Source organism: Rhipicephalus microplus, chromosome 1 (assembly GCF_043290135.1).
Source record: "Rhipicephalus microplus isolate Deutch F79 chromosome 1, USDA_Rmic, whole genome shotgun sequence".
Classification (NCBI taxonomy): domain Eukaryota; kingdom Metazoa; phylum Arthropoda; class Arachnida; order Ixodida; family Ixodidae; genus Rhipicephalus; species Rhipicephalus microplus.
Genome location: NC_134700.1, coordinates 213,500,844 through 213,789,201, shown reverse-complemented (window position 1 = coordinate 213,789,201; position 288,358 = coordinate 213,500,844). Strand labels below are relative to the sequence as shown.

General features: G+C 43.4%; 1 protein-coding gene across 1 annotated transcript; it reads left to right on the top strand.

Annotated features, from left to right (window-relative positions):
* Positions 1-61,413: 61,413 nt before the first annotated feature.
* Positions 61,414-267,040, top strand: LOC142806528 (calcitonin gene-related peptide type 1 receptor-like). The gene is made up of 17 exons (XM_075891273.1): positions 61,414-61,785; positions 137,555-137,624; positions 217,257-217,412; positions 218,393-218,571; positions 219,872-220,074; positions 223,730-223,855; positions 225,539-225,633; positions 226,735-226,826; positions 229,331-229,475; positions 231,212-231,362; positions 232,826-232,886; positions 237,736-237,802; positions 247,132-247,217; positions 250,231-250,366; positions 257,690-257,731; positions 262,392-262,611; positions 265,647-267,040. The coding sequence occupies exons 3-16, from the start codon at positions 217,371-217,373 to the stop codon at positions 262,497-262,499; spliced, it is 1,533 nt and encodes a 510-aa protein (XP_075747388.1). The 5' UTR covers positions 61,414-61,785; positions 137,555-137,624; positions 217,257-217,370; the 3' UTR covers positions 262,500-262,611; positions 265,647-267,040.
* The last annotated feature ends 21,318 nt before the right edge of the window (positions 267,041-288,358 follow it).

The window sequence follows — 288,358 nt, the reverse complement described above, 5'->3', positions numbered from 1 at the left end:
TCGTCGAAGTGCGTTCCAAGCTCTCCTTCGCTTGAAATTCGTCGTTCATGTACGCAGTATAGCATTTGTGTCGTGCACTTATCGATGAACGAAGGCCTCTGTGTGCATTTTCCCGCTTTCTTTATTCAAATGAAGCACAGGCCCACGCATGTTGCACACATGAGTGGTGCTACCACTTCCATGTGTATTCCAATCTGTGTGGATTTTCAAAGACATTTTTTAATTAGGTGCGCATTCGTGAACTGCATGAAACTCATATCGGTCTGTGAGGCGCACAGCGACGAAAAACACGCGGAAGACCAGCGGCGATGCGGAACTATTGGATTCATGTCGTACCAAGTCAGCAACAATTAAGCTTATTTGTTCAGTTTATGCAGCAGATTTATAGTTTCACTTGTGATTATAAAGCCGGTTTAGTTACTTGCTTTTTCTGCAGCTTTTACACCGCGCTCTCCAACAGAAATACTTGAATTGATAATGTAAGAAACTATGAAGTATCATCTCTGTAAGTGAAAATGTCTGAGTCCTCAGGCACAAAAAACGGGAGGAAACAGGATTATCTGCCTCAATCTTTCCACTACTGTGGACAAAACAAAACGTATTCACAAGGATACTGCACCGCGAATGCACACCGTAAAGTAAAGTGCACTCCTCGGCCACTTAGCGAAACCATGGGTACTGTTTCCGTCTTGATGCGGGAGCACTGAGTTCTTTAGATGCATTCTCTCGATATATTTCAAGCGTACATGCTGACTGCGTGTAACTTTGGTTAACAGCACCCTTCACAGATTGTCTTGTGCTCTTTGGCGTCTTTAAGCTCTATGTTAGTAACATGGCGTAATGTACCAGCTCTGAAGGTGTCATAATCTATCGCGTCTCATTCGCCGCAAAAAAAAAAAAAGGATAAATTCCAAACATTCCTTCACACCACATTACATGGCAAACTAGAAAATGACCTTGTATGAGCTTGAGATGGGCAAATAAAGGAGGGACACATTCTCTGAAGCGTAGAAAGCTACAACAAATGATGTCATATGTATGTACACAACGCAAAAATAGCCCGTAAGTATGCAAATATACTCACTGTTCAGACAAGAAAAACCAAAAAAAAAAACATTACGCCCTTGCTTGCTTTCCCGGAGTGGTCCTAGCTGAACTCTTCTGAACGAATGGCGAAAGTCTGCACCTTTTGCATGGTGTAAATCAATATGTGACGTACACACCAGTCTTAATAAAATTCCTAATGCATCACGCTGTCAATACAACAAAAATGTATGAACATGTGCCTCGGGCGCTTCACACACAAACATAATAAATAAAGTAAAAATGATTAGATAAGTTGCATCCCAGACGGATATACAATGGTGGCTAGCCCGGAAGTTGGACGACTTATTCGCATGCACTTCCCGAAAGTCAGGTTGAAAGACGTGCACTTCAAGTTCACGCGCACTGCATACTTACGACTAAGCTTAAATGACAGTTTTTTGCTTGGTTCTTTAAACGAAAAAATCAGCGAATGCTATGATAGGAACAGCCTTTTTTGCGCATATATGCTATACAAGCCACAAGTAATCTTCCTCGAGGGACGCATAAATCCTGAAAATCCAGAGGCCTAAAAGAAGCATGAATAAGCGCTGAAGAGGCAAGGGGAGAGGTAACGATGAAGATTGCGCGCTTTTTTACGCAATGTTCACAGCCACTGCGATGCCAAATCCATTCGTGTTAGCGCTCAAAGCAGCGCAATAAAGTGTTCATGAGATAGAGGCAAAAAGAAAGTCTTGGTGGTCCTCAACGAAAAAATAGAGTGGCGTTATTCAATGTCCCCTTTTTCGGAGGAACTTAATATTCGCGGTAAAACCCTGAGGGCATCATTCCGTTTTCAAGCAACCGATTGCCCCACAAAAGGTAATCGCAACAGCAGCAACAGTATGAGAGACTAGCAGGATGTTTTTTGGGAATCACTGCCTTAGTTATGCCGAGAAAAAATAAAGAAGGACGAGCTTTATCTTGTACAAGGTATTCGCAATATTGCGCTTAACTAAAGTGCCATACGTTTTCATGATTTGTTGTACCTTGTTGCCATACAAATTATGCTGTGAACACCAATTTTCAGCAATGCGCCAAGAAATTCTTTCCACTATTGTGACTTCTAGAGTGACTTCAATGGAATATAATGGTATCTCTCCTCAAAAAATAATTACAAAATACAAAAATGCTGCTATTCAGAAATATGGAATGGCATACAGAGAGGAAAACTAATCTGTGAAGTCGTATGCTACGTTCTCCGCTGTGGAACTATCAACAAAGTTTCGGCAACAAATGTTTACCTGTGTAGCTATAATCGTTTCATACATAACAAAAGTTGTTTACTTTTATTTGGTTTTGATGGTTCAGGTGTTGGAGGATGTGAAACCAAACTGATGTGCACAGCGCATAGAAAGGATAACTTGCATTCTAACTGCCTCAGCCAGTGTTTATTCACGTTAAACTCCTTCAATGCGTGGGGTGCATATATAGCATTTTTTTTTCACATATTGGAGGCATGCATGGTTTCATTTATGCACATTTATAATGCAGAAATACCGCAAAAACAAAAAAAGCTATGTATGAAAGCAGAACAGCAAACTACGGACGAATTACTACACGAAATTTGCGAACTCTTGCTTCTTTGCCGAAAACGTTCGTAGCGACCATACATATGGCAAGGTAAGCATATAACCTTAACCTTAGCGTGATTGTGCAGCTATATAAGGTGAGTGTAAAAACAAGCGAAGGTATCAGCAGAAAAGCACGACGGTGCCTTTGGATCTGTCACAGTCACAATTGACAAAACTACCGTACCTGAAATATTCCTCCGAAGTTCCTTAAATATTTCTGATTGTAGCGCGAGCTGCTGGTACGCGTCTGGAGACACTGCTATAGAATATTTCATGCTATTTCTTCCAGAACTGGCTGATATCAGACGAATTTGATTCGTTCGACATTCTCGAGAGAAAAAACTATGGAGAAGACGTAATTATGCACATACGCCGGTGATTCTAAGCTGCATATTCCACGAAGAGCAAAACATTCATCGCTGCTCTATGAATATGGACTTATTTTTGGGCGTTTCACAATGAAAAGACGTAGCCCGGTAAGTAATATAACAAACGATAAATCAGAAGTGCACGCTAACATCAGAAAGATAAAACACAAACACAAAGGCCAAAATATCGCAATCAGCCTGTCAAAACCAGGATCTGGGGAGAATTGAAACACTGCTCTACCTTGCACCTTTCATAGCTTTCGGCGACGGCTTTTTCATTACTTTTATTCGTTGTACTACTCACTGTATGCACACGACGTGTGCACGAACAGCCAACCATGCTGATTTTGATGGCTGCCTGATGAGCCAGCTCCCGTCTCTCGGTAAATGCGTACGACCTCACTCCAGCGGATTTTGTTGTGCCGTGTGATATGATTCGGGAGAAGGGTGGCGTGTCACGGTCACGTACCGATTTTCCGGCTGCATCATCGCCCTTGTTTCGTTTTGCGCGAACCACCTTGTGGACGACGCTTATCTGTCAGAGGTGTTTACTGTCACGGCACAGCGTTGTGTGAAAAGTTAAGAAAAGGTTAACAAGAACGAAATAAGATGTTGTTATCGATAACAGAATAAAAAGCAGCAACTCCGCAAAATCACCGACATTTAAGCCCCATCAGTGAAAGCATATGACGGAAAACAGGTTAAAAAAACAAAGAAAAAGGCAATAGCAGGCCACAACAGCATAGAAACACCGAAATCTGCGAAACTGTGCTGGTTCTGAAACGTTGCCCCACTCTACAGCCTTCATGAAAGCCAACAGCGACATCAGGCGCGTGGTCGTTTGCGGCTCATTTCCAAGGAGTCTCACTGATTGGTTGTACTTGTACCCAAAACTAATGCTAGTGTTTTTTTTAATCAACATACTTCAGTTGAAAGAAATGAAATCTACGAGAAGGTGTAAGCGTAGCGTAGACACGTGTATATAGGGACCAATATAACAACAATCGTTTGGCGTAACGTTCCAGAACCACAATAATGCCGCCAAGACTGTTCAAAATAACCTTATTACGAAAATAACCATCAAGACACTGTGCGGTCTTCTGCATTGTCTGGCAAATGCTCGCGCTTCTTAGGGCTGCGATGCCTCTCGTGCATGGGTGCGAGAAAGTTTGTTCACCTGCAAAGTGTTCCACAGACTCTTTCGGTGTATTTCATAGCTTCTTTTTTGGAAACAAGCTCACCCACCATAAAAGAGCGCTTATTGTTTCCATTTCGCAATAAGAAAAACACGATTTTGAGAGATGCTTTGAGTAGAAAGCTGCGACAGCTTATACCATTCGTTGTTTTTTGCCATGCGCTTAAACCTCAGTATACTTTTTATTTGCGTTGAAATGTAGCCACAGCGGCTTCGATTGGATCCTACGACCTTTGGGTCAGCAGTCGGGACCATGTTTTACGAAAATAGCTTTGTTTTATTTTTATTTCAACGAAGGGCGTTAGACTAAGTCCGCGCAATAAACCATCTGCTTTTTTTTTAAGTTCAATAACTACAGAATGTCCAATTGTCACAGCGCCACTAACCACAACGAAGAGCACCGAAGGAGTCATCCTTTCTCATGAAGACGATGTGACCGACGAGAGCTCTAAATAAAATGTCGCAAGACGAAAAATCGCCGTTCAGCATGATGGCGTTAGCAGTGCGCCGTAAAACCAGGAGCACATCTGAAGTTTTTTTTCGATTGTAAAAGGCAATGCGTGTCCTCGCCTTTGTTTGGTGCTTCTTCGCCATTTTCAGACATATAGGTAATTGATTAGGACACTTCTATATCACCATCTTCCGTTTTTCCTTCGTCCCATAATACTTCTTCAGCCCTTTTCAATAACTTTTTTTTTGTTCACACCCCATACGCGTTTACTAGCATTTGCTTCCTTTTCATCTTGCTAATATTTTACTCTAGCTATCACTACCGACCTGTAGCGTAGTCAGGCCCCATAATACAATTCTTGTTGGCACAGATTAGGAGAGGCAAAATCTAGGATAAACTGGTTGGTTAGGCTTAACGGCGCAGAACTGCACGTGAGCTGCATCTAGCCATTCCCATTCGTAGCAATACTCTGCCACCACTCGCAGTTCCCATTCGTTGATATCACCGTTCACCACTCGCGCCATGATTGTGAATTCCTTGGAGCGTGGCAAACGATTGTAGTCTCGTAATGGTATATGAATGGCCGCCATTCATCGGCCATTTAGGTGACTGTTGACAAACAGGTTAATTAAGCGGGGGGCTGCCAGCCGACTACTTGGACGATGGCAGAAGGAGACACGGCACAGTGCTGGGTAGGCAGCGAACCTCGCTATGTGCAACGAGCGAGCTCGGGCGAGCACAATTCTATACGTTAACTCAGGCGGAGCGAATGAAGGTAGCTTACTCACGCATTGTTCGCTCGTTTTCACTGCCGTATGAATCGTCCGGACATAAGTCAGACCCAATGTATTGTTTCCTTAACAAATATTTTAGGTAAGGTATTTAGGATATCGTATGAATAAAAAGGTAATACAAGCAAGCAGTCTTATGAAATGAATGACAATAAAAACGCTATGGTGTGTACTGCTTCCGACAATCGGAACAGAGCTGTGTTGCCCGAATTAGCTGGGCTAATTTGAAGCCTTATCAGCACGTCTGAGACAGGTGCTCATATTAAAATTTCGGTAAATTTTCGAAACGTCAGGATTTAATTTTGATGCAAAAAAAATTTTGTTGTTAATTAAACACTAGACAAAGTTAAGATTCGAATTAGGATGGATAATGATTTTACCACGTCGTTCTGGTTTACCTAACTTGTAAAGAAATTGTTTTCATTTGCCTATGTTTGATGACACGCAATGGTAAAAGAGTTTTGTATTTTCATTGTTACGGCAGCATGCATTTAATTGTCTATCCTGCTCACCACCAGAAAAACATGTACCGTAAAGAGGTCTAAGTAATTTGAAGGAGAGCTGACTGTCGCCGTCGCTAGCAAGTGATTACATCTTCAATTTCATCTTCAGATACCCCCCTCCCCCATCTACATAAACAAGCACGAAACATTGTGATGTATACAGCTGCATCACTTGGCGTCTTAGGTAGACTCAGCCTTGCAGCTGCATCTGAAATGGAAAAGGAACTTCTAGACTCGTAGTTTTCACTATGCCCCAGCCTTGCAGCCGCCTTAGAAATGGGAAAACAACTTGTAGATTCATAGCTTTGACTAGTAGTCGGAAAAATCGTGTTTATACATAACCACGTATTTCAGTGCTGTGCATGCTGTCAATAATAAAAAAAAACTATTTCGGACGGAATAAAAATGTTGCAAAATTTCACCGCCTTCTATCAATAGTGCCTGCACCTTTGCTTGTATTAGATAGATGTCTGAGATGAAGTTACTTTAAAATCCATAGAAATAAAAGAGTGAATTGCCACCCTTAAACCATGCGAAGAAAGTTGGCCAGCAAAATTGGAAGGGCTGGCTTTGGCGTTTATCAGTGGGTCTGTGCTAGCATCATTCCAGTGCGTGAAGGGAAATTTCCAGTGAAGTTCTGTATCGTCACAACGGCGACACTAAACGTCGATGAAAAGCGCATTCGAAAGAGCCTTTTTGTAGCGCTCTGCTCCTTTGCATGAACTAAGCATAAATATATGCTTAGGGGAGTGAGTGGGGGGAGTGAGTGGCCCTTTAAGGAGTGATTCGAACAACGTCCGTCTTTGTGGATACATTCGCATTTTGGCGGTACTCTAGCGGAGATATGGTGCTAACCGGCTTACCTAATTTGCCTAGCCCGTCCGTCTTCACACTTGAACACTTCTTTACTTTTATTGTAGGGGAGGTGGGTAGTGGAGCTCGTGTACTTTCTTTAGCACACACCAAAGCTAGGGTTTTCATGCCTACAGGTAGCCGTACGCAGCATCGTCGTAATAATAGTGGTAAATGCAGTCAACAAAGTGGATCTGTAATGATGCATTCTTGCGAAATTTGCTATCGGTCGTCATCTGCCCTCGCAGATTGATAAATTCTGCGTAGAAGCAGTATACGTGCATAATAGATGCGGAAACTGTAGTCTTTAACTGAGATAGATCTTTAATCACTGAACACTACTGATATTAAGAACGTCTCGACACTACCCCTAGCCGTACTATCTGCTGGGTACAGAAACGTATTCGGAAATGAAGTTCGGAGAAAGTAAATAAAGTGATGCCTATCAAAGTTTAGTCGAAGCAATCTGATGTTACGTTACCATTACGTTGAACGTAAAACGATACGACGATTGAAGAATCACTATACACAGCAAATTACATTGACGTACAACGTAGTCATAAGGGTTGCGTAAGTTTATTGAAATAGCTACATGAGAAAAAAACGTAGAAAAGCAGCGGTGGCGACCCCACGTTCGCTCTACATGCTTGTCTGGGGTGTATACGTGGAAGCCATAACTGACAAGCTACATTATTTATATTAGCGATGGTTGAACAGACAAGCGTTGGCTATTCTGTTGTTTCATTTCGATCTTACGATACGCAATAAATTTACAACGATTGGAGTGGTGTTGAAAACTTTGTATTTACGGATGAGGTACTTTTTGTAAGCCAGTCTGCTGTGACTGCTTTTGGAAAGTTTTACTCTTGGTAGCGGATGTACTGCCGGTGAACTTTCTTAGCTGGACCAAAACTGAGCTTTCGGAATTTCATCTGTAGTTTTTGTACAAAAAGCTGGTCATTGTTGCGCCGCAAAATTATTTGTACTTTGGCAAAGATTCCGCTGTGAAAACCTGCCGCTACATTATTTTGAATATCTACATCAGAATCGTTAGAGTAGCCTCATAATCTATTATTTCGCAACTTCCTTTCTGACAACTGCCTGAGGCCGGAGTCGGTACTGTTTATCGATGACGCATACTCGCTCCAGCATGTGTGTGTAAAAAATATGTTTTGACGATGAATAAAAATGAGTAATCTTCTGTGTTCTCTCAGTCCTAAATTTTATGTCTCGCTCAAGGCCCTGAATGTCTGACAATCGAAGCAGGGAGAAAACTGTTCATTTATTCACAATAAATGGCACTCGTTCTCCTCCTTCGGCAGTGTGTGTGAGCTGTCCCGTGTGTTTGAATGCGAATCCAATGTCTCGATTTTTTTTATGGACCCTATCCTTGCGCGATGTCCCATGCACATTTGTAATAGCACTCGTTGTTGGGCTAAATACACCTGCAGCTGACACCTTTCTGGATGATACAAGTTCTCTTAGAGAATAACTGTTCAAAATTGTACGATAGCGAATATGTTGCTAAAGAACGCCTTACGCCCGCACATAAGTAGAATAGAAGAAAATCATTGCAGTCTTCAATATATGCATGATGCGCTGCAAAACCATGGCTACCAGCGTTTTTTCTGCTCTACTCATGTCTGATTATCCAGTATTGCTAAAACTATAATAGGCATAAGAACAAGGTAAAACCACAGGGGTACATTTGCGTCATCGTGTAGAGGCTTCTTATTGATGTTCATGTTATGCATGGTAAGGCACTGGTTAGACGGCAAGTAGAACGACCCCACATGCCATTTAGGCGACAGCTACTGATAGTGCAGCGTATGAATAGCTGTGATGTTAAGCAGCGAAGCAAGTTCCGACAAACTGTTTCGGCATGAAGCTAACATCTTGAGAAAGAATCAAAAAGCCTGGGGGACAAGCAGACACTACTTTACAACAACCATTGTTCGTCACAGTTAGGGTATTTTCACATGCAACATATATAGTTGTGCATAAGCGCTTCGTCCTCTTGTTTTATGTTGATCAATAATAGCAAAGTATAAAATGCATCGACGTATGTTAAGACAAAATCAAAAAGAATCCTTTCATATACAGTAATTCCGGAAGCATCGTGTTTCAGCACTCAAATATTTCTTGCGTAAATATCTTGTAAGGTATCACAATACAATTTCAAAGTAGCTTTGCCCAGCCCAGCACCAGGTGAAAGTCACACAAAACTAGACAAAATGAACAAAGCACAAATAAAGATAGGAAGATAAACAAAGTGCGGTACGAAAGACGATGCGTCTAGCTCATAAAAGAGAAGGAAAAAAAAAAGGCTCCAACCAGTTTGTAGCAGAGTTACAAAGACAACATATACGCAAGGATTTCTGAAAGCTTTCTAGTAAAAGCCCTATTTCCCCAGAAATTATTTTTGACTTCATATTTAGTCTTATACGTACATACGAGAGCCTGCCACATTTTTCTTTCACAACTCAAACTCTACCTTCCGGTACTCTGCTAAGTCTACTTCCTTTTGACATCACACGTGAATAAGGTTGTGTTTTTCTTCTTATTCTACGAGAACGACATCATAAAAACGGCCTATAAAAGAGAGAATTTCATTCATGCCGTGATATTTGCGTATTAAAGTTTTCCATCTGAAAGCCTTTGCTGACGCCGTCTAAAAGAAAGCCTTCGTCTCCGCTGTTGAGCGAAGAGGTACCCTTATTCCGAAATAGAAGAGATCCATTGGTGAAGCGTTCGATGAATCGCAGCGAGAGTTTTCTGGCGCACCACAAAGCAATGTTCCCTATTCATGCCGTGTCACACGCCCCAACACATCTCCCTGGCGTTTCCAATGGAGATAGCGTGCTCTGCGCAGGCAAAGTAGCCCTCAGGCCGATTGAGAAAAAGAAAATACGCAAAGGAACGAATATTTCCAACACAATGCTGGTTTTCGTGGTTCGTTTGGTGCTACCGATCTCTGCCCTACGTCAATGTCTCGTCTCAACTCACGCCATCGTTATACGCTTGATATTTGCCGATTCATGCAACGCTACATTTGGATGGCACAAAATCTTATTTTCTATGACCTTCAATTATAATATCTCTTAAAGCTTCAAATAAATGTTCTACACTGAGGCACATTGTTATCATCTAATTGTTGTGACGCTTTTTAATTTCGTGAAAACTGAGTAATAAGAAATATTGTCACGGGTTGAGGGTAGGCAGAGGGTAGAAATATATTTACCGATTGTAGACAGAGTACACAGTGTCCTTGGACCAAGATAGCGGAGTGGCAACAACCCAAGAGCGTTTGTTCATTCGTCATCTTCGCCTTTATGGTGCATTCATTGATGTTAATGACGACTTGTATCAATATCCGCCATCATTCAAAGTGACAGGCATCCTAATTATGTATTTCTTAGCCCTTAAAGCTTCTTCTCTTCCTTACAATGAAAAAAAAAAGAAAGCCAGTATGTTCTGCAGACAAGGCAGCAATGTTTAACCATAAGTGAGCAGTTTCCTCACCTGCGCATAAAACTGCCCAATCCTATTGCAGTCGTGTTGCGTGTTTATTTAAAATACCATGTTGGAGGTTTGTTTGAACGTCGCTGGAAGCTTGCACCAAGCTATCAGCTGAAAAATGAAATTACTCTTCCACTGCACCCACTACCGAAGTGCCTGACCGCCCACTCCTTCCTTTAATTATCTTTCAATAAAAAGAGTAAGAGATAAACAATACGGCAAAGATTGGATATTAAAAACATTATGAATAATCAGTATCAAGCGTGCACTTTAAAATGGGATAAACGAAAATTAAAATATAGCACACAAGAAAAAGTGTTAAAACAAGAAAAAGAAAGCGAGCAATCAGTTATTTGCTATGGAAAAAACTTGTTCATTTTTTAATCATCCACGTAAGTCGGCTTTACGGGCTGTCCTAGTCACTTTGCTGCATCTTTACTACGCATCACTGATTTGTATTGCTTTGAGGAGTGTCTATGCCATGGCAGAAGGCACTCAAAGTTTATGTCACACAGAATTCTAAGATGCGTGTCCTTGAGCTAGCCCACACACGTCACCAATAACATCGGCGTTTATAAATGGTGTTTCAAACACCAAAACTACCATATGCCACGAGGCAAGCCGTCGTGGAGGACTCCGCGAATTTCGAGCATCTGGTTTTCTTTTCCGTGTACTGACAACGCACAGCGGACGAGCCTCTGTGATTTCACCTCCATTAAAATGCGACCGCAGCGGCCGGGACGTTCTGGTCAGCAGGCGAGCCCCGTAACTGCGACACCATCATGGGGACGGGCAGCTATCAACAAAATTTGATAAGGCTCTCTACTAAGCGGCATGATATTGTTTATTATTTCCTTTCCGCAAATTAATATGTACTTCACTTTACGCCTGGTGGAATGCGTGGCTTTGTGCAAGATTGATTTTTTCCCTTTACTCTTCAGTACTATTTGCTACGTGTGCTTTCTTTCCAGAACGTACCAGTAACGTGGCATATGAGCAAAGAAATTTGAAGATGCACCATGATGTCCTGATATCTCGCGCTGATCTTATTGAGATGAATGTGCCCCGCCGTTGTGGTCCAGTGGCTAAGGTACTCGGCTGCTGATCCAGTTGCCGCGGCTGCATTTTCGACGGAGGCGAAAATGCTGTGGGCCCGTGTGCTCAAATTTGGGTGCACTTTAAAGAATCTCAGGTGGTCGAAATGTCCGGAGCCCTCCACTATATACGACGTTTCTCATAACCATATGGTGGTTTTTGAACGTTAAACCCCGTATATGAATAAATTATTCAGATGAATGACGACGTAATTAGCAATATGTTTGAACACTCTATGGGAGCTGTTCTACCATGGCAGCTAGAAACAAAGAAAGATTATCTTTTTTTTATGTAGCGACCATGCTTTTACACCTTTTATAGCGTTTAGGTACTTTTCTTTATTCTCTAAAAGTGCTAGAGGCTTTTATACACTGTAAGGAAAAAACACGACTATTAGTGATTCGGGTGTGAAAGGCCCGTTCACATGTGGCTCCAGCTGTATTAAAAGTGTAAAGCACAAAGACACACTGAAGAATATTTCACCAGAATCTTTGACTACACACACCTCGATATAACGAACCCGGGTATAACAAAATATTGGTTATAATGAGGCAAATGAAAAATAGCCTTGCAATAGGTATAGTAAACGGATATTTGTGAAACTGAACTACTCTGTGACCCCTTACTCGCACCGAACGTCATTCTGTTTAGAGAGACGCGTGAACTTGCTTGCGTGTCGCACTAGTCTTCAAGTAGAATGTAATGATCTCCGAAAAGTGTTGACGTCTCTCTTTAAATAGTCTCACATACATGGCAAGCCTGAATGTTCAAGCAAAAGTCAATGGACTCTCTTTTGTTTCTTTTTCGCCAGAGAGTGTTTGGGAATGATGCAGTTACAGGCTACACTAATAGTTCTCAGAAAGAATTGAGATGTGGCGGCCCGCTACACAACCCCAGAGAGATGATGGCTGTATGAACGGACGTCCACATATACATCTGTTAATTTCAAGTATACTTCTTTCCCCGTGATTACTGCTTTCCATTCGAGCAGATGGCGGCATAAATATGTTTCTTCTGCACACCTGAGAATTACCTTATTCGACTTTGGCTTTGCAAGGACACGAAGTGTTTTACAATAAATTACGGTATACGCGTTCAAAACATAGACACAAGAGAGAAGTCGGGACTCAAGATAATGAGCCGTTTTGGGCGCTCACGAGTTCACTGGTGTGTGCGCGTTTGTACGTCCACAGTGTGCTATCTCCATTCCTGTCAAATGGCTAACACTTCAGTCACACAAAGTGCATCTTTTGGTGTCTTAAGCCGCCTACGTACTGATGTTTGTCATGAATGCATGAGGACAAAAGATGTGGGCAATGTCTATTCTGTATAGTGCCGAAAGTGTCGGGTGTATATAACGGAGAAATGTAAGCAGAAATCCTGCGAAAGACTGTGAGGATAATCGCCGTTCACAAAGAGCTGTGAGCGATGGTTTTGTTCATGCTTCGGGATAACAACACCGAGAAAGGAGGCTAAAGCACTGCACCGGCTGAGAGCGCCCTTGTTTTAGAGTACGGCAGTGACCGTAAAGTTCGGTTCGAGGCGTGAGGACGATTCTCGCGCTCAAACTCGTTTCGTATTTTTTTTTAGTTCGGGTCACTTTTCTGTGCCTTTCGGCATTTTCTTCATAGTTGTTCTTTATGCTACGACGACAGAATTGACAACGAAGTGCGGCTTCACAAACGGTTTTGACCTACACCGCCAACGGGAGTGCGTCAGAGCAATAGGAAGAGGAACTAACGGTGCAGCGCAGGTCAGTGTACTGATAATGTAGTATATAATGCAAACCGTGCATTACGTGTATGGTAGTGTAGTAACTCATGTGTTCTTACTGGACAGAGAGGCCCCGTAACTGATATTTATATAGCAAAATCTCGAGAATATATACTGGAAAAGGCAAGAATGTACTGACGCTCTAACGCGTGCACTGACAATACGCACGCTTGCACGATAGAAAAACTTCAACGTAGAAGCGCAAGCTTCCTTGTAATGAATCGCTTGAAAAGACGTTGTTTATGTCAAGTGCAACGTAATGTATTGCAGTCTTTTTTTTTGTTAGTGTGTTCTTCGAATGGTGCATAAGCAAATTAGGTTTATGTTCCAGGAATTATTGAAAAGGGTTCGGGCTATATTGACATGTATATTAAAATTGGTGAGACAATGTTGTGGATTATCTGAATAAATGTGCTTTCTTTTTGTGATAGCAAGCCTAAACAGCAACCCACCAATGTCTTGTAAATAAGCCAGCTTTAGCGAACAAAAATTATGTGTCATCATATAGGGAGTCAGTGCCTTGCAATGACGCACCCCAAGCTTGTCAAACATTGTTAAGTACAACCGTTTTCACTTACACAGTTTAGATGTGTGGAACAATCAATTTGACCTTTTGACACAAACATTTTTCATCGACAAATAGCTTTTTTCGTGTTTTGTAGCTTTCATTTTATTAAATTAAAAAAAGTTTCTTCAACAAGCGTATCAATGTAGCGGCCGTAAGAACAGGCCCTGCTGCCTTCTTTCATGCTGCACATGCTTGAGGGAGTATTGCTACAAAATTTGAAGGCGAGATAACTTGTATAACAGATTCGTGGAAACACACACACATTATTTACGAAATATCAACGGATCGTGTTGCCTATCACCAAATAAAATCAAACTTAAATTGCGTGCAGCGTCACTGCGTGGTAAACGCGCTAACTATATTTATGTAAACAACCAACCACCCCCTGTATCACGAGTGTGTGTTGGAAGCTATGATCATTGCGAGCGCTTTTTCTTAGCGGACTTTTTCAACGGAAAGAGGTTGCCCACGCCTTGCCCTTGCCTGAACAGTGTGTTTTATGAGGCATCGCGCATATTTGCACCTCCTCAGGGTGAATTATAGCAGCATTCAGGAAGTCATCGTTTAGAAGATCTGTCAAAACGGTGCTCATGTGTGCGCGGTTTTCTGCGCATGCTCATGTACACAGTTGTATTTACACAAACATTTGGCAGATACCACGTACCTTGAATATCGACGTTATACAAAGTATGCGGAGGGTAGGTGACCATGTTGTAATTTTTTATCAAGCAAGATTTTATGAAATAACGATAAATATATATATGCACAAATGTTGCATGCGCGTACATATATTGAACGGCCACAGATGTTTACACAACAACTGCGCAAGAGCAAACTGCAATTGTTTACACTCGCGGAATGGTGCCAACAGGAACAGGAGTACTGACCCGCAGGGCGCGGGTTCGAATCCCGGCTGCGGCGGCTGCATTTCCGATGGAGGCGGAAATGTCGTAGGCCCGTGTGCTCAGATTTGGGTGCACGTTAAAGAACCCCAGGTGGTCAAAATTTCCGGAGCCCTCCACTACGGCGTCTCTCATAATCATATGGTGGTTTTGGGACGTTAAACTCTACAAATCAGGAACAGGAGTATTAGCTACACCAGAGCGATAAGCTGATATGAGGCGCGGGTGTTTGCGAGCATGGTAGACCTGGGCACTGCTACATAAATCAGCTTCAGCAGATGGCACCTAACTACACTTCACGTTAACTCGATATGACGGCTGTTTTATAGGAGTACGTTTGTGATATTTATAAAGTTAGATAGCCAGTACTACAACCAATATTGATGTTACAAGAAAATCAGGGCCTATTTGAAATGTATATTCCAGGCCTGTTGTGGCTCTCTGATAAAGTGCTAGACTCCCACGCAGAAAACTGGAGTTGGATTCGTGCTGGAACCTTGACATTTATTGTTTGCATTCGTCGATACAACGCTCCAGATGCCCGTTTTTTTCGTACCACTCACGCGTTAAAGTTACCGTGTGTGTTCTCACCGTTCCGGGGGTGGGGGGAGATACTAAGCGTCACTCACCTTTGGCACATAACCATCCGCCGGTGTATACCACTGTTTGGTGAGAAGTGTTTGATGATGTACGCGACGGGATTGAGACATTATTCATGTCTTGACCAGTGCGTCATATTCGCCAAAGCATCTTACCCATTCACGCCAAGTTAGGGGGGTGATCACGGGAGTACCCAGACGTAGGAAAATAGATAGATAGATAGATAGATAGATAGATAGATAGATAGATAAATAGATAGATAGATAGATAGATAGATAGATAGATAGATAGATAGATAGATAGATAGATAGATGCCAAAAGTTCTTGTAGTACGCGTAAAAAATGCTTCGGATTTAAAACCCACGCTACGTCTCCCCTCACTAAGCACTTTCTGAAACCGCAATTGTGGCAGAGAGCTGTAAAACAGTATCAGAAGAAGTAACCCTCGTGCGCTCGAGAAAACTTGCTTTCCGGTCGTGATACATAGGGGTTATTAGCTACCTATCAGAAACAGAAACAGAAACGAAATAAAATAAAAACTAAAACAATAAGATTGATCAAATTTAACAAATAAAATAGCACTTTTGTATCAGTGTTACTTTGAAGCAAAACAAGATTGGAGATGAATTAACAAATTATGATACAGTGAAAACACCATTTGATTTTTTTTCAGTCACGAGAGACACTTTTTTATCAAACTGCAAGCTTTAGTTTCGATAAGTGAATGCGGATGATCTTGAAGTATAATGAGAAAGAAAAGAGATCCCGAAATCCCGAAGAATGCCAATGCAAGGGACGGACAAGATACTTCAAATATTGTATGAATATCGAGGATATTCTTGGCGCACACACTCGCAGTAATTTATATTTTTTTACATCGTAGGGCCCGACTTTTTATTTTCTGGAGATCCAGAAGGAGGTGCTTTGACGGATCAAATTAAATGTATAGTGCCTTAAACAATTGCCTTTCTGGGTGCATGCTTAACAGCACCAACAGCCTTATGGTGGTACATTTTATAAGAATATTTCTTCTAAAAACTTCAGACAAACCTTGCAGACAGCATTTGAAAATTGTTTATCCCTTGGTAGACTTATCACTCATTTAAAAAGCACAAAGATCTGCTTGCTAACAAATTCAAGCATGAATACTCAAGCTTAGATAAACGCATAAAAAATTCCAAGAAAAGAATGTCCAGGCTCTGAGATGATATAAATGTGCGAAATGCCATAGAGTTTTCCAGCGTCTGCAAAATTGAACGGCAGCTGGCGAAAGCTATAGTGAAGTTGCAGAAAACCAGAACAACAATGTGTGCGCGCTAAACATTTGAGCATTATTTGCATCACTGCATCCGCGTTACACTATAAGAGGGGCGTGCAATCGCGTAGCGACGGCTCTTGCGTAAGAGATCCTTCAGAAAAATAACAAAAATGACGAAATATTTACAGCTAACGAAAAGAAAAGCGCCACTCAGAATGATGCATTTTCCTCCCTATATATAAAATAGCGCAAAATCTAGCGCCAGCTTTCTGCCATCATCGAGAATCCCTCTACAGCTGCTGCAACGATCAGAAAGGAAGCGAAGACGAGAAGTAAAAGAGGAAAATAAAGGAATTTCGTCAATTGTGACAGCTGCTGTAAGCTTCACAGAATGGACACCACTAACACTTCTAAGAGAAAGGTATTTTTCTTAACTCAGCCTTCTCTTTCATGCTCATCGCCTTCATGGCCTAAACAATGCATTCTGAAATACCGCCAGTCTTCAGAGTGGGCCCGGGTCTTATAAAAAAGACTGCATCAAACCCCAAGGAACAAATTAACCTGGTACCACGTACACGGCTACCAGCCCTATACTATGCCAGAAAGACGTAAACTTGTACAGGCTTGGTAGCATTTAAAGTGAATAACATTCTTGGTTCTCCTAGCCATACGTGAGTGATAAAGCTGGGGTTATAATGGCAGTATGGAGCAGATTACAATTTGACGAAAGCGGCAGTCGGCATAACGGAAAGGGTCAGCTAAACCAATTTTTGAGCTGCCAGCTGTGTGAAAATAAAACGAATAAGCTTTCGCAATGACCACGTTATTGCAATGGTACTGGAATGCAAAACCTGGATGAGAGACAGAGGGGTAAATAAACTTTTCTTCTAAAAACATTGTTCTGAGAGCGAAGGAAAACAATCTGTGATGTTAGATTTCTCAATTTATAGTTGACGTCTCACTGCATGAAGTCATCGCGTTGAAGTTCTTCACGAGCTGCCTCCAAAGTTACGGAATCGGATAGTCTTGTTCAGTCAGATGTTTTGGACTAAAATGTGAATACACTGAATCGCAATAAAGAAAGAAGTGAAACGCTGCACATTTTTCATATGCGTTACGAAGCAACAATACCTAAAAACTTTGTAAAACGTGTGAAATTTGGCGTGCCTAAATCCCGATATCATTACGAGCAGCTAAAGCCATCTCTTTATATGACCACACAGATAACACTTCCGCAGCCACTGAAGCTATGTGATGTTCGCCCATGCGAACAGACAGCGATATATTACCTTCACTGCTTAGAAGTTTGTCCCGCGTTCCTCAACAAGCTGGTGATTTTCTGCATGTCCTTCCATTGTCCGAACAGGTAAAGGTGACACTGCAATCTATGAAACGTGGAAGAGCCCATGGGCCAGATGGTTTTCTGGTTGAGTTTTACTTGATATTTTGGAATGAGATTGGTACTGTCTTAGCAGCGGTTATCCGGCGAAGTTTCATGGACGGTGTTTTTCCAGCCAGTTTTTGAGATGCCCGCATTGCACTTACCCAAAAAGGTGACGCTTCTTCCGTTAGTATAGAAGATTGAAAAACTATCACGCTTTTAACGTTCACTACCAAATATTCGCGAAGTTAATCGTTCAAAGTTTGAATACCTTTATGGGTCATCACTAGGCTTACTTAATACCTGGACGACAAATACACAGCGTCTCCTTTACCACCCGTTGTGATACTATAGCCTATACTCTGTCGTGGTCTACACATGGTATCCTCGTGTCTATAGACCAAGAGAAGGCATGCGACCGACTGGAACACGCGTGTATATTGTTCTCTTGGCGTTTGCTTTTCCTCATTCGTTTGTGAAATTAGGAATAACTCCTCTGTTATAAAAATCACACTAGTTCTGGATGATTGGGAAGATGCCACCTTTTTCATGACACGTTGGCCCTGTCAGGGATGCCCATTGTCACCTCTGCATGCTCTCTGTCCTCAGCCTTAAGCCATTTTTGTGCGCTCTAGACGTAGATTCGGGTGTGCAGAGCCTCGAATTTCCTGGCAGGAGTGAATGTCCCAACTTTGCTGACGACATAACTCTGCACCTTTCAGATGAAGATCATCTTTCACAGTCTGCATTTATTTTATTAATATGGTGACAGTTCAGGTACAAGCTAAATTCCAAGTCCAGTTATTTCTTCAATGGCTCTCTAAACTCCAGATTTAGCTCCATTTCCCCTATTCAACCAGCTGCGACCCTTCATATTTTGAGTATTTTTCATACAACTACTCTGCCTTGGTAAATCCGTTTGGTTAAACGCTCTCGACGAAGTAAAACAAAAAGTTCAGGACGCATGAGATTTTGACTTTCCGGTTCTTGAGTGGAAATACCTTGCACAAACTGTAGTTTGCTGTCGAAATTGGCACCTTTCTCACGTGGTGCAACCACCTTTACGTATCCTGAGATCACTGCAGTTTACTTAAGTTATTTTTTGACCCAGTTACACTTAGTTGGTCTCTCGTGCAGCGTTAGGACAGCAGCGTTCCCAGGGAAACTATGCTTTCGCTTCAGTGTTCATACGCTGCCGACTACTGGCCGTGCAATTTCTGTTGTGCGTTGTACAAGGAGAGGAGCCCCCCGTGCGAACTCTCACATAATATTTTATAGGCACTCACTTTCGGCATTCAATTAACTAATATAGAGCTCAACAGGGGCCCATGATCAGTAACACTTTATTCATTTTATGCAGCTGCTATCACCTTTCTAAATGCGAAGCATTTCTTATCGAACTTCGGCGACCTTGAGCGTATCTATCTATCTATCTATCTATCTATCTATCTATCTATCTATCTATCTATCTATCTATCTATCTATCTATCTATCTATCTATCTATCTATCTATCTATCTATCTATCTATCTATCTATCTATCTATCTATCTATCTATCTATCTATCTATCTATCTATCTATCTATCCGCCTAAGACTTTTAGCTCTCCTGGCCGTCTCGATAATGGTATCGATACCAAACTTGGTATGGCATAACATGACTGTGTGAAAAACATATTTGACTAGTCATAACATGAAAATTATGACATGTATGTCATGAATGTCATGATTTATATTTCAAGGTCCTGCAGCTCTTGCGGTGGTTTCGTTCACATGGCATGTTGCGAAACTGGCATGGTATGGCATGATTGCATGACGAAGACAAGCGTCAGACTCTAACATGAAGATCATGGCATGCGTGTCCTGTAACAACATGACTACATGCCACGCTCATGATGCGCTCGCGGCCGTTTCGCTAGCGTCACATATACCAAATTTTGTATTACGATACGTGAAAGATTGACGAAGGTATGCGACTGGTGCAAGCATGATAGTCATGAGATGCGTGTTATGTAACAACATGACTACATGCTACGCTCATGGTAGGCTGACGGCCGTTTCGCTAGCTTCACTTATACCAAATTTGGTATCACGGGACATGAATGGATGACGAATGTATCGTACTGGTGCAAACATGATAAACATGAAATGCGTGTCTTGTATACCAACATGACCATATGCCATCTTCATGGTGCGCTGGCGGCCATTTCGCTAGCTTCACTAATACCCAATTTGATATTACGGGACGCGAATGGGTGACGAAGGTATAGTATTGGTGCGAACATGATAAACATGAGATGCGTGTCATGTAGCAAGATGACACGCAAAATGACATGCCACACTGGTGATGCGCTCGCGGCCATTTCACTCGCTTCACATATACCCCATTTGATATTACGTGACGCGATCGGATAACGAAGGTAAATGGCACGTCCAAACATGATGATCATGACATGCGTGTCATTTGAGAACATGACTACATGCAAGACCGCCTGGATCAGGCACGCGTGGCGTTCCTAAACCGCTAAGGTATGACATGACTGCTTGGCGAACAGAAGCAACAGACTGTAACATGAAAATCATTATATACGTGTCATGTAACAACATGACTAAATGCCACACTGATGATGTGCTCGCGGACGTTTCGCTAGCTTCACATATGCGAAATTTGGTTTTACGTGACACCAATGGATGACGAAGGTATATGACTTGTGCAAACATAATAATCATGAGATGCGCGTCATGTGAGAACATGACTACGTGCCACAGTCAGGACGCCAATACATTTCGACGTGACGCGTTGCGCGTGCTCGCTGGCGTTCATTCCGTAGCGTCACGCCGGCGTTGCCACGCCAGGTGCCGGTCCTGCTATAAACTCGCAGGCGCGCGCCATGCTGCGTTGCTTTGACGTATGCGCGTTTCTGCGCGTTCGGTGTCCCTCCGTCCGGAAAAGAGGGAGACGTAGTATTGTCAGGGTAACGCATGGGAGCGAAATGCGGTATGTCACATTTTGCGCTGGTTACCGTCGGGCCGCGCCGACAGACGCTGTTCGCGTCTGGCTTCAGACTATATGTGCTCGCGTTTTGCTAATGCAGCGTCGCTGTGCCCAGCGTGCGCGCACGTCAATGTTGCATTGGAGTATATTGAGTCCTTCATGATGCGCTCGTGGTCGTTTTGCTAGCTCCACATATACCAAATTTGGTGTTACGTGACGTCAATGGATGACGAAATATATGATTGGTGCAAACATGATAATCTTGACACGCGTGTTATGCAGGAACATGACAACATACTACACTAATAACGTGCTCGCGGCCGTTTTGCTAGCTCCACATATACTAAGTTTCGTATCACGTGACGTGTATAGATGACGAAGGTAAACAACAGATCCAAACAAGATAATAGTGACATGAAAGTGATGTACGGCATCATTTACCTCCACCTAGTAACGTTGTGCTGATTTTAAAGTGACATATCAACATTTCTCATTCGTGCTTCGCATATCATCGATCCCACTGTACGTGGTGTCTGCCAATTTTTTAGCCATGTTCATCTCTATGAAGACGGCGTTTCTTTTCAAACAGCCCCCATATTTCAATCGCTATCTAACATTTCCCTTGAGTCCTTCGGTACACTAAAGTTCGCAAGGTATCAAAGTACTGTCACAATCGCAGTTTTGTGCACAATTCTATTCCTGCTTTACCTTAAGTCAGCAATAAAGATGTAGGCTCTTGTCCTAAATTTTCTTTGGTGCACACTTCAAGCTGAAATAAAATATTCAGATATTTAGTGTTTTTGCTTAAGGTCCACTGAGATTCTTGGAATTCTCTTCAACAGTGTTGCTATAAGGCAAACCGCTGGCGATATATCATTCTTTAATAATTGTCAGTGGGTCAGCTACAAAATAAGTATGCGTTTTGCTTAGTGATTCATGAGGCATGCTTAAGTGGGACATTATATACATATACATTGCAGCCGTCTGCTGTGCCTCGCCGGTCTGAGACGAGTTTAAGAGCCACCGTAGGGTACATTCGGCAGCAAATGCTTAAGGGTCGTGGGCTCCACTGCAAATGATAATTGCTTGTTTGTCAGTGATTGATTGATATGTGGGGTTTAACGTCCCAAAACCACTATATGATTATGAGAGACGCCGTAGTGGAGGGCTCCGGAAATTTAGACCACCTGGGGTTCTTTAACGTGCACCCAAATCTGAGTACACGGGCCTACATGTTTGTCAGTGTATGACGCCTAAATGATAGTGGGTAACACGCTCAAACATTTTTAGGGCGTTATGTTTAGAAGCAACCTTAAAAAATACGTTTCAATCTTGACACCTATTGATGGGCTGCTTTATTATTATCAATATTGCGCACTGTTTGATCAACAGAACAGATTTCTCTTCCCGCCAAACGAATGCTATTGCAGCAGCCTCCGTAGCAGGCGTTTGTTGTTGATCGCTCGAACGCCCAACAGAAATCAGGAGCACCATCGGTAAGAACTTTGTATTTCTCACGAGATTTCAAATATATACTAAAATATATACTTGGTCACCACCGTCACAGAAATATATTGGTCGTCTACTGGAAAACAATCCCAACCATAAGCTAGAAGAAAGAAGCTATATAGTATACTGGAGTGATTGCTTCTCTAACTTTAGCCATGACATGCGCACTTCAATTTCCAGGACGTGACATGCAAAGCTAAGTGTAATCAATTCGCCATCGCTGATGTATTTACATCAAGAACTTTTGATGGCCAGAGACAGTTGCACCTCGCTATGTAGCCAGTTTTACACTCTCAGCGTAATTTTTCTCTCTCTTTTTTTCTTCACCGAGGTACCGTTACCTTAGAGAACAAATCGTTTTAGAAGCATATACACCTGCGGCGTGCTTTCAAAAATACTCACGTCGTTTTTTGCAAACTTTTGCTATTTCTGAGAAGCTTAATGGCTCTAAGGTGAACACAAGTAGGTCTCAGTTGACTGCTCTATGAACTGTTTTTCTAGCGCGCTGAACGATGGAGTCAGGTGCTCCCGAATAAATTGAATACGTGCAAATCACTGGGACTCTGTGATCTTTTTTTTTCATTGTACTCATCTCTGAGTATGTTTTTTTTTAAGGTTTCGTAAAATACGGTCGTTAGATTCTCGTTAGCGAAGAGTTCTCCAGTCTCCTCCCACATAGGCCTTCCCTGCCACTTTAGCAACCATGAACCGCTGGAGCGCATTCATTCGAATAAAATGCACAGTTGGCGTCGGTTTACTTCCTTTCGCAGGCGCACGTTGTGATGACAGAGACCGCCAGCTGCGCGCCGGGAAAAAGGTTTTTAATCGACAGACAGCTAAGTCCCAGTGATGTACCACACATGAAACATTTCTTTTTTTGGGAAATTTTCGCCTGTCATTTAGAGAGTAATAAAAAAAGGAAATCTTAGTGATATTGCAGAGAATTTTAAGAATGGGTAAATTCTTCTATGACAACCAATAATTAGCGGTCACAGTGCACCTTCGTCTGCTGTAATCAGTTCTGACGCATGCCACACGCAAGCACAGCCTTTGATATTTGTGTCTCTTATTTACGCGGAGCGATTTCTACTTCACTAGTGGTGTTAGAATTCAACCGCACAGTGTGCATTGCATTAACACTATATAAATTAATAAAGTAATGTTTTAGTTGCGGGGCAGTGGAAGGGCTAGTCATGATTTCGAATGTCACCAGTATACGTGCGACACAAGTAATTATAGTATGTGTGTGCGTGGATGTGGTGCAAATATGTACTGTTGTGGAGGAAATTTCGCTAAGAATTTGGTCAACTTTTGCAGGAAAAAATCCCTGAAATAGGGAATTTTCATGTATCTGAACAGGAATTCTTCGGCGTAGTGGAGGATATCACTGACAAGTCCTCAGGTCGTCTGTATTTCTCTTCCAAATAACAATGCGGCATCTCTTGAGTTTTTTTGGTGGGGAAAAATTGAGTTGAGAGAGCCCAGATTTCGAATAACTCCGTACAACAGCTATATCCATTGTTTACGGGTTCGACTATATAAAGAACGGGGTTGTTTAAGCTTGTCAGCAATCCGTGCCGTATCGACAAGTCTGATTATCACTAACAGCCTCTACCTGACGAACAGCTGTATATACGTATAGGGTGTGTAACGCAATAGCTCGGGCGGCGCGCTCTTTTCCCCTATTTTTCGTGTTGTACATAACTTTCAGAACTCGTGCGCATGACGTCATCTTATGGTCATAACATGCAGTCACTCAAATGTGCAAGAAAACAAGCACTGAAAGAGAAATAGAATAAACGAAGAAAAACAGAGAAAGAAAGCAATTGAAAAGGCTATGTAGAAAATAGGCGAATAAAAAGAAAACAGTTAAAAGAGAGAAAAAGAGAGAAACAGGAACCAAAAATAATAGTATAGCATAGCAAAGAGAGGTGAAAGCAAGAAGAGTGAGGAGGAAGGAAAGACGGAGAGAAAGGAGTGTCTGTGATTGGCTGGTGAGATCACCAGCATCGTCATCATCGTCACTTTGAGAATCTTTCATCTTTGAGGAAAAGGTAAACAGGGAGACAAAGAGATTGACATAGACGCAGACCCCAAAATTATGAGGGAAGAAAATAAGAGCAGGATAGCCATCTATACTATAGCATACCAAGGGTTGCGAAAAACAGGGGGGACAGGGTAAAAGCCTGGACAAGCAAGGACCAGCTAGGTGTTCACTAAATGTGCCATGATTCAATTTTGGGTGACATTTTGCAAGCAACACAAATATATTGTTACGTCTTCTCAAGCAGAGCATATTTTTGATCAGTGTATCACACGCACTGAGAAGGACTTACTTGGAGAATAAAGAGTGAAGAAAACTTTCTAAATATGTTATCATTTGATTATGTCCATGTAGTTTGCTGAAGGTTCATACTCCTGTGTGTTTGTATTTCTTGATCCCAACTTTTTTGCCGTTACGAAAAAGGTACGTCATTTGAAGTTGCATAAAAATTTTGCAAATTTTTATGCCGTTGCTGAAAAAACGTACCTAAATTTCTGACCTTCTATCAGTGCATTCGTTTATCCCGATTTCGATAAACAGCTTCGCATCATTTAGTGCACACCTGTGAATAGAGAGAAGAAAAGTATCCAACACTGCTTTTTTTAACTATAATGACCACCTTGAACTTGGAATACAATCCAACTATGAACAAGCTGTCGACGCGTCACACCGCGAGACGTCTTACCTGCAATAAGGTACTAAGTTGAACTTGCTTGCACATAATAGAAGAATTGAGTAGCAATGTAACAAATGGAATAGACTGAGATTAAACGCTGCTATGTCTCAGTTTGTGCCCTATTCATCGCGTTGTTGCCCAAATTAACTAGCGTTGCCTGTCTTCGTTTATGTTTGCTTAAGTAGTCTTAAAGTGTTTTTTTTTTTCTTCGCATCGATTTCACGTGACCCATTCACTGTAGAACGTGACTGTTAATAATATTACTCGACGTGCAAAGAAGGACATTTTCGTGTCACCAACAGTTCAAGCTTGGGCAAGCTGTATGCTTATACAGCACTGAATATTTGGCCAGCATGGTCTGTATCATGAAAGCTCAGACTTATACCCCGCCCCCCCCCCCCCCCCTTTTGAAGAGAGCGATGACTTCAGTGCTCCAGAGAGTGCACTCCGAAAAAGGAATGAAAAACCTTGAACACTATTCCCTTCTATTTGTCAGCCGTCACCGGCGCTGCAGGCAACGCAACACGATTCGACGCGGTTGACATGCATTGCCACTTTACTGGAGTTGCGTGCTTAGAACGTTGTGTGACTTACGCTAACCTTTCTGTTTGCTCGGTAGTCGTCCGCGTCTATAGTGTATACAAACACGAAGAACGCTGTTCCTGCGCTCCTGGTAAGGTTCAACTCGAGCTGAACGCGGAAACGTTCACTCGCGTTAAGCTCATCGCTAAACTCCGAACCACGGTGCTTTGAACTTTCGACTCAGGTAAAAGTTCCACACGTCACTCACGCGAACTGATGGTCTCCTCGCGTCAGTGATGCCAGAGGCGATGCTTCTTCTCTTTCTGTTTTTGTGTTTGTGCTTATATTTACTTAAGCCATGCGAAGATTCGACGTCGTTCAGCACTTCTTCGCAATGCCTTTACAATGCTTCCAGCCGTTTTCACTTCACTGTGGTGCGTTTTTTGACATACTTCGCCATGTAGTCTTTTCCGTCAATGTTCTGTCAGTGCTGAAGTTCTCTGAAGAGGTCAAGAAGGTTCGCTTTTTATTGCGTGGTGATTTGAGCCCAAAAGACATCCTTAATATGGTGTCTTCGTTGTAGTACTGTGAACTTCCCTCGCAGTGGTGTTTGTAAATAAACACTAGAGAAGTATTAGGCGGTGTACGTTAGACACTAGCAGCTTCACAGGCGACTATATTGGAGAGCAGAGTCACTTGCATGGTGCTGCACTGCATGCCACTTCAATGGTTCGGGAGGAGTATATTATATCGAACACCACATAACGAAGCGAATCAAAAATAAGCATTTATGGATAGTCCCAATGCTCCGACTCCATTGCTGAAACCAAGACCAAGTTTTATTTTGACGTGATAACCTTAAAGAGCTCATTTCGCAGATATCGCATCGGCGTTAGTTGTGCGCGAAAAATAATCTTGTTCGTGACCGAAAAATTGAGAAAGACACAAATGAAACTGATATTGGAAATGTTTGGGCCTGAGTGAGGATCTATTTCAGGTTATCTGCGTGAAAATAAGGTGTTTTACTTCAGAGCCACGCCTTCTGTCGAAACTGCTACGGAAAATGACAGCGGTATGAGTCTCTTCAACGCATCCAGTATTGTGTGGCAGAAGCGTTCAATCGCGCCAGACGTCAAAACATGTGAATTAGGCAACAAATGGTTGCTTTAAGGCCCACCCATTGCAAAGCGCTCAAACGTATTTGATTATCATCAGCAGGAGAACCGTCAACAAAGTTGACAGCTGCATATGTTCTGTGTTGCCTTGAGCATAGAGTGTCTTAATATACACTAGAGGGAACTCTGGCGCTAGTATCTATGGGAGCTGCAACGCATGGCGCTTCAGCGAGCATGGGTATGATGGGTACTACACAAATTTGTCCTATTTTAGTACTTCCGGTCTGATTTTGGCTACGTGTGTGTTCGTGTGGCTTGGAGCTGTTTTCTCGCGAAACAAAAATCAGCAAATGTTCAGCGGTTCGCGCTTCACCACCTTATTCTTTTAGACTTACCTTTCCAAATAAGGTCACGAAGTTCCAAAGGGATGAACCTTTCTTTCAAAACGAAACCCAAACAGAGCAATAAACGAAGCAGCAAGTACAATTCGCTGCCCGCAAGTACGAAGACTAGGCAAATGTATGTACCACCTATCATTCCCATGGTCGCTGAACGATCGCCGTGACAGAGTCCCCTCTAGTTATTGTTAGGAAACTCTATGGCCCTGGGGACGCGAAGTGGGCCTACACTGATTCACAAAAGAAACATTTATGACGTAATCACACTGCGCCCACCAATAGGCATTCATTGATTCTTTGAAACGGCCAAGTTTACGCTCACAGTTGTCCGCTTTCTTCCGGTGAGGTCGAGGCATGCGCCGAGAAGCGAAGCAGGTTAGCACTTCAGAAGACGATGGGTCCATTTGCGCTATTACGACCTAATCTTGAAGGCGAATTTCAATCGTCCTCCAACTTTTTGAAATGAAATGTGAGAGGTCGGCAACGATTGATTACTTTTCTTTCGCAATGATGCAACAGTAATGAACAAGACGCCGCTACAGCAGCTCTTAACGTCGTCGTACATTGTTCATTTAGCATCGCTAAGGAGCAGGCTGATTATCCGTCAATGAACTCTCAATTAGTTGGGCTGACTGGTAGCCAACAGAAAGCCTAGAGAGAATAAATAAAAGTTATGAACGAAGATACTTCACGGATTTCACTACTTCTTGAACATTAAGACAGGTCGACCATCAACAGTTTTTTATGGCCAGCAGGGTTTAGAAAAAAGACATTTAAAAGACTGAGAGAAATCACACAAATAAAGAAGGGTTCCGCCACAGATATAATGCAATGCACGCAGCACCAAAAAACATATTTGTTTCCACATCGTACTGCAGTCTTGAAGTACCATCGAATATACAAAAACAAATGAAAAACTAACAGATCCCACGTACTGCGGGAATCGATGATATGGAGAGCATGAATAAGGGAGGTTGGCATGCCACTTTCAAATGAGCATAACGTTACGAGGCCGACGTAAACTATGCCATGCATGTCTTTCATGCCATGACTATCACGTGTGGACGTGTCATTTACCTTCGTCGTCTATTCACATCACGTGATACCAAATTTAGTATTACGTGACGTGATATGTGAAGCTAGAAAATGGCCGCGAGCACGCTATAAGCGCAAAAAGTAGTCATGTTTCGAACGACATGCATGTCATGATTATCATGTCTGGCGTGTCATTTACCTTTCTCGGCTATTCACGTCACGTGATACCGAAGCTCGTATATGTGGAGCTAGCGAAACGGCCGCGAGTGCGCTATGAGTGTAGCATTTAGTCATGTTTTACATGACACGCATGTCATAAGTATCATGTTTGTACGTGTTTTATCTTCGTCGTTCAAGTCGCGTAATACCGAGTTTGGTACATGTGAAGCTAGCGAAACGGCAGTGAAAGCATAATGAGCGTAGTATGTAGTAATGTTGTTGCCGTACATGCATCTCATCTTTATTATGTTTGCATCAGTATCATACCTTCGTCATTCATTGACGTCCCGTAACACCAAATTTAGTATTTGTGAAGCTAGCAAAACGGCCGCGAGCGCATAATAAGTGTGGCATGTATTCTTGTTCTTACATGACACGCATCTCATTATTATCATGTTTGCACCTGTCATGTATATTCATCATTCATTCGCGTACTGTAATTCCAAATTCGGTATATGTGAAGCAAGCGAAATGACCATGAGCGCACCATGAGCATGGCGTGTAGTCATAACTTACATGACATGCATGTCATGAATGATTGCCACATTAGGGTCTGTCACTTATGTTTGCCATGCAGTCATTCAATACAATACCACTTTTGCAAAATGTATTGTGAACGAAATCACCGAGGGAACGTCAAGACCATGAAATATAAGTCATGACATTCATTACAAACAGGTAATGATTTCAAATTATGACAAGTCAATTATGCTCGTTGTGCAGTCTTGCTATACCATATCAATGTTGATACCGATACATTATCGAACCAAGTAGGAGAGCTCAAAGTCGTCGGCGGAAATAAAGATAATTGTATAGATAGATAGATAGATAGATAGATAGATAGATAGATAGATAGATAGATAGATAGATAGATAGATAGATAGATAGATAGATAGATAGATAGATAGATAGATAGATAGATAGATAGATAGATAGATAAGTTATGGGCAGTAACAGCTCACAAACTCACGGCACGAAGAGAAGAGACACAAACAAGTGCTGACTCTCAGCTGAAGAATTTATTGAAATATACAAATTGTCTGAACACATAAGATAAAAACATACAAAACATGAGCAGAGGGGCCGGAGAAGGACTGTGTAACGTCATTAATAATTTTACGCTACGGGTAACTGCGCAGGCGTGACATACTTCATTCAAGCAAACATGCTGCTGATTAGGATATCTTCTTTTTCATGTAAAGATATTGATGTCTGACTAACGCAGGACTCCCCCTTTTTTATATAGAATGCTTCCACTAGTTTTCTTGTGATCTGATCACTATGTTTTAAGAGAACTGTCGTTTCATTTAACAAGGACCTGCACCCACACGTGCGGCAGTGTGAAGGCAAATTCGCATAAGTGCTGGTCTTGAAGGTTCCGAAGAGTTCTTTTAGTGGTACATAGAGAAAACGCCCTGTTTGCCCAATATAAACCCTTCCGCATGTTAAGGGAATTCTGTAAACCACCCCTAGTACACAGAGTAGTGAGGCGTCCCTGTGTTTTATACCGTCCCTCGGCGCATGTTCTGTGTGTTTTATCTTATGGGCTCAGATAATTTGTATATTTCAATAAATTCTTCAGTTGAGAGTCGGAGCTTCTTTGTGTCCCTCTTCGTCCCGTGAGTTCGTGTGCTGTTAGTGCCCATAATGTATCACCAACTAGCCCAAGTATCAGTCCTGCTTCAGATAGATACGCTCAAAGTTGCCGACGTTCGATAGGAAATGGTCCGCATTTAACATTCGTATAAATGAAAGCATTAGGCAACCAATGAGCGACGGGACTCTACGGCACAACACCACAATATATAAAGGTGAATGTGCAAACGCTCTTGTTTAGTGAGACATTACTTCAATACTCGAGATCAAATGAAGCAACTATTTCGCTATGGTGAAGCGAAATGATTAGGCCAACCACTATGGTGACCTGAGAATAGATAAAAAACTCAGATCTGTATGCCGTATACGCTCTGGTTCGCCTTCGGCATTCTCTATTATGTGAGCCGAGTCTGCGGGTAACCAAAGTAATGCGTGGAAACCTATAAAAAGGAACACTAAAAAAGGCACCAAGCGATGTCAAATTAGGCTTCATTCAAAGTGCTGATTAGCTTTGCCTATAGCAACACCAGTGAAAAGCAAGGCAGCCGAAGTAAGAGTGCGTTGCTGAGCGCATAAAGGTTTCCACGCCATTTTAATTTGCTTATTCGTTTTCACTGCTCCTAGAGAAAAAAATGTACAGAATAAAAATAAAAAAGAATATGTTGCCGCCCTCTCATCTAGCTTAGAGTGGAAGAAACTTACAGAGGAAATTACAACTCCTAGAGGGCTCATTGCAACCTACTTCTAGGAAACAAACTTCTATGCTCTCTCTCACACTTACTCTCCATCCTCTCGTGGCCAGTCGCAAATCTGCTCTAACTAAAGTAATGCGCCTTGCGTTTAACTTACGCGTTAGTTTTATTCTATATATATATTTTCCTCGGCGATCTTGTTCTGATAGCTGTCGTAGCTACTTTTCTTGAAAATTGTTTTTCGCAAACTTTTACCGTGCAGTGGCCCCCTTGATTTTCTCCTGCTTACAATCGTCTTCATGCACCACTGTTTTCTAAATGAAGTCACCTTGAAGGCTGAAGTTTCTCTCTGGCAAGGAATGAACAAAGCACTCTGAAAGTAGAATGCACGTACATAACAACACATTACCCGACATTGCTGGCATACCCGTTCTGCAGGCAGATTGATTCAGAAGGAAGGTCTTAGCGTGGAATAATTCCAGATCCTTTCTTCGATTGTGGCTTGTACTTGCAGCAAAAAAGACAATACGAGCATTCCTACCTATTAAAGCAAGCCATGATGCTATTTTCATTCACGCTTTATATTTATACTTGAGCATTTATTGCCTTTTACCACGCAGGAGGTGGTAATATTCTTTCTGGCGTATTTCCTCACTCAGAAAAAGAAACTTAGCAGATGCATAAGTGGTGCAGTTCTGCTCACAAAAAGCACATTTTGAATGAACCTCATATTGAGCGGGCCCGCAAATTCAGTGCAAGCTTGTAGTCAGGACCTTACGACACAGGAAAGAGTTGTGCAAGAGCTATATATAGCACTTACTGCGTTTCACCGAATGGGATCTACCGAATCTGAATGAATATGATTGGAGCAGTTTCCGTGTTAGTACGTGTGCGTGTGTCACCTTTATTATGTGTCACCCTCTGTCCTCTATCCGGCATCTGTTACCCGCCTTCATGCAGTGTAGATAACCGATTGCTTGTAATAGGTTAAAAGTCATGCTTTTCTTTCTAGGGTCGTTTCTCTCTCTCCCTTTCTATTTCTTACTTTAGCACCAGGTGACTCAAGGCTAGCCGTAATGCTTACATCTAAAAAAAGAAAACGTCTCTGTTTTAAAGAAATGAATATGTCGTTTGTGGTGTCGTCTTACAATACAAACGAGAAGAAGGCGTTCAACGTAAATCGAAGGGCAACCGACTAACACGTGTGTGTAAATATGAACATGAACCATCAGTGAACCTATTTCAGGAGACTAGCATGCACATACACTGTGGCAGTATGCAAGTACACCCATTTACTCGTGCACTTAGATTTCAATTCAAATTAAAGAGTCTGAGCGCGTAAATATTATTCATAACCGTTCACTTTGGTGTGCCTAATAGTCCTATTCTAATCTTACCCCGCAAAACCTCATAACTAAGTTATTACCCACTATCACTTCCTGTGGCCTCGACACTACAATCGACACGTAGAGATGAAGGAATTATGCAACATTTTCAGAAATTTCGCTCGAAAAGAACAACTTACTTGCATTAGTCTTACACTGCTAAAGATTTCATTGCCTTGGGATTGTTTTCACGTAAGTTCAGGCAACCTGGACCGCAGTAACCGTAACCACTATTTTGCAGATTCAAGCAACAGCAAAACATTCGTTAAGATTTAGACAGTAATTTTATTCGCAACCTATAGTGCTTTTACAACGAAAGCTGCTATGAGATCACAACTATGGTTACGTGCAGTTGTCTGCCGCCACCGCCGCCACTGGTGTCCGTAACCACATCGCGCGAAATTAGGGACAAAAACCTACCACCAAAGACACAGTGGGGCTCGAAACCCGGGTTTGCTGGGTGCTAGTCTAGAATTCTATCACTGAACTACGCTGGTGCTTGTGATTTCTTGGCAAACTTGCCTTAGGCAGGCTTGATGTCGGGAAAACAATTGCCTTATTACGAGTTATGAAGCGCTTTAATACAGTGAAAGAACAAGCAGTCGTCGCACAATGCGAATAGCGTAACGAGTGGGTAGTCCAATGCTCCAACTCATTACAAAAGCTTGTTTTTGTTAAGCTACGAACTGCGGCGCATAACCACTTCAGACATATTTCGTTTTCGATGTCAGCCATTGCATGAACAATTGGCAAGAAATTACTCGCAATAGTTTAACGGATACCACGCCTCTCAGAAGAATAACGAACAATAGCATAGCGAATTCCGGCCTACTACCCAAAAGTCTATTAATAATGCTATTATTCTTAAATTAAAGTCTATTATTAGGTCTCTTATCAAGCAACTGAGCTTGCAGTATATAGTTACCCAATGAGTGTTTTGAAAAGGCAGCTCTTCTAGCTTTCGCTGTGACTGTGCTGCGCCTTCCGCGCAGGCTTGCCGTTTTTGTTTTCCTGCTACAACTGAATATGTTTTATCTTGCTGGTCTACTCGACCAGAAAGGATGGTACATTGGACTTATTGTGCACTGCTGCTTCGTATTTTACAAAACATTTTTGGGCAATGCTAATGTAGCATAAATCCAGTAAGCTATGTGACTTGACTAAAGCCACTTATACTCAGAGAATATGTTTGAAAATACGTTGCTTCCCTTTAAATGTAGGAGCTATTTCAACCCGTAAAAGCGTTAAACATGTAGACAGTTCTCGTAGCATAAAACACCAAACACTAATAGCACTATTACACTGTCGTGATTTGCTTTAATGCATAGATCGCAAATGCCCAATCCGCTGCGAATATCACAACGTCATGATGCGCAGCTACGACGTGACCACTCATCGCGTCGTGACGTCCCAGTGCCGCACAACCTCCTCAAAAACGAAACTAAAATTAGATGTAGCGGACCTCTCTTATTGCTTCGCTTGTAACGTTCTGAATCTGGATTATTGAGACCGCGACCAAAAAAAAAAAAACATATAGTCGAATACACATCAGCGCTCGCAGAAGCCATACCTCCTTCATTCTGTGTCGGAACGCATCACTACAATACGATGAGTTAACGTGACCTTTTCGCGCGCACGTTAACGCGCCCACTTCTGTGGTACGTGTTCGAAGACGACACGTAGGTTAAATATCAAGGAATAAAAGTTTTCAACGCTCTAAGATGTCCCGATGCCGATGATACAAACAACCGCGAAATCGACGCCGGGGTGGCGGAGAGGTCGGGAACGTGTTTGTTTCGCATTGGGAAGCCATCGCGCTGTGCCCGTGCCCGCCGATGCGCGGAGATGCGTACCAAGCGATCGGTCGCGGCTAAATATACACCGCTAGGCTAACGGCTCTGCCCCCGCCGCACCGAAAATCCCTCTTCGGAAATGCCCCAGCTACCCCTTGCCGAGTGACGCCTGGAGAAGCCGTAACACGCTTCGCACACTACAGTGTTTATTGCTTGAATCATTCCTCAGTACTCGATTGTACACGTATATAAGTATGCTTCAATAATAAGACCATGCCTATAAACGTAGGAGTAATGTAAACTTGCTGTATACTTTAGCCTTAATCTCGTTCAGACGCAGCTGCGTTAAAATAAACCTACATAATTTATTTCGAGACTGATTGGTATACATTCACATAGCAAATCAAATTAGCACAGCTTCCACTGAGTCACGCTTAGGCCGGTTTACCGCAGAGCTGGTGGGCACCTGGGTCACCCTGACTTGGCTAGGCTTTTGTTATCTTCTCACCTGTCTTTTTCCTACCACTTAGTGCAACGTAGCCTGCATGGCTATGCTTGCTTTCTCTTGACTTTTTATTCTGAATTTTTTTTCATATCATGCTCTCACTGTCTGTAGGCACACACAGAACATAGCAGCTCTGGCTTAAAAAACTACTATATATAGCGCCTAAGTGTCAAAAAAATTAGGTAAACTCCACTATACTCACCACACAGGTCCAATAAAAATTAACATAGGAGCGCACCTGCGGCGAACACCGATTTGGAGCCGCAGGTTGCAGCTTTTCTGGTGAACGTTCTGTACCGAGTGCTTCAGGGGTGATCAAGTACGTGCCAGCTAATGATGATTACCATTTTACACCCACAACACTCAGTAGGCTTCAACTTTACCAGCTCCGCTGCAAAACAATGTACACTTCGTATACATAAATCACATGAAATTAGCACCTGTGCCTCGTTCTCCTTGTGCTAATCATCGTGAAGTAACTATGCTCCAGCAGAACAAAGATGTCCTTTTACTTGCCATATACATCATGGTATTGGTGTGTGACATTTACTCTCACGTCAAAATCGTCCTGAATGAGACACAATTCAATATTGAAATTTGAGATGGTACCGGCATTATAAAAGCAGCGAAGCGACTGGAAGTACAGTTCTTCCTGCCAGAATAGTTCGCGCCTGCCTGCTGTAGATACCTACTTATACCTTGAGCCAGGTACAATCATAAAAAAAGTGGGAATTGTTTTCCCGCTAATAATAAAATAAAATAAACATTGACATTTCCAAATAAAGGCAAAAGCACATGACAGCATTAACCTCAGAAGGCTTATATCCGAGAAAATCTCTTCATATCTTTCCTTGAGTTAGCATGTAAACAGTGCTATGGATCTTTGGAATTACATATCATGGCATGTTCAACGTACCGCGCTGACGCATGAAGCCCAGGCACCAGTGGTGTTAGTACAAAAGTTGGGCGAAAGGCACTGACCAGCTGCAATAGTCACGTCATTCTACGAGCTGTACTGGTCCCGTCGTTCATATATGGTCACAAGTTCAATTAACAAGATGTAAAAGTAGAACTGTTAGCTTTCTACGGACTACGACAAAGACATGCTCAGGAAGAAACCGTCGTGAAAGCGGCAATAGAGAATACAAGTACACTGCAGCCATAATTGTGGAACATGTAACACTAGGGAACGCTTCGAGTTGGCTTGAGATAAAGTTGCGGTGTAGCCAAACGTAGCATATACAGCAACCCTAGCTTGCGAGCCCCGCCGCGGTGGTCTAGTGGCTCAGGTACTCGGCTGCTGACCCGCAGGACTCGGGTTCGAATCCCGGCTGCGGCGGCTGCATTTCCGATGGAGGCGGAAATGTTGTAGGCCCGTGTGCTCAGATTTGGGTGCACGTTAAAGAACCCCAGGTGGTCAAAATTTCCGGCCCTCCACTACGGCGTCTCTCATAATCATATGGTGGTTTTGGGACGTTAAATCCCACAAATAAATCCCCAATCAACCCTAGCTTGCGAAGACGGCTACGGCTGAAATGAAAAATCCTCCCAACCATACACCAGGCGCAAGAAAGCTGAGGGATAACTTTTCGGATAAAATTCTATAAAGCACGACCTTTTACTTTCTTATTTTATTCACCTTATTCCCTTCCCCAGCACAAAGTAGCCAGCCAGTCTAAGATCTGGCTAACCTTTCTGTCCTTTCACTTATTTCTTTCCTCCTCCTTCGGATAAGCATGACGAACGAGGAGGGAACGTGCCTTCAGGCGTGCCAGCGGCATCACGTCGGCGCTGTTAGCGCTTCGCGAGTCGAGCTTTTTTAAGCTCCCATTTCCCCGTTCGGCGCACGTGCGGAAAGCAACGCTACTTTTCGTACAGTCAAGATAAAGTACTTTACACAGTCATTTGTCGCACATTCGAAGGATCGTTGCTTGTCGCTGTGTTCGACATTAAATCCTTCGTGCTTCCTAATACCTACGCAATGTTCTAGGTCAATTCAGCCCCATTTTAGGAGCGAAGCTCCTTAAGGCGTGGGCTGTGCGTCCCCTGTATGTAGCCACCTCTCGTTCAGTTCTAAGTATTACGCTAGCCACCGCCCGATCTAAAGGGTACAGCCATATCCATCCGTCCATCCGTCCGTCCATCCATTCATCCATCCGTCCGTCCATCCGTCCGTCCGTCCGTCCGTCCGTCCAAAAGATGCAAGATGTTATAAACTAGACGATGGTACGTGTAGTTGATTATGAAAGATGCGAGGTGTTATAAAATAAGAATGATGCCTTATATGGCGCGTGTCATCGTTCGATATAGTGCGGCGACGTACGATAGGGGGAGCGTTGCAATAAAATCGAGTGGGCAAAATGTACGGAGGATTCATGGTTTACCAGGTTTACCTCCGGAGCTTCGCCCACTCATCATCATTCACTTCGTGGATATGGCGGCATTTTTTTCATGCTTCTTTTGTTAGAAATGCGTGTGTAACACTACGACTTCGTGGTCAGCGTACTGACTGCCATCACTAAGCTTCTATTGCATCATAATTAAAATTGTGATTGCTATCATCTATTTTAGGAAGTCCTTCAGCAGGGTGCTGATCAGTATCCATCCATCCATCCATCCATCCATCCATCCATCCATCCATCCATCCATCCATCCATCCATCCATCCATCCATCCATCCATCCATCCATCCATCCATCCATCCATCCATCTATCTATCTATCTAGCCGCCTACGACTTTTAACTCTCCTGGCCCTTTCATTAATGGTATCAATACCACACTTGGTATGGCATAACATCACTGTGAGATGAGCATAAGCGACTAGTGATAACATGAAAATAATGATATGCATGTCATAAATGTCATGATTTACATGTCATGATCTTGCTTCTACTGTGGTGGTTTTGTTCACACAACATGATGCAAATCTGGTATGGTATGACATGACTGCATGGCGAACGCAAGCGACATACCCTAACATGAAAATCAGGATATGCGTGTCATGTAACAATATGACTACAAGCCCCACTGATGATGTGCTCGCGGCTGTTTCGCTAGCTTAACATGTACAAACTTTGGACGGGACGTGGATGGAGGACGAAGGTATGCGATTGGTGCAAACATGATAATCATCATATGCGTGTCATGTAACAACATGACTACATGCCACGCTCATGATGCACTCGCGGCCCTTTCCTCAGCTTCATATGTACCAAATTCGGTATTCCGTGAAGTGAACGGACGACAAAGATAAATGACACTGCCAAATATCAATATCATCATGACTTGCGTGTCACGTAACGACATGACTACATGCGACACTCACGATGCGCTCGCGGCCGTTTCGCTAGCTTTACATATATGCCAAATTTGGTATTACTTCCCGTGAATGGATGACGAAGGTATATGACTGGTGCAAACATAATAATTGTGACACTCGTGTCATATAAGAACATGACAACCTACCACACACATGATGCTCTCGCGGCCGTTTCGCTAGCTCCACATATACCAAATTTGCTCTCACGTGACGTGATTACGACGAAGGTAAATGACACATCCAAACATGATAATCATGATATGCGTGTCACGCAAAGCATGACTGCATGCTACACTCGTAGCGTGTTCGCGGCCGTTTCACTTGTTCCACATATATCAAATTTGCTACGACAAAGCTCAATGACAGGTCCAAACATTTAATTATGATACGCGTGTCATGCAAAACATGACTACATGCTACGCTCATAGCGCGCTCGCAGCTGTTTTTCTGGCTCAAAATATACTAAAGTTGGTATTATGTGACATGAATTAACGACGAAGGTAAATGACACGCCCGAACGCGATAATCATGGCATGCGTGTCATGTGAAACTTGACTACATGCTGCGCTCATAGCACGCTTGTGGCGATTTCGCTAGCTCCTCATGTACCAAATTCGGTATCAGGTGATGTGAATAGATGACGAAGGTAAATGACACATTCAAACATGATGATTATGACATGGAAGTCAAGTACGAACCATTTTATCACCACCTTGTAAAGTTCTGCTGATTTGAAAGCGACTTATCATCCTTCCTCATTCGTGCTTCACATATCATCGAGTGGGATGTGCCAATTTTTGCCAATAAACCCTAATGTTCGTGACACGTATGTTGTGATTCCACTGCTGGAAATCCAATTTCATCAACATTGCAGATGTACTCCTAGTATATACAGCCGTAATGTCAGGTTAATGTCGATCCGCCAAAGTTGATTTAAGTGGCAATGTCCAGGGATACCATACTCGCTAGCACCAGCACTTAATGTCAATTGACCGCATCCGGTGTTGCTCATATCCGCGTTGTTGTTGGCATCGTTACTTAATGGTACACAAGTGGTAATATAAAAAATGTTTGATATGTGTCTGTGCAGGCATTTGTGTATATATTTAGCGCCACTTCATAACACTTCGCTCAATGATAAAATTGAAGCACCGTCACCTTCCATCCGCATGCTTTGCAGATAATCGATTCTTGAAGGTACGTGGGATCTGCCAAATTTTTTTCCCTTCTCGTGTTCCTTCAAGCATGCTGGAAGCTAGCCCTCGAGGAAAGACATGGTAAAGAAGTTAGGTCACGCACGCGTCTTGACTTTGGCTTTTTTTTATCTTTGAATGAGTGGCCCACATTCAGTGTGATCGCGAGCGTTCGCTTGGGAACACCAAGGCCTCCGGTGGCGGCCTCGGTAACTATGCGCCTCATGATGCTCAGATGAGGCAATGGCAACAAACTTTGGGTATATTGGGCGGTGGGAACTTGAAGGCCTCTGATGACGGCCTCGTAACTATGCACGCCATGATGCTCGGATGAGCCCATGGCAACAAAATTTGGGTATATGGCGCGGTCCTTTGGCTATATAGCTTCATTTGTATTGAAAAGACTGAAGTTGTTTCAGCTGACAATGAGAAATGATTGCGAATTTCAGTAGCAGGCTGCGTTATAGGGCTTGCGTTGCTTGTTCTCAGGAGCCTCGATCACCAATAGGCAGCGTTTTTGATATTGCTCCTTAAGGCGCACTATTAGGAATCACTAACGAGGATAGTTCTAGATCCACTGAACGTTTGAGGTGAAAAAAAACATACCAATAATGAATAAGCACTCAGGGGGAATTCAGTGTTGTCCAAAGAAACCAAGCGTATAGCCCACATACCCATATCAACACTAACATCAAAACAATCAAAAGGACAGTTTTGTGCATGCTCATTGGTGGTTCTCCCCAATAATACGCATACTACATTGACGCAAGTGACAGGAACGCGCTTTGTATAGATACATGCACATACGGTAGCACTAAGAGAAACACTTGCGTTCTGCACATGTCGGAATTTCGCTCTCATGCAAAAGCATAGTGCTTTAGATTTGTATACTACCGGTGGTCGACACTTAAAACTGCCTTTGACATATTGTACTGCCGAGTCGTCACACAAACTTTCAGTGAGGGGCATTTCGATCCCGGTCGAGGAGGTCACATTGTGCTTAGAACAAGTGGTTAATGATTTACAGTACTTGGTACTGTACTATGGGAGAGCTTAAAGCCGTCCCCACATCTGCTTCAACTGTTTTGTGTTCAACTGTTATAGAGGTGGTCACATTTCAATGGAGGTGAAAGGGTATAGACCAGTGTACTGTGCGAAGTCAGTGCACGTTAAAGAACACGAGATGGTCGAAATTTCTAATGCCCTCCACAGTGGCGCCACTCATAATCACATCGTGGTTTCAGGACGTAAAACCCCAGATGTTTCTTATTATTTCAGTGAGGGGCAAACCTTATGAATACCGAGTGTTCACTTTAAGAGTTCATTTCTGCACGTCGTTTATGTCTGGATTCTGCTCACGAGAAGTAATATTGATAATATTCATGCTCCTGGCCCGTGAGTTATGAAACCTGTACTTGACAAGGCCCCAGGCCTTGTCTGCTATTGCTGGTCACTAACTGATGCCCGTGTTTGGTGACGTGTCACGTGCTTTTCAGGCTTCTCTAGTTGTTCTGTGGTTTTTATTACTGACCAATAATTCGAACGTTGTCCTATATAGGTGAAGTTCTCAGTCGGCCATTGCTGCACAAATCGTCCCTTCATCCTGGTGATTCGCCATGCGTTGCTGCAAACTAGACCGTGGTGAGAGTTTGATTGTCTATTAACACTGCTGCTCGTAGCGGGCTTTAAAAAAATGGCAGCATATCTACGGAGGGAATGATGGGGAGTGGGGCGAAGCATTCGTCCGTCCATTCGTTCTTGCTTCCGTCCGTTCCTGCGTACGTCTGTGTAACCACCCATGCGTCCATCCACCAGTCCGTGCGTGCGTCTGTTCATGCGTCCGTACCTGCGTTCGTCCATGCATCCGCGCCTGCGTCCGTTCATGCGTCCCTCCATGCATCTGTCTGTGTGTCCGTTCGTTCATCTATTCAGCACTCCAAGTACCACCATCTCGCATCTTTTCATCATATATTCTCCATATAGAAGCACCGCCATCCAGCGGACATTTCAAGGACTAAACGGGAGGTGGCACATGCACACTTTCTTACGGCTTGCGCTTCGGGTTTACTTCCCACCTTTAACCACCTCGAGTTCATGGTATATATTAGTTCACTGTATTCATGGCTATGCGGCCCAACGCTCGCTAAACCTTTCTAAAACCAAGGAGGTTACACCCAGCGAGTATAACGTTGCAACCCTTTCTTGTCAGATCGTGCTCAATGTACATGCCAATAGTTGCTAATGGGGATCGCAGCGTGCGCGTTACCTAAAGGTCGAATGCTCCTGTCTCTCATTCCCCCTTAGTAGCCATTAACATGTGCATTGAGCACTATCTTTTATTGTTCAACAACGCACAGAAGAAATCTCTCACCGGAACCACCTTGGAGGTCAAAATCGTGCAGCAAAAGACTGGAATGACCACTCCCACCATATTGCAGCAGCCACCTGTCCATCAACATTTATGCATAGCGTCACAAGCCATTTTTCAAGCTAATTCATGGCTTTTTTGTACGTTTTTTGTAACCCCACCCCTTATGTAATGTCCCCCTGGGGACCTTTAAGGTAATAAAAGGAAATGAAGTGAAATGAAATGAAATCGTTATTTAGAGTATGTGCCACTGGTGGTTACGTACTACGAGGGATGCACAAGCCACGCCATAAGGAGCTTCGCCCCTAAAAATGCGGACATTACTAACATCACTGACGATGTTAACTGGCACCTATGACAGATCGCATTAGCCTCAACACTAGCACCTCGAGTCAGGTGTGTAGACAAATTTGTTTCGAGGAGGGGAGGGGAGAAGACAACATTTTGATTTGAGTGTGGGCCAGGCACGAAGACATGGTTGATTTCTGGTTGTGCTCTATATGCCATGGGAAAAATGTTTCTGGGGGAGGGGGCACGGGCCTGGGTGCCATTAGCCTGTGTTCTCAAGGCTAACTTTCTTTCTTTTTTTGTCCGTCTTTATTTTTTTTCGGCGCAAAAAATAGGGCTAACACCACTGCATGGTTTCACAAGTCTATTTGACGCCATCAAATTTGGCGGCATTGCCTGCCAATTCTTGTGCTTTAGAACCCCAGTGCAAGGTAGCATGAGTAATACCTGTTGGTTACCATCTCTTTCTTCTTTTTTTTTTCCTCTCTTGGCAGCGTTGTGGCTCGATGGTTAAATACTTAAAAGTTAATGAAAATTCTTCGCATCGCTTGCAATATATCAGTCTCAAAAACAGGGAGCTGTTTTTACGTCATCGCTTAGGAACCTCATAAAAGTACCGTGAGCAACTTAATATGAGCAATACTCAGTCTGCGTTCTTCATTCAACTCGATAAGCTACACATATCCTTCATTTTCTCTCTAAAATCAAGCACTTTTCGGATCAGAAAATGTTGCCGCTCACGCGTATTTAAAGAGGGATGCACCCGTTCTACGCTGATATAGAATTTCTATTTATTTATAAGACAATGCTTTCTGCGGTGTTACCAATTTGTAAAACGTTGATAATTTAACCAGAGCATATATATAAATAATGTAGATGACCAGCCTGATTCGCAAGACATGGGAGATGCCTTTGTCGCATAGATCGCGTGTGATCGGGAGGATAAGGATGATTGGAAAAAGTGGCCTCAGTGCCATTCACTTTTACCCCCTCTGTAACTGTTCGCATTTCATTTAAAGGGCACTAAAGTGAATCGTTTGCTTTGTTTATATTGATAAACATTATTTAGGAAAACTCCAGTGTCACTAGGAATCCCGGCTGCGGCGGCTGCATTTCCGATGGAGGCGGAAATGTCGAGGCCCGTGTGCTCAGATTTGGGTGCACGTTAAAGAACCCCAGGTGGTCAAAATTTCCGGAGCCCTCCACTACGGCGTCTCTCATAATCATATGGTGGTTTTGGGACGTTAAACCCCACAAATCAATCAATCAATCAATCAATCCAGTGTCACTAGTTTCATTATTATCAGATCATTATTAGCGGATAAATATACGTTGAAGATTCGTTTTAAAATTTCGCATCGGAACTTTGATGCGTACCGTCACTAATTTTACAGCCTATTTTTTATACTTTCACGAAAATACCTTCTGAATTTTCGTATCTTAGGTTTTACAGCACTCAGTGATGACAATGCATTTCATTTTTGCCGATTACAAACTACGTAAACAACCCAGTAGACACCAGCAATATGTACGACGCCACGTTGTCCCTGTGGAGATCTCAAGGTCGCGTCTCCACCAGTTTTTTTTTTGTGTGTGTGCGCGTTTTCTTGTTTAACAAGCGTCCTCTCGCGTTGCAAGTGGTGCTTTGGGGACTGCGCAATTGAACTTTCATAAAAAAACGAAAAATCTCTACAGTGTCCTTTCATGAAGTTGAAGTGATTACGACTTCATGAAGTATTTATGACACCCCATGCACATGAAGCAGGTCATTGTAGTCCTTCCTCGCGCTCGCTCAGGCGCAATGCATAATAAAGCACAAATTAATGACACGCGAACTTAATTAATCATTGACGTGCTATTTGCCCACCGACAATATAACCAGCTCGAATACCAGCTTGTCGTAATGACACAGCTTGATTCCTTTAGGCGCGGCCACAAAATGAAGAAAGTCCATCAATATTTTTTTTTTCAAAAATGAAAATCTAAAAAATTGAGAAAATGTCATTCCGCCTGCAGTGTTTGCGCAAAACTCCTGAATCAGACGTTTCCAAGCATCCACAGTGCCTCCTGAAGAGGCATGCATGCAGGCGGCGTGCACTCTGGACTGCATCTTTAGAAACATGCCTTAAAGGGCAACTACATGGGTTCCAAGGCGTTTTTGGGTAGAGTCTTAAGAGAATGAAATATCGCACCGAGTTTACTTATAGAAAACTAAAGGCATCTTTCGAGTGACGTCTGATAAATTATTAGGGGCATCGCAGTAAGTTACTACACTGCTTTTTAAATGCGAAGCATTTCTTAGCGAACTTCGGCGACTTTCACTCTATCTATCTATCTATCTATCTATCTATCTATCTATCTATCTATCTATCTATCTATCTATCTATCTATCTATCTATCTATCTATCTATCTATTTATCTATCTATCGATCTATCTATCTATCTATCTATCTATCTGTCTATCTATCTATCTATCTAGCTAGCCACCTACGACTTTTAGCTCTCCTGGACGTTTGGATAATGGTATCGATACCAAACTTGGTATGGCATAATGCAACTGTATGACAACTGTAAGCAACTTGTCATAAAAAATTAGGACATTTATGTCATGAATGACATGATTTACATTTCATGGCCATGCTGCTCTTGCGGTGGTCTCATTCACATGACATGTTGCAAAACTGGTATGGTATGACATGATTACATGATGAACACAAGCGACAGACCTTAACGTAGAAATCATGACAGGCATGTCATGTAAGTCATGAGTCATGACTACATGCCATGCTCATGACGCGCTCGCAGCCGTCTCACTAGCTTCACATATACCTAATTCGGCGTTACGTGATGCGAATGGATGAGGAAGGTATGTGACTGGTGCAAACATGATAATCATGAAGTGCATGTCATGAGACATTATGACTACAAGCCACACTCTTGCTGCCCTCGCAGCCGTTTATCTAGCTTCACATACACGAAATTTGGTATTAAGGGACGAGAATGGATGACAAAAAGATGTGACTGGTGCAAGCATGATAATCATGTTATGCGTGTCATGTAACAACATGACTACATGATACGCTCATGATGCGCTCGCGTCCGTCTCGCTAGCTTCCCATGTACCAAATTCAGTATTACGTGACGCGAAAGGACTACATATCTAAATGACATGTCCAAAGTTCATAATCATGATATGCATGTCATGCAACAACATGACTACATGCCGCACTCATGATGCGCTCGGGGCCGTTTCACTAGAATCATATATGCCAAATTTGGTATTACGTCACGTGAATAGATGACGGAGGTATGTGACTGGTACAAACATAATAAGTATAAGATGCGTGTCATGTATGAGCATGACTACATGCCACACTCGAGGCACCAATACACTTAGACGTGACCCGGTGCGCGTGTGCTCCAGCGTTCGTTTCGTCGCGTCGTGCCGGCAATGCCACGCCAGGCGCCGATCTGCCTGGTATATACTCGCAGGCACGTGCCGCACTGCGTTGCTTTGACGCATGCGCGGCGTCCTTTCGTCACAAAGCTAGGGATACGCGGGGCATTCTTCGTAACGTGATTTCGCACTGGTTTCCGCCGGGCTGCGCTTACAGACGCTGGTCGCGTCTGGCGTCAGACTATAGAGCGTTCGCGATTTGCTAGCGTAGCGTCGCAGTATATTGGGCTCTGCATGATGCTCTCCCCGCCGTTTCGATAGCTTCACATATTCCAAGTTTGGATATCACGGGACGTGAATGGACGACGAAGGTATGTGACTCGTGAAAACATGATAACCAAGAGATGCGTGTCATGTAACAACACGACCACACGCCACGCTCATGATGCGCTCGCGGTCGTTTCTCTAGCTTCACATATACCAAATTGGTATTGCATGACGTCAACAGACGGTGAAGTTGAATTACACGTCTTAACATGATAATCATGATATCCGTCTCATGTAAAACATAACTACATCCTATGCTAATAGCACGCTCGTGGCCGTTTCGCAAGCTCCACATACACCAAATTAGGTATCAGGTGGCGTGAATATATGATGAAGGTAAATGACACGTACAAACATAATAAATATGACATGGAAGTTATGTACGGCTTGTTTTACCTCCGCCTCGTAACGTTGTTCTGATTTTAAACTGACGAATAAACCTTCCTCATTCGTGCTTCGCATATCATCCATTCCCACTATACGTGGGAGCTGCCAGTTTTTCCCTTCCTTTTAAGCGATGATATCTTACGAAACGCAAATAGTAGGCACCTATATGGTGCGTATATGAAACAAACTGGCCAGATTGTTTTACTGTGTATAAGAATGATGGCACCGTGACTCATTAGGCGTTTTCAAAATAAAATCTTTCTTGGTAAAAAAAAAAGTGCTCATAAACACGAACACTCAGATGGGACACAGGATAAGCGCTTACTAGCAAGTCAAAATTTTTTTTTCGAAACGTACACTCTTATATATGCATAACACGCATGTACGTCACCATAAATCTAGCCCATGATCATTAACAACGTCAAATAACAAAAGACCACTTCATTGATGGCATACGACCGGGAAAAAACACGTGTCTCGCCCCCCCCCTCCCCTCCCAAAAAGAGAAAAAGAAAAAAATGCCTCCACTTTTCCGAAGCGAATCGTGAGGAAAAGAGAATGCACTGCGCAGCGTCTATAACGGTGTTTCGCACGTGAGAACCCAGCGTTAGAAGAATAAGGTTTTTTTTTCTTTTCTTACATCGTGCCGCCAATAGCGGCGTTCGCCGCACGTGGCGTTTTTCTCTCGCGAGAAATGCGGTTCGCGTTTCCAGCTCTAGTACTCAGCGTGCACGGTTAAAAAAAAATTGACAAATCCCACGTACAGTGGGTATTGACGATATGCGAAGCATGAATGAGAAATGTGGATATGTCACCTTAAAATCAGCACAACGTTACGAGGTGGAGGTAAATGATGTTGTACATGAATTCCATGTCATGATTATTATGTTTGGATGAGTCGTTTACTCTCGTCATCTATTCACGTCACGTGGTACCAAATTTAGTATACCTGGAGCTAGCGAAACGACTGCGAGCACGCTAGGAGCGTGGTATGTGGTTATGTTCTTACATGACACGCGTGTCAGAATCACCATGTTTGCACCAGTCATATACTTTGTCATCTACTGACGTCACGTAACACCAAGTTTGGTGTATGTTGAGCTTCGAAAACAGCCGCGAGCGCATCATTAAGGGTCTAATATACTCCAACACAAGCGCTCGTACGCTGGGCATAGCGACGCAACGTTAGCAAAACGCGATTACTCTGACACCAGGTGCGACTAGCGTCCGTCGGCGCAGCCCGACGGAAACGGGCGCGAAATGTGACATGCTGCATTTCGCACCGATGCGTTACCCAGACAACACTGCGTCCTCCTCTTTTCATGACGGAGGGACACCAGATGCACTGAAACGCGCATGCGTCAAAGCAACGCAGCGTGGTGTGCGCCTGCGAGTATATGTCAGGACGGGCGCCTGGCATGGCAACGCCAACGTGACGCGACGAAATGAACGCCAGCGAGCACACGCACCACGTCTCTCAAAATGTATTGGCGCCTTGATGGTGACATGTGGTCATGTTCTCATATGACACTCAACTGATGATTATCATGTTTGCACCAGTCACATACCTTCGCCATCCATTGGCGTGACGAATTACCAAATTTGTCATATGTGATTCTAGCGAAACGGCCACGAGCGCATCATTAGTGTGCGATATAATCATATTGTTACATGACACGCATGTAGTGATTATCATGTTTGGATGTGTCATTTACCTATGTCGTCCATTCGCGTCACGTAATACCGAGTTTGGTACGTACATGTGAAGCTAGCGAAACGGAGGCGAGGCACATCAAAAGCGTAGGATATAGTCATGTTGTTACATGACACACTTGTCATGATTTTCATGTTAGGGTCTGTCACTTGTGTTCAGCATGCAATCATGCCATGCCATACCAGTTTTGCAACATGCCATGCCAACGAAACCAACACAAGAACTGCAGGACCATTGTATGTATATCATGACATTCATGACGCAAATATCATGATTTTCATTTTATGAGTAGTCAGATATCTTCTTCATACAGTCATGTTATGCCATACAATGTCTGGTATCAATACGATTATCGAAACGGCCAAGAGAGCTAAAAGTCCTAGATAGATAGATAGAGAGATAGATAGATAGACAGACAGATAGATAGATAGATAGATAGATAGATAGATAGATAGATAGATAGATAGATAGATAGATAGATAGATAGATAGATAGATAGATAGATAGATAGATAGATAGATAGACAGATACGCTCAAAGTCACCGAAGTTCGCTAAGAAATGCTTCGCAATGAATACTGTGAAGCGAACAAAACAAACAACGTACTCGGCTCGGCGTTGGCGTTTCGCAGCGGCATCTCGAGCACACATTTCCGGATGTTTTTGAGAAGCGCCCAGCCAGCGAACGGTCGAGAGTGTGGTGCGAGCGGACGGAAAAGTGGGGGCCGGGAGGAGAGAGAGGGAACAGTGTGAGACATGGTGGGAGCTCCGGTTGCTAGGGGCGTGTGCGCCCGCAGCTGTTGCTATGGGAGAGGGCGGTGGACGGATCCCAATAGACGTCTAACACAGCCCAATTAAAAAATGCATGCGCAATTGAAACCAGGAAAAGAAATACACTGAGTCATGTTATGTCCAAACAAGCAAATTCACAATCTCTTAACAGAAGATAAGCCTGGCTTACGCACTTGTCCCCTCCTTTATTAATTCGATACGCTTCCATTATCTCTCTCGTCATCTGCTTCTTGTGCCGATCAATTATGTGTGGGTCAACGTTTCGGTTCGCAAGTGCATTCTTTGCAGTGCATCATTCAGCGCGAGCATGAGGCCCTCGGTAGTGAACTTTCATGTTCACGAAGGCACATATGCAGAACTGTTTCACCAACGTATTCCTTTCCACATGTGAAAGGAATTCCGTATTCCGTACGCGTCCTGTTTCTTGTGCTCAACATAGCTGTTGCGTTAAATCCATCCGTTTCCTCGGTGGTTTTCTTTTAGGGGCGAAGCTCCTTATACAGTGAGTCATACGTTCCGTGTCGTCGTCGCAGTAACCACTTCTCGTTTAGTCCTTAGAATGTCCGCTGGATGGTGGTTCTTGTATATGATGAATATATGATGAAAAGATGCGAGATGGCGGTACTTGGAGAGTTCACTAGATGGACGGATGGACAGACATACAGATGGATGGGTGGGTGGACAGAAAGACGAACCAACGGGCGCATGGATGCTTTGCCCCACTCATCATCATTCACTCCGTCGATATGCTGTGAATTTTTGGCTAACCTTCGTACTGCTGCGAAAATATTTGACGATTTGTTTTCAGCTGAAAAAAAATCGCAGAATATCCGCGAGGTGAATGATGATGGGTGAGGTGAAGTGGATCGACAGACGGACGCTAGGATGAACGTACGATTGGACGGATGCACGGACGAACGCACGAATGGACGGACGCGTGGACGCACGGCCAGACGGACGGATTGAAGGATGGACGCACGGGTGGACGGTCGAAGAGACGCATGGATAGACACTTCACCCCACTCATCATCATTCACTCCGTGCATATGCTGTGAGTGTTTTTATTGACACGCAATGCAATGCAACAGGCAGCTACGACGACTACGACGGCAACGTACATACGACCTGTGGCGTAAGGGGCTTTGCCTCTAAAGCAACCCACACGCTATACCATGAAAACACTTTATACATCCGATGTGAAATGTTATGCCGATAAGGGATGGCCACCGTGCGCTCTTTTTATCGTTCATCTTGTTCGTCCCCTTCAAGTGTGCTGATTATTGTCTTCTTCGCTCCTCGGCAATTCTTTTCAGAGGCCAGTAGGATACAATCGTCTGGGTAACCAGCTCTGCTCAAGCGCTCAATATGCGCGGAAACACACTCATTTATCGAATGCACGCAAGATTTCATGAGGGTGATTTTGATGCATAAGGTTGTAATTCCGTTCTTTACTATTTTCGTTCTTTACTATCTACTAGTTTCCCAAATAATAAGTTTTTCCGAACTAGGGTGATACATCCAACACACTAAAAGATGTCGTGTACGGAATGCCTTCACATGTAAAAAGGAATACGTCGGTCAAACAGGGCGTTTCCAGAATGCGCGACTTCGTGAACATGAGAGTTCACTAAAAAGGGCCCTGTGCTCGCTCTTGGTGATGTTCTTGCCAGCCGAAACACACGAATAATTGATAGGAACAAGAAGCGGAAATAAGAGAAATAATTGAAGCATGTAGAATCGAGAAAGTAGGTGACAAGTGCGTCAGCCAGGCGTCTGTTCTGCTAACAGATTGTGAATTGCTTTTCTGGGCGTAACATGACTGAGTGCATCCTTTTATTTGTGTTTCTTTCTTCTCGAGGAGGCTTAAAACGTCTTTTTCTGCTTGTATGTTATCAATAAAAGGAGTAACCTTTTGTTATTTCACGTTGTTGAAGATTGTAAGGGTGGTTTGTGGTGACGTACATGCGTGCTATGCATATGCAAGAGTGTTCGTTTCGAAACAAAAGCTTTAGTTTCAAGTAGGCACTGATCCTGTGTCTTGTCTGAGTGTCCGTACTTACTGACGCTTGCTTCGTCATGAACTTTACCAACATTCCCACCTGGCAGTCATCTCGAATTTTTCTGTTAAATTTCGTGATTCTCATATAGCCTGTGTACTGAAGGGCACTGCTGGAAGGGCGGTAGTGTTTATGAAAGCCCGTTAATGCGTGTTTATTGATTTAATTTCTTGTTTTACTTCATTTCTACCGGATTCCCTCAGTGAAGTCGTAAATTTTCGAAAGGACGCATGCTTCACGCCGATAGTTGAAACGGAAAGCTGGCCGCACCACACACTCGAAATCTTGCGCAAACACGGTAACATATGAACGTCGCAGAAAACTGCGCGTGTTTTTCCGCGCTTTATTCAACAATTATCTCATACACAGGTTGAGCAGAAGTGACCATATCGTAGTAGTACATCTTCAAAATCCTGAGCATGTTTTGTTCGTTCTTAGTTAAGTCCACTCCATATTTCTTATAGCTATTTTGCCGTTACTGAGTAAAAGCGGAGCGAGTATGAATGTTCGTTTTTGTAAATCCTTTAATGAATGTGCGCAATTTGAGGCTTTTCATCGGGTCAGTTCAGTTTTACTGAACCCATATTTTCGACCGTGTTAGTCGTCTACCGCATGTACAGGATGGAAGGGAAGCAAAATGTGGGTCATCTACGAACACAAACAAAAGTATGCGCAATTGACTTAGGGCACACTTCGAATGCAGTGGGATAATGACCACTATAGGAAAATTATTGGTGAGCTAGCATCGTCATCACTGACATTGCCTTCAGGGAAGCACACTGAAAAATGGAAAGAAAATGTATCTGTCGTGCTTTACAATGTAAAAGCCACGGATGGCCTTTGCGTATGACGTGCTTTAGTTTATGGGGTGGCGCATATTGTACTCCGAATGTAACGTAACTTGGCGATTGTGATACAGGATGGCATCTTAGCAGCACAGCAATAAAGCAGCATCGTCTTCATCACAGCGATAAGGCAGTCTGCAGGTCGACTGTCGCAGTGCGATTTTTCCTGTCTTTTCCTATTGTTTTTTTTTTTGGTGGGGGATGGGTGAGGGACCTGACGTTTGTGACACATTTTCGATGATACCCGGAAAGGGGATCGATGTCCTCTTAACCTGCAGCAGCATAGAAGCCCCCTAGTCAACTTTCCGTGCTAGGTAAAGCAGATTCTTACACTTCCACTCTTCGTCACTCTAGCTATGTTCTTGTCTGCAGGAGCGATTACCCGCGGTACTCCATCACCGTAACAACCAAACCAAATTCAAAGTGCTCTTATTGGTATTGCCTCGCTACGCGTTGGCGCCAACAGAATGCCGACACCATGATCGTGTGCAGTCGATCTTCGGCATTTTTGCTGTTCGCTTGTTTCATCGTCGGCAATGACTGACAGAGGATCCCGAAAAAAAATGCTGAACGATCGTGATTCCTGACAGCGGTGTGTCGGGAAACCCTACGGGAAGGAGAGGGGCATAAGAAGCAAAATTTACTTACCGAGACAGGTGCCGTCGAACGAAGCGTGCGAAGCAACAAGCCACATCGATTACCCGTTTGCGTGGTATATCACCGCTTATCACGGTCGCAGCCGGGATGTTGACACCAGTCCATGACACCGCTGTGAAGACAAAATATAAAATGCACTTACAAACGAGGCAGTGGGGCACAGGAGAAAGTATATTATGGACGTCTATATCAACATCGTTTCTTAAATCTAAAAGAAAAAAAAACACAGCGTATCCACGAAGTGAAGGATGATGAGTGGGGCGAAGTGTCCGTCCACCTGTGCTTCCGTGCGTTCGTCCGCGCGTTCATTCATGCGTCCAAACAAGCATGATCCGGCAAGCGCACTTCTCGACGTACGGCGACGATTCAGGAGTATGAGAGATCTCACGCAGCGCCGCACAGCCCACGCCGGAGCCAATAGGAGAGCAGCTGCACCTCCAACGCCATGTAGTGCACATCCCCCAACCTCCATATTAGATGCATCTCCATGGGACAGCGCCATTCAGAAAACTAAACGAGAAATATCGATGAGCACGTAGAATGTGCACAGCGCCATCTATTAAATTGGCAGCCAACTACAGTTTGCATGCTGGATGGATGGATGGATTGATATGGCTGTACCTTTTAGATCGGGCGGTGGCTAACGCCACCAAGCCGTAATACTTTAGTGAACCAAAAACTATATTTTTCCCTTTAAATAAGACTCGTACTTTGCAGTGAAGGATTCAGTTTTCACTCGTGCCTTGACTTTAGCCACCAGTCAGATAACCTCATTCTAGTTATTTATACCCGCTCGATGTCTATTTTGCCCTCCCTGTCCCTAAACCCCAGCGCTTTGAAATTCTCTGCGCCATCATCCTGAACTGTAAGGTGAAGCCTGAAGCCCTTTACAGAACATTATCAAGTGTTCGGCAGTTTCTTCTTCCTCTCCACACGCACTGCATACTGTGTCTACCCCTTCGTATTTAGCCCGATATGTCTTGGTTCGCAACACTCCCGTCCTGGCCTAAAACAGTAGAGAACTCCCGCGAGTATTATCATAGATCCTTTTCTTGGCAATTTCCTGCTTAAAAGTTCGATAGATCACTAGCGCGGACTTCTTAAACGGGCCAATTCTCCACATATCAGTCTCAGGTTCCTTCACCTTCTTCTTAACCGATAATTCTTTTTGGATTGGCCCCGTGCTGTTTTATTTCAACCACCTGAGGTTCTTTTTTCAGCAGCTGAGGTTCTTTAACGTGCACCCAAACCTGAGCACACAGGCCTACAACACTTCCGCCTTCATCGGAAATGCAGCCGTCGCAGCCGGGATTCCATCCCGTCACCTGCGGGTCAGCAGCCGAGTATCTTATCCACTAGACCACCGTGGCGGGCATTCAACAGAGACATGTTTTTCATTACTGCTGCATTCCTCTTACCTTTAGTCGTCACGTATATTTCGTGTTCCTTTCGGTACTCGGTCCCATTGCTTATCCATGCATACGCCCAGATATTTCTATTTATGTGTTATCTCTGACGTGACCTCAAGTATCCTAAGCTCACTACCTTCATTATCATTAAAAATTATGGCTGCTGATTTTTCCTTACTGAATCTGAAATCTAACCTATCTCCCTAATTACCGCAGATGTCTATTATTCTCTGCAAATGTTCCTTGTTGTCGGCCATTAGCTCTATATCATCTGCGTACGTCAATGCTGGTAGTGCCTGTTCAAAGAGTTTTCTTTGTTTGACAAAAGAGAGATTGAAGCCAAGTCCACTTCCTTCTAATTTGTCCTCTAATCCTTGTAGGTACATCATGAATAACAAGGGTGACAGAGGACACCCCTGCCTAAGCCCCGTTTTACCTCTGCGGGCTTAGATACCGGTTTTTCCCACTTCGTAATTACCTTATTGTCCTTATAGATATCCTTTAAAAGATTAGTGACTCCATCTTCCACACCTAGTGTGTCCAGTATTCCCCACAAGTCTCTTGAACACGCTATCGTACGCTCCCTTGATATCCAAAAATGCTAGCCGCATGGGCCTGTGTACCTTTTCTGCTATTTCGATGCATTGCGTCAGTGAGAACAGATTGTCTTCCAGCCTCCTGTGTTTCCGAAACTTATTCTGCAGTTCTCCCACCACCCCTCATCCTCTATCCATGCCAGCAGTTTTTCCTTTATAATCTGCATCGCCAGCCTCTAGACCACTGACGTCACTATTATAGGATGGTAGTTGCTTATGTCAGCTTTGTCCCCCTTTCCTTTATAGATCATGCTCATCTTGCTAAGTTTCCATCCATCGGGGACTTCACCATTGATTACTATTTTGCTCACTGCCTCTCTCAAAGTCTGCTTAGACTTCGGACCCAATGTCTTTATCAGCATAATTGGAATGCCATCTGGGCCTGTTGATGTACTACTTGGAACCCTCTTCTCTGCCCTTTCCCACTCTCGTTGTGAAAATAGAGCCCTTGCGCTACTTGATTCATCCTTGTCTATTGTGGTGCATAGGGCACTTCTTTGTTGAAACTTTTCTGTCACCCTTGCCCTTATATGTTCTATAGCTTGCATCTCTATGGAACAGCGCCATCTATCGTATGATAAGGAAGACGCTATTGGGTACACCGGAGGGATGCGGGATTGCTCTAGACCATAAAGAGTTTCGCCCCTAAAATTGCACACACACAAACAGAAGCGCGCAAAAACATGCCAACGTACGTGCACACTCACACACATTAATGCTCCCACAAATACAGACGAGCTCACACATGCACGCGCGCATACTCACACAAACAGGCGCACACAACAGCATGACGTCAAGGGGCGTTAAGCAACATCTGGAAGCGACCAACTTATATACCTATGAGATTTACACGCAGAAATCTTTTGCGTGATCTAAAAATTGTAGTACGAACGCAAATAGGACTGTGACTTTTCCGTGAACGATGCTTTTGATTACGCGAAATTAACTCTGATAGGGAATTATTTTTACTCCTGATAGTGTCCTGTTGCTAACTTTTTATTATCTCGCAACAACTTCCTTATATGTAGTGTTTTTTAACGACTTAGTATATCACTCATATTCTCCAGATTGCATCAATTAGTTGCGTAAGGTTCATCCACGTTTGCGAGCTGTATTCAATAAATGAGAAGCATCTCATAGAGAACTGCAAGCATTTTGAGCGTATCTATCTATCTATCTATCTATCTATCTATCTATCTATCTATCTATCTATCTATCTATCTATCTATCTATCTATCTATTTATCTATCTATCTATCTATCTATCTATCTATCTATCTATCTATCTATCTATCTATCTATCTATCTATATAGCCGCTTGCGTCTGGGTGCTCTCGTGATCACTTCCTTACCTTGGTGTAAACCAAAAGTGGTATTGCAGCTTAAGAGAGCTTAACGAAAATGAATGTCTGCTCATCACGTGAATAACGTGAGAATCCTGTCGCGTATGTCACCAGACCCCTTTTTTTCTAAGACGTGTGGCATATACCCGTATACTACGGACCGCGGCATGTGGTCCTGCGCATCAGGTTATCGATAGTTTATATCTACCCAGGAATGGAGAAAACAAACAATGGTAAATAAAGGCTAAAGCGACAAGAAAAACAAAAAGTGACAGCGTTGAAAAGGGGAATTAAAAGAATAAATATCAGAGTCCCAGCAGGAATCGAATCAAAGCATTGTGCGTGGCAATAAAGTAGTCTAGCACAAATGTGTACGGCAGGTGGCGAAACGCCCTTGGAAAACGATCCTGTGCAGGCGTAATGCTGGTCACAGGGCAATTATGGCTGCAGTGGTGGCAGTTATATTTTATAAACAACACATAACTACATACTCTCGTGACACAAGCGTCGAGTCGTGTTAGTGCCATCCACTGAAGTTGGTCTGTATAGCACTAGCCAGGACTACCAGCAAGCACAAGCGTTACATGCGAGCTTATATTTTTTGGTGTTGGAATATCCGTGCTGCTGTTGGCATCGTTACGAAGCTGTAAACAACTGGTTATATAAAAGATATCCAACTGTTTATTACATGACCGTGCGTAAAACATCAGTACACATCTTTAGCGTCATTCCGTAACGTTTCACTATATAAAATTACGCTTCAGTCGACCTCCCTCCGCATGCTCCGCATAACATGGATTCCCATAGTAAGTGGAATCTGCCCAACGTTATTTTTTTTAATTTCATTCTATACGTGTACGTCAGCAGGCCTGTCACCTATGTAAGATTATCAGCTGTCCCTCCACCGAATCTTGAGTTCATTTAGATTTTTCGGAGTGGAAAATACGGTCGTATTTGTGAGCACGTGTGCGCACGGGAGAAATACGATGAGGGTGCCGCAGAATTGCTTACGCTCGACCGCGTGTCACAGGCGTGCTCCAATTGAAGAAAGCTCGACCTGGAGCTTTTGCAATGAAAAATACGAGCGAAAAATATATGACAGCGGCTACCAGTTGCACCATCTCGGTGTCGTCTTCATCTTCTTGGCATCTCCTTTGCGTGGGAAGGAGATGGTACAGCGACGTCACATCTTCGAAACATTACACTTACTTCAGCCGCACGAAAACTCTGAGTTGCAGAACCCGATTCCAATTATATTGCCCCTATATTGCTTGGAGCTCTGCTTTTTTAAGAAATATAAAGTGTGTATAGCAAACGCGCACCCATGCAAAATACTATAGGAGAATTGAGAGATTATCTACTGTTATGTCGCATACTGAGTGCCACCTACGTAAACACTTTTTTTTGCGCATGGAAACGATACCGACAGCTTTAAAATGAATACTAGTTGTTTCAAGGATGACAGAATTCTATCATCTGAGAGTGCAAAATCTATGGCGATAATCATGACCATAAGCATCATCACCACAGTTTTATAAATATTGCGTTCTTCGAGATAACTTTGCATTAAGAAGGAGGCGAGCCTGTAGTTACATCTGATAGTACCACATGATGACATATGACTATAGCGCATATTATTCCTTGAGGTGAACACCGGTGTACTATTTTGAGACAGTTGGCAAGGCAACTTCCTAGAATAGAACATGCGTGGTAGTGTTGTTTTTCACATTTTAAAGGAACGTTACCTTGTAGCTTAAGACTTGGAGTTGCTTCGAAAATTCCTGCTCATTCTAGTTTAGTGGAGGTGATGGGACGAATGCATTACATTTGTTGGTGAACAAACTTCATACCATCTGCGCTTTACTAGCCCTCTTCCTAAACATAAAAAGAACAGCCCTCCACAAAGCTTCAAGTCAGCAAGAAGAAAAGCCTTTCTTGGTATTGAACACTATCTAGTAAAACAGTCTCTTCTATGCTGCAGTATTTCAGAAGTAAAAAGAAAAAAATAGCACACAGGTCTCGGATATAGGTGAAAGAACATTAAAAGTGTAACAAGACCATGACTACGTTGATGTCCGACTTTCACACCAAAAAGAATTTGACGGATTTCACGTACCGTGGAAATCATTGTCATGCCAAGCACGCATGAGAAAGTTTGTTATGTGGCACTTTTAAAATGGGCTTACCGTTACAAGGTGAGTGTGTGGGGTACTAAATAAAAATATGTAGAAGGGTTATGCCCATTCATGTATCTAGAAAACATGCGAATATGAGAACTGATTGTACATAGTTCCGTAATGACGCCACAACTGACGCGCGCACTGCTATTACTAGCACCAGCAGGGATGGGCTGAAATATTGTTGAATTGTAGCCTGTGATGGTGGTGAAGCATACACAAATAATGAATAAGCTTTCTTGTACGTCCGATTGATTGTGGACACTTCGTTATCCAGGGCAACAACCATGGGAAAAGTCAGAGCTAGAGCCCGAGCCATAGAAGGCAGTACTGAAATTGTTACCATATTCGTCCGTTATCTTATAGTGCAATGTCCCACATTTGCTAGACAGCGGACTTTGCTGATTACGGAATATTAATTCCAGGAATATATCAACGGTGTGCGACCGTAGATTACATCTACGGTGTGCGACCGTAGATGTAAGTGCGCGACCATAAACACAACCTTTTCAAAGAGGGCGTGTCTCTTGACGCAACCACGTCCGTAGAGATCTGCCAACTTTTGGACTAAATGAACCTAGCCACTTGTTTATAGACGTTTTTTTTCATATTTACTTAAGCTTGTCTGAGTCTTCCCCATTTTTTCTTTGCATCCATCTCATACTCCCGCTTTCTCCTCTTATATTCTTCTCCTCTTCCCGAAACATTAAACAAGCGTAGTGCCCCTCAGGATGACAGTTGCCAGCTTGCTCTCTCCCTCATTCCTTTGTGTCCTTGTGCATCTGCGTTTGCAAATTAAATAACTAATAATAATAGCGGCGATGAGAGGCCTGTGCAGACTGAAGTAGTCCGCAGAGTTAAGGTGTTGAAAATTGTTGATTTCTCCTATGAAGAAGGAATCAATGACAACTCCGTTCCTTGTTGTGGGCACGAGATATTGAGAGGCCCTGCACACATCAAGAACGTCTTTCATGTTTTGTGTATAACAGGTGTTGCTGGGTTTCGAGACATCCACGTAAAAGTCGCTGACACTGACAAGCGGCACGATTTTCTCGGCAGAATTACTATTGCTAGGTGCGACTCCCATTGTGGCGTAGTTACCAAAAAACGTAGATAATGAGATTTTCAAGAGATAATTTGCGATCCAGCGATCAGGAACTTATGTGTTCCACAGAGACCATGTTTTTATACTGCTTGCATCTGCGTCTTCGGCGTTTGGACGTTGGTACAATGCCATGCCAGTAATGTTAGCCTAACGTTGCATACTTCTGTGTTCCTATACATCGCCACGCCGGCGCATCTGATATGAGGCCGCTTGCGTTGTACGACGCATTGGAATCCACTTACGTAAGTAGGCCTCTGGTCTTTCCGATATACAGATAAAACTGTCGGTCACTTGGGCGCACAGTTGCACATCGCCGCCGGTGGTATGCGGTTATGTGACACACATACTGGAAGAAATGACTCGACTATGTACACGATAGGATTTTCGCATTACTACAGCGAAAGCTGATATGAGATTGAAACACAGGTGACGCACGGCGCCGAAGTTGTCCGCCGCCGCCGGTGTCCGTAACCAGTATCGAACGAAAGAAAAGCTCAGTAAATAAATAACACCAATGACACAATGGGATTACAACCCAGGTCCCCTGCGTGCCAGCATGATATTCTGCACCTGAGCCATGACATTGCTTGGAACTCGTCTCTAAACCGGCCTTAGGCAGACTTGATGTCAGAAAGGAATCGCGTTATTATGAGTAATAAAGCGTTTTAGAACATCACAGCCACCGCCGAGCGTCACATAATGCAAATTGCGTAACGAGTGCGTCGTCCAATGCTCCAACCCATTAGAAAACTTGTTCTTGGTGACCAAATTACTGTGACGCAAACCCACTTCGGGCATAATTCTTCATCGTAGTCAACCACTGCATAAACAATTGCACAGTATTCCTCACAAGTGTGTAGCATATACCACACATTTCCAAAGAATTACAAAGGACAGCATGGTGAATTCTAGCCTACTGCACAAAAAAGTCACTTCGTCACAAGGGCGAAGCAATGAATGCGATAGCAACAATTTGAAAAGATTGTAACGTGCAGCATGCTGCTCACGCACAAATGGCGCACGAAAACAACACATGCAGGACGAGAACTAACAAAGAACTTTTACAGCTCAACACTTAACGCACTGTTTAAACAAAAACTACGCATGAAACGTTATCAAAAGTACAGATATGGGTGCGATTTAAACATAGTGTCCCAGTTGTCCCTTCATTGTGTTTGAAAAGCGCACTCTTTTCGCAAACGGGGCCTATCTGCGAGCGCAGTGATCTCTGTGCGCACGTAAAGTAAATGCAATCGTTCCGGTGAAAGAACCACTGCATAAGTGCGTGGATAAGGCCCCTTCCTTTGGCGGAGCAAAACACGCCTGGGAGATGTGAGCGCACTGGCGCATGATGACAAGCTTGGCGCTGTCCTTTACGCCGAGCGCGCTTATCGCACCTTCTTGCTGGTAATGCTAAAAACACGCCACTGCCCCCGAGATGAACGCCGCCAGTGCTAAGTGGTAGACGTAAATACCTTGCCGTTTTTCAATGAAGGGCTTCTTGTGGCTGAGTGGCTAACGCCGCGTGCTCATGAACGAAAAGTCTAATGTTCGATACTGCGTGCCTGAGTCTTTTTTGGTTTATTTTTCTCTCTTGCGTTTTCTTATATATAAATATGTATATACATACGGTGAATGGTGGTGACGCCAGCGGAAAAATTCAGCCGAGATTGTTCGTATAATTGCTATCGCAATAAAATTATGGTTATTCATGCGCGTGGGTACCCAGCAGAGTGATTGTACCAGTTACCCAAAAAATTTTTAGAAAGGGCTCAGTAAGGCCACTCTTCTAGCTTTCGCTGTGACTGTGCTGAGCACTCCGCACAGGACTGGCGTTTTTTCATGTCGCGGCCAGAGAGTAATATTCCTCAAGCTCTCTAAGCCTCCGACACCAACTTTGTTCTACACCAAGGTAAAGAGGCGATAACGACAGCATCCAAATGTACGGGGCCAGATAGATAGATAGATAGATAGATAGATAGATAGATAGATAGATAGATAGATAGATAGATAGATAGATAGATAGATAGATAGATAGATAGATAGATAGTAACGCTCAAAGTACCTTCACTAAAATGCTTAGCATTTATACGTTATCAATGCACAATCCCCACGCTTTGTCGTTCTTCTCCTAAGGAAACGGCAGCCAACTGAATAATTATATTGCAGTTGTTGTTCTTGTTCCTGGTGCCCTTCACTTGCGACTCATACCCACTGTGGGGGATCACCCAATAATGAGTGGTCTTGTAAAGTATTATTCAATTTTAGAGTAAAGGAACTTACAAATTGAAAACGTTACAAATTTTAGAAGGATATCTTGATGATCACTGGTCTGTACCTACTGTAAAGTTTTTGTATTAGTAAGGGATAATAACCTATATCAAAACCTAACTTTAAAAAAAAAGAGAAGTTATGCGTATGTCGATACAGAAAAATAATATTAGTTTGTCAGTCTTCTCATTTCATTCAGATAATTCCGCACTGCCTCAATAGCTTTCGCACTGGTAAACCCAGAAATAGAGGACCCAAAGGACAGAATCACGGGCGTAAATAAATTCATTTCAATAGCACGTAAAGAACTTTCAAACTTGGATATACAAGCTGTAGTAAATCGTCTTCTTGTCAAAAAGTAATGATCGATAGTTTCTGGCTCGCCACAGAAAGCGCACATTGGACAAAGAGCCTGACCAGACCTGTGCGGGTAGATATTTAGTTTGGGCTTTTCCCTTTGTCTTTCTCTTCCTCCCTCGTGAACGTAAATCATAAAAATTTTCCTATTGCTATGATAGATTGACATGAAAGCAGATGTGATCGTGGCACGTCACTGTCACATTTAGTAATCGTCTCGGCAGCGCATCGGAAACAGAGAAGCTGCCACTCCGGGAAGCACATCGCTCTTTGCTGCGGGACCACGTGGAGGAGACCCGCCGCTCGCGGCCGGCGCCCCGACCGCGCGGGCCGCTTCCTCCGCGTTTCGAACCCTCAGGGAGGGGCGCGGTTGCTGCTGACGAACCGAGGGAGCCGCCGATCAGTTGATCTCCGCGCTCCGGACGCATCGGACGCCGCTTGCGGGATCTCCTCTCCACCGCTCTACACTGTGTGCAACGGAACTTTTTGCCAGTTCCTTTCTGGGTCCTTACCCGTCGATGGAACGAAGAAACCCCGTGTACTCTTCATAGAGTGTTGCTGTTTTTCTAGTTTTTCTTTCAGAACTGTAGCTTATGCATTGGTGTAGAGGAGAGGTACTAGTGCTCGACACGTTCCAGGTTGGACATCGATTGACGCTTGCCGTGTTTTCTACGAAAAAGTCCCGCTCCTACAGGTGGTCGCCGAAAGACTGAGTGACTGCAACTGCTACCAGTGAAAGCAATTGATCATTCTGTCATCGTAAGATAAGCGTCGTTGCACCGCACACATCGGTGAGTGATCATTGATTTGTAAACGAAAGTATACTTTCTGCAGTCTTAGATTTTAGTTCGCTGGTGTCGTAAAGCAAAACCAAATTACCACCACTGCTTCATCTACTGGTTACTGCGAAAACAAGAACAGTTTGTAGCGCGTGGTCTTCGAAAATGATTTCTCATAGACAGATGAAACGCACCTGTCACGGGCGAAGCTGCACTGCCTCCATAATTTAGTGCACATTCAATTATTCATAGTGGGCGCTCTTCTTTCGCGGAAGCTGCAGGCTTTAGTGCACTGTCCACTTGGTATACCACAGCACTTATATCGCAGCATGTATGATAGCGCAGCAAAACATATATAATATAGGTCTTTGTTTTCCCGTTAGAAAAACACTCAATATAAATTACAAAAAAATATTCAGTCAACAGCATAAATTTCTGTTTGTTTAGAACGCGGGTTCATGAAATAAGCGTTGAGCGATTGGATCTTTGAGAGGTTCAGACAGTTCGGTGCCACTCTTCCTCGCATTACATCGTAAGGGTGCATCCAATTAACGTGGTGTCAGCTTGATGGTGTACTAAGTGAGAAGTTGTAGCTTAATTTATTGATGTATCCTAAACAATAATTGAATGTTAGCCGTATTATGTATCATTTTTTTTATATTTGTGAAAATTTCTGAGTAAACTATGTCACTGTCCCAGTCTTAAGTTTTATTTTTACACATATAAAAGTGACGCACGTAGTTTTCGTAGAGTGTTACATTTGCAACTGCCATAGCAGAAGTAAGCACCGTGAGACATGAAGCAGATTCATACAAGCTCCGCTTTAGGCCATAGCAAATGACTATCTGACTCTTGCACATACCTACAGGCTTGACGTTGAATGTTGTTATGAAATCTTACTACCCCCTTATACTTTGACTCACGTGAGCAGAGCCTCAATACAGGCGCGCAATTTTATGAAAAACAGCTATTTAAATAGCGTGAGCAATGCTTAAGTCAGTAATGGGCAGTGTGAAATTCGGGAACATTTATTGTGCTTATTAGAAAAGGACATTACACTACACCGGCATCATTCCCAACGGCATCTAACCCAGCGTTAAGAACTTTGTTGTCATGGCGAAGATGGTAGACATTCATCATGAAAGCGCCTGTGTAAATGCCATGCGCAAGTAGATCGCGATATTTCGCTGTTTTTTTTTTCAATGCAACTACGATGTTTCCCGCACGTCAACGAGCATCGCCGGACGTATTGGACCGCTCAAATGCCCATGAGAAAAAATCTGGCTCTTGCCGCTGGACGATAAGCGCAGTGCTTGGAGTGGTTTCAACTTTCAACAATTCGCCATACCGTTCTATATTCATGTGCTACATGCAAACGTACAACAGTAGTCAAAACTTCGCAAACCGCACTGCCGTACGATACGTACAATAAAAGCCTGGGAAACTTTGACCTTTCTTGTAGCTGCATAAGAAGAACTAGCTGTAAACATGCTACGGCTTGTGCACTCTGTCACTCTGTTCATAAAAATATGAGCCGTTTGATGAGGAGTTACTCAACAACAAAGTAATACAAGTTGTTAATCCACTCCACACAGACACTAGTTTCGCCAATATTGTCCACGGGCCAGTGCATCGCACAATCGCGAGTTATGCTCCACCACACTTTCTGCACATATTTCCCATAGTTCACAGCTCAAGTAACTATACAGAAATGTAAACAGAGTTTATCTTGGCCAAAAGACACCCAGCGGAAAATGTGTTTTAGTGCTTTTCTTGGTAGGTAGGTTTATGTTAAAAGTATACTTACCAAGAATAAACAAACAAATCAAATTTTATTTGACTTCAACTGCATGAGACGACACCAGAGTATTCCTACAACGAACCACCCCTTTGGTTCTCTAATATTTCTTACCACAATATCACTGAACACGTAGACTGGACATTACAACGTTGACGTGTTTATAAAGAACGAATAGTATCTGTTTCGGAGATTAGAAAACTGCAACCAATACGCCTTACAGAGACCCAACGGAATTGGCAGCGCTTCCTCGTTGCTAACGAAATTTATGAACTCATTTGTTAACTTTCTGGCAACTACCGGTCCAAAAACCAAAGTCATATAGAACAAATAAAAAAACTGCGGGACCATTCAGCTTCAAACTAGGTAGTCGAACGCGATAGCAATATACTCTTCCTAGTGCGCGCTTCAAACACACACTGTATGAAATCTTTTTAAACATGCTATGCATGTTTAAAAAGATTTCATACAGTTTCATACAGTACTGTTTATGCTATGCACCCACTACGTGGCCTTAAGGGTGCAGTAACGTGTGTGCCTTTTGTAGTGGGTGACTGGCTTTGAACTATGAAGTCATTATGACAATCCCATGTTCTGACGCGCGATGACAATGTACGCTTGTACCATGCATTATTACGGCAATGTTTTATGCTGTATTGCGAAGCGTGCATATAGGACGTGTGTGTTTGTAAAGCAGTTACTTTCACTGCATTTCAGAGCAGAGAGAGTTATTTTCAACGTATTCACAAGCAGGAGCGAGGCAGTGTGTTAGAACATCCACGTGCCACGCAAGCAACTCAGTTTCGATCTCCACTCATACCCAGAGTATTCTTTTATTATTTTTAGTTTACATTTTCGTTTTTTTGTCATGAAAAGATGCTTGATTTTTTGGTCACGCAAAAATAAAAATTTCTTGCTCACAACCAATGACGCCGACACCGACACTGACGCCATAATTTCTGCAGAACGAGCTCTTTCGCGCTATCGCGTTAAAGTTTGGCAGATACCACGTCTCTTAGAAATCGGTTTTACGCAAAACATTCAGCGAGTTCATGCTGCATGTTTTCACTTTTGAGCCAAGGATAACCAGCTGGATCGACGCGTTTTCGTAAGTGTGCTCATTGTGGGCTTAGCACGTTCCCCTAATGGCGCTAATAGGGTAACTTATGGTCTGACGTAACGTCAGCACTGACGTCAGAACACAGACGTATGCATTGTTGAAACGAAGTGCACATTACGGTGCGATGACTCGAGTATCACGCGAAGCTTCCGTTACCGTATTCTAGCGGGCTCGGGCAACGCGTGCATATTGTTTTATGTATCATAGGGGTAAAAATTATTATTCGTTACACTGCTATAGAAGCAGGAACAACACCGAAACCACACACACGTAATGATGCTTGTATACCTTGGGAGTACTTATGTAATGCTTATTGCTGTGCAAGAAAAACTAGATATCCAGCACTGCAAATATAATTGACGTTGCACCGACACGACGTCTGCACAGTGTCTTTAGGAATGTAGTGTCAAGACCTGACGTGGCTTTCTGGTGGAGTACTTGATAGCCAAACACTATACTAAGGTTTGGTTTCTTGTGCGATTCTGATTTTCATTCTTTGCATTCGTAGAGTCAACACTTCCAATGTCGGTGTTTTTTGACGCCGCAGCATTGAATTACAGATGCCAGCTTTCAACATTTCTGAGTAGCTGTTTATACTGTCAATCAGCTGATGCGCCAATTAGCATGCTTCGGCGCGTTGCTCAAACTGCCAATATTTATTAAGAAATCATACGCAGTGAATAAGCGTGCAGCCTTAAGTTAATGTATAACCAGCACGTGTATGTGCAGCGAACGAATCGCTAACTATTCGGAATGAAGGTATATAAACTTGTAATAATGCATAAGCTTGAAAGTGCGCTCTGCGAAGTACATAGTGTTGTTCTCATATATTAGTCCCATTCAAATAAGCACTCAGGAGACGACATTATCGCCGAATCTCCTGCCCCCATACACTTCTAAAGCATGTGGATTGTTGTTTGTCTCGAAATGATTTCCGTGCCACTAGTTTGCTGAACGTCGTCGTATTCGCTAAGCCAATCGTAAAATTCACTCTAAATATGACCTAATTAGTTTGAATGCATAGTCCTTCAGCATTTGACTATTTGTCGCTGTAGCTACCTCGCATCTACACTCAAATAGATTGCATCAGTCCCACGCAGCTCTGCCGTAAGAACTCGTTAACACCCGACAGTGCAAAGTTGTGCAATGATTTTAACGAGCTTTTCCAATTCCCTGTACCTATTCAAGACGTCGCAAGAGGCGAATGTATGTGTACTTCTGTCGATCAGTGGTTTCGCTACCCTTAAATGCGGGTTGGTGGCCCCAAAACATGCGGTTGAGTAAAAATTATACTACTACTTATACAAGCTGAAGTTCACCTCAAATGTTTCATACCTTCCATCGACCGCCTCACAAATGCACCGCGTGGTCTTTTGGCATTCCGCGTGACGGTGTGTTGCAGCATGCCACTAAATATGAACGCCGTTTTTCTTTTCGTTTTTTACGTCATGCAATTGATGCACTTCACTCTGCACCGTTGGGCAGCTGTTCTTTTTGTTTTCACCTTGTACATTCTTTTAATCATTATTGCTAGTGGTGCGAAGAGTGCGTAAACAGAGATCACGCTGAGGACACGAGAGGCACTAATCAGCGTACGCGTTTTCGGTTTTACATCTTGTGTGTCGAATGTTTTTACGATAAAAATAGACAGCACAATGAGCCCCCACAGGCGCGCTTACAGACATTGTGTTTTAATAGTAATATTCTGGGTGTTACGAGCTGCAGCAATTTCAAATTTGAGCGTCTGACGTTCTTTGACGTGCACTCACATATTATGGCACAAGAGTCTCCACCCTTTCGCTTTCATCAAAATGCGGCCACCGCTGCCGGGATCAAACCAACGCTTCCGAAGCGGGAAAAAGAAAAAGGCAGTGATCAACGCCATGACGCGCACGTGACCTAACTTCATTTACCATTTCCGTCTCTCCCTGCTTAGCCTCAAGCATGCTCGTCACAAAGTGAGATGAGAGAAAGGACAAGCATCGGTATCGTACGTGACGCATTGTAATATTGCTACCGTGGTCGACTCGTTAGGCAATAAACCCACTTAGTGAAGCCACTTGGAAAAGTTTAAACTGTGCCTTTTTCAGTAGTCTGGAGAGTCGAGATTTCCAAAGCGTGACAGCAGATAACCTCCACGACTAAAGAATTGTTAGCTATGCTCACGCCCTCAGAGATGTCTTTCGAAGGTGTGTTCACCTGCCATCTGTATCATGACGTCTGTCTGTAGTGAACGGCTCGCGTGTATCCCCCTTTGAGGAGAAAATGCCGCAGACTTACGATGTTGTGCCACATTATGAACAGGGAAGACCAAAAAACATTTTCTGAGGGAAGATTCTCGGAGCATGACTCTTCGCTTCACAGGCAAGAAAAGTGACACCCTAGTGGCCATGTGTCACCGTTGTGTGCCGTTTGGTGTTTGTGAACGTTTACGGTGAGTGAACACGATTGATATGAAAAAAATATTGTGGTACTGTGATTACGCTTGTTAATACCCATTCATTAGTTAATTTTTTCTGTTGTGTGATTACTGACAACAGTACGATGTGAAGTATTGTGTAAGGGAAAAGGAGCAGCCGGGGCTACACCAAGGAGAATGTGCACCAACCTTTACTTAAACGCGTTCAATAAAACGTACTTTCTTGTTCCGTTTTTTTTTTTGCCTAAGACGGACTGATGTATGAAATTTAATAGGTTTTTCGGAAAGTGCGTTAAACGTTGCGGGTTGTTCCTACGCTACCCGTATGCCTTGTGCTCATATGAAGATGGACAGAGATAAGCCTTTGTATACCTATATTATACCTGTAGTATACCTAAATTGTGCTTATATACCTATAGCGCCCATAATGACGACACTGTTTCTCTCGCGTCGGCGGAAGAGCATGAGCGAAAGCATCGATAATTGATCATGCAGCCCGAAAGCGGTGTCATGAAACGACTCATGTATAAATTGATGATTGATAACGGCTAGGGGAACAATGCCGTCATTGGCGTTTTGGAAGTGAATGGTAGATGCGCTGTTTGGTGCGTTCTTTTGAATTTTGGAGACTAAATCAGCCGGATTTCATCGCCCTGCAGTGATCGCCTCGCCACGGCAGTCTTGTGACTAAGGCTGCTGACCCGCAGGTCGCGGGATCAAATCGCGGCTTTGGCAGCTGCATTTTTGATGAAGGCGAAAATGCTGTAGGCCTATGTTCTCAAATTTGTTTGTACGTTAAAGAACCCCAGGTGGTAGAAATATTCAAAGCCCTCTAGTTGGGCGTCTCTCATTATTGTATGGTGGTTTTCAGACCTAAAACTTCACACGGTGGTTTTCAGACCTAAAACTTCACATATAAATATATAAAAGCTGCAGTGATTACTTGTGACTGCCTTTCAGAAATTGCAAAGTGGATATGAATTATTCGCAGGAAGGACTTGAATTCGCCCATTTCACACGACCGCTTCTTTCCACTGGTTCAAAAGTTAAGTGTATTAATTTATTTGAGTACTGCCATATTATTGTTTGTACACGCCTAAGATACTTTCAGCCACAATAAAGGGAACGCCGCAGGCAGCACGCAGATACATACCTACTTTCTATAATTTTTCAGTGGTAGTATACGCATATATTGAAACACCCTGATGATGTTATTGCGGTAATCTATTACTAGCACCATGGACAGAAACGCATGTAACGTCATATGTCTTCAGGTGACATCCTAGCCATCATCTAAGTTGTTATCAAATGTAATTAAATTCTAGTTTCTCAAAAATAGTCCCCGTTGGTCTACGCACATTTCAGAAAAATCTAACTTTTAATCTTTCAGGGTAAAAAGACCTTGGTTTTGGAGGATCTTGTAATCCGGTTTTGAATAGTTTATCCACTATCCAGACACAACTTTTGAAAGTTAATGCCACATTTCCTCGTGAATAGCTTTCAGAGGACTGCGAGACTGCCAAACATTCTTCTGAGGAAGAAAAGCTCGGCCACTTATAGAAATCTACAGTTACAATGCCTTAGTGTTTCGTCACAAGCGAGGCGTCCGCCAGTGCAAGGGTGACTAAGGCGATTACGCTACGCTTGGCAGTTTGTTTACTTTTCTACGCCGAAGCGCTTAAATCGTTTGCTAACACCAGCACTGACATTTCTGTTTTGAAAGATACTTAGCACTACATACAGTGATGTGCCGAATCTCATGGAGCAAGTACAGCCTTTTCTGGTGTCCTGCGGCCTCTGCTAGAACTTCTTAAGGTGCAGAACAATTTTCCTCTCTAAATATGCTAACATTATTTAGTCAGCCCGGTTCCTGCATTTATGCATTCTTTTACACAATTTACAAGCAACAGCAATAAAACTCGCTACCTCACAATTATCCATACTCTACTCTGTTCGGTCTTACGTCCATCCTTTCTTGACGGTGTCCTAGTTCATTTCAATGAGCAGGCAGAAATGGGGCATATTTAATATAGAAACGAAACAGTGCCCATGAATTAATTTTAGAGTCCCGTCAGCATATTTTGCACTTAACTATTTTATCATTTACAGTAGTCGCGTGACTGTCGACGACACTATGATAATCTCGATTCCCCTTGGTCAAGTACGTGCAAGTCTCGTTTGACTCGAGCATCACGCTTCGCGCAGACACTGCGGTCATAATCGTTTATTCGCATGCACGGCAGTAAAGACATGCGTTTGACGTTCACCTTCTCTTCATTCAGTGGCCTCCTCAGTTCTCGTTTTCGGTCGGGTTCTCAAGTGTACGAGGCTCTAAACGAAACCGAAGGAGGTGCGACGTGCTTACGCGCTCCGCTAAGAGAGGTGAATTAGGATGCAGTGGGGTTCTCTTCCCCTCCCGGATGCACAGCCGGCACTCGTACCCCGGCAAGAGCAGCTGGTTCCCCACGAGTCGCCTTACGAAAACCCGGACTCTACCACTAATTCCTCGACGCCGACTTGAGGAACTCTTCGGTTTCCAAACAGCGGCTCGCGCGGCAAAAGGACACGTATAGAACATTTTGCTTCATGCTTTTTTTTTCTGATCATTTGCGTGATTAGTGGCTTGGTGGGCTTTAGCTCTCCTACTGTCCGCCATCAGAATGTCCATTTTTTTTCTTGTAATGTTGCTTTGTTATTGTCCTTGGTAATATTAGTAGCCGGGACTTCTTTACACTGTTCGTATTTCGGTCCGTCTTGCTGAGCAATATAGAAGGTAGCGAAGCGGAGGTGTCGAGAGAGTAAGTGTTTCCCTGAATATCCGTGCCAAATTAGGCGTATTTAGAAAGCGTGTAGGTTAGCATGGGGTAGAATGCGACAAAAAATTTAAAATAGTGAATACTTAGTTTTATTGCACTCCTTACAATTAAACGTCAATGCAGAAAGTTTCCTTTGGGTCAAGGTAAGTCCTACATAAATAGTCATGTTGCCACCGTTTAAAATTGATTTCAAAAGTAAATAAAAACTGCTCCAGACGTCTCACTTTGCTCAAGCCTGCGGAGAAAAATGAAGTGCTGCGTGGGGCAAAACGAGACAGAAAAAATGCACGGCCTCAGCTTTCGCAGTATAAATGTATGAAATTCCCTCAGTGGGCATTTACGCAGTCTTAGAAGCCCAGTTTTTGGACTGCACGCATTGAATCTAGACAGAAGGCAGTGTTGTGTTGCTCCGAAACTCCTTACATATCCAAGACCGGCAGTATTGCTTTGTGCTAATGTTGTCTTTTGTTCAACGCTTGCACCTATATAGAACAATAAACAATTGAAAGCTAGATATCTTTTGACGAATCTTCTTCACCCATTTTTGCCTATTTTATGCAGAACAGTCCAGGCGTTTCATGGCTTTTAGCTTCGTTCGCCGGGCTTAGTGACGCAAAAATTTTAAAATGTGCTTTTTTCAGATATTCTAGCGCAAGGGTTTCTTTTAATTATTGAATTAAATTAACGTCGTTAAAACTCAATCCCAAGACGTGTTTGCGAACTAATTGACCTGGAGATTCCGCCATTTTTGATGCGTCTCTCGAGAACATCCTCAAGAACACGCACACACACACACACACAAAAACTAGATGAAGCGCGATTGAAGGGAATCATGTCCTGAACGGCTATCAGTGCTTTTTAATGTAGTTTCTTTTCTCGAAGGCTCTATATATATTTTAATTTATGTCCCAATTCTCTTAAAACAGAAATTTAATATACAATGACTGTAAATTAATGGTTCATTTAATAGGGACCGTCTGAGGCAATTGGTTGCCATCTGTCGCGTTTTGCCCCTCTCACACGCCAGAATTTTTTAAAAAATGCACTGTGCCACCGGGCACCAAACGAACTAAACCTTTGGCTTTATGTAGCTCGTAGTCTTATGTAACAAAACAAATATTTACGTTGCTGTACTGACGCAGGAGTAGCTTCATGCAGGGATTCGAAAGTTTGAACGAGCAGAACTTCACCCATTTTTGACGGGTCGCGAATACACTGACATCAGCTGCGTAATTTCTCCCGTGTGAACGCTGTGAGAAATTAGTAACTCATGCACATTAAAAGGTAGACAAGGGCTTGTACTTGTCGCTGGATAAGAGAAGCAAAGAAATGTAGCTTTTGTATTTGCTACTGAGGCCACCAAAGTGCAACTGGGCGTTTAGCCCGGTGTCTTATTTTACTCCACCCAACCCTAATCGAAGTACAGAAACAACACGGAAAAAGGAACGTGAGGGCAATCAAAAACAAAAGAATTAACTTGCTTCCAAAATAAGCTGCACGGACACCACACATGCAATGCATTCTTTCACGTGTCACGCTGCACGTTGCGGAACCATCCACATCTTGTTGAGACTCTCTGTTATAATTCAAAAATAACCCTGAAAGCGCTACCCAATTCTGCGACAGCCGTAGCATGGTTCCATGTCAGGAGTAGAGAAACCACAATTGTGAATAGAAGGCCACTGGCCATTTCGCACAGTTCTTCGGCAAACATGGCGACTTCAGACCATTTAGGTAAGAACTTGATAAGAAAAAGTGACAATTAGCCGAATATAAACAAACATTTTCCGCAGAAGTCAAGTTAGAACAAAAGAGAAGGTGCAGAAGCATGCCCTGAAAGGCATTCAACATTTGCATGCCTACTTCTCTTCAGCCACATGTGCTGAGCACTGGTCGCCTTCGGCCTTGCATAGTTCAAAGCTGGAAAACAAAGATTTCACAACGCTTTCTCCAGATCTACTCAGCGGTGCGATTGGCCCATCGAGATTTGCAAGGCATTACACGGTGCGAGCCAGCGAAGACCGCAGAATAAAGTGATAGTGACACAACCTAGCTATCCGGCTGCAGCTCTCGGAAAGTCGCAGTGATGCAAGCTTTTATGACGCGCGATTCGGGGTAGAATTCTCACGTATGCTTTTCGCTTCTTACGTTCGCTTTCTCCGTGCATGGCGATGCGATTGACAGCATCGAACATTGTTCTCTCCGCGGTGCCAAGTATCCCGATAAACATTATCCGCAGCCTAGATTCGATACTTTCTGACGTCGTCCTCTCTTCAGGAGGAACTTCCCGAGCTCTGCTCGGGCTTCCTTTTTATGTTGACCCTGTGGAATAACATTGATAAATGGCTGTACGTGTTCTCTTGCTACATCGACAGAGGCCACCGTGGTCGCCCTCGTATTGATGGCCACAAATCACAAGCCGTCGTCTCCGCAGATAGATATAGGTGCAGGTCTACACTACATAACCTGGGTTCTCGTCGACATTGAGAAACGTCTGCGTGGTGGTGGCTTCGCTAAGATATGTCGAAACAAACCAAAAAACTAACGCAACAATGAGGTCAGCGGCTTCTTTTGCTTTCGGCGTCCATGTGAACGCCCTCCAGCACTTTTGCTTTATAGCATGTCACAACGCGTATATAGTGAGCTCTAACTTACTAGGACGTAGGTTTAAAGGTCAGCGATATAGGGTTCTTGCAGTATACACAGGTATAAAGTTTGTTCTTTCAAGAACAAAATTAAGCGGTAATGGATAGTGAGTGCCAAAACCTCGGTGTTATTTGTTGCCTAATCCCCGCAATAGTGACTGCTAGATAGCGTCAATTTGCGTGATTGGTGAAGAATCTAAGGCTTTCGCCTTCAAATAATGAAAACATTCCATCTATCATAATAATAATAATAATAATAATAATAATAATAATAATGATAATAATAATAATAATAATAATAATAATAATAATAATAATAATAATAATAATAATAATAATCAACCAGACTACGTCCACTGCAGGACAAAGGCCTCTCCCATGTTCCGCCAGTCAACACGGTCATGTGCTTGCTGCTGCCATTTTATACCCGCAAACTTTTTAATCTCATCTACCCACCTAACCTTCTGTCTCCCCCTAACCCGCTTCTCTTCTCTAGGAATCCAGTTAGTTACCCTTAATGACCACCGGTAGTCCTGTCTACGTGCTACATGCCCGGTCCATGTCCATTTCCTCTTCTTTGTATCACCTATGATATCCTTAACCCCGGTTTGTTCCTGAATCCATTCTGCTCTCTTCTTGTCTCTTAAGGTTACATCTACCATTTTCTTTTCCATTGCTCGCTGCGTCGTCCTCAATTTAAGCTGAACCCTCTTTGTAAGTCTCCAGGTTTCTGCTCCGTAGCTAAGTACCGGCAAGATACAGCTGTTATATACCTTCCTCTTGAGGGATAGTGGCAATCTACCTGTCATAATTTGAGAGTGCTTGCCAAATTTGCTTCACCCCATTCTTATTCTTCTAGTTACTTCAATCTCGTGGTTCGGCTCCGCGGCTATTACCTGTCCTAAGTAGACACACTCTTTTACAACTTCTAGCGAACTATTACCTATCTCGAAGCGCTATCTATAGCGTTTCTCATTTCAACCTGTATTTAAACAGCGGCCTATTGTAACCCACTGAAATTTCACTTTTTCATGAAATACAATTCAATATCGCCCCTCTCCTTATGTCTATCGTATGTGTGGGTATGTTTGTATGTGTTTGCATGTGCGCACGCATGTGTGTATGGGGGCGGGTAGGTAAGTAGGTGGGTGACAGTGGCATGTGTTTAGGGTGTGGTGAAAGGTGGTATATGATCGCTAATAAGACGCGATGCAGGAGGCTGACGCATAATGCGTGGTTTAATTCGTAAAATTTTAACATGCAGTAAGCGGACCTGCGACGCTTTCACTCCACTTTTAGGTTGTAATTGTCAGCTTAAAAACGTGCGGCTGCAGTACAGAATTTCAAGCGTAGTGCAGGCAATCATTGTAGTTGGTACGGTAAATGATGCTATACTCTGTATTCCAATCGCCTTATAATATATATATATATATATATATATATATATATATATATATATATATATATATATATAATTCGAATATGAAATTCTGTGGGTCCGGTGCAAATATAATTAGGAGTAAAGGAGCACACTTACGAAAATTTATAGTTGTGTACTCTACGTTTCGGCCGTGACACGGCCGAAACGTAGACTAAACAACTATGAAATTTTCGTAAGTGTGCTGAGTTATTCATATATATATATATATATATATATATATATATATATATATATATATATATATATATATATATATATATATATATATATATATATATATATATATATATATATAACCGCACAGTATACGCATACCAGGGCTGCTACTTTTCATACGTTTCATTATCTAGTTATTAAAAAAACAGATATCAATCACGCTTTTTAAGCACGCATCTCACTTTACGGTCCACAATGTTCCGAAGGCGGTGGTGGCCTTAACTGTTAGGTTCCCCAGTTAAGCGCCGATCGAAAAACGTTCTATTATGTCTTTGTTTAACTGTAACGAGGCACGGTGTCAATTTAAGCCACAATGTGCACAGGGGCATATTACGACGTTAAACGGGCTATGCCAACGCTATCTAGCCGACGTATATGCAAAGTACTCACACGAAACACTCTTCACCTGCTAAACGATTGAATGAAAAGAGCAGAAAGACAGTTATTGATAATGACCGAACATGCGTGTGGTTTAAACGCTTCTAGTCACAGGAAGATTGATGTGCGTAACTGGAGCGCTTGAAGGAGAAGACACGATCAGCAAAAAAAAAAAAAGAAACAACATGCACCGATCCAACGCATACTAATTTAGGTGAAGAAGAGCCTTCTTAGAATGGTTAAATAAATGCAATGAAACGAAGTGCGCCCCGTTTAAAACCCCTCCTTGCCTAACTTCAATTGTTACTTAGTGAACATAGTGGTATATATAGCTTGATGCCCATGACATTAGGCTATTGAGCTTTCTAGGAGACTATGGTTACCCGCCCGAGGAGATGGAGTTTCCGTGAAAACTAAATGACGCATTCTTGCATTTTGTACATTACGGTGCTCGTTGAAACCAAACCAAACAAAACACACACGGTTACATCTAATTAAGTTTCACCTCAAAAGCATGCTAACAACATCACTTTTACCTAGCAAAAAAAGACGCCTGTTTTTAATGCTACGCAATGGTGACGCATTGTGGTAGTAGAATGCTATGCATTCATATTCGCTGGATACGTGGAAAGCGGATACCTTTTCCAGTAAACGGTGCCTCTGAGTCTTTCATGCGTCTTCATGGAGTCACTGAGCGATCCCGACATTAGGACACATACCTAGTTAACGTGCATCGAATGCTACAAGTAATTAGGTCACGTTACGATGAGCAACTAATGATTACGGAGTTAGAAAAGAAGAGCAGAAAAGTAGGTCTTTAAATTAATCTGCAGAAAACGAAAGTAATGTACAACGACCCCGGAAGAGAACAGCGCTTCGAAATAGGTAATAGCACACTTGAAGTTGTAAAAGACCACATTTATTTAGGACAGGTAATAACCACAGAGCCGAACCACGAGATTAAAGTATCCAGAAGAATAAGAATGGAGTGGAGCACATTTGGTAAGCACTCTCAAATCATGACCGGTAGATTACCACTATACCTCAAGAGGAAGATATATAACAGCTGCATCTTGCCCGTACTGAGCTACGGAGCAGAAACCTGTAGACTTACAAAGAGGGTTCAGCCTAAATTGAGAACAAGGCAACGAGTGATGGAAAAAATGGTAGGTGTAGCGTTAAGAGACAAGAAGAAAGCAGAGTGGATTAGGGAGCAAACAGGCGTTAAGGATATAGTTGAAATCAAGAAGAGGAAATGGACGTGGACCGGGCATGTAGCGCGTAGGCAGGATAACCGCTCCTCATTAAGACTAATCTGACTGGATTCCCAGACAAAGCAAGCGGGTTAGGGAGAGACAGAAAGTTAGGTGGGCAGATGAGATTAAAAAGTTTGCGGGTATAAAATGGCAGCAGCAACCACAGGACCGAATTGACTGGCGGAACATGGGAGATTACTTTGTCTTGCAGTGGACGTGGTGATGATGACGATGATGACGATGATGATGATGATGATGATGATGATGAGAGTTTCCGAATATCTTGTTCGGTTGTTCAAATCTGTTCTAGTTGATTCTCTTTAATAAGCTCGTGACCTATGAGAATCGGACGCCGACACAGTGAATATGAAGCACACAAGAATAGCTTTAGAGCTAACTCATTTTTTATTGAATTGATAATGAACAGGGTAAATATTTTATTACCCGCCCTCTCACCTTTTCTTAATAAATCACTGATGGAACATTTTTCAGCGTATGATTTCACAGTCAGGTGGGCTAATAACGAGAATAGAAACTTGAATTTGATTGATTGATTGATTTGTGGGGTTTAACGTCCCAAAACCACCATATGATTATGAGAGACGCCGTAGTGGAGGGCTCCGGAAATTTAGACCACCTGGGGTTCTTTAACGTGCACCCAAATCTGAGTACACGGGCCTACAACATTTCCGCCTCCATCGGAAATGCAGCCGCCACAGCCGGGATTTGATCCCGCGACCTGCGGGTTAGCAGCCGAGTACGTTAACCACTAGACCACCGTGGCGGGGCTAGAAACTCGAAACTAGTGGGTTATTTGGTGGACAGACAGGAGCGATATGAAAAAAAAAAAGCTTCAAGTGTGTTGCACGTCAAAAGCCAAATCCGATGGAAAAATCGATTACGGAGCGGCAGTCTACCTGCGGTTTTTTAACGGTAAAAAAAGTCGCACTTCAATTCACCGTGAATGTATATTAGTTAAGCAGTAAAAATCACATGAGCACGCTGTTCAATTGTAGAAAAACACTAAACCTGACTCAAAATACAGTCACACCATCACACAATATGTTAGCGCTTAACTTGACAATTTGAAAATGTCTGCTCAAGGTATATGAATGCGACGAGATTTGTTTATGCACACACTTTCAGTAATTTAAAAGAAATTCGCTTTATTCTAGGAACTCGTTTCACGTTATTAATGCCCACCGTTGTAATGATGTTCTATCTATGAAAATAGAGTGTTCCCGAGTTCAAAAGGTCGGTACAGCCGCACTGTTAAGTCGCGAAATGACGACTACATTTATTCATTGGGTCGTGCAGACTTGCAAAAGAGGCAAAATAGACTGCTGCAAGCACATTATAGTCTCTCAGCAAATTGAAAATTCATGTAAGAAAAGTGTTGTGAACATGGTGCTCAGGTATAGGCGTTCCAGTGACTCCGCTGCTATCCAATTCTCACGAGATTTTTTGTTCGAGTGAGAAAGGAAGGTAAAGTTTATTCAGAAAATTTTGTAAAGACCAGCTTTGTAGCCGTTTATATATAGATAAAATCACAATGGTATAGGGTGATAAGTGCACTTCTGCCTCTGTGTGTGGGCGTCTAGGCACAAGTGGCAGACATTCGCAATGCCGGGGCACTTGTGGCACACCTGAACGATAATGAAATGCGCACTTTATGTAAATAGTTTTCAAAGACTGCAGTTTGCGTGGTTAAACGGAATAATCCCGAGTGCTAAAATAATCATAGGACAAGAAAAAGAAGAAAAAAGAAGGCAAGACGATTTTGAATCTAGTTTGCGTTTTCATACATGCAGATTCAGTCCTACGGCTGCGAGAGCACTGGCATTGTCTTCTCATGGGCTTGCGCGCGTGTTTACGAATACGTGTGCGTGCAAGACCAAAGAAGCTATCTATCTTAGCAGCAGCGTTGCCTCAACTTTTGCCGTATGATGTACGCTTCGGTTTGGTAGCGGCCTCCTCAAGTGTAGCGAAAACATAGTGCTAGGTTGTAGGACTTAGCCAAATGGAATTATTTTGAAAACTTTGCAGCCACACAAAGCTCCACAGTGGCCGTAAGATTCCCAAAATACAATTATTTTATTGTCACAAGGCAATTTTGAGTTATGCTCGAATGCAGATTATAAAGCAAGCCATCTCGTATATAATTCGAGGATATTGAGGAATGGTCGTAAGGATGAGCTATTCGCACAGTGCCGAATTTTGTCATGCACGCAAAGCGCAGCTAATTGAAAACCAAGAAAAAAACTGTTCCTGTCTAGATTGTTACTTCGAACGTAAGCTTGAGTACTGAAACTGGTAAACAATACCGTTCCTTTACGTAGGGAATAACAATAATTATTGCATTAAATGAGTTCTTTGCAAACTACCAAGTTCTCACTAACTAATGAAACATCGACCATCTGATATGCAGTTGCCCTCAATTAGCTTCTGAGAGCAAAAGCTTTCTTACGCATTGCGACAAATGGAAGATTGGCCACTCTCTGTGCAGATGCTGCTGGAGCACCGTCCTGATCTTTCGTCGGCTCAAAAGGCAGTCAAAGCCGTCTTGTGCTTTTTGAAGGCTACATGCCTATGTCAACGCCTTTAACTTTTGTGTAGTGCCACCACTGCGTACGCATCAGGTCATTGACTGACAATTTTTTTTGTATCTTCCCTTTTCTTTCCTCTCACGCTCTCCCATCTTTATACTCCCCCAGTTCCATTCACCCAGCGCAGGGTAGCAAACCGGGCATATGCCTGGTTAACCTCCCTGCCTTCTCTCTTATTGTTCTGGTCCTACCGCGTCCAGCGTTTGCGCAGTGGGCTAGAAGTGAAGCTGTCTCTGTGTAAAGCAGAATTGCTTCTCTTCAAAACCAGGCGATCAAGTTAATGACTTTTAGCCCATTCCGTTGCCATTCTCTACCTATCTATCAACATCTTCGAATCCTACCCATTCAACAATTGTTTTATCATAGATTGTCGCTCATCACATACCATCTCATTCATCGCGCAATGTCACTTGATAACATTCCTTTCCATATCTTCGTCAACAGCAATAATACCAGGTTTTCAGAGCGTAATAACTTCCTTTTACCTAAAATCAGATCAAACTATGGCAGATACACAGCACGCTTCTTTTGTGTTCATCTTTGGAATAATATCCCTCTTCATGTTAAGTCGTCTCATTCATTGCAGTCTTTTAAACATAACATGAAAAGCATACTGTTAATTGAGCCCCTTGTTCATTTGTAATCAAACATTTTCATTATTACCTCTACGTTTTCAATTCCTGCTTTTACGTATTCTTGTAGTTTTTGTATAATGTTGTTCTGGTAAATTAACTTTTTCGATTTGACTATTTATTGTTCTGTGTTGAATGCACTTTTTATTTTTGTTCGCAGTTGTAGCTTTTGCTGCTGTTACTCACCTTTTATGTACCCCATTAACGATAGGAGGTCCCCCTGACAGTTTCTTACTTTGGGACCTCCTGACGCTGTGTATATTATGTGAGCTCATTTTTTTTGTACTCATGTACTCAGCAATGAACTTGAAAAACTTGAATAAACTTGAACTTGAATACACTTCCAACAACAATTGATGACACGTGAATAAACTAGAAGCTAGCTTCTCCACACACTCGTAATGCTTGAGGAAGGAGCATAACCTCTTCTGAAGGAATAAAGCATTTATGTGGTCGCTTTGTGAACAAAGAAAGAAAGAAAAGAAGAAAGAAAGAAAGAAAGAAAGGAAGGAAGGAAGGAAGAGAGAAAGAAAAAAAGAAAGAAAGAAAGAAAGAAAGAAAGAAAGAAGAAAGAAAAAATCAAAGGAAAAGGGAATAAAGAAAGAAGTATAATTAAATAAGAAAGAATGAAAGAAAGAGTTTCGTGGAGCATCAACATCAGCGAAAATAAATGACCACTTTTTTACGTCTTCAAAAACAGCAACCTCGGCAGTGCGCTACAGCAAATGGAATGAAAAAGATGTCTGTTCGGCTAGAGGAATGCCTCCCTCAGGCAAAGATTTAAAATGAAGGTAATGAGAGGTCCTTTCGGCTTAGAATTCGTATCATGCGAATTCAGCGTTCAACGAATCGGCAAATACCGAGTGCACTAATTACGTGTCCTTATGCGAGATATTGCCGAAGCGGAGAGCTTTTCAGCATCAAACCTAGCATGGAAAGCTGTACAATAGTGGAGTTATCCATTTCTTCACCCTGCCTAAGGGCTACATTACTTGCTCGAAGCATACTATATTCACTTTAAACCACAGCAGCTGGTGGTGATGCATACAAGATAATATCAATAGAGAACATCAATTTATCGTGCGCCAGAAGTTCTTGCTGCGTTTTTTGTCAAGTTTTCACAAATGAATCGCTTCTCTTTCTAAATAACTCACCTTTTCCTTAGTAACAGAGACGAAGAGTTTCTTTTTGACTACGTCAGTGAAAACATCTCAGAAAGACTGCTTCCATAATAGAATATCGCGCCATTGATGCAATTATTTCATAGTCAGTTTTTGCGATGTCGTCCTCGCAGAAGGAGAAGATAAAATGCCGATTTCTTCACGTATGGCGTCCAAGTGAACTATTCTCGGCAAATCAGCTCTGCAGAATCCGGAGAGCTGGGGTATGACTTATGAAAAAAAAACTAACAGCAACCGTTCTGAAGCACAACACTATTAAAATGAAGTTCATATATTTTTTTTTTCTGAAAATAGAGCTTTAACTAGAAAACTAACATGTGACAGATTCTTATGTACACCTTGTATTTGTAACTTTGTGATACGAACGGCTTGAAGCCATTTTTTTTTCTCTTCATGAGCTAAAGAAATGTCATTTTGTAACTAGCCATGTTCCCCTGCCTATTTTCATCCGGCCTTTGGTATTTGCGTGTAGACTTCTGTCAATGTTGTATGTCCATACATTGAAGTCAAGTTCAAGGACATCACTTGGACGCCCGGTGGTTGACGAAATGCATAGCGAACTTGTCTATCGCAGCTATCGTTTGTAGAAAGAAATTACGCATCACCGCGGGCGCTTGAATTTTTAGGTTAACCTTGTGAGTTACTGAAAGCGGCGAAATGCAGCATAGCACCTAATGGCGCTTTCGTAAGCACAGAACAGCGTTGACCAGCTAAACTCTCAATATCGTACTACACTTGATTGAGTCCATGCTGGGCTCAATTCGAGACCTATACTCCCGAGAGTTGAGACAAATATTTTTGAACAGGGGGAACGCGAAGAGGGGAGGGGGCGGGGCACTTGGGCCAACGCTTCGATAAATAGTATTCTCTTCAATACAGTAACTGCTTACGTAAGCGAGTGTATGTGTGCTTTGTGCACTCTTACCCAACCCCAAAGGCGGAGGAGGAGGGAAGTGGGAAAACGAGGGGATGGGAAAAAAATATGTGGTGTCTAGGGTTTGATATTGAGACAGTTAAGGTGAAAAGCTAGGCTAGTGTGTATCACGCGTAATAAAACATGATTACTCGATTTAAAAAAAAAATGCGACGTGGTCCCCATTTTCGTTCACGTTGCTCTACACTAATAGTAATATTCATATCTTATTACGTTAAAAAAATGCCAGGTCTGCGCGTAAGGCGCAGCGTAGTCCCAGCGAAAGCTATTAGAGTGGCCTTTCAGAGCCTTTTCAGAGCCTCATTGGGTAACTGCTGCCAGTACACTTGCTGGGTACCCGCTATGGCATTAGTAATAATAATCTCTGGGTAGTAGACTAGAATTCGCTTTGCGATTTTTTGTCATTCCTCTTAGAAGCGTTGAACTAAACACTTCCTAGGAATTTTGTGCCAATTGTGCATGCAGTGGCTGACGATAACGAGGGATTATGCTTGAAGTTCCTATGCGACACAGTTAATAGGTGATCAAGAACAAGCTTTTGTAATGGGTTGGAGCCTTGGACGACACGCTCTTTACGCTATTTGCATTGTGTGAAGCCTCGTTGTTCTTTTGCTGTTCTAAAAGGCTCTATTACTCATAATAACGCGATTATTTTCCCGACATCAATCCTGCCTAAAGCAAGTTAACGAGGAATTTCTAAGCAGCGGCGCGGCTCAGTAGTAGAATACTGGGCTGACACACAGTGGACCCGGGTTTGAGCCCACTGTGTCCTTGGTACGAATTTTTTTTCTTATTTCTCGATAGTGGTTACGGACACTGGCGGTGGCGGCGGTGGCAGACAACTACAGCGCCGCGCTTGACCCGAGCTTTGATCTCATAACAGCTTTCGCTGTTATAATATTATTTACTGATGTGCCTACTCGGGCCAGAGAGAGAGATTGGTGTTCGAAGTATACGCACACCTCCGTTAATATAGGCACTTCCTGCCTGAAGACGACAATACCACTAGTCCACACGTTGACCTTTAGCGGCATCCTAGGTTCAAAAATATTTATCTTTTCGAGCCTCAATATTTTCCTGAATTTGTGAGGTTCTATAGGCATGACTTTGTGAAGAATGTAAGCTGAAATAAGTGAAGGTAAAACCATGTCTAAGCTTGCCCGAGCTTCGCTAGCGGGATCTTAATTGCAGGGGCAATCGTTTACTGTTCGTTTCGCTCTGGTGAAGAACGACAACAATATTCTTCTGATATCAATCTTTTAGTGATCGGTGCGCATTGTATTTGGAGTATTCAGTTTGCGCAGTTTCGAAAAACTGCGCGAAACTGAATAATCCAAATAGAGTATTATATTTCGCGCAGTTTCACGCAAAACTCAATACTCTATTTGGAGCTGACACCCTCGACTAGTGTGCACTATTTGCCGTAGAACAGTATCGGCCACTGTTGAAACAAGACGCCATGATCAGTAAGTTCCTAACGCACAACACGAGAAAGGGGCCAACATTTCACAGGACTGCAAAGTTTATTGTACTATGCATGTGGCTGCAGCTCTTTGTATAGCGCATCTGTTTCCTTCACCTAGATTCCTTGATTTGAATTGAACCGCCACAAGTAGCGTGCTTTTTTTTTTTAATCAGTCGAAGCTTATGTTGAACGTGCCTTAGCATCTGCCGAGTTCGCAAATCCGGGCATCCAACCATCCTCAACCCAACGTGTATATTTACTGGCCGCATCGCGAGAAATCCAGCAATTCAAGATGAAATTCGTTGAGGTGGACAAAGTTTTGAAGTAGAAAAAAAAAGACAAGATATTCAGAATTCGTGAGTTCTGTCGGAGTAAAGAATAAGCTTATGACAACCAGAAAGGCAGCTGAGCTTTAAAAAGTAAAAATCAAAACAGGTGTAATACGAATAGCGGATTAAAGAAATGAAAATTAATTTACACACGCAAAACTGATGATAAACTCTGAAGGAATTGCTCTCTTCCGTAGTTCTACCGTAGGTGTAGCAGGGCGAAACGGTACCGCAGGAGTAGCAGGGCGAATACCCACTTATGAAGAATGAATGAACAGCTCTCTCGTGGCCTCATTCATGAGACACTCAGGACCAAAAAAATGCAGACGGGTAGCTCAATTTCATTCTTCTTCAGTTCAACTTCACACACCTATGCTATAAGGAGAGTTGATTAGAAGTCAAATCGTACTGTCTGATGCCACATCCCATTTTCAGAAATGGAGTTGTGAAATTATGGAATTATAGTTTACTCTCAAAGTTCAAAAGTAAATATGCTAAATTATTTACTGGCTGTTTTTTTACACTGGAAGACGTGCCGAGTGTGGATACTTTCGCTGCGCAGCTGTGACCAGCTCCGGGTGGTAGAAACACTACCAAAGGAATTCTGGAAACTCAGTTTTGGCTACGTGAAAAACGTTCTCCGGCGGGACATCTTCCACAAAGAGTAAAATTTTAGAAGACCGTTCAGAGCGATGGAAACTGGTTTCACAACAACTGCCTCATTCAGAAAGACAGAGTTTCGACCAGCACTCCGAGTGTCGCAAAATAATCACCCGTCATGGGACGCCGACGAAACGATAGTCAACATTTGTCTATTAACCACTCGCTTATATAAATGTGTTATGTCCATTAGGGGTTCCATACACGCCAGAACGCGCACGCAGTACCAAAGTGCGGTCGCCACCACTGCTATTCTGTCTCGTTTTTTTTTTGTTTTTTTGTTTCATTCTTTTAATAAGGTTACACAACCCCTATAGTTACGTTATGTACATTTATATATTATTATGTGACGCAACTCTCCAATATCACGATCACTTTGCATTCATCCTAATGACTACCTAATGCCAGACCAATACGGCTATATTTACGTCAAAGAGCGTTTCGTTATTTACTGCCCCTGAACTTCGTTGTCCAATATGCTTCTGGAGCCAGCTCTTATAGTACTGCTAGCGCCAACACCTAGGTGTGCTGAACGCAATTAGCGTTCAGTCATTAAGGATTCAACCCAGATTAGTAGTATAGTGGCTGTACTTGTATTCTTGTAATCAACCCACTTTATCAGTATAGTCGCAGCAGCTGATTACCTTCACGTACGTGCACTGATTCTACCCTATTTCGACGTATTGCAAGCGCTGATTAGGATCTACTCCTAGTTTTGTGAGAATTAGTCATTCTGGCACAACGCCCCTCGTGGTGTTATCATCATGCATATACTACAGCGATATATGGTGAGGCGAAAAGGATTTACGTAGGCCTGGAGCTCAAGCGTAAGTATACGCACCTATCTTTCATGAAGCTAAAATTCTGTCAATACACAGAGATCAAGCCCTACATAATAGCGAGGGGAGGCTCTTACATAGCGCAATATCTTAACTTTTATGCTGTTGGAGAGTACAAAGTTTTTTTTTTTTCAATGTTCAAAATTTCAGCTAATATGTCATTTTTTGGTAGACGAAGAAAGACAGCGCACACGACAGGAGGGGATATAATATACGACAGCAGAGCACTGAACTACAATCAAAGCTTGTTGCAAACCAACTGCAATATATAGGAAAACAGAATCTGCGCATAAACACGCAACATCAACGAAATCGCACATACATGCGCCAAACGGCCTACCTTATCAAGAGCCAGTGATATCAGTGGACCCCAGATAACTAATTTAACAGCCGTGAAGAAAAATCGAGGGTACACTAACACAAAAAGCAACAAGTTGTTGAATGTGGAAGGCTTCGCTAATCTCGCGCTCGCGCTGATTTTTATATCGCCCTATGAACACACTTTTCAAAAATTGGCAGACAACCACACTTTTTACAATGGTGCGCTAAGGGGCTGAGAACGGAGCCTTTTAGAGAGTAAGCGTGCTCTTTCAACAGATCATTTATGCATAGGCCTGTTTGACCAATGTAACAGAACCCACAAGTAAACAATATCTTGTATACAATCACTAAAACACATCACTAAAACGCATTCAACATAACGCGTATCATGTTTCTTAGTGCATTATTTTTTCTTAGGTCCTTCGCTGTTGACTCTGCAGCATAGGCCAGCGAGCTTGTCACGTGCGCAGAACACAACTCTTACACCTATTTCTCCATCGACCTTCTTTAGCCTATAGGGAATAACAGCCGTGCTAGAATGAGGCTTGTTGAGTTGGCTGTTGCTTTGTCCTTTAGCAGGCACTCTTAGTGACGTAAGGAGACTCTCGGCGATGGAAGTTAACAGGGGACTAGGAAAGCCTGCTTGTTGAAGGCGGTGAACTTGGTGCGAAAAACTGCATTCTATCTGGTGGTGACAAGAGTTAGAGCCACCTTTAGGCAGGAAAAAGCGATGCCGTGCATAACTATCGCTGAATGAGTGGACGTAAAAAAAAGGCTTTTCTTTGAGCGTGGCTCGTATCACCAACAGACATGGTCTGCCAAAAAAAAAAAGCATTTATAAGTCTTAAAATCGTACCTTGTCATCAGAAACAAGCTCCAACGTTAATTCTAGTTGCTTCATTTTGATCTCATAACAGCTTTCGCTGTAATAATATTATTACCTGATATGTGTCGACTCGGGCCAGAGACAGAGAAATTTCTTTTCGAAGTATACGCACACATGCGCTAATTTAGGCACTTCCTGTCTGAAGACGGAGGAACTGAGCCGCTGTGGGGCCCTCCTTCGTCAGCGAGCTAGGGTGACAGGACGGCGCCGAACGCCAATCAAACGATACGCATGAGGCGCATGGCGGTGCTTTCATTACTGAAGCCAATCAAAACGCGCTACACAAAAGTCAAATGACGATTGCACAAATGGCAACTCTCCTTTTTTGCTTACATCTTTCAAAAGCGCTCAAGTGGACAACCAAAAAGTGTCATGGGGCCATGGCTCTGTTCTGACAATTATTTCTTTTTAGAGTGCGAAAGTCACTTCTCTTTCACCGAATCAGGATGGCTCTTTTCGGCCTATGTTTTTCCCGTGAGAAACGGGAGATGGAACTATGTCTGTCATAACAAATAAAATACGGAGCACCGTTATGGTTGTGCATCGTAGCCACATGAGCAAGTGTTGTTATCGCTAACATGACAGAATGAAGCTTTTTCTGCTTATATGCCAAACGTTGGCTCATTTGCTATACCCAAGATATATCTAAATTCGTTTTATCTGCGTATCTTATCACGCATATTTCATTAGGTGTCACCAATTAAAGTTAAATTGATGAGCATTCAAAATAACGCAGGATTTCGAAAATAAACAGCTATCAAAGACACATTACAGGAGCAGGAAAGAGGAGGGAAAGAAAACACAACGTTGTCAATCAGTCTAGAGTGACTGGTATGCTACCCTACAAAGAGGACAGGGATGACAGAGTTTGAAAGATGGAGAGAGGGAGAAAGAGGAGAGCACGCGCACTCAAATTCACACGTCCTAGTAATCGTAACACTATTAGTCTATGACCGCCGGTCCAACAAAGACACATAAAAGAGGCAGCAAAGTACCTGAGTTCACTTCAGACAGCACTGTCTCAGCAAAAGTAGAAAGCAACAGACACTGTACGGTAGCTTTAGTTGGTGCTTCTGAACTGGAACTTTGCTTCTGAGATACGTTATACGCCTATCAGAATGGGGCAAAAAGAGGTTCAGTGAATCAGTTTAGACTAATAAATTGTAGTTTGCAATTTCTAATCTCGGCAATTTCGCTATCACAGGTAATATATTACAAAGTGAAACAAAATTCAAAGATCGATTCTTAAGTTTCACCCCTAAATGTTTGCGCGTGCCAATGCGGATATCAAAGAAAGCTTTTCATATTTTAACAACCCTGCCGGTATGAAATTTCCTGAAAGTTGGTACTTGAGGTTTATGGCCCCCTCATGGGACAGTTTACTTTCTCTTTAATAATTAAAAACTGCGTAGGAGCTAGCAGATGCCCGCCAATTTTATGGCATCACATTGTCTGGTGCGAGAACTTCAAGGTGGCGTCACTGCCAACGCTTCTTTTTTTGTGCGTTTTGTTGATTTACAAGCGTCAAATGGCGGTTAACGTGGTGATTTTGAATTTGTTCAAAAGACAATTTTTTAATATGACAAAAACTTCTTTTGTATTTAGGATCCCTTTAGGTCCAACAGTATGGCATATAACTACTGGACTTATCACCTGACCGTTCTTATGGCACTAAAACTAGTACAGAAGAAATGAACAAAGAAGAGTACCCGTGCTATTCGAGTCACCTAAACCAACCCCTTAATTAACCATTGCCCACATAACAGTAAAAGCGCCAGCATAACGGCGACCACTCGTAAGCTATCGTCCTGCTACCACCATGTGTCCCGCTGAAACCACAGCGTGAATGTTGGAAGGTGGTAACAATGAATTGGAACTTGGAGTGGTGGCAAAGGGTAATAACAAGTTAGTTCGCTAACGTGGTTGCTTTGTCGAGTTAGTACGACATGATTAACATAAAAAACAGCGAAAATAACGAGTTCGACTACAGATGCAGTTCTCAGAATATTTTGCTCCGATGAGCCTAATCAAAAAGCTCATCCCAGCACTTTACTTCTCGTCATCCATGGTCACCGGCATTGAAGGCTTCGGACGCGGTGCTGATTTGTAGCGACAGTTTGAGGAGAGTAATGCCCAGTTGGAAGTAACGTAAACGCTTGTAAGCGTTTACGTTAGAAGCGTTTACGCTACAATACCCTGTAAACGCTTGTAAGCGCTTACAGGGTATTGAAAAAAGTTTTTCAAAGGTTCAGCAAAGTAACAGAATAATAAAGGATGTAGCACGGACATAAAACGTCATTATAGAAGCGTCTGATTCACTTATCTATAAGGTGAAACAAGGTGAAGAAGCTATAAACGAAGCACTGGCGTGGATGGTGTTTTACGACAGGAGAAACCATTCAGTGGGACTCCTTGCATTACGCCGCACTGCTGGCGCTTTTTCTCACAGCGGTAATTTTCTGTGTGGCTATCTTTTATTCACAGCTTTCACGGATCACCTCGTGTTCACGAGTAAGAGTGAGTCATTTGGTGCTCTTGGTTGCGGTCACTGGTTCAGTGACCTTTTGACAATGTGTGCATGTTATCGACAACGAAATAAAAGTGGGCAGATATTTTATTGCATGGATTCGTTCTGACACCTTTTAGAAACAAAAAAATAGAAAAGAACAAATTTATATCCGAAAACTATGTCCGACTGTTGGCCTGGTGTGCGACGTATCAAATCTAGGCCGCGGCAGCCACATTTCGTACGAGGTGAAATGGGATAGGCTCATGCAGTTGAATCGAAGGGGCCCGATAAAGGAGGACAGTTGGTCGAAATTTCCACTGACCTCCACAAAGGTATCTTTTATGACTATACCTTGGTTTTGGGAAATAAAACCTAAACAGTTATTATTGTGTAAAGAAATGCAACTGTATTTAATTGTAACTTGCTTTCATCACACATGCCTGCGCTACAATCACTTTTTGTTATAGTACTTTCTTTAGTCCTTTGATGCAAGCACACTGATAACAAAAAAACAAGGGGGATGTTCCAGCCGTAAAATTGGGGGCGGGTCTGTGACATGCCACTCTCTTTCAGATTTAAATCATGGGACAGAGATTTCGCTGTAAGGAGGCATTAGAGATTTACCGAGATGGGCGCTGAGTCATCAAGCAGCCATGAAAACCAGAATAGTTGGCTCTTCACGCACACGTCATGAACAGGTAGTAATACAGCAAATATAGGCAATGAACAAACCATCAACAACAACAAAAAAGCACGGAGTGGATCAGCCTTTTACGTCACCCATATTCTGTCTTTGATAGGCTCATTGTGAAATCTCGTCTTCTTTCTTCTTGTTTTATCTCCCCACCATTAACGCGCACTTCTCATCGATCGTTCTTATATAGCTGTATGACTGACGTCTCTTCATGGTGAAACGAGTGAAATTAATCCCGTGCTCGCGGAGCGCTCAGGGATGTTTTGCCGTTCATAGGACGTGCCTCTTGGAGCCCCCGGTGTATATGGATGGTTTTTCGATACCCTTTTTCACTCAGCGATCTCGAGCAAAAGAAATTCGTCCTATGTACTCAGCCAGAGCCAGAAACTCAAAGCATGAAATGACGAAAGTACAGAAACTTCTCCTAGGCGTGTCGGCTGCTGTGCTACTGTAAGAAATATTTAGTAAATGCGGGACCAATATTTCCGGTACGTTTCTCAACTGCAGCTGTGATATATTCGTTTGGAACTGTATTGCTGTTTTTCTCAGAGCCCTGCTGCTTGACTCTAACGTAACTTCACCTACAGAATCACGATACGGTCAACCTTATATGCTTACCTTACCCGGTGCATAAGTTATATAAAGGTTTTCAGCAAAGAAACGGCAGTTCGTACATTTCCTGTAAAATAATTGAAAAAAGGCAAGAAGGGGAAGACGGAAGCTTGCGATGAAAAATTCGTAAACAGGTGGTAGGTACCGGAGGCAACGTTTTGACAAGACTACTTGTCGAAACTAAAGAAAAAAGGCTGCCACATATTTTATCCCGCGTGTGCGTACGTTTTGTATCTTATTCTCCAATACTACCTGTTACCTGTTAGTTTGTGCCTCCTGTATTGTTGCTTTTTTTTGGTCATATCCTCATATTGTACCACCCCCACCCCTGCCTGGGCTATTCTTAGCCTGCAGTATTTTCTAAATAAGTAAATAAATAAACACAGAATACGGAGAGGGCAACTGTGAAAGGGGGAGGAAGTGGAGGACAATCAGAGGCCACCGTGACGAATCGGGCGAGTCCGACGGAAGGTCATTCGTGAAAAAAAAATTGGCAGATCTCACGAACTTGGGAATCCACCTTATGCGAAGCATGTGGAGGAAAGGTGACCATGTTGCAATTTTTTTATTGAGCGACACGACATGAAATGACGCTATACATATGTACAAATGTTGCCCACTCACACATAGGTTGAAGAGTTACAGATGGTAATATAACCAGTTGTTTGATTGATGTGGGGGGTTTAACGTCCAAAAACGACCAGATGATTATGTGAGACGGTGTAGTGAAGGGCTCCGGAAATTTCGACCACCTGGGATTCTTTAACGTGGACCCAAATATGAGCATACGGGCCTACATATACCCAGTCGTTTGCACAGTCGTTGCAACTACGTCAACTGGAACATGTGCATTAGCAATACCAAAGGCTGATATGCAGCGGTGATGCTCGAGAAGATGCTGGCCCTGGACACTGCTTTATAAATCAACTTCAGCGCATGCCACCTAACCACAATTAACGTTAACCCGGCGTAACGGCAGTATCAAAATAGTAATGTTTATAAAAGGTGTAATGTTTATAAAAGTGGGAAGCCAGTACTACAACCACTATCAACGTTTCACAAAGATTAGCGTGTATTTGAAAAGTAGTTCCGAGACCTGGCGTAGCTCTGTGGTAAAATGTTTCATTGACGCCCAGAATGCTCGGGTTTGATTCCAACTGGGACTCGTCAGGTCGATGCTACCAACGTCGGGTATTTCTAAACACTCACGCTTTTCAATTGCCTGTGTGTGTTCTCGTTTTTCCTGGGTAGATACTAAGCGTTTATAACCTGTGGCACATACCCGCATACCAGCGGCACATACCCGCCCATGGGTATGTGCCACTGTCTGGCGGGAAGTGTTTGACGACGTACGTGACGGGATTGCGACATTATTCATGTTTAGGCAAGCGCGTCGCATTCGTCAAACCATCTTACCCTCTCATGCTAATTTTGGTTCACGCCAGGTAAATGCGGTGACCACAAGAGCACCTAAACGTGAGCGGCTAGATAGATAGATAGATAGATACGCTCAATGTCACCGAAGTTCGCTAAGAAATGCCTCGCATTTAAAAAAAAAACAAGATACCGGGTCAGAAGGAGGGGGGGGGGGGGTAGTTGCACGTGCCCCTGAATAACGGTTGTCCGAAAAAAGCACCACGTGTCAATGGTACTTATCGGCTTTCGGCTTATCGGCTTTCGTTGTGGATGCACCATAACACCCGGACTCAAGAGCAACCAGACACTTAATGTTGAAGTTTGCCTCTCGTTACTTGAATCAGTCCTGACGATTAATAACTTTGAATTTGATTCGCCCCACTGCCTAGAAACACCTCTTTTTCGCGAACATACGCCTTTAATTTTAAGGAACACCTAGAAATATAGCTGCTAAAATCATCTTTAGTAAAACCATCTACCATATCCGCTACCAGACGACATATTTATTACATAGAAACATGGTTTAAGAGCACTTAACATATTCAGTGACCACTGTAACAAGTTTGATTATAGTAATAAATTAATTATACACAATTCTTCGACTGAATCAACTTGCTTGACATAACGGTACATATTGAAAGAGGAAATATAAAAATGACGCTCTATAGAAAACTAACAGACAGCCAGCAGCGCATAGATTACTCGTGACCACCCATGACACTGAAAATAAGGTATACTTGTCAGACAGGCGAGGCGTATTAGAGGGTTCTGTAGTGACGATAGCAACTACACTCGCCGCTTATACACACTGACTAAAACATTAAATTGCCTGTACGACGTCCTAAACAAGGTCCACAACAAAGTATAGGTAACTTCGATAGAAAATCAACGCTAGCTGAAAGAGCCCCCGCAGGCCAGACCAGCCAGGCGCTAGCATTTATAACCAGATGTTTAAATGTGCTACAAACACAAATAATATCATCTGCAACTACTCTCTAATATTAACTAGCAACGAGCGACTTAGATAGGCGTTTTCTGAAGTGCCAATGGTCATGTATCACGGGAATAGAAATCTTAAGAACATGCTGGTGCATGCTAAAGTAAACTCTTATTATACGGCCCGCTTAGCACCTCGTCGTATCGTTCAGACGGAACACAAGGATCAAAAAGCATTTTATCCGGGACACACCCCAAGTATATGTAGCCGTGGACAACAGAGGCACGTGCTGGTTATTCTTAGCTGTCCGTCACGGCAAGGTAGCTGATACGTGCGACGCATACATAGTCCCCAAGATACACTTGTCATCGTACAAGACGTAAGACTTGCAAACACCTTTAAGATGAGATTATAGTTAAATGTACCAAAAGTCGTTACATAGATCATACAAAACCCAGCTTTACCTACACTAAGCACTCTTGATTTCATTCGTTATGGTACATTCACAACGCAAACCAAAAAGTGTTAAGTCTTCTTTAAGAATATTTTAACTTTCCATTGCATTTTCTAACACAATCAAAGTTATCGAAAGCAGTGACACAGCATTTCAATGTAGGTCACAACTTCGATGATCTCAAGATACGTATATTACCTGCAAAGGGGGTTTTCACGCTCTTTTCAATAATTAAATTGAAAAAAAAAACACAGAAAGTTTTGTATCAACCTCACTGTATAATGACTGTAATTAATGCGTCTCATTGATTAGAAGAGTGTAACGTGAATAAGCACTGGCTGAAGCACTAGAGTGATTGACTGATTGATATGTGTGATTTACTGTCCCGTAAACACCATATGATTACGAGAGACGCCGTAGTGGAAGGTTTTGGAAATTTCGATCACGTGCACCCAAATCTGAGCACAGGGGCCTGCACCATTTTCACCTCCATCGAAAATGAAGCCACCGAAGCCAGCATTCAATCCTATGACCTGCGGTTCAGCAGCCGAGTACTTTAGCCACTAGACCACCGTATCGGTTGGTCTAGTGGCTTGAAAAGTGGTTGCTTGAAAGCGGAATGACACCCTGAGGGGTGTAATGCAACTGGGAAGTTACCCCGATAAAGACGTAATCTAATAACGCCCTCGCATTTCTTTAGTGGGCACCAGCAAGCCCCTCTTCTTTTTCTCCATCTCTCATGGCCTCATTCTCAGATTGCTTTGCTCGCTAACTGCTTGGGACTATGATGCGTAAAAAAGTGCATCTTGGTACTATGTGCGTAAAAAAGTTCGCATCTTCGTCGTTTGTTCACCCTCTGACTCTCCTGTTCTGATTCATTCTCCTTTTTGGCCTCCGGGTCTACAGGAGTTATGCTCCCTGCTGGGAAGATTACTTCGGGCTTCTATGGCATCGATCTGCAAAAAGAAAGTTCCTATTCCTGCTTAGCAGCATTCTATGTTGGGACAGTTGGTGTTTGAAAGGGGTGACGCAAGCTTAAAAGCCGAGAAGAACTAGAAGAGCCAGAAAGAGCGCCGTTGGCACTCTTTCTGTTTCTTCTATTTCTTCTCGGTTCTTAGGCTAGAGCCACACCTTTCAAGTCCTATCGCAGCATTCACCGAAGTTTCTCTGAAGGAGCAACCAGAAAACTGCTATTGCCACTCACTCGCTGGCCCTCAGCGCGAGTACGCTTGAGGTGCACGTCTTCGCATCTGACTTCCCGGAAGTGCATGCTGCTGGGTTGCCCAACTTCCGGCCTAGCCACCATTGTCAATCGGTCTCAAAAGCAAGTTCTGTAGTTATTTTTGCTCCATTGGTAGTTTTTACGGGAAGAGGGACAGCGCGAGGCTTATGTCCCTCTTCTGCTCTTATATAGGATGATACTTCAGTGCTCATATGAAGAGATGTGGACTGGCTGTACACTGAATCTGAGGTTGATAGCTTTATGTGTGGGCCTGATTGACACCATGCATTTGGTGCAGACTTTGTGCCTTTATTCAGAAGGCTTGAGGGCTGTTCCGTGAAATCGAGCCAAATGATAATGTTTTTATTTCTTCGATGGAGTGACGAAACGCGCTCTTAGGTGCCACTTGATAAATGAAACGCCAAGTCTGGCACACGAAATACAAGAATACAATTCACCGCCCAAGCACAAATGTACAAATGTTTAACCAGTGAAAGCTGAAAACGTATGGCCACGGTGTTAAGCAATGCGTTCGACCCGATGATGCTCCTTTCACAATAATTGGTTACATGGTCGTGCTTCTTGATGAGGTTAGACACAGGTTTGGCTTAGATTTACCGCAGTGCTTACTTCACATGCCGCACATTGTGGCTCACATGATCACGGTCATAGAGCAGTGTAATGAGCCGTTAAACGAGTTTCGCAATGCATTAATCACCGTGGTTGTTCTCGAACCACACGAGTTTACAGACGTCCCCGCCGAAGCCAATTTGCTACTGGAAGAACTACCAGTGATGGGGCTCCCGCAATCATCACGTTGACGCTGTTTCACCCGCTACGTAAGCGTGTAATATTGCGAGCTAGCTTGGCGGCGCGGTTTGCAGAATATGCTTCGGCGCGACGCTGAGAACGACGTAACAGGTACCACAGCCAATGAGGACGACTTGTGAGTGCGATGCCGAACGCTTTTTCCTTTCTACCAGCCATGTCCGTGAAAAAAAATTGTGCTTGACTCGATGCGAGTACCACCACTAGTATTGATAGTTCTCGCACATTATTTCTTTCCGTGTAAGGTACCACAAAGGGCGACATGATATTTGCGCACTTCACATTTGCTTCCAGTCCGCCACGGTGGATCAGAGGTGAAGGTTCTTGCCTGCTGACGCCAAGGTCACGAGTTCAATTCCCATTCGGTGGTCTCATTTCGGTCGAAGCAAAATGATAGAGGCCCATGTATTGTTCGATGGCCGTTCACGTTAACGAAAGCCAGAGGGTTCTATCGCCGAAGCCCTCCACTGCGGCTCCCTTCATAATCATATCCTGATTTTGTGACGGAACGCCACACGTGCTCTTATGAATCCTCACTAGACTCTTGACAAGCCACACCAATTGAATGCACACGGCAGTAGTATCACCGCTGATAATTGGCCCCCATTTCGCCCACTCCTTCCTTTGAATAGAGGGAATGCGAAATCAGCAGAAAGGGGCCTTCCCCGAAAAGCTTCCATGAGTGCTTAACATGCACGCTCCTGCGTATGACAAGGATGAATATCGAGAGAAAGGTTGCATGAAATGGTCGTTAGGAAAATGCAAGGAGAAAATGCAGTGGAGGTCCAAGTGATACGCCAGTAAACATGTACACACCTGCGCAGCGTGGGCACGAGAGAAGGCTTTATAATCTTATTCTGGTATGCGCAGGAATAGTTGTTCTTGCTCGGAATTTAGCACACAGACTTCAGAAGACTATATATTCTTCTTATCTGCATTCCTATCAAACGCAAAGGCAGCAAAAGTTAAAAGATAAGGGCATGTAGCGCAGCAAAGTTTGAACGACTATATAAAGAATATAAGGTTTTACCAAAAATGTTTACGGAACCGAAATTGCTGATTGTGCAACAAGTTTTCTCAAGGTTGCGAAAGTATTTGGCTTCGTAAGTCAGAAGTAACAACGCCATACTTTTAAAAAATTCTGGATAGTGTAAAGCAGCTTACTTTGTTTATTTAGTGGAGAATATGGCGCCATCCATACAGCGTAGTTTTAAGCGGAAGCATGTCACGAGGCGCTAAGTATTTTTTTTATTGCTGCTAAAGTTACGTACAATGCTTTATAAGTATATTGCGCCTAGCTGATAGGCTAGCCAAATAAGAAATGCGAAATGGGAATTCGCAGACCCACTATCTCCGTAGTGGACTAGGTCTCACGTGAAAGATGTAGTTAAATCTTGCCAACTCAGACACTACGTGTCGCTGTACCGGCGTATGGCTGCACGAATCGGATGTAAAGCGCGTGACAGTTCTACACTGAACCTTGTACCACAATCGAGCCAATCATGCCTAGTGCATCGGTTAATGTTTGCGGCTAGTTCATACAAACTCAAATGGACTCCGTACTCCAAGGATGTGTGCTTATGTTTAAAGTACCAGTTTGACATTATGATCATGTTACCGTACCTCATTTATGTGAATGTTAAAAAGTAATCGGTGAACTTTCATTCTTTTTTTCCGTTTCATAATCATGCCTATCCCTTTCGGCTATGGTTTTCTTACTAGATAGTGATGTATTGTTACTGTATACAGACCATGGCAAAGCTGATTAAACATGTACAAAGTTTATCGTAAAACTCATTATCCGAAGTCATTTGGACACGACCACATATTGAAAAAAAAAAAACAAATGAGATACTTTCCGATTGACCACTTTGCCTATGAATACAATTGTGCCTCTCTTTCACTGCCTTCATAAATCTCTCAATTCATAAGATCCCAATTCGCCACACCCATGGCTATAAGCATATACATGAGTTGATCTCGTGTATATGCTCATAGAATAGACGGCTGCTTTGTATAAACTTTAGCATTGATTATTTGATTGATTGTTTGCTTGCTTGATTGATTGATTGATTGATTGATTGATTGATTGATTGATTGATATGCGAGGTTTACCGTCCCAAAACCGCCATATGATTATGAGAGACGCCGTAGTGGAAGGCTCCAGAAATTTCGACCTCCTGGGGTTCTTTAACGTGCAGCCAAATCTGAGTACACTGATGAACCTCAGCAAACACAAGTCTTAGTGCATTTATCAATTCTGCACCTCAAGTACTCTTAAGGTACGTGCTTCTGGCTTCGCTCTCGACTGACTCAATTTGTAATGTACCGATGTGTTTGCTCATTTGTGGAACCCTCAAGGCACACAGCGCTATATTGCTCATGAGCCAGGCGAAAAATATAACAGATAAATTAATATAAAAGCATTTCAAATTAACATACACAGAGTTGAGCCCGAACAAAAAACAGAAAAAAAGAGGGGGTGGTTAAAAAAAACAAGCTGCCAGTCAAAACAGTAGCTTATCGCATGACAATTTACATAACAATTTCTGTAACAATTTCTCTTCGATCCTAACGATGGCTTTATGTGCAGACGCACTAAAGACCAGCCCTGAGTGAAACAAAGAATAAAGGCGAGCAGGCACACACCATGAGGGCCTGCCCTGGTTAACGAAGAAACACGGGCGACGGGATACGTGACTGCACTCGGGGGTCGTGTACTAGACGACAAGAAGGGCAAGTACTCGTCGAAGTTACAAGAGATGAGCTCTCGTGTGGGGAACGTGCCTGTGCTATCGACTTTCGGCTTTTGTAGAAGGATGCACGCTTTCCGCTTCTATATAATCTATATACAAAGGACGGCGTCAATTTTTGCACAAATATGCTCTCCTTCAATGCTGTACAACGCGTCGGCCTGGTTTACTTCAGACAAGCCTCTATGAGCCCGTGCATGCGTGCGTGTGCACGTGTGTGTGTGCGTGCGTGCGTGTGTGTGTGTGCGTGCGTGTGTGTGTGTGCGCGCGTGTGTGCGCGTGTGTGTGTGCGTGTGCGTGTGTGTGTGTGCGTGCGTGTGTGCGTGCGTGTGTGTGTGTGTGTGTGTGTGTGTGTTCGTGCGTGTGTGCGAACCGGGACAAGTGCTTGCACGCTTCAAGCATTCAGTGCCTATAGGCATACTTTTCACTCGTCGTTGATGACTTGTTTTGTTGCTTAGATCTCCCTCTCCAGCCCCTTAGTTTTTCCGCAGCTGAATCAATAAAACACCCCTCGGCCTTGTCTACAGCATGCGATGGTGCCCTTGGCTCGCGGGATAATCTAGCCAAGTCACTTCCGACGATCCTTCGTTGACCCTTCGGCAGTTGATCTAGCTCTCTCTCTCTCTCATTTAATAGTCACGCTTATTGTAATGTGGCACCTGACGCCCATGCGCAAGTGCTTTTATTATGCAAGTACAGCTTGCAATTGTGAATTTTCGGATGTGAGCTGGTGGTCTGGGCGGAAGGTGAATTCACTTTGATTGTCACTATTACGATCTTAAGATGAGAAAGAAGAGGATTTAATCATGCGCAAGACGCAATTTGCACCTCAATATCTTTTTTCAGTGTGTTACATACATACCTACATACATACATACATACATACATACATACATACATACATACATACATACATACATACATACATACATACATACATACATACATACATACATACATACATACATACATACATACATACATACATACATACATACATACATACATACATACATACATACATACAATCATACATACATACATACATACATACATACCATCCTCGGGCTAAGTGGAATACAGCCCAAAAGCAAGATATTGTGCACGTTTGCCGCTTTACTTTTGTGGTACGGAAAAATGAGAAAAGAAAGAATCGTTTGAGAAAGAACAGTCCTGTCGAAAGGACAGAAGGCTGAAAAATTCATGAGCCATTCCATTTTGCGAAGGTCATTCTGGATGATCGGCGAAGCTGCCTAGCACATCGCCCACATGTGAAAAAAAAAGTGGAATAAATATTCAGGAAGGCACTGAATTTCCGTGAAATGCTCGCAATCTTACTGCATTCTATTTACACTTTACTTATTGATCGTCTTTTCCACGCTTCGCATGACTCTTATATATTCCATACGCTTATGCTTGAATTATTTATTGAAATAAGCTACTCGAAATAGTGCATATGTCAGAGCACACAAGTGAACTTCTTATCTAACTTATCTCACAGCATATACGCGAGCCATACACAAGAGCCGAAAATTATGTGCGAAACTAAAAAAGCATCAAGCGAGGTCGTTTCCAGAGACACAAAATGTCACAGGGCAATGGAATCTCCTCTTGTTTCTGGTGTGGAGTTTTACAGATTCGGTGCTACAACTACCCTCCTTCCTTCTTCCTGTTAGGCATTATGCAAACGTTCTACTGTCCTCATCAGTCATTCATACAATGTCGTTTCACAAATTTTCCTAAGCTGACCAAATTTCTTTTCATGCGTCATTGTGTCGGCATCCTTGTTCATTTCGCGATGAGGGGCATAAAAAAAACAACAGGTCTGTTTTCCAAATTACTTTTTATGTTTGAACCTATTATATCACCCAAGTTCCTATGAAATTTATTTCAGCAGCTGAATTAGTGAAGAAGCTTGCTTACTTAGCTTTGAGCTCCAGGAAAATCGTTTTCAAAGAATTAGATGGGACACAAAGTCTACTGAAGAACTAAACGGTGAATGTTCAATTTATTTATGTATTTACCAAGCCATTACAAGCCTCCTCTTTTGGGAGTGCATTGTCTAAAAGACTTATCACAATAAGAAAGGATTATACATAACGTACACGTAAATCATATAGGCTTGAACGTGTAATATCATATAACAACGTGGTTATTAGACTAAGAACAAAACACTGAGTTCAACATCTTGTACGTACAAGCACTAGAATCGATATACCATTGAAAGCATAAGAATAAAAATACATAAGCAGAACATAGAAATGCATTCTTGTGGTAAACCGGGGCAACCAATTTACAGTGTAGTTCCTAAGTGATCTTCAGTCAAACAGTGCCTGAAACCCTGCCTGCAAAGCCATTTTCCGCCATTGTCTCTTATTTTATTAGATCTTGTGGCATGCCTTATTTTGATATACCTATTAGAGAGAAAAATATTTCGCGTCACGTTGGGAGACAAACTCGAATTGTACTTCAGCAGAGCAATCATCACAGCTTGCATCAGTAACCATGGAAACTGTTTAGCAATTTAGTGTATGAAAACTACTCAAAGTTTTATTGTTGTTTCTTCTTCACAAGGTCAAAAATAACGAGGGATCGTTTGAAACATTGCTTCTTTGTTTTTGTTTGTAAGTTCTATCACAAAAATAAGCTTCTAAGGTTTGTACACCACTTTAAACAAAGCTACGGCATTTTTTATTGTGTTTTAGCTTTGAAGCACTTGGGAGGTGCGATGTTGCACTGTACTATGCGGCGTCCCGTTCTTTTGACCAGAACGCTGGTCGAGATGCGAAGACGGCTATGTGTTTTCTTTCCGCACCACTCAGCTAGCGATCCGTGTCAAGTAAAAGATAAACAGTGAGTGTCTTTTATCGCCCCAAGCAGACACAGGTGCTGTTTATATGGCTCTGCACACGGCGCTCTGCTCGCTGTATCTGCACATAGGGCTGGCGCCACCTGCAACTACTCGCTTGCTGTTAACAAGAACAATACAAGAAACACAGTGTTCGTGTTAACACCGGAGGTGCCGCTATGCCGTTTTTAGACTGCGCTTGATTGTACCAAAACTGCAGGAGCCGCCGAACAAACAGTTCTCGTTTGAGGAGTTACCAATCGGTCCGTGTGTGAAGACAGACAATATAGCGCAGGATAACAATGGTACGCTGAAAAAAAAAAGAAAAAAACTTTAAAAAAATGATAAGAATCTAGCACATGGTGCTATGGATGAGGTTACAAAATAATATTCATTAGTAAATTAGCGAAAACTACGCCATGCTTCCTGCTTATAGTTCCTCATCTCACAAGGAATCGCAACCAGCGTGCGCGAACGCTACCGGATCAGTCTACAAGAAAATAGAAATTGAACAACGGGTTTAAAATCTGCGTACGTATGTCTATGAGACCAGAATGAAATACGACCGAAAACGCTAAAGTGGTCTAAACATTCAGCATCTCGATATCATCATCATTTAAGCCTTCTCTAGTCCACGAATTCGCAGTAACTTCGGCTAAGATAGGCATCCACTATTGATCAGTTTAGGAGACGTCTAACGCACCACAAGAAGCGTTGACGTGTTCTCTAAAAGATTGAATTCATAAGTGAGGTCGACAAACCACGCATTGTTTTGTGTACCTACTGCTGCCGTAGAGCTTTCACGATTTCTGCCCGTGTGGCTGAGTGGATCAAACTGACGTGATCTTAATACGAACGCTCGAACTTTTTCTTGACATGGGCGTGCGCCAACTTGGCGTTGATGGAATCCGGAAAGTTAGACGGCTTTTACTAAAAGCAAAAAACAAAAGTTTGCGTTTTGCGTGTGGAACGCTCAAGAGATGAGGCTTATAATACTTTTTCTTGTTTTGTTGTACACAACGGAGAAGACGCACAATGAATTCCCGACAGTCGCACTGACGCGTTCCTTGCAATGCATCCAGAATCAAATTAGTGACATTTGTGGTGAGGTCTGCTTGTGCTTCATTCTCGATTTGTCGGCGCTGTCTTCGCAAGATGAAAATTAATGACGGACGGACGAAACCGCACGGAGGCTGCGTAGTTTTGGTTTCAATAAACAACTTAAAATATGACGCATTGTGTAAGTTCTCGGTTAATGAGATCACGTAAGTACAATTTTTATTTGTCTAAAGATGAGGGAGGGACGAGGTTACATAGCCGTGAACTGGTTCAAGAGCTTTTTTTGTTTGTTTGTTTCTGACACTGAAGCTCATTCTCTCAACCCCTAACAACGGCCTGATATGATGCTGTTACCTTGGAGATTCATTTCTAGAAATAAGTTGCAGAGGTAACGGATAGTCTACGGAAATGTATCTTGCCGGAACTTACCTACGGAGCATTGGAGGCTTACAAAAAGGGTTCAGCAACACAGGACCTAGTTGACTGGGGGAACATGGGAGATTACTTTGTCCTGCAGCAGACGTAATCAGGCTGATAGTGATGATAATGAAGCTTATTATTATTATTATTATTATTATTATTATTATTATTATTATTATTATTATTATTATTATTATTATTATTATTATTATTATTATTATTATTATTATTATTATTATTATTTATTCATTTATGCTGCCTCTTTTAAACCGCACTGACACAGCGGGACGATGCAGGCGAACTTTATCGGCTTTCTTTCATAGCAGGAGCTTTCGGTGCCAGTCACAGCATTTCAATATTGATCTCGTACTAGTACCTTACTGAAAATTCTAAAACTTATCCTTGCTTCCCCCTTCGCAGATTGAGTCGTTAGTTGTCCCTCGGACGCGCCAGCGACGGTACCAAGCCGTGTCTGCCATGAGTCGTTATAACAACAGATTACGTGGTTTCTTGATTTCTTTGGACTGGGCGCACATATTATCATCATCAATGCCATCATCATCAGCAGGACTACGCTCACTGCCATAGAGGTTCCCAAAATTAACTAGAGGGCCCTCTGGCGCTGCGATCGTTCAGCGACCATGGGAATGAGGGGTAGTACACACATTTGCCTAGTCTTCGTACTTGCAGGCGGCGAATCGTACTTGCGGCTTTGTTTGTTACTGGTTACGGTTTTGTTTTGAAAAAAAGAACGAACCCTTTTGAACTTAGGGACTTGATTCAAAATAGTAAGCTTAAAAAAGTAAGGTTGTGAAGCGCAAACGGTGAACATTTGCTAATTTATGTTTTCGTGATAAAACAGCTCCAAGCCACACAAACACTCACGGAGCCAGAAGCAGGCCAGAAATACGAAAATTATACAAATGTGTGTACTACCCATCATTCCCATGCTCGCTGAAGCGCCGTGTGTTGCAACTCCCATAGACACTAGCGCCAGAGTTCCCTCTAGTAAGTATTGTGGAAAACTATGCTCACTGCAGAGCAAAGGCCTCTCCCATGATTCACCAAAAAAAAAAAAAAATTGGCACATCCCACGTACAGTGGGAATCGATGGTATGCGAAGCACGAATGACGAAGGTTGATATGTCACTTTAAAATCAGCACAGCATTACGAGGTGGAGGTAAATGAGGTCGTATTTGACTTCCATGTCGACTATCATGTTTGGATGTGTCGTTTACCTTCGTTATCTGTTCACGTCATGTGATACCAAATTTCGTATATGTGGAGCTAGCGAAACGGTCGCGAGCACGCTGTGAGCGTGGTATGTTGTCATGTTCTTATATGACTCGTGTGTCAGGATTATCATGTTTGCACCAGTCATATTTCGTCATCCATTGACGTCACGTAACGCCAAATTTGGTATATAGGGATCTAGCAAAACGGGGCGCGAGCGCATCACGAAGGGCGCAATATATTTCGATGTAGCATTGACGCGCGTGCACTTGGGCACAGCGACGCTACGTCAGCAAAACACGAGCACTCTATAGTCTGACGCCTGGCGCCACCGCCGCAACCAGAGTCCTTCGGCGTGGCTCAACGGCATCCGGCGCGAAATGCGACATGCTGCATTTCGCGCCGATGCATTACCTAGACAACACTGCGTCTCCCTTTTTTCGGGACGGAGGGACGCTGGACTTGCTGAAACGCGCATGCGTCAAAGAAACGCAGCGCGGCGCGTGCCTGCGAGTATATGGCAGGACTGGTGCCTGGCGTGGCAACGCCGGCGTGAGGTGACGAAATGAACACCGGCAAACACGCGCACCGCCTCACGTCGAACTGTATGTGCGCCTTGACTGTGGCATGTAGTCATGTTCCTATATGACACGCATCTCATGATTATCATGTTTGCACCAGTCACATATCTTCGTCATCCATTGACGTCACGTAATACCAAACTTGGCATATGTGAAGCTATCGAAACAGCTGCGAGCGCATGAGCGTTGCATGTAGTCATGTTGTTACATGACACGCATTCCATGTTTATCATGTTCGCACCAGTATCGTACCTTCGTCATCCATTCACGTACCGTGATACCAAACTTGGTATATGTGACGCTAGCGAAACGGCCGCGAGCGCATCATGAGCGTAGCATGTAGTCATGTTGTTGCATCTCAAGCATGTCATTATTTTCATGTTAGGGTCTGTCGATTGTGTTCGCCATGCAATCATGCCATACCATACCAGTTTTTCAACATGCCAAGAGAACGAGTCCACCGCAAGAGCTGCAGGACCATGAAATGTAAATCATGACATTCATGACGTATACGTGTCATAATTTTCATGTTATGACTAATTAGATATGTTGGTCATACAGTCATGTTATGCCATACCGAATTTGGTATCGATACCTTTATCGACACGGCCAGGAGAGCTAAAAGTCGTAGGCGGCTAAATAAACAGACAGACAGACAGACAGACAGACAGACAGACAGACAGACAGACAGACAGACAGACAGAGAGACAGACAGACAGACAGACAGACAGACAGATAGATAGATAGATAGATAGATAGATAGATAGATAGATAGATAGATAGATAGATGGATAGATAGATAGATAGATAGATAGATAGATAGATAGATAGATAGATAGATAGATAGATAGATAGATAGATAGATAGATAGATAGATAGATAGATAGATAGATAGATAGATAGATAGATAGATAGATAGATACGCTCAAAGTTACCGAAGTTCGCTAAGAAATGTTTCGGATTTAATAACCTGGTCTTGTGCTTTCTGCTGCCACGTAATACTCGTGAACTTTTTAATGTCATTATCCCACCTAACTTTTTGTTCCCCCTCCGCGTGTCTGCCTTCCTTAACAATCCAGTCAGTTACCCTTAATGTCCAGTGGTTATCCTGCCTGCGTGCTACGTGCCCGGCCCACGTCTTGTCCTTACTTTTTTTTCTTTCAACTATGATATCCTTAACCCCGGTTTGTTTCCTGACCCCCTCTGCTTTCTTCTTGTCTCTTAAGGTTACACCTATCATTTTTCTTTCCAATGATAAGTTTAGGTTTATTAAGTTTTTACTTGTTCACTCAAACTTTTTAAACGGCATAGTGTAACTTTCTGTGAGGTCTCAAGATTAATTTGTAAATTTTGTCATTTTCTACTACCGTAAACGCGAAAGAAAGGTCTCATTGGGGCACATAGTATCATTCATGCCATCAACGTAAACTTTTGCAATATGCACCAACGTATTCCTTCTCATAGTAACAGGATAGAGCTATCGTCTTGTATTGCAACATTGAGGCGCGGTTGCATCAGCTTTAAGCACGGATCTACGGCATGCAGCGACTAAAGAATTTGGACGCTACCTTTCGAACACGCAGTTATTGAAGGACATGGAATACATTCCCGCAGACAACGTTTCGTATACCTCTTCTGCAAATCTACCATGTTCTCTTTTTACTTTCATCCGAGAGAGTGACATCTAGCACGCATGTTTGGCGCTTGTACCTCAATCAAGAGCAGTGGGATCGATAGATGCTTTCCTTTCTCAACCCTGCATTTCCCTACCCGTTCGGTTCAGCAAAGTGGTTCGCTTCGCGTATCTGAAGCCACTTACATTTATTCCTATTAGGCAAAGAAATATAAATAAAAAGCCTATTACTTGTAGGGACAAGACTTCACCAAAATACACATCTCAAGACGAGAAAAAAACCTGCATAACGTAAAGATAGTTCCATGAGTATTTCGTACAGGACAAGGGCAGGAACAAGAAAAAATGAAACGCCACTGGAGATGTCTAGTAGACGTTATTTTTTATAGCAGATATCAGAGCGGACAGAGTGGGTAAAGTTCTTTTCTTTTCCCGCCCGATCCCCTGACAACGCCAGCAGTTCGACACTGCCAGGAAGCATTTACAGCTGAAAAGCCGGTCAGAGGCAGCAGCTGCGGTGCCACAGACTAGCACCAAACTTTAGCCTACTGTCCAGGTTGACCTATGAACCTGTCTTCCGCTATATTAGCATTACGCGAGGTTAACTATCAGCTAAGCTTGCCAAAGCTCTGGCCGGAACTTTGAGATGAAACTGACTTCCTTAGAAACTCCAAAAGTATACACACTTTAGACCTATAGCAGTAGGCATTAGGAATGCACAAGACAGCTATGTTTCTTCCGGCACTTTGCTCTGCTAAACGATACGAAAGTACATAGATATGTGTAGGAGCGCAGATTATCAAGAAGTATGGGCGAGGCCGGATGTGCAGAAGGCCAACTACTAGATCACCTTTAGGTCATGCAGATACGCTGCGTCAGCAAGCATCCGGTCCTAAACATCCGGTTCTGCATCGTGCCTGAAAAAACTGGACTTGTGTTCATGGCCTACATTATAAGAAGCGTGACCTGAGAAGGATTGTACGTATAATACACATGAAAGAGCCACGTCAGGCTTCAAAGCGTGTGTTCGCTTCGGCCACATTAAGAGTCTTGATTGCGCACAGCTGCATTCAATTTGTCTGGAAAAAAGTAGATTTCGTGTGTGTGTGTGTGTGTGTGCGTGTGTGTATGTGTGTGTGTGTGTGTGTGTGTGTGTGTGTGTGTGAGTGTGAGTGTGAGTGTGAGTGTGAGTGTGTGTGTGTGTGTGTGTGTGTGTGTGTGTGTGTGTGTGTGTGTGTGTGTGTGTGTTCGATATAAGAACCTTTTCTGCAACGTCCGACTTACCCTGCCTTGAATGAGATTGATGGTGATGGTGCATGTTGGCGCATAGAGGATTGTTGTCCTCGTCCCAGTATGTGACGGGCAGGAATAATGTGATTAAAATAAGGAAATTAGGAACATAGCTAACCCACAATTTGGCACTCGCACAAAACAAACAAAAAGCAGTTACATAAAGCCAAGGGCTGATGAAAAGGATATACACGACTGTTAATCTTGTCTTTCGTGTACTGAAAAATTGATTAAATGAAGAAACCAATAAACCAACCAATGTATGAATGAATGAATAAATGAATGAATGACTGAATGACTGAATGAATGAATGAATGAATGAATGAATGACAGCACGTAAGAGTGTGAATGCGGCATTAATTTATAGAGAAAGTATGCAATATTTAATGTGCTGTTTTCACTTTCACATATATTTAATATTTCAGTTGTCTTCAAAGAGAAATATTTTTTACCTTGGTTAATTATGTACACCTTGGCCCAGAACAATGTACGTTTGACGTCAGTCCTTCATCCTGTACTGTTCTTTTGTCCGTGCGCCATTGTACGTAGCCCCTTTGCAATGAATGAATGAATTATTTCTTTATTTATTTTTAAATAAATAAAAATAAGTAAATAAATCATTGATTAAATAATTGTTGAGCTCATCTCGTACTTATGGCCTCCAGCCACTATTAAAAAAAAGAAACAAAAACAACAAGTCTGGTATTTTCAATCACCAATGGGTAGGCTGCTCAACTACAAACAATACAGAACCGCCTGCCTCTAATGTGTAGTGACACGCTGTTTCAACGAAATGGCCGATCGATTCTCGTAAAAACTCAACAAGGACATACACTTGTACTTTGTTTAATCCCATTGCGATCCCATGGCGTTCAGTCGTAAGATGTTTCAGAGAACGAGACAAGATGAGATGCTTTATATGGAAACAACGTAGCTACGTCCGTAACGTCACATTATATGCTTGTCCAAACAGGAAACATACAAAGAATCTGCGCCGGTGCGCTTCTGTAAGGAGAAGACGCAAGGCACAAGCACAAGTGATGCCACTGTGGTCATTCAGCAAGCTTTCTCCTGGTCATTTTGATTGGTAATCTAGTTAGCTTTTTTTCTTCCTTGGTGAACCGTCGTTCTTTATTGAGCCAGCGCCACAAGCCCTCCAGGGAAAGACTTAGTGACCATGTATGCTGTCGGCCTTTGCCCTGGCGCAATTACATTCCCGCTGCAGGTGTGTCTAACGAGATCCACTTGTTTCAATTATCCCGGTAACTATAACACCCTTCTCTAGCGCGTTTCCCGCGCCTAAGTGAGTAATTACATAAATAATTCAAGAAGATCCGACCCACGTGCTTTCAGTGCAGCCAAGCTTCAGTGAAGACGTTAAGTGTTGCGCAACTAATGGCGATGCAGAAAATAGAATCATTGCGTTATGTTCGGTAACGCGTAATCCATGTGTTCAAACTACCCGAGAGTGAAACTTACGGTTATGCAATGTGTATGATCATATGTTGCAAGGTTTTCACGTATCTGCGTACGCATGTATGCATATATGTACTCAATAACATTGTACTCGCCTGATTTTGATGCATCTCGTCGGAGCCTCAGAACGTTTTTTTTTGTTTGTTTGAATATTCAGACCTTAGCAGCATAGGCATGTGTTCTGCAGGGGAGGAGGAAGCAACAAAAGGAAGAAGGCAGGGATGTTAACCAGAAAGACATCTGGTTGGTTACCCTACAATGGGGAATGACGGAAGGGGACAAGAAAGATGAGAAAGAGGGAAAAGAGGAAAAAGAAAAGAAAGGGGGGGAGAGACTGACTGTAATTTCACTCCATTGTGTAGAACTCTACCGCATGTCAGAGGCGTTCACACAAGCCTGTCTTTCTCAGGAAACACAGCAGGGCTTTCACTGCCTTGTGGGCTGTCAAGGCATGTGGATGTTGCTGTAATAGCACCTGCACAAAAAGAGGCCGATCATCGAGTCACCGCATTGCATTGGCAAGTACTTGTCTGTCTGAGGCAAAGCGAGGACAATAGCACAGCAGGTGTTCGTTATTTTTGTCGGTGCCGCAAACATCGCACGCCACACTGTCAGTAATTCCGATTAACGTGGTATAAGCTTTCGTGTAAGCAACTCCCAGCCAAAGGCGATAGAGAAGCGAAGCTGCACGTCGATGTAGGCCGGGTGGAGGACGGAGTTGTAGTGAAGGGTCGAGCTCGTGCAGTCTTGTACGTCGTACGCTTGGTGTGTTTCACTCAGTCAGTGTGAGACTGCGGGCCAGTTGACGAATCTGCCTCGCCGCATCCGCTCTTGAAAGCGGAATCGGAACGCTGTTTGCTTCTTTATGTGACGTGCGAGCAGCATGATCTGCAGAATCATTGCCGCCTATACCACAATGTTCAGGTAACCGTTGAAAGACGATGTCGTGGCCTTTTTGTATTAAAAGGTGGTGAAGTTTCACGGTTTGGTAGGTCAACTGGTCGTTGCATCCGCGTCGGAGAACTGATATCAGGCACTGTAACGCTGGTTATGAGTCAGAAAACAAAGCCCATTTACCTGGTCTTTCTTCCGAATTGATGAATTCCATTGCGCAGAGCCTCGAGTTCTGCCGTCGTTTACGTTGTCACATGTGAAGTCTTAAAACACTGAGTTACCCCTTGTGATGGTATAACCGCTGCTCCACCTAAACTAGACGGCGTAGTAAAGCCATCCGTGTGAATGTGCACGTGGTTACTGTAGTTTTGTTCCAGTAGAGATGGACTCGGTTGTTTCAGGGCATGTGTTGGTAAGTCTGATTTTCTCCTCCTTCCTGGAATGATTAAGTGAACTCGCGGCCGGGTCAAGCTCCAAGGAGGAAGGAGTGGCTTTGATGCAGGTGTGTACGCCTCAGCAAACGATGAACGATGCTTGTAGACTGCAGATGTTCTGAAACATTGAGTGTAAGCCATGTGCCTCTAACGCAAGCTGTGAGCGCTGACCTCTTCAGCGGTAATTCTTCAGCGGTAATTCTTCAACAAAAGCCCAGAGTTGTATTAAAAATACAGCAAGACAAGTAACGAATTCATGGTATGAAAAAACAAAGAAAACGTGTACTGTGCCTGTGTAAGGAACGTTGCGGTTATCTTAAATATAAGCTTGTTCCGGGCAGCGTGGAAAATCTACATTGCTAGACTGATTGATTTTATTCGTGATTGGGAACCAGAATTGCGTGAAGCAATGTAGGCCGAGATGTGTCATTACAAGCAGCCAAGCAAGAAGCCGGATATGATAAAAATATAGCGTACAAAATGAGTTAGGCAATTTGTTACAGATGCCGCAAAATGCAAAAAAATAGAAATAAAAATTGCAATGAAATTCACAACACTTAAGCATATAAGGAGTTTCCTTTCTCCTTTTGGTTTCTCTTCCTGCTTTTAATGTCTCGTCATGTCATGTTGTCTCATGTCATGTCATGTTATGTTGTATATTATGTTGTTATGTCATGTTATGTTTTGTTAGGTTATGTTACGAAGATAGGACTCGATAAGGTGAGGAAGGTACTGGGAACGTTAAGCAAGATAATGCAACCAGCAGAATTTTACCGGAATATTTCCTAGAGGCTTTTTCTGTTTTCGCTCTTTTCTGAACTGAAAAAATTCTGTCCGTTGTAAAGAGTGAATAAGCTTAATTGTTATTAGAAGCGGAGACTAAAAGTTCATTCCCGAACACGCGAGCTTTCTTGTCGCACACAAATCTGGCATGATGGAAGTTTAGGCTTGCGCACGGAAGGCTCCGTCTTGAAGGGGGAGGGGAGGGGGGCATGTTGCAATAAGGTACTTTTTTTAAAGAAAACCTCATCATGTTGTACGGGTTCCCTATGCACTTGCCTAATTTTGTAGTGCCAGTCATGCCTAATTAGGCCAAATTGCGATTTGCCTAATCATGCGATTGCCAGTGGATGTGTTGATCCACACATATTTGCGGAAGCTTCTTGCACCTTACCCATACTGTCTCCGTGATCGGTGCACTTTTCACCGGATCACGTTGCCATGTGTTGGCTTCATTATGTGATGTCACGTTATGCAGCATCGTACTGACATCGTGTTGAACTCACAAATATTGATATTCATTGACGTGATGACTTTATTTTTTTATCACTGGTGCTATCGCCGACGGTGGTCAATTTTAGCGCTTGGTGAGGAATGTGAAGCTCTCGTCTTAGTCTTCCTCATCAATCTTACATAGGTGCTTCGCGCAGCAACAGCCGATGGTCCAGTTCGAAGTTCCAACTATTAGAACGTACACAATTGGGGCAAGCCTTTCAGCATCCGTCATATTCGCATAGAAACAGTGCCTGAAGGACCACCAGTTATTTCATGCGAAGAGCTGCAGTTGCGAAGGCCTGGCTTGCCTCTATATATAGTGTCGGCCACCGCAAAGCCGCTTAGCGGGCGATGCCTCCAGTCCGTGTCTCTCCCGATTTGTGCCGCCGAGATTGTGTCGTGATGCGCAGAGTGACAAAAGCCAGACATGTCCGCCAGGATTATTGCGAGAGGCCGCAGCTCAGGACAGTTCTTCACTTATTCCGCCGCTTCGGCAACCCAAGTTACTTGAGACGGGAAAAGAAAGGTATGATGGCCACGTGCATCCGCAGACAAAATTGTTCGGTCTTTGATTTGCCCGAGGCGTAACGTGTTCTTCGACGTTGCATTTAGAAGGGTTCCGCCACGGCGGTTGTAGTTTTTATAGTCAGAATTCCAAGTGAGGTATTCAGATTGCAAACCACGCTCTCCACGTACGCTTCGTTGTGCATCATATGCCTCGGGTGTAATTCTGAAACGGTGCTTATTATAAAGGCAAACTTCGAATGATTTATTACCGTTCAGTCGTTAAAAAAGCATTTCGGCTGTATAAGTGATGAGCTATGTGGATGACTGGTTGGAAATAAATTGTGTAGCCGTACAGAGGAAGGAGGAGAACTTGAACAAAAGAAAAGACGCTCTTTCAATAGCGCTGTACAATTCAGAGCATGGTGTGTCGTCTGTAAGGAAAAAACAAGAAAAGATGAGAAGTTATGAGAAAATGAAGAAGAGAGGATGCCCATAACACATGAGTTTGTTACAGAAAAATAGCGAATTTCTGTCTAACCGTGTCATGAATTTCAGTGATTTTTTTTAGAAGTTCTAAATAAACACAGTGTTAACCGGGCAAAATGTAAGTGGTTAAACAAAAAGCAAAACAGAAATGTGAGCATACGTAGTCGGCTCCTACCTGTGAGCACACTAAAATTATATAGACGTAAAACGATACAAGAATTGGTGATGTATTCACAAGATTGTTTTTCTTTTTTTTCGTAAAGGCCTTTTTCTTTTTTGCATGGCGGTTTCTTTAAGACGTATTAAACATCGCGAATGGCTGAATTACTTTCTTGCAACAATTCTTAGTGTAGGACGTTTTTGCATGTGTGCGCCCAACTGCACTTGCTTCACATGCATGAAGCTGGGATGCATAGCGCCACAAGAATGGAGCATGCGTAGAAATGAATGTGTCTCTTACGTACATACATACATACATACATACATACATACATACATACATACATACATACATACATACATACATACATACATACATACATACATACATACATACATACATACATACATACATACATACATCCATACAAACATACATACATACATACATACATACATACATACATACATACATACATACATACATACATACATACATACATACATACATACATACAGGCCCAATATTGACGCATAAGCTGGCACAAGTTACAGGACTGACGCGTGGTGCATCTTTCATACTGTGACCCGTTAAAACAGGTTAGGCGGATGTTTTACTCTGGGACACGGCTAGTTTGCAGAGCGCGTGATTGCGACACTGCTCCAGTTTTTTTTTTGTTCTTGTTTTTCCTCTCGTGGGTGTATGGGAGGATGCACCAAAAAAGATAAACGACCCTTTATGCACTCACAACTGTTTCTCGGTGACATCTGCCGAATGTGCATCCGTATATACGTGAAAGGACGAGCCATTTCGAGGCCGTTCACGCGCGCCTATTCAGCCGAGCTACTTTAGCAAGCATTCAGAGCACATGTATTGGAGCTCAGCAACTACCAGCTCTGTGGTATGGCTGCGAGAGATAAAGCTAAGTGCCGACGCCATTCTGAAGATTCACTCGTACCTCAGGAGAGCACTCCCGGCCATACGTTATTCTCTCGATTAGCTGAGAGTGTAATAGAACGCAGCAGACACTACTGGTGAAGTAAAAGGAGAGGTGTCGCCGCCGGCGTCTATTTCTCTTGTGGTTCATGTTTCTACTCTTTCATTCCTATTATTACTATCATCCTCAACATATCTCAATATATTATTATTAATAATATTATTAGTAGTAATAGTACTAGTAGTTGTTGTTGTAGTAGCAGTAGTAGTAGTAGTAATAGTAGTAGTAGTAGTGGTAGTAGCAGCAGTAGTAGTAACAGCCTCAGCAGTAGGGGTGGTATTTCAGATACAAGAAAAACAAGCGCACGGATGATATGAATAAAGAAAGCAGCGAGAATTGAGTTGAAGCTGGGAACATTAAATACATACCTGTTTTTAATATAAACTGATGATGGCGAGGAATAACCTCCTGCACTGTCAAAAAGTGACGCAGAAGAAAATACTTTGGTGCTCACAGATGCCGTCACACCAAATGTTTATACAGAATACGCCCAGTTTTCGACATAGCCGCCTTCACCACTGGGACCCCTCATTACACGTCCGAGTTCCATGTGAACCACCTCGACCAGTGAAAACAATCAAACCACGCCTCTCAATTGAGTGCTCTTTACAAACGAGCTTCCCTACCACATTGTACTGGCTAGCAGCGCTGACTGTGGCCTCTGCTGCAGCGTGGATATCCAAACTCATATTGTGTAGTAACTGCAACTCCCATATGTGGACCCTCCCAGCAGCGTTGCACCCCAGGACGACCAGCTGTTTCCTATTTTCTATATTTTTCTCTCTCTTTATCTCTCTCTCTCTCTCTTCAACATGCTTCACGTGCTGCACTTAACCTAGAAGAGTTTTGGTGGGAGCGTGGAGCGTGAAGCTCCCACATGCTGTACTCATCTTTTGAGGAGTGGTGCGCATATATATATATATATATATATATATATATATATATATATATATATATATATATATATATATATATATATATATATATTGCCCCAATAATATATGATTGCTTAAAGAGAGTTTTGGTATGGCACACTGTGAAGATTTTTGTGGTTTTTGAAAAAAGCCGAGCTGCTAGGTAAACGCAAAAATTTTTGAATGGCTCACTAGCACAACAAAACAAGACCTCTTTAGTAGCTCAAGCGCTATTGCGAAGTTTTGCAAACAAATATTGATTTTATATACAATTTTCTTTTGTGAACAGTTTGGCAAGAGCTACCGAACAGCTTGGAATAAGAATTTTTGCCAGTAAAAATGTCTGTGCGCAATACTGCATGGAGTGTGCGCAAAGGGTGTAAATTTTTTCGGCAGAGTCTGCGATGGTAAAGCCATGCTTGGGTTGGTCCTAAACCATTCAACCATTGGGGTGGTATCGTTACAAGTGTGCGACGGAAACAAAATACGCTGCATTGTTTTATTGACGTTGGCGAGAACCCGGTGTTGTTATCAACGCCGTCACATTCGAAACGGTCGTTTATGACAGCTGCTCACGCGTGGCTGAGAAGCAAACAATATTACTAGTAAGCATGCATGGCTCTTACAGAAGGACAGGAGGCATCGCGCTCGTTTTCCCTAATCATGATCGTGGCCCTGACCTGTACGTTTTGTGCCCAGCGTCCTCGCCCATATGAGAGCAGCCTTATAAACGACATTATAAAAACGCCGTATAACGACATTTCCTCCAGGAAACGCTGACATCATTCCTTCTATCAAGGCTTCTGTACGACTCGGTGCTGGCCGTCATGGCGGGCGCGTTTCAAGAAGAAACATCACGCAGAACGGCCGAGAAGACGAGCAAGGATTTATGACTACGTGTTAACAGCTACCAACGTCCGGTTTCACGAAGTTGTCAATGGCAGCGATGCGCAACAAACACATGACGTAACTGGGGCGTAAAGTAATGAAACGTTTACGAGGAAGCTTTGACTGCTTACGGTCTTTTGTTTTTATTAATAATAATAACTGGGACCTAAAGTCCCCAAAACCATGATAAATTTATGAGAGACGCCTTCATTTTGACTACGTAAGGATCTGTAACGTTTACGTGAATCCAAGTACGCGGACCTGAAACACTTTCGCCTCCTTTGAAAATGCAGCCGCCACTGCCAGGATCAGATTTCACAACGTTCAGCCGGGGGGAGGGGGAGGGGGGATGATTATAAATGAAGTGACAAGTGAGCCCCGTAACTGTCTCTCAGAGAGAGGACACCTCAACAGTAGCTCACGAGGGATGGGGTAGATAAGGAAAAGAAAGGATAGGATTAAAAGGTAGGGAGATAAAGAAAGAGGAAGGAGAAAGCGAAGTGCAGGGACAGGGAGCGACAGAAGTAAGGAGAACACACGAAAGATGAACACGGTAGCAGGAGTCCGAGGACAGGGCACCAATGACGAGAGCTCTTGTCGGCGACAGGAGATGGCGTATGGCTAATCTAGTCAGCCAGAGCTACGCTGTCGTCGTCGTCGGGGACCGGCGTCAGGAGGTGGCGTAGGACCAACCCAGTCGGCCAGAGCTGCACTGTCATCGGAGATTGCGAGTGCACAACCGGTCGGCACGGAATTGAGCGAGCGATCGTTCATTGATTATTAGTAAGTGAATACGTGTATTGTGAAGATGCCTGAAAGTACGATTAACACCAGCCACGTATTTTGTTTTGAATATACTTGCCCATTAACCTTTTAGGTTCGACCAAGCCAGCGATGTCAATAGACTTTACCATGTGGCGATCAACAGGCCAATAACGATACCTAATAAATGCATACCTATTTGTACGAAATGCGCCGTAAGCTACTCGGAGGCATTTAAAACACAGAATGAAGTCTGGTTTTCTAGGTAAGTATAATATTGAGGTCCCGGTAACGGGTGTCTGCGACCGATGTATCGGTTCCAAGAATTGCATGTGTAGAGAGGAAGAATAGTATGTGCTGCAGTGGGTCACGACGTTGCAAGAGAAGCCGAGCGTGAGCTGTTGGTCTCGGGCTGTAACTTCTCTGTCGCTTGGTGCTGCCGCTTTCCGTATCAACAGACCTGCTGCTTAGGCCGATAAACGCCGTTTCAGAGTGGTGGAGGTGCTGGGTAACTGAACCTGGAACTCCGAAACAGCAGACGACCTGCCATCCCAGAAACGGCTGACGAAAACACCCAGCAAGGTACGACCCAGTCTCTGGTGGTCGTCGTGACCCACTGTGGCTCATAATATTCTTCCTCTCTACACATGTAATACTCAATAGTAGTTTTGAGAACACTAGTCATGCTCATCTATATATGGGGCACTGAAACTAGACATGGATGAAGGGACAAGTGTATTGCTTGAGTCGATGGCAACCAATTCACACCAACTTTTCTGAATAACTTCTAAAAGTTTATTAACAACATTATACTGGTGCTGCATGCATTTTAATAAAACATATGCGTGGGAAATAATCACGAGGAGATCATGTATTTCTGAAACGACGCTTTAAGTCAGAGCAAAAAAGCACTCCTGAATGGTTTCTGCACTGTTTTTTTTTATGTGGTGTAATCTAGGTAGTGTACTTGCGGCTTTGGTAGTGGACATGCTGGTTGACCGATACAGTAGACAAGGAGACAACGAGCGTTCGCTACCCAGCACCTCCACCACTTGAATCGGTTGAGTGGAAGTTATTTTTTATCGCTAATCATAACTACCTGTTTCATGCGATGTAAAGCACATAATAGTAGCAATCATGAATTGCCTATGATTATCTTTCCTGCCAGTTTATTTTTTGCTTTTATATTGTCTTGCTGTGGTAATAGGCTAATGACTATATTGCCAGGAAGCGTATTGTGGATAGTGTTGCGCATGCCGACACCGCCTGCACGCGGCCTTATCCTGGTCCAGGATGCACTGCGATTCAACTGCGAAGATCGTGGCCGGCACGTCGACCATTCGTTGATTACGAGATAGCCCCAGATTCCACGACGACTGTATCTCGGAGGGTGAACGCGCCTTGCAATCCAGTGGGGCATTCTGCTCCCCGACGGCCGTCGAACACGCTGTTCGCCACCCGCTAAGCCGATGTGTATACTTTCCTTTAGTGGGCGCAAGTCCGCCAAACAAACGGATTCCCTTCTATTTCTACGAGCCTCCCGGTCTCCTGTCTTTGGGCTACCCTCACTCTTATGTGATAATATATATATATATATATATATATATATATATATATATATATATATATATATATATATATATATATATATATATATATATATATATATATATATATATATATATATATATATATATATATATATATATATACATATGGGACATGACACACAAGCACACAGGACGAGATTACAGAAGAAAAAAAACAGAGGAAAGCAGAAAAATACGCAGGCTATTTCCAGAGACGGCATTCAGCCACTGTTTACTTGATGAATAGCAAAACAACATGGGTAATGTCACTGGCTTCAAATAACGCGCAGTAAAGAACAAATGGTGGTTTTGCATCCGGAAATGTGTCTAAAAAAAGAAACAAAGATCGTAAAATAAGTCAAGAAAATGCGTGAAATCGTATATTGATAAACGAAAAAAACAGAAGCATGACGTATGTGAGTTGTGTTCTGAATATTATTGGCTTAAGGAAATTTAAACACACACGCGCCTCCAAGTGAAAAAAAAAGGAACTAAAAAATAGAAGCTGAGGAACTGCCTAACGTGACTGCGCGTTTCTCGAGTTTTCAAAGCTTCTTAATCGAATTGATACACCTGCAGTTCTCGAGCAATAAAAAGTCAACTAAACTGGTAGCGACCTTTCTTTCAAGTGGGAAGCCTCACAATTGGCTGGAATGGGAGAGCGTGGGATGAAACAACGCTTTGTTCGCACTTCTTAGAACTCACGTGTAACGCGATCGTTCACGTCGGAAAACGGGGATGTAAGTCTCCTAGATACACTGGAGCAACACAACTCAGAGAAGATATAAAAGAACAGGAATTTTGATCTTTTTTTCTTTTATGTGTAAGATATTGGGCAAAGCAGAGAACCAATCACATCGTCCCGTTTCGTTGGTTGGAATTACATGTCGTAGTGAAGGAAACTTCAGAGTGCACTACTTACTTTGGAGACCCAACAAAAAGTAAAAGAAAGTAGGATACTACCATAGAGAATGAAGTTATACTTTCGAATAGACACGTCTCCCCATATATATATATATATATATATATATATATATATATATATATATATATATATATATATATATATAGAGAGAGAGAGAGAGAGAGAGAGAGAGAGAAAGAGTGAGCTTTTTCCTTTGTATTTATTGCGAACCTTTGGGGAGCGATCGTGCTGACACGACGAGTGTCTAATGCAATATTGGGAACCGACTTTCCAGCAGAAATTCGATACTCAAAATTGAACATGGTGCCTTTGGAGATACGGGCTGTTTAAACGGGCTTGACACTCGAAGCACGGAAAAAAGGGTGCCTGTACTAGATTCATCGTTGCAACATCAATGTGACCGTTCTTCAGATACGGTTGCTGCGTACATGCAAGGGCGGAAACGGCCATTTAACTAAGAGTTATTGTGGACGTGACTAGAAGGCCTAATAGCGAAGTGAAAAGTTTGGAAGGACATTATATTGCGCAAAAATTTGTGATACCAAAAACTGGTCGTGCGAACGAGAGAACCATTGAATGAATTAGGGAGAACACCGAAATGGTCTGCTGTCAAGTGAAAAATCACAGAGTGAAGAACAAAAAATCAAAACATGCAAACAACTCATGTGTGCCTGCCAGAATAGGACTGCACTGCCTCATATTTTGAAATCTAGATCATGTGTTGCTTGTGTTTTAGGGGCGAAGCTCCTTATGGCGTGGCTTGTGCGTCCTTCGTAGGACGTAACCACCAGTGGCACATACCCGAAATAGCGGTCCTTACGATGTTGACCTCCAAGGTGGTTCCGGTGAGAGATTTCTTCTGTGCGTTGTTGAACAATAAAAGATAGTGCTCAATGCACATGTTAATGGCTGCTAAGGGGGAATGAGAGACAGGAGCATTCGGCCTTTAGGTAACGCGCACGCTGCGATCCCCATAAGCAGCTATTGGCGTGTACATTGAGCCCGATCTCACAAGAAAGGGTTGCTACGTTATACTCGCTGGGTGTAACCTCCTTGGTTTTAGAAATGTTTAGCGAACGTTGGGCCGCATAGCCATGAATACAGTGAACTAGTATATACCATGAACTCGAGGTGGTTAAAGGTGGGAAGTAAACCCGAAGCGCAAGCCGTAAGAAAGTGTGCATGTGCCACCTCCCGTTTAGTCCTTGAAATGTCCGCTGGATGGCGGTGCTTCTATATGGAAAATATATCATGAAAAGATGCGAGATGGTGGTACTTGGAGTGCTGAATAGATGGACGAACGGACACACAGACAGATGCATGGATGTACGCATGAACGGACGCAGGCGCGGATGCATGGACGAACGCAGGGACGGACGCACGAACAGACGCACGCACGGACGGGTGGATGGACGCATGGACGGTTACACAGACGTACGCAGGAACGGACGGAAGCAAGAACGAATGGACGGACGAATGCTTCGCCTCACTCCCCATCATTCACTCCGTGGATATGCTGCCATTTTTTTTTACTTTGCATGTTTATCAGTTACAAGTGATACCTCAATAGACTTGTGCGTTCAAAGAGAGCAATCAGATTGCTGTAGCTCGTCTCCCTTCTGTCTACTTGTTTGTCTCTTTCTTTAACCTGGACATTGCAAATATGAGAAGGCATTTCATCATCACTGCAGTGCCCAGAATATAGTTGAAAACAAGTTAATGAATGAATACATAAATTGTAATGATGAATGTAGTGGGTTATGCAAAGTTTGGAAAACACATTGTCAGTGCTAAGCCCGAGACGCTCGGCCCGGACGTTGTCGCTGATTTCGCTTGCTAGGCCAACGCTCCTGCCAGGTCTCGAATAACAGTTCTGAATGTCTCAGTTCTTCATTATAATTGGTGGAGTTTGCTGGGTCTCCTTGCAATCCCGGAATTGCGAATCCGGACTCGACCTGCCGTCATGACCACTGCATCTGCCACAAGCCCTCCACCTATGGCGCCCAGGGCCATCGTGTGCTCCGGCGCGGTCCGTCAGCAAGATCCTCCCATATTCAGCGGCACTGACGATCACGACGTCGACGACTAGCTGGCTACTTACGAACTCGTGAGTGTCTTGAACAAATGGGATGAAGCCACGAGACTTGCCACTGTCGGCATTTACCTCAGTGGCATAGCCCACTTGTGGCTCCGGAACCATGAGACTGACGTTCCCACTTGGACAGCATTCAAGGCAAAATTCAGCGAAGTCTTTGGTCGTCCTGCTGTCCACAAACTTCGTACGGAGCAGCACCTTCAGTCAAGATCTCAACTGCCTGGTGAGAGTTCCACAAGTTACATAGAAGACGTCATTGACTTGTGCAAACGCGTCGATGCAAACATGACAGAGGTGGACCGCATCAATCATATTTTTAAGGGTATCGACGAGGACGCCTTCCAGATGCTCATTTCAATCATGATAGCGCTGATGTATTTTCAGGAATTCTCACTTTCGATATTAGTGATCATCTGCCAATCTTTGTTTTCGTTCCGCGCCCCAAAAGTAAAAACTGTCATGCACGCAGTGCTCCATTTTTTAGAAGAAATTTTAATAATGAGGCACTGAATGCATTTAGGTCATTGGTCGAAAATATTGATTGGACAGATGTATACAACGAGAAAGATCCGAATTTATCCTACAATTTATTTTTGCAGAAAGTTAAGCACTCGTATGACTCTGCTTTTCCACTACATTCAGTTAAAGGTAATCGAAAATCTAGAAAACCATGGGTTACTCGTGAGTTATACCATAGAATTAGAATGAGGGACAGATTATTTGACACTTTCATTCGTGTAAAAGACGAAACAATTCTCCGGGAATATAAAAAGCTCAGGAACAAGCTCAATTCGGATCTTCGGAAAGCTCGCACTCAATATTACCAAGATGTGTTTGCGTCGATATCAGGTGACCCCAAAAAAATATGGGCTACAATTCGTAAACTCAAAGGCAGCTCAAATATTATGATCCCTAGCACACTTATGTTTGATGATGTGGAATATACCAGTACTCCACTGGTGAACAAATTTAATGATCACTTTTTGCATGCTGGTATTGCAAATAATCCTGGTACTAACAATCTTACAAATGATCTATGTGGATATATATCATCTCACAGTACTAACTCCATATTTCTGTCTCCGTGCACTGCAGATGAAATTTGTAAATTAATCAAATCTTTGAAAACAGATAGCGCAGCCGGATATGATGAAATCAAAGCGAGACCAATTATTCATGTTGCTGATATACTATGTGCCCCGCTTTGTCATATATGTAATAGCGCGCTATCTACCGGGATCTTTCCTGCTAGTATGAAAATAGCCAAAGTTGTAGTCTTGCATAAAGGTGGATCCTTGAATGATCTGAATAACTACAGGCCCATATCTGTGCTACCTCTTTTTTCTAAAGTATTAGAATTAGTTGTAAAGTTTAGGTTAACCCAATTCTTGGATGAAAAGCGGGCACTTGTTGACAATCAATTCGGCTTTCGCAAGAATAAATCAACCGAGGAGGCACTGCTGAGTGTTAAAGAAGAAATAATTGAAAATTTTGAAAACAGGTTATTTACTGTTGGAGTTTTTCTTGACTTCAGGAAAGCTTTCGACTCTATAAAGCATCACATTTTGTTTCAAAAACTTCCCGAATATGGAATTAGAGGCGTTACCTTAGAACTGATAAAGAGTTATTTTTCAGATAGATTTCAATTTGTAAGTCTTAATAACATAAGCTCAGAGATGAAGCAAATAATGTGCGGCGTACCTCAGGGGTCCATTTTGGGTCCTCTATTTTTTATAATTTATATCAACGACATTGTGAATATACCACTTACGCCTAAAATGGTTCTCTACGCCGATGATACCAGTTTATTTTTCTCTGGTCATAATTTAGCTGACTTGGCAATAGTAACAAACAATTGGTTGCACCAGCTGCTGATTTGGTTGTCCCTCAACCAGCTCCAGTTAAATGTTACTAAAACGAAATTCATTGTTTTTAAACCTAAGAATAAACCCGATGTCACTGACATTTCTCTTCGTTTTGATGCTTGCGCTATTGAACGGGTATCTGTATTTAAGTTTCTGGGAGTATTGTTCGAAGAACATTTGAGCTGGACTCATCACGTAAACAAATTACATACTAGCATTTCCAGGTCCAATCGAGTGTTTTACAATATCCGGCATCTGGTTCCGACTTGGCTAAAACGTCAGCTGTACTATACACTCATACATTCTCAACTATACTACTGCCTCTTAGTCTGGGGTACTACAAGCAAAACAAACTTAATCAGGCTGACACTCCTCCAAAAACAAGCTGTTCGACACATAGAAAACCTTGCTTATCTTGATCATACAGCACCGTTTTTTTTAAAAAATGAGATATTAAAAGTGGATCAGCTATACTCCCTCAAACTTGCTACATACATACACAGTAAAATGCGTCAAAATGAATCTATGTTTACACACATGTACTTGACTAACCGCAATCCATATATTTTGCGACACAGCCACCTCGAAGTTCCGTTTTGCAGAACAAAATATGGTACTAAACAGCTAAAATACATGATCCCTAGTTTCCTAAACCAGCATCCACAATTACTTAGCAATGTGTATGAAGTTTCATCTAAATCCCTGTTTAAGCGTGTTGTTAAATTATATTTGCTGTCTTGCGTGCCCTTCATAGTATGAGTAGACCTCTAACAACATGTGGCTTAAGACCTGTTACATTAAAGAACTCAATTCTACTATTCCTATATGTATGTCGTCGTCCCTTGCAAGTAGCGCTATGTCATGTTTTTTTTTTTTTTTTTTTCCGTGCTGAGCTTCCGCTTTCTAATGTATAATTTCTTACTGATAGCCACAACCCTGTTGGACAGTGCTTGGGTGGTTGGGCCATTGTCAGGCAGTTAATTCTGCCTTTAGCCATACCATCCCTCGACATGTATTATGTTGAAATAAACAATTCAATTCAATTCAATTCAATTCAAAAACCCCTGCTACTGTCGCTCAAGTTACCGAGCTCTGCCAATGCTATGATGAACTCCGCCGGCAACGTCTCGTCACCTGCCGTGCTTTCCCACATCAGGAATCGATGTGCGCCTTAACTCCCTCGCAAGGCCTCGTCCTCCTCTCGCAGATGAAAGATTTCGTGCGCGAAGAAGTTGCCCGCCAACTCTCACTCATCTCCGACCTACCGGAGCGCAGTGCGCTGCTTAGCCCTACACTACGGACTATTATACAAGATCAAGTGTCTGAGGTGTATCCTCCGCAGCTGATGCCACCAGACAATGCACCATTGACGTACGCCGAAGCAGCAGCACGACCACGACCACAGACGTTCCAAGCGCCGCCTCCACTGCCTGCTCCTGTTTATGCCGCCCAGCCGCCACGACCTCCAGTCCGCCGAGTCCCTAATCCATGGCGCACTGCCGACAACCGACCGATCTGCTTTTCGTGTAGTCTACCTGGACACGTCGCACGTCCGTGCCGCCGCCGCCCACTCCACTCACGTAAAAACCCTTGTCCATATGAGAACGATTACACGTACACTCCCTACACTCCAGACCCCAAATTGTACGCTCCTCGACCAAGCCACCGACCAGCTCCTGATCGCCGATCTCCTTCTCCACGTCGACGCTCGCCCTCCCCGATGCGCCGACGCCCCCCTACAATCAACGCGGAAAACTAAATGACGCAGTTCCCGAGGCAAGAACTGCGTCCTCGTCACAAAGCACAGGCCCTCTTCGTTCGCCACCGAATGTAATTAATGCCGTTCTTGAAGGTGTACTCGTACTTGCCCTTATTGACACTGGTGCCGCCATTTCTGTCATCGCCGAAAAAGTTTGCCGTTCGATTCGAAAAGTGACAGCGCTTTACTTGGGTTCATGTCTTCATACTGCCACTGCACAGCCTGTGCAGCCTGTAATTCAAGGAGTGTCCTACATAGTGCAGTTCGTAGTACTCCCGCACTGTTCTCGTGACATCATTTTAGGCTGAGAGTTTACTCCCATCACCAAGCCGTCCTTGATTGCGCCCGTGCCGAAGTCGTCTTTTGTCCCCTTGGTGATGCGCTACCAGCGCACGATCGCCCTTCCTACGCGAAGTTGGTCATTACTGACGACAACCACATCCCTCCACGCGCTACTCTCTTCGCACCTGTGTCGTGTTCCGCCGTCGTCAACGCTGCGGCATTCTTCACGCCTTCCGCTGCTTTCGTTCATCGCCACTTATCACCGCTCCCAACCGCTCTGCTTATTCTTCAAGGTGGTGCGACCGACGTGCCCGTGGATAATCCGTTCCCATTCACGATTACGCTGCTTCGAGGCGAATGTATCGGTTCGATAGAATCATTCGAAACCATCGCTACACTTGACGTTCCTGATGGATCACCGGAAGTCAGCGCCCTCTCCTGTAGTTCCGTGAATGACCCTTCTTCTACCGACATCTTCAACCGTTTCATCGACGTAGGCCTAAACCCACAACAGAGGTGTGAGCTTTTGAGCCTCTTCGACAAGTTTCGGTCATCTTTTGACAGTCACAGTGCTGCTTTAAGTCGAACATATACCGTATGCCACTAGATCGACACAGGTAATCATCCACCAATACGGCGGCGACCATACCGTGTTTCGCCGACTGAACGCCGTGTCATCGATGAACAAGTAGGTGACATGCTAAAGCGAGGCGTCGTTCAACTATCAAACTGTCCTTGGGCGTCGCCGGTTGTTTCAGTTAAAAAGAAGGATGGCAAGTTACGTTTTTCCGTAGATTATTGTCGCCTAAACAAAATAACACGGAAGGATGTTTATCCTTTGCCTCGAATCGATGACGCCCTCGACTCTTTACAAGGCCCAGAGTTCTTTTCCTCCCTTCATCTACGCTCTGGGTACTGGCAAGTGCCTATGAATCCAGATGATAGGCCAAAACTGCCTTTGTTACACCAGACGGCTTATACGAATTTAACGTGATGCCATTCGGCCTATGCGATGCGCCGGCAAAATTTGAGCGCATGATGGACACTATCCTACGAGAGCTCAAATGAAACGCGTGTTTGTGCTACTTAGACGTTGTAGTGGTATTCTAGCCCGAATTTCCCGCGCACCTTCGTCGCTTGGAACAGGTTTTACGCTGCCTCTTTGCAGCAGGCCTCCAACTCAACTTGAAGAAGAGCACGCAAGATGACCATTCTCGGACACGTCGTGTCGAAGGATGGCGTTCTTTCCTCACCCCACTAAGCTACGTGCTGTTCGCGAGTTCCCGAGGCCCGCGTCTCTCAAGCAGCTGCGTAGTTTCATTGGGCTTTGCTCATACTTCCATCGCTTCGTCCGGGATTTCGCCTCGATCACGGCGCCTCTGACAGACTTACTTCAGGGAGACCGCAATTTATCTGCGTGGTCTCCAGCCTGCGACAGTGCCTTTACGAAGCTCCGTGAACTGCTTACAACACCATCCATACTGCGTCATTTCGGTTCAAGCGCTCTCACAGAAATCCACACAGATGCTAGTGGTGTCAATCTTGGCGCTGTGCTCGCCCAACGAAAGCCTGGTTACCAAGAATATGTTGTTGCGTACGCGAGCCGCACTCTTACAAGATCAGAAGCAAATTATTCGGTAACTTAGAAAGAATGCCTAGCGATTATATGGGCAATTACAAAATTCGGCCTTATCTGTACGGCCGCCCTTTCGAAGTTGTTACCGACCACCACGCGCTCTGCTGGTTATTCTCCCTGAAAGTTCCCTCCAGACGCTTGGCCCGAAGGGCCTTACGGCTCCAAGAGTACGACATCCGTGTCATTTATCACTCAGGCCAGAATCACGCCGATGGCGACGCTCTTTCGCGTTCGCCTGTTTCTACTAATATTGCGAGTGTCTCCATACAAGACAACTTCCTTCCACTATCAGGACCCATCAACATGGCTGCGGAGCAGCGCAAAGACTCGTGGATTGCGTCTCTGATGTATTACCTATCTGAAACACTCGCCCACCCGCCATCTCGAGCACTACACCGACAAGCCTCTTACTTCGCCATCCGTGATGGAATACTTTATCGCCGCAACTGCCACCCTGACGGCCGCAAATGGCTACTCGTCATACCCAGGCATCTTCGTGCCAGCATACGTGCTGCTTTCCATGCTGATCCGCAGTGTGCGCACGTCGGTTTCATTAAAACCTACGCCAGGCTACTTTTGCGGTTTTATTGGCGTGGCATGTACACATTCGTTCAAAAGTACATTCGATCTTGCACGTTTGATCAGTACATTCGATCTGTCAGTACATTCGATCTGCCAACGCCACAAGCACGATTCTAGCCGCCCTACCGCCCCAATGCAGCCGTTACCGTGCCCAGTGCGACCATTCGACTGGGTTAAAATAGACGTTTATGGTCCTCTACCATATACATCAGCTGGGAATCGCTGGATTATTGTAGTGATCGACCATCTCACGAGATATGCAGAAACGGCCGCTTTACCAGCCACGACGGCACGTGACGTTGCGTCTTTCCTGCTGCAACGTTTTGTTCTGCGTCACGGCGCTCCACGTGAACTATTGAACGACCGAGGCCGCGTCTTTCTCGTGGATGTTATTCAAGAACTTCTTGCTGAATGTCATGTGATTCACCGCTGTACTACCGCATATCGCCCACAAACAAATGGCTTGACCGAGCGTTTCAACCGTACTCTTGGCGACATGCTTTCTATGTATGTCGCCTCCGACTACAACAACTGGGATCTTATTTTTCCCTACGTAACGTACGCTTACAACACGGCACCTAAAGCGACAACAGGCTTTTCTCCCTTCTTTTTACTTTATGGTCGAGATCCGTCATCTCCAATCGACACCATTCACCCTTACTGACCTTACTCATCCGAAGGCACAGCAGTTTCCGAAGCCACTCGGTATGCGGAAGAATGTCGGCAATTAGCTCGCACCGTTACAACGCAAGAACAAGGGCTACAGAAATTTCGTCACGGCGATGGACGGTCCAACTACCAGTTTTCGCCCAACTCTCTTGCTTGGCTGTGGGTGCCTTCAGTGCTGCTCCTGGTACCTCTACAAAGTTTGTCAGCAAGTACCATGGACCTTATCGTGTCTTAGACCAAACTACCGCTGTTAACTACCTCATCCAACCCCTCACGGCCACTGTGGACCTGCGTCGCCGAGGCCGCGAAATCGTACATGTGGATCGCCTCAAACCGTATCACGAACCACTTGTCCTCACGACACCTTAGAACACTTACTTGGCACAATCTTCAGCGAGGGGGAAATATGTAATGATGAATGTAGTGGGTCATGCAAAGCTCGGAAAACACATTGTCAGTGCTCAGCACGAGACGCTCGGCCGGGACGTTGTCGCTGATTTTGCTGGCTAGGCCTACGCTCCTACCTGGTCTCGAACAACAGTTCTGACTGTCTCATTTCTTTACTGTAAAATAAATAAATAAATAAATGTCGATAGATTTTGCTTCTCATGGCAGAAACAATATATATTTTATTATTGATTTAAGTGGAATGATTATAAGAATAGAATGTTCATGTGGTTTTTGAAGGTGACCAGCAATTGGTCACGATCACGTGGTCCACGGCAACATCCGGGCATAAATTACTTGGCCTATAATACAATATTGATGTCCACACCGATAATATAGAAGATGAGGCCCTCGGCTGCTGACCGGAAGCTGCGGCGCTCACATATCGATGGAGCTGAAGTACCCGAGGCACGGTACTGTGCGTTGTCAGTTCGCGGTAAATAAACACGCATCTCCGCGAAGCGAATCATGGCGAGTGGGCGAATAACTGGGGAGTTAAACCACTCGCCCACTCTCGCATGGGAATGAGTGACAACGCGCTTGTACAGTGTATACAATGTTTTATTTGTCGTAACTCGTGCGTTGTGTTCAGTTTTGCATTCCTTTTAGGGGCGAAGCTCCTTAGGGCGTGGGCTGTGCGTCCCCTGTAGCCTGTATGTAGCCACCTCTCGTTTAGTTCTTGCAGTGTCCACTAGATGGCGGTACCGTCTCCTGTATGTCACCTCTTCTCGTTTAGTTCTTGCAGTGTTCACTAGATGGCGGCTCCGTCTCCTGCATGTAGCCACCTCTCATTTAGTTCTTTCAGTGCTCACTAGATGGCGGGACTTGTAGCTGATGATGAAAAGATGCAAGATCTTATAAACTAGACGGCGGTACTACAGTTGATAATGAAAGATGCGATATGTTATAAAATAGGAATGATGTCACATATGGCACGTGTAATTGGTGGAAGGCAATCGTTCGATTTAGTGCGGCGACGTACGCTAGGGGGAGCATTGTAATAAAATCGAGTAGGCAAAATGTACCGAAGATTCATGGTTTACCAGGTTTTCCTCCAGAGCTTCGCCCACTCATCATCATTCACTTCGTGGATATGGCGGCACTTTTTTTGACTTCCTTATCGCTGCGTAGTGGTTCGTGAAATGTAGAGGCAATGGCTATTCAGTGTAATTTAACCTGACGTTAGCAAAGACAAGGTCTGTGCACGTGTTATATATATTGAGTTATTTATATAGAATTGAGATTTCTAGGTTGCCCCGCCGCGGTAGTCTAGTGGCTAAGGTACTCGGCTGCTGACCCGCAGGTCGCGCATTCGTATCCCGGCTGCGGCGGCTGCATTTCCGATGAAGGCGGAAATGTTGTAGGCACGTGTGCTCAGATTTTGGTGCACGTTAAAGAACCCCAGGTGGTCGAAATTATCGGAGCCCTCCACTACAGCGTCTCTCATGATCATATGATGGTTTTGCGACGTTAAACCCCACAAATCAATCAACAGATTTCTAGGTTTTTTTAGGTACGCGTGAATGTTTCTTTTCTTGAATACATGCCAGAATTGTTCGTGGGCTTACTTATCAATTTTCAATCTACGCGCACATTGATGGGTGCGTCATCGGGCATGCTTCTAGGAAGACATGACATCGTTTTCTGAACGTTTATTGGGGCGCGGACAACTTCGCCTTTGATTCTATACTGCCCGTCACCCCATGGTAAACGTCGGATGAACATGAACGGGACTCGCCTTTCGTCTCCGGGGTAGCTTGCTCTCTGCGCAGACTTTGAGCCGCCGCATGCCGCACTCTCGCCTCCGCAGTAGCAGTTTGTAGTTGGCGTTGCCGCTTAGCCGCTCCTCTTCGCGAACTCTCGCCTCCGCGCTAGTTTGTTTTCTGCGTTGGTGTTGCCTTTCGCGAGAGCGTATTAACGTTCCTTTTCATGCATGTCAGACAGAGATTGTAGTCTGAAAGACGCTTATTCTTCATCCTCAGAAACGATACATTAAATAATTATAGTGGGTATACTTAACTTTCTCAGCAGAATGGCGAATGACGTAGTTATGGTGGCTAGAAGGGGGAGGTGACGCCAACGAGAGGCGGAGGCCGCTCCTCCGTTTCAAGCCGGGCGTTGGTGGCGCTGCTGACCGTAATGCGATGCTCGCTGCGCGCAGCGGGCCATCGAGTAGCCGTGCGCGATGCGCGCGGGCGTCCGATTAATTTTTTTGCCAGCAACGTGAATAAGCTTTAGGGGCTCGTTGGTGTAGTCTAGAATTTAGTATTAACGTGCACTGCACATTTGGATGAGGACAGGGACAGTGAAAAACGATATTGCGCAATGGCGCACTGTCAAGTTTGGTTGTTTTCCACTGTCCGTCCTCGTACAAATGTGCAGCTCATTTAAACGTGTTAAAGCAATTATAATTGGGCGTGACGATGGTTCACGGAAACAATTTTAACACCCAAGTTATTTTAACCCCCAAGTTATACACCATAACATAGTGGTATAATGGGTGCTCCCACTATACCACTATGAAAGTTACGGTGGGCACGTACCGTGGATAGCTCGCATGTGCTGCTGTGCCAGGCAAAAGAGAAAGCACAACGAACAACGGTCAAGCCTGTACGCTCAGGTCCTTCGCCGCTATAAGCATCAGATGGCCGAAATTCTGGAAGTCGTCCACTACAGCGTCCCTCTTAATCATAGGAAGGTTTTTGAAAGTAAAGCCTCAAATAATATTATTACTGCAAGGGCTCTTGCAAATTTTTCACTATGCCATTATTTTTTGTTCAAATTGGTTAAATACCACTACACGTTCGTAAGCAGCCGTGTGTACCTGCACAGCTGCAAACTTTCTTGTGGGGAAGAGGACAGCTTTAAACCTACCAGCTCCCTACTACTTCCCCTACCCTTCATTCTCCTTCAATGTCGAGTGAAAAAAGCTAGCTGGGCTAAATAAGGGTACATTTTTTTCTACATATTCAGCATTATCCTGAAAGAAAAATTGAATAACCAAATTTCCAAAGTGTAGTCACAACAGGGCAGAGTTATTCCGCCCTCGATGAAACTGCGGAGGCAAATTGGTACAATCTCTGCATTACGACAAAGCGGTAGATTTGCTGTTGGAAGCGCGTGATGGATAGCATAGGAGTGATGTTCAGCGTGAGTGCTAGTTCATCACCTTGTCGGACAAATTGGGAGTCTTACTCGTCGCCCGACAAGTAAGCAGCATTCGTCGTGTTTTTCCTGAGGCATGCTCTGTCTTCCCTCGAGTCTTTATTCACCGTCGGGGGATCTCCGTTTTAAGTATGTGATTTCCGCTTTACGTCAAAGTGCTGCAAAATTTAAACACACCTAAGACGCACGCAATCGAGGCTACAGAACCTTCTGGTTTGTCCGATGTATGTCTTACTGCAGCGTAACGGAACAAGATCCACGACACAAACAGCACAGAAACAAAGCACGTTCTGTGTTTCAGATAGCATCTTACTCTGTTTGCAGCTGGATAATTCACTAATTTACAAAACTTTGATAGCTTCACCAGATCGAAAATGCTTTGGGAGTTGGTAAATCATTCAAAAACAGAATGAGATACTTTGCGAAGCACACAACGCGTTTTGTTCCTTGTGCTATTTGTGTTGCGTATTTTCTTCCGCTATCCTGCGGCAATAAATACATAGGGCAATATGGAAGGTCCTTGAATATCAGTTTAAGAGAGCATGATGATAATGTTCACAATAGAGTTTAAGGACACCTCGGAACCAACTGCCGTGACTACGACTGCATGCCCCTTTTTGAGCTTTGCGAGGCAATAGACAAGCACCACTCACAGGTCACGCATGAGATAATTGAAGCCTATCACATAAGTAAGTTTGATCGTACATGTGTAAGTTCCCCATAAGTTGTGCTATTGCAACTAGGGATTGCGTATCTCGATCGTTTTCAAGCTGTGTAGTTGTTTCCAGCTCATTCGACAAGTGACAAGAGTTTGTTAACATTGTATTGCAGTGGTTGTTAACTGCACTTTCTATGCATGCCCATTCTTTTTTTCACCAATATATAATACACCACTCCGCTACTAAATCATTGTTGAAAGTCAGCGCTCTTTTCTGTCCTTGTTTAATGCTTTCGTAGCTACGCTTTAACTACTTGTACGTAGCTCTCTTCGTATTTTCACTTATGTCCTACCAACTAGCCAAGCTTCCACGCTTTCATGCTGCGTTGAAATGACACACTCTGAAGAAAACATGCATGCCTAGAAATTCGGGCTGAACGTTTTGAGCAAACTATACGTGACCGGGTTGCGACCTTTATTGTATACGTGGACACGTGTTGAAAAGAACATTCTGAGAAAACGTAATCCGCGTTTCATAACCGTGTTTCCATGCTCGTCTGGCAGCTTAGAAGACATGTGGTTTCATTTAGGACCATTTATATTCGAGCAGCAGTCGGCTTCGTTCAAAGGGTTCTAAATTTCACTACCTGTCGTGCCACGGGACATTTTGTTCTAATGGCTGTACTAGCTGGAATCAGAGAACCGAGAGGAAGAGTGCTGATGCTCTCAACACAAGGTTTCTCTCCTCCTGTCAAAAAATAGTTGACAAATGGCATGCGGGTACCTGAAAACTCTCGCCTGGCGACTTAGTTTTCTCTGTTGTTCTCGAACGAGTGGACAAGTTCGCTGATGTAAAAGTTTGTCGTGGCGATCCAGTCCTCGAGTTCGTTCTTTCTATATTTATCCACTTGTTTGAACGTGTGTTGGCCAACTTTAGGATGAAGTCACGGTTGTCACAGAATATGTGCATCTGTAGTACCTTGTCAAAGAGCAAGAACTGTGTAATGTGTGATATACTGGCTTAAGAGTTAGAGAAAAGACCATACTTCTATTTGAACGGGCCGCTTTGCTTTCGATATTTCGCTGGCTGAAGGAGCGTTTATATCACTTTTGTTTGACTTTGAATGCGTTATATCTTCAGTTTGTCTTTCACGTGGCAACAAGTGCTATAACTCAAGATGGCAGGCCTAACGTTAAGAGAGATATATCTGGCGTTCCTTGTGAGAGCAAGTACGTGCAGGTCGTTTCCGAGTTATGGTTAACGATAAGACATCATGCTGGTACATTATGTTTGAGATAGTTAACCAGTATTCACAATAATATCAGAGGTTTTATGGATCAAACCAACAAGGTTACGAGCACGCCACATCGGAGGGCTTAGGAAATTTCGACCACATCGGAGGGCTCAAGAAATTTCGACCATCTGGTGTTCTTTATCTTGCACTAACATCTCACAGTAATTAAACCGTAGTGTGTCGACGGCGCCAATAATAAAGCGAGTAAACTGAGCGTGAGCAGTGAAGTGATCGCCAGGAACTAATCAGATTACATATTCTGTGGGCGTATGACGGATCAGGTTGACTCAGAGTACGGTAGTTAGGTCAGCTGAGGTATACCTCCTACTTTTTAAGTAAAGATCAATATGTCGATAATGGCATTAGCGATTACCGTGCATATTCTAGTAGTTGTTTCTGCCAAAGGCGATGTCTAACGACGAAATCCCGGGCAACCATTTCTTACTTTCTAAACCTCTGACGTTTCCCAAATTAATTCACTACTTCGTATTTTAAGCAGCAGCCTAACCTCTTAAAAATACGGTCACTGCACCTCACTCAGCGGCAGTTCGCGGTGTACAGGTAGCATTGAAGTACATTGCCCTATCAGTTCCCCTTCAAGACAGTGCAATTAGCAACAAGCAGCACTCCTCTGCTTTTGTGGTACTGAGTATTCAGGGTGTTTATTGAGCAAAAGAAATGAATAAAACAAGGCAACAAAGGATAATGAGCTGCAGTAGCGAATACGCGTCGCTTTAATTGGCGGACGCGTGGTACCAAGCGCCTAGTTGCGTCACTGAAAGTCCGTTCACTGTCGTTGCTAATTGAACGCCCGCATCACTCGATGCCAGTGCTTATACCCTAATCAGGTTTCCTCGTTAGCTCTACCACTTTTTACCCAAGTGTCGGTAACCGCAACATGCAACAATTGTTTGCTTCCTTTGAGATGAGATTCTTGAGGTGCTTGTAATGACAAGTGCGGCACAGCTAGTATAAAATACGTATTCAAACTTTCCTTGACCATAACCTTGTGCCCATCTCTGCCTGTCTGTCAGTATATTTTCAAGTATCATTCTCAGTCATACCTACTGGCTTTACCTCGTCTCGTCTCGGCTAGATCTTCATTAAAAGTTGATTGATTGATTGATTGATTGATTGATTGATTTGTGGAATTTAACGTCCCAAAACCACCATATGATTATGAGAGACGCCGTAGTGGAGGGCTCCGGAAATTTTGACCACCTGGGATTCTTTAACGTGCACCCAAATCTGAGCACACGGGCCTACAACATTTCCGCCTCCATCGGAAATGCAGCCGCCGCAGCCGTCATTAAAAAGTTGGAAGTTGGCTGTGCGAGATTGCCGCTTTGTTTGGGTCATTTTTACCTCAAGCTTGTGAAGAACTTACAATCATCTTTCTCTTGACCTATTGACCACAGCCACTAACGAGAACATCTTCAGGAATCGTTTCGCTGACATTGTATAACCAAGGCACTTCAACTTATGAACTCATCATTTGTATGTGTATACTCTTTTTATTTGCAATTTCTCTGTGGCTGTAGGGACTGCTTTCAGCAATTCCGCCTGCCCTTCATTGTAAGGACGTACATAAATATTTGCTTCAACCAATGTTCAATTTCATGAAGTTTTCAATTATAGGAGGTCTCTCCATATATGTATACAGTATTAGAAATCACCGTATCAGAAAATTGAGAGAAAAAAGGCATCACGCTGTGAAAGTATTATTTTAGGTTTGAAAAAACCAACTTGGCGTAGAATTATGGCAACCGCTGCACTCGAGCACTTTGAATAGAAGGATGTTTTATGGCGTGAAATAAAAACAACAATGTGATTTTAAGAGCTCAGCTATGACGCTGCAGTGAAGAAGATGGCTTACAAATAGCAAGAATGAACCTGTTGAGGTGTAGTACTCATCACGGAATTCAAACAATTGAGTAACATAAAGAAGTAGCTTTGATACTTGGGCGAGTAGGAAAGCGTTCATAATTATGAAGCGGTGCAACCAAGAGACGCACAAACCATGAATAATACGCGAAAATGAGCACCGGACTCTCAACTGGTCTCTATACATCTTGTCTGTGTATCAAGATGAATGTAGAGCAGTTGAGAGTCCAGCTCCTACCTTCGTGTATTATTCATCATTTGCATTTATCCTCTCTTGGTTGCAGCGTTTCATAAACGTTACATTAAGAAACACTAAAAATAATTCGGCGATCCTATTATAACCACTCTAAATTGACATGTCACTGCTTCGTATTAACCAGAACCAGGATTAAACTGCGAGACGTTTTTGTGTATATAACTCGTGCAACTTTTCGAAAGCGCTTCTTCTTGAACGGCTTGGTCGTTTCGCTTTCTTCTTTCATTTTTTCCCATTTTCACGAAGTGTATCTTGCGCCAAGGTAAAGCATAGCTAAGCAATATATGCATACAAGGTGCTCGGGTTGTCTCCCTGGTAGCAGGCATGAAGGCGAAAAACTTTATTTTCATTCGGACACGACGCTCACTCCCCCTTAGCGGCGACATCGGGGGGCCGCATGCACGATGGGACGGGGAGATGCGTCTCCTCGGCCATGTCATGGGATGTCTGGATAGCCCGTAGCTATGGCCTTCCTTCTCATTGCCTGTGAGAGGGCATCCCCAGTATTCCTTCGTTGAGGGAGACCCAAGTATTCCGCTTTCTGATCAAAGTGTTTCACTTGAAGTAACTGTCACACCAGAAAAAAAGAAAACGCAAGCTGACGGATGAGGATTTCACTTGAAATATTGCTCTGAAGGAACACACTGGTATACGGCTCCAAAAAATGGCCTGTAAAAGACCATGGAAACAAAATAAATCTTGATGCCGCAGGCTTAAAGAAGCACCAATATTCTGAACCGTCTAATTGATTTGCCGCGAATAAGCTTAACTTTATCTCTTCGGCTCTTACAGTTCTATAAATGCCTAAACAGAACGCTTAAGTGAAAGATCAGCTCTAAAAACTCTCTGCAAGATACAACAATTTTTCATAGTCATGTAAAAACGAAACAGATTCTTTAATGGCTCGCATCCGTGTCGACTCTTTTGTCGAAAGAATCTCGATTTAACCAGAATGTTAAAACGAAATAGACAAGCCCGTATTCAACTGCATTCTAGAAGCCTTCGCATGCGTGAGGCAAGCCCCCATGAGGAGAAGTTAACTTAAAATCAAATTGTGAGGTGCTTATTAACTAACGCGGAAATTCGTAGCACATCAGGTTACGCCTTCTGCGTCATGGTTACGTATAATTGTAAACCATAAATGCTCTATTGAGCTGGGCAGTCATGATACGAATGGCAGCTGTTGAAAGGAGGAAGGATTCGCAACAAAGAACTCATGTATATTACGCTGACGGCTGTCAATAATGGGACACTAAAATGCAAAAGCTTTTTTCACGTATTACTTAAATACAATTTCACAATCGCCTAAAGGCCTCTTTTATTGCGACACGATGCTTGGCAAGCAATAAAACGCGTGAAAGGATTATGCCGGTAGAGACGCCACCTTCAAATTCTGAACCAAGCACCACGGTGTCATAGATTTTGAAGCAGTCTCCTGGGTTTCAAGTAGCTTCTAATCAATAAGATGAAACACATTGTTGTCTGCGTGTACCACAAACCTAGCACAGAAAATTGTTGAGAATTTTATAGAGCCAATGCCACAAAAATACGGATAAAATACGTTGTGAAATACTGGGCGTCACGCTGAAACTTTTTGGAGCGAAATTGTAAACTGAAACTACAACGTTGATTTTCTTCGCTAGTAACGACCTTATGATAGCCAAATATATGATATTATAGTTCTCAGAGTGTGGGTTGTGATTCTAACCAACTGATCGTTTCTGTTTGGTGTCCCTTTAAGAACTTAGTTTGAAAAGTTCTATAACGGTAAGACACTTACACCCCATCTCGATTAAGCATTGCCCCGCGTACTTTTCTTTGCAACAGAGCTGTTATGGTCGAGGTTTGATGTGTGTCGTAGGGGAAAAATGATCATGACCATAAACCGGCACGCATTCAATCATCAAGCACGCACTATTCACAGATAGTAACACGACATGGTGCAACATACGGTCCCTAATCAGCGCTTGCCGTCCGTATGTTACCTTGTTAATTTTTAGTGGACCAGTTGTGATGAGTCGTGAGATTTTCACATATGCACTGTAACTGTCATGGAGTAGAGCCGCTATGGTCAATCTTTTCATGTGTCATAGATGAAAAGATATAAAAAGAAAGAGATAAACATAAATAAATACAAGAAATTGCGCAAAATGAAAGGCGAGATAACGACTACGGTGTTAGAAAGACAGCAAAAAAAAAAAGACGTAGAAAGAAAGAGAAAGAGAATAAGAGAAATAGGAGAAAAACAGAAAGAAGTAGACATTGAAATGAAGTACTCGATAGACACAGACCAAAGAAAAACATAATAAAAAGTCAAAATAACCGCGTATACTAAATAGAGCAAAACAGGAGAAAAATACAGGTGAGTGGGTAAAAGCCAAGCCAAGCCATGACCAGCTAGGTGCCCACCAGCTCCACTGTGACCCAGCTTTGCACGACTTAGCGCATGCTGCGCTGATTGTTCTTTATTGTGATAGCAAGTATATGGACGTTATCGGTGGGTTTTTTGCGGACGGCGTCACCATCGGCGTCACCGTCATGTTCTGTATAAAGTCCAAATCGATAATGTTCTCCTGCGCGTGAGTGTTTTGAATAAATTTTGCTGCGTTTCCGCCTTCCCGACCTCCTTCAAGGGTCAATGCTCTCTCTTGCCGTTGCCAGGCCGCCTGACGAAGACAAACCAAAACGTTGAGCAAGTCAATGACAAATCGATGACGAACTGAAATATCCCTTGTTTCAACACTGCTAAATTTTGCCGTGTCCATCCTATTCCATTTTACAGTACAAAACGCAGTAATACAAATCATTAGTTATAATACTACGTGCAAAAACAGAACTGTATCACAAAAGCTCCAGTGTCCGGTGTGAAAGAGAAATTGATGAAGTAAACTGATGCTCCAATTACTCAATCAGAGTATGCGGCTGTGACATCATGTAATTGTGATAGAGAGATATATGTATGCGGCACACAAAGAAAGCTTTACATGTTTTGTTTTTTTGTTTTTCACAAAATGTCGATTTGAACCCTGAGTTGCTAAACTCTTGGAAGGACATGTTTGTGCACCCTGAAAATGATTTCTTCCTCTTCGCACAGCTTATGTATAGAGCTGTTAACACAACCTTTACTAGACTTCCAACTAAATTTCCGCTTTTGTACAAAATGAACATTTTGAAGACATGAACGTATTGCTACTACTGCTTACGCATCTTTCTTACTGCATCCGTTATATATAGTTTCGTCCATATGCAGTCATGCAGTGCCTTTAACGAATCTTGTCGGTCGTGACGCTGTGTCGAGCCACAATAACAATCTTATGCGATATCGACTGGGTCGATCCGCTTTAGTGTGCGCGAGAGTCCACTGCAGCAGACTAGTGGCGCTCCATAGGCATATATTTCTTGTCATATATCAACTGAGGCCACTTCTATTTCTCTCTCTTTTCCTACAGACGAGCCACAGCACATAAACCTGGTTGCTTGTCTTCGATAGAAAAGTGTCCTATTGTCACCGAGACCACGGTAAGCTCATGTTTAACCAGTTCTATGGTTTCCTCTTAGCAATGGCATTAGAGCCTACGTTCTCGTTCTAGCCTCTATAATTGTACTTTCCATTATTTCAACTGTTGTTTCCTTCAAGTCGCAAAGCAAGCATATACTGCGAACTAATTGTGTAGAAAATGACACGAAAGCAGTGATTCGTTTGTTGTCAGCGAATGCAAGCATCGATAAGAGTACTTTGGGTAAGACAAACACATAAATGTTTCTCGAAAGGCACTGGAAGTGTGGACTACTGTCATTTTGAATCCGAGTAGATTGAACAGTAAAGAAAATTCAAGCACATGCTTTGCTCGCACTTGTACGTCCTCTATGTTTGTGGTGAGAAAAAGAGAAAAAATTAGAAAAGAAAAGGCGCACCAAGTTGCTCATCTGCGACTTGTGGACTCCAAGGACAATCAAAGGCGCGTATATAAAACCTGCCATCGTGATGTCCACTACGCACCCAGGTTCTGTTTGGATCTCCTGACGTCGCATTGGACTGCCGAAGTTGCTCTCACGCTATTCAGGCATCTACCACATCTTGCACCAACTGACTGACGTCATGTACGAAATCACTTTTACTCACCTCACCATCACTCAACCTCGTACTAACAGATTGCATGTTAGGCGGCTCAATCCATATCACTCTACTGCTTTTTCATCGGCTTACACCGAGTCAGTCTTCCAGCCACCGGGAACTCATGTGGCGGGCTGAAGAGGACGTTCAACATGACTGGAAAAAGCACCATTTTGACAGACGCTACAAGCTTGGCGTCATCGTGTCAGCCACTGAATCGATTTTTAACAAAGGAATCACCAACAAAAAGACTTCACCCCGCGGTGCGTTCAGGATAAAATAACTATACATGCCACAACTCGGCGATGTCTTAAGAAAGGAAAGCAGGATAATGCACAAAGCGCCGATGAGAAGAATAGGACAGGTGCCCTGTCCTTGACGAACAGGCTTTGTTGTAGTACCTTTTTTTTCGCAAATTACATGTATAAAAGCACAAGAGAATGTTTCAATGGCGGACTCTTTCATTGGAAAGTTTAGATCAGTGCTGGAAAATTCAGCTTCATTTCTTACTAGGAGAAATCTAAAAGGTATAATTGACGAACGCCTTAAATGCGAGCCAGCCCGTTCGAGCTCTTCTTACACGTGCAAACAAATTTTGTTCAACAATTGTCAAGGAGCACTTTATTTTAAGAGCTCTCTGGTCAAGCTAGGGACGTCTTGGAGAATCGCAGCGTTTTGAAAAATTCACCCACTTGCCTTCTTTTCAAAGTTCATAGAAGAGTAATAGAGGTACTCTATGGCTAGTGAAGAGTGCACAAAAAGCGATTTCTCTAGTACGCTTTCAATTGCGGAAATGCGCAACTGAATTCTACAGTGTGGTTGGTCATAGATTAAAACGCGACGTCTCTCAGTTCTACACTGTAGGAAGTGTGAAAAACGAAAATCTGCCGTTTAGAATATCAATGGGATCAGAATAGGCTGAATATTTGCATATAATTAAATCTAAACAGGAAATATTAAGGAATACAGTAACAAACTCCGATGGTTGAATTTTTCGATAGTGAAGAAGGTAGTGCTTAGCACTTTAAAAGCGCGAGCTCAGAATGAGAGCTGGTGAAACTGCACGAATGCCTCTGATGATCCGTTGAAGGTGTGTATAGCCAATCATCGGTGCATGTATAGACCGTAGCATATAATTTGCTACAGACTGGTTGATAACTTCTGCGAATATAATAATGATTAGTGTCGCCTTTGATTTTATTATGTGAGCCTCGGCTTTAACGCCATTATTTTTATCGGGAGTCACAACTACAGAGTCGTGAAGAAAAGCGTTAAAAAGTATGACAATATGTGGTGCCAAGGCTGGAGTCTCATTTGCACTTTCGGCTGTGATGCCTGCAGTCTGCGAGAGGTGAAGTACAGGAAAATTCGTCTACCGTACCTGGGGTGCGCATTAAAATTATGCCCCTGTTGGGTACGAAATATTTCGACACACAACAATGTCATGGGTTTGACAACTGAAACCACCGTATTCGATTAGTTTAGGAGGATATTTTTAAAGATCAGGTGGATTTTTTCACACGATCACGTCTATCCGAATGCAATAACTAACAGATTCCTTACACATTCACTTACTACTAGAATGCGAACGCCAGCTTCTCTTTCTGCTCCGCCGATGCTCAAACAATAAACAAAAAGTTGAAGAAACTGGCAATCTCGTGCTTTTTTATTAACTACTTGACGCAATGCGAACTAAAAAGCCTGAAAGCTCTACAGAAGAATAACAGTTCCTAGAAGTGAAAAGTTTTTTCTTGGTTTCATTCTTGGAAACATGAGGTAATAGATTTTCCCTGCAACTGAGCTACGCGCAAACGTCTTCATCAATATGTACCTTCTGTCGGGAAAGTATGTGGCACTACTAATAAGAATTTTTTTTTATATTGTGCAGTGTTCGTGTCATTGTTGGTTGCTCCACGTGACGCGAATGGCGTGTGCATGTGTTCCTAGCACTACCCACGTGTGTCTGCGTTGTATAGTAAAGTATAACGTCTGCACGCATTGAAGCCATCAGCACCTGTACGATACATATGCCGCCCTCGCTGTTTGATCAGTTATGGTCACTTGAATGCGAGCTAGGGTGTTTTCAGCTCAACAATGTCAATAAAGGGCCTGGTTGCACTTTTCAAAGAGAAACAGGAAGTCGCAAGCAGTGCTTCGTTGTTTTCAGCTTAGTGAAACGTGTTTGCAGCCGCGTACCAGATTTCGCAGAGCACGTGTCGATTGCTTCGCTTGACATCATTAATCAGGGTTGCCACGCTTCATGATTGTATCTTGGTTTAAAGCCTGTAATACTTTGAAATTTTAATATTGGTATTGCGCCCCGCCGCGGTGGTCTAGTGGCTAAGGTACTCGGCTGCTGACCCGCAGGGCGCGGGTTCGAATCCCGGCTGCGGTGGCTGCATTTCCGATGGAGGCGGAAATGTTGTAGGCCCGTGTACTCAGATTTGGGTGCACGTTAAAGAACCCCAGGTGGTCTAAATTTCGGGAGCCCTCCACTACGGCGTCTCTCATAATCATATAGTGGTTTTGGGACGTTAAACCCCACATATCAATCAATCAATCAATCAATATTGGTATTGCGGCGCTGCTTCGTTTTATGACTTTGTCGTTTGAGAGGTTGTGTAAAAAACAAAGGTAAGGGTTAAAGAACTTTTCCCTGCGACCGGACTTGCTTAGGTATACTTCCTGTTCGTCCACTATGCTCCGGTCCACTGAGCTCATCGTTTTCTTTTTAATTTCGCACTTCAAAATTAAGAAGTATGAAGCTAATGTAGTACTTGGTTCGTTTTATGCGCGGTGCTATTTCAGTTCGACTCAATGCGGATGCCTTCTATACGCGTCTGGACTTTGCTGCTTTTCGCACAAACGGGACGCGGATACATTAGTGCACCGTAGCCGCACCTGGTGTAAACATTCATTTCCAGAAGTTTCGCGTCTTTTCCCAAAGTTCTGTTCTTGGAGTTCCCCCGGTGGTTCTTGACTGGAATCGTAACCTTTCGCCACAGCTTGACGACTGAGCCTCGGTGCTGGTTGTGTCAGTTTTGTTTGTTTTCTTGGCTTTTTTTGTTTGACTTTACGTCTTGTATACTGATGTGTACGGCACCACGCGTGTCTAATATTAGAACTCGCCTGGCTGGCACAACGTGGCTTTTGTTCTTCCACTGTTTGGTGTTTATTTATTCCTCTGTTTTCGTCAGTCATGAAAGTTTCTGCGACAGCACACCCAACTTAGGTCATTCAATTGCAAAAACTAAAAAGTGGTAACGGATTGTTCGAGATTTCTCCCTCTCTTGCAAACATTCTGTCGCAGTTCACAGAAAGTATATTTCTCATATTGCGGCAGCTATACAGCAAAACTTCAGCGATTTGTTTTTTATAATACCTTATCAAGGACATATGGATGCACTATGGAATGCAAAGTTCAAGATGGTAACCACGCATTCTTTCAGACAGTGGCAGTTTACCAGTAATACGGTGCTTTTTAATGATATGTTAAAATTATTCATGATTCTTATATAAAACATTTTGTTTGTGTGCAAATTAGATACATTAATGTAACGTGACTTCAAGGCAAAAGTTAATATTACGAAACATTATTATATTAATATTATTATTATTATTATTATTATTATTATTATTATTATTATTATTATTATTATTATTATTATTATTATTATTATTATTATTATTATTATTATTATTATTATTATTATTATTATTATTATTATTTAGTGCGAGTTCTTTTTTATGTGATTCGTTCATTGAGATCGTTGTGCTCCCTGCAATTCACATCAGAAGCAAGCACCGCAACGTGACTTTCACGCATTAGATACGTCCCGTCACACTCGTTACTATGCACGAGGATTACATAGGGAAAAACACGTGACATGGACGTGGTCATAAAGAAACAAGTAGTATCTCTGTGGATAGCCACGTCCCAGTCACGTATTATTCGCGTTATAAGCCTTTCGTATAAAAAGCCCTAACTATACCAATCATTCACACTTCTAAATCCAGTAAATAGATACAAAAAAAAGAACGCCTGGGAATGGCAAGATACGGAACATGTTTGATGGCTCGCGGGAAGGCGATCCGCGAAAGTTAATGGTAACCCTAGATTCCGCGAATCCCGGTTACAAACCTTTTTCCGGAACCGCTTCGCCTCATATGTCAAAAGGACGTTTCGTGCTGTATTTCTAATCTCTCTTTGCGCCGGCCTAAGCCCCACTGGGCGTAGCACGTACGTGAGAGACAGGGCAGCGGATAGTTTGCCAACAGCCTTCTGCTCTTCCCATGTTGTCATACTAAAGATGGCTTAGGTCTACGGCAAATAAAGAGAACCCCAATATTTAACGAGACTAAGTTATATCTCGCAAGTCATGTCTGCTGGCTGGTCTTATTCTTTTTTTTTCTAACATACAGCATTCCTCCAAATGTGCATGAATATATTGGTAGCCGTCAGATTACATACTCTGAACAACGATATAGCCATATTGCTTCACAATTTTTGGTTTTTGTGTGGAAGGCCTTAAAAGAACATTATAATTTATTTTATTTACCCGAGAATAGACGGTAATGCGGGAAAGAATATTTGGATTTCTGTATATGTTCTACCCTCATGTTAAATCTTTTCGTGACAGCTAAGTCTCATACTCTGTCTTGGCCGTAAATCATATTTCCACCAGCGCAACACCATACCGCAACCGAGTAAAAAAAGTAATATACTAAATTCGTAACAAGAATGAAATTTCATTTATGGGATAGTTGCCTATTCTGGGCACAAGGAGGTTACGATTGCGTTTCTCCTTGCTCCATTAGCTTTACTGAGACTACCGGTGGATGCATAAATGATTGAGGATAATAGTAAGCTTAGGAAATCACAGTCTCTCCAGTTTTCTTAAACTGATCATCATCATCAGCCTGAACACGCGCACTGCGAAGCAAAAGCCTCTCCCATGTTTCGCCAATCAGCACAATCGTATGCTTTCTGCTGCCACGTTACACTTGCAAAGTCTTTAATCTCATTTGCACGCTTCACTTTGTGCCTCCCTCTGGCGAGCTTGCATTGTCTAAGAATCCAGTCCGTTATTCTTAACGAATATCACGCTTCTTCGCTCCATTTTCTCTATATGCGTACTTATTAACGCGATAGCATCGAAGAGCTCATTTGGCGAAAATTGCGGCGTCGGCGTCATTGGTTGTGAGCGAAAAGTTATCATTTTCGCCTTACCGAAAAATCGAGCATCATTGCGTGACCGAAAAATCGAGAAATGCAAATAAAACAAATTATAACAAATTCTGTGGCTGGAGAGGCACAAACCCAGATTGTTTACATGGAAAGTGGGTGTTCTACCAGACAGCCACTCCTCTATTTCAAAATACTGGCCGAACATTTGGCAGACCCCACGTACCCACGTACCTGGCAATCGACGTTTTGCGAGGCATTCGAATTGATGGTGACCGTGTTGCAATTTTTTATTGAGCGACACTTCATGAAATGATGCTAAATATATGTACAAATGTAGCACGCACAAACATATGTTGAAGAGTTGCAGATGTTTATATAACCACTTGTTTGCACTTGCGCAACGATGCCCACCGGAACATGCGCATTAGCAACACCAGAAGCTGATATGAAGCGCTGATGCTCGCGAGAATTCTGACCCTGCACATTGCTATATAAATCAACCTCAGCGCATGTCAACTAGCCACAAGTGACGTTAACTCGACGTGAAGGCTGTGTCAAAAGAGTACATACGTAATGTTTATAAAACTGGGTAGGCAGCACTGCAGACCTGGCGTTCCTCTGGGGTAAAATGCTTTATTGCCGCGCAGAATGCTTGGGTTCAATCCTAGCTGGGACTATGACATTTTTTCTTTGCATTCGTCGGGTCAATGCTACCAATGTCCGGTATTTCTTAACGCTCGCGCGTTAAAATTGCCCATGTGTGTTCTCGCCATTCCTGAGTAGATACTAAGTGTCAATCACCTGTGGCACATACCCACATACCACTGGCACATACCCACCCGTGATTATGCGCCACTGTCTGGTGGGAAATGTTTGACAACGTACGCGACGAGATTGTAACATTATTCACGTCACCAGCGCGTCATATTCATCAAACCATCTTACCCCCACCCCCCATGTTGATTTTGGTTCACGCCAAGTCAAGGGCGTGACTACGAGAGCACCCAAACGTAAGCGGATGAATAGATAGATAGATAGATAGATAGATAGATAGATAGATAGATAGATAGATAGATAGATAGATAGATAGATAGATAGATAGATAGATAGATAGATAGATAGATAGATACGATCAAAGTCACTGAAGATCGCTAAGAAATGCTTCGCATTTAATACCTTGCTCTGCTTGAAATGGCTTGAAATGCAGTTAAAGTAACTCGTAGTTTACAAACACACAAGTTTTGTATACATGCTTCGCAATACAACATGAAATATTGCCGAATCACTGCGTCGTACAGGCGTACATTGCCATCGGGCGTCAGAACATAGGATTATTATTATGACTTCATAGTTTAGGGCTACTCACCCACTACAAAAGGCACCCACGCTACTGCCGTGAGTGCATTACAAGTTTGAAAAGATTCTATACACTGTTTTGATGTTATACACTAGGAACCGAATATTGGTATGGTGTTCAACTCATGAAAGAAATGCTATCTATCTATCTATCTATCTATCTATCTATCTATCTATCTATCTATCTATCTATCTATCTATCTATCTATCTATCTATCTATCTATCTATCTATCTATCTATCTATCTATCTATCTGTCCATCTATCTATCTATCTATCTATCTATCTGTTCATCTATCTATCTATCTATCTATCTATCTATCTATCTATCTATCTATCTATCTATCTATCTATCTATCTATCTGTCCATCTATCTATCTATCCATATATCTGTCCATCTATCTATCTATCCATATATCTGTCCATCTATCTATCTGTCTATCTATCTGTCTATCTATCTATCTATCTATCTATCTATCTATCTATCTATCTATCTATCTATCTATCTATCTATCTATCTATCTATCTATCTATCTATCTGCCTACAACATTTAGCTCTTCTGGCTGTTTCGATAATGGCATCGATACCAAAATTGGTATGAAATAACATGACTGCATGACGAGCATAAGTGACTAGTAGTAACATGAAAATCATGACAGGTATGTCATGAATGCTATGATTTACAAGTCGTGGCCTTGCTACTCTTGCGGTAGTTTCGTTCACATGGCATATTGCAAAACGGGTATAGTATGGCATGACTGCATGGCAAACATAAGTGACATGCCTTAACGTGGAACTCATGACATGCATGCCATGTAAGTGAAGACCACATGCCACGCTCATGGTGCACACACGGTCGTACGCTTGCTTCACGTATACCAAACCTGGTACTACGTGGCGTGAATGGATGAAGTATGACTGGTACAAACATGATACTCATGACATGCGTGTGATGTAAGAACATGACTACCTACCTCGTAGCCATTCCGCTAGATTTATAAATACCAAATTTGGTATTACGTGACGTGAATGGATGACAAAGGTAAGCGACAAGGCAAACATGATAATCATTACATGCATCTCACGTAAAACATGACTACATGGCATTCCCATAGTGGTCTTTCGGTCAATTTGCTAATAACGAATTCGGTGTTACGTGGCGTGAATGGATGACGAACACAAATGCCTAGCGCAACTATGATAATCATGACACGGAAGTCATGTTTGGCATACTTTACGTCTGCCTCGTAATGTTATGCTCATTGTAAAGTGACATATATCAACCTTTATAACTCTTGCTTCGCATATTATCGATTCTCACTGTACGTGAAATCTGCCAATTTTTTCCTCCTGATTTCGACTAAGATGTTCTTAACAGACAGTTGTTTGTAGACCTATTTCACTGTCTGCTTGTCTTTTATTATAAGCCTATCATTTTCATTCCTACGGCTCTCTGTGTCATCTTGAATTTATACTCAATCATTTATTTGGGTAGCTAGGTCTCTGCTCCATATAGGGGAATACTAGCTGGTACGATACACTCATAACTTTCTGTTCGTGGTGGTCATGTACTCTTTGTTGACGTAAAATACCCCAACAGAAATGCTATGACACTTTCTGCCAAATATGCTATACTCTATTCTTATTACTCTAGTTACTTCAGTCTCACAGCTCGTATGTACACTCACTTCTTGGCCCAAGTACACGTATTCATTTGAAACTTTTAGTGTTTCGTTAACTATCCCAGAGCATTGTCCTCTTCAGAGATTGTTGAACCTTACGTTACTTTGCTGCATATTACACTTACTATTCCACTTTCATGTTGCAATCAGTAATCAAGCATTGCACTTCCCCCTCCCTCCCCCAGTTATTAAGCTATTCAGTATCACCAGCTGATCCCAGTTTACTGAGGTATTCTTCCTTAACTCTGAAAGTTTGTGCTCCCCCAGTAGCTTAAGGATGCAAGAGGGAAGGCAGGGTTCTTCTGAAGGAAAGTGTGCTATTAGACGCACTAGATTGTTCGTAGACTGCACAGGTGGTACTCAGTGCGTGATACCCTTGCCCTGCAATAGCTTCTATATACACAGGGCAGACAGAGAGGTGTCTCAACGTCCGCTTGAGAGCTTGATAATTTTTGTGTCAAGCGGACCCTATCCAAAAGCCAACCTGCTGATATCTTTCCAAACGACACTACTTTATTGACTCGACCGAATGGTCACGCTTCTACATAGAAGTTCCAAATGATCATTGAGCGGTTGAAGCATTTACGCGAAATTTGTGTGGCGCTGCGGATACTTACTTTGGCCTTCATGTCACCTAAATTTAAATAATATAAATTCACTCAAAATTTAAGTATGCCTCTTGATGTTATCGAAATGTTTCACTAATTTATTAGTCAGTGTGAATGCATATTTAGCTTTTAAGTTGTTGAGCAGTGAAACTGCGGAGCAAGTATGTAGAGAGACAGCTCGATGAAGAAAAACACGTTGCTGTTGTCGAGAGGACGTGCAGTTGGCAAAACTCAATAGGCGAAAAAAAAGGCAATGAATACTTCCCAAACTCTTGTATACTGCTTTAAAGCATACCGATTAGATTATGTTTTTTAATCACGTGTAAGTGCACACTGTGAACGAGAGGACACTTTGTCGTTGCTTCCACTTTTGTTGCTCAATGGGCATGAAGGTTTGGGAGTTGTGGGATTCTCTGTTGACTCGACAGACATAAACTCGAGGGGCCCTCTAAAGAACCCGTGTGGCAGCTTCACAATTGAGTCACAATTAGACTATCAGTTAATGGCCTTCAAAGCACCCGTGTGACATGGGTGCTTATAACTCTTTGAAGGACGCGCCTGCTTCGCACTTTGCCCTCTATTGCCGACAGTGCGACCACACACCTGTGCTTAGATAAACCGCTTTAGTGACTAGACACAACAGCCAGCGTACTGTGGAAACCTTGGAGAAGTTTGAAATGATAAAAAGGAAAGAGACCTGCGGGAGCTGCCTTTCGAGTGCCCGATAAATCAGAAAGTGGCTTTGATAGAACGTGCGCCGTTGATCATCTACGCGTACTAATTTGCTGTGTTTCTTTGCCATCTTTGAGAAAGTGTGGTTTTCGTAATAATCTCGTTTCCTACAGATATACATCTTTGGTGTTTTTCTAATGAATAATCACTCATTGGGGAAAGCGCCTGTATCATCGTTTCTATTTCTCGTCTGTGTTCTGTTTGCACTGGCCGTCATCAGTGGACCTCCTGTAAACACTCGGTGAATATATAGTATTACATGCATACTTATACAAATCACAGCCTTAAAATGCTGATGCTTCTTCAAGACATTTTGTGGTTTTACGCGCCGAAACCATAGTAATATTATAAGGAACGGTGATACAAGTACAGTGTTATTGTAAGGACAAAATTCTGGCCCTGTTCCTATTCACTGACAATGCGCAGCAGATGGCCCTTTACAACTTCGTTTCCATCGACATTGCAACCCCCGAAACTAGAACCGAACCCGCAATCTTAGGGTCAGCATGCCGAGCTGCGTTAACTAATAAGCCGTCACAGTGTCTGCTTTTTCTGCGAGGTTCTCGAAACAGCGGGTCTCGATCAAGAGGTGCCGCATTCAGAACCACCGCACACCGCCACATCTTGAGCGTGTCGTTGTTAAGTGCCAACTGTCTGGAGACGCTATACTTAGAATATAGCCTATACCCGAGAGCAGTTCCCATTTAGCCACCGCTCTGCATGCCAAGCCACGACGCCTACTCTGTTTGTTGACCCTATGAAGCGCCACCCGGGCGGCGTGCTTTGCGGTAATAATTTTTCTTCAATGTCCGCCCTCGTTACAAACTTGGAAAGACGCCACGGGTACACTTTCTCTCAGATACTTTAGCTTCACTTTCTGACTGGAAAGTGTAATAATGCGTACGAACATTCTTACTCGTCTATTAAAACGTACACGCTTCATTTCGACAGCCGAATCTTGTTACTGCTGGCCCTAGCACAATGTGGTACTCTTGCTTCCATACTAAGCATGTCCGGCTGAGCCCTTGCGGTTTTTTGATCATTCATGAAAGATACTTGAACAATATTAGTCGATGACTCTTGCTTAAACGAAATTATAATAAATGCATATAATACTGCAGCATTTACAGTAAACTGTCAGTATAACCAATGAAAATAACCAAGTTCACTGAAACATGGCTTCAACCTGAGATCATGAGATCATTGTGGCACCTGGCGGCGCATATCTGAACCACGCGCTTCTTCGTGGTCTCTGAGATCAGCATAGTCAAACTGGTACAAAATCAATGGTTCTGGTCTGCTGACTCCGACCGCCATTGTATGGCTCGAGATGGTACACGTTGTGTTCGTGGTAAGATACGAAACAATAGCAGAGTTCAATGTGGTGATATCAACGCTGTCGTTCAAGTAATGACACATTACAGCTTTTTTTTTTCCACAAAGAGAGAGAGAGGGAACAGCATATGTTCAGCGTTAGATTCGAAGATGTTTTTAACAGTCCCGCGTTGACAATATGCCACGTAATGCGATCCTGACTACACGACGTTGGTATTTTCCGCCATGGCAGTCTTAGGGTACTCGACTGCTGACCCGCAAGTCACGGGATCGAATTTCGGTATACCGGTGGCCGCATTATCCACGGAAGCGAAAATGCTTGAGACCATTCACATAGATTTAGGTTCTCGTTAAAGAACCCCAAGTAGTCGAAATTTCCGGAGCCTCCCACCTCGGCGTCTCTCATAATGGTATCGCGGTGTTAGAACGTTAAACCCCAACAATAATATTACTATACCACGTTGGTATTTCCCGGAAATGTTGTAGGCCCATGCGTTCAGATTTGAGTGCACGTTAAAGAACCCCAGGTGGTCGAAATTTACGCAGCCCTCCCCTACGGGGTCTCTCATAATCATATGGCAGTTTTTGGGACGTTAAACCCAACATATTAATCAATCAATCACGTTGGTATTTCAGCCGAAATAAGTTTTATATTGTTGACAAAGGCAAATTCACGAAATAACGATTATTATTACGAGGTAAGCTTGTTTTTATCAAGTCTTATACAACTCCTCTCGTAGGAATTTTGAGCACAGCCTTACTCTTTCCCCGTTTTCGAACAAATGATCTTTTCGCATGAATGTCCGCCGCTTTGGTACAGTGTTTACGGTGCTCAGCAGATGATTCGAAGGTCGTGGGCTTGACCCTTGTCGTGGCGTTCACATTTCAACGGAGGCTAAATGCTAGAAGGCCGTGTACTGTACACCGACAATGCGGGTTAAGAACACGAGATGGCTGAAATCACCGGAACTCACATATATTTTTATGTTCTATTTTAATCAATTACATTCTATTTCTGTGAACCCTTAATGACACTCGAACGTTATGGCGTTCAGGCTTTGAAGTAGAAATATGCTGCTTTGGACAGCTGTGATGGCTCAAGCTGAACAAAATAAAATAAAAACTTTTGCCTCTACAATCCGAACTGATTACTTATAGTTAATATAATTCCTTACTATATACAGTCAAGTGGGAGCCACGTGTTCACCTGCCAATACCACCAATGGAGCAACAAGGGAAAAAAAAAACGTGGCTCGACTAGCGCAATCGAGTGCACCTTTAGGAGCGATATTACACAGTCGTGTGTGCGCGCCACTAAATCCCTCTATACGCGGCAGCCGCGTTCTAACAACGTACCAGTCGGATTTCCGCCCATCATGACCTCTTAACTCATTACGCTTCTCTTCATCCCTCGTCGCAACTGTCCCCACCACCTAACCGTGAACAGCCTGCGTAGGTGTGGAAGCCCTACTTACAAACTCTTCGCCCTCACCCTCTGAACAACCGCTAATGCATTAGAGTTGTAGAGTCGCTTTAGCCCACGGGTGCGAAAGGCTCCATCAACACACACCAAGCTTTCAGGCGCGTCGGTTGTTGTGCTCTCGCTAATGAACCTTTTGGGGCGGTTCAATTTGCCTAGCGGCAAAGCGAAGCGACCTTTGAAAACACTGTGAGTGCTGGGGCAAATTGTCTAATATACCATTGTGGCTAAAAAAATTTAAAATTGAGGGGAATAAGTGAGATGATGGGTGATTTATAAAGATGTTGAATTTTCTGCTTGTGTGTTTTTTACGGGTTCTTTCTTTTCTCTCTTTATATGACTGACTTATCATTGTATCCCACTTCACATATAGCTGAAGGCTTGTGTCATGTGACCATCATGAGAAAAGCTGTGTTGATTGTTCTCGCTTACAGTTGTACAGCCACAAAGTGCAAGTTTTTTGGCATTTCAAATTTTTTTCATTTTTTTCCACAGCTTCCTTTAATATTGTTCAACATCTCTTATGACTTATTTTGTAACAATAAACGTTTATTTTCTCCCTCCCCCTCCCCCCTCCTGACATCTTCTCGGGTAGAAAAGCCATGTTAAAAAGGAAGTGATTTGCCATGGTTATTCCCAATGGGCTCGAGTTAGTCTTCTGCCCGATCCACTCAAGTAAATCGCATTTTACAGGGACGCGTGTGCTGTCGTGATGTTCGGACAGAATCAAACTTGCCAATAGAGCGCTCAGTTGACCGCTTCAGTCACCTTTTTTTTTTCGGAAATGTGTAAAAATTGAAGTCGTAATGATACCAAACTTTGTTCGGCTGCAGGTTAGGTCGTTGCGCTATGATTCAAGGATACACAAAAGCTTGTAGCTAACGCGAGGCAGAAGCTGCGGGCAACCACAGCGTCCACACAGACGCACCGAGACGTTCTAGACAAATGTTCTTTCGTCGGGACATTAATGCGCGCGATGCCACACCCTGGCACGCTGACTCGTTTAGGTTACGATTCTTCACTGTTCGAAAACCCTCTCGGTGGCTTCTGCTGTAAGGTACAGGCCATGTGTGGGTCATAATCTGACACACTGACTAGCCGCAGCCACCGACGGGACGAAACAACCCAACACATCCAAAATATGTAGGCAATGAGAGCGTTACGGCAGTACTTCGGCACTCCATTGGTACGAGATTCTGTATTCTGCATGACCACGTGAGGGTGACGTGCGCTTTGTTCACCTGCAGCTACATTAAGCCAACACATGTACTTTTTGTATTTGCTTCAACACGAACATGTCCGCTTGTTTATCCCGCGCTCAAGAAATAGGAAATAAGAATAGAAATATGAGAGGAAGTAGGTAGGTGGGGAGAAAGAAGAAGAGGACCAGAATCGTTATTCACCGGGTGCACACAGTAACACTTGACGCACGCTGTGCCTCCAAGGAGTATAGTACATATTCACACATTGAACATGCAACCTCATTAACATTATGCCGAAGCGGCTAATTATAACAAAAGAAGGTGCAGGTCCGAATAGCAGAGTTTCGCAACAGGACCCAGGTCGTGAACTTAGCAACGCGTGTCCTTTTAGTATACAGGGGTCTTACGCGAACGTTTCCTGAATTTTCGATGCGAGGGCATTCCGCAGGGACTCGAATGTAACCCCGACGAATGGCTCAGTGCTTCTTCGCCCACCAAATGCAGCCAACTTTGTGCGCGGAGCCACCAAGGCAGCGCGTTTACGAATCGCTAATTGGATTCAGTACGCACACGAACCGGCCTTGCCACCAGGCGTTTGCCACAGCCCTTGTCCTCCACCTCGCTGAGCCCTGGCGGAAGCCGGTGTCCCCGGATTCCGTCGCATAAGCCTCTTTAACTCGTTCGCTGTGCGGCGTGTGAAATTCGTCCAACGTGTGTACGGCTGCACCAGAGCAATGAAACGAGGTTCTAGAAGCCGCTTTCATTCAGACACATTCCTGCCGAGTTATGTCACGCAAACGAGGTGTCTCGTCTATTTCGGTGACTAGCAATGTCTATCAGCGAAATTCTGGGTTATAATTATTTTGTTTCATTGAGAGGGATCTCTGTTTGCACGAGTTTTTTTTTTTCAGAATCATTAATCAAGGAGAGTTTTCATGCATGAAGGAAGAAGGAAAAGAACGAACAGCAGGGAGGTCAACCAGATGCAAATCAGTTTGCTACCCTGCACTGGGAGAAGGAATAAGTGGTTAAAATAAACAGAAAAAAGTAGGTACTATCAGGGTACATCTGAGCTTGCCAATGACATGTTCGTGCATGTGATCGCTAACACAGTCAATTTAAAAATAGCATGAGTAGTGCCTGCTACGAGTCATACCGTGGTTTGAGAATTCGCTCTACTGAAAATAGTTCATCGTCTTTTTTTTTTGTCCAGCGTATTTAGAATAGCTTTGCACTCCCTCGCAAAACGATCACATAAACAGCCCTGCCCTCTATAATACACTGCACTGCCTGTCCTTGGGAGTGGCCTTCACGAAAGCTTACACTTTTCACATAAGAATGGCAGACGCCTTCAGATATCGCCTGCTCAAATAACCAAACAGTAGAACATGTTTCTTCTCGCATCTTCTAATAGAGCGAGGAATAAAAATGATGCTCTCGAAGTGGCACAGAGGTAATACTACGATAAATCTTACCCCCCCCCCCCTTTTTTTTTTGCCCAGTACAGAATGCTGCTAAGATCAAACTTTACGTCGACAGGAAACGAAATGATTCAGAAAGACGCCATGGGTAGTTGCCATTTCCAAATATAGTTTTTGAAATTTGCAGACTCGCCTTTCTTGCGTTATAACTCCCCCGGTTCACTCGAGCTATACGACGAAGTCAATAGTCGTAAAAAGGTATCGTAAATCAACTTCGGTTGATCAAAATGTCTGGGATATTGTTTTTTTAGATGCGAACCGTCTTAAGACGGCCTTTGGTCCATCTCTCCTTCCTACAGCGTCCACAACCCCACTGAGCATGCGCATCCACCTCCCTATCTCTCCTCTCCTACACACCCCCGTTCTCTCCCGAGTCGGCGGTGAAGGCAACGAAACGCTTCCTCAGTATACACGATCACTTCATAGCCGTTGATTGTCGGCCTTGCAGCGTTTCTCCTTTCCGCGAGACAGAGCACATATGCTTTGGTTAGCACGGAACCACGTTCGATGTCTCTGGCTTGTGCTTTGAGGTAGAGACACTGTATATGCAACCTTTAGATAGCAGAGTCGCGCATTTGTTTTCCAACGCCGCTAGCGAACGTACACTGCGGAGAAGCTGTTGAACTGGCCGCACCGCGGGAAGTGGTTGCCGTCCACCTGGAATCTACCAAGTGACCTTCGTGCGCAAGAACAGTCACCTGCAAAAACAGAGCGTGGCTCCGGTGCGTAACTATGGTTGCTAACCAGGCAAAATGCTGGGCCAATGCGCTACTCTACTGCGGTAGCATATACTTTCAGGAACGGACTGTTTAGCAGTGTTATAGTCATGTTCACCGGCAGCGTTGGTCACCGGCCGCATTCACGGCAGTGGTCATCAGCATCGAACGATAACAACCGGCAGCGTTTGTCAGGTAGAGTTTGTGAATGTTGGCGCACAACATACAGACGGGTCCACTGTTGAAGGGAACACCTGCGGGAGCAGCATGTTTAGATTTCACTATTTTACAGAATCATAGCGGCTTAGATATGCGTAAGACTACTGGTGGTTGAAAGTTCCGACTCCTCTTGACAGACGATTGACTTGCGTAAAGAATGTTTCTTAATCCACTTCCTCTTAGAGGGCCAAGAATATTGATAATATGCATTCGAGTGTTCCCTTTAACAGTGGACCATACTGTATTCGAGTTTCTGTGGGTGTCGTTCACCAGCTCCCCGCTGCTTCGCATCTACACATGGTTCCTTTTAGTTGGAGATGGCGCAATTTTTTTTATTCGAATAAACTTGCGCATCATGTCAGTTTACATAATACCGACAACCTGATGGATCTAACTGCTTTATTAGACCATTAGTGAGATTTGAACAGTGTTTTTTTAACTGCAGCACAATAGCTATTCAATCAATGAAAAGGAATTAAAGCGGGCGAAAACGCGATGGGATCCATGCTCACTACTTGCTCAATCGAAAGCCGTGGTTTCGGATCCCACCGACGGAATAGGAGCTTTTTTTCTTAACTTCAATAGAGAGACAGATGATGTATTAGAAAGCAGAGAAGTCAGCTGCTACTCTGCACAGGCAAAGAGGGGCAGGAAACAGGAACTTGTTTCTGTGCCCATCGTCACCATTCATTCTCCACTTCAGTTTCTTGCGAGCAAATGCCTCGATTCGTTGAAGCAAAAGTAACAGTGCCACCGCAAGGGTCAAACAATGAATGCGGAACCATTGAGTCTGAATGTTATACAATGTAACACTACCAACCAACTCCTACAGGATCTGATTTCGCGTAACTTTACAAAACGCTGGCATAAGGAAATGCGGCCACATCAGAGAAGAAAGCGGTTTTCCTGCTGTTAGTCGCTACACCGATAACCTACCGGAGAGGGCTGATCTCCTCTAGATATATTACGATGATAACGGCCGCGAGAAAATTACGCTCTGTAGGCCAAAGAACGTATTTAGCCCCTTAGGCATTCAGACCCACTTCTTCCCCTCCCACCCCCTATACCGACCCACACATCTATGCACCATTTGCACGAGACGAAGGACAGGTGCATGAATGCTGAAGATTGGGTGAGTTGGCGAAGCATCACAAATCTTTGTCTCATCAATCCTCTTAGTAAATCATGTCATCATGTCAAGCAGCGCTGCTTTGCAGCTCAAGCTGAAAGGCTTTTGAGTGCTGGGTACCCAGCTATCCTACTGGCATCTATAGCTGAAAAGCTATTAAAACAGATAAAGAAAGGCTGCAACTCCGAGGCTCAGTCGGAATCTAACGACCGAAAAAGACCCATAGTTTTACCCTACGTGCATGACATTTCCCACCGGCTAAAAAAGATAGGGGAGAAAAGCAGCGTCAAAGTGGTGTTTTCAGCGCCGGATAAGTTAGAGTGGCTTTGCAAAGCAGTCAATCCTCTCAAATCACGTACCACTGTTTGCTCAACCAAGCACAAAACTCGGTTTCTACCGTGTGAAGCGGGTGTTGTTTACTCGATTCCACTCTCATGTGGTAAGAGGTATATCGGCCAAACGGGGCGCTGCCTTAATGAAAGGCTAAAAGAGCACCATTATAATGTTCACAAAGCAATCCAGGGCCACATTGGAATTCACTGCCGCGATTGTGGATGTTCCCCCATGTTTGATCAATGTGAAGTGGTAAAAAAGCACCCGTCACAATTGACTCGGGAAATTATAGAAGCGCATTGTATAGCAAGAGCTGGCATCACGTGTATTAGCGCCCCTTCTTTGGTTTTATCTGAACATGAAGTGGCCTTCCTTAATCAGGAAAACCGTCTATGAATCTGTGGTATGTGACGGTGTGATGTTGTGTGTAATCTTGTCGTTGCGTTAGGGTGTTTTTGTATGCTTGCGCTGGTCTACATATTTGATGCAGTTTGACAATAAAGCTCAGTTGGAAGTTAGCGCTCTGTCCTCTTGTGTCGGTCTGCTCGGCCGTTTCTTCTTCCCCGTAATGCGCTATACCAGTTCAAGAAGGAGAGGTGGATAGTTTCTTCTTCAAGAGCCATCGACGGCAGCCTTCGCACATGGTCCGATGTTATCATCGATGGCTTTCTTGTGACGGAGATGGCCAGCTCGTTTCGCATCTGTTTAAGCTAGACTCACACGCGAGAGTTAAATCCCACTGCTCCGCGGACCGAATAGTCACGTGATTAATTTCATCCAGCTCAGCAGTGGAGACGTCGCATGCACACAGCCGGAGCTACGCTCGCGCAATCCTCGTGCATAATCTCGACTCCTGTGCTTGTTCAGGGCGCTTATGTGGTCATTCAGGCCACACGCTGTGAATGAAAACCCCCAGTCTACCACCAGAAACCACTCGCCTCTTCCACTCTCACACGAAACACATTCGGTCGTTGCCGCAAAACTAACACATGTGGAGCCGGCAGCTTGCTTCATAGCCACGCCAATTCTACCGATGTTGACAGATTTGGCGCTGAATCTTTTCTATAGAGAGCAGACGACCGTCAAACGGAGGAATCGGAATAGCAGCGACACGTTTCCATACGTCACGCGAGCGGAAGAGAGCGGATGAAGTGAGGACGGCGCGCTCCGATGACGCGCATGTCACGTGATCCGCGGTACGCTGCGAAAATTCCTCCTCCGTTCCCTCGTGTGAATCCACCTTTAAGCGGTGTTTGTCAGCAGCAGTCGCACGCTTTACTCGTGCATCGGGTGGCAGTGGTAGTGGGAAACATTATTAATATATTTACAGTGAGAGGTATGAATGGGGCGAGTCTGAAAAGCCCGCCCTTCGCAAACACTAGGATTGAGGTTATCGATTCATGCTTGATGCGGAACATGACTACGATGGCAATAAGCAACAGATAGTGTTTTATAATTATTTGAAATGGCAATAAAAATAAATACCTTCCCCATCACACAGTTGGTTCTGTGAATGACATTAGTATTGCATTGGTTCGAAACTGTGGTCGGCGCGTCTAAACACCGCCTAGCCTCGTTTTTTTTTTCGTTTACAATGCATATAAAAGGCCTTCCCTGCAGAAAAATCTCGTTATGGGGAACGTCCAGTGAGAGATTTTCGACATGCGTATTTTGAAGATGCCAGGCGCGTGAGTGAGGGGGCGTGATCGATCGCACTTTGCCTGCTGTTGCCGCGAAAGCGAGGGATCGATAGAATAAACATGAATACGTCGGTGACCTCGAATGAGTGAGATCTCAAGTATGGCATAAATTTTGAAATGTCTATGAAATTATGATGCAGACCCCCCTTTTTTTTATAGCAGCGCACATGCGCTTCTATTTAAAACTAATAGCGCGGGCATACGCTTTTTTAGAACATAAGGTCATACATGAAGTAAACATGCGTCTTTGTATATTGATGGCGTGGCGCAAAAACACTGTTTAAAGGCAGTCCCAGCTATGGGGTAGCTTGCGGTATAGACGCCAACAGAGGAGGGTAAATTCGTTCTTAGACGTGCTTTTCGTTAAGCAAACAGAGATGTGAATTAATGTGTAGAGGAGAAAAGAAATTAAATAAAAACGCATTTACGTTGCCTATAATTCCACAAATCGCAGCAATACTAAATCCACGTGACATATTGCGCCCATTGAGCATTATGAGAAGCCATTTCGCAGCAATACCCGGTCACAGTGGCAAATAATTTAGCGCCATTTCGAATGAATGCGCCTGCGCCCACAGGTTGTCCCTTCGACGGTGCGCTACGACTCGTGAATAGGTGGTGCACTTTGCATCTGATGCTAACAATTATGGCTCCCTAAAACACATATTCAATATTCCTGGCAATGTTTCTTAAGTGAGCGCATGATATAGCGATACGCTGGCTTTAATATGAACCCTAAGTAAACAAATCGGCGTAGCAATCGCACGACGTGTATTGGACGTGCACGTGGAGGCTGGGGCTGGAAACTGGCTGAGAGCGAGAATATAAAAATGTCATTTGTCGCATAGTAACTTTTGATGCGCATAATATTCCTTGCAACAAAACAATAGTTAAAGATGCCATAAGCTGGGCTTCGTTTAACAAATTGCTTATTCTCAAGCCGCTGCTACACAGATGCAACAGACACTCTGTTGCAGTGAATCGAGTTTGACGAACTTCACTGTGAATGAGTGTCTTATTAAGCGTTCTGAGAAGTTTTGCTAAACGTTCCTGCGTGACAGCATGTGCGTGACACTAGCGGTGAAGTGCACTGCCTCAAAGCGCACTTAAGTTGCCCTTTAATACAGGAGTATAAAAGAGCATCACGTACTCAGACCGCTCTAAAAGAGTTGGCTGTCGGGCGAGTGGGTGTTTTGACCCGGAATACATCAAGCACAACTAAACAGGATACACAGGAAGAAACAGACCTGTGTGTCTTATTAAGTTCTCACGATGGTTTCAACGTCAGACCACTTTCTCTGCATACAGCGTAAACGCGTGATCACATTTCTGTTTGCTGAACGGCGCACACCTGATATGCTCACGCCTTGCCTTTTTCGAAAGCATATAAAAACGTATTTTCGAAATAACGTTTGTGGTTAAAGAATAAAGAGAAAGCAGCGTGGAATCACATAGAGAGAGCAGAAAGAAAATACAGGTTTGGTATTTGACAGGGGTTTATAATCGCAATGGAGATAACATGAAGTATTGTATTGCAATTCATGCCTATTTTTCAAGTATTGGTACTCATACCTGATGCCCAACTCGCAATTTCCTTCTTACGCTTATACCTCAGATCAGAAATACGTGTCACGCTAAGGTTCGGCGTAATGCTAGGTTACGCATCGGTGTGCCGCTTGTGGTCGCAGTATACGGGTGAAGTTTAGGCGCGCAGAACCACGTTATTGTGTTCACGTCAACTTCAAAGGAGAAGGTAAAGCACGCTGGCCACAAAAAAAAAAACAGCTGCGATTTCTTCGCATGAAATCTTCGTCAATGACATGGCCGTTTAACTTTGAATGCAAACGCTTGTAGACAACTCCATGACTGCACACTGCAGCCTGTGTTTTTGGAGCGCAAATCATTAGGAACGTTCTCTGCTGACAAACATTCTGTGGATCAACAATGTAAAAACGTTAAGGTCTGTTTTCAGCAGCACCGGCTGCCGAATACTACAGTCATTTGCCTAACTTACAGGATCTATATAAACTTACAATTAAACCTATTGTGTGCATATTTCCCCTAATAAACATAACTTTCATGTGTGTGTTGCTTAAATAGGAGTTATGAATGAATGGCTTACCATTCTCTCATAGTATAGACCATGGTTGCCTGAATGGTACGAATTTTTTTTATTAATATAAAAACAAACCATCACAGCAACGTCAAGAATAACCAAAACCACTGGGAGAGTTGATGTAACTTCACAAACCGCAAATCTTTGTTTATCTGCAGGCCTGTAGTCAAAAATACCACACCGGTCACTTTTGCTCTTTAAAAAAAAAACGGAAGTCTGAGCTCATACTTTAGCCCGGTCCCGGACTAATGGAGCACCAAGAAGCGTCGCTGGTCAACGGGACACGTCAAGACAAAAAAAAAAAGAAAGACTGTGCAAATTATAAAAAGATGGAAAACAAAGCACGCGACCAACTAAAGCAACAATGCTAGCCAGCAAACAATAAATATGAAACATCTTGGAAGATTTCACCGTGAAATCAAAGCCAGACAACTGAATAAACAGTAAGAAGTGCTCAGTAGAGTGGTGCATTTAGGTGAATTCAGTGAGGCAGCGAGGGCACCCATTTTTCACATATGGCCTCCAGGTGGTTCTATGCCGGTTTCTGATAACGATAAGTGCTTCAAGAAGAAGAAGCCGCAGCAAAACGGCACCAAGAACTTCAATGGCCCATGCGTGAAAGGCTGACGATAAAAGCTTTCTCTATGCTGTCTGGAAAAGTTCGGAATAGGAGCCATTCACTATGATCAACATGACCGTCTTTGCCAGTTTCAAGTAGCAAACGTTAGCTGGAAGCCATGAAGATGACCGTATATAAGAATAAATAAGATGAAAGCGACAGGCAGAGAAAAGCATGGGAGCACTATAAAGCTGAATCATCGCGAAAATACTCTGACCTGCGTGAAAAAAAAGGACCTGGGGGCCCCACTTAAAAATAAACAAAAGTTCAGTAAGACCTTAGAGCTCTCGCTTTTGCGATTGCGTCGGGAAACCGCCCATGGAGTGGTGTATTGCAAAAGCGAAGTGCAAGCCTATGAAAGCCTCTGGCTTTATGACGTTCGCTTCATGTGCAGGTGACGCTCTCGTAATAGGAGTGTTCAGGTAGATCATTCTTCTGCGACCACTTACATTCTTGCTTTTGTTACGAAAGAGATGTTTGACCACAATTATGAATGGTTATGCTGACATCATAGCATAGAAAACGGTCTCAACAGTAGAATCTATAGCTAAAGGACGGAGGTAAAAAAAAGCAATTCAGAGGGTCCCTTATGCATACGCTTTGGTCAATTCGGAAGCAAAAAGAAGACTAGCCGGGTGGCACAGGGTGGTCTTTGATTGTTTTCTGGAACAAGATGAATTTAATTCATCATCATCGTGCTCTTATTTTTCTATTCTGAGTCAGTGTATTGTCTTCGTTTGTGTTTATTTGTTTTTTATTTCATTACAATTGTTCTGGCATTTCATAAAACTCGCGTACAGAGCAAAAACGGACTGCCTTTCTGTTTGGCTGGCCTCCGTTTCAGTTTGCACGTCGTGTAGGTTGAAGGAAAACAGAACACAAAACATGGATATACAATAATTATATGCAAGGAATATTACTAGGTATTCCAATGCCAATAGATAGCGCTACCGTTGATAGCCTGGGAGTTCCATGTCGGTAAAATTTATAAGCGAGAAAAGCTTCGGCTGTTCATGGGACAAACAATGTAACTATATGCATATTCAAACGACATGGCTACTGTGCATAGTTCTAGTTACATTTATTAGAGTGTCTTAACTTTAATCATGCCCTTCACAGCTGAAACGTGTATTTACACTAATGTACAGGGAGTTTTGCACAGACGTATTCTCCATCTATAAAAGCTATGTTGAAATGTACACTTTGGAGTACTTTGTTATGTCGTTTTTTGTTTATTTCACTATATGGTAGCCGTATATTTCTAAGTTAGTTGCAACGTATCTAGCATTTTTCCCGTCCATTCATGTTTTAGGTGTAGCATTTCGCTCCACATTACCCAGAAATCTTGGAATCTAGTCAAACAAATTGAACTTGTTGTTGTGCTTGAAGCGCCTAGGAATTTTTAACAATGACCAAAATATGTATTAAATCGTGCTGAATATGCATGACCTGTTTTTTTTCTTGTATTTAAACACAAAGCATCACTATCTTCAGGAGCTGAGAACAAGCTATCTTAGAGACTGTCACGTAATTGACGTGGAAATATACCTACAGATAATATGTCCTACTTTTTACCTGTTTGATATTGCAGAAGCTTTTCTATACTAAGCACGTGTCATTTCCTATAGTTTGGTCTAGCACACATGCTCGTCCGATTGAGCTAAGCTTGTAGCAATGCTTCCTTATCGTGGTCCACCCAAACATCACGAAAGCCCTCGTTGAATAGACCTACTACCACACCACGCTTGCGGGGACAGAAAACAAGGATCTTATGAGATAAGGCACAGAAATGCATAGCAAATAAACAAAAACGTCTTCGTAGCTGGCCCATATAACGTAAAACCAGGGATCATTGTCGGTGGAACGACGCAGCACAGAAGCAGTCATCAGCGAAAAGCCAATGAAGTGCGCCCATATTGAGCGATCCTGATATAGCACCGCTGCTGTTATAGGAGTCACGACACATGGCTTCCGGAAAGTGCAAGGATGACCACAGGTCCTGAGAATCGAAGGAAAATAAAAGGACGACGAGAAAGCGAAATAAGACAAACGTGAAGAAGCAACACCATTTTTGCCCGATGGAATACGTGCGGAGTCAATAAAAGGAGGTCCTCCGGGAACCACAATAGATAATATAGATATAAAAAACAATGTGGATCTTAGAGGCGAGCTCTCCGAGCTCTCAGTTCTCTTTGAGGAGACATAGAAGAAGGGCGCCGGGAAAAAAAAAATATCCGGTAGCCCCGTCTCCATCGTATAAGGCGACAAAAGCAGTGCCTGCCATACGGTAAGTACATATATGAATGGTTCTTTCTTTTCTCACAGATCTAGCGCTCTGATTGCTTCTATCCGGAGACGTCATAACATTTTCGTAAGTATGATTGCGTCGTCGCTATTTTTTTACGACTACGTCCTTAATACGCAGCGCCCCTCAAACAAGCGATAGTCCAGTGTATAGCTCGGCTACGTTGCAATGAATTGAAGGTTCTAGCTTGGTTGCTGTGCTAATATATTGGTTGCAAGGTTAATGGAGGGTCGCTTCAATATACACTAGGTACGACGCATATACAACAAATAACAGCTGGCCGGAAGTTGCAATATTGTGTCTACTGTAGCCGTTAAATCCAGCAAAAGAAACAGCAAGAACGCGTGTGCATAAAAACAAAATAAAGAGTAATAGTTTCATTCAATCATACAAGAACAACTTAATTGCAGCGAGATCATGAATGACGTTGAGAAAAAAGAAGGGGGGGGGGGGCAAAACATGTCTTCATGACCACACGCCAGGACGCAGCTGTAGTTAAGCAGTTCCTGATCTTCAACAGGGAAGCCCACATAATTACCCTTTTTGACGTCATTCGGCCATCTTTACAGGCTTTCAGAGTCTACAGTAATGACGACGAGGAGAGAAGGAGGAACAAACCTTTAACAGAAAAAAAAATGCACCAAGTGATCATGTCGAATGCAATCGTGGGAAACTCCGCGTTAATTTAGTTCTTTAATGTTCACCGACACCTGAGTCCAGAAATATTTTTGCGTTTCGGCTCCACTGAAACACGAAGACCACTGCATGTAACTGAATCCGCGTGTGTAAGATAAGTCAGTGACATGAAACATTACCTGCTAAGCTTCCATGACAAGCTTTGCAATGCAGAAAGTATATTTTCACGCGACAGTGTTCAAGAGCTCGTTTCGCAGAAATTCAGTGTCGCGTCATTGGTTGTGAGTGAAAAGTCAACGTCGTCCGTGAGTAAAAACCTGAGCAGATGCTAATAAGCAAATAATTATTTTTAAAAAAATGTCTTGGTAGCAGCGTGAATCGAGACCAGGGCTTCTACGTGACAAACAGGTCTCCTACCACTGAGCTACGCCCTTGCTCGTAATGCCTTTGAAAAAAAATTAACAAACACTATATGAAGGTTTGTTGTGCAAGATGTGTCCTATTGCACGTATTATTGCATTAAATAACTCGCTTCGCAAAAAAAAAAAAAACCGTTGGCATCGGTGTCGGCATGGGCGTCGTTGGTTGTGAGCGAAAAAATGTAATTTTGTTCATCACCGAGACATCGAGAAATGTGTAAATCAAACAAATATTTAAAAACCCCAGCATATCCACAGAATGAATGATGTCGAGTGGGTCAAAGCGTCCGTCAATCTGTCCGAGCTTCCGTTCATGCGTCCGTCCATCCGTGCGTGCGTCCATTCATCCGTCCATCTAGTGAACACTTCAAGTGCCACCATCTCGCTTATTTTTATCATATATTCATCATTAGAGTTACTGTATATGCTACCTTTAGGTAGCTAAAGGTAGCATATACAGTAACTCTATTCATCATATACAAGTACTGCCATCCAGCGGACACTCCAAGGACTAAACGAGAGTATGTACCACATTTGTGCTGTCAGTGCTTTGTTAACACCGAGAGCGTGACAACGACGCCATGCAACGTTTTTCGTAACATGTGGACATGCGGATATGTGCCTGAGGAAGGGTATGCGCCACTCGTATGTGGGTATGTGCCACAGGTTACGCACTACGGAGACGCTTGAGCTATGCCATAAGGAGCTTCGCCCCTGAAATTCCCGCGTCCAAGTGAGGATTGAACCCAGGCCAATTGCGTGGCAAGGAGTTGTTCTACCACATAGCCACGCGTCTGCTTTGAAAATAACTTCGTCTACTTAGAAACGCACTTAATTTTTATGCTTTAAAAACGCACGCGTCCTTCAGAGTACAACACGTAATAAGGCAATAATATTGCGTGGTACGAGCGTACATTGCTATCGGGCGTCAGAACATGTGATTATCATTAAGCATTCATGGTTTAAAGCCAGCCACCAATTTAAAATGCACACACGTTACTGCTCGTATTCCCTTACAAACCCGCAGCGGGTACAGAGCAAGTTATAAAAATCACAGCATATACACGGAGTGAATGATGATGAGTGGGGTGAAGCTTTGGTACGACCATCCATGTTTTCTGTCCATCCGTCTATCTGTCCGTGCTTCCGTCTGTTGTTTATTTCCTATTTCTTCTTCTTGTCAAGAGGACTTTTCTTCATATGAAGTGAATTGTCCGCTTTGTATGTACATACGTATGTATGTATGCATATGTGTGTATGTATGTATCTATTGATTGATTGATATGTGGGGTTTAACGTGCCAAACACCATATAATTATGGGAGACGCCGTAGTGGAGGACTACGAAAATTACGACCACCTGGGGTTTTTAACGTGCACCCAAATCTGAGTACACGGGCCTACAGCATTTTTACCTCCATCGAAAATGCAGCCACCACAGCCGGGATTCCATCCCGCGACCTGCGGGTCAGCAGCCGAGTGAGTCCCTTAGCCACTAGACCACCACTGCGGGTATGTATGTATGTATGTGTGTATGCATGTATGTATGCATGTATGTATGTGTGTGTGTATGTATGTGTATGTATGTATGTATGTATGTATGTATGTATGTATGTATGTATGTATGTATGTATGTATGTATGTATGTATGTATGTATGTATGTATGTATGTATGTATGTATGTATGTATGTATGTATGTATGTATGTATGTATCATTAGTTAAGTGAGTACAATGATGTGGGAAATGTGCGTGGTGTTCGGTGCGTGGTGTCCGGCGTACCACCCAAGAACAACAGTCAGCAATGTCCGGTACAGTTCTCCTAATCGCCCTTAACACTAGGGCACCATTCGCATTAGCCGTCGATTTCAATGTGGTGAAGCGTGCCCGAATAGATCTCTGGGAGGCCGCCTCAGAAGGAACTAATCGACTTGCCAGATTAAGTCCGCCCTCGAGGGCTCTGGCAGCATGCGCTGCATAAGCTATGAGGCCGTGTCTTATCGACTTAGCGCGGTTCAGTACACTCAAGCCGTAACGTCTAACCGAATAAGCTGCGCGGGCATTGTGTCACGCGCATCTTGGTCTACACCATTGTTTCTTCAGCCTGAAAGACTTTCGCCTGTTCTCGCATCTGTGTGGTGCGTATACAGACTTTCCTGTATTTTCAGCTTATTGTTGGTGTGGTTTTACCGATAATGCAGCTGGTTTTAGAGATAACAGCTCCTTCATTGTCGTTCTATACGTATACTCTCCGCTTCGCATTGAGACAGTAGACCACACGAAAACTGGTTCTCTCCCTGGAGTGGCCGTTTTCCCTTTCATTGCCATTTTACAGCGGTGCTCCTAAAGCCTAGCTTCAATACGCAAGGTATTGTCCGGTAGACAAGTTTAAACTGCGCAAAAAAGACAACACGTCAGAACATGGAAATACACACTATGCCATACATAGCATACGCAAGTACAGAAGGGGGAGGAAAGAGAATCGTTAGGTAACGAAGAGGGAATTTGGGAGAATATAGCTTAGAAATAGCATAGCACAGAAGAAAAATAAACTACGAACTTCAAGTTTGAGTATAGTGGAGGCAAACCCAAGAGGGGGGCGAGTTGTAGGCAGGAGACATACAGGTGCTCATACGGAGAGCATGTTTCTTAGATCCTAAACTATGTTCATGACGCCTAGATTTGCATCACATTGCTCTCATACGCTGAGGCTTCCCTCACTTCTGTTATACGTTGGCCTTTACGAAATTAAGTGAGATAAGGCCATGTCTAAGCCGTACAGTGGCGCGATAGAGGCCGAATACCGAAGAATAAAGTGTTTCCTACCTTCATATAAAATTACACTTGGTTGCCTTGCGTCCAAACTGCAATTTTTATTGATTGTACAGTACCAGTGACGAATATCGTTATCTCGTGCTATTATAAAATAACTCTTCTAAAAGATTTCCTCCGACTTAACACAACAGAAGTATAACAAGACTTCGTAGACGTTTCAATACCTATGTGGGTGGGATCCTCAGTATATACTGGCTCTAAATGAGTGGTTGCGGCACACAGTAGTTGTGCTGATTGTGATCCGCTGTGGAAAGCGTGGTTGGTGCACTGGAACGATGGCATCCTGTCAGGACGTTTATTAAAGTCATCTAGAAGAGCATGCAAAATAGAACTAGAAGTGTGTCACGAGAAAAGGCAATGTCCATTTTTTTACATTGAATTTACTTCCGTAGAAACTGCCTTTTAGGCGAATGTCTATTTTGTTCCTAGCGTTTCTGTCGTGTAACTGATATACGAGCATGAATTAGAGGTTACGGAGGACTTTTACAGTAATTTTACAGTACCTATGACCACTTATTTTTTGCGTTTGTGTCTAAATTCGTATAAGTGTCTATAAATAATTATATTCAAGATCGGTGCCTACATGAAGAATAATCAACCTCAAATTTATGCTTTAGAGTGAGGTTTGAGATTATGGGCTATGTTATCAGGCGAAATTGACCTTTCGCAACTCTACGGGGCGTAACCCAATTCTCTAGTTTAAGAAAGTTCTGGAAAGCAACCACTAGCAGCAGTGAAAACCGCTGTCACCGGCATCCTCATGCAGCTGCACTTACATGGCGCGAACAGTCGAAGGAGGAAGAAGAAGAAAGGAGAAGACGCTATTTCTGCAACCCTATATGAAAGCATCTTAGAGTGTATACAGTGGAATTGGCAAAGGAAAATAAGGGTCAAAAGGGGAGATGGGAAGAAGAGAAGTGCGTTCATGGTCGAGACGTGGCGGGCAACTTCTACAGCTCGTTGTCCAGTCCAGTGTTCCCTGAGCAACGAAACAGCTCCTTGTATACCTGGGTGTAAGGTGGGTGGGGGAAAGGAACAAGATATGCCGCTGTGCTGCCGTAGGAATATGAAGAACGAATGCAAGAACATGCAGCGTAAGCAAAAAAAAAAAGTCCCAGCTTTGTCGCAACGGCGAGGCAATGAACGCGATAACAACAAATTGGAAGGTCATGCGCAATATGTCAAGCAGATATAAATGTGCCCCGCGTTTCTCACGCACAAATGACGCACGAAACGTACTCACAAGTACAGATGATCACGACTAAGCCTTTCAGATGTTACTTCGTTGTGTCTAAAAAGCGCGCCCTTTTCGCAAACGGAGTCTGTTAACTATTGCAGTGACCTTTGTGCGCCGGGTAACTACAACAGAATCGTTTTAGTGAAAGCCCAACGCCTGCCAAGACGTATGATCCTCCCCACCACGAGATAAGGGCGGGCGAGTGAGCGTCGACCCTCTCCTCTCCGCGGGGCAAAGTACGCGTGGTAAATGAGAGCGCGCGCTACCGCGTAGTGACGATTTGGTGACGGGCGCTCATTGCGCCATCTTGCTGCAGAAAACACAATAGCTCCCCCAAGATGCCCGCCAACAGCGGTAAGTGGCAGATATAATTAGCTTGTCGTTTGAACGTTGAAAGAGGTGCTTCTTCATGGCTGAGTAGCTAACACCTCGCATTCAGGACTTACAGGTCCCACGTTAGATTCTGCGTGCTGGAGTCTTTTTCTCATTTGTTTTCTTTCTTGCGTTTACATTTGTATAAATACGGATGCATATACGGTGAGTGACAGTGACGCTGATGTCAACACCGACGCCGGCGGCAAATTCCAGCGGAGAGTGTCCATGTCATTGCTATCGCAAAAAAAAACGATCTGATGTGCATGTTTACTTTTGTTTCCTTTATAACTCACCTCTTAAAGGGCACTTCACCCTGTCACTTGACACATATTAGTTATAGATGCTGGAAGCTGTTGCGAGCCAATAGAAGAGCTGTGTACTACTACACTTGCTTCAATTGTTTATTATCAGCCGCCAAAGCATCATGCGAGGAGGTGCCCTTCAAATTCTTGTCAATTTCTCCGTGTAGGCTTCGCAAGCCGAATTCCTTCCCGGCCTTCTTCCATACCGGTGTTACTCAGAGCTGAAAGATCACACAACGCAGGCACATCAACACGTCGTGAGCACGTAAGGGTAAATGCGCATGACATGCCGAATCTATAGGTCGAGCACGGAAGTAGTGTTGTGTCGTTTTCGCATTCTCTGCATGTTGTGTGCTGCCTGTTTCTTTCGGATGCATCTCATAATGCTCGCAAGTTTGGATAGGCTGGCATTGATCACGTATCCTTACCACTATACGCAGCATCGCAACGACGCATGCAACTGGATGATGCACAACAAACACGCCAGGCATTGTGATGACTGGCGCCAGCACTATATACGGGAGCACGCCGAGAACGCGAACTCAAACGCAATGGAAGTAGCTTTTTGCCCCTTGCTAGCTTCGCAGTAAAAAAAAATAAATAGTAAAAACGCGCACAGGTTCTGTTCATATGTTCTAGAATTTTATGAACTTTCTTTCTTCTATTCTTGGAGGTGATTGGACATATTACACATGTCGCCACGAATTAATCTCGCAGCCTGTGACGTACGCATGACCACGATTCCTTTTTGTACGTCACCTCCTCCATATTGGGGCGCGTGCCTGTGACATGAAGGTCAAGCGGCTTAGTTTCACATTTCACCTCTTTTCGGGGTACGTAACGTTTCAAATATTGGCACACGTGATGGGGAGCACCCAGTGCATATTGAACTTGTCAGATCGAAATACTCAAATCTGGTAGGAGGCTTTTTAATGTGGTCACAAGCAGATGAGATTTTGACCCTTGCCTAATAATGGTTATTCGACGCTGTACACTTCAGAAACCATGCCGCCAGCGCAAAGAGAGACAGTGTTCTGCAAACGGTACGGAAAAAAGGACAATTGCATGGGTACGTTAAGTCATTGATTCCCCGGTGTCATCATGAACCATAACGTTTTTTGTTTTACTTTCCTGTCGTAGACATAGGTCACGCACGTCTGCCTTCGATATGTTGAATGGTTGTAAAAAATTTATTGTGCCTATATTTACGACGTTGGCAGCTTGAAACTCTGTTTTGCCTGCCTATTTCTGGAGCCAAAAACATGATTTTTAGTGCCGTAAATCCGGCCTCTGTATATCCGACTGATGGGAGAGCCTCGCGTCAACTGGGCAAAAAAAATAAACTCTAAACACCTATTTCGTGCCAGAGTATATTCGAAGTGACCTGCGCAGTTGGCGCAGCGTGCATGTAATTTTGATATATTTTTGTTTTTTTTTACTAAAGGAAAAATTTTTCAGCACCATAAAATCGCCCAGCTGTTGAACATTTTTGCAAATTGAATAATGCACTATTTACTAAATGGTCAGTATTTGGCTCCTATGCTACAAACATAAAAACAATCCTGTCATGTGTTATTTTTTTTTGCGCTAACGCAGACAACGAAAATCAACAACTTTCGTTTGTTAGTTCTCCACTGGTATTTTTACGAGAGATTTATACTACAGGTGAGCATCGGGCAAGAGAAATGTGCTTGAACGCGACGAAGGGAGAAAAAGACAGGTAGTCTGTCGCCGCCACAATGTACCTAAGAACAAGCTCACTTTCTATATCGGTATCCAAGTTGACAACACGCGTACGTCTGACAGACTCATAAATAGAGCGGCCCAAAACGGCACTGTCATTGTCCACAGAAGACAAAAGCGACTCGCGGCGAATCTCCATCACATAGCTAGCCTGATATGTACCGGAACAATTGCAGTGGTGATATACAGCTCCTCTTCAATGCCGCAAAGTGTGGCTGCTTGTGATACAGCGCATACAGAGATTATGCTGAAATATACTATCCCTATGCCATTCAGTGGCCGCCTTGCTCATATGAGTATCTTTGTGACTATGCCTTTCGTGAGTGCATACTTATTTTGTAATAACACACAATGTCAAATTACATATGTGTGTCTGTGTGTTCGTGAATAAAGAGGTGGTACACTTCCTGCTACCATGCAAGAACCACTGGAATGGCTCCAGTGATGATGATGATTAGGAGGAGGTTGATTTCCCCTGACATGCCCTTCGGCATAGAGACGCGACAAGTACATTATGTGGAACTCACCGAGTCATTTTGGCTCCTAGGATATTTACGTCATCGTCATGAAGAGCTGAAAATGAAATGAATGGTGGAATCGGCAAGACCGCAGACATCAAGACAGAAGAGAAGGAGATAGCTTCGGTTAAGCACCGCTTAGGGCCCCAAAGGTAGCTCGACCATGCTCTTATTCGTCTGCAGACGGTATACATTACCCCTGGCTACATCCAGAACGGCAAGCATGAAAATATTTGAGAATCTATCGTTTGCAGTTACCCACCCTTTCAACTTCAGGCCAACGTTTGTCGTAATCGCTTGTGACTTCAGTGATGCAATGGTTGAGCCCTATTTGTACAAACAAAAGCATGATATTGCTTCCCCGCCAACGCGGCTGTCAGCTGCAGTGGCAGGTAATGTCCAGTCACACAACTGCAACATAGACCCCGCATACTGTGCGCTTGACGTGCGTCACGTCAACACGTGAGGACACGCGAGGTGCAGCGACCCCGCATGGGGTGAAAAAGAAAGTGCAATCGAGAGGAATACTGGCCGCACGTTATTTGCTGTCTACATTTCGACCTTTCGCATGTACATGCCTGAACTAACCACTGCAGAGTTCGAAGGCTCTGGGCGATCTTTAAACTTTTAGAAACGATCGAGCCGCGTAGACGTTCCAAGAAATGGAAGCGCCTTCGTGTTTGCTCGGCGTCGACGGTATATCTACCGTCCACACTTACTTCACCATTGCCTTTTTGTTTTTTTTTGCCAGAAAAGTAAACGCGTTTCTCCTTGAACCCGACGGCTGTCATTGAAGTAAACTAAAGGAAATCGACCGGAATCGACCAGCTATACGCCACCACCTGGGATAACTTGAGCTTCGCTAAGAATTCGAAATGTTATGCGGCGCGGTGCAGAGAGCAGACAATGACACATATAAACATGCGTGACTAAATATGCAAAGTGCCGAAAAGTGACTACAAAGAACAGTGGCAGCTCTTTTGCGGCATTTTATTCCACCACTATCGACGTCCAAAAAATTGTGGAGCGCAGCTCAGACTACCGAATGTCAGTTGCAAAATCAAACGTTACAGAGCCATTACACGATTAAACATGAATGATCTAATTGGACAAAACAGAAGAATAGCGTCATTAAACTACTAAGACGGAGTTAAATTGTGTTTAGGAAAAATATTTAACGGTCTAAAGTACTAGGTAATCTGCTGTGGGAGAGCATAGAGGCGTTCCATGGGCCTCTCACTTGATGATGCCGAGTGAAGAAAAATTATGGCGTGAGCGAGAATGGGTCATACTGCGTACTGCACTTGGAACGTTAAAATCACGTGGTAAATGAACGAATAAGCACATTTTCACTTTCTTAGAAGGTGTTAGCACAGAAGATTTAAACTAATCAGCCACAGCGTACACACGTGACTTGGCTTACAAGAAAATCAGCATCGAAGTATTCAGTGTAAACTTTCATACATCTAGATTTGATTCCTAAGCTACTTAAACAGAGGGTATACGCGCTTTATGAGACGCACTTGTTTTTTTTTGAAAATTAGTAAATTAGTCACCAAATGAACAATTAACAAACGTTTCCCAATTGTCTGATCTGCTATTGTAATAGTAAGATGCGTTTATTTCTGAAATTTCTACAATGGTATCAAAACTTCATTTATATGATTTCTTTGGTCCACATATATTTACATGTAATGTACCTAAATTTGACATTAATTTACCTAGCTTTGCATTAGAGGTGGCGATTTAAAAAATGCCCCAGTCACGCCCCCATCACCGCATTTCCCTGTACTGTCATTTGCTGATTCTTGTGGTGCTCCAGGCGAACGAAATTTTGACTTTTGCTTTCTGCTAAGAGGTGCATATAACAAATCTCAACCAATCTTACCTTTGTATCTAACTAAGCGGCATAGCTGTGACGAAAGATGAGAAATTCAGTCACAGTTAACTTTCAAACTCTCCTATCCTTTTTACATGTATACTAGGTTTTCGGGATTGCTTGAAAACTCTGCGTGTTCTGCTACTTCTGATCCTTCTTGCTTCTCTTCTTTCGTTAAGTCATGGCTTTTCTTTTTCTTTTTTTAAACGCTGTTGACAATGGAGGTACCAACACGAATGTGTCTGCAGTTATAGGAATCAAATTGATGGAAGAGAGACTCAGACATCAGACAGGCATATTTCTTGACAAAGAAAAATGCAAAATCGTCTGAAAGCACATGATTCCTTGTTCCTTTCATTTTAGGACAGAATGATGTTTGATTTCTTCGCATCTATGCCGACATATTGAAGTAACTCATACTACTGATGTACAGTGCGAACGAAGTTGCAAAATTGGAATGTGTGGTAACTTTTCACTGACTAGAACATTTTAACCTTTATGCGCTAAGCACACAAAACTTCAATGGTCGTTTCATTATTGTCTAGCTTCAACGATAACCTAGTTGCACAATATCTAACGATAACTATCGTGGGTGATCAAAAAATACCTCAAGGACCCACAGAAAAGACACACGGGCACATAAAAAAAATGTTCCCACTTCATGGTGCCTCGCCATTCGAACTCAAACCTTAAAAAATTTTTCCTATATGCCGCTTGCGTGCGCACAAATACATTGAGAAAAGAAAGAGATCGCTACCAGCGGCGCATATCTTCGTCAGATGGCGTTTGCATTGAGCGTCGTTCTTGTTTTCTTTTTACTTCTTTTTTGGCGCAAAGACGTTGCAGTGTACGAATCATTTTCGCACGAATGTGTCTCAATCACTTAGCGCGGTTTTGCCTCGAAGCAAAGTGCACGCTTGGTTGCAGTTTCGTACGACAAGTGTTATGGTAACGACAGCTGCATACATTGGGGGCGATTTTGGACGCGTGTGCAGCTCTTGTACTAGCAAAACCAGCCTTGTGCACGGACATATACTGCGGCAGCAAAGAAGCTAGTAAAGGTTGGCTGAATGTAGATTCTTTTACGTAAACTGAATAAAATCAGGCTCGTCGACAGTATGGCCAGGTAAAGTGTCTTAAATTTCATCCTCTCTGATACCACTAAAGGAAGATGGCAACCACCGTTTCAGGAAACACTGCCGGTGCTACCTCTTGTCATTTGTGGCTACAGTGCTATAGCGAGTGACTGCTTACGCTTCTTTTATGGTTATTTTTACCCAGCTTTATTATTTGTGGTGAACGTAACTTCATCGCTGAAGTCAATGCAGTTACATTTCAACTTAGCTCTCATTGTTTGTCAATTCAATACGCTTTGCTCTGTCTCGGCTCAAATGCATCACCAATTTTTCCAACTGAACGAAAATGCGATGCAATGGCACGCTTTGCCATCAGCCGCACATTCTCCGCTTTATCCGACACTTTTGCTAGAGCAGGCGTTCTCTCTCTCCATAGCTGTCCACAGCCACCGCTGTATTTCAAGCATCACTCCACGCGTTAGTGTTTTCTGTAAGTATGACGGACGCAACCAAATGCAGGCAGTAAGCCAGACCTCCTAAAATGGTCGTCTGTTCGTGGCGTCAGCCGAACAGCCTGTTACATCATCTCAGAATCCGAGCTACACGATGATTAGCTAGTTTTTACGTTCCCGCACTCTGTGGTGAACACAGAACGCTCATCGGTCAGTCGCTTAGAGGCATCTGTCTGAGTGGGTCCGCGACTGAATTGCGACAGAGCATTCCAGCAAGCAAATAGAATAGAGTTTGTCTGGGCGCTCGTCGATGGAAAGCAGGTCTCACCACCTCCGGCAAGTGAACGTGCCTGCTACCGTTGAAAAGGTATTTGCACGCTCAGTGTGGGTCAGTGATAAATACCCACAAAACAGGTGTGTGAGGACCCGGGAGTAACGAGGCACTGCTGCAAACTTCTAACGCGAATTGGCAATAAAGTGCTCGCAATGAGATGTTCTATACTACATAGCTGATTGTGCATCACTGGAGTGCGGGTTATTTTTGTATTTTCTCTACAGCAATACGGAAAGCGTACAGCTACTGTGCCCCACAAATTGCACTGCCGAGAATGCTGACATATACCACTGTCAAGAATGCCCACTGCTTCCATTTCGAGCAAAGATACCCATAGTTCCATATTTTAGTGACGCTGTTGACTTACGCTAAAACCTCGGTGTAAGTGACCCCCAAAGCAGCCATCAAGGCCTACGCCAGTGACGTGCTTATTTCTATGCCTTGGTTTTCAGTAGTTCATGTTCTCTCGATTTTGTGCCTGTTGGTAGTCAGCCGTTTATGGTATGGCAATGTGATTTTTCATTGAAAACACTTGTCATTTCACGTAGGTGCATTTTATTGTCACTTGCATATCTATGCTAATGCAGCGATGCCGGAACGTCAGTTATTAGGCACGATGTAAACTGCGTAGGCGCATTAGCATCGTGCCTACGCATGGAAGGATGGATTAGATAGATAGATAGATAGATAGATAGATAGATAGATAGATAGATGGATAGATAGATAGATAGATAGATAGATAGATAGATAGATAGATAGATAGATAGATAGATAGATAGATAGATAGATAGATAGATAGATAGATAGATAGATAGATAGATAGATAGATAGATAGATAGATAGATAGATAGATAGATAGAAAAAAGAAAGGGATAAACAAAATAAGAAAGCAAGAAGGAAAGGTGTAATTAAGGCACACGCTAAGCTTCGCCTCCTCGCTCCCTCGTTTTCCCCTTTTCCCGCCTGACTCCTGAATTTCGTTTTATGCCCAGCGTAGTTTTCTCACATTCGCATGTAACTATTACACATCAGTAAAGTGGGACCATTACACCCTTCTAATGCGGGGTGGCGTGTCTGGACAAAATCGACGCTGCTTGCTAACACTTACATATATACCGTGCACACAAACACTCTATAAGTTTGCTGGTTGCATACAACCCAAATACATGAGGCTTCAGTCTTAATATTCAGTGATAAATATTTCTCGCAACTATACGGAGACATGAGCTGAAGAGGAATATGCATTTTTTATATACAGCGGTACAGCTGTCACTTCTTTAGCGTTTGTTGAACGTCCTTATGTATTCTACAAGTATTATTCTTCTCAAGTTGAAAGAGCGTGGCCTCCTACAAAAGTGTGAGCCAGGCACATCTCCAAAATCATATATAATTGTTGATATTATTATAGATGCTACTTTGTTTATTTCCTATTTATACGGTACTCTCAGTAAGCAATTCCACAGCATCACCCCAATTTGAATATTATGTTTGCAGCACTCAAAATAATATCTGATTAAAGAACACTGTGACGCAGCTATGGCACGTATATGGTTCTGCTTATTAATTGAGCTCTACGCAAGTTTGTTTGTATGGTGGTGATCATATTTACGGAATTTAGAAAGGAATGAAAAGAAAGCACTTTTTCCATTATCAATCTGAGCACACAAACACGAAATATATTTTTTTAAAAAAGCGAATGGTTGGTGCATTGCGCCTATATAGGGCTCTCGAACAATTACAACTGATATATATGCTTACTAGAACTGGCAAAAAAATTAGACTGACCTTTGGATCACCCACTGAAATCCCCTTTGATCATTCGTTAAGCACATGTTTGAGGATATCCGCCAGTAATACGGCCAGACAGATAAAACGACACAGCTGGTTGTCTTCATGCTTCCAAGTTTGAGATGCGTAGCTAAAGTGCCTGCTTATTTCTAGCTTAATAGAGCAGCATTGCAGCATAGCGTGGCGCAGTATGGGTCCAGAATCACCTTCTTTCACCAGTTGTGTCATTTGCTTGGTGAAACCACCCGAGAAATTCTCTAGATTGCGAAATCTGGCACGGTGATGGTGATGTCCAAATGGGGCAATGAAGGCTTAGCACGCGAAACGGCAAAACCAAATGGCGTGAGATGAACTAATGCCGGGTCGCTATCGGATCACTTGCGTTGTATTCTTGCGCCTTTAGACCATCGTTTGTTTCTGTGTCGGTCAGTTCCTGGATTTGATGTCGCGCAAGTAGTGGCGGTAATAAGAGGTAATAGTAGTTGCCCCAGGTTCCGCAAGAGGAGTCGAGGCGCTGTAATAGTCGCCTGGCACACAATCGTTCTGTGATATGCCCTTTCCCCTTTATTCTTCCGAAAGTGCGTGTCATCAAACGGCTTCGCAGCGTGCACTTGGTGTGTCGTGATGACCGGCTTGTTATGAAGACTAGGCTGTTACCAACAAAAACCACGCCTTTGTTATGGCATCGCAATACCAGCCCGTCTATCCGGATATATGCAAAGGGTGCTCTGCCAGGAATACGATGGAATGCCAAGTGTATAGCGGTATTCGTTCATTAGGCGGAACAGCACTTGATGTGGCCATTGTGGATACATCATTGGATTCGGTAGCACTGATTAAAGCAATCCCTCTACGTTAACCTTTATTTTAAAGCACCACGTATATTCTTGAGAAAAAAAAGGAGTACTTTAGAACACTACACACGGGGGAGTAGTAGGATGTGCCTAATGACGTCTACATCAGAATGATCATTTTTAGACAACATCTGAACTATTTACATCAACATGCATTCTTCAATGACAGTGTCGTATACATTTACTTCCCCCTGCAAGTAAATGGGACACTGCATCAGGCATTGCTCTGGAGAGCACGGGTGAGATCGTCTGCTTGAACGATACTGTCGCTATAGATTTCATTAATGTGGTCACATGTCTGAATTGTACTGACGTCCCACAGTACGCGAGCCTCTTCCAATCGTTCGATTCCGTCGAAATGCGGCCGTCGGCTCCACCATCAAACCCGTGACCTTCGCGCCATCTGTAGAGCACCGTAAGAACTATTCCAATGCGGTGGACTAATAGAAAGATATCAGCATGAGCGGAACGAGGGGCAGCCGTGGTACGCCTAGACGCCTGGCATGTTTGTATTTTCCCCCGTAAGCACATTCTTATCAGCATGACGCACATTTGCGACTCGAGCTGACATTATTGCAGTGGTATTGTTTGGGGTTTAGCAACTAAGCCCTCTTGACATCGTTTTGATATCTTCTGTTCAAAGCAACAGAATTCAATACGATGCAGTAGTAGACCGAGTATCAGTTTACAGAATATTCCTCGCTACATAGAGACTCCGCATGATGGAGTTTCTACCCGACTTCTTGATTCTGTGTATCCCTGTGTGGAAGCGCCCTGCCATGAACATCGGCTGCATGCATCGTTGGTGTGGAAAGAAACAATAGGCCCTCTCTTCTGCAATGAAATAGATAGCCCCTCATGCATCGTCAACGGTTCGTTCAATCTTGCTTACATCTTTTTTTTTTCACTCCATCCCCCCCCCCTTTTTTTTTCGCAGGGCACGGCAGTAAACTGAATATTCGTCTTTTTGCTCCTCCGATGTATTCTTTCGTTTCTTCTGTCTCTGGCTGTGAAGCACGAACCAACATTGCTCTTTAGAATACATGCACTTGGGGCTTGAGCATAACTTATGCAGAGGATTTGAATCGGATGATTGAATCGCAATGTAAGTGAGTACGCTTCGTTTTCTGCCTAAAGATACTGTCCCAAACATTAGTGAGTGACTCATCTACACTGCGGGCACTTCGTTTTGCACTTCCACTTCAGATTTCGTACCTTTCCATTTAAACTTGCTTGTTTCAGTTTCTCGTGCAGAGAATCGTGTCGTCCATGCCAGCCACCTAGTCGTGCACGGTTGTTTCTGGTTGAGAGCACCACGATATCGCTCCCATTGTAGCAACGAAAATTATTATGCCGTATCGCGACGAGTCGACCCTTATGTACTGGCCTGCGAAGAAATATAAACGTACTCGTGAAGCGTGATGGGATCGCTGTACTCGCGTAATTGCTTGGCTTGAAGAATGTCGCCCACGCGTGGCCATTTTGGTCGGATCTGAGCGTCGCCTATATCACTTCCCGTTTCTTTTCTTTTTTTCGAATAGTTGTCCAGGCGGATGCGGGAGCAACCTGGAATATTACTATAACAACCCACGTTTTCTTTGTTTCTCGGCAGTAGTAGGTTTTTCGCTCTTCTTTTCGGTCGCCAACTTGGCTTATAGAGTGACAAGTCTGGTGCGTACGGATCAGTGCAATGGTGAAGGAAGGGCGGGGGGGTGGACATGTCTGACTTTGAGGCCCAACTTCTCAGTACATGGAGCTGTCATAATATCATACTTTGAAAAGCTTTACTTACGGCCACAAAAAACAATAATAATTGATATATATTAACGCGGTACAGTTAGACATCTCGTTCGGCAGAAATTCCGGGATCAATAGTTTTAAGCAAAAACTATTCGTTACTTTTGTGCGTGACCGAAAAATCAAGCAAGATACGAATGAAATAAATAATAATAATCGGCACCAATGAGAGTTGAACTCAGACTGTGTGCGTAGCAGGCAAGTAGTTTACCATAAAGTAACACTAATCTAGCAAACTGCTTTGGACAAAAACACTACATGAATGTCATGTAGTGGGATGAATCTTCTTGACTTGTGTAAAATATTGTGTGGCAGAAGCGTAAATTCGCGTCAGACATCAAAGCATGCGACTTGCTCAAAAAGTGGGTGTCCTAAATGCGCAACCATAAGAACTCAGACACCTCACCGAGGAGCGATGCGAGACGCTTCATTTAAGCATAGATAAGACGTACAGGCACGGGACCTAGCAAGGCTGAGGACACCATCGAGAAGCATGGCCTGGCACCATACAGTCTACTGAATCTCCCCTGACCCCACGACTCTCGATGAATAAAGTTGTTACTCACACAAACATTATATTCATCATCAGTAGCAAAAGCCTTCGCAAAGTAAGCTGCGGCGTAGGTTGCCGCGTCGCCTTACGTAAGCGTTAAGTGCCCCATTTGACTGGTTCGCGAAACGAATAACTGTAGCGGGCTGGGCACTGCAGTATAGGAAGTTTCAGATGACCTATTTCACGCGCTCAGACAATCTTTTCAATGGGACACGTTTGAGGTGCCCACTGAGAAGCGAAGGCTAAAGAACGACGTAGAAGTCAATGCAAATGATGCCCGGTTTCGCTATCGCGTTCTACTCTTGAAGTCAAAGCTCAAGTTTATCGCACCGCTCACCTGCCTTACCTTTGTACTTTCGCGAGAAGGTAAAAAAATTGAGTCACCGAGTCGTAGAGCCTTAGACAGCTTGAACTAATAGTCACAGAGCCTTAGATGGCTCCACCTTATGCGCTTCAACCATGTTTTTATTCTTTTTCGTGCCCCTAACATGATTTCGCACAGCGTACATGATTTGAGGCCTTGCAAGATTTTCACACCTGATGTTGTCTGCAAGTGCCTCAGGTATGGTTCCACCAAGTGACGATGACGTGCGTTGACTTCATCATGAGGAGCCAAGCTGTTTGAAGTCACAGTGACGTCATGCTGTCGTCATAATGACGCCCCATAATTTGACTTTCATGACATGATTTTATTTCATCACTTCGTGTTGGAGCTGACACCGATACTCATATTTTGCGATTTATGAGGCATTTAATTCTTTCGCCCAAAGGTATGTCGGTGCGTGACACGTTTCCTTTTCAGATTCGCTCCACAATCCATCACCATACATGAGGCTGCTTTGAAGAAACCACTGATTGTGTTGAATTGCTGCGGCGGGATATCACTACCCTTCCAACCTCAATGCGCTTGATAAAATCGCCGTTATGTCTGATCCTGGCGCCGCGAATCGGGATTGCCATAAAATCAAAATCTTGAAAAAGGCGCGGGGAGTCTTTGCGTGTAGCGTGGACCCTTGGCTAAGTGTTTGAGAATCCATAAAACGAACAGGTGCGTTAAAACGCTTTTGCTTTGTATTACGCGGTTTCTTTGGTGATATGAGCTTGACGCTGGCTGTGCAGTCGCAATCGGATATATACGGATACACGTTCTGTCACAGTGGCTGGCATTCGTGCCGGAAGTCATGGATGCAAACCATTGCGTTCAGTGCTTATGCCCTACCAGGTGCTTATTCAAAATTGGTTCCTCCACGTGATGTATATAATCGCGCAGCTTGTTTAGAAAAGGTGTTTAACAATTTAGAGTATTCGGTACACTACAAAGGGAGCGCAGAAAGCCGTTTCAGTCAAATATTGTGAGTTTAGAAAAAGTGTGTATCGATTTAAAGTACTCGTTACTCTACTTTGGGAAAGCCGTTAACCCATCACTGACTACAGATGAACAAATCTTGCAAAAGATGTCTTTTTAAGTTCAAAAAACATGGTATTACGAAGTATAGTACAAAATAGTGACCTTCGAAGATAAGCTGTGATGCATGTGTTTGTATGCGCCATTTTGCAGTAATCTATGCTTTTTCGGATATTGGCTTCTCGACAATCAGCTGTTTCTAATGGGGTGATCTCACTTTTCAGCAATGAGACTTCCCATTTCACTTTCTAACATTTCGTCATTGTCTGCTAATGGACTCACGACCGTTTTTGTCACCTGCAGTTGGTAAAGTGATGTGCCGCTAAGCACATGGATGAGGTGACAGTCCTCGGCACGGAGGAAGGTAAAAACGTTACAAAAGAGCTCTGCTGTAGCGCTGTTCTGAGTAAGATTACAAAACAAAGAAAGAAACAAAGAACAAAAGAAACAAAGAAAGAGCGAAAGAGAAAAAGGGAAAGAAAGAAAGATCGAAAGAGAAAAAGAGAAAGAAAGAAAGAAAGAAAGAAAGAAAGAAAGAAAGAAAGAAAGAAAGAAAGAAAGAAAGAAAGAAAGAAAGAAAGAAAGAAAGAAAGAAAGAAAGAAAGAAATAGTAGTAGGTCGGGAGGCACGCTCCTGCCAAACTTAAGCTGTCGCAATTTTCCCTGTAGGGCAAGAGTTCGGGAAGGACAATTTGACAGCGTGCAGCCCACGGGCTTCAAGTAACAACTAACGATGACCGACAATCGAACCAGAGTGTAAAGAGAGTTGGCGTATGAAGTAGATCACGAGATTCCACGGCTTTGAATTGTACGTACCAGCCTATCTCAAAGTCAATATAGACTGTCTAGTGGTCTCGAAGTAACCGTGTTTTGCTTTGGCGAGAGCTAAGTGTTCGACTCCTGCTGTCTGTGATTCCCGACATCTCTGTTAACTGGAGACAGGGCTGGCTTATCTCCATTGCTAAAAGCAAATGGAGAAAGAATGGAAATAGACCCCTGCAGAGTGGCATAACTGTTTGAATTTTACTGGATAAAAGATTGTCATCTTACGCTTCTTGTATTCCATTTCATCAAGAAAATCGGGCTTAAAGAGAAAAATTGAGAGAGTTCTCGTAAGTTTGACATTTATTCCTAAAAGAGGCAGCCATGTAGACGCTGTTGACTTTAGATTAAGACTTTGCTTGGTGAGTTAGTTCAGACCGAAGGAATGCATATTGAACAAAGAAATGAAGATTCGAAAAAGAATTGAGGGCTACAAAAGAGTATGTCCAACTGTTTGTTCGAAAAAAAGAAGCATGGAGACTTAAACAATTTGAGCATGCGTGGGTCAGTCGGTAGAATGTCATGACTGTCACATGTTAAACAGCTGAATTTTGTTTTCAGGAAACAAAAAAAAAAACAGACGTGTCACTAGTCAAACATGCACCTCTCCTATAACGTGAAAAGCCTCTGCGAAACGAGAAACTATCGGGGGAACGTGTCGTTACTCCCGTCTGTAAATACGCTGGTAAATAGCATTACCTAAGTATAATTTCTTTAACCATAACTCACGCTCCCGCGCTCAGTTGTTGACACGGTGCGATAGTTTGGTCTATGAACGTCTCCACAGCGCAGCGGTGTTTCATATACGGAATTGAGCAAACAATTAGACTTTATTGCCCAACCTTATGGTTCCTACCCTCGCTTGCTTGAATTTGGCTGAAGTTTGCATCAATATGTATCCCATGGATTTTAGAGCAGTCATCTTCACAAAGAACACGCAAGTGAGCCAGCTCGATAATGTTCTCAATAAGTGAACTTTAACCAAGTTGTCAATGTGCTACTCGTAGACGTGACAAAAGGGTGTGAAAGTGGCACGCCATCTTGGAGTACGCAAGCTGAGAGAATGCTTTAAAGCGTCTTAATTAGTTCACTCAAACAAAGCTCTCAAACTTTAAAGGCTTCCAGTGAACTTCCCTTCGGACACAATGAGACAGGCGCGACTATCACGAAAGGGCTTTAATTGTGAAACGTTGTACTAAATGAGAGCACCGTTTTTTCAAGACTGTGTGGTATTGTGCGCATATTATAATAATTCAACTTACCAGTGATTTGCTAAAGTCTGTGGGCACACAATTGAGAAAAGTAAAGCTCATGTGGCAACAACGCAGATCAGCGTCTCAAATAATTGCGTTGCGTGGAGACAAACCATTCATATCGTGATCGTAAGTTTATCAAAGCGACTAACCATGCATATGCACCTTTCTCGTGTTGATCCACCATACTTGTTGAACAGTTCTCTTTCGGATAGGTTGTAACAATCAATGAGAACGGACATTCAAGGATTGACAGTGAAGTAATCGATTACGTCGTAACACGACATAATTGTAGCTCAAGAAAAAAATTTGAAGGCTCAACATGCAGAGACTGCTTTCCATTTGTCAAAATAACACATTTCCTTGTCTATCATCAAACACTTTCTGCATGCTTCCCTCTAAAGTTTTATTGAGACACACTTGTTTTTTTGTGTGGGTAAAACAAAAAAGCTGTTCAAAGTGCCACCAGCTGTTTTTAAAACAGCAGCCGCCATGGCGTCACCGTTAACATGGCTGTTGCAGACGGACACTTTGAACAGAAATTGACGTTGCTTCTTGAAGGAATGAGTTTGTTCGCAGGGTATCACTGTGTTCAATGGTTTCGCTTGCCTTCAGAAAGTTTTGACAGCCTAGAAATACGAGCATTCTGGTGGAGCTTTTATTGGGCTCTTGAAAGACATTTTGAAGTAACCATGGAATTAATTCACTGGAGGAGCTTATTGCCTCACGAATTCAACGCCGGAAAATTTCAAAAAATTTCCGGCGTGAGTAAAGCCACAAGGATTTGTCGCATGCTGCATTTGCATTGTCCTTCTTCTCTTTCTCTCTCTCTCTCTCTCTCTCTCTCTATATATATATATATATATATATATATATATATATATATATATATATATATATATATATATATCTTGGGCGCGTCCTTCTGGTACTAAGCCCCTATGCGGTGGTCTAGTGGCTAAGGTACTCGGCTGCTGACCCGCAGGTCGCGGGTTGGAATCCCGGCTGTGGCGGCTGCATTTCCGCCTTCATCGAAAATGTTGTAGGCCCGTGTGCTCAAATTTTGGTGCACGTTAAAGAACCCCAGGTGGTCGAAATTTCCGGAGCCCTCCACTACGGCGTCTCTCATAACCATATGGTGGTTTTGGGACGTTAAACCCTACATATCAATCAATCCTTCTGGTACTAAAAAGTAGCGAAAATGCTGCTGTGTACGCGGAAATTCAATCAAAAATTTTTCTGTTTATTTTTATTTACTTTTCACTTTTTAGCTCATTCATACTTTTCTAGATAGCGCTTTGGTTACAGTTACGGCCCGTAAACGCTATTTATTATTGATAATAAAAGGTGGTGTGCGCACAAGCAGCGTTTCGGGCACGCTAACGCTTTTCCTTCTTGCTAACGCTAAACTCACGCTGATGCTAACGCTAACACTAACCTATAGTAATGTTTGCCTAATTTGTACGCCATCTGCAGCCTTGAGAATGTTTGGTCTAGCAAATTTCTCTTTGTCTGAACTAGCAGTTTTTTCTTTAGCGGACCTTGATTTCAGGATGAGGAGCCCAATAAGCTATAAAATTCCGTGTACGACCTTCAGAGGTACTGTCGCTTGGTATTGCATTGAACCACGTGTGTCGGGGGAGGGGGGGGGGGTAAATTAGATGCAGGTGAATGTCATGTGGAATTCTGGGAGGTTAACTGCAAGATTTGCATCCAGTTTCCTATCGTGCGGTGAAAATTGGTAGTGGGACCACAAAAAGGTGAGCATGAAAACAAGGAGAGAGAGAGAAAAAAAGGAGCTAGGTAAAATACCCACGCACGCAGACCCAGAAGAGTCGGATAGCTCAATAGGTTGGGTTGCGCGTAACGTAATCATGACGTCTTGATGGCGTCGTCACTGCACGAAATCCTCGCTGGGTCTAAGGCAGGTCGATCGCGAAGGCTCTGTAATATGATTTGTAGTTCAGGTAGCTTACAATACCTCACATCGAGCAGGCAATGAAAGACCACTTTGGGGGCCGCAAGTTTTCGGTGGGAAACGAAAATGTGTATAATGCAAAAAAAACGATTAAAATGATTGATTCATAAATACTTGGCTCTCGCCTAGCAAATCTTAGACAAATGCAGAGCATAGGCAATTGCATAGAGGACAATGTGACTGTTTACAACTGTAGCTGCGCGAACAAAAAGAGTTCGATAATGAAAGCAGCTCTCTTAGATTGAAAACTCGTGTATATATAGATACGTCTTGTGAAGCAGTTGTGAATGAAATTTAGCGCAATCACACATTCCTCATATGCGCCATTGTTCTTTGAGGAATTTGGCAGTTATAGATAGGAACGTTAGATTGAATATGCAAGTCGAATTAATATCACCAGAAAACGTAATTAAGTCTTCCAGTCATGCGAGAAAATTGACGAAAGTTGGTTCTCTAGAATCAGCACTCAAGTACCGGTCAATGCACCTTAGTGATTTATGATCAGCATTAGCACAAAGTTCTAACGCAGTACTGCTAGTCGATTTGCAGGTAATACACATTTGTGCCGAACTCTTCAGCCCATCAAGGTGGACGATTGGGCGAGTTGGTGATTCATGATCGACGTATGCAACTGCGCGGTAGTAAACACGGACGACAAGAAGATACAAGGACAAGCGCAGCGCTTGTCCTTGTATCTTCTTGTCGTCCGTGTTTACTACCGCGCAGTTGCATACGTCGATCTTCAGCCCAACCTTTTGGAACAACTTTGATACTTTCAGATATAGGTATATGCACTGCGTTTGGCGTTCACTGTATTGGAGAGCTGTCATGTTCTCCGGAGGATGTATTGCGGATTATGCTTAATGTTCTTATACTAAATTTTTAGCTTCAACAAAGACGACCTGTTCCAAATGCTCATTTCACGTGGGACTGGCTTATATAATGATAGAAAAGAGAGAATCACATGGAACGTGCTGCCAAAGCTATGATGGGCACTGATTAGCTCATTTTTTCAGTTGTGTTTTATAATGCGCGGCTCACAAAGATGCTTTGGATAAAAATTGCCCAGAGACAGAATTGGAGGCTCTGCAACGCGAAATGCATGCTAATGATCGAGTGCAGCGTTGCAACAGTGCTGGATACTTGGTTTTCGGGATGATTAATCCCATAGCGGCTTTGACACTTCAATTAACGGCGCACTCACCTAAATGCTATCGCGCAAGCTTCATTTTGTACCGAACAGACGGTAAGTATTCTTAAGCCTAGAGTATTTCGTGCAGTCAAATGAAATACGCGATTCAAACTTAGTGCCCTGTTCATTAACCGTCTGAGATGATAGAATTATGTTGAACGTATCTTTGACTAGGTGCGCCCTTCTTTTATTATATGACTAATAATTTTTCATCGTAAACCGCTTTTTTGAAAACCGTGCAAGGCCTAAATAATTTTCCCGGCCAACATTTTCTGTTTATAGCCTTGGCATGTGTCCAAAAAAGAATTGATATTGAGATAATGGAAGATTTCTGCAGAAAGATTGAAGGCCCGTCCACTTGCACAGAAGTCCTTACTAACAGGCCATACACATTCACTTGACCCTTGCATAGACCAGCCTTTTTTCTTGGTAAAGCTGGACGCAGCTGTTGCCTCCTGCATTCAATCGTCGTCGCCCGGGACAGATGGCATATAATCATACCACCTATTATGGAACCTCGGTTATCGGGCTAGAAGTGCTTTGCTAGACGTGTTCGATGAGTCTTGGAGTGATGGAGCAGTCCCCGGAAAATAGAAAACAAGACATTCGGTTCCCCTTCTTAAAGCTAGAAAAAAACACCTATAGCTGATGTCGTACCGTCTAATGGTAGTGGCTACCTGCTTAGCGAAGCTGATAAGGCGGAAGACTCGAGTGGTTCTAGAACGCTTTATACTATACCTACACGCAATGGCCGGCTTTCGCCACCTTCGAAGCTCACTTGAAAATGTCATTGACCTGGTAACATGCGTTCAGCGCAATAAAATGAGTAGATGGATATCGCATTAATTTTTTATGTCAAAAGTTCAAATGACATTGTTTCACACGAAGCCACGCTGGACGCCCTCGAGTCAACTGGTTTGGGTAGGCGAACGTACCGCTGGATCTATTGCTAATGAACTATAATATCATTGTGCGTACAAGCTCATGGGCTGATTTCTAAGCATTAAACACACCGTGCTGTTCCTCAAAATGGAGTACTTCACTATTCAGCCTTGTTATAATCGGTCTCATGGAAAGCACACCAGATTTCGTGCAGATATTTATCTATGCGAATTATATTTGTGTTTAGACGTCGGGTGTAACACGTCCTAAGGTGTGTTCACGGCTTCAGGAAGCCACAAATTTTGTATCGCCGTATTTTGGAGAACAAACATTTGAGCTTTCTCCTGAAAATTTGGCATTGATTGCGTCTTCGCGCGAAAGGCAATGTTGTCGTATTACATCGCCATCAATGGGCAAACTCTCTGCTGCGCCAAGACACACAGGTTATCAGGGGCCACCATCAGTACATAGTAATCGTACCCATGCGGCCACTCGAAAGGAACGCCTAACGACCACCGTTAAAGTTCATAGGAAAAAAAAAACGTGGAACACGTCAGTGCGGGCGATGTTGTAGTTGTACGGAACGCTGTTTCAGGGTCTACCGGCGGTACAGTGCTATTTGACGAACGCTTACAAAAGTAGAATACGCACAGTTGAAAGCGCGCAGGGCCCTGCATTCTCAGTTTGCCTTGATTGCCACCTGTACTTCAACAGCGGATATGATCGTAAGCGCCAAACATCATCCAGCCTCAATGCACATTACTCTGGAGATGCTTAAACTCCATATAGGCACCTTGCTTGTGCCCCTGCCCACGCTTTCACTTCTCTGCCAGAAGACCGACTGAGTGACTGAATGCAAGAGAACGCTGACTCACCGTTTATGTTTCCCAACAGACCACACGCCTGCGGAACGCTTTCTGTACCCCCCTTTCCCCTCATGGTGTTCGTACCAACCTGAACTACGCTTATTGACAGTGCCAGGGATTCCAAAGCAAGGAGTTCTAATCACCAGCTTTAAAGCAGCTGCAGCTGACTACTTATGATGCACGAACAACACAAAACCCATGTGGTAAATCACATGATTGGCTCGACAACTGTGGGAGCTGTGATCCTTCCAGCAAAAACTTGAAAACATTCAGTTTTAAATGTCACACTAACGACATCGGCAGGCGCACAGCCCGCGGCACTCCTCAGCGCACTCTGTTTGATCAAGTACCACTGAAATGGAACATTTTTACTGTTTGGAAACTAGCTCTTCAGGGTCTGCGAACTTCTATGCGTCATGGGCCTCGATACCAAGTGGTTTTTGAAATACGACTACTGTACCGTCAAGTAAGAAACAAATTTTTGCTGGTTACCTGGTCACTGTGGCATCGCTGGTAATGAACTTCTGGATGATGCAGATAAGAATGCTAAAAAAAGCGTTTGGTAACCTATTACACCGTCAACAATGACACACCAGCAAAGATATATACACTCGTGCATCATATTCCAAGGTCTACATAGAAAACGCCTAGTTTTCTTTACACTAGTTTTCACCACCTGAATCTGTGCCTACAACTTACTATTCCATGTGGCCTACCCCGATTCCAGACAACCGTTCACTGCCACATGTGGCTTGGGATGTCTTTTACGAACACCTTTTCTGGCCGCAACGGATGGGCAGACAGTGCCCTATGTGACCATTGCGGTACTGACGAAACCACTGAAAATATTGTATACGGATTTCAGAGATAGTCCTACTCGACGGTGTTTGCACGCATCCATCTAGAAACGCTGTAAAGATTGAGTTTTCCGCTGCAAAGCGACGAAGGCGCGGTTGAAGTTTGTGCGAGCACCCCGCCTCGTTGAACGATTGTGATACTTTTGAGCGCTTTGTTTCTTTTTTTTGCTTCCTGCTTTCCTCTCTCTCATTCCTGACTAACTTACCTTTACACCTCCCCTTCATTTTCCTGCAGTGAAGGGTATTCAACCAGACATTTCTTTTTCGGTTAACCTCCCTGACATTTCTCTCCCTTTCCAAGTAGCTTCTACGTCTACTCCTTTATTGTTGTCCAACTTTTAGTTATCATCAAATGCCTCATATTCTCCCTAAATGAAGATGGGAGCTGCGGATAAAAACAACTTAGTGGGATAATCAGGGTGAACAGTGGAAGTACCTCAGACAAACTGGCGGACGTTCTGACAGGAGCACATATCATAAAAGGCCTTTGACAAACATAGGACTTCCTATGGAAACGTCAGCCAGCCTGTCTGAGGCACTTCCACTGTAAAACCTGAATATTCCACTTTATATTCTCCCTATTACATGTCGACATGAAAAATTGATGGAACAGCGAATGTCACTAGAACAAAGAGTGCACTCGTCTTCATCGAGTTGACACAACGACGAAGACTAGCCCACTTGTCCAAACGTTGGCACCAGTGACATTACCTGCAAGGAGTTGTTTCATCTTTGCAAGCTTTCATCTGGTTCAACAGGCCTGGATGGTCACGTTGATCATCATAGGGAACGTGGACCAGGGCTCCCCTCCACGTTATTTGGTTATGTATACCTAATAAAATGTTCTCTCTCTCTCTCTCTCTCTCTCTATCTCTTGCCCAGAACCTCTGTTTTGAATGAACTTCTACTACATGCGAAGTTATTTAGAACATTGGCTATTTTTGGATATAGACCAGTGTTACAGAATACATGCTAAAAGAGCTATCTTTGAGAACTGTCTCAGTCATTCCAGCCCCCATTATTCGAAACATTGTGTCAACTTGTCCTAAAAAGCCGAAATGTATTTTGGGCGAGAAACCAAAACGCCCAATATCCACAGCATTCTTCTAAAATAGTCATGGCTATAAGTGGCGTATTTTCATATTTTAAGGAACTATTCCATTGTAATTGCAATTTGAATACATGAACGAAAGTATTTCTCTTTAAATGAACACTATTGTTGAATAACGACTTACGTAAGAGTATAAGCTGATTGAATGACAACGTCTAAAACGACAATAACATCAACAGTAGTGCCCTACTTATCGAGAAACTAAGGTAAATGCACGAGAACGCAAGCGCCGCAGTAGGACATTCGCAAAATGATCCCTATGACGTCGGAGTTAGGGCCTACAATTATTCACCAATAATCAAACTATCTGCACTAAAAAGGCTTTTGGTGCATCAAGAAGCGTAATAAAATGTTGCTTGTTCGTTCATGTTTGATTCATGGAAATAAAGAACCACCAAATGGGAAATAACGCGAAGTGGTTTAAAAGTTCCATTTTTGCATGATTAAACTGGACAGGTTGTGTCATCTGGCGGGTCTCAGCTGAACCAAGCACGCCTGCCATCTCGGAGCTAATGGCAGAAAATTGTTCAATGGCTATTGTTACTGCTGTGGCTCCCGCTGCTTTGATCCTGTGGCTAGTAGTGACGGTGGCTACCCAGTACAGACGGGCAACGTTGTGCACGGCAACAGTGATGTGAGATATTAAATTGGAGGCGCGTAACTTGAAGTGCGCTACCCGATACGGACCAACAATGTTCCGTACTACGCTGAAAAGATCCCATTCATACACCTAAAAATGTTCTATTTCTTGAATTTTCCACTGCAACTGCTGCCGAAAATCTCAGCGAAATTTACTAGAAAACATTACTAATTTCCGCCCCTATCTACACACACATGCTATATTAACACGTGTCTCACATACTGGTGACTTTTAAAATTATGACTAGCCCCTTCACTACCGCACAACAAAAGCATGACTTCATTATTTCATATGCTTTCAGTACACTGCACATTAAAGGCTCAATAATAACACTACTAGTGAACCAGAAATCGCTTCGCGTAAATATCAAAAACCAATCTCAAAGGTTATGCTTGCGTTGTGCATGCGTCAGAACTAATCAGAGCAGATGAAGGCGCACTGTGACAGCTAATTATCAGCCTCCATAAAATAAATAAACCAGTCCTGAAATTTCCTGCAATATCACGAAGATTACCTTTTTTTCATTTGGCTCGAAATGACAGGCGAAAATTCCCCAAAAAAGAGAAAGTTCACTGTACGAAACATCATTGATGCGGACCACTAAACCGTGAATTTATTTCAAATAAGCACTTTCTTGGCACAAATGGAACACTACGAGTTTTCTTAAACGCTATTTCTACAATCAACGTCGTCCTAATAGTTGCCTATAGTGTCCCTTTGAGAAAGTTCTGCCGTTCATCGAGGTGTTGCTGACGAACGTTTTGAGGAGTAAAATGTCGCCGAAGAGAAGCATTTCTGGAATCTTCGCTGCAGCGTCAGAAATTTTTTTTTCTCTCTCTTTTCCCCCCTGGAATTGTGGCAAAGGACTCCGCCTATATAACAAGCATCGTTAGTTTGACGTTCAAGTACGTCAACCAGGCCTGATGGTATACGTGCTTTGGGGCTGAAAAACGTTGAAGTATAGCAATACAGTTGGCTTCAAAAGATAGCTCTTTGAGGAGCCTTCAGGGAGGGGTTAAAGGAGTGATAAAACGAGAGACTTCAAAGTACAAAATATGAATGCATTGCTGCAGGTAGCTGGTCTTCATCGCTGACTCTGGAATTTAATACCGTGGGGATCAAAGAGCGACGAGTCTAGCTCAAATAGATTACATATATATATATATATATATATATATATATATATATATATATATATATATATATATATATATATATATATATATATATATATATATATATATATATATATATATATATATATATATATATATTCAAGTACATCCTTCGTGAGCGGTGACAACGTTTCGGCCTAGATTTCTGGCCTTCATCAGGATTCTTCATCAGGATATATATATATATAGTGAGGACAATTACATTGAAAACGTGAAGAAAAAAAAGGAGATATATATATATATATATATATATATATATATATATATATATATATATATATATATATATATATATATATATATATATATATATATATATATATATATATATATATATATATATATATATATTCAAGTATATTCTTCGTGAGCGGTGACAACGTTTCGGCCTAGATTTCTGGCCTTCATCAGGATTCTTCATCAGGATATATATATATATAGTGAGGACCGAATTACATTGAAAACGTGAAGAAAAAAAAAGGGGGTATCTATCTATATATATATATATTGCAAGGGGGTTTATTAGCGACGCCAGATAATAGGCAGACAGCCGGTACAGAAACAAATGCTCGGGCAGTCCAGTGTCTTCAGCTCGTGCTCGCGCTTCGCACTCAGCGATGGTCCCACTATCATTGCCTTGCGAATTCCCCACTACAATGCCCCGGCGACGAAGACGAGCCATCCTGGCGACTCAAGGTGACGAGAGAACAGGAGGGTGGTAACAGGGCTTGAGGCGACTGACGTGGACCGTCTCACGACCAAGGCGGCGCTTGTCCGTGGACGGCTTGAGCGGTTCAATCACATAGGTGACAGAAGAAGGGTGTTGTATGACGCGGTAAGGGCCCGTATACTTCGGTGCAAACTTCGGAGTCAGTCCAGGAGAGTGGAAAGGCAGTCGGAGCCACACGAGAGAACCGACGGGGAAGGTATTCTGAACAAGATCATGGTCGTGGCGATCTTTTTGGAGGGCTTGGTTATCGGCTGTGAAGGACCGTGCAAGTTGACGACACTTTTCGGCATGTTCAGCCATTTCAGAAACTGGGCTGAACTCTGAGGCATCAGGATTGTATGGTAAAATTGTGTCGAGTGTGTTGCATGGGTCACGACCATTTAAAAGAAAAAATGGAGAAAAGCCTGTTGTTGATTGAATCGCCGTATTGTAGGCGTACGTCACGAAAGGAAGAACAACGTCCCAGTTGGAGTGGTCGGAATCAATATACATAGCGAGCATGTCTCCGAGGGTTCTGTTGAAACGTTCCGTTAGGCCGTTTGTCTGAGGGTGATAGGCTGTTGATGTGCGGTGTACCGTACGGCATGAATGTAGGAGCTGCTGCAGAACTTCGGACAAAAATACGCGTCCTCTGTCACTCAGGAGCTCCCGTGGTGCACCATGACGAAGAACAAACCGGTGCAAGATGAAGGTTGCAACGTCACGAGCACCAGCCGAAGGCAGCGCTGCCGTTTCGGCGTACCTTGTCAGATGGTCGGCAGCCACAATCACCCATCGATTGCCACCAACAGAGCACGGTAGCGGGCCGTATAGGTCAATCCCAACACGGTCGAATGGGTGTGCAGGACATGGCAAAGGCTGCAGTTGACCGGGTGAATGAGGGAATGTCTTGCGCTGCTGACACTGGGAACATGAGCGAATGTGTTTGCGTACAAACGTGTACATACCCCGCCAGTAGTAACGTTGGCGGATCCGCTCATACGTCTTTAGCGCACCGGCGTGTGCGTGTTGCGGTTCAGCATGAAAATATTTGCAGATATCAGACCGCATATGGCTGGGTATGACTAGCAGCCATTTACGACCCGTCACTTGATAGTTGCGACGGTATAACAGGCCATCCCGTATGGCGAAATGCGTTGCTTGGCGGCGAAGAGCACGCGGGTAACCGGAAGTTGATGCGTCAGAAAGCATATTCAATAGCGAGGCGATCCAAGGGTCCTTGCGCTGTTCGGATGGCATGTCTGTGACGCTGACGCCAGAGAGGGGAAGGTCCAGGGCTGATATATCCATATCATCGGATTTCACGGGTGATCGTGAAAGCGCATCTGCGTCAGAGTGCTTTCGCCCCGATCGGTAGACGACGCGTATGTCGAATTCCTGGAGGCGTAGTGCCCAACGTCCGAGGCGGCCGGAAGGATCTTTTAGCGAAGCCAACCAACAGAGTGCGTGATGGTCAGTTACCACATCAAAAGTTTGGCCGTACAAATAGGGGCGAAACTTGTTTAACGCCCACACAATCGCGAGGCACTCTTTTTCCGTAACAGAATAGTTGGCTTCTGCCTTAGTGAGGGCGCGGCTGGCATAGGCGACCACATACTCCGTAAAACCTGGCTTGCGTTGCGCGAGTACTGCACCAAGGCCAACGCCACTTGCATCCGTGTGTACTTCGGTTGGCGCAGTAGGGTCGTAATGGCGCAGTACGGGTAGTGAGGTAAGGAATCGGCGCAGTGTTGCGAAGGATTCGTCACAGGCTGCTGTCCAATTCGAAAGATCTGCAGGGCCAGCAAGGAGTTTGGTGAGTGGAGCGATGATGGAGGCAAAGTTCCGGACAAAGCGACGAAAATAGGAGCACAGGCCCACAAAGCTTCGTAGTTCTTTAACAGTAGTCGGCTTAGGAAATTCGGCAACAGCACGAAGCTTGTCAGGGTCGGGAAGAATGCCGGCTTTCGAGACGACATGACCAAGTATGGTGAGTTGTTTAGCCCCGAAGTGACACTTCTTCAGGTTAAGCTGAAGCCTGGCGTTTGTAAGGCACTGTAGAATCTTGCGCAGACGAGTGAGATGCGAAGTGAAATCGGGTGAAAAAACCACAACGTCATCAAGATAGCACAAGCAAATGTTCCATTTGAGACCACGTAAAATGCTGTCCATCATTCGCTCGAATGTGGCAGGCGCATTGCAGAGTCCGAATGGCATCACGGTAAATTCATAGAGGCCATCCGGTGTGACAAACGCCGTTTTTGGACGATCAGACTCAGCCATTGGGACCTGCCAATAACCCGAGCGAAGGTCAAGCGAGGAAAAGAATTCTGCACCTTGGAGACAATCGAGAGCGTCGTCTATGAGGAGAAGAGGGTAAACATCTTTCCTCGTAATGTTGTTTAGGCGCCTGTAGTCTACGCAGAACCGGACTGAACCATCCTTTTTTTTGACGAGTACAACTGGGAAAGACCAAGGACTACAAGAAGGCTTGATGACTCCGCGCTGTAGCATGTCGTCTACTTGTTCTGCAATTACCCGACGCTCCGCTGGTGACACACGATAAGGGCGCTGGCGCAAAGGAGTACTCTTTCCTGTGTCAATTGTGTGCACAACGGTGTTCGTTCTTCCTAGCACCGCTTGGGGAAAGTCAAACGAACGCTTGAATTCGTGCAGCAGGGTAACAAGCTGCTCTCGTTGAGCCGGGGCGAGATGGCTGTCAATAGAATGGTGAAATGCATCGGTAGACACGCTGTTCAAGGCAAAGTGAGGAACCAACGCGTCAAGCTCCATATTCGGCTTGGTGTCGAAGAAATCGGCAGGCACGATAGTACCTTCATCGATAAGCTGAATGTGGCCGAGCGTCTCGTTGCGGCGCAAACTGAGGGGGCACGAGTTGGGATTGGAAATAAATATCCCGGTAGTGTCTTGACAAAGCTCAAGAACGGCGAATGGCAGCGATGTGTGGTGGCGGCTACCGAAGATGTCAGATGGCGTGAATAGGACGGTAGCGTCAGAAAGTGAAGCACAGCAGGCAGGGACAAACTGGGCGCTGAAAGGAGGAAGGTCTACGTCCGTCGCGACGACAAGGTTAGCCACACTAGATACGGCCGCATCAACAGAAGGCGCATCACCAAACGGCAACAGCTCCACTTCGGCCCGAGCGCAGTCCACGACGGCGTGATGACGTGATAAAAAATCCCATCCTAGGATGACATCGTGGGAAAATGAAGCCAACACGTGAAATTCAATGGTTTACAACACGTCTCGAATCACAACTTTTGCTGTACATGACGCGACGGGCTCAATTTGTTGGGCGCTCGCAGTACTAAGAGAAACCACGGGAGAAAGCATCGTCACTTTACGAAGAGAGCGGCAGAGTCTCTCACTAATCACAGATATCGCGGCACCGGTATCGATGAGTGCGAGTGTTCGTACACCTTCGACGATTACATCGGTAAGATTGGCGGGAGACAGGCGAGGACTTGAACGATTAGACGATGACGCAGCTCGTGCCTCCGGAGCTGCGGCAGTTAGTTTTCCGTCTCAATGGAGGTGGGTCGTCGACGCATAGGCGACATTGAACGACGACTTGGTGAAGGTGAAGGCGAGCGGGAAGTAGAACGTCTAGAAGCGAATGTTCGGGCGCCGGAAGCAGTTTGCGTATCGCGTTCGTGAACTTCAGGTGGTACGTGAGGCGCGTGGTATGGAGGTCGAAACGAATAGTCAGGATATCTTGGTGCGTTAACTGTGAAGCGCCGACGACATAGACGTGCAACGTGACCTGGAATTCCGCAAAAGTAACATATAGGCCGGTTGTCAGCGGTGCGCCAAGGATTTCCGGCGTGTTGCTGTGGAAACGGCGCGGTGGATGGTCGCACAGGTTGTGGCGTATACATTGGCAGACGAGATGCAGGAGGCATTGCCGCGACGGCCGCATAAGTCAGTGGCGCGGCAACAGGCGTTGGTTGAGAGGCAGGCGTAGGTAATGGCAACGCCTCGGAGACCTGCTCCTGAATAGCCTGTCTTATTGTCGGCGTTAGGCGGTTCGTTGGTGCTTCGGTGGTTGGCAGATACGAGAGACATGAAAGTGGTCGTGCGACCTCTTCGCGTACATATTCTTTTATCTGCTCCAGCAGGGAGCTGTCACCACCGACGGCCAGGGCAGCGAGAGAGTCGTCTGCAGTCGTCGACCTCCGAACTGCTGCACGTTGTTTCCGAATCTCTTCCAAGCTCTGGCACAAGGTCACAAGTTCGGATACGGTACTTGGGCTCTTTGCCAGCAACATTTGATAGGCATCATCGTCTATGCCTTTCAAGATATGCCTGATCTTGTCATGTTCGGTCTTCTCAGGGTTGAAGCGCCGGCATAAATCGATTACATCTTCAATATAGCTTGTGAAGTTTTCGCCCTGCCTTTGTGCACGTCCGCGTAGGCGCTGCTCAGCACGCAGCTTGCGCACTGCGGGGCGATCGAACACAGCTGCGAGGGTGGTCTTGAAACCAGCCCAAGTGATAAATTCAGTGCGGTGGTTTGTGAACCACAAGCTGGCGACGTCTTTGAGATAAAATGGGACATACTCTAATTTCGAGGGGTCGTCCCACTTGTTGGCGGCGCTCACCTTCTCAAACAGCTGCAACCAGTCCTCCACATCTTGGTCCTCGGTGCCACTGAAGAAGGGCGGATCTCGTTGGCGCAGGGTGGTAGGCACGATGACCAGTTGAGATTGGGCCGTGCTTTGCTGGGTGGTGCCTTGCTCGGTCGTCTGATCAGGCATTGCTGATGTAGTGGGCAGCTTCCGGCTTCGAAGTTCCATGTTTGCGTACCCAGCACACTTCCACCACTTTGCAAGGGGGTTTATTAGCGACGCCAGATAATAGGCAGACAGCCGGTACAGAAACAAATGCTCGGGCAGTCCAGTGTCTTCAGCTCGTGCTCGCGCTTCGCACTCAGCGATGGTCCCACTATCATTGCCTTGCGAATTCCCCACTACAATATATATATATATATATATATATATATATATATATATATATATATATATATATATAAAGGGGGGGAGAGAGGAGGTGTCTGCCACTGTCTGTTGTTTATATTCATCTGGACATGCCTGAAACAGAAGGAAATTACCAGGGAAGTGGAAGCTTGACCTCCGCTGAACTTTTTCACGTCTAAACGAGGCATTTGGTATACTCTCTTTTTGTTTATTTTCATGGTTGACCAATTATTTTGGCTTGAAAACGATCACAAGAAAAATCAGCCTGGTAATGATTAGAGCAAGGTCTGGCTGCTTCAAGGGAAAAAAAATGTGCGCCATACATGCCTTTTTGCTTGTGATTTATTTATTCATTCAATTATTTACTTATATATTTATTTATTTCGAGTACTTTCAAGCCCCAAGGTTTGACAAAGAGTAGTGAATTCTATGCTTAAAACAACAACAACAAAGAACTACTGCTAGTTATTACTGCAATTTATTACTGCAAACAAGCCAATTCATGCAATCTTTCACAGCAATAAAAAATAACATACATTTAAAGATTTTAAGCGCAAGGACATAAGCGTTGGACCTTAGGGTAATATAAAAGCCAAGAGTGTGCGATTCTGGGTATGGCGAACGACATTTGCGGCCACGTGGTATTTTCACTGTTCAGAAATATAGTTAATGGCTGCGTGATAACGATTCAAATAAACATCATTGAATTGCTTTAAAAGCCGCAGTATTAGAATTGCATTAATTGAAGAGCCCGTGAGGGAGCTTTTGTCAGTTAACAAAAACTCGAAGTGTTTTTTATCAACTTTACCGTAATCAGGAATAATAGGATCAAAGAAACCTTGATAACTTGGAAGATATTATATTAAGACAATGCGGAGGGAAGAAGCAAAGAGCAATAAAACACTTCCGTGAACAATCCCTGCATGAGGTCTTCTCTCAGCGCATAATCGATTGCAGCCTACACCCCAACCAACGGCTAATGCACTAAGCGATTTATTGCCTCAAGTCCAAGTTGCTGTTAACTGCCTCATTGGACGGCAAACAATGTCCAATGCGCACGCCCCACTGAACAATGAACTGCACGCTAGAATGATTCTAGACTTAGTAACGCTTTCACACAGCCCTCCCGAGAAGCGTGTGTTTTTTTTTTCATATCACGAATGCTTACTGTTTTCTTTTTTTTTTGTCAAATGGCACAAACCTCCGTATTCGCACTTTGCAACTAATCCAGGACAAAGTTAGAGTTGAGCAAATTGGCTCAATTTTTCCCAAATACTTGTTTTTAACAGTGAGGCTGTTGAAGCTAGCTGTAGTATGTGTGGCCTAAGAAAAAACCATCATTGTCATAAATGGTCATGTGCCACAGAAGTTGCGTATGAGTCCCACTACTCACCAATGGTGCACTAACAATGAAAAAGGCAAAGCCCGAACAAATAGCCGCGAAGCGACGGCGGCGAGTCGCAGACCCCGAATGCGTACAGCGAGACAATACTAGGGAACGGGAAAGGCAACGGTGGCTAAAGAACACATCGAAACGATGGAAGGGTGTGCAGGTGCCTGAAGGGCCTGCAGGGCCTGTTAGGTTGTGGCACACGGGCCCGGGCCACCCCCTCGAAAGTATTGTTTCACCATGGCGTAGAGAGGAAAAAGTGACCATCGCAAAGGGGTGTCCCCACCAAAATCAAACCTATGGCCCCACACCCCCCGAAAAATACTTCTGGCTACGCCCCTGGGCGCCCGTGCCAATGACTACGCACCCGTAGGCTATTGAAAGCTTCCAATGCCAAGTTTCAGCGCCATGTTATTACATCTGGAGCATAACCAAACTAGCAAAACCTATATCTAAGGCTTAGAAAGAACCTTGAAGCAACCAGATTAGTCTTCACTTTCACTGTTCTAAATCTTGCGTGGCTCATTGCAAGCTTCACCTTTGTCGGCTGCAGCAGGCTAGTCTTGGTCAGTACCTTATCGCATATGAATATGAGATTACCGTCCGATCTCCATATCCATGGTTACAATATTTAAAAGTAAGCGCAGTACTTAAGCACTGACGTAAAAAAATTCTATTCACGATTATAGTATCATCCATGCAGGATACTGTATCGGGCACGTGCTATTCACCATCAGTCGATACTGCTCGCACATGCGCAGTGTACTTATAGACTGCTGTAAATACAACGCACTGTCTTAAAGCAGCCTCTTTGATGTTCTGCACCCTGCTGTTGTCTCCGTCAATTTTAAGCGCGATACATGGTGTCAGAACTGGTGCCCGGGCCGCCCGCGAAGAAGCAGGGATAAAACTAAGACACCTAGAACCTCTGCAGCTGACTGGTAACCTGGCTTCGAACAGGAAGCGCTTTAGGAAAAAATTTGACCTGTTTCTCTAGGCGACTTCCCGAAAGAACATCCCCGGACCGAATCGTCGAAAGCCGCCCTCCTGCTGAGCGTGGCTGGAGACGACGTCCTTGACGCTTTCAACACCTTCCAGTTCCTAAACGGAGAAAGCCGGGAAGACTACGGCACCATCGAGCGAAAATTTGAAGCCTACTGCTGTGAGGCAGGAAATGAAGTTCATGAACGATACCTATTTCGCTTGAGGAACAAGCTGAGAGAGAGAGCAGTTGGGAAAATTTCTTCGTGACCCAAGGAAGCAGGCGGAGCAGTGTAACTTTGGTGATTCAAAAGATTCCGTGATGAGAAACCAGAGAGTGTTGGGCACGAATGATGTGAAATTACGTGAAAAACTGCTTCAGGAAAAGAACCTAACGCTGCAGAAGGCAGAAGAAATGTGCAAAGTTGCAAAAGTGTTGGCTCAAAGGAGAATGGTCTGGCACGAAAGCGACAGTACGGTAGACGCTATCTCAAAGCAGACAGCAACAAGGTTTAGAACATACCAGCAGCGTCAAAGTCGCGATTATCAGTGCAGGAAGTGCAACCACCAGCACAAACCACGCCAATGCTTTGCTTATGGCAAACGATGCAACGTTTGCAATAGGCTTCATCATTTCGCAGTTTGCTGCCCGACACATATCGGCAAGGACGAAGTCAGGGAAGTAACCGAGCAAGGTGTTGAGTCTGCTGACGATACCTTCGAAATCCTCGAAGTTGGCTATGAAAGCAGGAAAGGGAAGGATTGGAAAGTAATCGCACATGTTGCTAATCAAGTAGTACAGTTTAGCTCCGCCGCGGCAGTCTAGTGGCTAAGGTACTCGGTTGCTGACCCACAGGTCGTGGGTTCGATTCCCGGCTGCGGCGGCTGCATTTCCGATGGAGGCGGAAATGTTGTAGGCCCGTGTGCTCAGATTTGGGTGCATGTTAAAGAACCCTAGGTGGTCGAAATTTCCGGAGCCCTCCACTACGGCGTCTCTCATATTCATATGGTGGTTTTGGGACGGTAAACCCCACAAATCAATCAAGTAGTACAGTTTAAGGTTGACACTGGCTCCCAAGCTAACCTTCTACCCTTTGCAGTTTACCGAAGATAGCGACGGGATGTCGTTTAAAGCCTGCAAATTCAGTACTTCGAGCATACAACGGTGGAGTGATTAATTATTTTTGGAGAACGTCACAAACTGTCTCTGTAGGGCACACAACTAAAGACATCATATTATTCGTTGTCAAGCGTGATCAGGCCCTACATGACTCGGATGCTAGTAAAAGCTTGGATCTTTTTCGGCGCACTGTCGTCACAGTTGACGCTTAACACGAGAATGAGGCACTAAAGGACTTTCAGCACGTCTTTCGGGGTCTCGTATGCCTAAAGCAGCCTTACAGCATGGTTTTGAAACCAGGATCAGTGACCGTCGTCCAGCCAGCACGCCGGGTGCCGCTCGCGTTACGTGAGCCGCTTCGCGAGGAACTGGAAAGAATGGAGCGTGCTGGGATTATTAAGAAGCAAACCGCCCCAAGGGGCTGGGTGAGTCTTTTAGTCTTGGTGCAGAATAAAGACCACAGTTCAAGGGTATGCATCGATTGGAGGCGCTTATATGTGAACATACTAAGAGGCAGCATTATCAGCTGCCTAAACGGGAAGATATCGAAGCAGAACCCGCTGGTGCCGCCTACATTAGCAGATTGGACGCGAACTCCGGGTTCCACTGAATTCCGCTTGACGAATGAACATCCAAGATGTCTACTTTTGCGACCCCGTTTGGCAGATACCGATATCTTCGACTGCCTTTCGCCATCCGCCATACCATGCTGAATGCGCCGGTTCTCGTCGACTGCCTTTCGGCGTTTCATCTGTGCCGGAGGTGTTTCAACAGACACTGATCCAAGTTTTCGACGGCTTGCGAGTCGTTCACATTTACATCGATGACATTCTGGTTTGGGGCAAAACCAAAAGAGAGCAACAAGACCGACTGAAGGCAGTCTTGAAAGCGGCTGAAAAAGCTGGCTCAATGCACAAAAATATGAATTCGGGTTGACAAAAATACAGTTCTTGGGTGATGTTCTCAGTCGGAAAGGCGTATCACCTAACCCGAAGCTTATTAAAAGTTTGATAGGTGTGCCGCTATCAGAATCGAAGGCTGATGTTCAGCGCATGCTCGGGGTGCCAAACTATTTTGGCAAGTACATTCCTTACCTGTCTGAAAGAACCACGTTACTGCGTGATCTTATCAAGTCTCGGAACGTTTTCGAGTGAACTGGAAACCACGCAAATGAATGGAAAGCGGTAGGACGCATCTTAACTTCAGGGCCAGTGCTCGCCATCTTTGACCGCAGAAAAGTAATTAAGGTGACATGTGATGCTTCGAAGAGTGGTGTAGGTGCTGTGCTTCTGCAATGTCAGGCTGACAACAGCTAGTGACCAGTTGCCTACGCTAAGCGCGTATACTGAAGGAAGCCGAACAACGCTATACACAAATTGAGAAAAAAACGCAAGGTATTGCTGTCGAGTGCGAAAAATTCTATCGATTTGTGTACGGTCGAAAACTTGTGATCCAAACTGATCTCAAGCCACTGATTTCAATAGCATCTAAAGAAATTTCAGACATACAACCGCACCTAAATAGTTTTTTTAAGGCTAATGAAATACGATGATTCTTTGCAGTTCTTCCCAGGGAAAGGACTTGTCTTAGCTGATATGATTTCGTGAGCGTCCCTAAAAACTGGAAGTTACAACGCCGGGGCAACGGAAGCCGTCAACGCTCATGTGGTACAACTCCTGGGCGCACTGAAAAAAACGAGCCAGAAACTAGCTGACGCATCTGCAAAGGACGACTAACTAAAGGTGGTCACGGGCAAGGTAACCGCTGCCGAAGAAGTACAAGGCCAGTTAAAACGATTTCCTACAGAGTTGACTGTCGTGAATGAAGTTTTAATGAAGGACAGCAAAGTCGTCCTATACCGAGAAGCATGCGGCGTGAAATTCTCGAGAGGGTTCACGCCGGACAACTCGGCTTGCGCAAGTGTAAAAAAAAGAGCCATAAGCCCAACGTTTTGGCCAGGACTTAACAGTGACACAACTCGGCTTATTAAGAGCTGCCCCACTTGCAAAAAAGTATGCATACAAGCAACCGCAAGAGCCTCTTCTTTTGCGAAAAACTCCAGCATGCCTATGGTGTCGGGTTGGTGCAGACCTATTTCAGTACGCCGGACAATCGTATGTTGTTGTGTTTGATGCCCTTTCGAATTTCCTAGAGGTCGAGAAACTGCGTGACACGACGTCAAGGACCACAGTGGAGGCTTTAGATGCTATGTTCACCCGCCGAGGAGTTACGGTTGAAGTGCGCACGGACAACGGGCCACAATTCGCAAGCCAAGAGTTCGCGCTCTTCGCGACGTAGTACGACTACATCAAGCCTTGGCTACCTCCAATCCAATGGACTGGCGGAGAAAGGCGTCCAAATAGTCAAGCGTATTCTGAAAAAATGCGCAAGCTCAAGGGGGAACTTATGGTTAGGTCTGTTGGCCTATCGCTCATCACCCTTTGAAGACGCATGGTCACCGGCTGAGCTGCTGCAAGGCAGGCGCTTCAGAAGTAACATTCCTCATTTTAACGAAGTTGCCAGAACGGAAGTGGGAAAGCACCAGCAACGAAATAAAGGTCAACCAATCTTACCTCTAACGCTCAGGGCCGTAGTTCGAATACGGGAAAATGTGTGGTCGAGTAAAGGTAGTAATTGCGAAAGCTGGGCTACCCTTACTTCTTGGGCAAACAATCAATTCCACTCCAGTAAAGTATGAACAAAAGGTCTGCATAAAGCTTCGTTCTACTTCGGTGCTCTTAATTTTGAAGGCCATCATTGCATTTTTAGGCATATAACGTCGTGGTTTCAGTTAAGTGTAATAATTCCAGTGTTTTTATGACATATTTCTCAGCGCAGTTACCTACTGCGAGGAGGTACTGGTTCCCATTCTGGCTGTTTTTTTTTATTTCAGTGAAGTTGTTTCTTCACTTAGACCACCTCAGAGTGAAGACCGCCGTTCTGTTCTGTATTTGTTCGATAAGGCAAATTATGACTTTTAGGCTTTGAACAAACACGCATGCATGCTCTAAAACTGATTGAACCTTTGCGTCAAGCCCATTCACGTATGTTTAATAGGATCCAATTTGGCATTTCTTGTTTTTCCTTTGCATCAAGCACAAACACAAACAATAGTGATGCAAGTGTCAAATCTACCCCTTAATTCCTCGTTTTATGCCATTCCGAACCTCGTTACCTCTATCGCTGTGTCGCAACAGTGTATTTCGGCGTAACAAATTGGTAACGAGCGGCAGAGGAGCCGGTGGGCCGGGATAAACGGCTTTTCGGTTGTCCACTCTGGGTGAAGAAGCTTAGTGGAGAAAGTAATACGTACCAAGCTCAGGAGATCAAAGCGACGTTTTCTTGGTAGTCTGTCTTATTCGGGCGACCTCCCTATACCATCACATTTATAATTTTTTAAAGATAAGTCTAAAAGTTTTAAAAGGTAACAGTTAGTGCACTAATTATAGTTCTTGAAAAGGATATATATATATATATATATATATATATATATATATATATATATATATATATATATATATATATATGTATATATATATATATATATATATATATATATATATATATATATATATATATATATATATATATATATATATATATATATATATATTGGCAACGTAAATATAGAAGAAAGCACGAACCCAGGAGTCCATGAAAAAGTCTCGGCACAAGGGTGGAGCAATGAATGTGAAACCGACTATAGTGGAATGTTGAACAAACTAAAACTAACAGCTAACATTGATCTGATATGCAGCTTATGTGCGTAAACCGAAGGCCTTAGAAAATGCGGCCGCTACAGCTATCAAAGCAATTTCCGTGCGGTCTAACGCTTCAACGCATAGAATGCACAGCAAGTACAAAGTTATAAGTCACGTAGTGATCTCGTCTGGATGTATACGTTGCACACAGGTGCCCCAGGGGACCACGTGTTGTTAGTCAAACTATCACTGTAAGCAAATATCAGTCGAGGTGGGATGTCTAGCATGTGAGCTCCCAAAGCTTCCCTGCCCTAATTATTTACTCCAAGGTAGCGGAGTGAAGCCATCACATGTCGTTGAAGACCCCTTACTTAATAACGGAGTTTATAGACCACGTGACTCTGTTAAACTCCTCACGGATGTTCAATTTTCATGGTTGGAGACTCCCTATGGCAGTATTGAAATTATTTTTGGCTGTGACTGTGTGTAACGTGGTGAGAAACTCTCTATGGGCATATTAAAAACCAATTTCGGAAGGGGCGCCTGTGTGTGTGTGTGTGTGTGTGTGTGTGTGTGTGTGTGTGTGTGTGTGTGTGTGTGTGTGTGCGTGTGTGTGTGTGTGTGTGTGTGTGTGTGTGTGTGTGCGTGTGTGTGTGTGTGTGTGTGTGTGTGTGCGTGTGTGTGTGTGTGTGTGTGCGTGTGTGTGCGTGTGTGTGTGTGTGTGTGTGTGTGTGTGCGTGTGTGTGTGTGTGTGTGTGTGTGTGTGTGTGCGTGCGCGCGCGCGTGCGCGCACGTTTATCAATAGACAATGAAATAATCAGTGTAACGAGAATTTCCAACGGCCGGTTTGGTGTTCACTGTGAACGTGTCAAGTTCTTTCTAAACGTTGAACCACGCTGGAAATAGGTCCGATTCGTCACCGAAACGCCGCGAATACCTCGCTTCAAAATGCCGAGTTACGACGGCCTGCGAATAATGATTTGATTGGTAACCAAAGCAAGCGGTTGCCACCGTAAGCTGTTGCGATCTTTATATATCTCTCTATCACTATCCCTTCTTATGTGTTTCTTTTTTTTACTTCTCTCTGTTTTTATATCTATCTTTGTTCTGTGGCTTTCACGTGCCTGATTATTTTTATGCTAAACTGCTGTGCACAAATAAAGATAAGGACAAAGAGAAGAGGGGACAGGGACAATTGCGACGTTATCCCATATTTTCATATCCTTGTATTTATTTGCGCACACCACTTTATCTTGAAATATTAACCGACTCGCCCAGCTAGAAGTTTTACTGAACCTTATTTCTATGCCTTGCTCTTTCTTCCTGTCTCCTCCTGTCTTTCTATCTTTGTATGTCTTCAGTCCCTTCATTTCTCTTTTCTTTTTCCTCCTCTTTTGGTTGATTTTTTTTGTTTTCATTGACTATATCTGCTTATTTTCTCTTTATTTCACTCTCTCTCACGCATTTCATTAGCTCCGCTTCCCTAAACAGAGTTTTAACACTCGCCCCTGGGGTTGCGCTGCTTGTCCAGTCTTGGTGGCGCATGCTCACCTGTAGAGTTCATCGACAAACGGCAATAACTACGGCGACCTACAACAGTTCCGCTCTTAAAACAGCACGAGAAGACGGGAATGGAGTGGAACTCACGTGAGCGCTGTATGTGTCAGCAATGAGATGTACGAGCGATAGGTGTTCACCCAGACAGTTATACCATAGTTAATATAATTATGAAGAAATAAAAGAATAGAGCGATAATAATGCATTAGTGGATAAATATTACCTAGCTTTAATTATTGCGCGAATACCAAAATCTGTCTTTTTTTATATGTCAGGCAACTGTATAGCCCAAAATGAAGAGTTATGTCTAAACTTGCACAAAGAAAATAAACAGTATCCCAAGCATAGGTGCTATTATGACCCTTTGTTACAGCAGCAGAAGTTAAGAAAAGTTTCTGAGAAGATCTTAAAGCCATAAACTGTGTTTCAGAGCGGTTTATAGTTAGGTCATTGTTGTTACATCATAAAACTACATTGCTGAGTACAGAATATATTTTTTATATTAAAGGGGGAGCAGCCTTGGCCTCACGTGATACGGAAGTCTCGTCAGTGTACAACACACTATGTGCAGAACATAATACACCCGGAGAGATCATTTACATAACTGATAAACGGGAGGGATCAAGAATGGACCCCTGCGGAACACCTTGATTATTAATCATAAGTGTTTTAGATTAAAAACCTTGTGTAAAGACCATGTTTCCTTTTTGTTAAACAGGTAACTTTTCAAAATGTTTAAGCGTGGTCCGGTAATACGAAACGAATCTAACTTACTGAAAATAATGAAGTGTTCAGGCGTGTCGAAGGCTTTAGATAAATCCAAGAATACTGAACTTGAAAAGTTACCGCTATCAATGGAATGTTTGATGAAGTCGGTCGAAGAAAACGGAGCATGGTTAGTGAAGCTTCCATGACGAAAATCAAACTGGGCTGGCTTTATAACATTTAAACTCCGAGAGGTAATCATCACGACGCTTTACGAACAGATGTTCAATTAGTTTACTAAATGATAGAAGAATCAGGATAGGTCTATAATTTTTAATATTATCTTAATCCCCTTATTTGAAGATTGCTACAACATTTGCACTGAATATAGAAGTTAAGTGCTGAGAAATGATATGAGTAACCATCTTAGAATGATGTGCACAATTGTTATCCAGAACGGGAGAATTGTTCTCAAGACTACGAATAGATGTTCCTATTTTGTCAGAGAAAAAGAGAAAGAGAAAAATGAGTGAGGCAAGCGCGACAAACTAGGGGAAGGAAAATTTTCTGAACAATTGGATGGTGAACAGAAATACTCGAGAAACAGATTAGCGATGTCGTCAGAGTAACAATAAGTAGCGTTATGATGAGTGATTTTTATTGTGCTGGAGTGAATTGGGGGCAAATTTCATAATTTATTGAATAGTTTCTATTGCGTTTTGGAATTTGCTCAAAATCAGTTCTTGTCACAACCATTGAATCAGCCATTGATTCATTTGAGAATGACAGTTTGCTCGTTACTCGGGTTAGTGCAAGAGGCCATGATTTGCTTGCGCGCGCCCATGCGCAATTGCAGTAAAAAGCTGTGTTTGCAACAAAAAAAAACATGAGAAAAGTGCTGAAAGTCCCGAGGTGCATGTGACGTATTTTCTTTCCCCGTGCCGTCCCTCCCTGCTTCGCTTCCAGCGCTTCAGTCGGGACGACGGAAGACAAAATGCAATTGCAGCGTTCGACAAATCTTTTTAACTCCGCTCATACTGGACGGGTTTCCGAAAAATTTTTGGGATGGCGGTGATGGAAAATTTTTGCCACTTGAAAAAGTGTTTCTGGGCCACTTGAAGGGTAGCTTTAGTACAGATATGAGTATATGATTCTATGTTCCGCATAGGGTAAGTAGCACACTTTTCACTAGGACAAAAAGGACTAGAAGGACACGATCCTCGTTGTGTCCTCGATTAATCGATTTATTTTTTTTGGTGATGTAACGTCATGAAGATGTAGTCTGGAAGCACGTGTCATATCGCATCGTTCACGTTTCATAAGACATCTAAGGCTGTAGCCTTAATACTCTGTGTATGACATGAGTACTTCGCTGCTCCTTCGCAACGACGCACGTAACTAAGTTTAGAGAGAAGTCTGAGAAGGTGGCGGCAGTCTAGCCAAGCGATAGCTAGAGTACATAATGGCGGTACTGCGGGCTCGACGTGGCAATGTATTCGTGGTTTTGTGTTTCTGTGCATGACTCAAGTTGCGTGAAAAATACCCCAAACACAAAGAATGCAAAGATAAGTGTCCTGACCACTTATGTTACAGCAACAGAATGCGGCGAGAAATGTGAAGAAATATGAAGCGACTTGAGCTCTAAATCTCTCGCTTAGGTCCTAGAATGAGTGCATCAAGTTTGCGAACGTGTTCTCTTGTTACTGGTCTGAGAGTCGAAGCTGGGTGAAACAAATTGACAAAAAAGACAACTCGGCAGAAGCTAAGCATGCAGTGTGCGCTGGTGTTTCCCGCAGAAAAATTTTCATTAAAAGGCGTTAAGAAAAGAAAGAAGGCGGGACCAAAGAAGGACATGACCTGGGTAAAATGTAATCGGGAAGTAGTTTTAACATGTGACGAAATATAACAGGTACATCCCAAATTAATCGAGTTTGGCAAACTCAGCTGTCTGGTCGGCTCGAAAAAAAATCGGATAATTGTTATTGCAATAGTGCTCAATTTTTTTGTATCTCACTTTATTGCTTCTTATTTTGGTAACGTTTTTTTTTCTTTTTTCTACATTTTGTTTGTTGGTAAGCACATGTGCTGTTCCGATTTATAGGATACTACGTTTTCTTGGCCAATCCGCCAGAGTGTGAATGTATTATGTTATTCTGGCTACAAGCGAAAAAAAAAACAGGCAAACAAACACACAAACAATATGAGTCGGCCCATTGCTTTGAGGGAGACATTTTCGATGAGGCACTATAGTTGCATCAAACCTTAAACCAGGCATGTAGGAAAGAATGTTTTAATTCCGCCAATGTTGTCGGCTATTTCTCTGGCTGACTGTTGCCATCCTAATTTTTAGTGGAATGGTGGCAAGTGATGTACTACGTGTTAAGAAAAGGTTTTTAACGATTTTGAGTACTTTGTACTGAACTGTGGGAGAGCAGTGAGCCGTCCGCATGGTGCATTAGAGCCGATATACCCATCGCGTGATAAAGTCGGCTACTTAAAACTCTACTTCTTGAAAAAGAAAATATGGCTCGAGAGTTTATTTTACTCGTGTGAATTTTTCACCTGGCCAGACAGATCTCGGTAGAATGTATGCACCTTCAAATTTATATTCAAATGCTTCTATCTTAGGGACTTTGCAGTAGCTCCGCCACGGTGGTCTAGTGGCTTAGGTACTCGGCTGCTGACCCGCAGTTCGCGGAATTGAATCCTGGCTGCAGCGGCTGCATTTTCGATGGAGGCGAAAATGCTGTAGGCCCGTGTGCTCAGACTTTGGTGCATGTTAAAGAACACCAAGTGGTCGAAATTTCCGAAGCCCCCTACTACGGCGTCTCTCACGTTCGCGTGGTGGTTTTGGGACGTTAAACCACGCGGATCAATCAATGAAGCCGATTTTGCAGTATACGCACAACACATACTGCAGACACTGTGAGGTTACTGAGAGAGGGATTGATGCTTGCGCGTGGTGCTTTGCTGCGCACAGGTACGCTCCTCGTGCATTAGCAGTAGCTGATCTAGCAGGTCCCACTATATCTCATGAATGGCAGCGCCGCTTTTCAGCTATTTCAAGTGCGGAGCCCTTTAGGGGCGTAAACTGTCGTATATGCTGTAGCCGTTGCTCGGGGTAGCGCAGGGAAAATTACCTATGACATAGCCAGCTATAGCACGTTGACCTCGCATTCACGCCAAGGAGAAGGTCTTTTTCCGCGTTGTTCTTCGAGCACCTTGATGATTATGTTAATTTTGAAACACTTTAGAGGACCGGTGGCCGTAAATGTTGTCGTCGCTTGCCGATATACAGGCAGAAGTACGTAAAAAATGCAAGCGAGAAATTTAGATGAAAAATGGGAATAATTGTATAGAAATATAGAAATAAATAGAGTGAAGAAATACAGAAAGAAATGGAAACAAAGAAAAGATAGAAAAAGGGGAGGAAAAGAAAAAAGGAAACGAAAGAGGAACGAATTGGGCTTCCTAGCTACGAACATCCGTCGCGCTTGGAATCACTAATGTGGAGTGGAATAAATTTACCTCGTATAGACATCCCGAAATACAGGGGAGATGAATATTAAAATAATACACATATCCTAAATATGAGCACTACTTATGGTAAGCATGGAAGCCTCTGACTACGTACAGTAATGTGAACCACTTCATAGTTTCCACTGAAGGTTCTTCCGCTAGGCTGAGCAACATCCGGCTTTTTGTGTGTGTGTATCTTAAAGCAGGATCCAAAAACAGTAATCCCACTCAGATAGGGCTAAGAATCTTTAAATAAGTCATTATAATTAACGGTGTTTTAATTCTAGGTATATTAACATGTGCCGGCAGCTTGTCACTCTGCTTAAAAACAGGAGAGGGGAGGGGACGCTTATGTATTACGAATTCTTACGACTGATGTGAACAGATGGAATAGATGAGCAGAAAAAAAGAAATGGGGAAGGGGCACAACACAGCATGCAGCGTGAAGTATGTGACTTTTATGTAACTGGGTTTTCCTGGGTTTAACTGGTCCTTTAATAGATACCACGAAACCCTAAATACCACTCGAGCTTTCCCGTTTCTAAATTTATCTTAGCACACAAGAAAATACACTAATAAACACGCGAGGTAGCTGCTTATGCGGAGAATATCTGAGCCTTGCGAGGAAAGTTCATATGCCACCGGCAGCGTAACTAGAATATCTCGACGCTCACTGACAGTTGGTTCGCACTAACACTTTTACAGAAAACTGCGAAAGCGGGAAAAAGACACGAGAAAAGTCGAGATGAAAAAAAAAAAAAACTCTTGAACTACCATAGCTGACAGGATTTCTGGATCTACAAAATCCCAGTGAATGAAGGAATTCTGTTTTTTTTAATCAAGATAAATAACATCTAAAGCACCATCACCTAAACCAGAGGTACATGCAGGTTAACTACCGCGCGTGTTTCAAACGGTGTCATAATCCTTGGAAAGAGTTTCAAGATAATCACGCCCGTAGACAACTTACAAAGTATCTCAAAAAATTATCTAAAAGTTGTTGATAATAAAGGGAACACAATAACAAAAATTCTTGACTAAGCGAAAACAAAGTTGCTTGGCGCACACAGGGTGTGCTTGAATGGCAGCAAAGAGGTGAGGACGAGGAGGAGTAGAAAAAAAACAACGAGTGGCAGGAAGGTCAACCCGACTGCTGCAGTACCTATTATTAGTGAACATGGTCGAGCAATGGCCATAAACAGTTACGAATGAATGAAAACATTTGTGAACTTGACTACAAAGTTGTTGCGATGGGCAATGGCGTAATGACTTTGTTTCTGGGCAGTGGGACCGCAGTCGTACTGTCTCTCTTTTCGTGCACAACAACGCCTTCCTATTAGACCGGGCGACAGTTAAGCTATACTCGCTTCGTTTCACACTTCGCAGGGTGTTCACACGATTGTGACCGCGAGAAAACTTCGTGTCCCTCGAGCATTAAACAGTCTCGAAAGGGAGAGAAAAGTAACTCGTTTGTGGTACAAGCACGAGATTCCACCCCACGCGCTTGTTCTTCTCAGGTGGACGTCTAATCTCTTCGGACCACTGCTTTAAGCTCCTTTTATTGCGCGTCGCATCACTGCCGTAACAGCCTGTTCCTTCCAGTCTGGCGCCGCAACAAGCTAGGTGGAATAAGCTTGCCGCCTCCTAATCGCCTTTGTACCTGAAGCCGGCGCATAGCTTTGGTGCGCGCCCTCGAAATACAATCTCTCCGCTCACGCATCGTTGCGGCTTTGTACTTGCAGACACCCAAGTCTCGCTAATGATGCCCGCATGGTGGCGTAGGCGGCACGCATAGCAGGCTTGCCATTCGGGTGCAACGATGTTACTCCTCGACTTAAGTGCTTCTTTCCATAGGTCGCAGATGAAAAACGCTCGTAAGAATATATAATGGGGGGTGGTATATATATACTGAACGTTTCGGCAAACTTTCGGGGGATTTTTTTCGGCTTCTGTCGCTGTTCTGGAACGGGCGTTCTGAGAAGCAGCAACGTATGGCCTTTCTGCTGCCGCCTATTAAGTTTCTTGGATATGGAGACGCTTCGCTCGTTTCTCTAGTGTCGTCATCCCTGTCTTCTCGGGTACAAAACGACGTGATCTTGAAGGTAGGTATGCTTGGCGCAGTGGCCGCCACTCGCACCTTCAGCATCGCTTCGAATCTATTTTTTTAGCGTTTACGATGGTGTTGAAATCTAGCTAATGCCGAAAGAGAATTACCTCAAGCACTGTAATTGGTGTACAAGAAATAGGCAGGATTTCGTTGATGAGGTCGACCGTTACTATATAGCTGTGACTTTTTTTTATGTTATTCCTTAAGCTCGTTGGTTATTTTTTTTAATGTTGTCTTAAAAAATGGCTAATTCATGCAAATTTCATAACATTGTGGCAGTGCTGAGCCAGCACTATGCAAACATTACACGTTAATGAGCGCAACTGACCTCTTGCATGTTTATGGCTCATTTCGAGAGTGCTTTTTAACACGTGTGCGTGGGTCAGAGTTCTTAATATGACTGCTAACAACCCGAGTGTCAAGAGTGTGCCCCTAAAAAAAATCTCCAAAATATTCCTAAAGCGTATGATGTTGCTTTCAGCCAAGCGCTTCATGTGTATGTGTCCGTTTGATAGAAAATTTAACCGCCTACTTGGTCTTTTGGATGAAGCAGTGCATGGAACAATATTTATTTACATTGCATGAATAGTGTCACATTGTCTGCTTCGCCATTCCCCGCATGTAGCAAATACACATTTGTTGTAACATTATCTGGACATTTTTCGGTATACCTCGACAATATGTGGCACATTGAAAACACAAAGCTCTCAGTCACAGACTCATTTTATTCTACCTGCGTTACCATTACAGCAAAAACGGTTTTATTTGTTGTATTTTAATTCGATGTAAATATTACCTTGTGAAAAACACACACACTGGTATGTTAGCGGCTAATGGCTCAAAATGGTACTCTGGAGGGTGTGGGTTGGATTCGTTGCAATGACATTTCAATGGGGTCAGATGCGAAAAGAATAATGATCTAATAGTTATGCATCGGCAAAGGTGCATCGGGTGGTAAATTCAAAATTTCCTTGAACAATGTACCTCAAATTATATCGTATCTTGTCTCACCAAACCGAAGGACAAAAGAAACGTCAGAGTTCTTAACAAGGACCCCCTACTCGGGGCCAGATTTTGTGTCCCTCATTCTACGCAACTCGTTCACATTGAGATAAACCTTAAAATTCTCTACTAAACACACATATTTCGTCATCACAACAGATGAAACAGTCATTATTACCTCTACCTTTCTCTCGTCTGAACCACAACTCAATTTTGCGGTTACACTGTTCTTTATCCTTCTACAATTGTATACATGCATGTAACGTCTTCCTTGTACATCAAATGTACTAACACAACGTTGCTTGACGCGCTTATAGCATAGTTTTGTTCGGAATAATTCATATGAACATGCGGTTATATGAATACACAAATGAACTCATGTGCGTCATTGAGAACCTTCCGTCATGCAGTTTCATTTTCAGTTTAATACAATTCAACTTAGAAAGCTCTGTACAAAAATATATGAAGACAATGGTCCCATATTCAGTGACTGCAAACGTTACCCTCCATTACAAATACAAAAAGAATGTGTAAAGTAGAAACAGAAAAAATATAGGATATATTTCTATATAAAAATATCAAAAAGTGACACAACTTATTTGTAGCATAAAAAGAAAATTTATACACTGAAAAATGACCAATATGAAAGCAAATAAAATTATCAATGAATGTATTTACAAAGAATGTAAAGCTTCATTCCATACCTAAATGAGTTTAAAGAAGTTTGCTGTTTAAGTGATAGTGGAAGACCATTCCGAATTTCAAACGAGGAAAATGATGATGACATTATAGAGTAGATGGTGTTACAGCGAGGAAGCAGAAAATGAAGATATTGTGAAAGCCTAGTGCGGTTATTATTATTACGCATTCTACTATAAATAAATGCACAAAAGTATACTTTATGCAGTAATTTAGAAAACAGAATACTGAATGATAAATAAAGAAACCTTAAATTAGTAAAATATAGTTATTCTTCAGAAGTGCACAAGCATTCTATTGGAATAAACTAATCATAATGATAGAAATATTCATGTTCTGTAAATGTTGAATAGATGTGAAGTGAACCTTGTATGTTTCGTCATGCAGTGGTCACATAATTATTATGAGTATGAATGAATGCAAAGTGTACTGATAATTAAACCTTTAGTGAAAAATGAGCAAAAGCAGTTTTTTAGTAAATCCAAACCGATGAGTACATTTTAAGTTTGATTGCGCTTTTAATACAGAAAGTGATACACAGTCGGTCGCATATACTAAATGACTGTTGACTGTTACTTCTGTTACACATGACAAGAACCTTCGATTAGTTTTAGATGAACAGAGAACAGAAACAATAGGAATATGTTTCAGACATTTCTAATCTTATTTTTCATTGCTCGTGCAAAACGACACCTAAATAAAATTCTATTATAATCACTACTTGTGCTGTAAGTGTGTCTGACTATCTGACGTTTTGACGAATGATCTTTTCAACGAATGGAATGGAATGGAATGGAATAAAAAGCTTTATTTTAATGGAATGAAAAAACTTTATTACATGGCTGCGAATTCCAGCGGGCCTTCTGCCTCCACTAAACTTCAGCCGTAAAGAATGCTTGTCAGCACTAACTTCATACCGTGTCAGATACGCCACTTATCATCGTTGACTCGGTGAAAAAAAATGAGGCGGCGAGGAACAGATAATGGCCTTAATTTATAATTCAGACACATATTATTCGAGCCACACGAAAGTTTCTATAAAAAAGAACAAAATAAAAAGGCACATCATTAAGAGTAGACTGTGCCGTTCAAGCCTCCACATGAGACCATCAGTCAAATATCTAACTTTTGTTATGCTGAAAGGCCGTTTTTGTTGAATAAGGAACACTGTGAAAAATAATTGAAGCGCTCTAAAAAGGTATGTGATAACGAATTTTAATATTGTCCTTTACAAGTGCCTACAATGTGGTGAGTTTATTATTATTTTTATCTGTTGCAGGGCTTCCAATAATTCATTGAATGACAGAGATACATAGCAATAAAGAACAATAAACCAAAGCCTCGGAAATCTAAACTGTAAAGCAGTACAAATAGTGAACTCGTTGCACAACATGACTGCGGCGGCTGCATTTTTGATGGAGGTGGAAATGTTGTAGGCCCGTGTGCTCAAATATGGGTGCACGTTAAGGAACCCCAGGTAGTCGAAATTTCCGGAGCCCTCCACTACAGCGTCTCTCCTAATCATACGGTCGTTTTGGGACGTTAAACCCGACATATCATCCAATTGTTACACAACAAGAGTGTCATGCAAAATTGTTTGCAAAAGCGATTGCCGTAAATGATTGTCACGATGGCTTCGGTAAAATAATCTCGAAGCAGCTTATGGCCAATTTTAGGCTGAAAATGAGAAAATGTGCCCCATGCTCCTCGCTAATGATACCACTTGCTAATTCAACTTATTTATAGTTACAGATATCAACAGTAGAACAAAATAGAAGATGTGAGTTAGCGTTATCGCTGGAACCAATGATAATATTCATATATTGCTATATATAAGTGGGCCACAACATTGGTACAGCTGTTAGTGTCCTTGGCTGCTGGCTCTTAGGGTGCGATTTCAATACCGGCCACGGCGTCTGCATTTTGGTGAAGGCTGAACTCTATAGAGGCATGTGTGCTAAGATTCAGGCACAGATTGAAATCCCTGGTGGTCAAAACTTCCGGAGCTATCCACCATGCATGCCTGATAACTATATCCTAATTTTAGCCCATACAACCTTACGAATTATTACCGCTTCGTAACCTCCTTTTGCAGCTGACCACTTTCATCTGATAGCATCATGCCAGACATCACGACTCATTCTTTCAAGCATTATTGTTGTAAATATTGCCGTTTTTCTTTACTTCGTCGTAGTCAACCAGTCACGCTTCATTCAAAGAACGGAGAAATCTTGATATTGTGTTTATTGCACGTTTTCATCAAACCTCAGCTGGAACCAACACGTCGTTGACATCTGCAACAAAGCCTTTAGTGTAATTGGTGTGCTAGCTCCTTGTAGACATATCTTACCCGCAAAGGTGAAACTGCAAATATACCATGCTCTTTTTCTTTCGCACATAAATTACTGCAGTTTGGTGTGGGCAACCACGACAAAAACTAACATAATGAGACTTTAGACCATGCTGAAAAAAGTTATTATACATGTCGCTAATTTAGAATATTTGTCATCAACACAACTTGTGTGTCGGGACTACGGTATTATTAAAGTGGAATATATGTATATCTTTCGCATTCTGCGATCCTGCTATTTCTCTTTCATTTCGTTTAAACAATTCATTGAAAATACCGCATGTCTAACTGCAACAAATGTTTTGTTGGGAACAAGAAGCAGTGATGTTCGGATTGTTCCGAGGTTTCGCAATAATTACAAGTCTCAAATATTGCAATTGCAATGTAATTTACCAACGATTCTCAATAAATACAGCCACGTAAACAGTTTCTCATTAAAAGAACTACGATCCGTTTTTGTAAATATAGGCTAACTTTTTCACGTTGTAAAATGTGCTGTCTGTACGATAGTACAATTTCATTTTTCTTTCAGTGTGTTCATCCATGCCGTACCGAACAGGTTATATGATATAATTCTGTCTGTATAATTTTGTTTGTCTGACATGTGATGTACATTGTATGATGCAGCACATACACAAGGAGCAAATTTGTATATATCTTCCCTGATATTTTCATCATTTATTTATTCATAATTTATTATTAAACATCATTTGTTTATCATTTATTTATTTTTTTGCTCGCGTCCATGTAATCTTCTGTGCTATGCTGGTATCAGGATGTTTCGTAGGAATGTATATATATGTTTTTATTACACCGTATTTGGTATTGTAATGTTAGCTTATGGTCTTTATTGTTATACACATCTTTGCCATTGTCCACCTGCCTTGTATAGGGTTCACTGGCCTCGTCAAGCTGTCCATAAACAGCTTTTAGCCAGTGAACCTCTCCAGAACCTGTTTCTTTCTGGGAAATAAATGATTTGATTTTGATTTGATTTGATATACTTGCATCTTTTTTTTTCAGAATTGACGCTCTGTGGACTGCTAGCCTGCTGAAAGCATGATGACCCACTGCGGGTGACTTCGAACAGTGGAGAACTAAGCAGACTAACACCAAGTCGACCGCATCTCATGAAATATGCCATCTCTAGATGTTCGGCTCTATCTGTGTGCTTCCTTGGTACGTTGTCTGTTTTGTGTATGAAGAGCTATTACAGCAGCGGCAACACATTTGAAAACCTGTGCTATAAAAAAGCTATTGCGCTTACCACTATATATACTGCAACATACGCGCGTACATGGGGTCATAATCATCCAGCTTACACGTAGCCTGCCGTGTGCAAGGACATCGTGGAAATCTTCAACTGAACACAGTAGGAGGAGGAAGACAATGTTGCGAAGTGGGCACTTTTCCTGTGTCAAATGCTACATGCTCTAGCTATCCAAATTTCAACTTCCGCCATTTTTTTTTCTGTATATAGCATCCGTAATAGAGTGAATTTCTGCGGGAAAGCGCATTCTGGTTACCCTACAACTTCAAGCTTACTATTGCAGCTCTAAAATACATGCAGATTCACAAGCAACATGCGTACTGTTAACGCGTATAAACAGACCTTATCGAGCGCCACTACACTTGGCGACCACGTGATGGTGACGTAGAAAGGTAAAGCTTGCCGATGGCACGTTTGGCCCTCTAAACAAATTACTGTGAGTGAATTCAAAAGTAGCCTCCTTTACGAAGCGAGAACTTTCAGACGTACGAAAGGAGGGCCCCGTCCACCCACAATGTTTTGTGGTTCTCGCAATAATATTTGATTGCTTTGAGTGCCCAACGTTTCATGCAGAACGTACGTCGCCAATATTAGAATATAGTCTACGTGAGCTTAGACACTCGGCCCTTGTTCATTGTTTCGTTTCCCAGTGAATGTACTTCTCGACGCCGCAGGGCTCATCGAGGCTTGCTCACCCTGACAACCCTGTAGTTAAGGCTCGCGACTGAGCACCCTAACCACTAGACCACCATGGGTTGTTCTCAGTGGCAGTTGTCAGCCTGCTCCCACCCCATTTTCTTTTCTTAACGTATATGTATAGTTGTGTTTATGTTTCGGGAGTAATAACTACCTGCTCTAAAGCTAAAGTCATTGCAAAAATTATTCGCAGCTGGCTGCCAGCAACATGAAGGTGACATCGGCACGACGGTCGATGTACGAGAGGGCTCCTGGTACCTGCCGCATGGAGAGTCAGCTCTACCTGGAGCCGCATCTTTTCAGCCAGCTAACCTGCGCACGCTGCTACAAGTACATGCCAAGTCTGGCCTTCAAGAATGCCTCGAGGCTGACGTATACGCTCTTTTAGTCTTTGTATATGCACGTTTTTTGTTTTTATGCAAAGGGTAGTCTCTCTATTGTTTAGTATCTTACAAACCAGATATTGCCATATTGCTGCGTTGAATATGTGTGACAATACGTCATTTGTGTTTTTGTAATGCGTAATAATTTTATTCTTGAACCTTATAAAAAAGTACTACTTATTCACACACCGGGTTGATGATGATTCGTGTTCACAAAAGGAAGTTGTACAGTTACAGAGAGCTCGTCTGGACTGAGTGTTATTGTTAGGCATATTAAAAATTCTAAAGGAGGCCGCAAAGGACCATAGCTAAACAAAAGATACTTGTGAATTGAGTATTTCGAAAGCGGCTAAACTTGCAGAAAGCTACGTAAACTTCCGCTTACTTAGGAACGTATAAATGTCCAATGAAGTGTTTGTTTTTTACTGGACGTCCGCAGAGACCTTAGCCCTCGGACCACTGCGATCGGCCATCAAACCATTCCCTCTAGTAAAGATATGTAGCCCTATATATGATATGGGTGCTTCGGTGTGTTCTACTTGGCGCATTTGATGGCGAAAGCGACTGTTTTTGTCTACAGTGGCAAAATAATTGATGTGAAAACCACTAACGCCGCATACGTGTGGCGTGGACACAGCTACTTCGCGTGTTTGAACATCTTTGCTCTCTCTTTCTTACTCGCCTCCTTTCCTTTTTATCCTTTGGCACCCATACTACACCCTTAGAAAGAATGAAGACTTCTTTATTCTCTTTTTCCACATATATATACCACTCTCTAATAAAAAATGTTAGCTCTTTCTTGAAGACTTCTGGGATGCACAACTGCCTAAGATAGAGTTAAATTGCGTCTTTAAAGGGAATTATGCATGTGAAAGTTATGTACAAAACCAAAGAAAGTGAAAATACTATTTCTGTCCCTAGGAATTTCGAAGTATTTTTCGTGTGATGCAATAGAAGTTATGCGAAGGCTTTTGCTATCCAGATTGAATTTACGCATCCGTCTTACCCGCCACTGGTCTTACATGTCATGCGATAATTGAGCTGATTGAAAATAAACAGCAGTGGCACTACGTCGACAAAAGATCAATAAGCTAACGCGTAGCTCTTTGCCGTAGCACGACGTATTGCTGTGTTGGTTGCCTCCTATCTATCGGTTTCTAAAAGCGTAGACCTTTAGGCTGATGCACACAGCAGCGGCACGGCTGATGTGGTGTGCTTTTAAAACCAGCTAATATGAGCTTTCGTACAGTCGCCTGCCAGGCTGACCCACGATTCGTGTTTCTGTACAGGTACTGTCAAGGTGGCTGGTTGTGTCGTGGAGAGTGTGGCCTCGAGTGTTTCCAACCCTATGGTAATGCGAGTGACGCGAGGATATTGGAAACATTCAAGAAAAAGTTTTACGCTGACCGATGGGAAAGCTGTTGTCTTGCTGCTCGGCTATGCTGCCGGGATATGCTTGAAGAGGAGCTCACTGAGCCAGCCGCTGCAACGGGTGAGCTGATTCACCATTGATGCGACAAGACGAAGAGTATTTACTTATTGGACAAGTAAATTAACTGAAAAAACATCAATGCGTAGCTGTTGCAATAGCGTGCAAGCTAAGCTATTGTGGTGGTGGAAGTAACGATGATGATGATGATGATGATGATGATTATTATTATTATTATTAATAAATATTATTATTATTATTATTGATGGTGATGACGATGATGATGTCAATACCACCTAATTCAGCAGTGAGCTGTCTCCTGAAAGCAACTGCACCTATATAGAAGTACAATTTATTAGAAGTTGCACAATCTATTAGACATAGCGAAATCAGTAATATAGATATTGATATAATATTTTGGAAACGCCGTAATTCTGCAAAATAATTTTGTAACATAATTATTTGGACATCGTTCAGTATAGGATGCTATACTAGGTGTTTCAAAAAGTGTGCCCGGAAATCCCTGGAAAATAAATAAAATGCCTAGTTTGCTCAATGCCTTCATAATAATTTATATGTGGAGGCAGATATTTTCAAATTACAAGATACATTCATTGTGACAGCAAGAAAAAATAACTGAACATTTTCAATATAAAACACAGGTGGTCGTGTAAAATGGGAGAATGCCAGTCCTTGCTGGGAACGTCCGAGGCAGGACTACTATCACACGCATGATGACGCACAGGTGATAGGGAGGAACTACTTGCTTATAATAAAAATGGCAGTATAAACACGCGCATGAAGTTGCTTCACTAGTGTTCTGCCCTTAAAAGCGTTCGTTTTGAGAGGGCTAAAGCGAAAGGAATGCCATACCCTGTGACGTGCTTCATCAGGGAAACATGGAAGACCTATATGTCGTGGTAATGGTTGTCATCGGAGGCAGTACTCACGGTCAAGCGATAATCGAGAGAATAATTTCACTCCCATACGACAATCCGATGGACAAAGTAAAGAATGGAGCTTGTACATGCTTGCAGTGCGAACTGGTATCCACGCAACACATCTTCCTATTATAATGATCTCGTGAGTTAACTGGCGTCCGGGTAAATTTAAGCACGTTGACAATACTGAGTGCTGCCTGGTCCATATTCGTCGCAGAGGAACACAGAAAAATTGTAACAGGACGATGAAAAAAAATGTATCAAGGATAAATGAGAGCTGGGGACCGTAAATTAGGTAAAAGGCCTAAAAAGTTTTTTTTTTTCAGTTCAGTTCAGTTTATTCACTCACAAAACAGCGATGTTGCATGAAGAAAAGATGAAGGATACTTATTCGTATTTAGGCTATTTTAGTAGCGTATATATGCACGCCTTTTCAGTGGCATGGTTGAATATGCACAGCAGCTACATTAGCGTTTGTACGATGAAATCACCTTATAAGGTAATTAGTTCGAAGGCGGCAACTGCATATAGTAGATGTATCAATTGTGGGTGGTGCGTCCAAAGCGATTCAGTTTCTACACTATCTTTGTAGGACCACATGAGGGCCATGGGCCAGAATTGCGACTTCAAAAACAGACACAGAACTTCCGAAGAAGGTCTATGCAATAAAGTTTAAGTGGTGTGCATAAGGCTCTACCGCAGTCATTGTCCATGCAGTACCCAAACAAAGCAATAGACAGTGACCCAAAAACGTCAGCAAGCATGACTTCGACTGATCAATAATACATGTATACAGGGTGTTTCAAGAAATGTGTCCAATGTTGTTTAAGAACCATAAAAACACGCTACTTGGTCACTGTTTTCACAGTTACTTTTTCTGTAACGACATCATCGACAGCTGCGGAACTTGCTGCTCTACGTAGTGCAATTCAAGTCATTAAACACCAAGAAGCCAGGAAATAGAGCGTGTTCACGGATTCTAAGGCAGCACTACAGTGTTTGATATTCGCCTTACGCCGAAGACCTCATGAACAACTACTGCTGGAAATTAGAGAGCTGCTTCACCACTGACGAAGGACACAGAATCACGTTTCAGTGGCTTCCAAGTCACTGCGGCATATTGGGCAATGAACATGCCGATGCAGCTGCCCGATCAGCACACGAAGATGCTGAAAAAGAATTTATACCATTTTCAAGAACTGATGCTGCAAATTAATTCGAAAATCGCTAATGCAGAATTAAAATCCCTGTGGAACGCCGAGTGCTTACGGCACACGCGACTGCATAGACTGGACACGTCTCGTCGACTCCGGCCTCAATCTGGACTCTCTCGACTCGAGACAACGGTGCTTTGCCGACTATGGCTTGGTGTCGCCTTCGTCAAAGCTTTCGCCTTCCGAATCGGCATGGGAGACAGTGCTTTTTGCGGTCATTGCGGCAGCGGTGAAACTATAGAGCACGTTCTCTGTCACTGCCCTCGTTACAGCGTGCAAAGACGGCAACTAGCTACTGCGTTAGCTCGCCTTGACGACAGACCTTTTTCTGAACAATCAGTGCTGGAAAGACGACATGATTTGTGTGCTCACAGAAAATCAGTGAAGGCTTTACTGAACTTTTTGTGTGGCAGCGGCCTATTGTATAGACTGTAGCACCCCAGCCCCCCCCCCCCCCCCTTTTTTTTTTGCGCGCGTCTATTTCCCTCTTCGCTTTCTTTGCCATCTTTCTTCCCCATTCCCCCTTCCCTTAGTGCAGGGTAGCAACCGGATGCTCCATATTTTGGTTAACCTCCCTGCCTTTCCCTCATTTTATTCTCTCTCTCTCTCTCTCTGTAATGACAGGTATCTTACAGGGTTGAAGACATCATTTAAAACAGTAATTAGGAAAGGTAAATAATACCTTTTTAATTAGTGAAGTGGCGCAGCTAGGTCTCTAGAGAGAGTTCGAGTCTCCGATGCGAGAAACCCATTGCCATTTTGAGATTCCGGAAAAGATGCCTCCAGTGATAACTACAAAATAATGAAATTTTCCAAACCAAAATCAAAGGACCGATGAGCGCAACAGGCAGACGACTACAAAGACGTCACTGTCCAGAACAGTGGTTACAGGGGTGCAGTTTTTTTTATCGTTCGTTATTGTATGTTCGCCATGCGTGCTGTAAGTGCGAGCGCAGCCCACAAAGCCACACAATGAAGTCTATTGATGGTTGATGTAACAACGCTCCCTCGTTTAAGTTGCACTCTTTCGCGTTTCGGTTTCCATTTCGTCGCCGAAATATGATGAATTTCATTATTTCGCCGCTATTACCAGAAGCCGCTTTTCAAAATGCTCAAAGCGGCGCTCAGTTCTTCGCATAAAAAATTACAATGCTCCCATTTGACTTAACTGAATCACTCCACTAATTAAAAGTCAATTATTTCAACTTCCATAGTTACGTATCTTAATGTTGTATTCAACACCTTAAAATGCCTACCGCTACAGTAAAAGCAACTGTCAAGACAGCGAGGAAATGGCGTCTTTTGTTGATTTATTACAATATTGGACACATTTCTTGAAACCCCCTGTATAAGTACGGTGCTGAGAACACATCTGGAAAAACAAAATTCTGCATATAGAAAACAACTGAAAAAATTAGGTTTGTGTGCTTCTTATAGCAGAAGTCATAGTGTGCCAGAAAAAAAGGGAAAAAAAAAGACCAGTGTTTAGAGAGTATCAGAGTTCCGGGTTGTGCCCTTAGCACAACCTAACATTGATGTTTCTGTTGTTATCTTCTTTTATAGACGGCTTACACTGCCCTGCAACGTGGGACGGTTGGACGTGCTACAAGAATACTCCTGCTGGAACAACGGTGCAGAAGCCATGCCCCGCGCACGCTTACTTCATCACCGAACAACCACAGTGCATCAGTGAGTCACGGTCGTTGCATCACGCATGTGACCTTTCCGGATGAGTAGGTATTCGCGACATGGAGGTCTGTGTGCTTATACAATACAAGGATAGGCGTTGGCACGCGTACCGCAAGCTTTAGTGTTGCCATGTAATGGTGTTGTTATTTATAAACCTCTGCGGAGGCGGCAGCGTTAGGTGGACAAAGCTATAATGAGCTGCGCGACCAGTCATTTTCGGAAAATAGATAGCTGAACTATGCAAGCTTTACCAAAATGTCCGTGCTAAAGTATCAAAATTCGGCGTATACCGATGCCAGTGGGACTTCAGCCAAGGTCGTGCCCCCATTTGTTATTCCTCTTTGCTGCGTAATCTTCACTTTTATTTTTCGATGAACTTCCACTATTTAACACCCCCCAATAGCATAATGCAAGCAGACGAAAACAGAAAGCTCTTTCGAAAAGTTACAAAAGTGGCATGTTTGGATGTGTGGCTTGGTAATTTAAAATAGTAACGCATGTTAGGATTCTTTGATTGCAGCTTATTCACAAGACGAGACACGCTCTATTACCTGCGATTTATATATCAGAGCCTATTACAAGAACCTGTATACATGAGAATCAATGCCTATATTAAGCAGCCCTGAACTCATTTTCCTCCATTAGCTCTAGCGGCTTCATTCTGGGCGCATCTCGCTGGGCTCGATTGAGATATGCGGAACGTGATTAGCTTCAAGTATATGATTGACAGACTATGCATAACTAAAGTTGCAAATGACCTCGCTCAATCTGCCAAGCGGTACATTTCGGGAAGACTGGTAAAACCCATAAGAAAATCAGGTTGTGGTTTATGCTATGGTTATGCTGTGAGTGGTATATGCTTAAAAAAAAGTTCGTGAGAAGTTGCAACACAACTTTTTAGGCGTTGCAACTCCTAAATTCCGCAAAGTTGCATTACTTTACGCAGTATGCTAGATTTCTAAGTATAGAAATGAGATGTTCCTGAAGCGAAATATAAACGTTGAAGTTGAAACAAGTTTATTAACTCACGTGCACTAAACTTCAAGATGATAGGCGGACCACTTTTGAGCAGAAGCTATTTTGTCGAATAGGGTAGGATTTCTTGAGTGAAACTCATTACGCAATGCTGCTGTATGAACCGCATATTCAATTTATCTTAGAGACCATTTTTTGTTCATTGCCTTGAATGAAGGTTGAGTATGCTCATTGCTATTGCGACGATTATAAGTTAAGAACTACGAAAGCAAGGGTGGCCGAGCACTATCGCCATTCTTGCTTCCTCTCTGTATGTCTTGTATTTGTTCATCTCTCTAAAATCTATTCCAGCCTACTGTTCAAGGTTGTATTCTAGATTTAAAATTGATTAGAATAATATAAGGAAATGTAAAGATAACCATGCCCATAGGCACCAACTTGCACCGCAAAGCAATAGTATTTTGCTTAGCCAAAATATTCAAACATTACCTTTTCTAACTGTATCTCAGTTTGATTTCGCTTGCCTGTGCAAGTATTGTTGTGATTTAGTAAGCGCAACAAACAAAAAGATGATTGTAGTAAGTTATTTCTGTGTTCATCATTCAAATTTTTGTTCCAGATGAAGGACGCCACCTACTTTTCAAAGCTCGACGCTATGTCATGTAGTGTGCGTATTGTTTTCTGGTTTAAATGGGCCTTTCAACGCAGAACTGTCGAAGAAAACCTGTTGGGAGAACGGCACGTGGTTCTACAGCCAGGAGTATGGGAAAGAATACACTTTCTACGACTGCGGATCACTGGAGGTTAGTTTCAATGTTATGGGTATACAACACAGGACATGCGATGTGCATATAATTGCGACTGCGACGCTGATCAGCAACGAAAAGTTCTTTTTTTTTTTTCGAAGTACATCATATTGGCCCAATGACGTGTTTGGCATGACTGCGCAAAAAATCAACCATGCCGTAAGGCCATAGGTCAAGAATGTCGCGGGACAGTCGATCTGTTTAACCTGATCGTTGCCCCTATAGCTATACGCTCGGTGCTTTAGCACAAGCTGTACTGTGGCAATGTTTTGCTGCCTGTCAATCACTTGAACTTAGATGCATACATATTGGGCTGAAGATTAAGCGCAGATGCGTTCTGATATACCGAAGACAACTGGTGTGTGAGTGTGTTTGCGTAGCTTTCGACATATAGAGACATCCAGGAACAACTCGATTAGTTGAGCAGCGATACGCGTGCCTTATGTTGATGTTGTTAGTTTCAATTTGATGACGTACCAGGCACCATCGCTTCCTGCACATTCATACATATGTGCATAGGTACATATATATGATCGTCAGCCTTAAGTGCCTGCATTGCTCGGAGCTCTTTCCATGGCTCATTCATTTTTTTAGAATTCCTTGTTGAGAGAATATGCAGTAGATAAATTCACAATACGAGAAGGTGTACGGTAAAGTGCCAAGAAGAAAGAATTCGCCATCCCCAAAACCGATTCGGCTTGATCATTTATGTGCAGCAGCTCAGCAGTGCCCTATATGACAAACGTACATTTACAAGTAACGCAAATTATTTTTCAATAATAATAATAAATAATAATTTATAATATATAAAAGGACTTCCTGCGTTCTTCATATTTATACGGTTTGGCCTTGTTACTTAGTGGACCCCTTGAAAGCAATAAACGTTTAACAAGCATGCTACGATACATTAATACGTGAACCCTTAATTACGCTGCCGGCTTCATATGCTGGAAGCTTACTTGTATCGCTACGTATGCCTGTGCTCCATTACAGTAACTTCATGAATATATAGAATATCCTGATTGGATTGCTGGGTCTACCCGTTCATTACTATGCTTTCTTTCATGTCACCATTCCTGCGTGTCTGCGTATCTTCAGTACCACCGCTCAATGACCATCTTCTCCATCGTTCTGCACTCCCTCTCAGTTGTCGTCTTGGTGCCTGCCATCATCATATTCTCTGTATACAAGTAAGTCCCTTTTTGATGCTTTCTTAAACGCAAAAACACAAAGAACACAGACGGTTGACAAACACAACACTTGCGTGCATACGTTTTTAAATGCGAAGCATTTCTTGGTGATCTCCGGCAACTTTGAGCGTTTCTTTCTATTTATCTATCTATCTATCTAGCCGCTTACGTTTGGGTGCTCTCGTGGTCCCCCCCTTAACTTGGCATGAACCGAAATTAGCATGGGAGGGTAAGATGGTTTGACGAATATGGCGCACTGATTAAGATATGAATAATGTCAGAATTCCGTCACGTACGTCGTTCAACACGTCCCGCCAGACACTGGCACATACCCACGGCCGGGTATGTGCCGCTGGTATACAGGCATGTGCCACAGGGGATTGACACTTAGTATCTACCCAGAAACGATGAGAACACGCATGGGCAATTTGAGAGCGTGAGCGTTAAGCAATACCCGACAGTGCTAGCGTCGACCCAACGAAGGCATAGAATAAATGTCAGTGTTAAGAAAAACCTGACATATGTAGCGTTGACCCCCAGACGAATGCAAATAATAAAGTTTAGGGTCCCAGCGGGAATCGAACCCAACCATTCTGCATGGCATTTAAGCATTCTACCACAGAGCTACTCCAGGTCTCGGAACTACTTTTCAAATAGACGCTAATCTTCGTGAAATGTCAATAGTGGTTGCAGTGCTGCCTACCCAATTTTAAAAATAATTACATATGTACTTCTTTGATACAGCCGTCACGTTGGGTTAACGGCAATTGCGCTTAGGTGTCATGCCCTAAAGTTGATTTATGTAGCAGTGTCCAAGGCCAGCATCTTTGTGAGCATCAGCGCTTCATATCATCTTCTGTCGTTGTTAATACGCATGTTCCAGTCGACATCGTTGCGCAAGTGCCAATAACTGGTCATATAAACATCAGCAAACTTTCAACATATGTCTGTGCGTGCAGCAATTGTACATAAGTTTGGCGTTATTTCGTGACATGTCGCTCAATATAAGAAAATTCCAACATGGTCACGTTCCCTCCGCATGCTTCACATAACGTCGATTCAGGTACGTGGGATCAGCCGAATTTTCGGTCAAACATGCGTTAGCGCCAAATGAGGCATAGTTGTTGGAATCAAACAAGCTGTTTTGCTGTTAAACTCTCAGATAATGTCACGTTTACTTACGAAGCTACAGACTCTTCAAAAAAGTAGGCCTCGATGATTTAGCGCAATAGATGAATAATTGGTCCCAGTAAAACGAGACATAGGCCATGCCTTGACATTTTATGGTATGCCTACCTTTATTCAGGTCATGACAGATTCAGTATCATTCTGGATAAGTCATGAGCTGCAGGGAGGCCCTCGACGATACATATCTGTACCGCAACTTAAAGGGCTACTCCCCGGGCTCTCAAAATGCAAAACAAAAAACAAGCGCAATATTTTGGTCTGATATCACTTCTCCTTCTTGTGAAGTTCTGTGACGCAGGCAGTAGTTGCCGGGACGTCTAAAGTGTACATGCTGTCGATTGGTCCATCACGCAAAATGTCATTTATGATTTGTCTCCTGCACTGCTTTGTCGTGCAGCTAGACATTTTTTCTCTTTCTTTACTCGCGTGAAAATTGGGCTTGAGCAGCCGACCACTTTTTATTTTGTGAGTTTGCAGCTTCGCAAGCGTTGATAGTTGAGTGCAGCCGAGAAGCGCTACATCCTGACTAGCGCTTAGTGCTGACATTGTTCACGTGATTTTAAGAACTAAGGGGCGAGGAGGATGCATCGCGTGTCCGAAATATACAGAAGGAGAGAACCAAATTATTCCCTCGTCTTTGAACGCGTGGCAGTGTGTGGCTCTTTCACACACACAAAAAAAAATGTTTAAAATTCATTTCCTGTGACAATACGAAGATTGATTGACATGTGGTGTTCTTTCCTAGACAAGCCGAAGATGCCAATATAAGTACATGAATGTTTCTGCAAATTACTTGTAACGCAGAAATGTTTTGCTTTATTGAGAGCTCTGGTGTAGGATGCCTCTAAAATAATAAAAAAACTCGGTTCGTTTATTTGCACATGAAATTAAAATGTTGTTCTAGTCCATACATTCCACGATCCAATATAACGGCATAACATTGAGCATAATTTCTAAATGACCTTTCACTGCGCGCATAATGAAAACATCGTAGCTGTGTATAAACTTCAATGAGAGCGATAATCACGCATTAGGTTCCATAGCAATTTTTAGAACGTTTATATACATATTTGTCATTTTAAAAAGAAACCTATACAATTTCGCAATGTAATTTCATCGTCTCTGTTTGCGGTACTTGTCGCTGATCATTGCCGGCTTGTGATTCAATTTCGGATATCCTCCAAATTCGTTTTGAAGGAGCTCAGTTTAATCCCGGTTTTCTCGATTTCATTTCTATAGTAATGCTGAAGCATTGCTATCTCAGTATAACGCTTGTACCTACGATATGCATATTTCCTTTTCACCTTCGATGGCAGGCAGCTTCAGGTTCACCGCATCGCTCTGCACAAGAACTTCTGCGTCGCCATGGTGCTGTACGACATCAGCGTCATCCTCGTGGATTCGGTCTTTATCCTGGACCACGTCAACGAGGAGAAGAATATACGGGTCAACGAGAACCCGGTATTTTCGGAGTTTTAACATCAGAAAGCAAGATCGGATAGTCCTGACGTCTTCAATAGATATCCTTGATAACTACAGAAACTTCCCAGATGCTAGGTCCATACATTTAAAAAAAAGTTGCAACAACCTTAAATTTTTTTTAACTTTGTGCTCATTACACTAAAATTAAAGGCGTATGTGGTAGTTCCAGGCTCGCAATGATGCTAAGATTCACTCATGTCTATAATTTCTTCTTCTATGCGTTGGTATAGCGTCAATATTTTAGGGTACATTTGTTTACGGAACCACATTATAGATTTCACGTATACTTTTCGAACTGAAGCATTTCAGCATGGGAGAAGATTGGTCATGCTATCAACAGGCCATGTGCTCACACTGAATTAAACTTGATATGAAGACCCTACTTCTATAAATACTTTATACATATTTCAATATTTGTGGCTGCCATATACATCTCTTTGCACTGGAAAAAATATTTATAAGGTGACGCAGCTAACTAAACATTTAAATGTTACACACCTTCGTTAAGTTTTGTAGATTGATACAAAAGACACAAAACTGCTCTAAAAGACTTGAACACTTTTGGAAATACGTGAAAGTATAGTAGTAAAAATAGTCCTCTTTGAATGCTCACAGTATTTAGTCCGCATGTGAATAATTCTTTTTCTTTTAGTTGACATGAGTCGAACTTGGTATTTTTTTATTTTCTTCATGTTTATGTACATTGTGTTTTAATTTAGAGCTACTTGTATACGATTCTGTAATGTCACTGTTAACATAATTCTGGATATGTGGTTTGCGAATTGGACCTTTCGCATATTGTAAATAGTCTCAAATATATCACATAGAGTTTAGATTGAAATTTCACATTTTGATTAAATTGACCTTTATATCGAAACATTGACTCCTAAACTTATCCTAGGCACTGCTTATAATTAGAAGTTTTCGATTGTCACGGGGTTGTGACGTGAAAATAAGAAACGCGCATGGCATTATACACAATAAAAAAAGTAACCGTGTTACACGCAGTTGTAAAGAGGCAGAATAAGAAATTGAATACCTCCTTCTACATCGCAAAACATTACTGTTCCGCAAAAACGAAATTGCGAAAAAGAAATAGGTTGGATGAACGGCTGCAATCATTAGCAAAACAATTTGGCCCATGGTCAGCAGCACAAACTTTTCAAAACATCACTGCAATCGTACAAGTGCAGTTTTTAGAAGAGCCAGGACTCACAGAAAGATCCTGATTCACATTACCAATTATTCAGTGCATTTAGATAGTAATGGTTTCGCGGTTTACGTTATCAATCATGTTTCATTACAGCTGTGTTTAAAATGCAAGCAAGCATCCAGTAGATGTTGCGTAATCCTTACACAAAGGACAGTGATATGAACGTTTCTGCCTAAAGCGAACGTTTCTGTGCTTCTTGTGTGTGAACGTCGTTCTACAGACGCGTGCACATTGTTCATGATGTGTGAAAATTGCTTGTGTTTTTACGAACATTTCTCGTGCCTGAATTCCCCATTACTTGAATGTGATTTATAACTCTGTGACGCAGATAACTGTGTAAGAGAAGAGTAGCTGGAGGCACGTATAGGTACCAACTTGTTCTTAAACACAATTAATTAGAGAAAAAATAACAGCAGGCCTGCATACCGGGCTGTTGTAATGAGCACATAAAAAACGGCACTTTTCTCATTATTCGTTTTTCCTCGCATGTCTTCATGTGCAGAACCTGTGCAAGGTGCTGTACATGCTATCACGCTACTTCCGGTTGTGCCAGTACGCATGGATGTTCTGCGAAGGCTTTTACCTGCATAGGCTCATCACATCGGCTTTCGCCGAACAGAAATCACTGTTCCTCTTTTATGTCATCGGTTGGGGTAAGAAAAAATAAAATTTTTGTATTGTTCACTTCGTTCATAACGGAATTAAAGTACTTGAAGATACGCAGAATATGTGCAATGTGTTCAGGAATTATCTATTGCTCTTATTGTAAAGCCCTTAAACTACTTTCTTCAAATGGGCAGACCTCAGTGGATTTATCTGCTAGTAAGCAGCTTTATACAGGAGATTTGCGTAACTCTACAGGAGTTGTTTACTGAACAGCTAATGCTGATATAGACAATGTAGAAGCATTCTTTGAATAGTAAGCTTTAGTTTCAGACCAGCGAATATTTGATTGATTGATTGATTGATTGATTGATTGATTGATTGATTGATTGATTGATTGAAATGTGGGGTTTAACGTCTCAAAACCACCATATGTTTATGAGAGACGCCATAGTCAAGGGCTCCGGTAATTTCGACCTCCTCGGTTCTTTAACGTGCACCCAAATCTGAGCACACGACCCTACAACATTTCCGCTTCCATAGACAATGCAACCACTGCCGCAGGGATTCGATCCCGCGACCTGCGGGTCAGCAGCCGAGATACCTTAGCCACTAGACCCCTGCGGCGGTGCGATCAGTGAAAGCAGGGTAACAAATTGTGTTATAACAGTGTTTTTAGCAAAACGTTTAATGAAATCTTTCAGCTGAGAAAAATAAAACTCATCGTGCTCGTGTTTGCTCTTTTCATCGCAAGTAATAATAAGACAGCCTTTATCAAAATGTTTTAGTGCGCTGTTATGAAGACATTTCTACAATACACTTGCTTTGGACCTTTGTATGTACAGGCTTTCTAATTCTGATTTTGTAACATAAATTCACATTATATTAAATGTTTGTTTCCCGTTGGGCCTCTTAACTTTCAATTCAGTGACTTCCGTTGAGCTTCAATTATAATATAAATGCTCAGAAAATGTTTAGTTTTTTTAGCGTCCTTGTGCTTGTCTGTTCAGAACTTACTTGACGTATGACGGCAAGCAAGCATGTGTAGGCGAGGCACCCTAGCTCATAATTTGTGTTTCCGTTTAATTGTTTCGCCTGTATAAAACGAAACTTCTGCCACTCGAAAGCTGAAACGTCTGCGGCGAAAAATTATTTGTTAGAAAACATTTTCCGGCAACATCCACTGACTATAAATAAAATAAAGTTTCTCCATCCATCCATCCGCTGACTCATTGTTACACTGTAGGTTCATGACCAAATACTGCCTTCTTGCCAAGGAGGGATGGTATAATCGTCTAAATACTTAAAACAGGCTACGGGAAATGTATCCTGCGCTTTCACTACATGGTATGCCGAGTCAACTCACTTGCGTCACTTGCATTCAGTTGTACCAGCTTTTATGGCAGGCAGCAATCATCTCGTTCATGTGCTGCACGTACGTTGCATCGGCAACCCACATTCTGTCGTTCAAAAGGCGCGTCAAACTGAAATATTTTTTCTTCTTTGCGTTCAGGTTGCCCCGCAATATTCGTCGCCATGAATGCAGCACTGCGGGCCCTACGGACCGGCCACCCGTAAGTTATCGATGCACAAAACAGCTCTGTGCCATTGTTATATGCCTCAATCTTTGTTATGCAAACGAAATGCAGTATATGTATGCAATTATGTGCATGCTGTGGGTAGTATATGTCGTTACATGTATGCAGAAACCTTTCTTTTGGGAGAAGATTATGCAACCCGGGTGAAGGTCCGTAAAATAGAAAAGAACACATTTAAAATGATTATGCTGCAGAATATCAAGTCTGTAAATAATAATGGCACAGGGTCAAATGAATCATAAAATGCGGTCTGTTCAAAATGAAAAACTACTACATAAACGAAAGTGTGCAATCGAGTGAAGCGTGGGTTCGACAGTGTCTTGCCTCCTTCGCCTCTAGCTATGGCTTACTATTTGATGAAATGACAAAAAATATTAAGGGGGTTGCATGCGTTAGCCCTGAACTCAAAGATGAAAGGAATCAGTGCCGAGCGCCGACTCTGGAGCTCAGGTCCGTGGGTTTTCGCACTATGTGAAACATGGACGCAGCTTCTAGCGAGCAACAACAACAAAAAACACGAAGCTATTGCAAACTAATGCGGTACGTTTCTGCTTTATACGACATATTTGCCTTGCCATATGCATTGGTATTGCGGAATTACTTGAAAACAGTGCAAACAATCTACTCTGTGAGGAATGTATAATATGTATATCACTAATCAATTGTGCTAAACCCCCCGTGATGATCATGTTTTGCGAATCTCATTTAGGTGCGCATATTGCCTGGGCGTAACTTCGTTGGAACGCTATAACCAATAAGCAATAATGAACGCATCGGAGGACACCACATCTTATCCGTATATAAAGCACTTACATAAGTATGACAAGCCATAGATTATATAAGCGCACATACGAGCAATTGAAGATCATTAGGGCAAACTGAGTGAAACTCATTGGTAAAGCAATATTATTTGAAACACGTGAGAAGCATCGTCTTCTTTTATTATTTCAGGAGGCGAGCATTTATGGTATTTTAATTTCATTTTGGTAATACTGGTTACATGGTCAAACCAGTTGAATGTGGCCTGCAGCACAGCGTGATGTAAATGTACGTTAGGAGCGCAAATGTGCTAATAGAATGTCGAGAACCCAATTTTCTTTTTTGTTGGTTGTGACTTTGTGCTGTGGCCTGGTTCTAAGTTCCAGCTCAAAGTCATGCATGCAAAGGTACCACCATGAGTTGTGAAGAGCTAACGTAAATAACCGTTTAGAAATGACAGGTTTAGACTTGACCGAGACACAACAAGCAAACCTGTAATACAACATGTCGGGAGGTTTTTAAAATCGAATGCATTTCTTAGTTGGGCTATGTCAGGCGTCCGTCGGGATCCATCCACCGCCCTCTCCTATAGCAACAGCTGCGGGCGCGTGCGCAATCCTCACCCCTAGCAACGGGCGCCCCCTCCTCCTAGACTCGAACGTGACTTGCCACCGTTACAATGCAAAGCGCTTGAAACGCGTTTGTAGCGTTCGTGCTGCCAGTGTTTGTGTAGCGTAGGTGTTAACAAGACGCTGACTTTATGGCTATGAAGTACAATGACAACACAAACAGGTGCTGATGATTGTGTAAATCAACGGCTACAATAGAAATCCACGTTTTGTCATTAATTTACGCTAATAAAATTACTGCGCCGTGTAATCTTAGTGCAAAAAATGCCCTCACATTTCTTCACGATCGCCTTCGGGGAGGTTGTGGCATTTTTTTTCTTCAACCATTTGTGAAGTGAAATATAGTAGAATAAATTCTCGTGCACATACAAAGACGGTATAATGAAGGAAAGCGCATAGCACATAAAGGCCATGTTTGTCTTTTCTTGTGTCCATCCTTCAGCATACCATTTATTCTATAAGAAAGTCATAGTATATGAAAGTCAACCTTTTTTAGCTTTAAGTATACCAATTCTTCCGTATTGTGAAAGAATAAAGAGATTTATAGCTACATAAATTCTTGCCTATCATCACGTGAAACGACCACCTGGCTTTAATAGGCGGAGCCTTTCTCAGCAAACATTTGGAGCGTTTCTATCTTCGTATCTAATCAGCCGCCTACATCTGAGTGCGATCGTGGGTGCTCTCGCCTATATCTGGGTGCTTGGGGTTGGCCAAAATTAATATGAGAGGGTGAGAATGTTTGACGTGTATGTCTGTCTGGTCACGATGTGAATGGCACGAAAATCTCATCGCGTACGTTGTCAGATGCTTTCCTGGAGACATAAGTGGCACATATCCGTATAGCTTGGTCCGCGAAATGTGAGCATGTGCCGCAGGTCATTGATTGCCCAAATCTAGCCACGAAAGACGATAAGAGATATTGGTAGTTCAAATGCTGGAGCGTTAAGAAAAGTTGACATCGGCCACATTTACCAGATGACTAGGAGAAATAAACATCATGGTTCCCGCAGGAATCGAAACCGAAAATTCGCCTAGAAATCAAGTGTTATACGCCAGAGCCCCACCAGGCCTCGAAATTGGGAAGTTGGGGAACTGTAAACAACTGGTTATATAACACACGCGTGCCTCTTCAACATGTGTCCTTGCTTAGAGCATTTGTGCACATACGTATCGCCATTTCATAATAATTTTCTGAACAAAAAATTACACCACAGATACGTTACATCCAAATGGTTCGCATAACTTTAATTCCCATGCTACGTGGAGTCTGACAATTTTTTTAAATATTCCCTTTCAATATATATTTACGTGTAACGTAAGTACATATAACTTCTTTTTAGAAACTTGTGCACTTACTGAAACTGTGAGAATGATTGAGTGGAGCATCTTGGATTTCTTTTCCATCTATTCAAGTCATATGGTGAATACGTGCTTCCCCTTTTTAAATAACTCTGTTCGTTTCGCATCCATACAGAAAATCATCCAGGTGAGTCACCCAGAGAAAAAAGTCTTAGCCTGTGCAGTCTGGCTTCCTACCTGCACTGCGCTTGATCTGCTTTATGCTGAGCTTGTTTTTGTGTTGCTAGTATCTGTACAACGAGCATTGGCCGATGCACTTATTGTTCTAGCTTTCGGCGAAGCTATAGTGTACTTGCATTCCGGTAGTATGTCATTGGTCGTAAAGAAGGGTTACCAAACCTTGCGGTCTAGCTTGGCAACATTAAATGTGGCCCTGCCATCTTGTGATGGAATGACCTGATAAAGAAGCTTATTGCCTCGCGAATCTACTATGGGTGTTATTTTCTGGAACTCTGAAAGTATTAGCGGAGTTTTAGGGATTCGTCGCACAATTGGAGCACTTTCTCTCTCCTTTCGTGCCAGCGAGTGCACTGAAAAGCTTTTAACCGTGAAAGCTACGGAAGGGGTAAAGGGGGATGACAACAAGGCAGTAAGATGCGTCTCTTTGCCAGCATGTATCATGACGTGGAGCACTATATATTTTTTTTCAAATATGTGGCTGACTTTCAGTGTAATCGCGAGAGCGCGATCGGGTACGTAGTGGATTACCACGGCTATGGTGGTGAAAAATAACGAGCTTACCGGGAAAAAATACGGTACGTGTCTATTTTATGCGGCATATTTGCCTTCATATATTAGCATTTTGAAATTACGTGAAAATAGTGAAAGCGGTCTATCCTGAGTGGAATGTACAAAATGTATGTTTCCAATCAATTGTGCTAGATTATGTTACTCGTTCAGCTCACCTTTCTGAAAAGAGCCAATGACTGTGAGCTGTGTTTATGACACAGTCAGTCGACTTCAGGGCATCGTTAGTAGAGGAAAGAGTGGTCTTGAACTGGTTTTGAGAATCATATGTGAATTACAGACCACATAACGTGATCTTTTGTTTGGCCAAAATGTTTCGGAACTTCCGCCTACCAATCACCAGCGTATTACATCGCCATGCTTAATTTATTGTGGCAGCGACCCCTAATTTTTTCTAATGACACTGCCAAGAAATGGTCTGGGGGATGGTTGGCACCTTCAGTCTGTTCCAAACTGACGACACTGCCTACTGATATTTCTTTGTTGCTTGCAATTCACTTCTAGATTACTTGCAATAATAAAATTAGAGGATACACAGCGTGAGCTAATAATGAAGAGGCATTTATTATCAGACACGTTTAGTTGACAAAGAGAACTGAGAAAGTTCTTACGAATCTTGTACAACACCTAAAAAATGAAAGTTCCGTAATTAGTCACCATGCTCCTTGTGAGGCTAAAAACGGGAATGTATTGCAAGCCGCTGAAGGCACTAGAGCGCACACACATCTCTGACATTGAGAAAGATTTCGGCAGATGCATAAAGAACGCCAAGAGTGGTTGTAATTATTCAGTAATCCCTCCACTTTACTGTGTCCTTCGCAAGCCCAGTGTCCCTTCAGAACATCACGAGTTGATGAAAAAATAAACTAATCTAGAATCCCCACATCCTTCGGAATATACGTTTTAGTTGTGCAACTGATGCGATGTTTTAGTTAATCCGTCAAAACAAAGATTGCAGTACAGGTGCAGGACTCTGTGGGGATTTGGTCTCCGGACAGCTCACTTTTATGGCACGCATGCAGTTGGTCAACGCTTAAATAACGCCCTTCCTGCGTATCTGGTACAATTATTTGTCTAAAACTGCATTTCGGAACAATTTCTAACTTACTACAAAATCAATATTTTCATTCGCTATGGAACTTCTGTTTGCCCGAACGCTTGCTGGCTGTGACTCCATGGCTGGCTGCAGGCTGATTTTTCCGTGGGCTTGCATTGGCCTTCAGTCACTGCTTTCAAAATCTTTTTTCGTAGCCTCGCTTTTATATATGCACTGACGCACTTTGGAAGCTGCCTCGGCACTGAGAACTTGCTTCCTTTTCCTGTTGCAGCTGCTGGATGGACAACATCGAGGGATACAACTGGATTACGCTGGCCCCCGGTCTTTTCTGCCTGTTTGTAAGTTTTTTGCGGTATTTTCCTCGCTAGTGACACATGGCATCTGGGACCCAGGTGATCTGGAAGCAATTTGTCACAACAGTGGAGCCGGCTTTTGTAAAAAAAATCTGAGATCAGGAACTGCGCGTCTTCCTTACAGAGTATTTCAAGAAGAAATCTCATCTAACGTATTCAAAAACGTATACACCAGTCTCTCGCCTTTTCTGTAGCTCATCTGTCAAGTCCTATTTTCTAAAGAAACAAGAACAAAACTGCGTGGCTGTTCATTCATATGCTAGATAGTCCTAAGAAGGTCTTCGTGTTCAAGAAAATTACATGAAGACTCCCTATTTGCAATAACCTGTACATCATCCCATATAAACAAGTTCGAAGAGGTGGCAGAAACTCGCAAGCAATATGATGGCACTTCAGTCTGGAAGTGCGTGAAATGAGTTTCCGGAAACCTGGGCTACAATTGAAAGACCTGTCCTGCACACCAACTCAGACTCTGTGAAGAGACTTTAGTACTCACCTTTACGAAATGAAACTGCATAGGTTTTATTTTTTCTTATTATTTACACACTTTTCAATAGGCTCAGGTGGTTCAGGGGAAATAGCTGCTTATCTTGCGCATATCTTTTACAGCGTATTGCCAGAATATTCGAGATGTTGAAAAAGGTTGCAGCGTGACTGGGAAATGTGGTACTGTTTGTTGGGCGAACTTATGCCCAGAAAGTAAAAAGACAAGGTACAAGCAAGTCACGCTGTACACTTATAGTGGTGTATAGAGGTTCGGTCATCAGTGATATTATAATTGGAAGAATGTATCGTCTTTTATGCACCAGTCATAAAACTTTCCAACGTTATCGCTGGGGCTTGCGTAAGCTTTCAAATATGCTTGACAATTCGTCTTCTTCGCGTGATCTTGACAATATGATCTTAAAAACAATTTCGGAGCTTACCAAACGATTCCACGTGGTCACCGCCGAGAAATGTCAACACTTTGTGCAAGTGAAAACCGAATACATCTAAATAAAGCAATAAATGTGCGTGCCAGTACGGCTTCTCAGTGACGCGACAACCAAAATTCAAACATTTCAGTGCGTATTTCCTTATGCTAAGAGTGATAAGAAGGTTTGTAATGGCATTTAGTTAAATGACTGCATAGTGCCGTGTTCTTAGCTTCGTCTAGCTGCGGGGTAGCGATGACAATGAAGATCATGGATTTGCTCGAGAAGCACAGCGCAGGAGAGTGAAGAAGACGACAATCTTAGCGGCCCTCTTTTGAGAGGGTCTCTACGAGTTCTACTCTCTGTGTTCTTAAATAAACCCCCTGTATTTTATAGCCCGTGACTCGGAATGGTATATTTCACGCGGACCACGTGCACTGTTTCAGGTAGATGCTGGTGACGTTTTCATCAGGATTAGGCGTCAGGCACGACTTCGTACATCACGTCACTAAGACGGCGCAAAACCTTGTAGGGTCCGAAGTATCGACGTAGGAGTTTCTCCGAGAGGCCTCGCCGTCATACAGAAAAGCAAAACCAGACTCTTTATCCCGGTTCAAAAGCGACGAATCGATGGCGAAGGTTGCACCGTTAAGCGTCAAGTTGCTACTGGTTGGTTATTCAGACTAGGTCAAGCTGCCTTGCTTTCTCGGCGCGCTCAGTGAAGTTTGTGGCATTTTTCTCTGAATCATTGCAATCATAAGGCAGCCTGGCTTCAAGCATTGTAGTAACTTCTCTGCCATGAATTAGAGCAAACGGCGTCATTTTCGTTGTTTTCTGGCGCACCGTATTATACGCAATTGTGATGTACGGCGAGATTTGGTCCCAATGCTTGTGTTCTACGTCGACGTACATGGAAAGCATGTCAGCGATCGTCTTGTTAAGTCGTTCTGTAAGCCTATTCGTTTTTGGGTGGTAAGCTGTCATCTTCCTATGCGCTGTGCCACTGAGCGTAAGCCCACTGCGCAAAAGTTCGGCTGCAAACGTGGCGCCTTTGCCTGTTATGACGACAGCTGGAGCACCATGTCTCAGGACAGTGTTCTCAACGAATAAACGGGTCACTTCAGCTGCAGTGTCACCCGGCATTGCCTTGGTCTCCGCGTATCGGATGAGGTATATAGCCCGTCGCCGCTATAACCCATTTGTTGCCGCTGTCCTATGTTGGGAATAGGCCCAGCAGATCCACTCCGATTTAAGGAAAATGAGTCTCTGGCACTGGCACAGAATGCAATAGTCCAGCGGCTTTGACAGGTGGTACCTTGCGCCGCTGACAGTCAATGCTTGTTCAAAAGTAATGTTGCACCTCGGCTGCGATTCTTGGCCACTAGTCGTTTTTTTTTTTGACGCGTGTCAGTGTTCTTTTGAAACCGAAGTGGCCCGCAGTGGCTTCGTCATGGCAGGATTCTAAAATGTCGCTGCGGATAGTTTCAGGAACTACCAGCAGATAGCCTCTACCTGGTGATGAGAATTTTTTTGTGGAGAATTCCGTCCCATAAACAAAACGATAGTAAGTTCTTCGAGAACACCCTTGGTTCACTGGCGGCTCGTTCATTGAATAATTTCATAAACGAGTTGAGCTTCCCACCATCTTTTTGTTGCCGAGATATGATAGCCGCCTCAACAACTTCTAAAGAAACGCTGAAATAATCATCTTCTGTAGCCGGTGATTGAATCGGTGACCTTGACAAACAGTAGGTGTCTAAGTGTTGCCCTCCGAACTTGTAAACTATCACCATGTAGTACTCTTGGAGCCGTAAATTCTATTGTGCCAAACGTCCAGATGGGTCTTTCATGTTGGTCAACCAACAAAGAGAGTGGTGGTCGCTTACGACTTGGAAAGCGCGGCCATATCAGTTCGGGCTGAACTTCGCAACTGCTCAAACGACAGCCAGACACTTCTTCTTTATTGTTGAGTAGTTGGACTAGGCACGTGTCAACGTTCTGCTAGCGTGGGTAACTTCTCTCTCCACACCAACTTGGAATCGGACAAGAAAAGCACGTAGGCCCACATAGTTGACGTCTGTAAGGATGGCTGTTGGTGCATCCTCGTCAAAGTGAGTGAGGACGAGTGGAGTTTGTAGACGCTGCCGCGGCTCGTTGAACGAAGCTTCTTGCTCATCAGCCTATACAAACGCAACGTCGTCCCTTGTAAGGCGGGTGAGTGGAGAGGCGATGTGTGCAAAGTCTGCTATAAATCACCGGTAGTAGGTGCAGAGGCTCAGGAAACGTCTGGCCATTTTCTTATAAACAGGCTTTGCGAACTTTGCGATGGCTGCCGTTTTATCTGGGTCAGGCCTCACACCATCGCGACTGACCACGTGTCCGAGGAACGGGAGTTCTTCAAAGCCAAAGTGGCATTTTTCTGGTTTTATTGTGAGTCCAGTGGACCGTATGGATTGAAGGGCTGACAGTGGCCGCTTTAGAAGTTCTTGAAACGTGGCCGAAAAAACAATTACGTCGACGAAGTACCCAAGGCATGTTTTCCATTTCAGACCAGAAAGAATGGTATCCATGAGTCTCTGAAACGTGGCTGAAACTGAGCAGAGACCGAAAGAGAGGACTTTGAATTTATAAAGCCCGTCTGGCGTGACGAAGGCGGTCTTTTCTCGGTCGCGCTCACCTACTTCTATTTGCCAGTACACACTTCTAAGGTTTATTGACGAGAAGTAGCGCACATGCCGTAGTCTGTCCGAAGAGTTATTGATCTGTGGTAACAGATAAACGTCTTTTTTTTCGTAAGGTGGTTCAGCTTGCGATAATCGATGCAGAAACACGAGCTTCCATCTTTCTTTTTTTCACAAGTGCCACTGGCGATGCCCAAATACTCTGTGATGGTTGGATCACAGCATCCTCTAGCATCTTCTTGACTTGCTGCTGGATTAACTCACGTCCTTTTTGAGTGATGTGATATGGATTATGTCGGATAGGTCATGCTGAGTCTTCCGTAATAATGTGATGTTTAGTCAGAGGCTTTTGACCCACTCGTGACGTCAATGAGAAGCAGTCCTTGAACAGGTTGAGCAGCTCCATATGACGGAATGTTTCAGTCGGTGTTAGACTCGGACCGATGTCGACTGGTGGCGTATGCGGAGCTGATTGGGCTGTGGCTTCCCCTTGCATAGCAAAGCAGTCGTGAGAGTAGTCGACTTCCTCGAGGTAGGCCACAGCTATGCCTTTACCGATGTGCCGGCCCTCATTCGTGAAATTGGTCAGAAGCACCTCTGCACGCCCATCCACTAAGCTGACGATGCCGCGAGCGATGGCAATGCCTTGGCGAAAAAGAAGGGCAGTGATGCGCTTGGCTATGGCATCTTCATTGCTGTGCACGCCGCAACACACGAAAACAAGAGTACATGACAGTGGTAACACGCAGACGTCGTCGTCGACCACATGTAACACCCTAAGTTCTTGGTCTGGGTCATGAGTCAAAGGCTTGTCAGCGGCAATTGTAATCACATGATCACGTATGTTGACCACAGTACCGTACTCTCTTAAGAAGCCCATTGCCAGTATCAGAGGTTTGCAGCACTCCGGGATAAGAAATGTGGCTACAAAAACCATATTCTCAATCGTGAGTCTTCCTGTACATTTTCCCGTGGGTGTCATTATCTGGCCTCCGGCATTTCAAATATAAGGGCCCGTCCGCTCCGTCTTGTCTTTCTTGAGTTCATCTGCCAATCATTCACTCATGATGGAAAAGTCTGCACCCGTGTCGACTAAAGCCGTCACTTCAAAACAATCAATCGTCACAGCAAGGTCGGCATTCAAAGTTTTCTCGGTGGAATCTTCGTCGTCATCTCTCACGCGCTTCGGTAGCAGTGGGGGATTTTCGGCCATTCGACGGCTTGAAACCTTTCCCCCAGAGGTCACTGCTTTCAGTTTTCCCACTGTGGGCTGGAAGACCAACCTCTGACGGCGTCAGCAAAACTACGGCGGCTTGGTGAAGCAAAACGAGCTGGAGATTGTGAGCGCGGCCGGAAGGTAGCAGAGCCTTCCCGCCGGTCAGTGTGGTCGTCGTTGATGGGAGCACGGCTTTCGTCGAACTGTCGGCGCGTAGCGGCAGGCGCACTACCGCGGTATTCAGCTCAGCGATGTGGGCAAAAACGATAAATGTGCCCTGGATCTCCACAGCTGTAGCACAGTGGTCGGCAATCCACAGTGCGCCATATGTCGGTCTTTCACATATGGGGTTGCCTGACAGAATGCTGCTGAGCTCAGGCTGCCACAGGATACGGTTCGAGGTACTGCGGCGCTGGCATGGGCGTGGGTCGATGAACAGCGTCTGCATAGCTGTATTCGTTCGGCTGGTAGGATACTTTTAGAGTCAATGGACGACCCACAGCGTCTGCGTAGGTATACGAGTTCGGATGGTATGGCGGAGTGGAATATTGCTCAGAAGAGACAAACGCTTGTCGAAGTTCATGGCGAACGACTTCAGCGACTGAGGCAACCATGGACTCCTGCTGCGGGGGCGCCTGTGACTGCAATGTGTACCATGCGTTCTCCTTCGCAATCTCCTCATGTACGATCTGTGAAATTATATGGTATAGAGAAACAAAACTCGTCATTTGCGGTAAGTGCGGTGGCGCCTGCAGCTGCGCCGGCGGCCGGGCGATCAGACTCACGATACTGTTGCTGCAGCGCACGCTATATTGCGGTGGTTTCAATGATGAACTCGTCCACTGCTGTTGGTGGATTACACACAAGACCAGCAAACAGCTGCTCTCTGACGCCCCTCATGACATGGCTTAGCTTTCGAGCCTCAGGCATGTTGGGGTCCGCGCGGTGGCACAAACGCAGCATATGCTCAGCAAACATAGTGATGTTTTCATGCAGCTGTTGCGTGCGTGCCTCAAGAAGACGCTGTGCGTTTTCGCGTCGGCCCGTGTTACCAAAGGTGTCAAGAAACCAACGACATAACTCCTCTCATGTCGCCAATCTTGCCTCGCGCATAAACCACGTCTTCGCGCCGTCTTCAAGGGCAAAGTATACGTGGAAGAGCTTCTCATCAAAACTCCGGTAGTTCGATTAAGCTACCCGTTTAAACTGCTCAAGCCAGTTTTGTGCATCTTGGTTCGGCCGGCCATGAAGTGGTTCAGGAATGCGCATATTCTGGACCGTCACCTGTGCAGCACGCCCCGCCGTGGTGATCTAGTGGCTAAGGTACTCGGCTGATGACCCGCATGTCGCGGGTTCTAATCCCAGCTGCGCTGGCGGCATTTCCGATGAAGGCCGAAATGTTGTAGGCCCGTGTGCTCAGCTTTGGGTGCACGTTAAAGAACCCCAAGTGGTCAAAATTTCCGGAGCCATCCACTACGGCGTCTCTCATAATCATATGGTGGTTTTGGGACGTAAAACCACACACATCAATGAATCACCTGTGCAGGGCTTCTTGACAATACCATTTCTTGAGCAGGGGTGGCTGTCGACAAGTGTTACGCCTTCTGAAAGACCAAATTCTGGTCCAAGACCTTGAACGCGACGGCTTGAGAGGTGCATAGGCGTCTCCACGCGTGGCTGTGTCGTAGGGCTAGACTCAGGGCTTCTGACAGGGATGCCGATCATGAGTTGATGGCTCTAAGCACTTCCACCAGTGTCGCGGGTTATAAAATACAGATGGTTTATTTAGGAACAAGGAGAGTTAGAACTCCTAGAGATGTTCTCAAAACAGGACCGCTAAGATTGTCGTCTGCTTAACTCGCCTGCACTGCGCCTCTCGAGCAAGTCCACGATCTTCGTTGTCGTCGCTATCTCGCAGCTAGACACAGCTATGAACGCGGCAATGCAACTATTGTTCGAAAAAAAAAAGTCACTTGTGCACGTCTACAAAGCGACCACTGTTGAACATGAAACATTTCAAGGGCATTCATTTTCTGGCACCTTATACCTGTCTTGCAATAAATGACTGAGGAGGACTCGTTGAAAAGCGAATGTGCTTGCACGAACTCTTGCACAAGTGAACTTGTCTTAGTCGCTGCCCTGACGAATACAAGTCTTCTCGTAGAAATCTTAGCTTGAGGGATTCCTGATCACTCTAAGCTTCTAAATTTTCCTGGACGTTTCTCCATCTTCAATACATTGACTTACAGCAAACCTCAAGGGCATAACATGTACTCTCGATTCTCTAGGCGACGCAACATTAATGCGGCGCTTCCTGTTCAATGCATAGCGTATGCGTAGACCTCAGTGCTGTTGTGGCCATTCAGACGTGTATGTGTAGTATCTATACTCCCCGTGTGGGCGAAATAGCATCAGCAAGAAATGTATTACGAGCAAATCTGTTACCTTCAGATAGATCAATCATCGTAAACAAAATACTTAGCCTCCCGGCTGACAGCGGGGCTTCAGAAAATATTGCTTGTCGCTTTGAAGCAGAATATTATAATATTATCTGGTGTTTTTGCACCCTTAAACCATGATATTACTATACGAGGAACCCGCCATGGACGCCTCCGAAAATTCTGACCATCTGGTGTTTTTTAACGTACACTCACATCACTAAATTCGCGGGCTTCTAGCATATCGCTTGAGGAAGTTTCTCGAAGACATGCAAGTGTCAAGAAAATCTTAAGCTACATATTATGCTGAAAGCAAAATGAGTATCAATAATACTGTTATTTTCTCAGAGGCAAACGTCATGTTTTGTAAATATTGGTCTTTTATGTGTATTATGCTGCGTATGTAGCCATACAAAACTTCTGACTTTTGACCCCTACATGTGACCTTATTCTACTTACATGATGTTGTCCTCGAACTTGTGTATATGTGGGACTCATGTTCCAATGAATTCTACTGTGTTTGCAGGTATTGTGTACTATATGTATGACATATTTGTTCCCCTTTTTGTAATACATATTTCGGTTGATAAGCAAGGGGCAGCCGGTACTGCCGTTAAGGCACCAAAGTCTCCTATTCAACATTTCAATAATAAAATACTCCCTGTAAGTGTATAGCATCTGATTGGTTTAGCCAAGGAAGCTGTAGAAGTTCGTGCATCCTAAGGCACGCCACATTCTATGTTGTTTTTTTTTTCTTTTGTAAGGAGCTGTTTACAGCAAGAGCTCTATTCAGCACTGGAGAACTTGAACTCATAAAATATAGAAAGTAAAAATGGCTAAAGAAGTCGTGAGCGCACGTACAATAAAGGGCGCAGATAGATGAAATAAAAAAGGATAAGGCGCGATCGTTTATTACCCTAAGAGGCGTAAAATACTCTGGTTCTTGACGATATAATTGCGTCGTAAAGAAAGTGGCCTTGGCAGCACGCAGTTTATTATTCACCTCTGAACACAAGGTCGCAATGCAGATGACCTTCGCGAAAAAACTCCGCTGAACAAACCTAGAGAATATTGAGCGTCTTCTCCCAAGAAAAGTCATCTAGCAGAGAATACAGCTCTTTCGGCGCCACTGAATAACCACTAAGGTCAATGACAATACGGCGCCTTAGTACTTAGCCCAGCAATAATCAACTATGGGAACCAGATAAGAGTGATGTTCCTTTATTTGGTGCTTTTTAAGAGGCCGTTGGTGAGAGGCTCATAAAAGAATGATGAATATTAATCGCACAAGATTCATAAGAGGGGTCGTGTGTAGAGCACAAGGGAGGTCTGAATGTGCGTTTTGCAAAATATCTGAGCATAATAGGAGAAAATAGAACGTAAAGCAGGCCAAATTGATTCTCCGGGCCAAGCGCTTACGGCTTAATCCAATTGAAGTCGTCCGTCCAGAGACCACTCTGTATTCGATCTATTGAACAAAATAGTGACTCCGTTGGTTCTGGACCCAGTATCTCCCAAAATGACTGACAGCATTGTCTTTTGTGATTGCCATTCTTAGATGTGACCATCAGACGAGCCTTGATCGATTTCGTACGAATGCCTATCATCCTCTCGTAATGTTTTGTACCATTCGATCACAGAACGTGTACAAGATAGCTTCCCTCGAAACTACAGCTTCCATTTTCTGAATGTGGTTGCAGATTCCATTCTATTTACTTCCATTTACTTAGAGTATACCTCGTGATCTACAACGGTAACACAGTAAGTCGTTCCAGACCAAGATCAGACAGACATTTACTGAGCTTTATATTGAAAACATGCAGTAAAGGACATCGACATCAGGTTTTGTTGTTGCCGTCGTCCTTAGCTGAATTGGTACAATACAAGAAAAGCAAAAAAGAAAAAAAAGTCTACATTACTGAACAAAACCGCGCAACTAATTTTTAGACAGTGCAAGCGATTTTTGTGCGTCATAACATTTATTCGACGCCTACTGCTTTTACGTGAACTTAATTTCCACAGGCAAGTGTTGGTTGCACTTTAACTGTTCGATCTCTTTCTGCAGGCAAACTTTGTTTTCCTCTGCAACATCATCCGCGTCCTCGTCACAAAACTCAGAAGCACTCATGCCACTGAACCTAGCCAGTTTCGGTAAGTTGTTGAAAAGTGCCCACAGCGTGGTTAGTGCTTTTTTTTTCAAATTAGAAAATAAGCAACGGTAAACGTGGATAATTGGCAACAAATTGTTACAAAGCGTGTGCAACAGAAAAGTTAGAGAGTTCCTTAAAATACGAGTGAAGGGGGCCCTTTGCGAGAAGACGTGGTCACAGTAAAATTTTCAGTAGATATATAAACGCAGTAGAAAAGGAAAACCAAACTGTGCTTTTCATTTATTAAGCGGTGTGTACCCAGTGCGAGGACTTTCCCTAGAAAATACTGAGTTGTGATTAAACGTGTTCACTACGGGAAAAGGGGATATAATTTGCCTGGCTACATTTTTCTAAAGTAAACAGACTCGCCATCTTGCATCAGCGTACTTCATTTCGTCTTCTTTCCCATCAACATACCACAAGCCTGGTGCTTCTTCGGAACACCAACATCTAAATTTACTTCTACAGAAATTAACACACTGGTCTTATAATGTCCACAAGCTAAAACTCTGTGAGTGGGTACGCGAATGGCATGTCAGACCACACACTGATTTGCATATGCCTTGCATATTATGTACGTCGCGGGCCCTGCCACGGTGGAGGGAACCGTATGTCCAAAAAGTGCAGCAAATTCGCATCTTACCTCCGGGTTACGACAACATAACCCATACTCTTATGAAGAAAGCAAGAAAGAACATCAGAGAGGTAGTGAAGTTTAGACTAAGTCCAAGTAATCAGAGTGGCCTCGCCCTCACTTGCGCAGTTTCAGTGGTTCGTATGTTACTCAAGTATGCACGCAGCGAATACCTTTCCACCTACCAGTGTACGCGTAGGTGCACCACGTAATGCAGCGTATCGCTGGCGTATAGTCGTGCTCAACGTGACTTGCAACACCAGAGCGAGTGGCCTAACAAGCTTTCAGGACATTCATGCCATCCATTGTTCCTCATTGCCACAACTAAACATTGTTCATCTAACTTGGCAATCATACCAAATAACAAAATATGATTTAGTTTTTGCGATGAAGGAAAGTTGCAGCCATGTGCTTTCTTAGCAATCGTGAGGCCACACGCTTTCGTGTTTCAAGTCACATTGAGGGCAATGTTACATCTCTGCGTGGTACGGTGACGACATTCGTCGAACAAGATTGGCTAAGCTAAAACGGACAACCACAGGAAGGATAACGGGTTAGACCCTGCACCAAATCCAAACGAGGATGGAGTTGAAAACTAGATGGATGCTTGAAGAGATAAAAAATTCTTAGCCAAAAGTAGTCACTGGGGCAGTGTTTATATACGTGGTCTTATTGTTGTTTTGAAGAAGACCGGACCAATTGTCAAAAAACTGATTCCAGCAACGTCCCCTTCTCAAGGGTGTTTCACGCCGCCCCTAATGCCTCCGATTAAAAAGGAGGCAATCACTCCCCGAACACAATGAGTTTGCTTAGCAAATAGTTTAGTCTCCTAAATAATGAGCTATAGCATGTGATAACTAGATTATTAAGGAATAATTATGGGATATAGGTTTCAAACAGGGCACTATGGCGTGGCCATGCGAGGAGGGGAGGGAGTTCAACCAAAGCCCCGCCTGAAATATTTCAATTTTACTTGTGCACGCACACATATTACGCAGATTTACATACAAGCATAGATTTAAACACACACACACATACAAATCATCAAGTATACATACTCGCACACAAAGAGACGCACGCGCGAACACATATAAATGGTAACTGACTCCTTCGCTTCCCTAGAGATGTTTCTCGTCACGTCTTGGACCGGGATACTTGTCTCAAGGTAGTGCCAATTTGAAAACGTTCGCTCCAACGAGATATCTTCTTCATAAAGACTACTTTTCTCATAAAATATATCTTTCTAATGAAAACGAGCCCCCATCTCCCCTGAGCTTTGACTGGAAAGCTATACATGGTGCTGTTAGTAGAACCATGGTTAAACACTTGTTAACCGTTTAGCACAGTATCTTCTACAGCACTCCAAAACATTTGTGCAGCAAGCATGTTTTCACTGTTTCCCTTTACTAGCCCTGAGTGAAATAACAGCGTCATACCGCTTCCTCACCGTCAGCGTTAGGTGTGCGCTCATTGCCTACGCTGTCGCGTTTCCTTACGTATGTCCGGTGCACATGGATGAAGCCGTATGCCTTCCGTGGAAAGCACTCTACCAAAAAAAAAAATTAATTTGAAACGCTTTTTCTGTGGCGGTATGTGGTCGGGGGCTCACAAGAAAAATTGTAAGTATCTATTTTGCCTAACGAAAGTTACATCATCAGCCACGAAAGAGAACCATGTGGTGATGCGAAGCAGCGCTGATGTTCACTTTTGTTTTCATTTGTATGTTTCCGTGTATGTTTCATTTAGGTGTGGAGTTGTGTACATGTTACGTTACCCTCCTTCCATTTGGGTGTATCACCGTGTGTGTGCCGCCCAGTGAACAGCCAGCGCTATTAGGAGAATGCAATGAAGCGCGCGCATAATTTGTACGAGAGCACAGCTGTGGTGGAGACATAAAGGAGAAGGGTAAAACGAAGAGGAGGCATCGCTTTGCTACCTCCTCCACACCACTTTTTTCCTCCTCCCGGCGCTCAGCGAAGAGAGGGTACTCGGAGACCATCCGCTTGCCCACTGCGCATGCGCCACTTCTCCACCTTCTCCTCACGCTTACGAGGAGAGGCTAAAGATGGCGCATGCTCAGTAAGAGTATCATGCCACACACTGAACTGAACTCCATCGTCGCAGCTTCGTATCTAATATTTGTAGAGGGCAGCAATGTAACCCAGCTAAATATGCTTCACGGAACCAGAAATGAAGATATCAAGGAAAAATCAATGATTTTGCCAATCAGATCAAGCTGGCACGTTCACTCGGAGTTCAGGAGTTCTCTTAAACTACTCCAGTAATACCCCACAACCATTCTTTTTTTTTCTTCTTTGGCGCCGCAGTAATTACAAAATCTCCATTTAAGGTTCTCAAGTCTTATGCTTTCTTTGCGCAGGAAAGCCGTACGAGCGGTGCTGGTCTTGTTCCCGCTCTTTGGAATGCATTTTCTCATGACTGTGTACAGAAGCCCAGCAAACTGTGGTGCCTGGGAGGTATATCAGTACATCAGCAAAGCATCGGATGGCCTACAGGTAAGACTTCATTTGTGTTTTAGCATACGTGCAAAGCACCAGGTTCGTCATTTTCTGCCGACTCACCCTTAAAGGCGATGTTGTTAAAGGGCTCGAGTGTTTGAGTGCATAATACATTCAAGGCATTTCAAAGACAAGTCTTTGTTACAACTGACCTTAAGATATCGTTGCTGGAGAACGTCAGTACATTGCTTAGCATGTAAAATCTGCTGTTATGGTGAGTATCAAAGCGGCCTGAAGCGTAACTCTGATTTACAGCGTGAACTCGTGAATCTGGCTGAATTACAACGACGGTCAGCAGAGATTAAAAGACAAGCTTTGCGGCTCGAATGCAAATGTACGAATCTCGTGCAACTTATACTGAATAGGAAAGTTTTCATTTTTTTCTTTGTGTTTCATAAATAACAGACAATTACAACCATGAGTGTTGAGATAAGCGGAACAGAGGTGGTTTCTACTTGCTTATATTTGTAGGCTCCCATTTTAATTTTGGAGTCATCACTGTTGTAATAACAGATGAATATTGCGTCGGCATCACTTTACGAATTTTTCTACACTGTATATACATGCCGTGACTGCTATACCCTCTCCAAGCAAATTCACGTGTAGAGATTGCGGCACGTGTGTCAAAACGAATTCCCAGCTGTTTTAAGGCACCAGTGGTCCAAAATAAAACAAATTCTATACTTTTAACGGAAGTTCTAACGTTGAGCACTGGTGCGCGTTAGACATGATAGCGCGTCCACGCAAAATTTGGGTGGCTTGCGATAAAGCAACAAAAGGTGCTTATGTTCTGCAGTTTCTCTATCAAAGTGGCCTTTGCTCGTTAAGAGGTAAGCCCCCTTTTTTAAAGAACTGATAGCCTCCCGCTTAACAGGTGAAAGAAAAGCTACACATTTGAAAAAAAAAGCTTTTTTCTTTCTGAAGAAATACAACTTCGATACCTGGTACAACAACGTCAAATCTACGTCCAGTGCTAAAAAAATTTCAATCAATGTAGCATTGCACTGACACTATGTATATACGTACGCTGACGTAAATTAACAAAGCGTACAATCACGATAAGAGCTGTACAGAAAAGACTGCCAAAGGCACAATTCAAACAAGTTTCTTTTATTGTCACTTTAAAAGATAAATTTTAACATAATTTGCAACAAAAAATTTGCCTCTAGAGAGCTTTGAAGCATTCAGGAACTAAACGCTGGTACATCGACCGTGGCTTCTATCACTTATTAATCAGATATCTTGCACTCGTTGCGGTCACATAAGACACGACTATTGGTTTTTTAATGTGCATTCGGCAACCCCTTCCCAAGAGTGCTTACGCGATCATAAACGTTTTATCTCTAATAATTACAAGTAGGTAATCATTCCTCAATCAGATGCAAAGCTTCTGTGTGAACCCAAATATCCTGTTTTGTGTTGGTATTAATATCGAAATATAAGCACAATGTAAACGCTTAATTTTTAGTTCGACGCCTTTCCTTCTCTTTTTCATGCTTAAATGCAGAGTAGCGATTATTTGAAGCTTGAGTTCCGCGTAGGTAAGCGTCATTCAAAATTTGTGAAATTTATTTCTTGTAGTTGGCTGTTCATTGTGACAGTACGGATCACACGAGTACGTGTTTTAAAAACTATTACAATAAAATAAACAAACTATATCGTGCCTCCAACGTCTGGCTTCATCGTATGTACTATGATTTTAGCTGAAGAGTTCCCGTTTGTAGTTGAAAATAACTAAGGCTGTTTTCAATAGGCGTAAACGTGAGACCTCAATAGGTGAAAGAACTGAAGTACCTATTATAAAAAAAGCGAAGAGACTCGTACTTTTGTTTATATGATTAAAAGGAAAATTTTCGTTTCATGACTTTTATTTGCTTCACGTCACTGTCTTGCGTTCTTCTCTTTGAAAGTGAGTACTTAACACTGGTGCCTAGCAAAAAAAAGATGAAGGCTTCCGTTTGTGCGTGAGTGTACAGCCGTGGGTGATCAGCTAGATTACGTATTATGCTGACTATGAAAGTAAAAAGGCGGGAAAAAAACTTCGTGTCTCGACCTTGTAAATGCCAGTACTTTGTCCTGCTGCCTGATTGCCGTGTTCTTAGAAGAGATTTGTTGGTGAACTTGTTTCTAACCTCCAAGGAATTTATAAAGTTAATAAAGGTGTAACCGAAGGCTTTAAACCACTGTCTGGTCAGTAGTATGATTCTCCATCGTGTACTTTACAAAAAGAAATCGAACCTCTTCAGTTCGGGGTTACGAGGATATCGTCTGATCCTCACATCCTGGAAGCACGTTAATCTGACTGTCTATGCTCTGACGTAACGCAGTGACGCTGTTTCGTTAATAATGCTACGTGGCAACGACACAGTCGCAATATAAAAGTGGAATGTTGATTGAGCGTCAAGCCGAATTGCTGGTTCAAACTCAACGTACACGGCTTTTAGATTATAACTGATGTAGATCTGTACCAACGTGAGCGCCATTGCGTAACGCAATAGGGCAGACAGAGATTACCTAACGGGTGTTGGTAAGAAAGATGACCGAAGCATCTTTTTAGTGGCTGCATTCTATGTGGATAGCAAGTGCCTGCTTATTATCTACGGCATCTGTTCTTAGCTGTTTCATTGGCTCCAGTCGCTAACTGGTTAATCTCCGGGGGGGGGGGGGGGGGCTTAGGTGTTTGGCCTGCTCTAATACAGCAGTACGCAGTGATTGGGACAATCGGTTGTCGTTATAATAACCTTGGTATGCCCACATGTATGTTCCTTGATTAAATATTGCTCTAGTCCGTTATGAATGATGAATACTGTGGGATCTCATTATAGCGAGTGCCACGCCCTTGGAGTGAACAGACACAGCAAACGCGGTTGAAACGAACCAAAACACACACATTTATTTAACTACTTTTAAAATGACGATATTGCCAGCCAAATTATTATACATCAGCAATTCTGATCAACACGCTAAACAATCTTACACAATATTACACAACATGACAAACACAAGGCGGGGTCGGTAAGGCCTGACCCACTACAAGGGCCCCCGGCAGCATGGTACCGCAGTACCACCGCTAGACAACCGTTCGCGCTAACCGTCACCCGCCAAAGAGGCCCACTTATCTCTCCCGTGCAGCCACCACGACTGGCTGCCAGGCGTAACCGTCGGCGCTAGCGTTCTAACCATGATGATGATAGTGGTGATAACAAACGCTCGCGAGCACCACGCCACCTACCGCTCAACAGCTATAAGCCCTGAATGCAGATTCTGCGCGAGACATGCGTGCTACGAGGCGCAAACCACTTTACAGAAGATATTAGCCCTCCACTTCCGCAACTTTTCATTCTTAATTGAAACCTATCCCGAAAAAACAATGAAATCTGCTACACAAGCCCTAACAAAAGATCATACTGGCCAGTGACATTCCTGGCCAGCGGCGCTGACGATGTGCAGAAGACAGCCAGCCGCGGGTTACGTCACTCCCGCTTCGTACATTCAAAACAACCGAAATAACAATGCCGTAGGCCAAAGAGAAGGGAACTTCGGGCTCCTCGCCCACGTGGTACGATGGTCAGTACTGCTAGCAAATACATCGGCAGCAGCCGAGACGCCCAGCTAAAATACAACAAAGGTTGCTTTTTCTCACCGTGCATCGCATGATAAAAAAAAGTGAGTGAAGCAGAGTGCGACACCTCAACGCCATGATCCACCTAGTTGTGCCTCGTGCGACAGGTGGCTGCGCAGAGCCTTAGGCATAATGAGTCACTTGACAACAACCGGCATCTGCCCAGCACCCAGCCTAGGTGCAGAAGAGGCATCCGCAAGGAGACATCCACACTGTAAGGATGCTCACCTCGCTCACCCCACACAGCAGCTTACCGAGTGATCGGCGCCCACCGTCCCGGATGGTGTCATGACACCCCGGCGTCGAGCCGCAAGACAAAACAGACCAACGCCTGGTTCCCTCAGCCCGAAGAGACAGCCCAAAGAAGCTATTTACAGAATGTCACACAACTCACGAGACTTCCAACTCACTCGCTACGGGCTTGGCCTACAATCCACGTGCTGTAAGCTTTTAAGCATTCCTCACCCCAAGATACAAACCACGTGGCTCTCTTCCCAATTTAACAACCTTCTTGAAAACGAACAAAAAAACAATCTCAAGCAAAAAAATGGCGTCGTATCTGCATGTTACACTGCAAATGTCGTCGAAAGACGATAGTCTTACTTCTGAATAGAGTGAATAAAATGTTTATTCGACGTTGTGTGCAAGAAAATCGGTGATTGGTATACTGTAGGCGCTGCGTTAGAGTGCCTCAAGCGTGCACGCAGTGGAGGCGAACGAGCGCATCAAGTCACGTCACACGTGAGACATGAGAGCTATTTGGCAGTTATCTTGGAAAACGAAGCGCGTGCACCCTGCGCGCCCATCTCGGAGGTTATAAGGTGTACAACGCAAGGCGATGGGTAGGTGCCGCCACCGTGTCGTCTTGGCAAAGCGTTGAAAACACTTGCTAATTCGTGCAAGCATTACCGGGTCAGTGCAACGTGATAAACGCTATGGTCCTTATAGCTACTCTTTATAATTACTTATGTATGCTTTTTCTAGTAAGAGACACACACAGAACATTGACGTGTTATTATGGTGCCTCAGATACGCGCAATAATTCTTTTTTAATTTACTATCACACAAGTACGAATGCTGAATTTTGAGCAACATTGGCGGGCGCTGCGGATGAAGTGGGCCGTCAGGAGTGTTGTTTGGTCGCTTAGGTACCGTTCAGGGTACTGTTAAGAGCAGACAAATAGACAGACAGACAGACAGACAGACAGACAGACCAAAATTTTTGCATCGAAGGTCGCCAAGAAAGACTGTCATCTTTAAAACGCATTGTGCCGACCAATTCAAACACCTCACAACAATCAATCTCCTCGCTCTCAACAAAGCACACTACCAACGCTAGCAATTGAAGTTCCCCCTAGGCACTCTAGGCCTACACTACCCCAGCTAAAAAAATAGCTGTTACGAACCGCGAGAACTGTCGTCCGACGCTCCAAGAGCTTCACGTTGTGCAGCCAGTGAGCGATCTCGGTATAGCGAGCACCACGTTCATGAAGTAAACGGACACAGCAGACATGGTTGAAATAAACCAAAACACACATATTTATTTAACTGCGTTTAGAATGACGATATTGTAAGCCAAGTTATTCTACCATCAATTGGGATCCACAAGCTGACCAACTTTACGCAGATTACACAACAATCAAAAACATAACAAACACAAGAACACACACGAGGCGGCTTTGCCAACGCTTGACTTACCACGTGGGCCCCCGACAGATGGCCCGCGGTGTCGTGCACCGGGCACCCACGCGAGAGATAACCGTTCGTGCTAAGCGCCACCCGCCAAAGAGAACTGCTCTTATCTCAGGCGCCGCCACCCAGGCCTGCCGCCAAGCGTCACTGCCGGCGCTACGCACTCATTATGATGATGATGGTGGTGATAACAAACGCTCGCGAGCACCACGCCACCTACCGCTCAATAGTTGTGACCACTGAATGCGGCTTCTGCGCGAGAAACGTGCACTACGAAACGCGCACCACATTACAGGGGGTGCTAGCAACCCCCATTACATACACTATGATATGGCACCTAACCAATTGGAGCATGAAGCATTCACTTCAATTCACGCACCAATGGCGTGGGGTATTTTACACTTTAGAAAACACCCCATGTGCTGGCAACACTGATAAAAACCATGCATGGCTACGCTGAATGAGGCCAACGCGGCACTTTCGCTCAGCGCTGTGCTGAAGTTTGTTGAGTGTGGCCTCCGATCGCGTTTACCCGTCGAAGGCGAAATGGTCCACATCGGCACACAGGATTTCACTGGTAGCACAGCGGAAATAGTTGCGCTGTGCACGCAAAAATCGAACCTCTTCGGCGGACCACATCAGATTTACTTCAAATGTAAGAACCTGTCTAGCTAGCCAGATGTTGAAGGATGCAACTGCTCGAGTGTAACGGACTTTTTCGAAAGTGGGTCTAACACATTTGCATTGTGCTGCTGCACTCGTACAGACGAGGTCTGGACAGTTTCCTAGGTAACTACGCTGCGACACCCACCACCAATCGCATGCATGCCATTGAGTTTTGTTGCCCCATCCAAAGCTCAATGTTCGTGCCGTTAACTTGATTACAGAACGGAGCTATGCTCAGGCCAGTGTATTTTGAGATGAAGTAAATCATAGTTTTGATTGTAATGGCAGTGCTTTTTTTGTCTGTTTGCCGATTCATGGTATTAGATTTCTGATGAATAAGGTCGTGTGCTTTCGAACGTTCACTTGTTCGTGATGGGAGTAGTTGATAATCAAAGCACTTATTTGCACTCACACTACGCACGCTTCTAATGCATGGACGTGATATATATACTAATGAACATACATACACGCACGCGAATGCGCCACCTCCGCACGCACGTTTGTGTGCGTGTATATGTACACACATACAAAATAAAGAATTTAGAAAGGAAGGATTACCGTAGTTTCATTTGTGAATGAGTAGCACTACGACTAATAGATAATCAGTTGATACTGATCGGTCTACGATCGATTCCAAATCAAGCCTTGGAAAGTTTTCAGACGAGCCTACACCTACCAGGATAATGATAGTCTACCCCGATTAAACTTTTCCAATTAATAAATACAAAATCTATGTTTATTCTACACTGACCGATAACCAACTGACATGTCAAATAATGTCTGAAAGGAGACGAGCCGTGACCAGGTGACCTTCATTCCTGATTCCATACCTGAAGCGCATGTCCGTGTCCGCAGGAGCCGGGACTACCTACGAACTCACCAGCTCCGCATATCTTCAGCCTTTTACCACTTAGTGGAACCTTGCCACATTTTTTTCTTCTACGCAACTTTTCATAATTGATATCGAGAAACGGAGAATTTGAAAAGCCCCCACAGTATACCATTTTTAATAGCAGTCTTGAGCCTGAATTGAACATAGTCCTCTATTATTCAAAAAAGTAGATCACGTATTATAAAATTTTAAGAAATTATTATTCTGAGATAGAGAGGCACTGTTGGATTATTTTTGAAATAAAAGATGGGTTGGTTTTTTGGAGCTATGCACCGAAACTTCCAGCCCAATTAGAATTCCCTATCTTCAGCGATGTATATTTTTCGAATGTTCCCTGTCCCTTGTGATGGTCTTGGCACGCAGTAGTAGCGTCGAAATTTCACCAGTGCGAGTACAATCTACGTGAACTCCACTTGTTCCTGTACATATTTTTTTTTCTTTTTTTCAGGGATTCTTCGTGGCTGTCATATTCTGTTACTTCAACGGAGAGGTGAGGCTGCTCCTTCATCATCACGTTTTTTTTTCTAAATGTTCATTGGATTATCAAGGTAGATGTTCTTGACCTGGAGCGAGCTCTTTCTTATTCATTTCAGAATGTTGACGAGAACGCACTACAACACCCGTGCTTTTCCTAAAATTGAATTTTTTCGTAACTACTCAGATATCAGCCAAACCAAAGTAGAAGTACGAAGGCTGAGGTAAATCGAACATTCTAAAATTATAAGGAGTTCGTTGTTAAAGGGAACAACGGAGAGTTTGGCGGCCGCTTGGCTCTATCGTTGGCTGGTGGCTTCAGCATAATTTGTAATTTTCTCTTTTTTTTAAATCAGGTATTTGTGAAGCGAATATACTTTCGCCCCCACTTTGTTCAATGCACCTAACGCTGTTGCGGCAGTATCATCTACTTCTTGTCAAATAAGACGAAAGCTCACACATTCACACATTAACAACGTAAGCACGCAAGGCAGCCTGTGCATGTCCATCTCGCGTCACATCACCACTGGGAGCCATTGTGGTGGAGCCAAGTATAAAGAGTCTGTCTTTATTGGAATTCCATGCCGCGAGTCTCCACGCAGGCCTTTAAATTCATTGCACGGCTGGAGCTTTCAAGATATTTCTCTCTTTGGAGCTCTGAGATAGCTCCAACGATGATGAATGATAGATACAACGTTATTATGTTTCATTTCCTATTGCAAATACAAAAAAACATTCGGATAAGAAAAAAATGAATGCTAATAAAGCATACAATAATGAAATGCTAACCATACAGTGCCTGCTCTATTTAGTTTCAGTTAGCTCGTTTTACATAGGTTAAATAGCCGCATGCGCAAGACACAGTAGATGTTTAATACTCGACCGTCATGAAACTTCAAATAGGTTGTCCTACATCAGACCTCCGTTTTTCGAAATAAAGTATGTTCGATATATATGTAGCACAACGTTCGTACGTAAATCTTGCGAAGCCCCTTACCAGGCTCAGCCATTTCGAGCTGATGAGCCCAAAACACACAGGGGTCGTCTACGATTCCGTCTGCCAGAATTTGCAACGCTACACACCGCGAAAATGTGTCGAAGTTCAAGCTGAACTCTGCTTGCCCTTCCTTCTTGCGAGGGCGCGCCCGCAGAGAGAGAGAGAGAGAGATAAATAGAGAGGAAAGGCAGGGAGGTTAACCAAGCTTGGCTCGGTTGGCTACCCTACACTTGGGGTGGGGGAAAAGGGGAATAATAGAACGAAAAGAGACACAAAAAAGAAGAGGAGTAAGAAAGAGAAGCATAAATAGTCAGCTCGAAACTACACAGCACGGCCTCGCACAGTTCTTTCACAAGCTGTCGTGAAGTTTGGTGTTCCTTAAAAAGTACAAGAGGGCTTTCGTGGCTTTGCGCGTATGGGAAGCCGTTGGCCAAGGTCCCAGGATCTTCTCTTCTGTAAGCGGCCGTGAATCCAGCTGACAGAGCTTGGCTTCCATAATACGTCGTTCGGTCTGGTATGCCGGGCAATGACATAGAATGTGCTCAAGCGTTTCCTCGCAGGCGCAGATGTTGCATGCCGAAGTGCTCGCCATTCCAAGGAGACGAGAGTACGAATTCGTAAATGCCACGCCCAACCTCATACGACACAGTAAAGTTTCAGCGCATCGGGGGAACCCGGATGGCAAACGAAGTTGCAAGTTTGGGTCGATCGAATACAGGTGCGTGTTGGAGAAACCCTGCGTATTCCATTGTAGGAGAGATATACGGCGATCAAGTGATTGTAGTAGCCTTGCAGCGTCCGTTCTCAAGAGTGGTATGGGCGTGCGCTGGTCTTGGTCATGAGCCGATCGAGCAGCTTCATCTGCGCGGTCATTGCCAACGATTCCGCAATGACTCGGCAACCACTGAAATAAAATATCGTGACCTTCCGCGAGCGCTTCGTGGTAGTCGTGCCTTATCTGATATACTGATTGTTCATGTAGGTCGTGCTGCAGAACAAGCCGTAGTGACTGTAAGGCTGACCTGGAGTCGCAAAAGATGGCCCATTGGTTAGGTTCCTGGTGAAGAATGTACTTTACTGCACCCTGAAGTGCTGCGAGCTCTGCTGCTGTCGACGTCGTGGTGTGAGAAAACTTGTTGAAGCAACACATTTTCAGATGGAACAACCACTGCTCCTGTGGAGCTGTTGGAATTAGTGGAGCCATCGGTGTAAACATGTATGCGGTCGAAGTACCTTTCGTCCAACAGATGCAAAGTCAGTTGCTTCAGGGCTAGCGTTAACATGCGTGCCTTCTTAAAGATTCCAGGAACTGATAAGCGCACGTCAGGTTGACGAAGACTCCATGGCGCAGTTGCTGGATGCATGGCAAGTTTGAAGCCAGGCGGTAGTATGTCCTGATGTTTTGTCACGATACCGCAGTACGAAGAATGAGTAGATGGCGTACGTAATGAAACGGCCGTACGTAGTTCGTATCATTGAGTTTCCTGTAGGTACACTAGACAGAACTCTGGCGCAAGTGTCTATGGGAGCTGCAACGCATGGCATTTCTGCGAGTATGGTGATGAGGGGAAGTACATAGATTTGCCTGATCTTCGTACTTCTGGCTCCGTTTGGCTTGGCATGGCCTAGAGCTGCTTTGTCACGAAACAACAATCAGGAAAATTTCTTCACTTGAGCTTCACTGCCTTAATCTTTTGGGCTCACCGATTCAAATTTGGTCATGAAGTTCGAAACGCTTTGTTCTCTTTCTGGAAAGAAAACCAAAACACTGCAATAAACGAAGCCACAAGTGCGTTCACAGCCCGCAAGCACGAAGACTAGGTAAATCCATGTACTATCCATCAAGCATGCCCATGAGAGCTAAACGATCACCGCGCCATTATCCCCTATAGTTCATTTTAGAAAACTGTATGGTTGGAAGTATTGTGACGTCACTCCTCTACGTTGACACCGGTGCTCTGACATTGCCAACAGTAGCACGTGACACTGCGATAATTACATGACACGACATGCGTAGTTTGTGCAATCTGTAGCTTGAATATACGAATCAGACTTGACAGTAAATATAAAACGCACAAACAAAATGTTTATGTGTTTTCTTTTTAAATTTTCACTGGGAATCGCAGCTAGATGCGAAACTAACTTGCCTCAGTTTTAAATGAGTTCCTGATTTCGAGCTGTGCGCATCGTGCAGAGGCCACCACTCGCAACGAAGCTAGTCTTCTACCGCGTTGCAGCGCTCATGCGGCTCGTTTATTCTCCCGCGGTTGAATAAATGTTCATGCGGCACACCGCTAGGCTCGCGTCAGTACACATGTCGCAGCTTTCGTGCCAAGTAAGGTTGAAAGCCACGTGATCAGCGAGGGTGCATTCGGAATACTTTGCAGAGACGAAGCACAAAAAACACCGTCACAACAACGCTCGCGTGTCAGGAGCGGGGATTTCGGGCACGGCACGTTCTCGGGACCTTGTGTGCGCACGTGGCATATTCATTTGTAAGCGCCATGTAACCCTCCTAATCGCGTGCCAAAAGAACAGGGAAGGAATTGAGCTTGTACGGGCTACACGGGGCAAGCGGCAAGGGTCTAAAGCTCACCTCTTCGCATCATGCTTTCGATTGCTTCAAAGCATTGATTTTCTCAGCTTCTGAGGGACCAATGAGAAAAACTCTTGTTGCATAACACCCTTTATTGGGTACGCAACAACATCTCGTAAAATTCGTTGTAACTTGGTGAGGAGCCTTAAAAGGGACGAAAGTACAACGTTGGCCCAACCCGAGCTCACCACTTCGAACACGGAATCATACCCTCAGCCCGGAGCTTCAGACCCTAGCCTGGCCAGGCCTCATCGTGACGACTACTTTGTTCGACCCAAAGCGGCTTCGTGACAGCCGGGGTCCATGTGCTCGAGTAGGCCGAGCCTGTGTAGTGCTCGAATATACGTAATTAGGCTTAAAAGCGCGCATTGCACGTTTTGTGTTTCAAGGTGGGCTTAACAATAACTCATGGGGTTTTACCTCCCAAAACCACCATATGATTGTGAGACGCCCCAGCGGAGGGCTTCGGCAGTTCTACCATTTGGGGTTCCTAAGGTGCATCTAAATTTAACTACATGGGCTTCAAGCATCTTTGGATCCACCGAAACTGATGCTGCCGCGACAGGTTTGTGATTCCATGACCTTCGGGTCAGCAATCGAGCGCCATAACAATTACACGTCGTGGTGCGTTAGCCAGACTTCTCGTGCATTGGTGTTGGATTGTTTGGTCTCATTAGTTCTCTTATTCAGTTTTTATTCAAATGACAAAGAAAAAGAAGCCCACTTTTTGTGCATTTCTTTAGCTCCATAGCCAGGATTTCGCTTAATGAGAGAGCGTGGGAGGGAGACCCATTACAGGTGTACAAAAAACAGCTACATATAAATACATACAACACGACCATCAATCAGTTTACTCTATATACAACTAGACATCATTTTTGCACAGAGCAGATTTCATTGCGTACTTTGCTGCTCGGTGAAAGGCTCCAAGTTTTAAACAACTCACATGAGGTTCAAGCTGTGCAACTTCCGTCTTTACACCATATTGCCATTTTAAAAGAGACAACTGCCCACACAGTCCTAAACGAATGCTGGAAGACGTAGGTTATGCAATCCACTCACGCGCTTTCACTTTCTGTACAGGTTCAGGGACAAATCACGCGGTCCATCGAGCTCGTCAAGCTAGAGTCGTCGCTGGCGAGGGCTGGTGACCGAAGACGCTCAACGAGAACCCAGGTCCTGGCTTGCTGACGACGCGAGCAGCCCCCACAGCTCACGCTCCGACCCGTGGCCCGCCGGCCCCCGGTGCAGTCGAACCAGCTCCACGTGTTCGGCCCCAGGCACTACCTTCCTACACAACCACGTAAGCGTCGTATTCAAACTTTCATACTCGTAAAGGACTTTTTGCACCAAAATTTCAAACTCGAGATGTTTGTTCCTTGACCGTGAAGCCGTTGTAGCTGGCCGTAATTGCTGACGTGTGCTGTGTTCATCGTTTTATTTCTCTCCACAAACAGGTGCACCTGGTAATCCTGTACGCTATGTTGGATCATCGAGAGAACGTGTAGAAAAAGAGAGAGACTAAAATAATGGCCCTGAAAGAAAGAGAAGGATAAACAGAGAAATCAAAAAGTGAAAGAACAATTCTCCAGGAGTTATCGCAAACTGCTGAGGAGCGTCTTTAGAGGTTACTGACAAGGGCGCTAAGGGTGTGCATAGGAGTCCCTAAGGCCACCTTGAGTTCTCTAGTAATCGCTGAAGCTCGTCGTTTGTCATTTTCAGTAATACGAACAGTCGAACCTTGTCGCAATGTTTTTGCTATTTTATCTCAGCACGTGACGCATCCATTGAACCTCGCACTTATTGAAAGGAATAAATGTAAGCTACAGGATGCTGTTCAGGAACATAGCAGATAATAATTTCTCTCCTTGGATTTCGCCAAGACCAGAAACACTGTTTTCGGTGGAGGGAATGATGATGAAAGAAGACATGTTCTTCACATCTGCGCAGCAGCTGGCAGTATTCCAAAAATACACCCTATATCCTCAGTATGTTCACAAGCGTTTTTGTTATGCAAATTCTTCATATTCAGCTTTTGTCGTAACATACTTGGCAGTAGAGCAGGCATTCAACTTATGTCGAGTGACGTCGTCTACTGTTGCGAAACCACTTGAAATTCTATCTGCGTTACGCTTTATGACATGCGTAGAAGAGCCGCGTAAATGGGTCATTTTTAGTTATTCACAGGCGGCTCTAGCATCGCTGCAAAATGATAGGAAACTTTTTCTAAACGTTTCCCTCTTATATGAGACCTTGAAAGAACACTGAAAATCAAGATAAATGAACCGCATGATCGCATTTCACAAGGGTACCTAGTCACTGCAGTATTCTAAGAAACACTGCAGTGGACGCCACGGTGAAGAGGGCCCACAATAAAGAAGGGAAAATTACCCTTTTAATTTTATGCATTGAAATCTGTCTACTCCTGATACAGATAACCTGTAGTGCCACCAAAAACAAATAGTTCGATAGAAAATCTGAATGTTCAGACTTATATTTAACAGATTCTTGCACCTCGCTGATGAATAAGAAGATGACCCTACAAAAAGAAATTTTCATTTTGGCACGTAAATAAATAAATATTCGCAAACGAATCTTACTTTTTGAATCACATTCGGAAAGAAATAGAAGTACAGAGAAAAAAGACAGATAAAAAGAGAAGTATGAAGAAAGCAAAAAAATAGAGAGAAAGAAAGGAAAGGAAGAATAGGTGAACAGTAGACACGCGCCATGTTTCCACCAAAATCACGTGTCACTAGTGATGTGACGTAATATCACGCACCACTAATCACGTGACATGATCCCGGAAAAATAACGTGACACTAATCGCGTGACTTAATACGACGTAATACTAGTGGTGCCACATTTTCCCTTTAAACCCATTTCTTTTAGGCGAGGGCAGGTGCTTTCACGAGAGCCTAAGCACTTGCTCTGCTATAGCTTCTTGCCTTGCACCACTACTGCAATTTGCATCCTTGCTACACACACCAATAGGGTGGAGCTGCTCCAATTTCACTTCTATTCTACAGCAAAGAGTTAGCATCATCCGCACAATCAATAATCTTGGCGAAAGAAACATTGCCTAATCACAGCATTGACCATGTCAATGGATCCTCGGTAATCATTGTATTCCTTCTGGTACAGCAGTAAGGCTTATTTTGTTAAGGTATCGACTATTGCTTACTGTTTGCCTGGCTGGTAGATAGTGCAGTAACCACAGCTATCTCTACAGGCTCCCAGCTTTGCTGTTCATAAAAACTCACTGAAGCTGGTCAATAAGCAGCACGCTATGACGGTGATATTACACAATGTCTCGCGTCTGATGTACTTATCGAGGTATATATGTATACATACCTTGATACAGCTTAGTGAATGTCGGTCCATACAAGGTGCATATTAATTTAAATGAGGTGTCTTCAACAGCTGCACCTATGAGCCACATGAGGCCTGTGAACTTTTCGCAAGTGGCGCCATCTGCTTTCATCGAATTTTTTTTTCTTTTAATAGTAAGCACTTCGCGAGCTGTACAGACATGACTGGTTTAGCATCCTCTTGGTGAGAGATGCCACGCAGTCACGATGTCACGGCAACCAAAGACAAACTCTTCATATTTTATATAATATGAAGTGTTCGTCTTTCTCACCAAGAAGATGCCAAACCAGTCATGTCCGTATAGCTTGCGAAGTGCTTATTAGGAAAAGAAAAAAAAAAGATCGATGAATGCAGATGGCGCCACTTGCGAAACGTTTGCAGGCCGCATGTGGCCCATATAGATCACGTTGTTTAAGACCACTGATATTATGCACCTTGTATAGACTGAGATTGACTAAGCTGTTTCTAAAATATGGGTGATTTTGCATGCTCACATATATGTTCTAACCACATTTGATTTGAGGAAGCTGGGGTCTATAGTTCTATAAGTACAGCTTCAAGTCTGTGCGTTATAACTGATATACTTGTTCTACTCTGACATAGAATGAAGCTGTTGCGTACAATTTATACCTTCCTTTAGTAAGCATGTGCCTTTTTTAAACCACCACAGTTACCTGACAATGTCGTATGATTTAACACTGTGACTAAAGGGAGGAGAGGTCTGGAGAGATTCAATGTTTAGGGGAGATATTCAATGTTTAGCCAAATTGGCTGAACGTGGTCAATGTCCAGACAGGAACTGATTTTCTTGACTTTCAGTAGCTTGAGCAGCTTTTTTTTTATGTATGTCTCGATTATAACCTCCCCTCCTCCGAGAAAGGTGGGTGAGAATAAGATCATGCGCACTATGCCGACACTTTAAGTTCATCATTGTTGATCTGCAATGCATAACTTTTCGCCTTTCAGGTGCTGTGCCTGCTACGTCGTTCGCGCTACCGCCACCTACTTCAGCAGGAATTGTGTAATGACGAAGGCCCCAGAAGCCTTGCGATGACCCACAAGTCCTTCTCCGTTCATGTCTTGTCGACCGACATGCCGTTCAGTCCGAACAAGCTGTTCATCATGGAGAACCCACGAGTTTCGAAGTGGCCTAACACCATGAAAATCAAGATCTGTAAAGGAATTTCCAGGTACCTGCCGGGAGCAGCGATGGCCATCCTCGAATACCCCTCACCCTGCAACCACCTGTTAATGGCTGCGTCAGACCTTCTCCGAATCAATGTTAGTTCCATCGCATGACACCAGTCAGATGTGTTTGATACCCACGCTGTGGAAAGTTCCACATGCCGAGAACTACGTATAGTCATACGCGAACCCTCCACTTGTGTGACGGCTGTGAAAAAGACGTGATTCACGGGATTATACGTGAACCTTTCACTTGCGTGATGGCTGTGCAAAAGACGTGGATGAATCACAACTCGATACATCACCGTCGACATCCCGAAATGACTGACACTCTTCCCTTGTGCGAATGTGTGGACCGTTGTACTAAACTATGTGTGACATTGCTACGTCGACGCCTCAAACTGTGCATCCGCCTGATTTGGTGTTTCCATTTTGGCGGATCTTGCAAATTGTCTACTGTCCAAACTTGCTGCTGGTAAAGCACAATGTACTGACCAAAAAGAGCCGACAGCACAACGTCACACCAACAAGGCTGACATTTCACTCCTTCCTATAAACAGTTAATTGCATGATTCTTCAACTCAGACTAGAATCATAAAACATCATAATATTTCACTACAGCTGTACGATAAATCAGAACCCGATCAAATAATGTGCGATAATCAGCTAGCCTAATCATTACTACAAAGGGGTCCTGCTACACTTTTAGGGGTCAAGCACATTAGGGCTGAGGCAGCGCCTCCCAGCATTGGCTGAAGCTTGTCCATCCAGTGTACGTCACGATATGGTATGACAAAAAACTAACAAGAACAAAACAAAAGGGTGTTAATCCGAACAATCAAAGGCCATAGTATCACAAAACACAGACATTTAGGCACCCATCAAAGCATATAGCAAAAACAGTTTTTCTGAACAATGGACTAATATATATTGTACTTCCCATGCGTTCATAGCCCCCTACGATAAAATAAACTGTTTCGAAACATATTTGCGACCAAACAATACAAAACACCGAGGAGCACAAAACATTTACAATAGTCAGCTACTTCAACGCACGGATTATGGACCTTAGATCCTTGCTTTGCCGTCGACTCTCACTGTCTGACGTCAATGTATATAGAAAGTCACCGTCGAAACATATGTGTGCGTGTGAATAAAAACACTGGTTTACAATAGACGAACACCAATCATTACTGCGACAGAGCAGTATAAAATCCATGCAAGCACAAACACTTTGTACTAGTTAGTTAACATATACACTATGGATCTTTGAACTTAGCTTGTGGCCTACTTTTTATGTGACTTTACGTCACCTTTATGACAATCAATATACATTATATGAAACAATGCCGATAACGTACGGTTACTCTTCTAATTATAACGCAGGGCTTCGCCCACTCGTCATGGTTCAGTCCATGGAGATGCATGGAATTTTTTTTCTCGACGTGGTAAAAAAACGCTGCTGATCGTAGTCCAGATTTCGGAGAACATGCGAGACAAACGATATAGCGCAGCACGTAGCCTAAGATATAAAACTCTGAAATTGTTCAGCTTGGCTGTGTAAGGAAGAGGAAGAGGTTGGGGAAAGGAAAAGACGCAATTTCGGCTACCTTTCCTTTCCTCAACCTCTCGTCCTCCTCTTCCTCCTGACAGCCAAACTGGACGACTCTCAAGAATAATTTTGTTGCTTCTAGTTTGCTTCTAGGTCTTAGTGAGATAATGAGGGTTATTTCTACGCTGATTCTAGGTCGTAGCTTGGCTTTGGCTAGGTGATGCTAGTTTGTTCTTATGTTTATTAAAAGCACACAGCAGTTTGACTTAAACCACAGACGGGCACAGACACGACAAGGAAGTGTCAAGCCTTGTACAACTTAATGTAAGCTTCGCCGATTTTTTTTTTTGAAGGGAGAGAATGAAAGAACTCTTTTATTGTCTAGCTTAACCTGTACTGTCTTTTGCCGCTTTACGAGAAAAATAATACACTCGAGTTTTCAGGAATGTTCGTCTGGTCCAAAAAATGCGCAGCTTACGATAACTGAGGAACCAGTTCCTGGTATAGCTCAGTGGCATATAAACGCCCTAAAATTGTACAACAGGGTGGTCTGGCTAAAAGAGTTGTGCTTCTCATTGCGCACATGCAGAATAACTATCGCTAATGTTTATATCGCATCAACGCGCGACCATTTTCAACAGCTGCGGCTTTCGCGCCTTAGCTAGGGAAGGCTTGGGCTGCTTAAAGGTTAGCATGCAAGAAACGGACGCGAAATTGGGGTTCGCAGACAACAGCTTGTCTTAAGTCATGTGAGGTTTTGTTATGATTGCTCTAATGACAGCTAAAGATTTATTCCGCGTTCGTCAAAGGTGGAAGGCATAAGTATTAGAGTGTTTGAGAATTCGGGCCCCGAGGAGCTAGGGGAACCAAGAAGTATGCGACCCGCCAGGGTGCATGCGCACAACCAAAGCCAATCTTGGGCTCTTGTGTTTATGTTCACCCAAGGCACAAAAATCAAAAACTAGCGTGGGGCCCCCAAGGCATCTTGGGTCACCAGTGAAACGAAGCAGACGTAGCGTGAGCCAAGGCGCTGTAGGGCCGGCACCTCGCAGAGTTTTAAAGACGATAGTCTTTCGCGGAGTACTTCGACCCGAAAAATTGGGTCTGTCTGCCTGTCTGTCTGTTTATCTACCAGAACAACACCCGCAACCTTTCAACACCAAGCCCATCCGCAGCGCCCACCAATATTGCGCAAGTTTGAGCGTTCATACTTGTATGATTGTCAAATAGATAGCAATTATTTCGCATATGTGAGGCACAATATCAGCACGTCAATATTCTGTGGTGTGTTTTTTCATACTAGAAATCGCATACACAAGTAATTCTATATAAAGACCATAGCGTTTACAAGCCCCTTGATCCTGGATCAAGGGGCTTTAGCTAAGACGACACGGTAGTGACACCTACTCGTCGCTTTGCCTACTACACCTTATCGCCTCAGAGACGGGTGCGCACGCCGCGTGCTTGCTATATCAGAGGTCATCATTCATATTCCAAGATAACTGCCAGATAGCGCTCATGTCTCACGTGCCTTAAAGTCGCTGAAAAAAAACTAAAGCAGCGCCAACCTCACCCCTTCGCCACTGCCTCCTCACCCAGTAACTGCAGCAGCGCCTCTGGAATGTCCACCAAGACACTACGAACGCTACAAATGCGAAAGTACGCGGGCGCATTGGATGTGCCAGACGCTTAGGGAGCTTGGGCAGCTTGGGCACCGCTGCGCCGTGTGTTCATCGAGCGGCCGTCACTCGGGTATGCTGAAAGCATAGAGTTTCATACAATAGCACCTAGAGAGGAATCTGGCGCTGCGATCGTGTACCTTCATGGGAATTATGGGAAGTACAGGCTTCAGATTGGATAGGGTCAGCTAGCGAACTGTGTACTGACTTTTTTTCTATAGTTTCTGTTTCGTTCTTCGCGCAGCGTGGGTAGTGGGGTGTGGTGAAAAGCGCTGAAGCAGTGCCTCTGTTGTTCGAATAGAATGGTGACCACTAGATCTCCTGACCTCCTGCGATGTTGGAGGTTTACGAGTCGTATTTGACAATTTAAACGAACCATCGTCCACTGACCGCTGCGCATAGATGTAGCGTCTCTTGTTAGTGCAGGATATTCCCTCAAGTTCATGTTTTTTACGAGCGCGTCTTGCCTAAACTCGTTTTAAATCGACTGCAAAGCGATGACGAAGCTAAGTAGACGCATCGTCACGCTCCACTGACTCAACTTCACAACAAAACCAGAGGTGAGTTGGGGGCAGACCACTGGGACAAATGCACCTAGCGTCGCAGAAGACGAAACGACAAGTGTTTCTCACTTGATACTATACTGTTATTTCCATAATTAGATAAAACATACTTTCGAGGGAAAAAAACAAGCATGTTTGTTTTCAAGCGTTGTGAAAAATAATTTATTAAATCTTGGTGCCAAATCTGAAACGCAATTCTAGAGCGAAGCATACCCTGATGGCTGAATTATCGTGTCTATAAATATACTGCCTAGCGTGCTGAGTGCGAGCTAGGAGATGGCCCCGCAGATGATGACTGCAGGCAGCACCCGCATGGTGCGCTGCTGTGCGAGTGGGTGCATTTGCGTTCAATCCTTGCGCTCCTGTAGCGCTGCGAAGCCTGCAGGAGGCCGAGCCGCGCGAAGCCGAATATTATATTTATGCATTTTAGAGTGTTTTTTACATAATGCTTTATTGTATAAGAACTACTCGATTGCTTTCACAGTACTGGCACTTTGCAATACCAAATGAAGATCATTTCGTGGCATACGTTTCGCCATCCACTACTGCCCGAAAAAAAAAAAAGTGCAGATCCCACGTAACTTTGGAATCAGTGCTATGCAAGGTGACTCTGTTGTAATTTTTTATTAGGTGAAAGATTATGAAGTGGCGCTAAATATATGCAAGAAATTGGATAGTCAACACTGGAACCAGCATTGGCGTTTCACGAACATTTGGCTCTTCTTGAAAAGTATTTCGACGACTCTAAGTTAAGGGGGTGATAGTGAGGGCACCCAGACGTAGGCGATTCGATAGATAGATAGATAGATAGATAGATAGATAGATAGATAGATAGATAGATAGATAGATAGATAGATAGATAGATAGATAGATAGATAGATAGATAGATAGATAGATAGATAGATAGATAGATAGATAGATAGATAGATAGATAGATAGATAGATAGATAGATAGACAGAGAGACAGACGGACGGGTGGACGGACGGACGGACGGACGGATGGACAGACAGATAGGCGGACGGACGGACAGGCAGATGAATGGACAGATGGACAGAAAGACAGACCGACTGACATACTGACAGATGGTTGGACAGAGAGGCAGACAGACAGACAAACGGACGGACAGATGGACATATATACGGATGGACGGACAGACAGAGAGACGGACGGACGGATGGACAGGCGGACGGACGGACAGGCAGACAGACGAACGGGCAGATAGACGGACGGACAGGCAGACGGACGAACAGGCGGACGGACAGACAGATGGACAGACGGATGGACGGACGGACGGACGGACGGATGGACAGACGGACAGACGGATAGATAGATAGATAGATAGATAGATAGATAGATAGATAGATAGATAGATAGATAGATAGATAGATAGATAGATAGATAGATAGATAGATAGATAGATAGATGCTCAAAGTGGTTGCAGTACGCAAAGAAAATAATTTTAAAAACCATTCACAGTATAACCACCAGAGTTATTCTTTAAAATGTGCTTTGTTTTTTAGAGCAAGAATTATCACAGAAGAGCCTTAAACCTTTACCTCTTAGCCTGCATTCCATTAGGATTCGAGTGAAAACAAAAAATGATAACATGCCAACGAATAATCTGACACATATGATACTCAGAACGTTGTTGGATAGAGAGTTCGACATTGACATGGGAGGATAACTGTGTGAATTAAACTCTAAAGGGTATTTTCCATTTTTAAGATAAATATTATTATTTGGAATTTTGCCTAAACAGCGATCTCATTCCCGACACCGTTCACCCTAATCCGAAGAGATCGTTCGGTGGAGTCACTCTCACAATGCTTTTCTCACACGATAGCCTTCGGATTCAGCCTTCTGTCTGCCCTGTTGATCCTACTTTTTCATTCAGGAAACCATGCAGGATCCGTTAGTGCAGGGAACAAGACACCTTTTCCTTGTTTGACCGATAACTTCTTTGACACAGCGGCACAATACACGTCCTTTCTTTGCATTGCCGCTTAGCTTTTGACATCTCAGGGTGTTGCTGTGTACATATGGTGCCGTCGAACTTCACAGTAAATCAGATGGCAGCTGTCACAAACTGATTTTAGACGTGGCAAGGCTCTTGCAGCAACAGGACGAGAGGAATTCCGCGCGTTCGTGCACCCTCTCGACACGCTGCGCCGCTTGTGGCATCTGAGTGCAGTCACCACATGCGCGGCTACCCCCTTTCGTAGGGAATGCGCGCGCTCAGCACACTAAGCAGTATATTTCTAGACACTGTAGCTGAATTCACTCGGGTTTCTTTTTTGCCACCTGGTCAAAAAAGATTTTGCAATAAAGTTCGCGTACAAATAATTGAAGCAAGTTTCAATAAATCAAAGCTCATATCACTTTGTTTTACACTCGAAATAGAAGCATCGCGAATCTCAAGAACGTAATCCATCCACAGCGGATTCCAAGCCTTGACTTCCCATACTTCCTATGGGGAGGTCTACAAGCTAAGGAGGAATAAAAAAAATTCTTTTTAATCCTTCTTATTACAAGCGTCGGAGAAGGAGCCCGCGTAGACACTAGCGCCAGATTCCCCTCGAGGTATTATTGTATGAAACTCTAAGGCTGAAAGGGTACGCCGGTGGCGTCTGTTCGTGGAGCGCGTGGTCGCGAAAGTGGACAAACAATATGACGTTTGCGATAACTTCACAAAAGCTATGCACGCGAGGGGAGAGGAGCCTGCTCATTGACACGAACGGCGCTACTTTAGTTTTTTCGGAAACTTTAACGTGCCACGAACCGCCCGTTCGCCTCCACTGGACGCATCGAAGCATTCTAACGCAGAGCCTCCAGCATACCATTCACCAATTTGCTCGTGAAAAACATCAAATAAACGTATTGTTCATTCTCTCCAGATGCAAGACTATCGTCTTTCGACGACATCTTCAGTGAAACATGCAGATGCGTGGCCAAGTTTCTTCTTTTATTTGGCCTCTGGGGGCACTTTGTGCATTATGAAACTCTGAATAATAATTGATTCACGGACAGATGGGGTTTAGCGTCCGAAAACCACCATATGATTATGAGAGACGTGGTAGTGGAGGACTCCCGAAATTTTGACCACTTGGGGTTCTTTAGCATGCACCCCAATCTGAGCACACGGACTTATAGCATTTTCGCCTCCATCGAAAATGCAGCCACCGCCACCGGGATTCGATCCCGTGACCTGCGGGTGAGCAGCCAAGTACCTTAGCCACTAGACCACTGCGGCGGGGTACTCTGCTGATCCGCCGAACACAAAAGCAATCTAGGAAACACAGCTTGGGGATCAAACCATCTAATACTACTTAAATTCAACAAATATGCTTTAGTAAAAAAAAACACGGAAGGGAATTATTTATGCATTAGGTGGATAACTCTTTTAGTCATTGATATAACAGTACCTCAAAAATGGCCTAAAATGAATGTAATTTACCATGGGCCCTAAACCCTCCCTTGTTGGCACCACTTCTTTTGCATTGCATCGACGGTGGCAGACCTAACTTTCAGCAAATGAACTCACAGGTGTCCATTAACCTAATTTTTTTTCGCTCTGTTGGATTTGTCAGCCTTTACCACACTAATTAGGGCCCCACCATGTAATCAAAAGTGCCAAGCAAACAGCAGAATAACAAAAAAAGGAAATAAACATGGGTTCCTCATCGGACCTTTTGCAAACAAGGCCAAGTACGTATTAGCTTCCGAAATGGCACTTCGACATAGAGTCCGTGACAAGAAGCAATCAGTGGACCTACTTTCTTTCATTCTGTTTCTACCTGCATGCGGACGTAACAAGTCCTTTAGGATTAGTGTGTATGTGCGGGTGTGCAAATTATAGAGATCGCAGTTCCAGCACCACTCGCGGATCAACGCCGGTCAGCATGACTTTCGCCTGGTCATCACCCAGATTACAAGATTACCTTGCCATGCCGGCTGCCTAATTGAGAGTCATGGTTTGCCTCCTCTTTATGTGGTATGCTTGCTTCGTGTTGCACACCATATATTAGGAGCCTCAATCTCGCCTCAGATAGCCGGCCACAGACACAAATTTTCGTCGTGAAAATGCCTGGGTGGTAAAGATGACTGAATTGAAGGAGGGAGGGGGGAGGGCTGAGCATGACCAATATGTCACTGAATGCTGTCATTTAAAAACACATATATGGATAGTTTCTAAAGGAGATTAAATTTGGCGTCAGAATGCGACAAACATATCGATACTGATCTCCACATTGACTTATATCTGAACTCCGCTTGAAAAATGTAGATTTATCTTGAGTGGTTATGTTTAAAACAAAAAGGTTTAATTTTTTTATATACCTCCTTAGTCTAAACGAATAGTGATCGCGTGTCGTATCCGAGAAGTGAATGATGATGAGTAAGTCAAGGACTCGAATCGTTTGGTGCTACGCTAAATCACCCGTGACATTGACCAGTCACGCGTGTAAACCAGTGACAAAACGGTGCACACGTATATACAATGTTCATAGATCATAAATTGTATGATTTGTTAAGTTGAAAATTTCATTTTGACATCATTATTACTGCTTTCTTGTGTCAAACCGAGATGTGGGTTCGCAAAAACGAGGTCTGTGCATGATGGTTGCTGGTTGTTTGCAGTCATACGAAATGCATCGTAGAACATATCGGGATGACATATACATTGTCCGTGATCATCAGCGTCATCTTCATCATGGCAGCGTATAGTGGGTACCTTGCATATGTTCGGATACGCCAAACAACGCCAACGTCAAAGCCAACGGACAAGCCTCGACCTTCAGGAACTTCAACTCTAAAAGCTACCGTTCGATAGTCGAGACTCGCGAAAACACGCAAGCCACATATTATAGCACAAACGCAGCCTTGAACTTAGAATTAATTCCCGAATTCGGATACATATCGGTGGCTCTTTGTTCTAGAAATGATGCCTTATACCCCAACAACTACGTCATATACCAAAAATTGCGTATGTTGGCACACTCGGCCATCGCTATAGTTGCATAATTCTCGTGGCCACAACGGGAGGCCGCCACAGAACCGCACGCTCACACGGGATCATGCTTTAAGTAAGATGTACGTTCGAAGGAAAAAGATAAAAAGAAAATAGGTGCTCAAGGTCATGACCAGCGCGTGACGTAAGTTCTTTCCCCGTGCCATTCATCCCTGCTGGGCTTCCAGCGCCATCGTCCGGACGAGACAAGATGAATAGCAAGCGACAAATCTCCGTAACCCCCGTCTGCTAGACGGAATCCAAACATTCTTGCGACGGTTGAGTTGTGAGCCAATAAAGCCCACCAATGAAGCCGTTCGATGGTTGCTTAGAAAAGCGCTGCAGAGCCACTTTGAAAACAAAAGTGGGTGGTTAGGACTTTTTTTTTTATTCCGGGCAGTGCAAAGTGCACTAAAGGTTTTACTAAGATATTCAGATACGTACGAAAAGAGTTAACGGGTGATTATGCCATAAGAGCCTTAAATATAGAACCTGCAGTTCTCACATTTTCGGTGCATATGCAACGCTTGTATTACGCAAGACTGGAAGAAGAAAATTATAATTTCCTTCTCTCGTAAGAAAGCCACGCCTCTTCAATACGAAAAAGTGTGTTGCATCTCTTACACGAAAATGTAGAGAAATTTGCGATTTATTGTCAACATCAATATTTAAAGGTTCTGCTTAATTTTGATTGTTACATGAACCGATGGCGTCTTGTCCAAGGTGTTAAAGGGACCAACAACTGATTTTTTTCGATCCAGTTTTTCCTTGCGCGACAGAAAGCTTTCCCTTCGTTGTGATCGTAGCTGCAGTAGTTAATCCCAAGAGCTTGTAGTAACTTTATAAGCAGTATTTTTCGATCTAAAAGGCCCTGAACGCGGTAGTGCCTTTTCATCCGGCAACGTTGAGTATTAATAGCGATGCCAGTAGCCTTTCTGGTGGCTTATGCAAGCTGTCTTCGGTCTTATTTCGCAGGATTTCCTGAAACTACGGTTAACCAAGTTTATTCTGCGCGTTATAACTATTTTTAAAAATAGCAAGCCGTTACACAGAGACGGTGTTGCTCTATAGAGCTTGCCTACATTTCTACCACGTCGCCGAGCTAAGTAATCGAAAACGGAACTGCGCATATGTCACGACGCAAAGGCAGCGCCACTTCATTGCGTACTACTAACGCGAACATATACGTATACTTTTATAAAATATTATATTTTTGCTATAAAAAATCAAACAACATTTCAGTACTAATCAGTAAAATGTTGACTGTGTACATTAACGCATAGTCACGTGACAGGGCATTCATGATAGTTTATGCTTTTGCCACCAGAGACGCCACAGGCTATTTTCCCGGTTTTCAATAAGGATAAAAATAAAACGTGCACTTCTCACGAGGAAAACTGGGTTGGTTTGAGTCACTGTAAGGGACAATTTTTCCATCCGTGCAGTCATCTCATTTCATGTCATGGGCAGTTGTCGTTCCCTTTAAAAAATAAGCTGCTTCGTGGTAAGTGTTGGATAAGGTTTTCGAGTGCACTGAGCAAACATTTTATAAGTGCTCCCTCGTTTAGGTCTAAGAGCTGCGTCAAGTGGATGCCCATTGGCATAAAAATGGGCCTTCTCGATTTTCGCTTCATTAAAGCAGGTAAGCAAGCTGGTATAATGAAGTACATCGAGCGGTGGTATCATCGAGTACATCGGGTATCATCGAGCAGTGGTCTAGTGACTGAGGTACTCGGCTGCTGGCTCGCAGGTCGCGGGATCAAACCCCGGCTGCGGCGGCTGCATTTCCGATGGAGGCGGAAATGCTGTAGGCCCGTGTGCTCAGATTTGGGCGCACGTTAAAGAACCCCAGGTGGTCGAAATTTCCGGAGCCCTCCACTACGGCGTCTCTCATAATCATCAGGTGGTTTCGGGACGTTAAAACCCACATATCAATCGATCAATCGAGTACATAGCCTTCCACCGGAATCTTAGAAACAAAATCAGCTAAGTGGACTGTAAAGCTTCCACGCATCTGTTACAAAATGTCATGTTTAAGCAAAGCTCAGCCACCTTACGCTAAAGCACATTTCGACAAAGATTCAAAGAAACCTTCACTGTTATGCCTTTGCGTGAAGTGACAATTCAACAAATACCAGTTTGGGAAGCAAAAAAAGAGTGCAGAAACAAATTTACCGAAAAAAGAAACAAGTTATTGTTTCAAAGCTCATTATAGAATAGCGTTTCTCATTATCACATTGTGGTTTTGGGGCGTTAAAGTCCACATATCAATCAATCAATCATTATAAAATAAGGCTCTATACCAGCGCTTATAAAGTTGAGAAACAGCCACAGTAGCACACCATGAACCCTTTACCGAAAGTAGAAGCTCTCAAAGTTTGCTGATAAGTTGGTAAATAAATGACTCGAAAAGATTTTGTGATTTAAACAGCTGCTGATTAAGATAGCATGTATAGCATCGCAGCGAGAAGATGCAAATTTACGTAAGCAAGTGCGCCATTCTTGCCGTCTTGTGTAAGCTCGCATTCTTCTGGAGCCTTTTTTTTTTTCGCGTAGAAGTTTATATTGCTGAGCGCTTCTGCTTTGAAACTTTCCGGACCCAGAGAGCGTACACGTGAGTTTCGTAAAATCCTGAGTGGCATAATGTAGCTTGTTATGTGTTTCATTTTAAGCTTTTCCCTGAACGAGTAAACCAAATCGTCCGGATAAAAGGCACATGGCTCTTGTTTTAATCTTCCTCGTACCTTTACACACCCTCGCCCTTGTCAATTTTTTTAAAACTATAACAATGCTTGGAGTTTTTCGTGCCAAAAGCACGATCTCACTTAGAGGCATGCCATAGTGGAGGGCTCCAGAAACTTTAATGATCAGGTGTTTCGCGTGCACTGACATTGCACAGTTCACGGCTTTCTAGTTCATTTCACCGTCATCAAAAGTGCCAGGCCAGCGCGCAGCTTATTAGTAACAGCGAAAGCTGGATGATTGGTCTTTCACAGCATTTTTTAAGCACTCTATTCGGCAACTGCTGCAAGCGCACTTGCAGAGTATTCGCTACACCACAAATCATCATAATTTTTGTTCAGGGTGGAGGCATTCACTTTGCCGCCCTTCGTCATTCTTCGGAGGAGCATGGTTCCCGCTGCACATTTGCATGAAATTTTTAGCAATTTTTTTATGCTGTGGCTGGCGACGATGGAGAGTGTTACGCCTGAATATTTATTAATGGGTTGAAGCATTCGATGACCAACTGGTTAGGCAATTCACATAGTTTGACACCTGACTGTTGCGCGGATGTTCTAAAACACTTTTTTACTTGTACTCGGCATCAAGCATTCTCGTCATCAAGCCTGCATATCAATTTGCATGCGAGTGTAAAGCACCGGCGTCGCTAAGTAGTAGAACACTTGGCTGGTAGGCAGGGGACCCGGGTTCAAGTCCCATCATGTCCTTGATGTTCTTTCTTAACTTAGTTTTTTTATTTTTTTATTTTTTTTATTTTGCACAATAGGGGTTACGGACACCGGCGGCGGTGGCGTTCAACTACGGCGCCCGCGGCGTTTGTGATCCCCTAAGGGATTTTGCTGTAAAATCTATCAGCGCCGCCTAAATCGAACGTGTGGCCGCCGAGTCAGCAGCCGAGAACCACAAAAACAGTACCACAGTGGCGGACTTCTTGATCACAACCATGCAGTCACGAACGAACAGAAGTACTGCAGTGTGCCAGTCGAACTTTGGCTTGTCATGGCAAAATACATTTCAAGCGTAACTTTAGTCTTGCTCAAGGTGCAGGTTAAATAAGGCTGACATTTCGCTGGCTATAGGATGAGATAATAATGTGGAATGGTCTCTCCTCCAAATAACAGACGTGTCTCATTATACGTCATTGCGCCTCATTGTACACCACCCGAAAGTGTAGTCTAATCCACAGCATTAAAATTTTAAAAATCTGGGGACATAAAGATAGCGGTAGCCAGGAAAATATTAATACGCTACCTAAAATTTAAACCAGCAACTTTGGAACTTCACCTAAAATCTGCATTGAAATATACAAATGGTCACTGGGCAAGGTACATGCCTATAGCAGGCACTGACGACTATACTTCAATATTATAACTTCTTAAAAGCACAGACATTAACAAACTTTGAAAGGTACGTGGTCAATGTTCTCTTCGGTGATGTCAGACAAGGTGCAGTTGAAAGCCTCGGCATCGTCTAATTAGTTTTCACAACCGTAACTCAACCCCCTTGAATTATCTTCGTTCAACAAACCAACAGCGCTACAAGCAATGACGTATGTATGATGGCGCAGTTTTTTTTTTTTTGAGCGATTCCGCACAAATACGCACGTATGCAGATTCGATTACATGCTTTCAGCAGGAACACATTTGACACTGCAGATATTGACTTGAAAAGCCGAGAGATGGGGAGCACCGCAAAAAATAACGTATAATCATTACTGGTACTTGCGTGCCAGAAATACAATAATATTATGAAGGACGCCATGATGGGAGACTTTGGGTCAATTTCAAATGGCCGAATCGAACCCACGCCTTTCTGTTTAGCAGCCGAGCCCCATAAACACTGCAGCAACTCAGCGGCAGGCCCAGCGAAGTTGAGCTGTGAACAGAAAAAAGAATCCTCGAAGACAAAGTAATAATTTATTTTTTGAAGCTGGCGCACTAAGACGCACACATAGACGCGACACACCCTACAATGATATTCCTCGAACAAAACATTCAGTATGTCATGCACGTTTCCACCAAACAAGCTTGTGAATGTTATTTCTCGTGTTGCTTGCTATTGCTAATTGTGGTGTTGGATTAATGTAAATTAGGACCTTAGTGGAGATCAGAAAGCAGCTGACTGTTTTAAACGTCGGTCGAGCGAAGAAACTGCGAAGCCCATGCTCTCTCTCTCAGAGCCAGACGAAGCGAGCCCAAACACATAATTGCGACAGATCGTGACCGACTTGAGGCAACTGAATGCCACTTTGCCTGTAGTGAAAGACTGTTTTCAGGTCACCCGGTGACAACTATCGAGTCAGGCTAATGAGCCCCCTCCTCTTTGGCGACTGCAGAGGTGAGCTACTGGGGCAAAAAAAAAGAGGAAGGCCTAGAAACATATAATTAAGCTTTCCATTACCACCTCGACCCGAGATGCAGTTCCGTTTCTCGCTTTGTGTGCACCCCCATCGTCGTGCACCTAAAAAAAAAGGGCAGACATTCATCGAAAAAATTTTCGCGTCTGCTCGTCCCTAAAGACCTTCAAAAAGCATGTGCGAAAACGTGTGACGTTGCCCCTGTAATTACTCGTCTTCAGTGGTCACGAAAGACGAGAGAGATAAGATAACAAAAATAGGTTCTCAATCTGCATGTTACACCTCAAATGTAGTCGAAATACGATAGTCTTGCGTCTGTAGAGAGTGAACAAAATGTTTATTTGATGTTCTGTGAAAGAAAATTGGCTGGAAGCACAGCGTTAGAGTGCCTAGAGCATGTAGTGGAAGCGAACGAGCACATAGAAACACGTTAGACACAAGCGCCATCTGGCAGTTATCTTCAAAAACGAAGGCGTGCAGCCCGCGGAGAAAGATGCGCGCCAGTCTCAAAGGTGATAAGGTGTAGAACGCAAAGCGACAGGCAGGTGCCACCACCGTGACGTCGTAGCAAAGCGTTGGAAACACCTTTTTGAGCATCGCGTTTCCCTGTCAGCGCAGCGCGATAAACGCTACAGTCCTTAGAGTTACTTGTGTGTGCCTCTTCGTGTGTAAAAGCAGACATCAACGTGTTGTTATGGCGCCTCAGATATGTGCAATAATTGTTTTTTTATTGACAATCGCACAACTATTAATGCTAAACCTTGAGCAATATTGGTGGGCGCTGTGAATGGGGTTGGCTGTTTGGTGCCGTTTGAGGTATCCTTAGGGCGGACAGACAATTGTACAGACAGACAGACAGACAGACAGACAGACAGACAGACAGACAGACAGACAGACAGGCAGGCAGGCAGGCAGGCAGGCAGGCAGGCAGGCAGGCAGGCAGGCAGGCAGGCAGACCGACCGACCGACCGACCGACCGACCGACCGACCGACCGACCGACCGACCGACCGACCGACCGACCGACCGACAGACAGACAGACAGACAGACAGACAGACAGACATACAGACAGACAGACAGTGTGCGTGTGACTGCCGTATGTGACTGCCGTAGTTTCCGGAGTTCTCTCAGTTCTTGATGGCACTGCTGATGTTGCGGAATCTGACGAGGTGGTACTCCTTTAGTAACACGAGCCTGCTTTTTATTGATAGTTGGGGTGACCAATAAATAGTTGGTAGTCGTTGGGTTGTCGTGATTCTCAAATGAAAATGAAGGCGGTGGACTAGAATTCACAAAATGTCTTTGGAGGCTTCTTCTGCACTGTTCACTACGAAGGGCTCTTGCACTTGGCAGCGTGCGATGTTCGATTTGTCTGAGCCTTCTGCTTTGTTTCGATCTTGTGATTGATGAACACTAGATGCTTCTGCAGAAGACTCTTCTTCAAAAGATGCTGATATTGAATGCTTCTGTCCTTGTGGAACTGCTGAGCTGAATACTTCGAACGAATGAGATTTCTGTGAACATTCGTTGTCTGGGTTGGTTTCGTGTGGATTTGCTAATTCGTCATGCGTAAATTCGACGATCTTATGAGGTGCTCATAAAGTTTATCAGTAATATTGATGAACGTGATGCCAATTCAGTTTGCAAAATACGTATGCGGCACGAAGTATTAAATGCATCTGGATCATCAATAGTGGATTCAATTCTTTTATGCAGCGAAGAGTTAAGCATTGGCAATAATTGCGCAGATGAGGAACCAGGTGGAACGTTGGAAAAACGACCGCGTGGTCTTTCCGTGAGCATGTGGCTAACGTCATCTGACGGGCATTGTACATTCATGCTCTGTGCTGAAATGCGTGAAGCCTGCTTATGACTGCGATGACTGAGTTCGAATGCACTGAGAGTGCATGTTCTAATGGAATCTTCACTATAGCCTTGACACCAGATGACCATTTCTTCCTTTATCTTTTGATAATACTCGTTGTTCCCGAATATGTTGGTGAGGTAAAATTTAAATGCCTCACCGGTGACGTAATCACTGAAGTTCGTAATTATCTCCCGTTCCGACCATGATGCAGCGGTAGCGTAAAGCTCGAACAGGTCAAACCAGTCTTGTACAGGTCCATCGTCCGCTGCTCCGGTGTACTTGGGATGAGAAGGTCAGTCGATAGTTCTGTCTTGATGCCGGTAACTGCATGCGCCTGAGATCACCTGTTCTGTCGTCGATATTCAGTTTAGGCGTATTGCCGGTGGCTTCGTGAATGATGTGCGGCTGATGAGCGGCGGCCAGGTCTTCATCCTATCGACCAGTGGGATGCTGGATGCGGGAGACATGGCCTGGCTCATACGCATTGTTTATTACAAACCACTTCTTCCTTCTCGGCCTCTACCAACTATCGCCTCATAACGTCACATGTGTGTTTAACTGGATGTTTTCTATTCTTGGTCTTTTTTTTTTCACCAAATTCTCTACTATAAGATTATGAAATAAGAACTAGCCAAAGCTTCCTCCTTTTGCCTAATTCACTATAAACAAAATGGAGAAGATCCAAATTAACACCACTCCTAAAACGTACGACACGCAGCTTTGCTTAGTGATTGTTTCTAGCTCTTATAAACCAGAGATGCCAGACCTCCATCCTACACAAAAGAGCATGAAGGTGATGTATTGCGTGCTTGCTAAACGCTGTAGAGGATCCCATAAACACTATCAGTTCCTTGTTTATTACTCAAAGCAGAATAAAAATGTCAGCTGGTGAAGTCACGACAAGTGTAGAGCGAATGTTTTAAGTCATCAAACTTTTTCAAGATCTTTGGAGCACTACACTCTGATTACAACACATGGTAAGCTCTAGCGAAAGAGTTCCTCTAAGCAAACGCAAAAAAAAATCGTACATGGGCATAAACTTGACGCGGCTTACCAAATTACGGCTGTCAAAAGCAGAGCAAAAGTAACGAAGTCTGTACGAGGAGCCAGCATGGAAGAGCGGCACAGTTTGGCGGGTGATTTGGCCTTCCTAACATGAGTATTCGCCCTGCAGCAACTTCTTTCACATTCCTTCCTTATTGTACTTGATTCAGAATACCACGGACCGAAAGCTTAGGGATAATCATTTACGCTACCACTGAAAACAGAGAATAGACAAGGCGTCGACTAAAAGAAAATGCCGTTAACACGACAAAAAAGAACGTGGCCACTCCTTTTCTACGTGAAGAATACGAGACAGAGTGAGGCTAATGATTCCGGCGCTGAATCGTATTAGTACCTAACGCATGAGCTTTACCGCGGAACCTGAAGTCATTTGTTATCGCGTTGCTCTATGGAACACGTCTTGAGATGTACGCATGCCTGCCTCACTGCTCATATAGCTTCATGCTGAAGCCATTAAGCCTTGCGAAGGAAGTTACGCCATCAGTTTTGCCACTTCACACAGGGGTACGACCGCAACTTAATAAGTAAGTGCACGACACCACTTGTCGGAGCTGGAGAGTGATGGTTCCACATTACGATGTGGTGGTCGACTCTTGCAAAATCAATCATTATGGGAGATGAGCATTGAATAAGCGTGGCACATTTTTGTTTTCGCTTTCGCACTGCGACTAAAATCAACTAGACAACTTACTTGCTACCGGGCACCACCTCGCTAAGACAACGTCACCTCATCAGTTATAAATAACACGATTGTGTTGAACTTGACTGTGTTCTAATAAGAAGAAAACAATAGTATATGGAGCTCACCAACGTAAAACCACGATATTATTATGAGGGATGCCGCAGTTAGGCTTCCGTAAACCAGTACCATATGGCAATTTCAAGGTGCGTTGTGCAGCGCACATTACCGGGTCTCTACCGATTCGACTTCATCAAAATGCGACGACCGTGGCTGGCGTGGAGCCCACGACATTCAGGTCAGCAGGAGAGCACCTTAGCAACTCATTCGGGCTCGTCTTTTCTTATAACCTGAATTAGCTTTTCACGTATTTTTACAGCACTAAATTAGCCATAATTAGTTAATAAAATTGTTACATAAAATTCACGTGAAAATTTTACTGTATTTTACTGTAGCTTCATCTTGAACACCCCATTTTTCGGTACTAGAAATGCTATGTTGAATACGAATTCAAGTATTTTCATTTTACTTCCTTCTCGTTGTTTCTTGTACAAAAAACATTACGATCTGTAGCAGTCTATCTCTTCATTCAACGTACAATGATTGCAACTCAGTTGTGTTAATCATCGGGCATACCTAAATCCTGACGAAAAACATACGTCAACTTCCCCGTCTATTGTTGATGTTTGAATACTTTGCTAAATATTAACGTAAAATAACGTAAAATAACGTAAAATACTAAAAAATTATTTGTTTTCACCTACTTTCCAGTAGGTATCAGGTGCGGACAAACACGCTGCATTCCTTTTGCTCATGGTGTAATAATATTCTTGTTCTTGATTCAATCGCACAGGAGAGTACGTTGGGTGGACAAGTTGTTCGCGTCAACTCCTCCTCTTTCTTCTACTTGGTTTAGTCATATGGAAGTTGCACAAGGGACGCAACATTGCAAGAACAATTATGCATGTCTAACAGGACTAAAAAGCCCTCTTCTGTGCTTCTTTTTCAAATATCATTCCGTTAGGTGCGGCATGCGAACAAACTAACGAAATGACAAGTTCAAGAACCTGATCAACGAATTTCGTTCATCGCAACTTATTTTCTTCATTTGTTGGCAGTCCACGTTAATGATATACTCGGCATCCAGACTAGCAGAAAATGTTAGTCTCCCTGACAACTTCACCGCGAGCCTTTTCTAGTAGATTTATACCGTGAGGTGTCGTATGCCCTTGCACGGCAGTCTCGTTTGACCTCGGCCCCAGTAAATTAGTTCGAGGAAACGGTAGCGCACCGATCTTCATTTGCAGACGGTGTTTCTAAGAGATCAAGCATACGCCGATCGGAGCGCCAAGACACTAGTTAACGTAAGCCACACTTTGGCTGCGTCGTCTATTTGCACGGGCCGGTGCTGCGGCTAACGGCAAATTGGCCTCCGCGCACTCGACAGGCACAAGTGCAGTCCGAGATGTGCCACGAGGCGACTACTGCTTCGTCAGAAAACACCGTCAGTAGAAGTCACAGAAGCAAGAGGGCAATTGAGCGACATCGCCAGCAGCTGCGCGGCTGTTCTGTCGACCCCAATCACGAGACTTCTTTCGATACGGAGACTCGCACACGAGGACCCTCCAACGCGGAATTGCACTGACCGGCTTCGCTCACTTCAATTTGGGCGTGTGGACACCTAGGGTAGAAGCACGCAAATTGCTTACTCTCGTGTACACTTCTATATAACTGTTTTCTTTTTATTTTTATAAGTAGAACGAATCAGGGACGTACATTTCGCTGACAGAGTTTTCTTGTGATCTTTCCTCGGGGTCATTGTGTCAAGGCGACCTTGAGCTTCTGCTATGAGACCTCAGCCAAGTGCTCAGGACGTAATCATGGAAGTATACAAGCCTTATTTATGAATGTACAGTTAAAACATGTGAGAGCGCAATCACACAACAGGAAACTGGAAAAGACACAGGACCGAGTGCTGCCCTTTGTCCACTCAGCACTGTCCACTCAATGCTCTGTCTGCTCTGTTCAGCGTAGTTCTATTTTTTTTACTACACGTCGAGGATAATTTATTTATTTATTTATTTGTCATACTGTTAACCTTCACTTGAGGGTCGTTACAGGGAGGGTGAAGAATTGAGTTGCACAAAATTGAATATTTGAAAAGGAACTGTAAGAAGAACTCAGTAACATATAGCATAATTATATGAGAAACACAGTTACATGTTTTTTCACTCAATACATTTACAACATGATATCTATGACCGATGAAACATTTGTTACGAAACACATACATGAACACTGATAACTATACATTTCCAACAAAATGCCTATCAAGAGCAACCTCCAAATCATCCAAAGTTCTTTTTTGCACCATATCATTCGGCAATTCATTCCACATATTAATAGCATCGGAAAAGAAGGAAAATCGAAATATATCTGTTCGAGCATGTATTGGTTGTATGAATGTAGTGCATGTTGTTCTTGAAAACCTTTTGTAAGAATGCTTCAAATAATCATCCCTGTTTATTTTCATCCCGGCATGCAAGATTTGAAAAAGAAGTTTCAACCTCTGTTTCCGCCTTAATTCTAGTGATTCTAATTTACATACTTTTAACATTTCAGTAACAAAATCTCTTCTTCGATATTTGGAGCAGATAAAGCGAGATGACATCCTCTGAATGCGTTCTACTTAATTTTTAATACCTTTTGGTGTGGACTCCACACAGCGCTAGAGTATTCCAATCTCGGACGGATATACGTTTTGTAGGCAAACAGCTTGACATCTCTTGTGGCTCGTCCTAATTTCCTTCGTAGGAAGCACAATTTGTGGCATGCTGATTCACAGATGTTATCCCCATGAGGACGCCAAGTCAACTTATCTGTTATAGTTACACCCAAGTGCTTAAAATTACAGACTTTCACCAGCATATTATCACCAATGTTATGTGCAAACGAGAGCACTTCCTTCTTTTTTGTAATGTGTGTGTAAGTGGATTTTTAATGTTAATTTCCATACCCCATTTAGAACACCACAAGTTTAGAGTTTGTAAGCACTGATTGATATTCACTTGATCTTCTCTGCATGATACCAGACAATAAATTAGGCAGTCATCTGCGAATAGCTCAATTTTTACTGGTGGTTCGACAACTGATGAAATATCATATATGTATAAAAGGAAGAGTAGGGGCCCCAATGCAGATTTTTGAGGCACTCCCGGATACACGTCCCGATTTCCCGACATAGCATCTCCCACTCTGACTGCTTGTTGTCGATTGCCTAGATAAGCTCTGATCCAACTGATAACATTCTCACTAATACCGACATTTCGAAGCTTGAATAGTAGCTTGCGGTGTGAAACTATGTTGAACGCCTTTGAAAAATTGATACATATAACATCGATTTGCATACAGGCGTCTAGAGCGATACACAAGTCATATATATAGTTTCAATCAGTTTTGTGACTGTTGAAAGGCCACCGCGAAATTCATGCTGAAAGGGGCATAATAATTCATTTTGTTCTAAAAATTGCCGCATATTTTTTGCCACTATATGTTCAAATATTTTACAACATACCGACGTGAGTGAGACAGGCCTAAAACTGTTCAATGATGTTCTATCACCACCTTTAAAAATTGGGAATTGCTCTACGCCAATCGTGAGGTAACGAGTGACATTTTAAAGATTTCTCGAAAATAATCACTGGGTAGTACGACAGCCACTTCGCAAATCGTCGCAAAAATTGATTCGATATATTGTCAGGTTCACATGACGTTTTCGTATCTACAAGAAGTAGTTGAGTGAATATACCTTCTCGGTTAATATTTATATCATCTTCCTGAAGATACGAGAGATCCTATTTATATCATCTTCCTGAGATACGAGAGACGAGACGAGAGATTCTGGCGTTCCTCTCTGAGGAGCTTTTCTTCCTAGGAGAGCACGACTTTCCACGGCATCGCTCGTGTTCTTTCGTCCGTGTTGAACACGCGTCAATGTTGAACACGAAAGGGTAAAACTCATTTTTCGACCGACGTGCTGTTAGGCCGCGCCCATTGAGTAGTTTCATGATTTAAATTGCAACAAATTGTTTCATTGCATCTATGGCATCGTTACACCATTGTATCATGACGTTGCATTGAGTTCTTGTGTACTTGTATACCAACAGTGTCATGTATATTAGAGCAATGATATCTTCATTGCAACGTAGTGATGTTTGTCGTGGTACATAGATGCGCCGAAGCGCATGTGCCCTATTGCTGGAATGTTATGAAACCTTTGTTTTCTGTACATAGTGTGAATAAACTTTTTCTAAACAATAAATACCGACCTTAAGTACGTAAGCACACGCTCAATACGTTCTATTCAAGTTCTTAGATATTCAAGTTATTAGAATAACTTGAATAGCGCAGAAAAGGTGGCTGTTGCACAGGCCATAATTTCCCCAAAATGTAGATCTGTCATCAGTGACCCGCAGTCGGCCATCCGCAACTACTCACGAGGAAGAATGATTCCCGAGGCGAGTAACATAATCCTCTGGACGGCTAAGCTCATATCATCCGAGGAATTTGAAGAAAGGTCCACTATATGGTTTCCAGTGCACACCCTGTGTGAGACCCAATTCCCAACCTAAACGAGGAAGCTGACCACGTCACGACGGACCTTCTCGCGAGGTACCGGGAGGAGAGAAGTGGTGGTAGAGGGACAGAATGTTTTTTTTTAGGTTTTGCGACATTAGTCTACCAAAACTTGAGATGCAAATTTCCACCACCTAGCTCTGAATTAGACAGATCTCAGAGACTGACTGGACGCAACTTCAAACTAGAACATTTCCCAACCCGGGGCACGTAAAATACCCCGACCTATATCCAAATGGCTTCTGTAAGCTATGTAGAATAAGACACGCCAGCCTAGAGCATATTTTATGTGAATGCACACACATACGGGACGCCAATGCAGTCTTCCCAAAAAAGCTTGGGGCGCAGTG

Excerpts from the sequence above, each read along its gene's own strand:
- LOC142806528 (XM_075891273.1), top strand. The coding sequence starts at position 217,371 with ATGCCATCTCTAGATGTTCGGCTCTATCTGTGTGCTTCCTTG. Across the intron at positions 232,887-237,735 it reads GCCCTACGGACCGGCCACCC|CTGCTGGATGGACAACATCG; the intron begins GTAAGTTATCGA and ends TTCCTGTTGCAG. Across the intron at positions 257,732-262,391 it reads TCTGTTACTTCAACGGAGAG|GTTCAGGGACAAATCACGCG; the intron begins GTGAGGCTGCTC and ends CTTTCTGTACAG.